At 46.9% G+C, this 269944-nt stretch overlaps 1 protein-coding gene and 3 long non-coding RNA genes across 8 annotated transcripts; 2 read left to right on the forward strand and 2 right to left on the reverse strand.

Moving 5' to 3' along the window:
* Positions 1-1091: 1091 nt before the first annotated feature.
* On the reverse strand, positions 1092-8521 carry LOC108177137 (uncharacterized). Its single transcript, XR_001793932.3, has 4 exons — positions 8212-8521; positions 4239-4440; positions 3571-3658; positions 1092-2881 (listed from the first exon to the last, which is right to left on the reverse strand). It is a non-coding gene; the product is annotated as an uncharacterized lncRNA (long non-coding RNA).
* KCTD1 (potassium channel tetramerization domain containing 1) lies at positions 6505-221225 on the forward strand. 5 transcript variants are annotated; one of them, XM_070050358.1, is made up of 5 exons: positions 6505-6654; positions 164147-164325; positions 199363-199507; positions 214735-215040; positions 220310-221225. In XM_070050358.1, the coding sequence occupies exons 1-5, from the start codon at positions 6646-6648 to the stop codon at positions 220466-220468; spliced, it is 798 nt and encodes a 265-aa protein (XP_069906459.1). In that variant the 5' UTR covers positions 6505-6645; the 3' UTR covers positions 220469-221225. The 5 variants fall into 5 exon arrangements, with proteins under 5 accessions (XP_069906459.1, XP_069906458.1, XP_069906460.1 ...); XM_070050357.1 differs by lacking the exon at positions 6505-6654 and adding an exon at positions 109719-109851; XM_070050359.1 differs by lacking the exon at positions 6505-6654 and adding an exon at positions 110049-110187.
* Positions 19886-111902, reverse strand: LOC138844036 (uncharacterized). The gene is made up of 3 exons (XR_011379377.1): positions 111765-111902; positions 101638-101741; positions 19886-20223 (listed from the first exon to the last, which is right to left on the reverse strand). It is a non-coding gene; the product is annotated as an uncharacterized lncRNA (long non-coding RNA).
* A 17917-nt stretch (positions 221226-239142) lies between the features above and the next one.
* LOC127492395 (uncharacterized) lies at positions 239143-249009 on the forward strand. Its single transcript, XR_007921814.2, has 4 exons — positions 239143-239218; positions 239583-239665; positions 241528-241646; positions 246778-249009. It is a non-coding gene; the product is annotated as an uncharacterized lncRNA (long non-coding RNA).
* Positions 249010-269944: the final 20935 nt, after the last annotated feature.

Here is a 269944-nt window from a genome sequence, read left to right on the forward strand (position 1 = left end):
TTTTTTTTTAATTTTGTTTTTAAAGTGCTTGCTGGTACCAATTTTGTAATTCCTTATAGGCAAAAAAGCAAATAATTATGAAGAAAGAGGTTCATGTCAGAATTCTAGTCAAGTCCCACTTCTTACACAAGCAATTATACAAAATGTTTAATTAAATGTTTTACATGTGTGAGGCAGTCTTGTCAAAGTCAAGAATCCTCAGAGGAACAGAAAGTATGTTTCCCGGTAAGCAAGCAGCATCACAAACATAAAATTTTTTATAGTTACAATGTACCATGGAAAAAATCTTATTTCACTCACTGTTTGAAAAAATGGGGCATCCTTGCAATTTCTAGAAGAAATAATTATGAGATTTTGTTATATGTAAAAAATATTAGCTACGGAGGTTTCACTAAGTTAAAGCCTCCCTTTGCATAAATCCCCTTCTGAGCTAGTAACTTAAAAAAAAAAAAAGACATTATTTCTTTGAAAGGCAGAGTTATAGAGATAGGGAGGGGAGGGAGAGACAGAGAGAGAATCTTCCATCAGCTGGTTCACTCCCCAAATTCCTACAATGGCCAGGGCTGGACCAGGTTGACGCCAGGAGCCAGGAGCTTCATCTGGGTCTCCCATGTGGGTGCAGTGGCCCAAGCACTTGTACCATTCTCTACTTCTCTCCAAGGCACATTAGCAGGGAGCTAGATTGGAAGTGGAGCAGCTGGGACTCGAACCGGCGCCCATACAGATTGCCTGCATTGCAGGAGGCAGCTTTACCCACTATGCCACAATGCCAGTTTCTGTGCTAGTAAGTTAAACAGGAGCACTTTGTGAGATATCATGTTATTCATTCAGCCATACTATAAACCATAATGATACTTATCACTAGCATTCATTGAGAACCTACTGTGTGCTAGGCACAAGTCTAAATATTTTCTACATAGTGTCAGATTTACAAAAGACTTCAAGATAGGAGTTCTCATTCATATTTTAGGCTAAATAAATTAAAGACCAGATCACTCGATAAGTTAAGAAGGAAGAATGACAACTGTAATTCAAATATTTATTTATTTGAAAGGCAGAGTGACAGTGTTGTACAGGGTGGGGGAGGGAGGGAGGGGGGCAGGGAGGGAGGGAGAGATCTCATATTTCCTGGTTCACTCCCCAAAGGGCTGCAACATACAGGAACAGGCCAGGCAGAAGCCAGGAGCCAGGAACTCCACCCGGGTCTCCCACATGGATGTCAAGGGCCCAAGCAATTGGGCCATCATCTATTGTCTTCCCAGGTGCATTAGCAGGAAGCTGGATCAGAGGTGTAGCAGCTGGGACTCAGACCAGCACTCCAAAACGGAATGCTGATGTCTCAAGTGATGGCCACATCAGCCCCTGTCAGACTCAGAGAGATAAACCCTACTTGTGATTATTTATTGAAAATATGGAAAGTGACTATCCAGCAGACAAGTTCATTTTTTTGGAAGGCAGCAGGAAGAAGGAAAGAGAGAGACAGAGACAGAGACAGAGAAACTTTCATCTGCTGGTTCACTCCCCAAATGCCTGCAACAGCTGGAGATGGGTCAGGCCAAAGCCCAGGGCCCGAAACTCAATCCAGGTCTCTGATGTGGGTGGCAGGGAACCAAGCACCTAAACCATTACCCCTGCCCTGCACGGTGTTTATTAACAGGAAGCTGAAATCAGAAGCAAGGTCAGAACGAAAACCCAGACATTCTGATACAGGACATGCCCCACACTGGTCTTAACTGCTGTACCAGATGCCTACCCCCAGCAAAGACTTTTCAATGCCAATAACGAATAGCAATGCTTCACTACTTTCTTCATAGATCTGCTTCCTTGTGGATGAATATTTTTTTCTATTGAATATTGCCATGTTTTATTTATTCATAGATCTGTGTTACTTTATAATGTGAGATTATAATTAGTGTTCACTTTGGACAATGAATGACAAAGAAAGTTTGATAAATGACAAAACTGGTTTAAGAGTCTTAACACAAGACCTTGCTCTGTGCTTTTTTTGAAAAATAGGGGTGAGCTGAAAATGATTTCTGTCAATAGATCTGCAACTATTAAACCACTGACCTTCTCAGAAAGTGCGATGCCACAAACTCTTCATATTGACATCAATGTAGAAAACCAGCAAGCTTTCCAGAGGCTAATTATAAACAGGTGCTGGCTGGGGCCAAACTCCAGGAGTCACAAACCCATTCTGTTTGAGCTCATTAATGCCTCTATTCAACTCCAGGAAAATGTGCACATTCCATAGCATTATAGGGAGTTTCAGGATGGCTGATAAAAAACAGGTGATTTTTCCTCCCATAAAACTGACTCAAAAATAAATAAAACAACATTATTTGTGGTAGTCATGGGTGGGTCTTGCTGGAACAATGACAGAAATATAGTCCTTTAGTGACCATGCAGGGGGAAAGTGTGGCAGCTTTGCCATGGCTGGGGATACCCACGCGCGTCCAGGTTGAACCCCAGCACTGAGGCCTCTCTCCTTTTCCTGACGGAAAGCACAATGGAACTGTAAAATTTGATCTGGGTGTCTGGCTGCTTCAGTGGAAGGCGCTTCAATTTCACATTTCATCTCAGCCACTAATGTCCATATCTTGTCAAATCACCACCCAGAATGTACCGCAGGGCTACCGTGGACAAAGCCGTGATGCTCCATGAGAGCTCGTGATTTGAGGGTTCGATGACTGCGATGCGACCAAATGAGCTGTCCCACGTTCACATTAGAAGCTGGTCCCCTGAGAGAACATCTTGTTTGCTCTTCCACAACGGTCAGATGGCTGAACTTCTCCAGTACAGCTCCTGATTGCAACTCACCAGATCCTCTTGTCGTCTTTATGCCTTGCAAACTGGTGGAGCTTAATTTGAGAGTGAGACCCTGGAAGATGAAACAGATGTCCCTGGTTTCTTTCTGATTGCTGACAATTTCATTGCCATTGTCTTTGGTGTTGCTATTGGTTGTTCAGCTGCTGGTCTTACTTCAATTATTTATTCTAGAAGGAGGTTGGAAGGATTTTTATTTATTCATTAAAATATATTTATTTATTTTGAAAGTCAGTTACAGAGAGCAAGGGAGACACAGAAAGAGAGATCTTCCACCTGCTAATTAACTCTGATTGCTGAAACAGCCAGCACTAAGCCAGGCCAAAGCCAGGAGCCAGGACTTTCACCAGTGTCTCCCACATGGATGCAGGGCCCCAAGCACTTGGTCGATCTTCTGCGGCTTTCCCAGGCCATTAGCAAGGAGCTGGTACTTTCACATCATCTCACGATTTCCAGGGCTAATTAAAGTTCAAGCTCGTATTTCATACTTGGTAAGATACGGACCTAGGGTTTTCACATGCTATTCCGTGAATTTGGTTTGAAGGTTTACTCTTTTCTTTGTACTACACAGAACAAAATAAGTTTTCAAAATGTTTTATAAATTTTAATTAACATTTTATACTTTCCATCAACTACATTCTAAACGGTAAACTTTGACTCTTATTCCTTAGCCTATAGTTTCAGCTTTGCAATCCCTGCAAGATGCAGGAGAATTAAGAACCCCAAAACAAAACAAGAACTTACCTGTAGTCTGTGTGCTACTGAGATGACCACACATTCAGCGACCAACCCAGCAGACTGTGATCACTGTAAAATGCCGATGACCTATAGCCTTTAAAAAATTGTATCATTTTGTAACTGATGTCATTCTACAGTATTACAATGATCTGAAAAATGAACATCTCAGAACTTCACTCATTCAAATAAATAGTGTTTCTTTCAGAGCAGTTATCTTGGAAAGCAAAGCCCTGTCCCAGCAATGATTCCTTTTCCATTGCTTAAAATATGTTGAGCATTGTCTTTATTCCTTTTAGGGACGAATAAGAAGTTAACTGGTCTTGCTCTTTTTAGGCATATTTTCTGTTTTGATTCTAAATAGCATCAGCTATCTTCATCATCCAGCTATTCCCCAGACCCGATGGTTGCTGTTATTTCCAAAAGCTAAACAATCAATGAACAAAGATTTATTGTCTTCAAATATATTTAAAGGATGGTGCTACAGGCATTAAGGGCAATCCCAGAAAGGAAATCCCAGAAAGTATATTCTCAACCATGTCAGCATCATTTAGAATACCAAGCAGAACTTCCTAAGGTGAGTGCTTTCAAAGGAACCCACCCACTCATTTCTTCTCCTCCTGCCTCCTGTGGCCTGGTCGCTAGCAACCGTGGGCAAGCTGCCTTAGTTTCCTTACCTGCGAGGTGATAGGAAAGCATCAGATGCCTGCAAAAGACTTTTCCAGCTGCATTCTCGTAGGATGATGCCATGCAGTTCTCCAGGTAACACAGGGTGTTTTCATTAAACGTCACTTTGTGTCACACCTGTCACATATTCAGTCATCACACCAACCACTCTGCAAGTTTCTTCCATGGTCCGTTTTCTTCTCACTTCCTCCTCTACAATGAACAGTTAGGGCTCTTTGCAGATAGCGACATTTTTATTCAACTGAGTTTAGGATTTTGTGGGCTTTAAAATTTTGGTTAATTTTATTTTTAAATTTATTTGAGAGGTACAGTTACAGAGAGAGAGAGAGAAGGAGAGACAGAAAGAAAGGTCTTCCATCCCCAGGTTCACTCCCCAAATGGTCACAACAGCCAGAGCTGAGCTGATCCAAAGCCAGGAGTCAGGAGCTTCCTCTGGGTCTCCCATGTGGGTGCAGGGGACCAAGGACTTGGGCCATTTTCCAATGCTTTCCCAGGCCAAAGTAGAGAGATGGCTCAGAAGAGGAGCAGTGGAGAATCAAACCGGCGCCCATGTGGGATGCTGGCACTTCAGGCAGAGGCTTAGCCTACTACACCACAGTGGAGACATCAACTTTAAAATTTTCATTGCAGAGCAGAGAATGAGTCTACCTTACACACAAAGGAGAGAGGAGTAAAAACAGTAATGTAATTTTTTAATAATCCATTTTTTCTTCTTTTGGGAACTGTTATTCTCAAACCAGATACTTATGTCATGAACTTGTAACCTTAAAACAAAACAAAACAAAAACAATCTTCCAACGCTTCTGATTCTCATTATGACATTAATCTCTCATATCATTATGGCATTTATCTGATTGGCTGTATTTTTTTAAAAGGTTGGCCCTTTCCTTCTCTGCTCCTATTACTGCAGTTGCTTACCTTAAAGGTAAATGATGGTTAAAAAATACTTCCTGTGAAATGCTGCCAGTGGCAGGTACTTGCAGGATGTGCCTGCCTGGTTCTATTTGGAGTGTGTGTGTGTGTGTATGTGTGTGTGCGTGTTTTAAGTATCCTTGTTTTTTTTTTTTTTCTCATAAGAAATGTCAGCTAAGTCTTTGAATTAATGAACTGTGAAGTGCTCAAAAACACACCCTTTCAAAAAGTATCCTGCACAGATACAACGCTAATGGGAGGTGACCCCCGAGTTTACAACCCAATATCCCATCCTACCTAAAAAGAATTAAGGTAATGACTGGCTCAGGCCGATCATCTTGAACAGGGATCTGGAGAGGGAAGAAGCAAGGGAGCTCAGAATCCGAGTGGCAATCTGGGGAAACGTGTTTATATTACAGTCTCTTTAGCTCTGTCTTGCACTTCTGTCAAATAACAGAATTATACAAGCCCCTTAGAAAAGATACCAGGTGGAAGCAAGCTGAAAGAGGGAGGAGGCAAGGCGTGCTCAGAGGGTGCTCCGATAAACCTAAATGGCAGATCCTTGGCTACACCTAATGCAGGTTTTGTTTACTTTTAATTTTGCCATTAAAAAAAAATCTGTGGTGTAACTCCTTCAATCTTTTTACAATTCTGCATGGTTGAACATTTGAAATGAGTTTGTGTATCACCCCCAGGCACTGATTCAGACCTGATTGGGGCAAAGCGGACTGCCTGTGCTTATTTTTATCCACGTCATTTGGAACTGCTATGTCGCCAAAGGAACCAAAAAGTGCTGCTCTGTTGCCAAATTATCACCTATCCTTTGATCAGACATGGAGGTGATCCTCATCAACAAGTTGTGCGACCTTAATAACACAGCAATGTCAGGTCAACTTGAGAAAGTGAAGAGAGAGCCCTAAATACAAATAAAAAGAAACAACCAACAATCCTTATAATTATCATCATCTGCTGCTTTTCCCTCTTTTGGCAAAGAAACACTCCATCCATTTGCAGAAATCGCCCGCGGAAACGTTACATCAAAACTAATCACAACGATTAAAATCAGCTTTTCTGTGCACGAGGAGGGTAAAAAGCAAGTTGGAGGCTGGAATGAGACTGTTTTTCCACCAAAAAAAAAATCTGGAAAAAAATTTCCTATATGTATATTTCTCTATACGTATATGTAGAGCTTTCTTTTTGAAGGAGATCAATTGTGTGCCCTGTGATCAGTTAATTTGATTTAAGTTTTATTTTGGAGATTGATTTAGACTGGAGGTAGAGGCATGAGCTAATTGTATCCTGATCCTTGCCTTGAGGGGTTTCAAAGCCCCGGAGCAACTCTTCTCTGTATTTTGTTCTGTCTACCTTAGCCAAGCTATTGCATTTCTCTCTGGTGTGGCGAGCCGAGCAGATCGCTGGGAGAGAAATCGGAAAAGGGGGGAGAGGAAAAGGAAAAGGGGACTTGGAGAGAGACTTTGTGCTTCAATGTTTCAGGTAAGATCTGACGGTTTGGGTTTGTTATTATTTGCTAAGGAGGGTATGGCTGGGACTTTGGGCGCAACTCGCTTTTACGCATGTGCCAGGCATGGGGCGAGAGCGCGGCACACTCGCACACACACAGCCCGCCGCGGCGGCGGCTCGGGACCCGCTCGGACCCGCGGCGGGGCAGCGGCCGTCGCCTCCTCCGGGCTGCTCCCGGCGGCTCTCGGCTTTCTTCCACCAGCAGGCGCGGGCGTGGGCGCGAGCGCGAGCGGACAGGAGGAGCGGGCGCGGCCGGCCGGGGCAGCAACCGAAGCCGGGGCGGCCGGGAGCCAGGAGCGTCCGGGCCGGGCTTCCGGAGCTCGGGGCCGGGTTCTGGAGCTCGGAGAGGAGCCGCCGCGGCGCTCGGAGTCGATGCCAGTGCCGCCCGTCCACCCGCCCGCCGCTCAGCGCTCCAGACTCCCGGCGGCCGCTCCGCCGCGGCGCTCCCCCCGCCCTCCGCGCTCCCCTCCCTCCTCCCCCGAACCTCGCGCGTCCCTTTCTTCCCCGGCGCAGAGCCCCGCGCAGGCAAAACGGCCCCGCCGCGGGCCCCCAGCCGCCGCCGCCGCTGCCCCGGGCTGGGGCGCCCAGAGGCCGGCGCACCGCCTGCAGGGCGCGCGGGGGCGGCAGCGGCGCCCGGGGCTGCGCTCCCGCCGGGGCTGGGGGCGGGGTGGGGGGGTGGATGTGGGCGCTGCTGCCCGCTCCTCGCAGGCGGCCTCGGACGCCGGGTGAAAGCCGCCATTGTGGCTGCCGAGCGGATTGGGCCTCGGGGCGGTTTTTTTCTGTCCCCTTTGCCCCAGCCGGACCGCTCCGATCGCCTTTGTGAGCCACGACCGGTGCCCGGCGCTGTCCGCGGTGCGTCTCGGGCCGGGCTGATCCAAATTCCCCGCCTCCGCCCATCCCGTCGCCTTTAAAACCCCCTCCCGCCCCCTCCCATTTCCAGCCCCCCCCCCCCCCGAGTGCAAACGTTTCGTTTATTTTTAAAAAGCTCTCATTACTCTTCCTCCTCGCCGCCTACCCCTGATAAAGGGCAAGGCACATGCTCCGGATTAGAAGTCTCCTTGGGAGGCGGGGACGGGGGTGGGGGGGCGCTGCAGGTAATGGCTGTGGCTTTGCTGCGCTCGCCTCTCCTCCGCGACGCCTGCAGCGCGGAGTCCGGAGCCCGCATCTTTCCCTCCCCTTCTGGCAGCCCAGGTTCCCTTAAAGGGACAGAGTTTCCCGGCCGCGGTCTGCAGCGGCGGGCGGGGGGGGGGGGGTGCTGTTTGGCTCGCGTCTGACCTCCTCCCCTCAACCCCCGCCGCAGCCCCCGCTCCCGCCGCCCCTCTTTCTGGAAACGCGAAGTGCGTGCGCTTCCTCTCCTGCCCCCAAGAGGGACCTGGCTGGAAAATGCGGAGTCCGCGCCTCTTGGGATATGAACGGGGCGTGGGGAGGGGGCAGGGTTAGGGGGAATTCGCGCTGAAAGGGCGGTGGAGCCCCCAAAACGTCCGGCACGAGGGAAGCGGACGTGTGGAGGGCGCGCGAGGAGCCCCTCACCTGGGCGCGCGCCCCGCAACTTGCTAGCTCTGGCGGGTCGGCAGCGTCTGCCTTTGTGCTTTCGAGCACTTGCTCTGTCGCGGAAACGGTTTTCCGGTATCCAAATGTGTTCGCCGTGGCTGCGGTGCGGGGTCGACTGGGCGGAAGCCAGCGAAGTTAGCCAAGTTGCAATGGGGCCGTGGAGAGCGGCACGCAGGAGCCGGCGCGTGTCCCCCGGGGCCCCGGCTTCCCAGCCGATAGGTGCCCCGCGGCCGGCAGAAGTGAGCTGGTCCAAATGCTGCAGTACCTTTGAGATCCCGGCACTGGCTGCCCAGGCAACGCTCTGACTACGGGGTGTGCATGTGTGTATCCTTGGCGGTGATGGGAGAGACATAACAGTTTAACATACTCATTCTTTAAGAAACGTTTGCCTTCTGTTTTCAATCAGCTAAGCTGGCAGCTAGAGATACAAGTTTATTTGAGAATACCCTCTGGGTACTAAGCATGCTTGGATTGTTTTAGCAAATTAAAAATGAGCAAAATGCTTTTACCTTCTCAGCAGTCGACTCCTTAAGAGACCTCCTGTTTTGTGTGTGTGTGTGTGTGTGTGTGTGTTTAGAAAACCGTTTTCTGTGTCTCTTTCAAACGTGTTTTTAATGTGGAAGGGGGAGAAAATAAAGGATTTTTAAAGGCTGGAGCAGCTGCCGTAGAGTGATTCATTAAATCTGCTTCTACATCAGAGAATTCACCTGCATGTGTGTGAGTTTGTGGAAACTAACAGCAAGCCTCCGTGGTGAATCTGAAATCTCAGAGGGTTCATTTGTCTCCTGGATAATGGGCAATGTGCTGGTGTATTCCTCGTGTTTATGTTTGTGTGGCACTGGGCTTCCTATGAAGGGCTGGTGTTTAGGAGGCTGCACACTGACTCCAACGGTTTGACTCCGGGGTCTCGCTGCTGCCTGAATGCAAAGAATTCTGAGCGATCGTTATGATGACCCTGGGTTCAGTGTTTACTCATTAGGTTGCAAAGGTGACCATGGAACTTCGAAACTTCACCACTTCGTTGGGCTAGGCTTCCCCTTGAAAGAAGAAAGTAACTAATGGGGCAAAGATGTTGTACATGTGCTGGGGGAAATTTACAAATGAACTGAGCATGAATCAATGATAGTTGGCAAAACCCTCCCTTCACAGTGCGCGGAAATGACTGCAGAGATGTTGCTGTATTAACTGTGCCGGAAGCACAAGTTAAAGTTCTCTAACACACACTAGAGGTCTCTCTTCTAGCTGTTAAGATGTTCATGTGTGTAATTCTTGGCCAGAGCTTACATAGTAGGGGTGCACAATAATGACTTGGTTCATACTTGCTTAAGTAATGGTGATTTAGGGGCCACTCAGCTGACTCTGATGTGAGATTTTTAGTTGGGGACAGAGTATTCAATAATTATTACACAAATTATACCACCTAAGTGCTAGGACAGTAACTGCAGTAAGACTTCTACGAGATGATGAAACCGTATTATTCAATTTGTACTTGGTAATGCAATATGGGCTTTATGGCATCAAATTATTTCTCAGAGCAATTTATTTTTATGTGTAAGAGTAATTAGTGGAGACATATCAGAACTTTGTGAAATTAAACTTTTATTTAGCTCCACGTTTAGCAATAACAGTTACTTGCACAAATGCTTTCTTGTTTCTAAAATCAGACTGTTTTGTAATTCTGAGATACAATGTTTCCTGCTGAGACTTTTTCTCCCATTTGCATTACTTCTTGAGTAGTTCAAAGGACTGAATTTTTAACTCTCCAAACTAATGGAGCATCTTCCTCCACCTTCATGTTAAGCCATCTTGGGATTAAAATGAAATTTTTGGATGCGAGTACATGTTCTTATTTTAATAGCTTACTTGTGCAGAAGTGAGAAACAACTCAGTTTTCCTGGGCACTGTAATAGCACCCTGGCTTTTGATTCATAGAAATGTACTAGATGGAAATGATGCTTTGCTTGTGGATGAGTTTGGCTTGAGATAACTGTGCAGAAAGCAAAACAGAGATTTTCCTTTAGGAATAATGTGCTTCTAGTCATTCACTCATTTGTTCATTCACCAAAATATTTATTTGTGCCTCTGAATGCAATACACTGTTTAGATGCCTGAGACACAAGGGTGAGAAAAAGCATTCAGTCTCCCATTGCCCAGAGTTTATGACTCAGACAGATACACATTGAACAATGGACAGATTCGTGCTTTAAAGGGAAAAGGCCATGGGGGCTGTGATAATGTTAACCAAAGAGGGGGGAAAATGACTAAGACTGAGGTCAGAATTCCAGTGCTGCAAACTGAGATCTGCGAAGCAGGTGCAAGAGAAACAGGACTGAGGTGAAGTTCCAGGAAGAGAACAGCATTTGCGGAGCTAGGAGAGACTTAGCAAAGTGGGAACGGGCAGTAGTGGGAATGCAGGCTGCAGGGCCAGGCACCTGGTCTTAACTCTTCAGGGCTAGGTGGGGAGGGTTGGGAGAGGGACAGCAGTGACACCTGCTCTGGTGATACATGCTCTGAAAGGACAGCATGGGCTGCCCTCTGGGTCGTGATTAGAGGGACCCAACATGGAAGGCGTAGCCTGGACGGGCTGTTGCAGTCATCCAGGCAAGCAACGGTACAGTGCAGTGGCAGGTGAAAGTGTGCTCTGGGAGGGAAAATTTAAGAGAACCTACTGAAGGGTTGGCTCTGGGTGAACAAGAGCAGAGGAAGGCCAAGAAGGCACCTGGGTTTCAGATGTGTGAGTCAAACCATGGAATTCTGAAGACCGGTTTTGTACTTCCCAGTTCATTTCTAGCAGCCAGAAAAGGTAGCAGTGATGAGCCTCTGCTCCAATGTAACTGCACTCACAGAGGAAGCCGAGCATCTGGCCATCCTTGAATCGCTCCACTTGTTCATCCCATGGAAGGCCTCCATGTATCAGTCCTGGGCTGCTTGCCCTCTCGTCCTGTTAGCCAGGATCCTTTTCCCTCTAGCCACTGCATCCCGAGCTTCTGTTTACCCAACCTCAGCTAAGCCAGAATTCATCACTGCGAGAGACCCATGTTTAATCCCTGACACAAAATCAAGTCTGTGCCTTATGCAACATAATTGAGTTAACAAATGTGTTAAATATTATAAGAGTTAACTGTTCAACCTTGCTTTTAAAAAGTCCTTTATGTGCAAATAACACTGGAAAAGCTTCTAAGGACCTAAATGGTCCATAGACTTAAGAGTTTTGGTGTTTTGGTGCATTTTCTCTCAAGTGTCTCTGACTCCATGTGCAGTTCCTTAGCTAACTTTGAGTGCAACATTTTCATACTTAAGGACGCATTGTTTTTTGGTATTTCTATCTCATCTGTTCTTTCCATTTGTTTTTATATTCTCGCAGACTTGTTCCTTCGTGTCAGGCTTGGAGGAAACAGTTTTGTCTGATGTGTAATTCACCACCAAAATCACCTTAGCTGATGGGCCGTTGATTTTAAAATAAAATTCAGGTTCTCTTACCAGGAAGGGAATTTCAGCAAAAGAAATCAGCCACGAATGCTTTGGGATAGTGTGTCCCTTGCGATGGCACTGCTTCCTGGGAACTCCAGTGTGGATCTCCTTCTAGGAAATTCGGGTTTCAGTTGTTTCCTGGAACCAGAGTCTCACTTTCTGCATGGGGGCTTGATAGACAAATGAATTCCATTCAGATACTTTCTTCATAGTTTTCATGTGGGTGGCCCCAAAGGCAAGCTCTGATTGAAAAACCATCCATCATTTTAGCCATGTCACCTGGGAATCTATTTTTTTCTTTAAAAGGGGGAATGATAATCTCCCTCTATCCTGCCTTATAGGATTGATGAGAAGAAAGATACAAGTCTGTGTGTTAAACTCACCTGCAAATAAGTTGTTTCAAGCAATCCTCCAGGGCAGTTTCTCTGGAGGAATCTCCAGTTTCGGTCCCTGCTGCTTCCTTGCTCAGTCACTGAACCCAGGACATAACAAGGCAAGGTCAGTATCCTCTGATGCCCAGTTAGCAGGTGAGAGAACTGAGGCCTGGAAAGGTGATGTGACTTGCCTGAGGTCAAAGACGGGGCTGGTGTAGAGCAGGGATTCAAAGCCAGCGGGCTGGCTGCAAAGCCCTACCACCAGCCATGCAGCCATCCCACCTGCCTCCCAGTTCTTCTCTGTGCCATACCTTCCTTGGGCGTTTGGCAGAGCACTTTCCTGCTCCGCCACCTGCCTCCAGCAGCTCCTCCATCCCCATCCTCTTTGTTTTTTCCTTAGGTTTATTTATTTATTTGAAAGAGTTACACACACACACACACACACACAGAGTGAGAGAGTGAGAGAGGTCTTCCATCCAATGGTTCACTTCCCAATTGGCCGCAAAGGCTGGAGCTGGGCCGGTCCAAAACCAGGAGTCAGGAGCTTCTTCCGGGTCTCTCACATGGGTACAGGGGCCCAAGAACTTGGGCCATCTTCCACTGCCTTTCCAGGCCATAGCAGAGAGTTGGATCAGAAGTGGAGCAGCTGGGACTTGAACCAGCACCCATGTGGCATGCTGGCATTGCAGCCGGCAGCTTTACCTACTGTGCCACAGCACCACCGCCCCCATCCTCTTCCTCCCTCCTTGCCACTCCAGGTGTTTCCCCACTGTAACCAGCACCCTGCTCTTACACCAAGAGAGAAAGAAAAGATTAAAAACAGCTGACGATTATTGAGCTCAGAGTATCAGATGTGTTCTCCAGCTCTGGCTGAACAGATCGCTTGCTCACACTCACTCTGTCATGCTGACCAAAATGCAGATTTGTTGTCTACCCAAGGAGAAAAATTCGGCCCTTGCCTCCCACACCAAGGCTGATACCAAGGAGAAGAGTTACGGACTGAAGGGAGTGTTGACGGCATAAGTTTCCAATGCCCACTCAAGGAAGGAATGTTCTGGATACACCTGTACAAAGCGTCCCCTGCTGTCCTCACTTACTATTTGTGTAGCACTTCACTTTGCTGGGAATTTGTAGCTAATGGAACAGAAAATGTGTGTTTTCAAAAAAAGACTTAGACTTTCTGTGTGGAAGAGAAAAAGGCTACATTTGTCCACGGTGCTAATGCTTCTTTCTTCCCCCACCCCCTCCCACTGCCCCATATTCAAATCCCACTCCGTCTCTTTCTAACTATATTATCTTGGCCAAATTATTTAATCTCTCTAAGCGTCAGTTTTCTGAACTGTAAATGAGGTAATAATAGTTAATCTGAACTGTAAGTGAGGTAATCATGAGATAATTATAAATGAGATAACAGTCCTAGGACTGTTCTGAGAATTACATGGGATGGATGGATATTCCCAGCATTCAGAAAATAGCCATTTCATATTATGAAGATCAAGGACTAAAATGTTTATTCATGTTGGTTTCCCTGGTTCCTTAATCCAGTGCGTGGCATGCAGAATTAAGTGTTCAATAAATAATTGTTGGGTATATGTGCACCGAATTTTGGAGAATACAAGCATAAAGCCTGGTGGCGATTTCACTTTCCTCTGATTACTTTTTGCCATTCACAGGAAGGCCCAAGTTTCTCCAGGTGGTTTTTCCTGATTGCAGTAGACTTTTTCTAACCAATTTAATCAGTTTTTTGGGGACAGGCCAAATATAATCTGGGGAACTAGTGATTCTAAATAGGTTGTTGTCTCAAATGTGATCCTGAGTTTAACTTTTGATTACTCTTATGAGAATGCTGAGAACAGTTGTCCTGGAAATTCACATTTTGTGGAAACTTAGGACTGATGCTATGAAATAACGGGAAAACCCCCTGGCTGCTGTGATGGGAACCTCTGATTTTGCTTATTACACAGCAAACACTAGAATGGGTGCGATACCCATTCCACCCAGCAGATGGCAGTGACACACCCACAAGTAAACGGAGCAGCCTCTGGTCTTTGGTTTCTCAGGTTTGTCCCAGCTTGGGTTTCTCTAAAAAGCTGCCCACGCTCCTTGACAGGAACAACTTAGGTCTAACAGGAGCAGGCACTGACCCCTCAGAGTCACTGTTTTCTCTTGGGCTGTGGTCCAGGGAGGAGGGAGAGAGCAGCCACCGGTATTTGTTGGAGTTTTCTTACTGCCCAGTCTCCCAGAGTTGTGAATATGTGAGAGGTCTGTTTTTCCGTGCACTTAATCAATCAGCAGAGGAGAGTGCTGTCAGCCTCCCACGTCTACCATGCTACCACATGCTCTGGGTTGAGGGCAGGCAATGTCCGTTCATAATTAAGAATACCAGTAGAGAATAACTGGTTTTAGGCAGGCATGTGCTGGTGGGGAATGGAACAGTGCCTTGTGCTACTGAAGACCCGTTTGTGGCCCTCTTAGGTGAGGTGATGAAATAAACTGAGTCTTCCAATTGCTTGGAACTGTGACTCCACTGTTGACTGTAGCCCTAAACCTTGGTCTCATCATCTGTGCAATGGAAGTCATGAAAACTACCTCTAAGGACGGGTGTCAGAATTAGATATGTAGCATTGCTATCCCATTTTCCAGGTGAGGAGACAGGCACAGAGGGCGTATGTAGCCTCTCTGTGTCACCTGTTGGTGAGTGGTAGAGTGAGGATTTTGACCGTGGGTTCAAGCTCAGGGTCTGGGCTCTTATCCCCTAGTGACTGTTGTCAATAGCTGATAATTATTCAGCACTTTCCATATGCTAGGAATTTAATGTATGTGAACTCTTCTGATCTTCTCTAAAAATACCATGCTATTGCTTCCTCATCTTGTCAAATGAGGGGGAAATAATTTTACTCTGTCCCACTCTGTAAGAAACACAATAAGCCAGTTCAAAATACTTTTCTCTCATTTACCCATGAACGCAGGGACACACTTAAATGAAGAGACTGCAGTAGACAAGTGCCAGCTGTGGGTCCCTCCGGAACTGCCACAATGATTTAGAGATCGAGGAATCAACAATGGGCTTTGGTTCCAATGGTATATAATAAGTGAAAAAAATTTCCATGTCTACTCTTCCAGTTGTTCATGAGGGTCCTTAGCTATTCATGACTTCATGGCCATTTTCAGAAACAGTAAAAGGGCTGCAAAATTTCAGATTGGTCCCAATTCCTGTCACTCTTCCCACCCCTGAGAGTTGTTGATCTCTTATAAGCAGGAAGTGCCAGGTGATTTTGCAAAAGAGCCATCTCCTTTCCCTCATGGGTGATCAGCTCCTTTGCCCCTGATTTCAGGAACTCAGACTAGGGAGAGAAATTCACCTGCACTATGAACTAACAGCCTCTCCCTGGTCAGAACTGCCATTCCAGCTCTGGGATGGAAGGCCTGTTTTAGAATCTGGAGTCTGGGGTGGACATTTGGTACAACCATTGAGATACTCTTGGGACGTCTGTGTCCCACATCAGAGTGCCTAGGTTCAAGTCCCTGCTTCACGTCTATGCCAACTGCCTGCTACGCAGTAGGCGATGGCCTAAGTTCTTGGGTCCCTGCCACTCACATGGGCGTTCCAGGCCTCTGGCTTTGGTCTGACCCAGCCTTGGCTGCTGAGGGGGGGAATCAGCAGATGCAAGATCACTCTTTCTCTCTGTCCCTCTGCCTTTCAAATAAATTTTTTTTTAAAAAAGGGAAAGAGGTCTCAATTTAAAAAAAAAGTCTATAATCTAAAGAGTTTAAACCCTACTTTCTGTACTATGCCCAAGTGAGCTTTGGTAGGAAGGACAGCTCTCTAAAAGGAGGGCCAGCATTCCAGAACTAAGCCTTCTCAGAGGCTGAAAGTATTGTATGTCAAAGATCCAAAGGATCTGAGAAATGAATCACTCTAAGATTGTGTAAGTCACACTAACGCACTAGCTATACAGTGTTGTCAATAGATTCATGGAAATGTGTTTGTTTTTTTTTTGTTTTTTTTTTTTTTTTGTTTTTTTTTTTTTTTGTTTTTTTTTTGGACAGGCAGAGTGGACAGTGAGAGAGAGAGACAGAGAGAAAAGTCTTCCTTTGCCGTTGGTTCACCCTCCAATGGCCGCTGCGGCCGGTGCACTGCGGCTGGCGCACCGCGCTGATCCGATGACAGGAGCCAGGTGCTTATCCTGGTCTCCCATGGGGTGCAGGGCCCAAGGACCCGGGCCATCCTCCACTGCACTCCCGGGCCACAGCAGAGAGCTGGCCTGGAAGAGGGGCAACTGGGACAGAATCCGGTGCCCCGACCAGGACTAGAACCCAGTGTGCCGGCGCCGCTAGGCGGAGGATTAGCCTATTGAGCTGCGGCGCCGGCCTGAAATGTGTGTTATTTTAAAACTGTATGGATTGCAGATTTTTTGCATCAAAATAAAGTTATCCTTTAATTCCATTTTCCACATATTTTGTCAAATTTCCCTGTATAAGTGCAGGTGATGCTGTATATGAAAATAGGATTTTTAAACATTTATTTATTTATTCGAAAGTCAGAGTTACACAGAAAGAGAAGGAGAGGCAGAGAGAGAGAGAGAGGTCTTCCATCTGCTGGTTTACTCCCCAATTTGCCTCAATGTTCAGAGCTTCTCCAATCCAAAGCCAGGAGCCAGGAGCTTCTTCTGGGTCTCCCATGTGAGTGCAGGGGCCCAAGAACTTGGCCCATCTTCTGCTGCTTTCCCAGGCCATAGCAGAGAGCTGGATGGGAAGTAGAGCAGCTGGGACATGAACTGGCACCCATATGGGATGCCGGCACTGCAGGTGGTGGCTTTAGCGCCAGCCCCCAAAATAGGATTTGTTTTTAAAGATTTTTGTTTTTATTTTTATTTACTTGAAAGACAGAGTTACAGAAAGAGAGGGAGAGACAGCTAGAGATACAGGGAGACCCTCCATCTGCTGGTTCTCTCCCCAGATGGCCATAACAGCTAGGACTGGGCCAGGCCGAAGCCAGGGCCCAGGAGTGTGGGGAGCAACCAAGACTAGACTAAATTACTGGAATTGCTAAGACTAATTCTATGCATCTGATCTCCCATCATATGGCGCTGAGAAGGAGTAAACAACTTCTACACAGCTGCCTCACCAATTTAACTAACAAGCTGCAGGAGCTGATCCTGCTCCTGATTGGAGGAGGGCAGCGTGCTCGGCGTGTGGGCAGCAGAGCAGGGATTGATGGAAGAGGACTATAAAGGAGGAGAGAGGGAGAGAGACAACATGGACCAGCAACATCTGAGGAACACCTGAGGAACCCCTGAGAGAGCTGGCCGGCGGTGTGCCGCCCCTCCGCAGAAGCGGGGAAAGTGGCAGGGGTGCTGCCCCTCTGCAGAGGTGGGGGGACCGGCAGCAAACCCCGGAAGGGCCAGGGAAAAAGAACAGCGCAGGGTCTGGTGTTGTTCCTCCGTGAGTGGGGGAGCGACACAGGAACTTCCTCTGGATCTCCCACATGGGTGCAGGGGCCAAAGCACTGGCACTGTCTTCTGCTGCTTTCCCAGGCACATCAGCAGGGAGCTGGATTAGAAGTGGGGGCAAGCAAGAGTCGAACCAGCATCTATAGATGCTGGCATTGCAGACAGCAGCTTTACCAGCTCTGCCACAGCACCATCCCCAGAAAATATGATCCTAGACCTGCCTCTGGTCCAACTCATTCCCCACTTAGTGGCAGTAGCCCAGGAGGCCATGACCAATGGAACCATTAAAAACCTGCCACTCTTGCACATTACTGTGGCAGGAGCCAGGGCTTGAGTAAGTGACAGCAAGCATGAAGGCTGTACAGTCTTCCACCCTTAGAAAGCAGGGGCATTTCTTATATTTTTATTCTTCCAGTTAAACCTTTGTCTTTATGCAAATCTTCGCACATTGCTGTTCTTTCATTTCATGCTATTATATCTAAATGCATTAGGACCTAAGAATATTTCTAGCTAAAACTCAAATCATTTCAAAAGCTCATTTAGCTTTGCATAATTGTCCAAGGAGCATTCTTTGTTTCTTTTTCTCTGTTAAAGAAAATTCTGAGTCAAAATGCATTGTAGATTTTAGGCTGAGATTCAGATCTTACTTTTGAAAACAGGCACCCAAAATCCTTTCAGAGTCATACTTTTTTTTTCTACCTGTTCTACAGTGGAAGTGCTCATCACATATCAGAGTTATTTTTGACAGCTCTTCTGCAAACTATGTCTGGTAAGAATATTTCCAAATTATTCTGCTGAGGAGTGAGACAGTTACACCTATACCTTCTGATCTGCTTCTTTGTGAGGCCAATAACCTTTGATTAAGAAACTGGGTAAAGTGCTTCTGAGATTCTCTGTGAATAAAGCTCTTGGCAAATAATTGCTTTCAACGTCAGTTTTTAGGTATGAGTTTAGGCAGCCACACATATAATACAGATTCTTAGGATCAGGTTTTGCTTCTTTAATGATGGTAGGGTTTTCATAAAATTTATCCTCTCTTCCTTTTAGCATTGCTGTCTATCTTTCAGCCTCTTAAATTCAAATCCATTTCCTTTTCTTCCTCTTCCTCAACAGCTTGATAAAGAATGTTGGAAAGGAGTGAGCTCCTGCTCCATGCTAACTAGCAAACATAACAGCAAGAATAACCCAAAAACACAGTCGATCCAACCTCACTTTTGTTAGTATTTTGAGGTGACATTAATTAGCCCAAATTTAAATACTGTGATCTTGCTGTGCATATTTCTAATGGGCTCACTGTTTTTCTTCTTTATTTCCACTTCACAGTCATATGACATAACTTCAGCATTACCACAGTGCCCATCCAACTCCTTGACAATTAGTCTTTCCCACTTGTGAATATGAATCCACTTTCCCAAAGTGTCTTCTAGCTCAGTGGTTCTTGAACTTGAGTATGCATCAGGACTGCAGGAGAGTTTTTAGTAATAATCTGTGCTTTGTTTTTAAAGATGCATTTATCTGTTTGAAAGGCAGAATTACAGAGAGATGGTGAGATGGAGAGAGAGATCTTTCATTTTCTGGTTTACTCCCCAAATTGCCACAATGGCCGGGGCTATGCCAGGCCAAACCAAGAGCCAGGAGTTCCTCCAGGTCTCCCATATGGGTGCAGTAGCCCAAGCACTTGTACCATCTTCTAATGCTTTCCCAGTCGCCTTAGCAGGGAGCTGGATGGGAAGTGGAGCAACCAGAATATGAACCAGCACCAATATGGGCCGCAGGCATCGTAGGCAGCAGCTTTACCTGCTAGGCTACAGCACTGGCGCCCAGTCTGTGTTTTAATAAACAGATTCCTGGCTGCACTTGCAGAGTTGATTATTAGATCGATTTGGAGTGAGGCCTGAAAATGTGCATTTCCAACAGGTAGGTTCCTAGAGGATGCCAGTGCTGTTCCAGGGACCTCACTATGAGAACCTCTGTTATTAAGGAATGGGAGACCCTAAAGGTGCTCCTTGAGGGAAATCAAAAAGGGTTCATCAGGGGCTCGCATTGTGACACAGCAGGTAAGCCACAGCTTGCCATGCTGGCATCCCATATTGCAGCACCAATTCAAGTCCTGGCTGCTCTATGTCCAAGCCAGCTTCCTGCTAATGTGCCCAGAAAAGCAAGCAGAGGATGGCTGAAGTGCTTGGGCCCTTGCCATCCACGTAGGACACTGGCCAGAGTTCCAGTCTCCTGGCTTAGGCCTAGCCAAACCCTTGCTGTTGTAGGCATTTGTCCAAGCAGGTGAAAGATTCTCTCTCTCTCTCTCTCTCTGTGTGTGTGTGTTGCTCTGTCTTTCAAATTAATCTGAAAAAGAAACATTTTTTTAAGATTTTATTTATTTATTTGAAAGTCAGAGTTACATAGAGAGAGAAGGAGAGGCAGAGACACAGAGAGAGGTCTTCCATCTGCTGGTTCACTCCCCATTTGGCTGTAACAGCCAGAGCTGTGCCGATCCGAAGCCAGGAGCCATAAGCTTCTTCTGGGTCTCCCACATGGGTTCAGGGGCCCAAGGACTTGGACCATCTTCTACTGCTTTCTCAGGCCATAGCAGAGAGCTGGATCAGAAGTAGAGCAGCTGGGACTCGAACCAGCACACATATGGGATTCTGGCACTGGAGGCAGCAGCTTTACCTGCTACACCACAGCACTGGCCCCTGAAAAAGAAATTTAAAAGGGATTCATCAATCAAACAAATTTGGGAAACACTCTGCCCCACTTTGGAGTCTTTTGAAGTATTTTAAAGATCTTTTAAATGTCTATTTTTATCAATGTGAAAGGCTGTGTGAGAGAGAGACAGAGACAGACATCTCTTTCATCCACTGGTTCACTCCTGAAACTTCCACAACAGACAGAGGCGGGCCACGCTGAAGCCAGGAGCCAGGAACTCCGTCTGGATCTCCCATGTGGGTGGCAGAGGCCCAAGCACCTGGGCCACCATCTGCTGCCTCCCAGGGTGCATTAGCAGGGAGCTGGATGGGAAGCAGGTAGCCAGAACTCAATCTGGCACTCCAGTATGAGAGACAGGCGTCCCAAGCATCAGCTTAACCTGCTGAACTACAGTGCCCACCCCGATACTGTAAAGATTTTAAGTGGCCTTGAAGTTTGGGTATTCAGTTTTCTAACTTGCATTTCACCACAGAGCCTTTTATTCTGTCAGAACCAATTAACTGTCAGAACTAATATCCCTGGGACCCTTGTTAGGGAAGGCTGCCTGGCGCCACCCCTCTCACCTGTACAAGGATCTTGTCAACAACCCACGGCCATGGACACATGAGCCCTCTCCAGCTCCACAGTCGGCCACCCTAGCCTTCTCATTCCCATTAAAACTGCTCATGGGACTGGCACTGTGGCACAGCAGCTAAGGCCACCACTGTGATGCCAGCATCCTCTGTGGACACTGGTTCGTGTCCCAGCTGCTCCATTTCTGATCCAGCTCCCTGCTAGTGTACCTGGGAAAAATCAGGGGATGGTCCAAATGCTTGGGCCCCTGCTATCCACATTTGAGATCTGAATGAAGCTGCTGGCTCAGCCCTGGCCATTGCAGTTGTCTGGGGAGTAAACCAGTGGATGGAAGATCTCTGTTTCTGTGTCTCTCCCTTTCTATATATAACTCTGACTTTCAAATAAATTAATTTAAAAAATGCTGATAACCCAGGGTGATCTCAGTTCCTCATCGCTTCCTTGTCAGTCAACACCCCTGCCTTTCTTCCTTATCATTGCTCTTCAGTCAACCTGGGTTCTCCCTACCGCTGGCCCGGGCACTCCAAGCCAGGAGCCAGGAGCTTCATCTGAGTTTCCATATGGGTGCAGGGGCCCACGCACTTGGGCCATCCTCTGCTGCTTTTCCCAGGCCATGAGCAGGGAGCTGGATCAGAAGTGGAGCAGCCAAGACATTAACCAGTGCCTATATGGGATGCCAGCATCCTGGGAAGTGGCTTTACCCACCTGCCCCTCACTTAATTCTTTCATCAATGCCATTACAAAAATCATTCATCTAACCTGCCACTATGGAAGTGGTGTTACCATGCCAAGTACTATTCTAAGTCCTTAACATACATCAGTGAACAAGGGAAAATATTTAGGATCTCATAGAGCTTACGTTCTTGGGTGTGGGAGCTGAGAACTTAATCTGATATGATTAAGTGCTATGCAGACAATTTTCTTTAAATATTTATTTATTTGAAAGGCAGAGTTACAGAGGCAGAGGCAGAGAGAGAGAGGTTTTCTATCCGCTGGTTCACTCCCCAGATGGCTGCAATGGCCGGAGCTGTGCCAATCCGAAGCCAGGAGCCAGGAGCTTCTTCCAGGTCCCTGCAGGTGCAGGGGCTCAAGAACTTGGGCCATCTTCTACTGCTTTCCCAGGCTATAACACAGAGCTGGATCAGAAGTGGAGCAGCCAGGACTCGTACCGGCACCCAAATGGGATGCCAGCACTGCAGGCAGTGGTTTTACCCACTACACCACAGCGCCAGCCCCTTTACAGACAATTAAAACAGGGGTCAAGTGAGGCCTCCACAAATAGGTGACATTTAAGCCAATGTCTGGATGGCAATCACTGTAGCTCGCCTTACTGGCCCTTTGTTACTACAAGCAAAAGCCACCTTCTTCATTAACTTTTCAAGTCGGTCCTCATGGAGTCTGTTGTGGATCTTTTTACTCTTCTCAGATTCTAAATCCACCCCCTTACCTATTCCCAACACAATCAGCCCCCCTCCCCAGCTCCTCCAATCCTCTTTTCCTCTCCTGATATTCTTACTTGCTGTCTTATCTTTCTTCTCTCCATGCTCCCTTATCTTAGCCTGCAACAATTTGCAAAACAGCCCATCTGTTTGCATCCCCCAAATTCATATGTTGAGGCTCTGTCCTCTAGTGTGACTTCATTTGGAGATAAGACCTTTGGGGACAGCACTGATGGTAAATGCAAGCTCACTTGCTCTGTCTGCTCACACCCAAAAAGGCCACGTGAGTACACAGCAAGAAGGCTGTGCAAGCCAGGAGGAGAGGCCTCACCACACACGGAATCAGCCAACATTTTCTTCTTGAGTTTCTCAGCCTCCCAACCAGGGGACCTGCATTTCTGTAGTTTAAGCCACCCAGACTAAGGTCTTTTGTTACAGCAACTCCAGGTGACTAATACACACATCGTTCAACAGAAAGCACCTCTGCTTCATGCTTCCACACCCCTTGCCCCCTCATGCTGCCACATGCCCCCTCCTGCCCACCATAGTCCTCTTTTTCTGCCTTCCTCCCTCCTCCCCTGCCCATAGACTGTGCTCTTCCAATAATCTTTCATTTTCTTTTTTTAAAAAAGATTTATTTATATATTTAAAAGGCAAAGTCATACACACATGGGGTGGGGGTGGGCATATCTTCCATCTACTGGTTTGCTCCCCAAATGCCTGTTATAGCCAGGAATGGACCAGGCCAAAGCCAAGAACCAGGAACTCCATCCAGGTCACCCACATGAGTGGCAGGAACCACTCATGTACTTGGGCCATCATCTGCTGCCCCTTGGGATATGCACTGTCAGGGAGCTGGATCAGACGCAGAGGTGGAGCTTGATCCCAGGCACTCCAATATGGGGTGCAGGGTCCAAGCAGCAGCCTAAGCTGCTGTACAGCAGTGCCTATCCCGCCTTTCATGCTAGTGTGTGTTCTTGTGCCTTTTCAGAATGAGACAGCATTACAAACCACAGGATGGGATGTGTTCTAAAGGATTTGTTTTTAATTTCTCTTGGGATTGTAACTTCTGCAGTCTTCCAATGTTTCATGCTACTTCACTGACCTTACCCACCAAGTTTAATCTCTGCTTGTCACTGAAGGTGACCACATTTCTTGGTGAACGTCCCTTTTTCATTTATTTAGTTGAATGTTTTACAACAATTTCAGGTCATAGAGAGTTGGTGTTGCTGCATTTTGTGTTTCTCAACATCAGCACTATATGGTTTTCTTTTTGTTTGTTTTTGTTTTAAGATTTATTTACTTATTTGAAAGGCAGAGTTACAGAGAGAGAGAGAGAGAGAGTTACAGAGAGAGAGAATCTTCCATCTGCTGATCACTCCCCAAATTGCCACAATGGCCAGAGCTGGGCCCATCCGAAGCCAGGAGCCAGGAGCTTTTTCTGGGTCTCCCATGTGGGTGCAGGGGCTCAAGTACTTCAGCCATCTTCCACTGCTTTCCCAGGTGCATTAGCAGGGAGCTAGATAGCAGCCAAGTCTTGAACCAGCACCTATAAGGGATGCTGGCACTGCAGACTGGAGCTTTATCTGCTATGCCACAGCACTGGCCCCAGCATTCTAAGTTTCTTACCAGTTTCCAGTTGTAGTCATACTAGCGCTACACAGGAGTAGAAATTTAAAAATTAGAATTTGGAAGAAAGCTAATTCTTTTTAAGAAACATCCCCTCCTAAATTCCACCTTCTCTTTTTAGTGAATGAGAATCCCACCGCCCCTTGTTTGTGTAGTGGAATATTGTCACAGACACCTGCCCTGCATACAAGATCTCTGGGGGAAGCACAAGTGTTATTGTTTCCTCACATGGACCTCTGACATCCAGACCCCTGGTCACTCCTCTGAAAGACAGGTGATAAGAGAAGGGGATGGGGCAAGAGTAGGAATTCACTCCCACTGTGGCCATGGATTTTTCCTAAGCTTCTGTGCTGATCATGGGAGTACCCGGGTTTACCCATGTTGCATGCCCACAAGGAAACAAACAAAAAAAAAAGCCATCTGGCATTGTAGTGATTCAAGAACAAGCTCAAGATTCCATAAGGCACTGAAGAGTGGCAGGCACAGAAGGGAAGATTTGATGAAGCAGCATCTATAAAGCACTTTGTATAGTGCCTGGCATGGAGGAAGTGCTCAGAAAACAATAGTCATTATCATCAATGGCATTGTCATTGGTATTATTACTGGTAGTCACTAGTGACACATGAACACCCAAGTACACATATACATTTGTACACGAACGAGGATTCTTTCTGGCTCCAAATGGAATCTGTGAGTCTCAAAGGAACTCAGGGTAAAGTTCCACTTGAGTAGGGGTCTCACACCTGCTGTCCTAGCTGCCTACAGGCTCTGAAAAGTCACTCCGTTCTGTGCAGGAAGAAGGACGTGGAACAGCCTACACGTGGCCTGATCCCATGGGTTACTGGATATCTACAAAGAGTTAAGTGGCTAGGCAAGCAGGGCATACCAGAAGGCAGGCTCCAGGGCTGCTGGGGTAGGGGTTGTTATAACTTGGGGGCGAGGCACTTTGAGGCTACTTCAGTAGAGACCAGCGGGGAACAGAAGAAATGAAGCAAAGCAGAAGCTGAGGCTCAGCTCTCGGGCTGCCTGGGGAGCGTTCAGCAGCAAAATGCCAGCCCAACAGGGAAGAGCACGTCGTGGGAAGAATTCACAAAGCTGTGACGGAGCTAAAAAGGGCAGAGGAGCTTCTGGTGTACTGAGGAGGTATATTTTTAAACCTCCAAACTGCACAAGTAAAATATTGCGCTCGATGCTGTGGGTGATAAGCACCAGGCACCTCGCTATCAGGCTCTATGGGGCTAGAAGGAAGTCAAAGCCCCCCACGCTCCATGTCCTCCAGTCTTGGAGTCTTGGGGGGGGGGGAAGCAAAGTAAATGGTGACCTCAACAGCTCAAGCTCCAGCCAGTTGGGAGGCTGGAGAAGGTGGAATAAGTGCTCACCACTGACAGGTCTGGGCCATGCAGTGAACCAAAATCAGCATGTAATGGTTTTGAAAGGCTGATGAGAGACTGGTCTAGCAGAACGGGGTTAAGGGAGTAAAACCGTGGGTTCAGTTTCTTCCTCCCATCCCACCCTGCCTCTGCAATAGCGAGACACCGTTTGTCACTCTCTAAGATCCAGATGCCCCAATATCACCCAACTCTGCTATCCTTGGGCTTCTGGGTGCCTGGCTCCGCTTCATCTGCAGATACCCTTCTTCTTTGCAGTGGCTGCCTTCCCAGGAAACCTCATGTCACTCCCTGACTTCAGTGCCAACCAGTGCTCCTGACTCCGTTCTGTTTTCCATCTGTGTATCTGTACCTGCCCACTGAACACCTCCACCTGGAAGACAGCACAGTTTTCCAAAGCGAGTTTATCTCCTTCCAGTTCTCCTGAAATGGCTTTACCATCCATCCAGGTGCTCCATGCAAAATCCTCATGATTTTCTTTGACTCCTTCCTTTCTCCTCCTAGACACACAAAGACACATACATGTGTAGGCATGCAGTGCAGACAGCCACATGTGTACACATACATGTGTGCATACACATACACACAGAGGCACTGAAGTCTGCTCTCCATACCTCCCAAAAGCCTCCCATATGCATCCCCCTTCTCACACTTGTTCTGGTTCTTTAGTCACCTCTCACACGGTTCACTGACTGCCACAGCCACCATGCTTGCCTCTTTACCACCTCGGTGTGAACTATGCCCCATCTGCATAGCTCCTCCCTTCAAAACCCCATTCATGAGACAGGTATTTGGCTTACAGTTAGGATATCAGTTAGGACATCCATGTGCCACATCAGAGTACCAGGGTTTAAGTCCTAGCTCTGCTCCTGACTCCAGCTCCCTGCTAATGCACACTCTGGGAGGCATCTGGTAATGGCTCTAGTAACTGGGTGTCCACGACCCTTGTGGGAGACCTGGATGGTATCCCCAGCTCTCTGCTGCAGCCCTGGCCACTGAGTGCATTTGAGGAGTGAACTTGGAGATGGAGGAGCTCTCCCTCTCTCTTTCTCTCACTGTCTCTTTGTATGTCTCTGTCTTTTAAATAAACAAATAAAAAACTCAAAACAAAACATCTTGTTCAGAACACTGAATTCCAAATTCTGCTTGAAACAGAATCTTCCATCCACCTAGGTAGGTATGTGGGCATCGTTGTATACATGTGCAACCACCCAACAACAGTCAGGCCCAGGATCCAAAGACAGGAGCTGGAGCCTGGTTGTCCGCCTCCAGAGCGTCCTCTTCTGGTGTCCACAGGGCGTTTCTTCCTGGACCCCTATGGATACTAAACCCACAGATGCTTAAGTCCCTAGTTGAAAATTGCATATGGGGCAGGCATTTAGCCTAGCAGTTAACACACTTGTTAAGATGCCCACATCTCTTGTACCTGGGTTCAGTAGCCAGCTCCAGCTCCTGACTCCAGGTTCCTGGTAGTGCAGACCCAAGGAGGCAGCAGAGATGACTCAGATAATGGTGTTCCTGCCTTATGTGAGAAACCTGGGTTGAATTCCCAGCTCTGGCTTTGGCCCAGCCCAACCCTGACCATTGCAGACAAATACTTGGGGAGTGAGCCAACACCCAACCCCACCCCACCCCTGCCACCCCTAATGTGTGTGTTTGTGTTTGTCTCTCTGCTGCTCAAGTAAATAAATAAATAAATGTTTTTTTTAAAAAAAGAAAATGGCAGGGCCTGGCTCCGTGGCTCACTTGGCTAATCCTCCACCTGCGGCACTGGAATCCCATATGGGCACCAGGTTCTAGTCCCGGTTGCTCCTCTTCTAGTCCAGCTCTCTGCTGTGGCCCGGGAAGGCAGTGGAAGATGGCCCAAGTGCTTGGGCCCCTGCACCCACATGGGAGACGAGGAAGAAGCACCTGGCTCCTGGCTTTGGATCGGCACAGAGCCAGCTGTAGTGGCAATTTGGAGAGTGAACCAATGGAAGGAAGACCTTTCTCACTGTCTCTCTCTCTCTCTCACTGTCTGTAACTCTACCTGTCAAATAAAATAAAATGGCAGTGGCGCCGTGGGTTAAGCAGCCACCTGCAACACTGGCATCCCATTTGGGAGCACTGGTTCGAGTCCTGGCTGCTCTGCTTCTAGTCCAAGTACTTGGGCCCCTGCCACTCGTGTGGGAGACCTGGATGGAGTTCTGGATTCCTGCCTTCAACCTGGACCAGTCTTGGTCATTGCAACCATTTGGGGAGTGAACAAGTAGATGGAAGATCTTTCACTCTGTATCTCTCTCTATCGCTCTGCCTTTCAAAAGAAATAAAGAAACCTTAAAAAAATGCTTTTAATATCCTTTGGCTAGTGAGTAGAGATTTGGCCTTGGGGTCAGGAAGACCCATTAAGAAGCTTTGACAATTGTCAGTAAGAGAGATGATGAAGTCTGTAAAATAAAAGTTACAGGGGCTGGCATGGTAAAGCGGGTGAAATCACCCCTTGCAACTTTGGCATTCCATATGGGCACTAGTTTGAGTCCTGGCTATTCCACTTCTGATCCAGCTCCTTGCTAACACATCTAGAAAAGTAGCGGAAGATGGCCAACTACTTGGGCCCTTGTAACCACAAGGGAGACCCAGGCTCCTGGCTGGGAGTTCAGGCTCCTGGCTTCAACTTGGCCCAAGTGTGGCCATTGTGACCATTTGGGGAGTGAACCAGCAGATGAAAGATCTCTCTGTCTCCCTCTCTCTGTGTGTAACTCTACTTTTAAAATAAAATGAATAAAATCTTTTGGGAAAAAAATTTTTAAAGTTACCAAAGGAAACTAAGCAAAAAAGAAATTGGCATAATATTTGCATACAACTTACTTGTGTCTTTCTATATACTCTAAATCATCTCTAGATTACTTATGCCATCTAATACAATGGCTATGCTTTGTAAATAGTTGTACTATATTGTTTAGGGAATAATGGAAAGAAACAAAGTGTGTGATGAAGTTGTGGGTGCAGCGCCTGCAGGTACAGTAGGGTGATTGTAATCATATACAAAATCAGTAATGTGAGAGGGCCAAAAAGTCAGTTGAGAGGTAATGGCAGTATGAGGCAAGAGGAGTGAGGCTTTGTCCCAAGGTGTCCTGGCACTTGGAGACAGCACCAAGAGCTCCATTCCTGACCTCTCTCCTTGCTGCCCTGCATTGTGCTTCTCTGCATGGGTCCAGTGACTTCCACTAGTCTTTGTGGAATCACACAGCTAACTACTAAGTAGTGCAGATGTGATTCAACTCCAGATGTGATACAACTAACCCCTGCATAGGGACACCTACCCAAGCTTCCCCTACTGTGCCTGCTGCTTCAGCCAAAATAGCCAAGAAATCATGGGCCTCCTCATTATAAATGCTGGGGCTGACAAAGGAAACAGTATGGCATTGCTCATCCTGGAGATATTCTCTTATTTTACATTTTGATTTGTTATTTATTTGAAAAACAGACAGGGAAAAAGAGACAGAGAAATGTTCAATCAACTGGTTTACGCTCTAAATGCCTTGGGCCAGACTGAAGCCAGGAGCCAGGAATTCCATCTGTGTCTCTCCCACATGGGTAACAGGTACCCAAGTACTTGAGCTATCACCTGCTGCCTCCCAGGATGCACACTGCCAGGAAACTGGAATTGTAAGCAAAAGCAGGACGTGAATTTGAGCACTAAGGTACGGCTGTGGGCATCCTAAGTGACATTTTAACCACTGTACCAAATGCCAGCCCAACTCCAGGAATATTCTTACAGATATATTTTAAGAAGGACTTTAAGTGACCAGAGAAGCTGGTGAAAGAGGAATAAAATGTTAAAGGGGAAAAAAAAGATACTCAGCTGTCTAGGAGATTATGCCTTAAGGCTATGAATAGAGTGAACTTGGCCTTGAATTGGAGAAAACAGGAGATTTGGCGTAAACGTGAGAAGTTTCTCTTACATAACAGGTTGCAGAGCTCTGGAACTTCGTTACCTGCTGGGTCAATCCAGCTGGGAATCCAAACTGGGTGCAAGAAATTGGGATCTATTGGTGGCTGATTGTTTGGCAACTGAATTTTCAAAACAAACTTGCTTCAATGAGGGTACTTCAAAAAGTTCATGGAAAATGGGGATAAAGGTTGGCTTATCTGAGTGCAAAATACCTTGAAATCCATCACAAAGGGATCCAATTATGGAAAAATGCGTATAATGGAAAAAGCTATACATGGACCCCAAAACCTTTTACATTAGAATAAACTTATTTTTTAATTCCCATCTCTACAAACTTTTTTAAGTACCCTTGTATTTGGGAGAGATTTCCCTAACTTTTTAGATGACTCTAGGGAGAACCAACCTAGGATCTTGGACTGTCTTCAATAAGAGTCTAAAATTAAAAAATGATAACATTAACTACAGTGTACTCTGCACCAGCATCATCTTCATCTTTGCAACGGTTAGATGAAGGAAATATCATCCCCATTCTTGGCATGAGCAAACTGAGGCACAGGGCTGACATAATTGTCACAGAGTCACACAGCTCAGGTCAGTGATTTCCAAAGCCAATCTCTTTCCATTCCAGAAACTGCTTTAGGGTGGGCTTACCTCTGCGTGCGGACTTACATGCAAATACCTCCCTAATACTTTGGTGTTCTAGAGTCTTCTCCAATAGCAGAAAACCAGCCTCCCCCCCACTGAAGCAGAAGGGCCGCCTGTCAGTTGAAAGGGCACTGAGCTTTTTAGTGATGTCCCAACTTCACTCTCTTTCCTGTTCCTGAAGTCGGCAAGGGGAGGGTGACCGTACTAGGTGGGCTGCCCCCATAATAGAAGCCTTAGCACATTTTGCATTTCTGCCCACACCCTCAGCACCTCCTCCTCGCCATGAGCCTCAGTACCACCCCCAGCAATCTGGAGAGTCCTTCTGCCATTTGGGAGAACATTCCTCGCTGCTCACAGTCTCTGGTGTGCACGTGCAGCAGAGTTAATACTGGGGCCAGGGCTTGGCAGGAGCCGGTGAGACCCTAATCAGAAGCAGAGCAGAGGAGACAGAGTTGGGAAGGGAAGGGGGAGTAGAGCTAAACATGGAAGATGCATGGAGAGATTTCTGAGTCCTATGCAAAAATACAATAATGATAATGATAATTACAAACCCCGGACAGCATTTGAAAGCTAGGAGGAGCATTTTGGATGTCAGGAAGCACGAGGTAGGTGGGGGCTGAAGTCATCAAGGTGCACTTGTGGTTAGCAAGACCTGCCAGGGAGTGTGGTGGGTGATGGAGCAGGCTCTGCAGGGTTCAAGTCCCTGCTTCACCCCCTACCCCCTTGGAACCATAGGAGAGGTACTTACCCTTCATGAACCTGTTTCCTGTTCTCTCTCATGGGGTGGGGGATGATAACTTGAGAACCTGAAAAGGAGTTCCAAGCACCTACTGGTGAGGCTGTGATGGGCCCAGCCCTTGGATGTGCAGGGCTCTGAGGAAATACTTTTCTATGGGGACCCACTGGTTACAAACAGCTTGAGTCAGTCCAGATCAATGTGCCAGCACCTCCTGGCTGCTCAGTCTTGCCCAGTTCTATGAAAGAAATACTGCACCTGTGGCTGGCTGGAACCATCTACTTGACCCATGGCCCTCCTGGAACCAGGGTCCACACACAGGGCCAGGGATGGTCCCGTGAGCAGGAGGCCCTCAAGCCCCTCAGTGAAAAGATTCAGCGCTCTGCAGGGGAGCGGAGGGTCCGGGGACTCGGCTGCAGGCACCGGCCATGACGAGGAGGACTTGGAAAATGCCAAGGGTGTCAGTGTGGTGTGAGGGGTCCTGGGAGGCACAGGGGCCCAGCTTGCCCAAGTCAAAGGCAGCAATGTTCCCGAAGGAACAGAAACATCACCACAGAACAAAAACCGCGATCCAACAAGTTACTGCATGGCCATGCCAGAACCAACCAACCGCAAGGCCACTCGTGACCAAGGACAGCACAGAAGCCAAAGAGGACACCCCGGGACCACAAATGAAAACTACCCCCTTTTCATTCTCTTCACTGTTGCTTCTCTGTTCAGGGTGGTTCCAGCCCCTTGCAATCTTCCCAGGTGAACAAATGATGGAGAGGACCTCCAGTCCTCGGATAGCCCTTGTTCCTGCGTTACCCCAAGTGCCACACTAGCCCCTCATTTCCTTAACGCCTCCATAGACTTTCCCAGCCCAGAGGCGGGAGGGAGCACCTCACCCTAGTTCCCTCCCATGATTCCTTGGGGTCTGCTTTCATTACTGCAGCAATACATCTACTTTCGTGTGGCTGGAGGTATGTTTCCAGAGGTTTTTGGCTGGTGGGCTTTGACATATCAGAATCTATCTTACAGGGGAAGTATAAGAATTGCTCATCACCATGCCTCAAGTGTAAAGCACTGTCATTATTTGGGGATATTTCATTGTCTTTGTAACCCAGTCCCCAGGTGCTCATCTAGGTAGCTCCTCGCCATGCAGTCACTGAGGGCTGTGGACCAGTAACCTTGGCAATGCATGGGCCTTGTTGGAAGTACAGATGCTCATTTTCCACGCAGCACTGAGTTTAGTCCAAATGTGGTTTTGAACAAGGTGCCCAGGGCACCTGTGTCACAGTCAAGCTGGAGAGAGAGGTACTGTGCTAGCTTAAGAGGCCCTTCCCATCCACATGCTCAGAACAGAATGGAGGAGGCAGGATGATGATCACCACACCGGCAAATAGCCACTCAGACAGGGATGAGATGCCAGGGGATTATCCAGCAATGGGTGTGGGCAGGCCAAGTGGAGGGGTGCATGTCCCAGTCTGGGGGATTCAACTTACTTATCTTCATGAACCACTCTAGTAGCAGGAGTGTGTAGGCTGCACCTGCAATTTCATATTTACATCGTCTTAGTTTCTCACCCCAGCCCTGTGAAGCAGGCAGGAAGACTATTATCAAGCCCATCTTTTAGGTGTGAAAATTGAGCATCAGAGAGACACAGGGTTTTTATTTAGTTTCTCTTGGTTGCCAAATGGTGGAGACAAGTGGATCAGGGACCAGGGTGAAGTGAATGAGACACTTTCTCATGCACAGCTTTTAAGGAGCACCAAAAAAAACTCCAAAACTAAGATTAACAATATTTTTAAATCTATTTACTTGAGAGACAAAGAGAGGGCTCCCCTCTTCTGGTTCACTCTCCAAATACCTGAAACAGCCAGGGCTGGGACAAAGCTGAAGCTGGGAGTTGGGACCACAATCCAGGTCTCCCACGTGCAAATCAGGAACCCCAGTTACCTAAGTCATCATTGCTGTCTCCTAGGGCCTGCAAGTGCTGGAAGCTATGGTCGGAAACTGGAGCCAGGAACCACACCAGGCACTTCAAAACAGAGCACTCAAGTGACATTTTAACCACTAGGCTAAACATCCATCCTTCTAATGCTTTTTTAAGACAACACTTAATCTCTTAGATTTTCATATCATCAGTAAAAATATTTATGTCTTCTTTTCAAGTGTTTATCTCAATTACTTTACTTTTTTAAACTGTATTCACTAGATCTTCAAAGACAAAGCTGAATTGTAATGGCCATGGCAGGCTTCCTATCTAGATCTTGATGTTAAGTGAAATAGTTTTTGGCAGAGGCTTTTTGGGGAACTACATCTATTACATTTTATTGATTTCCTTGTAGTCATACTATAGTTAGAATTTTATTAGTGCTGTCTGCTCTGTTGACTTGGATGTCTTTTAGGCATCATAAGGCCATATTAATTTTCTCCTTTAAGTTGTTGAAGTAATATGTTAATTTCCTGATTTTTTTTTTCCTGGAATAAACCCTATCTGGATTATTGATATGGCATTAGATTCTACTCTATTTAGAAAGCTTATATCTTTATAAATAAAATATGTCTTCACAAAAGAGGTTTTGATAAATTTCAGTGGGAAAATAGAGATTATATTGTCTGACAGGAACCTGGAATATTATCACCACCAATAGTGTCGGAGATGTATATGTAATGTTGGGGAGTTATCAAGGTCACAGGACAGAGACAAGTTTTCAAAAATTCTAAATTTTCATGTGAAGGCTTTATTTCATCATTGGCAACACATCCTACCAGTTACTTTCCTCGAGGTGATATGTGATTTGTTTTTAAGGAAATGTCTGCCAATTACCCAGGCCTTAATAGTCACAGCTTATCTGCCAAGTTTTCTTTCCAGTAAAAATGGTGCTCCGTGTAAGAGTGACCAGTGCCATTCGAAGCTCAGTCACAGCTGCTCGTCCCTGAGGAAAGCTGCATCCTACAGTGGGAGTGGGAGTGCTTTCTGCATACTGCCCAGCTAGCAACCCCGAATATTAACGAGACGTACTCAAGGGTTCAGATTTAATAAAATTAATAATGTATCCTTCACTAATGCATGTTTTTCCCTTGCTTCATGAAGGACATCCTAAAGTGAAGCTTGAATTTTTTTTTTTTAATTTTTAAAAAAATTTATTTGAAAGGCAGAGAGAGATTGCGAGAAAGAGAATTCTTCCATCCACTGGCCGCAAATGCTTGCAAAAGCCAGGGCTGAGCCGAGCCAAAGTCAGGAGATGGGAACTCCATCTGGGTCTCCCACGTGGGTGGCAGGGCCCCAGGTACTCGTGTAATCACCTGCTGTCTAGCAGGAAACCGGAACAGGGAGCAGAGCTGGGCCTTGACCCCAGGCATCTGCTAGGGGATGTGGGTGTCCCAACTGGTGGCTTATCTGCTGTGCTGAATGCCTGCCCTGAAATGTACTTGTTCAAGAAGTGAAAAAGACAGTGACCCCTGGTATAGTTTGGTGTCATGGTGTTTATTAGCGAAAGGCGTAAGCATTTTACCCTCCGTTACTTTTTCACTATTGGTGTGTTAATGGGATGCAAAAAAGCAAATAGCATCTTAGTGCTATTATGAGTACAGCTTTCACCTTGCCGTTCTCCTGGATAGGTCTCAAGGGACCCCCCCCCCCCCCAGGGCTCTATCAACTACATTTTGGAAACCTCTCCTCTAGAGGAATTAGTGTCCTTCTCTGTGCCTGGAAAGGGCCAAACTTGTGCTCACCTGGGGTCTTTGCACATGCTGTTCCCTCTGACTGGAATTCCATCCCACAACACTTTGCCTGATCAACGGTACTCCTCCCCCTTGAAATTCCACTGGCCAAACTAGGCTCAGCAGTTGTGTTACGTGCTCTTGGTGAACTTCGATTTTTCTTTCTTTCTCTCTTTTTTTTTAAATGGATGGTGTGCTGGATTTGATCACCTATTTTTTTTAAGATTTCTATTTATTTATTTATTTGAGAGGCAGAGTTATAGGACAGAGAGGGGGAGAGACAGAGAGAGAGGTCTTCCATCTGCTGGTTCACTCCCTAGATGGCTGCAACAGCCAGAGCTGGGCTGATCAGAAACAAGGAGCGTCCTCCAGGTCTCCCACATGGGTGCAGGGGCCCAAGTACTTTGGCCATCTTCTGTTGCTTTCCCAGCCTGTAGTAGAGAGCCAGATCAGAAGTGGAGCAGCTGGGACCTGAGACAGCACCCATATGGGATGCCAGCGCCCCAGGCCCAGACTTAGCCCACTATGCCACAGTGCAGGCCTCTAATTTTGACATTTCTATCATAGCACGTCTTGCAACACTCATTAACATATTATTATCTGTATGTTTATCCATTAATATCTGCTCCCCAAGAATCTAAGCTCTGACCCTACCCACCTGATCTGTCTTGGTATCCCTGCACCTCGCATTATTTAGAGTGTTATATAGTCAATTCACAGCATCTAGTAAATGAACGAGTGTTTTGCTTCTAACTGGCCAGCTCAGGTGGTCAGCTTGCAGGACTAAAGTCAAGGTCACGAGCAGCTCCTGTGTCACCCATTGTCCCTCCCCAGCTTTTATTCTGCAAACCTGCACTGCAGATAAATTGGGACAAACGATGCCGGAGAACAAAGGCAGAGCCATCAGCACCAGCAGGAAAAGCATTGTTAACTTCCTCTCTCAGCCTCTCTAGGAGATGTGTGGGCATCTGCAAAGCAGAAAGACAGCTCCAGCATTTCCTGATCATCTGAGACCTCTATAAACTCCCTGAGATTGTGAAATCTTCCTAACTTATTCATGTACTGAGAGTCCCCTGGTCCTTCAGCAAATACACACGCTTGCAGAACCTCGAAAACTCATGGGAAGCTCTCCAACAGTTATGAGCCACAGTTTAAGAAACCTCTGAACTAACAGAATTATCATTCTGTCCCAGATTTAAACTGAATTGTGATGATTATAGCGTAGACTCTGCAGTTCTAGTTGAGAGGGCAATTTAATTAGAAGCCTTTTTCTTCAGGCCCTTAGAACCCCACCATATCCCAGCCCCCCAAAAAAGAAATCTTTAGGATGAAATTTCTAATGCTGTCTCTCAGCCTAAAGGTATGTTTTCTTGTAGAAAGTTGAGTAAGATTTCATTGAGGCTATTTTTAAAACCCAAGGAAAAAGGCAAAAAGGGGGATTTCACCTCTTAAGAAATTACTCATTTTTCTTCCCAAATGCAAACTGTTTTCCTTTAGAACTTTCCAGTTGCGCTTCATAGTGCCTTTGGTGTGTTTGGAGAAAGTTGGTTGAGCTGTAATGAGGTTGTTCACAGAACGTGTGCTACTCAGATGACGATTTCATTGCTACTCTTTAACAAAAAGTCTTGCATAGAAATGGCACCTGGGGAATTAGGATCAAAATCAGATCTATGAATGAAAGGTTGTGTGTGTGTGTGTGTGTGTGTGTGTGTGTGTGAGAGAGAGAGAGAGAGAGAGAGAGAGAGAGAGAGAGAGGTGCATTAACATCATACTAATAAAGAGTCTTTGGTCAACCACTTGGCCTTTTGCTGGAAGTGACCTTAAAGTTGTTAAGTCCAGGTCTTCATTTTACAAATGAAAAAACTGTGATTCAAGGAGTTACGAAACCGTTTTAATCTGCATGAAAAATCAAGGACTAATACTGAAGCAGGTGTCTTACATCAAGAACAGACTCACACAGCAAAAGGAGATTCTATGGCTGCTTTACCATTTGGGAGGGAGAGGAGGCCCCCTAGCCCAGGGAAGGTTGAGATTCTCACCATTCCTGGCAGATCACGTGATGGGAAGTGGGGTGGGAACCAAAGCATCCTCCTGGCAGCCCGCAGATCCCCAGGGGCTCTGGTTTGTCTTCTTTCAGTGAAGCACAGAGAGCAATTCCACTTACAAGTTCCCAGGCCTGGTGCAGGGACCAAGCATTTCTTCCTTTATGGATAATTATGTATGGTCCTGGATTCTACCACGAGTGTCCAGGAATGTCTAGATGAGGTCACACATGCACTAATAACCCATCATTCTTCCCAAATTATATCACTAAGACTAGTGACATGCATGAAGTTCAAATGCAGCACCCAAACCTAAATGAAAGCAAATGCTACTGGTTTTCTGGGTGGTGGTTGCTTTAATAATTTGTTGCCCACAACTAATTTAGGCTACAATCAGTTGACCAAAGATATATACCTTCATTACATTAACATTTCTGTGGAGAATTCCGGTTCCAAAATGGAATTTTTCTGGAACCATGACTAATGCGTGGAGACAGTTAGTTGCAGAGTTGGATTGTGGTGTAATTTACAATGATGTTATAATATGGGTTGAACCATGTGAACTTGCTGATGTTCAATATTTTTGACCCCACATCAAATTATGGTTCCTCACAATTCAATCTGATACATTAAAACACCCTGGTGGAGAAGCTGTGACTCTAGAAGCATAGTATGTGTTCACAATAGTTAAGCTTTTTGGCACTGAGCTTTTGAGACAGACACAGCAAAAAAACATAAGATGCTCTCAAAGACTAGAATCACATTGAAGAGTCAGTAAAATCATAAGAAAAATCAGAAGGCCATAGAAGACACGACCTGGGAGCTAGTTTCCAAGTTCCAGCTTCCAAGTGCAAAGGAGACTATCACCTGGAAACACTGTAGTCCAGAAGGGAAGGCGTCCTTACCATAGTGAGGAGAAGCCTAGGAAGGGCATAAATTATACCTTGAAATCCTACAGAGGTTTGTAGGAACAAGAGAACATTAAGGAACATTAAGAGAAACAAGTACCATGACTTCCTATCACTTTCTCCCCTTGCTCAACATCTGCACCTGCTTCCTGTTTCTAGAATCCATCAAGCATTTCCCTGCCATGGGGCCTTTGAACTGGCTGTTCCTGTGTGTGAAATCGTCTTCCCCTGGACCTGCCCATGACTAGTTCCTGTTTGTCTTGAAAGATCACCTCCTTGGAGAAGGCCCTTCAACTACCCAATCTAAAGCAGCCTTCCCTCCTCAGGCCTTCCCTATCATTTTATTTTCTTCAAAGAATTTAGCGACATATAACATGATCTTGTTTATTTATCTCTTGCTTTTTGGTTTGCAACTTCCAAGCCCTACTGTGGAAGGTTAGCTTTATGAGAACAAGGGCTTTGCCAAACAGTACATGGCCTAGGCTTAAGCCATTAGGATGCCCTCAACTGCAAGCAACAGAAAGTCCTCATCAAACTAGCTCCAACAGTAGAAGGATTTCTCTTGGCTTCTGATACTATGAAGTCCAGTGCACGTGTCATGAAGGAAGGATCCAGTCTCTTTCCACTGTGCTTTCCACTGTGTCACCTTCAGCCTACACCTTGTGGTGGCAAAATGACTGTAGCAGTTCCAGGCTTCACATTCATACATATGTCATGCAGGAGAGGGAGGAGCTCTGCTCTGGAATTCAAGAGTCCCAAATGCACTGTAATAGGGTCACTCTGCATGCTCTCTCCCCGCCAAAGCAATGATAATGGCCAAGGAAAGTGAAAGTATGGGTTGGCTAAGCCAGGGTGGGTTATAGGGAGGAGACACAGAAACCAGAAGGAAATGTTGAGTCCTGTTAGAAAGGGGAAAAGAGCAGGAAAAAGACTCCTACTACATCACCACTAAACTGTAAACTCATGAAGATGCCTGAAATCTTACTCTAGTACAATATGGAGGAACCATGTTATAAGGCGGGGGGAGGGGGCGGTGCTGTGGCATAGTGGGTAAAGCTGCAACCTACAGTGCCAGCATCCCATATGGGCACTGGTTTGGATCCTGGATGCTCTACTTCCAATCCAGCTCTCTACTATGACCTAGGAAAGCAGTGGAAGATGGCCTGAGTCCTTGGGCCCCTGCACCCATGTGTGGACTGGAAGAAGCTCCCGGCTCCTGGCTTCGGATTGGAGCAGCTCCGGCTGTTATGGAGCTGTGCTACCAGCAGGCACTGAGACTGAAAGAGAGAGATGACTTTGATGTGGAACAAGCTGAGTCCTCAGCAGATAGCCAAGTGAAGACACAAAGTAGGAAGTGGCAGAACCCCAGAATTCCAAGCCTGGTGATATCTCAGTCCAATGCTTTCCCAAAGTGAGGCATATTTTAACACCCCAAACCCTCTCTCTTCCTCTTCTGCTCTTCCCTACTTATTACAACTTCTTTCTCCTCTGCCCTCCCTACTCTATTTCTTTTTCTTACTTCTGTGGCCTTTAGTAGAGAAGTTCCACAGCTTAGAATCCATGGTTTTATTGCATTGAAAAACGCTGGTCCTTAATCGGTCCTTTATGTTTGCAAATAGGAAAAATATACCCCCGAGATGCTAAATGGCTTACTCCAAGCCACACAACTAGTTGGAAAAAAAAAAAAAAAAAAAAAAAACCTTGGCTGGAATTCATGTCTTTAGAATTCCAGTTTGTGGACTCAGCCCATACTCAGTATAGAAGTACAGGTCAAGCCTGGGTCTAGAGAGCCAGAAACCCATGAACTTCTTGGTTTCTTTCTGGGGCCCTTTTAACTCTCCTGTGAAGAGTTTACAGAAAGTACACAAGGACTTTCTGATGCGTGTTTAGTTGCTATTTAGCATGGATTAAAATATGCTTTCTGGGATGCATGATGATACTATGAAAGGAGTTGGACCTTCCAATGCCTTTTAACAAGAGAAATTGTATTTTCAAACCCAATTTGTGTTAAGAGAGACTTCTTTAAAAAGAACAGCAGCAAAAACCATAAATCAACAGGTTGGCATTCCTGATGGCTCTGCTCTGCCCCCTGGTGCACATTTCCCAGTAGCACACGTCTAAAGGCTGCCTGCCATTGGGGTCCAAGGTGGGAGGAGACTTTTTCCTTTCACTGTTCTCTCCCTACAAAACCCTTCCTTGCCTCACTTTCCCACGTGCAGTCCAGGTTACAAGCTGGACTCCTGGAGAGCGTGGGGTTTTGTGCAAACATGAATTACTCCCCTGATTTTTAGCTATTCATTCAGCAAGTACCTACCTGTGGAACAGGTAGGAAGTGCTGAGTTCAGGGCTTAAGGCAAATGTGGCCGCTGATAGCACAGAGCTTCCAGTCTCACTGGGAATGCATACGTTGATCAAGTCCTCGCTGGTGTGATTTTTGCCATGAAAGGGGACCAGAGAGACGAGAAGAGCAGTTAATTACCAGGAGATCCATTCACACTCATCTGAACTAGCAAGCAGCAGCTCTGTATTTAAGAAGAAAGAAAAATGTACCCAAAATTAGCTTCAAAAGAACTTAATTATTAAGTGTAGCTTTAATCAGGAATTAATATATGTATAAATATGTAGTGTACGCTCATATATGTGTTTAGATGAGAGAGTGCCCATCTGCTGGTTCACTCCCCATACACCTGCAATGGCTGGGGTTGGGCTGGGCCAAAGCTAGGAGCTGGGAACACAGATCTCCAACATGGGTGACAAGAACCCAATTACTTGAGCCATCGCTGCCGTCTCCCACAATCTGCGTTACCAGGAAGCTGGAATCCCAGGGATGCAGGTGTCTTTCCCACCAGCGTAAATGCCCACCTCAAAAGTTCTTTTTGCATTGATTCGATGGACATCATATCAGGGTATGGGGATGAGTATTATTTAGCCAGTGAAGTCACACCACAATCCTCATCTTTTCTTTTAAAATTGTTATTATGTTTGCAATTTGTTTGTGTTCAGCCATAAACCGATGTCCAATTGACATGTTCCAGTTTTTTTTTTTTTTTTTCTGAGAGTCACCTTTAGCAAGTGCAGACTCAAATGTGACTTTGGCATGCCCAGCCTCCCAGAGAACAGCTGAGGATGATGGGTCATAACCAATAGATAATCGTCACCAATTATGGGATGGGATTTTGCTGCAATAGTCAATTCAGTCATCAGTCCCCTCACTCCAGAAAATCAGAGTGTCTCCATTGTGATAGGGGCTGAAGACAGGAGGAAAGAAAGAGCCCACAGCACAGAAGCTCCTGTCCTTACTCCAGGGGCTCAGGCGGAGCCCTGCAGGGAGAGACACAAACAAGCAATTACAGTCGGGCAGAGTTTGCTTATGAAGAGTAGTTTATGACAAGGACACTGCACACACTATATAACTATTTTATATTTTATATATACAAGTACACTTGTAACTATTGAGAAAAGAATGCAAAAGGTTTTGGCTATAAGCAACAGAAAACACAAAACTGAAAGTGACTTAAATGGGAAGGCCACTTGTCCTCTCCCATGACAGGAGGCACAGAGGAGGTCATCCTAGAGCTGGTGAAACTGGTAACTTGCCGTTCTCCGCCCTGCCACTCTCACCATGCTGCCAGTGCCTCGCCCCCGTGGTCCAAAGGTGCACACAGAGCCACGTCCAGAGAAGAAGGGGCATTTTTTTCTCATGCTTGTTTTTCAAGCCTCTGCCTGCCTGCAGACATTTCAGGTCCCATTGTCTGGGATTTGAGTCTCATGGGCAAGCTTGCAGCAATCCCAGGCCCAGCAAAATGAGGACTGCCTGGCTGGCAACTCAACTGCCAGGCTCCCTCCAGCACATGGCTGTGAGAATTGGGAACAAAACCATGTTCTAATGACAAGGAAAGGGGGAGAAAGGGCTGTTCTTGGACAACCTGGAATGTCAGCCACAGCAGCTCTGTATCACCTGCACAAACAAGTGACTTAACCAAAATGTTATTAGTGTATCATTGGCAGGTAATACTACAGAAAATTTTCATTTTTTTTCTTTTCACTATTCTATTTACAAAAGTGAGCATATATTCTTTTTTATGATCACAAGTGAAATCTATTGACAAAGTCAGGTACAGAAATACAATACTTTGACATAATCGTTAAGGAAAGACTCTACAAAGTTTGAAATAGGTACGCAAGTAGTAATTACTCTATTTCCTATGCCAAAGGAGCTTTTTTTTTAAAGCATTTGCTTTTTTTTCTTTTTACAATTTTTTTAAAAAAATATTTACTTATTTATTTGAATGGCAGAGTTACAGAGAGGCAAAGGCAGAGAGAGCGAGAGTGAGAGAGAGAGAGAGAGAGATGTCTTCCATCCACTGGTTCACTCCCCAATTGGCTGCAATGGCCACAGCTATGCCTATGCAAAGTCAGGAGCCAGGTGCTTCTCCCAGGTCTCCCACATGGGTGCAGGAGCCCAAGGACTTGGGTCATCTTCTACTGCTCTCCCAGGCCATAGCAGAGAGCTGGATTGTAAGTGGAGCAGCCAGGACTCAAACCGGCACCCATATGGGATGCCGGCACTGCAGGTGGCAGCCTTACCTACTATGCCACAGCACTGGCCCTAATATTTATTTTATTTATTTGAATGACAGAGTTACAGAGAGAGGTAGAGACAGAGAGAGGTCTTCCATCTGCTGGTTCACTCCCCAGATGGCTGCAGTGGCTGGAGCTGAGCTGATCCAAAGCCAGGAGCCAGGAGCTTCTTCAGGGTCTGCCATGCAGGTTTAGAGGCTAAAGGACTTGAGTCATCTTCCACTGCTTTCCCAGGCCATAAGCAGAGAGCTGAATCTGATGAGGAGCATCTGAACATGAACCCACTACCCATATGGGATGCTGGTACTGTAGGTGGAGGCTTAGACCACTAAGCCATAGCGCCAGCCCCTCTTGGTGTTTATTTTGTTTTTGTTCGTTTAAAAATTTATTTGTTTATTTGAAAGCCAGAATTACACAGAGAAAGAAGGAGAGGCAGAGAGAGAGAGAGAGATCTTCCATCCGCTGGTTCACTCCCCAGGTGGCCTCAACGATCGGAGCTGCCCCAATCCGAAGCCAAGAGCCAAGAGCTTCCTCCAGGTCTCCCACACAGCTGCAGGAGCCCAAGGACTTGGGCCATCTTCCATTGCCTTCCCAGGCCACAGCAGAGAGCTGGACTGGAAGTGGAGCAGCCAGGTCTCGAACCAGTGCCCACACGGGATGCTGGCACTGCAGCCGGTGGTCTTCCCTGCTACACCACAGCGCCAGCTCCATTGCAGTTTATTTTGAAAGGTGTTTCACAGTAAGGGCTGTACTGTCCTATTACACCTAGTAATAGCTTGGTTTTCTTTTCTTTTAGATTTATTTATTGATTTGAAAGGTAGAGATACAGAAAATGAATGAAAGGGCGAGGGAGAGGGAGAAGGTAGAAAGGAGAGAGGGAGAGAGGGAGAGAGGGAGAGAGGGGGAGAGGGGGAGAGGGGGAGAGGGGGAGAGGGAGAGAGAGAGAGAGAGAGAGACTCTTCCAGGTGCTGGTTCACTCCCCAAATGGCCACAACAGCTGGGGCTGGGTCAGGCTGAAGCGAGGAGCTTCTCCAGGGTCTCCCACATGGATGCAGGGGCCCAAGGACTTGGACCATCCTCTGCTACTTTCACAGGTGCATTAGCAGGGAGCTGGGTTGGAAGTGGAGCAGCCAGGACTTGACCCAACACCCATATGGGATGGTGGTGCTGCAGGCTGAGGCTTTAACCCGCTGTGCCACAATGCCAGCCCCCACCAAAGGGGCTTAATGTCTACGCAAGATACACTAAAAATTTTTGTAAACAAAAAGCATATATATACATATATACATACATACAACAAACAGCTCACCTGATTTTTTTCTAGTACTGGAAATTAGAGATTAGGCTGGAATCGACTGTGCTAAATTTGCCAAATAGACAACAATTGTGCAAGAATTCAGGGAGGGCAGAGGCTGTGCAGAGCCTCCCTCTAGAACAGGAATAGGGAATCTTTTTATCTGCCAAGGGTCACTTGGATATTTGTAACATCCCTTGGGGGCCACACAAAATGATCGACTTAAAAATTACCCTGCTATAGATCTCTTGAATTGCAAGTCCCAGCTATGGTTGCCTGGGAAGGGCCAGACCAAATGACTTCATGGCCTTCTATGGCCTGCAGGTTGGATGTCCCCCACCCTGGCTCTAGACACAAGACACGGCCACTGGCTTTTCATGGAGGATTATAAAAATGCTGATCTGCTTATTCTTAAAGAAACCCTGAAGCTGGCAGTTGTTATAATTCATAAAGGGAAATAACCAGCAAAAAGTGCAACATATCTATGTACAATTTCCCAAATGTCAATAGAAATGAAGTTACTTTAATTCTCAATAACAACAACCCTGATTGGGAAGACAGTCCAAACAAAACACAAGCCTGATGTGCAATACAGCAAATCCTGTACACAGTAGTATGTGAAATTGGCCAACAGACTCCTTCTTGGAACATTTTCACCTTAAGGCCCTTCCCCATTCACATTTCTCCTTGTCATAAGCCCTGGGTGTCTAAGTTGGGTGAAGGTGGAGAAATTGTTTATTCTGATAATGTATGTCTCTGAACCTTTGGCTGTGATTCTCTAAAGATGGAGTTAGAGTTGGCAGGTGGAGCCCACCCATTCCCCAAAGCATGGGCTTCAATCTACTTGGTAGGGTGCTCTGAAACCAGATAGGAGTATAGACAAGACTAGAGGTGCTGGTCCATCTTCCTGGGCTATGTGATAAACTTCCCCAAAGGTCAGTCTTTGGAACCCTTATGCTCGTTAATACCTGAAAATTCCCAAGGGCATCTCCAGGGAGTTTCTAAGGGCCTGCCCAAGTTCTGGTAAGGTACCTGTCCCACCTACTTTGCAGATGAGAAAAATAAGATTTGGAAAGATTAAATGGCTTGCTTGAGTTCATCATAGTTTCGAGTGGAAGAGTCTATTTTTTAGCCTAACAGCTTCTTATTTATCCAAGTTCAGGGTTATGTCCTTATTGACACACAGTCTGGATACCCAGGCATTGGAAGAACCAGTCTCCAAGGAAGACCCAGTTATTTGTCTTGTGTTGAACATTACAGCTTAGAAGTTCATGTGGATCTGTTCTTTCTATTATTTTATTTTTCCCTCCTCTTTCCCTTCCTTCCTTCTTTCCTCCCTTCCTCTCTCTTTCTTTTCTTCGTATTCCCTTATTGCTTAATGCCAAGCTCACAGCTGTGGTTTGGGGATAAAAACCAAATACATTAAGCTAAGTTCTCTCTGCCACCCACACTTTCATTTCCTTATCCAACTTTCGGTTCAATTATAACCAACATGAGAGACTTAAAGGCCGCATTCTAAGTGCCAAAACCATTCTCTACCACATAGGAGGCTGCGGCATAGTTTGAAAAATTAAATACATTAAAATAATACTGTTGGCTACTTAAAATACCTCTCATCATTTTTAAAACATTATCCCCTTTGGTTTCTCATATTTTTAGCTCAATGAAAGGATCCAACGAGCCCAAGCACTCCGATTTATCCTGATTTTCTCATATCATATTTCAAAACCTAAATTGTTAGTTTCCCTGCCTACTGAGAGCCTTTCCTCCTCAAAGAAAACATAAAGAGAGAAATGTTGAGAAGCTTCAGCTAATGATACCCATCGTTGTGCAGTGGTCGACAGCATACATTCCTCTTGGCTGACATACTGAGCTCTGTGGCTGATTGCAATGTCTGTTCCTTAACCCTGAATGTAACAGTACTCAAGACATAATCTGGGTTTTTGGTTTTTTTTTTCTTTTCTTTTCTTTTCTTTTTTTTTTTTTTTTCTTTTTTTTTTTTTTTTTTTTTTTGAGCAGTGTTTTTGAATGGGCTCAGCCTAGAGAACTGACCTTGAGATGTTATCTTGGAATGGCAATTTGTTTCAAATGCATTGAGTGCACCACTCACAGGTGTTAAGTGAGCAGAGCTGAGCCAGCAAGGCCTCACAATTCCCACAACTTTGCCCTTCCTTACACCTCCAAATCAAAGGCAGAATGCGCTTAACAATCCGGGTGGAACTCTGTGTTTCTTTGTTCCATAACAACAATAATAATAATGACAAGTTTTGTGTTTTATCCACACTGAGATATAACAAATTAAATATATATATATATAAAATTCTATTGAGCTAGATTGAGTATCCCATTCCCTTGGAAACAACCTCTCACAAGGCAATAATGATGTTCATCAAGGGATAACAAATCAGCAAAACAAGAGGTCTAGGCTGCATTAGAAGTAGTGGAATATATGATAATGTCATGGATGAGCCTGGAGGGAATGGTACAGAGTGAAAAAGAAAAAGGCATATAAAATACCAATCCACATTCAATAAAAACACATAAAACAAAGAAATTCATCTTTAAACCCATGAGGAAGTGGGTTTTTAGCCTAGCAGTTAAGATGCTGGGTAAGTCACCTGCACCCCACAGCGGATGTACCTGGGTGTGATACCTGGATCTAGCTTCTGACTCCAGCTGCCTACTAACGCAGACCCTGGGAGGCAGCAGTGGTGGATCACGTAACCAGGTCCCTGCCTCCCTCATTAGAGGCCTATATTGAGTTTTCAGCTCCTGACTTCAGCCCAGACTAGCCTTGGCCATCGCTGGTATTAAGGGAGTAAACCAATGGAGGCGCATGAGGTCCCCCCCACACTCTCTCTTTAAATAAAAATAAAACACTGCTCCACTAAACCCCTTTAATATGGATTCCAAAGACTGACCTCAAGACCTTCCAAGATCAGGCCCCAAACCTCCATTCTTGCATAATTCCCTGCTGTATCTTCACAAACCCAACCATGGGTATCTCCTCCCAGATCCATGACATTCTGCCAGCTCTCAGCATTCTAAACATCCGCGTCCTCCATGCTGTCCGCCTGGATGTCTCATTCCTCTCTTCCTAGCCCATCACACTTCCATGCTGACTCATCTCAAAAACCACTCTGATCCTCCAGAAGCTCTCCTTCCTTTGTGTTTCCAAAATACATTATTTAATCCGTTCTTCTGCATAGTCATGGACTTTTGTGTTTGCCTTCCAAGAGGAAGTTAAACTTGAAATTGGGACTGGAATGATTCACATTGTAGTCCCTCCCTCCAGTACCTCTGCACAGAATGGGAACTCAGCACATAATTCAAAACTGTGTGCTGGGCATTGTTCTAGTTGCTGGAACTATAGCAGGATCAGTTTCTGTTCTTACAGAGTAGATGCTGTAGTCAAGGCAGGGGATAGATAGTAAATGAATGCATATGTGTTAGATAAGCATGCATGTACACACACACACACACACACACACACACACAGAGTCAGGTCATGAATGACCAATAATGAAAAATAAAGCAGGGTAAGAGAAAAGCACATCCGCTGGGGTAAAAGTGTTAAGGCCACAGGGCTGCAGTGTTCCACAGTCAGGGAGGCCTCACTAAGAAAGTGGCTCTGAGCCACTTCAGGTCTATACCTGAAGGAGGTGCAGTTGTGAGCCTGGGAAGGCAGAGCAACCCAGACAGCGGGATTAGCACATGCGAAGGCTCTGAGGTAGGGAGACGCTTCCTGATCGTTGAAGATGTTATTGCTGCATTCTGACAGCAGTTTGGACTCATGAAAGAGCCTCTCCCCTCTTTCTTTAAAGCAAAACAAAAGTGCCTTATTTTAAATAATATATTAAAGCCATGAATCTATAGCTTTTAAAAAGACCTTATACTTGGAAAATCTTGGACCAGAGTTCTTTGTGCATCCTGTAGCTCTCCACAGATAGTTTTCTTCAGCAGCACAGTAGAAAACAGTTATTTTGAATCTCCAGGGTAGAACCAAAAAATGTGATTCTCTCCTCTTTCTTTCACACCTCTGTCCAGGAAAACATAAGTGCCAAATAGTGTTACACATTTCTTCAAAAAAAAAAAAACTAAAAGATGTATTTATTCATTTGAAAAGGTTACCAGGCTGGCACTCTGGCGTAGTTGGTACCTGCAGTGCCAGTGTCCCATATGAGCACCAGTTGGAGACCTGGCTGCTCCACTTCCAGTCCAACTCCCTGCTAATGTCCTAGGAAAGCAGCAGAAGTTGGCCCAAAGGCTTGGGTCCCCGCACCCATGTGGGAGACCCAGAGGAAGCTCCTGGCTTCTAATCAGCTCTTGCAGCCATTTAGGGAAGTGAACCAGTGGATAGAAGACTCACTCTCTCCCTCTCCCTTCCCCTCTCCCCATCTCTGCTTTTCAAACAAATGAATAAATGTCTAAAAGAGGGTGGGGGGGGGGGAGAATTACAGAGGGAGAGGTAGAGCTTTCTTTAAAAAGACCTAAGACACAAACAAAAATGATGAAGTCCAGATGAGCAGTGATGGGCTATTCATTCTACTTCACAGTCTGGGTGGTTTGGACCCAAGAATTTTCTCCCCATCTTTGTGCTATATGTTTATGACTGTTCATTTTAAAAGGAAATCAGAGTTTCATTTCTTTGAAAATGAGAAAGCCGGCGCCGCGGCTCACCAGGCTAATCCTCCACCTAGTGGCGCTGGCACACCGGGTTCTAGTCCCAGTCAGGGTGCCAGATTCTGTCCCAGTTGCCCCTCTTCCAGGCCAGCTCTCTGCTGTGGCCCAGTAAGGCAGTGGAGGATGGCCCAAGTGCTTGGGCCCTGCACCCCATGGGAGACCAGGAGAAGCACCTGGCTCCTGGCTTTGGATCAGCGCGGTGCACTGGCCGCGGCGGCCATTGGAGGGTGAACCAACGGCAAAAGGAAGACCTTTCTCTCTGTCTCTCTCTCACTGTCCACTCTGCCTGCCCCACCCCCAAAAAAAGAGAAAAACAAAAATATTTTAGTTGTAGGCTATTTTTCATACACTAAAATATCAAGTGGATAAGAAATTTTACTTCCATTGATTTTTTTCATCTTGAGTCAATCCTGTGTGCTGAATCTGAAGAACCAGACTCAGACTGGCTCAGCTGTGTACTGCGCTCTGATTGTATGTCAAAACTTTGTGCTTGGTACAGGGAAGAATTAGACATGGTCTGTGATCTCAAGGTTAAAATCAATAGCAAGCAAAAAAAAATGGTCTCAATAATATCAAACAGTGATAAGGGGTACTGTACAATTAAGAATCAAATGAGTGAGAACTTCTGCTTCTAACCAAGAAGTAACGGGAGCAGGTTTACCCATCCACCTGCAACAGCCACAAGAGCAAATAGACGCGGCTTCTCCTTGTGCGTTCATGTGGTCTTCCCTCTGGATGTGTGTGTCTCTCTAGACTTCCTCACCTTTGAGGACTGCAGCCATACTGGATTGGATCCCACTCTGCTAACTGCATTTTAACTCAATCATCTCTATAAAGACCCTGTTTCCAAATAAGGTCACCCTTAATAATAGTTAAAATTCCAGACTGACCATATCAAGTGTTGACAGCATACAAAGCAACTCATAGAATGCTTGTGGGAGTGGAACATTGTACAACCCCTTTGGAAAATGGTTTGCAATTTCTTAGAAAGCTAAATATACACATAAACCTGTGAGCCAGGCCAGCACCATGGCTCACTTGGCTAGTCCTCCGCCTATGGCACCAGCACCCTGGGTTCTAGTCCTGGTTGGGGCACCGGATTCTGTCCCGGTTGCTCCTCTTCCAGTCCAGCTCTCTGCTGTGGCCTGGGAGGGCAGTGGAGGATGGCCCGGGTGCTTGGGCCCTGCACCAGCGTGGGAGACTGGGAGGAGGCACCCGGCTCCTGGCTTCAGATCGGTGCAGCGCGCTGGCCATAGTGGCCATTAGGGGAGGGAACCAACGGAAGGAAGACCCTTCTCTCGGTCTCTCTCTCACTATCTATAACTCTACCTGACTAATAATAATAATAAAAAAAAAAAAAGACAAGGGGGGAAAAAAAACCCTGTGGTTCAGCCATCCCATTCTTGGGTGTTTACTAAAGAGAAAATAAAGACTTGTATGTAATAAGTTCATAGCAGCTTTATTTAGTCAAGCCTCACAAATAACCCAAAAGGCCATCAACAGATGAATGGATGAACAAATTTTGTCATTTCTGTATAATGTAATATTATAAAAATATGTATATCAACAAATGATTGATAGAACATGGATGAATTTCAAAATATTAAGCTGAAAGAAGTCAGACCAAAAAAAAAAATATGTACTGTGTGATTCCATTCATATAAATCCCTAGAAAATGCAACTTATTTTATGGTAACAGGAAACAAGCCAGAGACTGCCTGGCATGGGGTAGGGAGATGGGAGTGACAATGACAGAGGGGCATGTGGGAACTTTTCAGGATGGTGGAGGTGTTCATTATCTTGATTGCAGTGATGGTTTCATGGATATATACCTATGGCAAAACTTACCAAATTGTACACCTTGGCAGGTTATTGTATTTTTAAAAAGATTTTATTTATTTGTTTGAGAGGCTGAGTTACAAACAGAGAGAGGGAGGGAGAGACAGGTTATTGTATTTTTTTTTTTAAATCAAATCAGTGGTCTAAATGATCAACGTCTGAATGAGTCAGCATGGGAGAAGATACTGACGAGCAGAGAGAATGAAGAAGGTATTTTCTGGAGATGGAACCTGAGTTGTATCTTTTAAGATCTGGACTGGGGGGGTGCAGTGTTGTGGCTTAGTAGGTTAAGCCTCTGCCTGCTGCGCCACAGTCCCATATGGGCGCCAGTTCAAGTCCCAGCTGCTCCACTTCTGATCCAGTGTCCTGCTAATGTGCCTGGGAAAGCAGAGGAGGATGGCCCAAGTGCTTCAGCCCCTGCACCCACATGGGAGACATGGAAGAAACTCCTGGCTCCTAGCTTCAGATCAGCCCAGCTCCTGCAATTGTGGCCATTTGGGGAATGAACCAAAGGATGGAAGGTCTTTCTCTCTATCTCTCCCTCTCTCTGTCTGTAACCCTTACTCTCAAATAAATAAATCAATCTTAAAAAAACAATCTAGACTGTCATAAAGGGTAGGAGCTTTTGGGACTAGGAGCACAGAACAAGCAAAGGAATAGACTTAGTCCACTGGGGCTGCTACAGGTGAATTCCATAGACTGCATGGCTTTTGAACAGGAAATGACGTTGCTCACAGTCCTGGTGAGTCACCTGCAATCAAGGTGACTGCAGATTAGTGTCCGCTGAGGGCTTGCTTCCAGGTTCACAGACGGGCATCTTTTTATCATGTCTTTTTATGGCAGAAGCAGCAAGGGAGTCCCCCATGGCTCTGTCATAAGAGTGCTAATCCCATTCATGAGAGCTCCACCTCCCAGAGCTTCACCTCCAAAGCTATCTCTCTGAGGATTGGATTCTCATATGAGAACTTTGGGGGATATAAACATTCCATCTATGGCAAAAATCAATGAATGAATATTTATTTTTTTAAGGGATTCACATAGAACATGAAGTTAGAATCTGCATTTTGTGATGATTTATATCCATTCTAAATACTGTTCTTTCTTCCCTTCCTGTTTTATTGCTATGTAACAAACCACCCCAAAACTTAGTACCTTAAGTCATCAATTTGTGATGACTCATGACTGCGGGGTGACTGGCTGCTGCTTTGTGTGACTCAGGCTACATTCAACTGGCAGCTCCAATGGGCTGGGAGGTCTAGATGGCTCCCCTGTCGCTCCCCCTCTTCGTGGAGGAATGACACAGGACCCTGCCCTGTTCTTTCGTCTGCTCGGCCCTCCCCGGGTTTGCTGCTGGTTCTTCCCAGGTTGGCCACTGTCCCTTCCACCTCCGTGGAAGGGCGGTTCCCCCTGGCCGCTTTCCCCACTTCCGCAGGGGAGCGGCACACCGCCGGCCGGCTCTCTCGGGGGCTGCACAGGTGTTCCCCCCAGATGTTCCCCTTAGATGTTCCTGGTGCATGCCATCTCTCTCCTCCTTTATAGTCCTCCTCCGCCAATCCCAACCCCGCTACCCACACGCCGAGCACGCTGCTCTCCTCCAATCAGGAGCAGGTCCTACAGTTTATTGGTTGAACTGGAGGCAGCTGCGTAGAAGCTGTTTCTCCCTTCTCAGCGCCATATTGTGGGAGAGCAGATGCATAGAATAAGTCCTAATTCCAGTAACAGTCTAGTCCGAGTTGCTCCCCACAGATCCCCCTTTCTTTTTATTTTTTGGCGTTGATACGTGCCTGTCTTCGGTGCCCCGCGGCACACACTCTGCTCTACTTGCTAGAGTTGCCACAGGTTCTTACAAGTCCTATCAATCAGGCAAACCGAATCTGGGTCCTCTCTTCGCCATGTTGTGAGGAGGTTTTTAGGCGCTGATGCGTGCCTGTCTTCGGTGACCTGCGGCTCATACTCTGGTCGAGCCGCCTGCTGGTGCTTATCGCCCTAATCAGACAGACCGAATCCAAGCTCTCTCATTGCCATGTTGTGGGGTGACTTATTAGTGTTGATAACGTGCCTGTCTTCGGTGACCTGCGGCGCATAAGCTGCTAGCCGCCCGCAGGTGCTCATCGCCTCACTAATCAGGCAGACTGAATCCAAGCCTTCTCATTGCAGTATTGTGGGGAGGCCTTTCTATTTCTCTATTTCTCTATCTCCGGGCATTCCTATTTCTCCCATTTTACTTCTATCTGCCAACATTCCTATTTCTCTCATTTTACTTCTAAACTTCTGTTTCTCTTATCCCCGCGGCTTCCCGGCGCCCGCCCCGAGGCTGCCTCTCGGCGGCTTTCCGGCCCTGAGCCGCTTCAGCCCGCGCCTCTCTCATCTGCGCGGCTTCGCACCAGCCCAGCGTTCCCTATCTACTTGAGCCCCGCACACTCTGTCTGCGCGCGGCAGCCTCCGCGAGTCACACAGCGTAGCTCACGTCTCCGCCACTAGCATTCAATCCAAGTTCCCCGGGCTAACCTGGCGAATTCAACCCAGCTCACGTCTCCGCCCCACGATTTGGCTTCCCGTCCTTTGCTCCCTGGGCTAATCAGACGGATCCCAATCTGGCTTACGTTTCCGCTTCTGGTTTCAACTTTTCGCCCCCTATTCCCGGGCTAACTTGAGAATCCCAAAGTGGCTTTCGTCTCCACCTCGGCCTGCCCCCCACGGCTTCAATTTCCCTAACATTTTTCTCTACCCGGTATGTTTCCCCAAGCTTTCCTCCAACAATACTCCTCCCTCATTTCTCCTGGCTTCTCCCCACAGTCCGTATCCAAGTCTGTTTGTTCTAGCTTTCACTTTCGCTTTCAACCTTAGAGATTTCTCCCAGCTTCCCCACATAGTCCGTATCCGAGTCTATGCCTAGGCTTTCAATAGCTCCTTCCGGCACCTTTTTCGTCCGGCTTTTCCCTAGGCTGTTTGCTAGTCTCTCTCTCCGATATTTTCCACTTCTTACCGTTTCTTCCCTCCTAAGTTTCCTATCCGTCCTAAGTTTCCTATCCGAGTCACGGCACCATTATGTCGCTCCCCCTCTTCGTGGAGGAACGACACAGGACCCTGCCCTGTTCTTTCGTCTGCTCGGCCCTCCCCGGGTTTGCTGCTGGTTCTTCCCGGGTTGGCCACTGTCCCTTCCACCTCCGTGGAAGGGCGGTTCCCCCTGGCCGCTTTCCCCACTTCCGCAGGGGAGCGGCACACCGCCGGCCGGCTCTCTCGGGGGCTGCACAGGTGTTCCCCCCAGATGTTCCCCTTAGATGTTCCTGGTGCATGCCATCTCTCTCCTCCTTTATAGTCCTCCTCCGCCAATCCCAACCCCGCTACCCACACGCCGAGCACGCTGCTCTCCTCCAATCAGGAGCAGGTCCTACAGTTTATTGGTTGAACTGGAGGCAGCTGCGTAGAAGCTGTTTCTCCCTTCTCAGCGCCATATTGTGGGAGAGCAGATGCATAGAATAAGTCCTAATTCCAGTAACAGTCTAGTCCGAGTTGCTCCCCACATCCCCCAGGTGGCAGGGAGCTCAGTGAGGGCTGGCTACCTGAGTACCTCCAGGTGCTCTACTATGGTGTGGACATCTTAGAGTGGCAGCCGAGTGCTGAGAACAAGAGAGTCAAGAGCCCCACATGGGAACAACATGGCTTCCGGTCCAGCTTGAGAAGTGAGGCATCACCTGCAGTTATCTTTCTGTCAATGCAAGGTGATGACCCAGGCCAGATTAAAGGGCTGGGAAAATAGATCCCATGGGAGGACAAGTAAAGAACTCAAGATCAGGGCTGGTGCTGTGGCATAATGGGCTGAGCCTCCGCCTTGTAGCCCCTGCATCCCATATGGGTGCCAGTTCATGTCCTCGGCTGTACCTCTTTCAATCCAGCTTTCTGCTAAGGGGAAAGCAGTGGAAGATGGCCCAAGTTCTTGGCCCCTGCACCCACATGGGAGTCCCAGAGGAAACTCCTGGCTCCTGGCTTCAAATCGGCTCGACTCCGGCTGTTGCAGCCATTTGGGGAGTGAACTAGTGGATGGGAGGCCTTTCTGTCTGTCTCCCCCTCTCTGTCTGTAGCTCTGCCTCTCAACTAAATAAATAAACTTTAAAAAAAAAAAGAACTCATGATCATCTTTGGCCTGCTACACCCTCTCTTCGCTGACTTATGCCAATGTGAAATTATATTGACTTATATGTAGGGTTATAAGATAAATGTGCCCAGATCATATGCACATTCTAATAAACATAAGATTATGTATCATTCTCTTGGCTCCTCAAAATAAATTTCCAAATGAGTTGTTAAATGTTGAGTAGAAAGTGTACTCACAAGGTGGGTACAGTGCAAGTATCCCTGTCTTATAAAGCCACTTTGTATGTAGTAGAGCAGAAATATAGCTCACTCTTGGCAACAACATTTCAGAAGTTTATCATTAGAGCCTGTGGAATTTAAATCAGCAATCCCAAGTGAAATACAATTGATTTTATGCTTGTAAACATCATATTCAAAGGGCTCTTTCTAGAATTTGAAGGCTGTGATTTCACTCACTGAGAGAATAGAAAATCCTGTTGGTGGTTAGATGGGCAGGCATGTTAACAATCTCAGCGCTGGAGTCAATCCAGACTGCCCCACTTAGAGCTCAGACAAGGTTTCCATAGCCCTCTGGGAACCTTAAGGGGGACAGGATTGGATCAGTCAGTTATTTAAAAAGTCAAATGTAACTGGAGCTTTTGTTTTTTTTTTAAGATGTATTTATTTATCTGAAAGGCAGAGTTACAGAGAGAAAAGGAGAGATAAGAGAGAGGTCTTTCATCTGCTGGTTCTCTCCCCCAAATGACTGCAACAGCCAGGGCTTGGCCAGGCCAAAGCCAGGAATCAGGAGATTCTTCTGGGTCTCCCACATGGAGACCATGTGGTCTCCACATGGTTGCGGGGGCCTAAGAACTTAGGCCATCTTCCACTGTTTCCCAGGCACATTAGCAGGGATCTGGATCAGACAGAAGTGGAGCAGCCAGGACTTGAACCGGTTTTCATAAGGGATGCTGGCACTGCAGGCAGCAAGGCTTAAATTGGCTGCTGTGCCACAAGCCTGGCCCTGTATCCAGAATTTTAAAGAACAAAGAACTCCAGAGCAAGGCATCCCTGTTCCTTGGACTGTTGTTGAGACATCACATTTAGATAGGGTGAGCCATCACCTGATAATATGGCCCCATTAACTTCCTGAGGGCTGAACTCGGTGCTTAAGCAAGAAGCTCCCTGCCTTAGCCCAGCTGGCTTAATTGGCCCAGCATGGCAGTTTACTGTACTAGAGAGGCAGGAGCTGAATTCATTTTAAAATCACAGCCCATTAGGGAGAATTAGGCCATGATGCATTAGTGCCTGGCACTTGAGATGTTTACTCTTTTCATTAAATTTTTTTCTTCTTAAATATTTAATGCTTAGGGATTTTTATTTCAATGTATCCTACAAATGCAGTGGCTGATGTGGCAGGATTTTTTCATTGCATTTCATGAGCGATTGGTGTGACTTTAAAATTTTATCCTATAAATCCAGAGAGGTCTAGTGGACAGGGCACAAGAGTTATAACCCCAATCTCCCAACCTTGCCATCATCCTCTGCACCAGTGGGCAAGTCCCACAAATCTCGTGTCTGTTGCAAAATCTATAAAACAAGCATCATAATTTCCTGAGCTCCAACAGAATACAATGAAGTATAACTAATTAGTGTTTACAATCTGGTCTGATGAAAGGTGTTAAATGTTATTGTTGTTGTCTTATTATGTAAATGATCCCCAACTTTGACATCAAACAATTGGCTTGTGACAGCAGTGCTTTCTGATGGATCCAGACCTTGCAGGAGGCACAGAGCACACTCTGTGCCTTTGGATTTCCTTCCTCGTAGTAATTAAATATACTGTGTTGTCATGAGAGACCTTAAAAATGCACGCAACTCATGTTCGTGTCTTTCCAGAAAGTCATGCTTTATTGATTATTCCAATCAAATCAGCAACAGGAGCCACAGGCCTGAGGGACCCAAGGCACCCTGAGGTGACTGTGGCTCCTGGGCAGTCGTAAACCAGGGCAAATTCATGAAAACCAAGTGACAAATTCATAATCCAATGTTAATCCAATAGGCCAAATGAATCATAATCCAAGTAATCAAGAAACACACTTCATTCACAACCTGACAAGCACAGCAGGTGAAAAGCAGCTAGCTTAACACTCAAGTGTAATAAAATCAAGGATGGCTACTGGATTTAGGGGTCACAAGCACAGTGAGAAGTTAACAAATCAGTTTAAGGCGGTGGTGGAGATAAGGGTGGACTGGTGCAGGCAGGCAAGGCCACAGTGACCCTCTTCATGTTTATCATGTTCAAGCCTCCACAGAGCACTGGTGCAGCCTTGGATTCAGAACTTCCAGCAGTTTCGCCGCATTTGGCAGGTTTTTGGGCCACGTGCAGCTTCACCAGGCAAAGGCATTTGTGTTGCTTGAGACTGGCCTTCTTTATTTGGGCTTGCTTTCTTTCTTTTTTTTTTTTTTCTTGTTTGTTTGTTTACAGATTTATTTATTTTAAAGGTAGAATCACAGAGAGAGTGAGAAGGAGAGGTCTTCCCTCTGCTGAGTCACTCCCCAAATTGCTGCAATGGCCCCACACTGGGCCATGTCAAAGCCATGAGCTAGGAGCTTTATCTGGGTCTCCCATGTGGGTGCAAGAGCCCAAGCACTAAGGCCATCCTCCACTGCTTTTCCCAGGCCTTTAGCAGGGAGCTGGATCAGAAGTGGAGCAACCAGGACATTAACTGGTGCCTATATGGGATGCTGGTGTCACAGGCTAGGGCTTTACCCGCTACACCACATTATTGTTCTAGAGTTACAAGTTGTTTGCTTTCCTAGCCTTGTCAAGATATGCAGGCATGAGTCTGTATAAGTCCTGTTATTACAGTTTTGTCTATATTTGCAGATGTGGGCCTTTACATTTTAAGAAAGCTTTCTGTTTTAATGTCATCATTATGTAATTCAAAACATCTTACTTAAATTCCAAAAGCAAAATGGAGTTAAGGAAATGAAAAGGAGCAAGCTTTGTCCATTTCTAATATGCTGCAGACATTGTGCTCAGTATAAAGTAGGTGAGGCTCCCTGTGCACAATGAGACCCTGGACGAAACTGTATCTGCCTTCCATTTCCACAGATTCACATCCACAGATATAGCCAATAGCAGATGGAAAATATCTGGAAAACAAAAAGTGTGCCTGTACTGAACTTGAAGAGCTGCCTTTCCATTCTTCCCTACATAATACAGTATAATAGCTATTTACATAGCATTCACATTGTACTAAGCCTAAGTCATCTGGAGATGATTAGAAGTACACAGGAGGATGTGCAAACGTTATATGCAAATACGTGCTGCTTTATAGAGGGGACTTGAGCATCCTGATTTTTGCATCCTGGGGAGTGGATTGGAACCAATCTCCCTTGCAAACCAAGGAAGGACTGTCATTATATATTCAGATGTTCTGGTACTGACACAGAAAATACAACAAGCAGTAATGAGGGGGCAGTGGGATGGGGTGATAGTGCCGAGGTTGGCGAGCAGCCACAGCGGACAGGTTCCTTCTCAGAATTCTAGAGACCAGAGGGATTCTTTTTATGCCTTTCTTCAGGTCCCTTCCATCACAGATTTGTCATTTTACACTAAGAACTCACAATTGAGCCACGGCCAAATAACAATAGGTAACTCTAGATGAGTGGCACATGAGCGAATGATAGAGAACGGAAAACCACAAGTTACAAAGTCCCACCAAGCTACCAGTCACCCTGTCATTAGGGCAATTTTCTCAGCCACCTCTGCTCTCAACTGGAAACGGAAAATCAGTGAAGTGACTAAGACAAGAGACCAAACAGAATGACGTAATCACTTTGGTGGAAGCTGATGGAAGCACACTAACAGTGAGCAAATAGCTCCCTGGTTTATTTACAAGATAATGGTGACTATAATTGAGAATTAAACAGTTGAGAAACTTTAAAAATTTGAAAATCTCAAGGACTGTCCAAAATAGAAAATCATCAGTTGTAGAAAATATGACCCTACATAGACTTAAAAGCCACATGTGTGTGTGGGATTGGGGGTGGGTATTTGGTACACCAGTTAAGAGGAACACATCCCATATCAGAGTACCTGGATTTGAGTCTTAGCTCTGGCTCCTGATTCCAGCTTCCTGCTAATGCAGACCCTGAAAGGTATCAGGCGATGGCTCACGTACTTAGGTCCCTACTACCCACATGTTTCAGCCTGGCCCAGCCCTGGCCTTTGCAGACATTCAGGGAGTGAACTGGTGGATAGGAGCTTTTTTTGTGTGCCCGCTTTTGTTCTCACTCTCTGTAGTTCTTTGCCTCTCATAATTAGAGGGGAAATATGCATTAAAAAACAAATTCATGTGTTGGAAACTACTTAAACCCCACTTCTACAGTATCAAGAGATGGGATGTTTAAGAGATGATGAGATCAGGAGGGCTCTGCTCTCATGAATGGCTTCATGTTGATTGCAGGGGTGGGATCATTGTGGTGAGAATGGGTTTGTTACACAAGGAAGCTTGGCCGTCTTCCTCCTCCTCACATGTGTGATGCCTTCTGCCATGTTACGACACAGCATGAAGACCCTCACCAGATGCAACTCCCCAGCCTCCAGAACTGCGACCCAAATACATTTTTGTTCATTATAAATTATCTAGTCTGTGGAATCCTGTGACAGCAGCATACAATGGACCAACAGGAAAAAGGAGGCATAAACCCACCAGCCAGTATGTCACCAATGGCTTAGATTTGGCATGAGAGAGGAGATGCTTCACGTAAGGAAAACCTCAGTACCTAAGAAACTATGGTTTTAGTTTGGACAAAGAGAAACTAGAGAAAGGCGTATTCCGTGCTTAATATCCTGGAATTTATTTTTTCACCCACATAACAAATCTTTTGGTGCACATCATGGAATGGGGGGAGGGAGAGGACCTTGCCCTCAGCTAGCTCAGCCTCTAAGGCAAAGGAATAACAGGTGCAAAACCTCCATATCCTTGATCTAGTGCCATAATGAATGCTGCAAAAACAGGCCTCCTCCAAGCTTGGAGGTTGAAAATAGCACCCATTACTGTGTCTCATGAATGCACTTGTCAGTGAGGCCATTCTGCTGATCTGAGTCTGGCAGGTCCCTGGAGGGCCTGATGGTCAGAGCTGGCCTTGGCTGCTTGGCTGGGGTCACCCAGCAGCGCTGCACTTGGTTTCTCATCATCCAGCAGGACAGCTCAGGCTTGATCTCAAGACAGACATAGCAGAATCACACAGCCTCTTCAGGCCTGGCCCCAGAACTCACATGCAGTTATTTCACACATATTCCATTGACCAAGGCAAGGTACCAGGCCAGCTCAGATCCAAAGGGTGAGGAAACAGACCTCATTACTATGGGAAAGAACCAAGTCACATTGTGAACCGAGAGAGGTGAAAATGTTTGTAATCAATCTATTACAGTTACCGAGATATTAAGAAAACACACTGTATTTAGGGAAAAAAATAGAATTTAGGTATGGATGGAGCAAAAACTTCAAGTATAGAGGGAATGGAGAAAAATTAAACTTGTAAGGTAGACGGGAGCTGGATCATGAAGGGACCTGTAGGCCATGACATGTAGGAGTTGCAGTTTTTTAGGCAATTGGAAAGTCATTGTGAGATTGATGTGTTACATCTGTAGTTTTAGAAGAAATATACTAGAAAGTCAACTAAAAGCAAGTGAATAGAGTTTAAAAGACAGGTTAAGAGGGGCAAGCATTGTGACATAGCTGGTTAAGCTGCCACCTGCGATACCAGCATCCCATATCAGAGTTTCTGTTCCAGTGCCAGCTACTCCACTTCCAATCCACCTCCATGCTAATGTACCTGGGAAGGCAGCAGATGATGGCCCAGCTACTTGGAACCCTGCCACTCACAGGGGAGAAGAGGATAGAGTTCCAGGTTCCTGGCTTTGTCCTGGTCCAACCCTGGCCATTGAGGGCATTTGGGGAGTGAACCAGTAAATGAAAGATCCTTCCCCCCTCCCCCTTCCCCTCTCTCTTCCTCTTTCTCTCTCCCTTTTCCTGTTACTGTGCTTTTCAAATAAATATATCTTTTATTTATTTTAAAGTCAGAGTTACACAGAAAGAGAAGGAGAGGCAGAAAGAGAAAGAGAGAGAGGAAGATCTTCTATCGCTGGTTCACTCCCCAATTGGCTGCAACGGCCAGAGAGTGCCAATCCAAAACCAGGAGCCAGGAGCTTCTTCCTGGTCTCCCATGTGGGTGCAGGGACCCAAGGACTTGGGCCATCCTCCACAACTTTCCCAGGCCACAGCAGAGAGCTGGATCAGAAGTAGAGCAGCCTGGACTTGAACCAGCACCCATATGAGATGCCAACAATGCAGGTGGTGGTTTTATCCATTATCTGGCCCCTGCATTTTTCTAGAGCTGGCCCCTAAAAAAATAAATCTTTTAAAAATAATAAAAGAAGAATGAAGATGCTACTGTGGTAATGCAGGTGGAAAGTTTTAAGGACTGGTATAGGAGAAAGAGGAATAGAGAAGGAAATGGATGATAAATTTGGGAAAATATCAAGAATTGACACAGTGAATGTGTGGTTGTACCTACTGTCTCTCCTCTTTTCCTATGATATCCCACCCCCATCTTAGTGAGGCCATGTTGACTCAGAATGAAGAACATGCTTCCCAGATTCCTTTGCAGCACAGGGAGATGTGTGAGTAGATCCTGGTCAGTGAGACAGAAACAGGTGTGTCACATGGCACTTTCCTCTACCTTCTCCCAAAGAGAGCTGAGGAATACCTTTGTGTCTTTATTTTTCTTCCTCTCTGCTACTGCCTGGATCACAGAGATCCATTTGTGGGCCAGAAGGAATAGGAATGTACCCCAGGCATTGAAGAGCAGTGAGCAAGGAGGGGCCTGGGTTCTTGAAGACCTAATAGAGAAAAGCCACCAAAGAGCCTTGCCTGCCTCCCAACCTTCAAATGAGGGAGAAATAAACCAATGCATTTGGGCACTCTGTTATTTAGGAGTCTGTGTCTTCCACAGCTATGCTTATTTCTGAACTGATTCAGCTGTGGAAAGCGAAGTTAAGATTTGTTTGGATCATGATGTGATTAGATTGAAATAAAGAGCAAGTCTCCAAGGGAGGTTTGTGAGTTCTGTAACAGCTGAGAAGTTCATGATGCCTGTGGAAGAAACGGATAAAAACTTCACCTTTGGGGACAGGAATTAGTGATGAGAGCCTAGGGTAGGGACTTGAGAAGACTTAATCTGATGCTCAAAATTCAATACCTGTAGATCACAATTACTTCCATAAAATAAAAGAGAAAACACTTCCCATCTGTTCTATGAAGTCAATATTACTCTGATACCAAAAACAGATAAAGACATCACAAGACAGAAAAAGTAAATCAACATTCCTTATAAATGTAGATGGCAAAAATCCACACCAGAACACTAGAAACTGAATTCCAGTAACATACAAAACCATGATCATAGAAGACATTCCAAGAATGCAAGGTTGGTTTAATACACAAAAATCAGTCATAATACACCACTTTAATACAATAAATGACAAAATAATCACATGATCCTCTCAATTGACATAGAAAAATAATTGGATAAAATTCAAAACTCTTGGGGATAGCATTGTGGTGCAGTGGGTTAAGCTGCTGTTTGTGATGTAGCCATCCCTTGTTGGAGTGCTGGTTTGAGTCCCAGCTGCTCTGCTTTCAATCCAGCTTCCTGCTAATGTGCCTGGGAAGACAGTGGAAGATGGCCCAGGTGCTTGGGCCTCTCCACTCACATGAGAGACCTGGATGGAGTTCTGGGCTCCTGGCTTTGGCATGGTCTAGCCTTGACCGTTAAGGCCATTTGGGGAGTGAACCAGTGGGTAGAAGATGTCTCTCAACCTCTGCCTCTTCCTCTCTCTGCCTTTTAAAATAAATAAATCTTAAAAAAGATAAAAAGGGACTGGAGCTGTGGCACAGTGGGCTAAGCCTCCACTTGTGATGCCAGCATACCATTCAGCTGCCAATTGGTGTACTGGATGCTCCTCTTCCGAGCCAGCTCTCTGCTATGGCCTGGGAAAGTAATAGAAGATGTCCCAAGTACTTGGGCCCCTGCACCTGCATGGGAGGCCCAGAAGAAGCTCCTGGCTCATGGGTTCAGATCGGCCCAGCTCTGGCTGTTGCAGCCATTTGGGTAATGAGCCAGTGGATAGTAGTCCTTTCTCTCTGTCTCTCCCTCTCTCTGTCTATAACTCTACCTCTTAAATAAATATATAAATCTTTAAAAAAAGAAAAAAATATGGCTCAAGAAAGCCTTATGTTTAAAAAATTCAATACTCTTTCATGATAAAACACTAAATAATTCCCTCAAACTTATAAACTGACATTTATGAAAAATACAGAATTAGTATCATATTTAATGATGAAAGACTAGATACTTTTCCCCTAAAGTAAGAATATCTGTCCTCACCTCTTCTATCCTACTCAACTTGTACTGGATGTTCTAGCAAGGGCAATTAGGCAAGAAAATAAAATAAGACATTCAGGTTGGAAAAGAAAAAGTAAAACTATATGCAGATGAAAAGATTTTGTATACAGAATCTGTCAAAAAATCCAAACAAATAAGTTCCGTACAGTTGTATGATAAAAGATCAATATTTGAGAAATCAATTTTAGGGGCAGGAAAAGCCTGCCTTTGGGACCCCTGCATCTGACATCAGAGTGTCTGGGTCCACTGCTCTGCTCTGGGTCCTGATCCCAACCTTCTGCCAATGCTCACTTTGGAAGGCAGTGTTGATGGATCCATTTAGGTTTCTGTCACCCATCTGGGAGACCTGGTTTGACTTCCCAAGTCCTGACTTTGGCCCTCCAGCTGTTGTATTGTGGGCATTTGGGGAGTGAACCAGCAGATGGAAGTTTTCATTCTCTTTCTCTGTGTGTGTGCTCATTGCTACTAGGGTGTTGTTGCTTTCAATCTCTCTCAATAGAAAAAGTTAGGACTTTTAAAGGGACCCAATAACAATCACTTCTGCTCTCCATTTGACTTATAAACATCAATAAAGAAATTAGGATGCTGGGGCCAGCGCTGTGGCATAGCAGGTAAAGCTGCCGCCTTCAGTGCCCTCACCCCATATGAGCGTCAGTTCGAGCCCCATCTGCTCCACTTCTGACCCAGCTCTCTGCTATGCCCTGGGAAAGCAGCAGAAGGTGGCCCAAGTCCTAGGGCCCCTGCACCTGCATGGGTAGACCTGGAGGAAGCTCCTGGCTCCTGGCTCCTGGCTTCAGATCAGCTCAGCTCCAGCTGTTCCAGCCAACTGGGGAGTGAACCAGTGGATGGAAGACCTCTCTCTGCTATTTCTCTCTCTGCCTCTCCTTCTCTCCCTGTGTAACTCTGGCTTTCAAATGAATAAATAAATCTTAAAAAAAAAAAAAAAAGTCCAGCGCCGCAGCTCAATAGGTTAATCCTCTGCCTGCGGCGCTGGCATACTGGGTTCTAGTCCCAGTCGGGGTGCCAGATTCTGTCCCGATTGCCCCTCTTCCAGGCCAGCTCTCTGCTGTGGCCCGGGAGTGCAGTGGAGGATGGCCCAAGTACCTGGGCCCTGCACCCGCATAGGAGACCAGGAGAAGCACCTGGCTCCTGGCTTCAGATCAGCGCCGTGTGCCAGCCTCAGCGGCCATTGGAGGGTGAACCAACGGTAAAGGAAGACCTTTCTCTCTATCTCTCTCTCTCTCTCACTGTCCACATTGACTGAAAAAAAAGAAAGAAAGAAAGAAAGAAAGAAAGAAAGAAAGAAAGAAAGAAAGAAAGAAAGAAAGAAAGAAAGAAAGAAAGAAAGAAATTAGAATGCCTGCATTGTGGTGTAGCTGGTGAAGTTACCACCTACAATGCCAGCATCCCATATGTGAGCTAGTTTGAGTCCCAGTTGCTCCACTTGCAATCCAGCTCCCTGTTAATGTGCCTGGGAAAGCAGCAGAAGATGGCCTAAGTGCTTGGGCCTCTGAACCACATGGGAGACCCAGAAGAAGCTCCTGGCTTCAACCTGGCCCAACCTGGGCTATAGCAGCCATTTGGGGAGTGAACCAGTAGATGGAAGATCTCTCTCTCTCTCTCTCTCTCTCTCTCTCTCTCTCTCCCTATCTCCACTCCACCCCATCCCATAACTCTGTCTTTCAAAAAAGTAAAATAAATCTTTATAAAAAAAATCACACATGAATCCAATAGTATTAATTGTATTGCTAAAGGAGCTTATATTAGATACTGCAACATACGTCTACGGGCCGGTGAGCTCCCTAGTACTAATTTATTTCAACTCCTCTAACCAGTCAACAGGCAGCACGTGATCTGGGGCTTTCCCAGTTGGAGGGGGAGGGAGTGACCCCTTTAAGACTATGGTCTGGAAGGATGCGGGAATGCCTGAAGGACAGAAGGGAAGAAGAGGAGCTGTACAAGCTGCTTCTTCTCAAACTCACCAAGTAATAACTGACATCAGGTTTGATGTTAACAGGATTTCCTCCACACAGATGAAAGCAGCAGGGCTGGGGACAGGATTTCCATAAACATTCAAGTATCCCGCTTTCGTAATCCTACTTTGGCATTTCTTATTTTCTCCTCCTCACCCCTCTTTCCCACTCTTCCCCCCTTCCTCCTCCTCCTTATCTTTGAGATAAGAAAAGCCAGGGTTCTCCCTGGCCAAACGAGATGTTTTCAGCAACTTGGGAGCAAGAGTGAACCGTGGAGGTGTTGCATTATACTGAAGTTGGTGCCTACCTGAACCATGGGGTAGAGCATCAGAGGAATAAAATGATCAACCTTGAAGCCCCCAGGGAGCTGAGACTGGAAAGACCAGCGTTCTCTCTGAGATCTAAGAACAAAGTTAATGAAGAACAGCAGAGCACCAACTTTGTTGCCAGTCAGTTCCATGTAACTACATAACAGTCATTATTCCTCTGTCACAGATAAGGAATATAAGGCTCAGAAATAGAAGGCAATTTGCCCAAGGTCACACAGCTAGCAAGTGGCAGAGTCATTATTTAAACCCAGATCTCTCTGTCTCTAAAACCTGACCTTTTTTTCTTTTTCATTACACACGTTGCCTGCAGGGACATAAGCAAAGTAGAAAACAAGAGGCTGCAGGGAAAGGGGGATTGTCCTGCTTCGGCATTTAGAGCTAGAGCGGTTCCAAGTGAAGAAAAAGACGAAGGTGTAGGGTGTGGTTGAACAGACCATCTGCTCAGACTGAACCTGTCTAGGAGGCCAGTCTGAATGGAGGTGGGAAAGCTCATCTGGTAGAAAGTTCTGAGTGAATGGGAGGGAGAGAATCAGAGGTTGATGGGCACAAAGCCATTCCAGCTGGGTGATGGATGCCATCGATCTGTTACAAACTTCCATTGCAAATGAACAGTCCCAAGGGAACTACAGAATTCTCAGTTGTTGCTATCTTCTCCGTGTTCTCTGCAAAGGACATGTTGTCATTTCACAGGGGAACGGCATCTCATGCTGCACTGCAGAATTCAATGATGGGGACTTCAAAAATCTCACACAAGAATGGTATATAAGATTAAGTCTGGGTCTGATGGTTGGTGCAATGGTGAAGATGCCACTTAGGATACTTGCATCCCGTAACAGAGTGCCTTGTTCAAGTCCTGCCACTGCTCCCAATTCCAGGTTCCTGCTGATGCTCACCTGGGAGACAGCAGGTGATGACTCAAGTATTTGAGTTCTTACCACTGACATGGGAGATCTGGATTGGGTTCTGGACTCCTGGATTCAGTCTGACCCAGACCAGGCTGTTGTGAGATTTGGAATTCAAACAGTGAATGGAAGGTCTCTTGGTCTGCCCTGTCTCTGTATCTCTCAAATAAATAAAAATACTTTGTTTTAAAGATTAAATCTACTTTGGTGCAAAAAATTTTGAAAGCCAGGCATAGTTTTAAAATAATACCAATTTTCCTTTTTTAAAAATTTATTTATTTGAAAGGCAGAGTTGCAGAGAGAGATTTTCCATCTGCATTTCCATTTGCCAAATGACTGCAACAGCCATTTCCGGGTCAAAGCCAGAAACCTAAAACTCCATCTAGGTATCCCACAAGAGTAGCAGGGGTCCAAGCACCTGGGCCATCTCCCACTGCTTTCCCAGGTACATTAACAGGGAGCTGGATGGGAAGTGACACAACTGGAACTTAAACTGGTACTCATATGTGATGCCGGCATCATAGGCAGTAGCTTAACTTGCTGTGCCATAACACTGATCCCATATACATGTTTTCCATGAATTTTTTGAAGACTTCCTTGTAAAAGTGGAAAATTTTATGTTCTATTGTTAAAAATAACTCATGGTTCCAAGATTTTCATTTGATTGCTTCAGACAAGGTTCAGAGTAATTAGACAACGTGTGTACCGGACTCCTGTGTATGCAGATTATGGAGGGTCTTTGCTTCTGCCCACTCCTGTGCACCTTTCGAGTGGTTTGCTACTGTTTATGTGGGAAGATGGCTGGGGTGAAGGCAAGAGGGTCATTCCAGCCTCAGGTACAAAGTTTAGGAAATTTCTGGGCTCCCCAGTCAGATGGACTTGGGGTTCAACCTCAGCTCAGGGGCTCTGTTTGACTAGCTGAAAGGGCTTGACTCATATACCAAATCTCTCATCTTCAGTTATCCTTTCTAGAAGAGGATAAAATCATACTTAAAAGATGGGTAAAGGAAGTTGAAGATAATTTAGTCTCAAAGTTTTTTCAGAGGCCAGTGCTATATATCACAGTGGGTTAAGGCCCCAGCCTGTGGGCGCCAGCTGGAGTCCCAGCTGCTCCACTTCAGATCTAGCTCCCTGCTAAAGTGCCTGAGAAAACAGTAGAAGATGGCCCAAGTGCTTGGGCCCCTGCACCCATGTGGGAGACCTGGAGTAAGCTCCTGGCTCCTGGCTTTGGATCAACACAGCTCTATTGTTACAGCCTTTTGGAGAGTGAACCAGCGGATGGAAGACCTCTCACTCTGTCTCAACCTCTCTGTAACTCTGTTTTTCACATAAATTAAATAATTTTTGAAGATTTATTTATTTATTTGAAAGGCAGAGTTGCAGAGGCAGAGACAGAGAGAGAGGTCTTCCATCCGCTGGTTCACTCCCCAAATGGCCACAATGGCTGGAGCTGGGCCGATCCAAAGCCAGGAGCCAGGAGCTTCTTCCAGGTCTCCCACATGGGTGCAGGGGCCCAAGGACTTGGGCCATCTTCTGCTGCCTTCTCAGGTACAACAGCAGGAAGCTGGATCAGAAGGGAAGCAGCTAGGACTTAAACAGCCTCCAACATGGGATGCCCAGCATCACAAGCAGCATCCTAACTTTAATTATTAGATAGTTTTCTTTCAGAATTAGTCCCTGTATGAGATACAATGTAGACCGACCCAAAAATCTATTGAACACACGATAAAAATGCTATGCCTTACGTGTATAATAGATCCAGATTTCTGGAATTAGAAATACCAAAAATGTGTGTAGGCAATTGTCACCCAAATGGAACATGAATGGTAGCCAAAACAAATGAATATGAGGTGCATTGTGTAACCTTTTAACGTTGCTCTGCGAATAGCTGTTCATTTTTTAGCAGGTACAAATGTGCCAGGCAAGCAGAAAAGAGGGCCTGATTACATTTATGTTTTCTAAGAAAGGCCTGCTGAAACAAATTTTAAGGTATTGCTAGATCAGATACCTTTCTAAATAGGTAGGGCAATGCTGTGTACGTGACAATTTGTTCAGGATGCTTTGGGGTGCAATAATAAGAGACTCAGAAATAGTTTGGTAATTTTTTTTAAGATTTTATTTATTTGAAAGTCAGAGTTACATAGAGAGAGGAGAAGCAGAGAGAGAGAGAGAGAAAGAGAGAGAGAGAGTCCATCCACTGGTTTATTCCCCAAATGGCCGCAATGGCTGGAGCTGCGCCTATCTGAAGCCAGGAGCCAGGAGCTTCTTCTGGGTCTCACATGTGGCTGCAGGGGCACAAGCACTTGGGCCATCTTCTACTGCTTTCCCAGGCCATGGCAGAGAGCTGAATTGGAAGAGGAGCAGCCAGGACTAGAACCGGCACCCATATGGGATGCTGGTGCTGCAGGCGGAAGATTAACTACTGCGCCACAGCGCCGGCCCCTAGTTTGGTATATTTCTAATAAGTAATAAAAATGAATTGTCACATAAGGACCAAGATAGGGCTACCTCAGGGTTTGCTAACTCAGCAGTTCAGCAATAAAATCTTTGAGTCCTTTCAGTTCTGCCTTCTCAGATTGGCACTCCTCATGCTCACAAACTGGCTGCCACCGGTCCAGGTATCACGTGGAGTTATGACTACATGATTTCAGAAAAGGTGCTGTTTCTTCCTATGTATCTCTTTATCTGCAGGCACATAGAACAGGCTCCTAGTAGGCTTCTCTGGTTGGCCAGGACTGCCTCTGTGCGCATTTCTTGCAAGGGGATAAAATCATCCTCTTGGCCTTACCCCAGTCAAGACTGACTGACTGGGGCTGGGGAAGAATCACATTTGTGATACACATAGCCACCAGATACCTGAATAAAATGGAGGTTCTGTTAGCAAGAAAGAAACAGGAATAGCCGATGGCTAGGCCATTGATAGTAACACCATAGTGGCCAAGATACGTTGAAAGCCTTGAGGCCATGTGTGTGGTAACCTCTTCCAAGTTTACTTAAAGTGTGCCTAGTGTCACACTGAGAATTTCAGGAAGCTTAGCTCCAGCCCTGAGACCAGTACCTGCTTTTCACTCCAGTTATTTGATTTCTCTAAGTCTCAGTTTCCATACAATGTGGACAGTCGTAAAACCTCAGAGAGAATTTGTGGTGATGAAACCAGATCATCCTTGGACAGTGCTGAACCAAATCCCTGGCATAGACTAAGTGCTTAATTCACATTAATTGTTATTCATCCCTGACTTTTCATTGAAGTTCTCAGGTGGCCAAAACCAACGCAGGGTCCCCGCCTCAAAATCTGAACCACACCTCTGAGCGTACTTATTACCATCCGGTCCCCCGGCCCCTGCAGGTCTCACACACAGCCACAGGTCAGGTCAGGGCCCTTAACAGAAGTCACCTCACATAGGCATCACCCTTCTCCCAAAATGGCCCAGGAGAAGAGCCTGAGACTAGACACTTATCCCAGCTCTGCTGAGTGCTTGCAGTCAGATGAGGCGTTTTCCTCCTGCTTTTGCTGGAAGTCTGGGGCTCTCCGGCCAGGCCTCTGTGTTGGCTGAGTTTGGGAGGGGACAGGAAGGAGAGGCCACATGGGACCTCTTCCCTACCTCACCCAGAGCAACTCACTGCCCTCTTCTTTATGTATGTGGGTTTTGTGTTAGATGTTTTTGGGGGGAGGAGTTCTGCTCCTTGTAGAAAGTGTGAAAAGCACAAGACTGATGATCCCACCCCAGCGGGGTGTCAGAGCCTTCCTGAACCACTCTGGGCCTGAGGCTGTGGGCTTCCTCATGCAAATTCCAAAGGGCCAGCTGGGTGGCTGCCCCCATGGGCTCCTCCTTCCCTTGATAGCCGAGCTTTGCAAATCTCTGAAAGCAGCTCCTTGATGATGGCTTTTGCACACATCTGCTCTCTTCTTTCTAATGTCAGCTACCACCTGGGCAATTGCCACCCTCCACACTGCAGCCAGCTCATCCACACTTGGCCTCCAGGACCGGTGTGTCAGCAACTCTTTACTACTCTGCAGAGGTGTCACTGACTCCATACTTACCAGTAAGCTTCACCTCTGTTCAAACTCTGTTGACCACAGAGAGCGAATTCTTTTGAACTAATCTCTATACCAGATGTTCTCAAAGTGTGGTCCAGGGACCCCAGGGTTCCTTAGAAAGTGATCCAAGGAATCTGTGAGTCAAAACTATTTTTGCAATTATACTAAGATATAATTTGTCTCTTTCACTCTTATTCTCCCACTATCGTACAGTGGAATTTTCCAGAGGCCGTCTGATATGTAACATCACAAAAGATTGAATGTAGAAGCAGCCATGAGAATCTGGATGTGTTCTGTTAAGCCAGACATTAAAAAGATGTGCAAAAATATGAACCAGTGCTACCTTTCTCATTAATTCTCTTGTTTTGAAAAAAAAAAAGCTATTTCATTAAAATATATTATATATGTTAACAGGTAAGGTTGTTAATTTTTAATGAATTGTAAAACAGATATGTTTCCTCAGTTTTAACTTCTTAGATGATAAATTTTTTAAATCTTTAAATTTATTTATTTGCCAATCAAAGAGACAAAGAGATAGACCAATAAAGAACTGTCATCCACTGGTTTATTCCCTAAATTACTGCAATGGCTGGGGCTGTGTTGGGGCTGAAGCTGGGAGCCAGGAATGCAGTCCGGGTCTCCCATGGGAATGGCAGGAACCCAACTACTTGTGCTGTCACCTGCTGCCTTCCAAGATCTGCACTAGCAAAAAGCTAGTTAGGTGCAGCAGCCTGGTATTGAATCCAGTTACTCTGATGTGAGACATGAGCATCCTAACCCATGTCTTAACCACTGGGCCAAATGACTTTCCCAAATAATAATGATATGCATAGCCATAACCCACCTAAAAACCTTCTGGGGTCTTCAGCAACTTTTAAGAATGTGAAGGCATCCTGAGACCAAAAGGTTTGAGTACTGCTGCTCTAAACTATGTTATATTTACTAGCATAGTATGCTATATTACATGATGGAATCTAGAATATTCCACACATATAGGAGTTCTGTATTTGCTGCTGTTGACTTGCCCTGGAAATGGCTCCAAAGCTACTGGAAAATTTATTGAGTCAAAACTGTGCTGGTGTCATTTATTTAATATCTTTTAACATATTTTCATGGAAGTGTAATACTTTTTAAGTTTTAACTCCATTAATCATACTTGGTAGATATAAACATTATTACCAGAATAATCTGTCTAAAGAGTTGCTCTTATTTTACCATTGTTGTTTAAAAAATAATCGGATGTATCACATAGCATAATTCAATAATATGACACTTTGAATAATAGTTGCAAAGTAGGTATTAGTTCTTTGACTTGAACCATTAAACAGAATGAAATCCCATTTTTGTCTTCTTGCCATGTAGTTTGGACTTCTCATTAGATGATAATTTATTAGTGTGTATCCCATTTACCAGACTCTGTGAAGTTAAAACTATAAGAAAACGAAAGATCATTGAACTGAAACCCCTCATTTAAAAGTCAGCAGAGGCCCCGGCGTGGTAATTACTTTAAGGTCATCCGTTAAATAGCCAAGCAAAAATATCTCACTCCAATTCTTACTGCAGTTCCTTGATCACCCATTGAATTCTTTGTATAAGTAAAGAATTCCATTCCGATACTAACTGTAGGACATAAATTATTAATATAGACAATAATCTTACTGAAAGTTTATGTGCTAAAAACTATTTGATTACCAAAAGCAAACCAGTAATCAGAATAGACAAGGAAGGCACTTTCCCACTGTATAAAGGTCCTGGCTACACTGGGAGGGCTCTCAGGGTTCCTGCTAAATTCACGCCTCTCCTCAGTTCCAAGGCCGGCTCTAGCCTGTTACCAAGGACAGAGTCCCACCAGGGCATGGATGATCCAGACATTCATGGGTGCCCAAGTCAGAAACAGGAAGGGCGGTTCCTCGCAATCTGGACCTTTGGCCACCTCCACAGTCCTGTCTGTCCCCTTCCAAACTCAGTGGTGCCACGTGCCCTTCCCTAAAGGAAGTGCCCTCTTTCTGCCTCTCCTTCTTGTGCACCCCATCCTGCATGCCTGCAGTGCCTGCCCCTAGTGTTTCTTTGTCACCCCATCTGATTGGCTCCTACAATTGTCAGCACCCAGTTTATACTTCATTTCTCCTAGGAACCCTTCCAGCCTCCATCACCACAGTCTACCCACTCAGACCAGGTTGGAGCCCCTCTTATGTGTCCCAAACACCTTTTCTTCCACTGGCACTAACATAAAAGCTCCTTAAAGGTAGGGAAGTGTCTTAGTCAACAAGGTGCCTCAGGAACCCAGTTCGAGGCCTGGCACATATTAATCCTCTATGAATAACTGTTGAATGATTGGATGAGCTAATGAGTGGTAACCCTCTAACTCAGCACTGTCTAATAGAAATATCATGCAGGGGCCAGCCCTGTGGCATAATGGGTTCAGCCACTGCCTGCAATGGTTGGAGTCCCAGCTGCTCCACTTCCAATCTAGCCCCCTGCTAATGTCTCTGGGAAAGCAGTAGAGGATGGCCCAAGTGCTTGAGCCCCTTCCACCCAACGGGAGACTGAGAAGAAGCTCCTGGCTTCAGCCCGGCCCAATCCTGGCCATTACAGTCATCTGGGGAGTAAACCAGTGGATGGAAGATATTCTCTCTCTCTCTCTCTCTGTCTCTCTCTCTCTCTCTCCCCTCTGCTCTCCCCCCTGCTCTCCCCATCACTCTTTGAAATAAATAAATAAATCATTTAAAATAAGTAAATAATAAAAAAAGATTTATCTTATTTATTTGAAAGAGTGACAGAGAGAAAGGGAGAGGCAGAGAGATACAGATCTTCCATCCACTGGTTCACTCCCCCAATGGCTGCAATAGCCGGGGCTATGCTAAGCCCAAGCCAGGACCAGGAACTCCAACTTGGTCTCCCACGTGGCTGATGGGCCCAATCATTTGAGCCATAATCCACTGTTTTCCCAGGTACCTTAGCAGGGTACTGTATCAGAGGCGGAGCAGCTGGGATTTGAACCTGCACTCTGATATGAGATGCCAGCGTTGTAGGCTTAACCACTGTTCCCAGATGCTAAGGAATTTCTGCCTAGAATGTTGCCAGCACGCTCAATGGGATGTCACAATTCCCTAATCTCAATATTGCTTCAAAATCCTAGTCTTGCCACCAAGAATGACCTCAAATAGACAAAACCTTCTGGGCTGGTGCCAAAACCAACTGACTTCTGGCAAATACAAAGAGAGACCACCATGTAGGACTTGTGTCTTAATCTTTGGATTGATGTTAATTACCATGAGGACACAAAACAGACCAAACTCAAAAATTGGGTTAAGCCTGGCATTCATTTAGAGGGAAACTGGGTGGCTGTCCTGTGCGTTAAGAAAATAGTTACCCGAGTAATTGGGTTTCTGCCACCCACATGAGATATCCAGGATTGAGTTCCCACTTCTCAGTTCCAGACCTGGCCCAGCCCCAGTTGTTGTGGGCATTGAACCAAGAGGATGGGATCTCTCTCTTTCTCTCTTACTTGCTCTCACTCTCTCTCTCTGTCTCTCTGCCTCTCAAATTAAAAATATAATAATAGGGGCTGGCATTGTGGCACAGCGGGTTAAGCCACTTTTGATGCCATATGCTCACAATAGCCAGAGGTGAATCAGGACTAAGATATCCAGGAGCCTAGAACTCCCTCCAGGGCCCCCACCTGGGTGTCAAGGGCCCAGGTAATTGGGTTGTCATCTGCTGCCTCCAAGGAAATCCATCAGCAGGCAGCTGGATTAGAAGCAGAATAGCTGGGACTCAGAACCAGCACTCTTATAAGAGATGCAGGTGGCCCATGAGACCTGCTGCGCCACAGCACCCACCCCAGAAAGTATATTTTTTGATTTCCTAGAACAAATGTTAAGAAATGTCTGGTAATCAAAATAATAGCCGAAATAACTATGACCTCATTGTATTTTTCCTGTTCTACAGACAGATCAGATGAAAGAAATATGATCTATCTTAATGTTATTTATCTATAGCCAAATGCTTTTCTTAGATGCTCAATCAGTATTATTTTTTTTCCTTTTTAATCACAGTTTATTTAACCATTCATTTTTGGATTCTTGTCAAGTAAAATGAGTACATCAGATAGTACCTTTGCAGAGAATAAGTCCAACATGAAGCCAGATTATAGATATTAGATGATCTGATAGTTTTAGTAGCTGTCACAGTAAGTGCTATTATTCAAGTCTCTCTGAATAAATTATACATTACAGAAATATATATCTTGAAAGAGAAATTTCCATGTGAATTGCATAAAGTCTTTCAGATTTTCTGTGGATATATAATTTTTTTAAAGTTTTATTATTTATGTATTTGAATGACAGAGTTACAAAGACAGAGAGTTATCTTCCATCTACTGGTTCATTCCCCAAATGGCCACAACAGTCACAGCTGTGCCTGGCCAAAGTCAGGAGCCTGGAACTCTGTCCAGGTTTCCCACATAGGTACAGGGAGCATCCGGCCCTTGGGCCATCTTCCGTTACTTTTCCAGGCACATTAGCAGGAAACTGGATCAGAAGTGGAGCAGTTGGGACTCAAACTCATGCCCATATGGAATCCCAGCATCATAGGTGGTGGCTTAACCCACTGCACAACAACACCTGCCCCATATATTTGCTTTTTAAATTAAGCTCATACACCCATTATATTTAAAAAATAGTCTTAGATTTATATGTCAATTATATATTTTTTTTTATTTGACAGATAGAGTTAGAGAGAGAGAGAGAGAGAAAGAGAAAGGTCTTCCCTCCATTGGTTCACCCCCCAAATGGCCGCTATAGCCAGCACACTGCACTGATCCGAAGCCAGCAGCCAGGTGCTTCCTCCTGGTCTCCCATGCGTGTGCAGGGGCCCAAGCACTTGGGCCATCTTCCACTGCCTTCCCAGGCCACAGCAGAGAGCTGGACTGGAAGAGGAGCAACCAGGACTAGAACCCAGCACCCACATGGGATGCCGGCGCCACAGGCGGAGGATTAACCAAGTGGACCACGGCGCCAGCCCTAATTATATTTGTTAAACCTGATATAATAGAGACCAAAACTTATGAAATAAAGTAAGACTCCCTTTCTCCCTGTTCTCAAGGCAATCACTACTACTTTTCTCTTATGCATTTTTCTAAAAATAGTCTATGCAAAGAACTCCATATATCTTTGCTATTTTTTAAACAAATGGTATCAGTGTGAACATGCCCTTTACACTTTTTTTCCACTTAATATAATTTGAAGATCCTTCCAAATCTCTACAGGAAAACCGGCCTCATTCTTTCTAGAATTTCATGGTATTTTGTATGCTGTGCAATAATTGCTCCTATTGATGAACATTTTAAGTTATTCTCAGTATTTTGGGATTGTAAACAATGCTTCAATAAATAACTGTACAACTGTGTCATTTCAAATATGAATCTTTCTATAGGATGACTTTCTAGAATTAGAACCACTAGGTCAACAGGTACATGATTTTAAATTTTGCTTAGATATTGCCAAATTGTACAGCCTAGAAATTTTGTCAGTTTACAATTCGACTTAAGTCCTCTTTAAGGAAGAGGCGGGAATAACAGTATCTCACGTACTTTGTTTTTCTCCTATGAGTAAACTTGGCCATCTTTTCAGAGGCTGAAGGAGCCACTCCCAGTTCCTTTTCTGGGAATTACTTGTTGATATCCTTGGCCTGCTGTTCTACTGAGTTGTTGATCTTATTGATTTGTAGGAGCTCATTAAGGAATAGGCTCTCACTGCTTTTTATAAGGTTTATCATTAGTCTGTTGACTTTGCTCACAGAAGTTTTGTTTTGCAAAAGCTTATGCCTTTTTTTTTTTAAATTTCTACATAGCCATTCTATATTTTATGGCTCCTTAGCTGCTTTCATTCAACAAGTATTTATTCAGAGGGTACATGGATCACAATGCTCTAGTACTAGGATATCACAGAGCAAAATAGACCATGGGCGACATGCATGGAATTTCTATGCCAGGGGAATCTTATTTTTTTTTTATTTACTTTTTTATTTGAAAGGCAGAGTTCCAGAGAGCCAGAGGCAGAGAGAGAGACAGGTCCTCCATCCGCTGGTTCACTCCCCAGATGGCTGCAATGGCCGGAGTTGAGCCAATCTGAATCCAGGAGCCAGGACCTTCTTCCAGGTCTCCCAGGCTGGTGCAGGGGTCCAAAGACTTGGGCCATCTTCTACTGCTTTCCCAGGCTACAGCAGAGAGCTGGACTGCAAGTGCAGCAGATGGGACTCAACCCAGTGGGATGCCAGCACTGCAGGTGGCAGCTTTACCTGCTACTCCACAGCGCTGGCCCAGCCAGAGGAATCTTTAGAGAAGCCAAATGCATTGCACTCAGATTGTTTTTGTTTACTTCCCTTAAATGTCTTAGACATTGTCCACATAGAGATCTAATTATTTTTCATGGTTGCATAATATTTTTCCCCAGCAATACCTTAAATGTTTTAACCAGTTCCTTGCTGAGTATAATCCACCCTTAGTGGGGCAGATTTTTTTTCTTATAGGCCAAATCATGGATAGTCTAAGCTTAGTGGATCATGTGGTCTCATCCCATTCACAATGCTATTGGAGCACAACAGCAGCCTTAGAGAACATGTGAAAAGTCAGCCTGGCTGTGCTCCGATAAAACCTTGCTTATGAACACTGAAACTTGAGGTTCATATCATTTTCACACCACAAATTGTTCTTCTTTTAATTAGTTAATTAGCCAACCACTTAAAAATGTTTAAAAACAAAACAAAGCAACAAACAGAAAAACCACCTTTTTTGGACCATAGGCCCTATCAGAACAATGGGCTGGTTGGCATGCAGGCCATAGTAAGTGAGCCCTTCCGCTGCATTACCTCCCAATGTCCTCCAGCCGAGCTTCTGAGCCTCTCATAGAATCAATTTTAGAAACAATGGGGACTTCATTGCCAAGGCCTACAGAAGTAAAAACAATAGGAATGGTATAATTACAGTAGTCATAAATCACGTTCTTGGGCTCCACACTAAGGCCTTCTCTCAGCCAGGGTTGGTAAACACAGAATGTGGCCCTGTCCTTATCAGAATACAGATCTGATTGAATACTAAAGGCGCCAGGTTCACTGTGGAATCATTGAGCCCCTGCAGTCACGGGGAGTCCTAGGCTCCACCCCTGCCAGCAAAACCCCGCCCACTGCGCTGTGGTTGTCTTCACCGCCCTACATTGTGCACTCAGGGTTTCTTCTAGTTTATCTCCCCAGCCAGAATCAGGGCAGGAACCTCGCTTATTCCCAGAGCCTGGGACAGGGCTTGTCTTATCACAGATACTCAGTAGAATCAACTATTTTCCCAGATCCCCCCATGGCATTAGGGAGGTAGAGCCTGAACTGTCATAAACGTGGAAGCCTTACTTAAAAATGGAATTCAGACAGAATTCCTGCAAATCGGGTTGCTGTTGGCCAAGTTCTTCATATGACAGAATAGAGGAGGGAGGCACATATGGGGCAGCTCACATTTTCATCATTGTCCTTCATTTCCTCAATGACTAAAGGATAACCAGAGCTCCCTCCAGAGTGTGGGAGACCTAAGCACCAGGAGAGAGTGCCCAGAAGACATGGTCTCAGGAGCCCCTTCCAGCTCAGATGTAAAACAAACCCCTTGGCGGTGAGCATTTGATTCAGCTGGAGACTCCTAGCGGAGAGCCTGGGCTGGAGTCCCAGCTCCGATTCCAGCTTCCTGCTAATGCACACCCAGGGAGGCAGCAGACAGTGGTTCCAGTACTTGGTCACTGCCACCCACTTGGGAGTCCTGAACTGAATTCCTCCTGGCTCTACTCTGGCTGTTGCTGACAATTCCAGCAGTTGGAAGATCTCTCTCTCTCTCTCTCTCTCTCTCTCTCTGCCTCTGTGCCTTTCAAAACAATAAAGCCCTTACGTACTATTGATAGTTCTCAGGCCATTCATAGAATGTGTAGTCACTACTAAACACTTCTACATGTTTAACAAGGAATAAAAATATGGAAATTTGAAAGTGGTAAATAACTTCTGTTTTCTGCATGTAATTTATGGAAAAGCTGGCATTTTTTCAAAAATATTTCTATGTAATATTCATACTTTAGGAGAACACCACAATACCCTAAGAAGGAAGTTAAGCCTCTTATGGGAAACAGTACAAAAAAAAATCTCAGTTAACTTTATCTATATTGAGTTAGGACACAACAAATCACAGTTATTGGGAAAAAACACTTATGGCTTTTGTTCTCTTTATAGTTATCTGCAAAACAGCTGCTTAATGAGCTCTACAACCATGAGCAGACTAAAACAACTAGCCAATCAGCAAATATGGTGTGATTGCCAAGTGTGCAAGACAACATTTTTGGACAGTAACTGGGAGTGAATTTGCGGGGAGGAGGCTTGGGCAGATATGAGAGGAATATTTTATGTGGTCTCTGCCTGCAGACTCAGTACAGCCAAGTAGAGGGGGTACAGCATATACCTAGGAAAGGGCATTTTGGTTTTGTCGTCATGTTGTCATATTGAGCCATAATTTTATCCATTATAAAATGGGGTGGAGCCACTAAAGTAACTTCTGCTCTAAAACTTCTTAAATTTAGTAAATTTAAACACCACCTGGGCACAGTCTAGCTTGAATGCTTTGGTTGCGACAGCAAGAAAAAGCCGACCTTGCACAAAAGTAAGCTGTTTGCTACTATGGTTATTACAAAGATCCAATAGCTATGTTTAGAGCATCTACTGTGGGCCCAGCTAGATGCTGGAGATACAATGGAGTGAGACAAAGAAGGACTCTGTGCAGGGTAGCATGTTTCCTACTGCTTAAGTCTTTGTCTTCTATATGTATTCAGTATCTGGTGAAGTCAAAAGAAAAAAACAGGTAAGAACACATCCTGCAGGAGCTGTACGGGACACATAAAATAAGCCTGGCTTTGTTGAAGAGCATTCTTGTTTCCTATGCAATTGGCATGTGGTAATTATATTTGCTTTCTAATTCCTAATGAGCACTTCTTAAGTAATTGGCACCTTGTTTGGGCTCCCCAGTACTGAGAATTACTCTGGATAACCTCCACGGAAGTGTGTGTGTGTGTGTGTGTGTGTGTGTAATTGCATGAACTGCAAGGGGAAGGCATCCCCTGTAATTGAAATCAGTTTCCCTGGTGCATTTCATATTGGGATGCCAGGGAGGAGAAGAGAAGTTCTATAAAATTATGATTAAAAGGGAGTTTCTCAGGTGATTCAAGGGCTCTTAGGGAAGCAATGAGTAAAGCCACGCCATTCCCATGGCTGAGAGTTTAAAAATCTGCAGGGGAGAATCCACAGGTACTGCCAAGGTCGGTTCAGCTCAGTTCAACAAAGCTAATGAACACCAACTATAAGACAGGCACTTTGCCAGGTACAAATTATTAAAAAAAAATCGGTAAGATACAACCTCAGAAGTTCTTTAGAATTTTTCAAATAATTTCCTATCCTCATGGGAATAGAATGCAAGAGCAGATAATGATAGTAGTTAGTTTGTGATACAAGCAATTTCAGTCCCTTGATAGAGTTTAAATTTTAGCACAAATATATTTTTACTAAATCCAGTTCAGGTCTTTCATAACCAATATACTACCAAAGTTTGTAAAAGTGATTTATAGGAGAGAAAAAGCACATCATTATAGAAGAACTTTGCATTATTGCTTGTTAATTAGCAAAGTAGAGATGGGCACATGTAGTTAATTATAGTGATAGTATGGAAATGACAATCTTGATGGACTGCTTCCCAAATCTGCACATTCTTTCCAACATAATTCAAATCAGTCACCATTGTATTTATAGGCAATCATAGTTAAGAAGTGCTCCTGAATTTACCAGAAAGAAATAATCATATTTAAAAGAAATAGAAGAGGGACCAGCACTGTGGCGCAGCGGGTTAACACCCTGGCCTGAAGCGTCGGCATCCCATATGGGCGCCAGTTCTAGTCCCGGCTACTCCTCTTCCAATCCAGCTCTCTGCTATGGCCTGGGAAAGCAGTAGAAGATGGCCCAAGTCCTCAGGCCCCTGCACCTGTGTGGGAGACCCAGTAGAAGCTCCTGGCTCCTGGCTTCGGATCGGCGCAGCTCCAACTATTGTGGCCATCTGGGGAGTGAACCATTGGACAGAAGACCTCTCTCTCTTTCTGCCTCTCCTCTCTTTGTGTAACTCTGACTTTCAAATAAATAAATAAATAAATCTTAAAAAAAAAAAAAAAAAAAGAAACAGAAGAGAGACCAGTGTTGCGGCACAGCTGGTTAAGCCAACACTTGCAATGCCAGCATCCCATATGGGCACCAGTTTGAGTACTAGCTGGTCCATTTCTGATCCAGCTCCCTCTAATGCTCCTGGGAAAGTGGTGGAAGAGGGCCCAAGTATTTGGGCCCCTGAACCCACATGGAAGACTTGGAAGGAGTTCTGGGCTCCTGGCTTCGTCTTGATCCAACCCTGGCCACTGCGGCCATTTGGAAGTGAACAAGCAGATGGAAGATTCTCTCTCTCTCTCTCTCTCTCTCTCTCTCTCTCTGCCTTTCAAATAAATAAAAATAAATCTTAAAAATAAATAAATAAATAGTGGCCAGAATTGTGACGCAGTGGGTAAAGCTGCTGCCTGCAATGCAAGCAACTCATACGGGCACCAGTTCAATCCCCCAGCTACTCCACTTCCAATCTAGCTCCTTGCTACTGCACCTGCAAAAGCAGTGGAGGATGGCCCAAGTCCCTGGGCCCCTGCTCCCACATGAGAGACCTGGAAGAAGCTCCTGGCTCCTGGTTTCCATGTGGCCCAGCCCTGGCCACTGTGGCCATTTGGGAAGTAAACCAGTAGATGGAAGATCTCTCTCTCTCTCTCTCCCCCTCTCCTCCTTTCCCTCTATAACTCTGACTTGCAAATAAATAAATAAATCTTAAAGTAAATAAATAAAAGCAGCAGGAGAGCTCAAGATGACAGGCTAAGCTCCTGTATTGATCTGTGCTAGTGCTCTGAACCCCACTGGGATAATAACAAAGGTAGCCCAAAAACAATGAGTTTATAACAACACTAACAAGACAGGTGTTATTAGCAGGTATGTAGGAAAAAAAAGAAAAAGAAAAAATTCTGGAGGCTTAAAACAGAGGCACTGTGCAGAGGAAATGGAAACTGCTGAAGTCCAGGAGTAAATATCATAAACTTGGACTGTGATGGGTGGTGTAGCTGAGAGAAGTTTGAAGGAGTAGGAGAGGGTGCTCTACTGTTGACACTGCACAGGACAGGCTACTAGAAGTTGCTGGTTACAACAACTTTTTTTTAAAGATTTATTATTTTATTTGAAAGTCAGAGTTACACAGAGAGAGAAGGAGGGGCAGAGAGAGAGAGATCTTCCATCCGTTGGTTCACTCCCTAGTTGGCTGCAATGGCTGGAGCTGTGCCAATCCGAAGCCAGGAGCTTCCTCCAGGTCTCCCACATGGGTGCAGGGACCCAAGGACTTGGGCCATCTTCTACTGCTTTCCCAGGCCATAGCAGAGAGCTAGATCGGAAGTAGAGCAGCCGGGACTTGAACTGGCACCCATATAGGATGCCGGCACTTCCCGCAGCAGTTTTACCCACTACACCACAGCGTAGGCCCCACAGTTGACTTTTAAATACTTTATGTAAGGTTATTAATGTAACCACTAATGTAACTAAACACAACAACAGAAAGTCAGGAGGTGGGAGGGTGGAGGGAAGGTGGAGTAAAAGCAATAAATTCTTTAACTTCAGCTGACAGATACTATCTAATGTTGAGAAGTCAAGAAATAATTCAGAGCTGTGGAAGAAGTATTTAAAGTAGGCATGATCACCAATGCTTACCTTTGAGGTATGGCATTGACCAAAGAGTAGCAATGGGCAAAGGCAATTTTATTTTCATTTTATACTCTGTGTACTATTTGAGTTTTTTAAACTGGCATATTAAACAGCTTTATGAATATTTTTACTATGCTTATTTATTTTGATTTTATTTGAAAGGGAGAAAGAGATGGAGATATTGCATCCACTGCTTCATTCTCCACATGCTCACAAGAGCTGGGGCTGAGCCAGGCCAAAGTAAGGGGCCCAAGACTCCATCCAGGTCTCCCACATGGGTGGCAGAGACTCAAATGTAAGGGCCATCATCTGTGCCTCCCAAGGTGCACAGTAGCAGGAATTTGGAATGGCAGCAGAGCTAGGACTTGAAACTAGGCACTCTGATATGGGACGGGGGCACCCCAAGTGGCATCTCATTGTGCCAAATTGCCATCTCTGAACATTTTTATAATGAGTAAATAGGTGGGTAGACAAAACCTGAAAAAATAAATATTCTGGTCTTGTAAATAGGAAAGGAGATGTTTTATATAGTAGATAGAAAACAAGACAGAAAAATGCCTGAAGCATAACCTTGTGCTTTTTGAAATGCTGATATTTATATATTAAATACATATTTATAAAAGCAAAGAAAATATTGCCTTAAAAAGATTTATTTAATTATTTGAAAGGCAGAGCTACAGAAAGAGATAGAGGGGGAGAGAGAGAGATTTTTTATCTGCTGATTCACTCCCCAAATTCTCAAAATAGCTGGGGTTGGGCCATGCCAAAGCCAGGAGCCAAGAACTTCATCGAGGTCTCCCACATGGGTGCAAGGGCTGGATTGCTTGGGCTGGCTTCTGCTGCCCTCCCAGGTGCACACATGGGGAGCTGGATCAGTGGAGCAAGCAGCCAAGATTGCAACCAGTGCCCACATGGAGTGCTGGTGTTGCAGACGATTTAATCTGCTGCACCACAACACCAGCCCCAAAGAAAAGGCTTTAACTGTGGTTTTCCCTGGAGGAAGGATGTGAATTGGTGAAGAGGCATGCCCCTTGGTATCCAAGGGGATTAGTTTCAGGAGGCCCCCAGTGTTCAAGTCCCTTAAACACAGTGGCACTGTGTTTGCATATAATCTACACACATGCTCACATGTATTTGAAACTTTTTCTAGGTTACATAGTACGAAGAGACTTCAAAAGGTTCACGGGAATTGTATGTGCTCTTTTAATTCCATTTGTCCATGAAGTTTTTGAGGGCCCCTAATACCTAATGCAATGGAAATGACATGTAAATAGCAGCTAGACTCTTGGTTAGAGAATAATGACAAGGGGAAAGTCTGTGCGTGTTCTATGGAGATGTGATCTGTTTTGAATACTTTTGGTTCACAGTTGGTTCAGTCTGCGTATGTAGAAGCTACAGACACGGAGGACTGACTGTACTTCTGAATTGTTTGAAGTATTTACTGGGAGCATCTATAACTCTTGAAAGTCTAAAAGCAAGTGATAAAATTAATAAACAGTTAAATAAACAGCTGGGCAAAAAAAATGCATTAAAATGCTGGAACACATTGATAGCCAGTGCCGCAGCTCACTTGGCTAATCCTCTGCCTGTGGCACCGGCACACCGGGTTCTAGTTCCAGTCGGGGCACCGGATTCTGTTCCAGTTGCCCCTCTTCCAGGCCAGCTCTCTGCTGTGGCCCGGGAGTGCAGTGGAGGATGGCCCAAGTGCTTGGGCCCTGCACCCCATGGGAGACCAGGATAAGCACCTGGCTCCTGCCTTTGGATCAGCACGGTGTGCTGGCCACAGTGCGCCGTCCGCGGCGGCCATTGGAGGGTGAACCAATGGCAAAAGGAAGACCTTTCTCTCTGTCTCTCTCTCTCACTGTCCACTCTGCCTGTCCAAAAAAAAAAATAAATAAATAAAAAAGATGTAGGTACAGAATGCTGGGGAGGGATCTGAAAGGGACACTTTACACCTATGAGGTGACTGGACCGGTAGTAAGGAAGTGACGACGTCCTAAGGAGTATGGATTACACGAGTGCCAAGGCGTATGTAGTGTGCATACTTCCGTCAGTACATTTATACATGTCCATAGGTCTACAATGTGTACGGATTTGTACGAGTATAAAATAGAAGCCAGCCATGCAATGGCAAGGTTCAAAGCTGCCACTTTCAGCCTGTATCCTGGGTCTGCTTCAGAAGCTCCAACAGCCAAATGATAATTGTATTCAATTTGGCCAGGGCAGGAGAAGGAAGGAAGATAAAGTTTCCTTCTAAAGCTTCCGAGTGGCCCAGACTCCCTTGTAAGTTTGGGGAGCGTAATGACAGATGACTAGCACAGTCTCCAAGAGGTACAAACATTTGAATCATAGATGAGTCTTTTCTTTGCATCTGAGCAAAATAAAGACTCTTGTTTGCTGGAAGACAAGCCCCAGGCTAAGAGAGCAAACCCCCCAGGTCATACAGACAGTGACTTGCAGAAACAGAACGCACCACCTGGGATTTGGCATCTCTGTTCTGGCGGCTACCTCCTGCTCCTCCCTCCACCACTTGAACAAGAGACCAGGAGGAAAGTGAGGAGGCCGCAGGGTCTGGGGTTAACAGGCTTTGCTTCCCCAGCGGAGCTCAGACCACACTGCGTCCTTGGGAGACGCCGCACGTGGCTTCTGGGGAGCGAGCTTTGGCAAGGTGCTCAGCATGTTCAAGCCTGCACGTGTATCTGCATTGCCGGGGCTCGGCAGTGCCTTGCTGGCAGGTTAGTCATGCCCTGCAGTACTTTCGGTTGGGTTTTATGGTCTTTAGAGCCGCCGTGAAAGTCAGTGGCCCTGGAATTCAGACTTCTGAAATATTCTACCCGGGTGCTTGAGATTTGATTGTTCAAACCTGTTTCTCTTTGCAACAGGACTCTCAGCATTTAAGGGTAGGAAAAAAAAAAAAAAGCGATAAGACAATGGCAGAGGAAACTGTGGGTTTATGTCTCCAGGTGGGCTAATTTCCAAATTACACTGGAGAAAATTGCTCAGGATAATTTCACAGATTTCCTCCATGGTTCGTGGTGGCAGGATTGTTGCACCTGCAAATTTTAATTACACGTTTATTTTTTTCCACAGCAAAGCTATCACTATAATTGGGGGTTGCTTGTCTTAGCCAAGCTTGTTTCTTGTAGAGCCCAGGAGAAACGGTTTTATGCTGGGAATGAATCAAGGATGACGTGAGGCTATCTAACATAATTACCCTGCGGATTTCAGGTTACTTCATTATATCTACGATGAAATCACTGGCAGAATAACCTTCGGGAAGAGTCTTGATCTTCATTACACCTCACACTTGTCTTCTCTTACTGTGAGACCATGACATTTTGAAGGTGAACTGCAGTATGGCAGAAGTCTGTCCATCTGAAGGTCTTGAACTAGTACATTTTTACTCAGTATTTGGTCATCACCATAAATGCCTTTTAAATAATGTATTTATTTGAGAGGCAGGGATCTCCCATCTGCTGGTTCACTCCCCAAATGGCCACAGCAGCTGGGGCTGGGCCAGGCCAAAGTAGCAGGGGCTCAAATACTTGGACCATCTTCCAATGCTTTCCAGGCATATTAGCAGGGAGCTAGATAGGAAGTGGAGTACCACTGGTGCCAATGTGGGATACCAGTGTCGCAGGTGGCAACCTAACCCTCCATGCCACAATGCTGGCCCCCATCTTAACCATTGTTAAATGTATAATTCAGTAGCATTAAGTACATTTACCTTGTTGGGTACCCATCACCACCAGCCATAGGTCTCTTTTCATCTTGCACAACTCAACCTCTGTGCCCACTGAACACTAATTCCCTATTGCTTCCTCCCCAGCCCCTGGAAACCCCAATTCTACTCTGTCCCTATGAATTTGGCTACTCCTATAGCTCACAATCTTTTTAGCTAGGTTATGGTATCTATGCAGGACAATAAGGAGCTGTTGAATCCAATAGGGTTGGAACCTCTGGTATCTATCCAGTTAGCTGAAAAGATATTTGCATAGTGTGCATCTTAGCAAATCAACTTTTAACTTAATGATGTATTTAAGATAAAATAATTTCCTCCAAATCTAACTATTTCAGGGAAGTCCTTTGCTGCATTTCCTGTACCCAAAAGCAACCAAGCACTTCATATCCTGATCAGTTTTAATGGGATAATCATACTGTCACAGTCATCCTGATGTTTACCCCCATGAGCCCATCTGATAACTCTGGCCCTAATAAAATACCACCCAAAACTGATAACAAGAACTTGTGCAAAATCTGACTCATGTACTGGTTTGCCAGAGACTTTTCACTTCCCTTGAATTTCCTGAAGTAACTTTCTCACATGGAAAAAAATCTCATTTGTCATTCTGTAATAGTGCCAAGGAGAAAGAATTTTACCACTAGCAGGAGATTCAACTTTTAAAAAATGGATACAGAATTAAGCATGATCTGCTGTTTCATATCCAACTAGAATAAAGTCACTCAGTGGGCTAATTTGTTCTTCTTTGCTACTATACTAATACTCCTCTGTATGTCATTGTTTAAAGAGACAATACAGAATATTACTTATATATGTATACATATATATTACATACATATGCATATATATTACATATGTAAATATGTATATGTGTGCACAAATATATTACATATACATCCACATACACATTTTAGCAATGCTTATACTTGCTACTCTGTGATCTCTTCCAAAGGAATATTTTTTGTTAGAAATGGTTATATTATGACTTCTAGTTAATACACATAATCACCATACATGATTCAGGCATGTCTACATCTATCCATTGAACCAGATGTGCGCATTTTTAAAAACTGCACTACGGAGTGCTCTTGATTATTCCTCCTCTTTGTTAAGGCTATGGACATTTTCCAAAGTGCGGAGAATTGGAGCCCTGTCTTTCATTTGCTTACCCGTTCATGCATTCAGTAGCATGTGTTGTGTTTACTGGCCTTCTATGTGCAAGGGACAACATTGGCTCTTGTTAATGCAAAAAGGCAGGCTCAGTCCCTGTCCTCTAACTAGTGAGAAATAATTCAGTTCATATGCAATGGTTACTTGGAAATTTAGTTTTAAGCCATTGTGTTCCATAAAAGAAAGCTGAGAACTGCTAAGTAGAATGTATATTTACGAATAAAAACACAAGAAATAGAAGTAAAGAATTTCGGTGTTTCTTTGGCAAAAAGTAGCCTTTGAACCTTGGATGTGCCTGGAACAAACTCAGAGTAATTGGGTTATCCTCAGAGCATGACATTGACATCCTCACAGTCACGTAGCTGTAATGACTGCACATCCTTGGAAATGGAGTTACACTCAGAATATACTGGGGCATCTCAGAAAGTAATCCTGGGACTTTCTAAGGCTACAGTCATGATCAAAGTGTAGCAGAGTGCACCTAGAATGCTAGGGTCTTCCTATAACTTGAAGCGTCTACTACTCAGAAAGTAACAGAACATTCTAAGGAAGACTAGAGTTACACGCAGGGTGTGCCTCAGACAGCTGGGAGTTACACGGCCCTCATGATGAAAAGCCTTTTTCTATGTTTTCTCATTTCAGTCAACTGAAGCACATTTGCCTCTTGTCCCCAAGGCTTGAGTCACTGGAGTCGCTGAAGTTCTTTAATGTTAGGGAAAGAAGGAACTCAAGTCCAGGCATTGGCATCATAGAAAATCTTTAATGCTAGAGATGAAGGAACTCCGGCTCAGCAAGGTTCATTTGGCCTCAAGTCACAGGTCTCAGAATAAATTAGCGGAAGTGAGCACGCTGCAGCCCAGTTCCCCTGATGAGCTTTTCTTCACTGGATTCCTTCTAATGAAAGCATTTTCTAGAAGCTGCTCTTTTCAGTGTTCCTCCGATTTTGCCTTTCCTCACATCTGGTCCTCCCAAGCATCTTTCTCCTCCAAATTTCCCTTGGAAAACTGATAAAAGAACATGGCTTTCTGTGTGTCATTCTCACGTGAGATAGACAACAGCCTAACCAAGAACTTGCCCTAAGGGTAATACCAAGCCTCCCCCCTCCACATTGCCATGAAGCCCTTCTGGGTCATTCCAAAGTAAATATAGCTCTCCCTATTTGGAGATTCATTGCTTTACTATCTAGCATGTGAATACAGTCTGCTTTGTATTACTGGCCAATTACTTTTTTTTTTTTTTTTAAGATTCATTTACTTATTTGAAAGGCAGAGTTACAGAGAGGCAGGGAGAGGGAGGGAGGGAGGAAGGGAGGGGGAGAGAGAGAGAGAGAGAGAGAGAGAGAGATCGATCTTCCATCCTTTGGCTCATTCCCCAGATGGCCGCAACGGCGGAGTTGGACCTATCCGAAGCCAGGAGCCAGGAGCTTCTGCCAGGTCTCTCATGTGGGCGCAGGGGCCCAAGGACTTGGGCCATCCTCCAACTGCTTTCCCAGGCCACAGCAGAGAGCTGGATCAGAAGTGGAGCAGCCGGCACTGGAACCGGCACCCACATAGGGTACTGGCACTGCAGGCGGCAGCTTTACCCACTACGCCCACAGCGCCGGGCCCTAGTCAATGACTTTTACAAACATGTCTTTAATATTGTAGTCAAGAATCTTTGGTTACAGAGAAGTGAGGTTCTCACTGCACACTTCACTGCCTAGAGCCCTTGACTTCCCCATAACTCTGGCCTGCACATGGCTTTGGCTAGTCTCGGTTCCAGAGGTGATCCAGGTTTCTTAGTAAACTGGAAGTGAATCATTTCACAAGCAGGGTGCCTTTCTGTCTAAAACTGACTCCAGTCCATGATTTCAAGTCTGAGCCAGGAGAGGGTTAAGAGCAAGTTAGAGGAGCTATTTCATAACCTCAGGTGAGTGGGGAATCATCTGCACTCTGTGAATAATCTGTACCCTGACTTCCCCCTCAACAATTAATGTAGCAGTTTAGGTGTCACTGTCAGGAGAATCCAGGCAGCGTGCACCCCACCTCCCTGATTCGAGTCCCGAATGCTTTGCAAGAAGAATCTGACAGCCTGACTAGAAGAGTGTGGTCGGGGGCGGGAGAAAGGCGAGAGGGGTAGGAAGTGTTTCTTGTTCCTGACATTTGAGCTGTGAGTTGTCAGGAAGGAAGAGATCTGAGTGGGTTTTTATCAGTTACTGAGTGAAACTCTGCCTAAAGCACTAGCGGATTTCTCCGAGCCCGGTGTCTTCTACAGTTTTTAGGTGGCAGCTGTAGTGGAGTGAGAGTGCAGGATTTGGGATCAAAGCCTTAACCCTGCACTTTACTACCTGGGTTATTTGGGGCCAGGTTGTTTAAATGCTGTTGGCCTCAGTTTTCTTCTCTGTCAAGTGGAAAATAATGATAGTGCTCCCTCCTTTTGTTGCTGTGAAGTTTAGATGAGATAGTACCTGGGAGAGTGCCTTGTAAACTCTAGCACACCAGACAAAGCTCAGTTACATGCTGTGGTTGATGGTGTCTCAGCTCTGCCTGTGCAGTGGCGCTGGGGTCAAGTCACAGGCTAATTGCCTTTTTAGAATTTTAAACAGTAACTCTTCTCGTGCCCCTCCAGCCCAAACCAAAAAAAGAAAAGAAAAAGGGAGGGGGGACACTTTATTTTTACAAAGCAAATGCATCTGGAATGCAGCTTTAGAGATTTTTTAAAAATATCTTTATTTATTTGAAAGTCAGAGTTACACACAGAGAGGAGAGGCAGAGAGAGAGAGAGAGAGAGGTCTTCCATCCGCTGGTTCACTCCCCAATTGGCCACAATGGCCAGAGCTGTGCTAATCCAAAGCCAGGATCCAGGAGCTTCTTCCAGGTCTCTCACACAGATGCAGGGCCCCTAGGACTTGGGTCATCTTCTACTGCTTTCCCACGCCATAGCAGAGAGCTGGATTGGAAATGGAGCAGCCTGGAATCGAACCAGATCCCATATGGGATGGCAGCACTGCAGGTGGCGGCTTTACCAGCTCTGCCACAGCGCCGGCCCCTAGAGATTTAACAGTACCAACAAAGGTGGATTCAGCACAAGAAAACATCAGAGTGGTCTGTTGAGATTCCAGTGTTTTGCTTCCAGTGCACAGAGCTGGATATCAAAAGTTTATCAGTAGCAGCAAATGAATTACAAATGAATGGGGGGCAAGAAGAGTGTTGGCCTTGGTTAAGCCCTCAACAGATTGTGTCAATTATTTTATTTTATACTTGTATTATATTAGAGTATAACAGTTTAAAATACAATGATTATATAAATAATCACTTTTCTATGTTAAATGAGGGGAAAAAGCATTGGAAAATATGTGAGCTGGGTTCATTTATATCCATTAACTATTCCACTCTTCCCTCCTTAATAATTCCACTGATATTACCTTTGCTGTATCTGGAGTTTCATTCGGCTTCACTTTATGGAATCTGTTAATCATGCTGCATTAAGTAGAGAGGAAACAGGTAGGAAATGAATTGCCCAGTAGCTATGGAGGAAAAACATCTAAAATATGCTAACTTAAAATCCTGAGGCCTTGATCATCTTGATTTTGATGTCATAAAAATATTTTTCCTGAAAATGTGTGATTTTATTGTTTTTCTTCTGATAAAGAAGAGAGGAAGAGAGAAAGGGGCAGACTGCTTTTTCACAGAGATTAGGAGAAATCTCAAACATCCTCTTTCAGGTGTGTATTCAGTTCTACTTGCTGTGGTCAATGTTTTAAGAGACGTACTAGGGGCTGGTGCTGTGGCATAGCAGGTAAAGCTGCCTCCTGCAGTGTCAGCATTCCATATGGATGCTGGTTTGAGTTTTGATCCAGATCCCTAATAATGCACCTGGGAAAGCAGCGGAGAATGACCCAAGTGGTTGGGCCCCTGCACCCATGTAGGAGACCTGGATGAAGCTCTTGGCTCCTGGCTTCGGACCAGCCCAGGGAAATGAACCAGCAGATAGAAGATTCTCTCTCTCTCTCTCTCTCTCTCTCTCTCTCTCTCTGTAACTCTGCCTTTCAAATGAATAAATAAATCTTAAAAAAAAAAAAAGTACTAGAACCAGGGAAGTTCCCCTTTCCTACACCACCCCTGCCTATGATAGAGCAATTGTTATACAACTTTCCAATCTTTTAAACAGTAATACATTTCTTGAAAAACTAAGAAATGCCTGGGGGGTTCTTATCCCAATCCCCTGTTCTAGAAGATATACTAACAGATAGAGGCCTTGGTGGTGTTTGAGTCCTTGGTGGTGTTTGCCTCTATCTGTTTAAAAAGTAACTTGTAGATGTGGGCAGTTAGTGTAGTAGCTAAGACACCACATGGGGGCTGGTGCTGTGGCATAGCAAGTTAAGCCAGCATCCCATATGGACATCAGTTTATATCCCAGCTGCTCCACTTCCAATGCAGCTCCCTTCTAAAGTGCCTGGGAAAGTAGCAGAAGATGGCCAAGTATTTGAGTCCCTACACCTGTGTGGGACACCTAGCTGAAGCTCCTGACTTTGGTCTGGCCTAACCCTGGCCAATGGGGCCACTGGAAGAGTGAACCAGCAGATGGAAGATTCTCTCTCTCTCTTTCTATCTCTCTCTCTCTCTCATCTTTCTCCCTCTGTAACTCTGTCTTTCAAATAAATAAAATAAATCTTAAAAAAAAAAAGACACACTTGGGATGTCCCCATCCCATATCTGAGTGCCTGGGTTCAAGTCCTGGCTCCATTTCTGATCCCAGCTGCCTGCTAGTGCACTTGCTGGGAGGCAGCAGGTGATGGTCAAAGTACTTGAGTCCTTGCCAACCCCCATGGGAGACCTGGATTGCGTTCTAGGCTACTGATTTCAGCCTCAGCTACTGCAGGCATTTGGGGAGAAAAATAGCAGATGGAAGAGATCTCTATCTCTCTCTCTCTTTCTGTTTCTCTTTCTCTCCCTCCTTCCCTCCCTCCCTCCTTCCCTCCCTCTCCCTCAGCATCTAAAATAAAATGAAAGTTGAAAACAAAAGCAATTTGCGGAATACTAGACAACTAGTATCGGGGAGACTGATCAGTATTTGGACTCTACTAGGGGATAAGAGAGTTGGCAAGAGACTCTCAAAGTCCCTTCCCTTTTTTTCTTCCTTAGCTTCCAGAGAGCCTCTTGCAGCAGGTAAAAGCTCTCCCCTGCTCTCTTGTCTTGGGGAGTAACCCTCTACGATATTCCCCTCAAGGCTGTACTTAACCAGCCAGGGAACACTGGGGCACAGATTCCTGGGAAGAAATGAGCAAATGCCTGGGTGGGTCAGCATCCCTTTCATATCCCCTTCAAGATGTGGCCTCCAAAACAGAGCACGGGGATTATTGTCTATGGTTCTCCCAGCCACCAGGGGAAATGCCAGTTGTGTGGGCTGCAACTTTGAGATGAGACTGCAGAGCCTGTAGCGTCAAGTTGAACCTCCAAGTGCCAGCCTCATGGCTCTTGACAGGCAGGCTGCTCGTGCAGGTGCCCCATAAACAGACTCCCTCCCCACACTGCGAATTCCGACTCCCCAGGTGGATTTGTCAGGCTGGAAATCTCATCTCTGTGCCCATGCTCACCCACTGTAGGCAGAAGCATTTCAAAGTTGTCTTCTCAGTGAATTGTTGACCTGCTCAGAGCCTGGCAGTGCACTGGGGGTGGCCAGTTCTGTTTGTTTTGGGACAGAATGAGCTGGGTGGAATTGGTGCGATGCCTTTGCAGTGCAGGTGTGGGCCTGGTGGGATAGAAGCACAGCCAGGGAAAACACAGGGCAGGAGGCCGGGCAGACACGGCTGTCCTCATGGACTCTGGCTTCCTACTCCCTACTCAGGCAGACTGCAGAAACTGCGCTAAGATTCTCGGATGATTGCAACCCCCGTCAAAAATGTCCAAATCTTACAATGAATTAGCTGAAGGGGAAACAATTAATTATAGCTATTTGACAGCATTTCAAAATGGCCAGCCATTAGATTCGAGTCCATTCAACAAATGGTTGTTGGTCCCTACTGTGAGCATTGTGATAGGCACTGGGCAGAGAATGAAGAAATAGAATATCCCACAGGGCTGAGACTTTACCAAGATCTGAATGTTTTCTTGGGTAAGAAATGTAAAGAATACTTGTGAAAGAAGCACATTTTTCCTAAATCAAACTTAACATCATAAATCCAGAAAAAATTTACCCATCCAGTAATAATATACTCTTGGAATGGCAAATTCCCATAATCCTAACACAAATAGCAATGATATCTATTCTTAGTACAGATCCATTTTTTGCTTTTTATCTAATGATTTCAAAGAGTTTAGCAAGCACTGCTGAGTTAATCCTTAGTACTAAATCTGACTCGCCCATCCTTCTTTGAGAAAAAATAAAAAATTGGCATTAGCACTTTAGCATCCCACAGGGAAGAAATTCTGGAAACAAAGCATGCTCGCCCCCCACACAAGCATCAAACAGCAAAGTAAAGACAGCCTAATTCATCCAGAAAAGTAAATTGGAACTCAGAGGAATCAAACTAATGCCCACAAAGTGAAAGTCACTGAAAACAGAAGTGCAAGTTACTTTCTTGCCAGCAGACAGGAAAACTCTTTCATAGAGCCCATGATGCATCCTTGACTGGTGCTCTGTATCTCCCCAGAGCACATTCTGGGGAGGCTTGTGCTGCACTGGGATTTTCAAGGAGGGAATCTCAGTCCTTCTATTTTAAAAACAAAAAGGAAGAGAACTATTTCATGTCCTTGGCATGGTATAGAAAGATAACCTGAGGGGGGCTGGTGCCGTGGCACAGCGGGTTAAAGCCGAGTCCAGGCTGTGAGTGCATCTTCACGGTTCAGATGGCAGGTGCACTGTAGTGAAGCCGGAGTCCAGGCTGGGACCACAGCACGAGCTCACTGGGATAAGTGGAAAAGTGACTTAATCAAGGTTGCACAGCTAGGAAGCGGCACTGCCTGATTCTAATGGGGGCGCCTGGCTCAGAGGCCGTATTCAGTTTAACTCATCACCCCACCACCTCTCCTTTTATGAGGAGTTGAGATAGATACAAGGAGCACTCAGCCTAATGGATGGTATAGGCAAGTGAATTCACAGCTGCAGTAATACAACAATTATCTAGGGAATATCTTGTATGTGCCAGTCACTGTGCTAGGCAAAGTGAATACAAAGTCATCACCACCAAGTCCCTCTCTTTTAATGAAACCGAAGGAGAAAATCAGCAATTATAATATATGCAGTTGCTAAAAACATGTCTGTCCAACATGTGGGGATTTGCCACAAAGTCTCAGCAGGTCCCTCGGAGGACTTGAGTGGAGATAGAAAGATCCCCAGTTCTGTGGTGGGTGCTAGAGGTATGGTGGCAGGAGCATGACCATTGCTAATGCAGCTTGAGCACTTGGCAGTGTGCCAGGCACTCTTCTCAGAACCTCACCCATATTAGCCCATTGATCCCTCACAACATTCCCCGCTTCTGCAAATGAAAGCTGGGGCATAGAAAGGTGAAAGATCTTGTCCAAGATTACACTACACTTTAGCAGCAGTGTCAGAATTTGAATCCAAGTTGCTTAATGCCAGAACCCATGTACTTAACCACTACTCTCTGTCTCTCTGTCTCTCTGTCTCTCTGTCTCTCTCTCTCTCTCTCTCTCTCCCTCTCTCCCTCCCTCTTTAAAGACTTATTTATTTATTTATTTGAAAGGTAAAGTTACAGAGAGGGAGGGAGGGAGAGAGGGAGAGAGGGAGAGGGAGAGGGAGAGAGAGAGGGAGAGGAAGAGAGAGAGAGAATGTTCCATCTGCTGGTTTACTTCTAAAATGCCCACAACAAGCAAGGCTGAGCCAGGTTAAAACCAGGAGCCTGGAACTTCATCAGGGTCTCCCACATGGGTGGCAGGGGCCCAAGCACTTAAGCCATCCTCTGCTTTCCCAGGCACATTAGCAGGCAGCTGGATAGAAAGTGGACCAGCCTGGACTCCCACTGGCGCTCACAGGGGATGCCAGTGTTGCAGGCAGCAGCTTAACTCTCTGTGCCACCACAGCAGCCATGCATTTACTCTCTTACTTTAGAGGAAGTGATGCCAGAGGCTTCTGAAGCCATGGGAAGGCTTCCCAGAAGACGTAACAGTGGAATTCATTCCAAAAGGTTTCTGGGAGTTCAGTCGTCAATCAAGGGCATGAAGAGAAGATCGGGCCAAGGGAGCATGAGCCACGGTATGCATGAGAGATAACTTCTCTCAAGGAAACTCTGACTTCTGGTAGCTGAAGGGTGCACTGGGTGTTGGGGAGTGGTGGGCCCCACTAAAGGAGTAGGCAGGAACACATGTTGGTTTTCAAAGAATAGAATTCTATGCAAGTAGTCCAAGTTAGAGGATCTGAAGGCATCACATCCAAGGAGAAGGAACAGAACAGCCAGGACACGTTTTAAGCCTGCTCACTCTCTCATGGGTGGTGCTGCCTCCACTCTTGCCCTCTGCTGTGTTCCTTGCAACACTGAACAGCAGGAGTGGCCTGGGTTAGCGTGATGCCTCTGAACCACAGAGCATGAGCTGAATGGGACACAGCAGACATGACTATGAGGGAGCAGTGAAGGCAACTACAGAGCTTTTAGTTGGAAGCATTGCAGAGGCAGAAAAAAATAAAAAAAGGCTGGCATTATGGCACAGCGGGTTAAGCTGCCTGGGATACCAGCATCCCATTTGAGCACCAGTTCAAGTCCTGGCTGCTGCACTTCCTGTCCAGCTCCCTGCTAATGCACATTGTAAAGCAGCAAAAGGTGGCCCAAGTACTTGGACCCCTGCCACCCACATGGGAGACCTGGATGGAGTTCCAGGCTCCCGGATTTGGTTTGGCATAGCTCCTGCCTTTGCGGCCATTTGGGGAATGAACCAGCAGGTGGAAGACCTCTCTTCCTCTCTGTCTCTCACTCTCCTCCTGTAGTTCTGACTTTCAAATAAATAAATCTTTAAAAGAGAGAGAGAGAGAGAGAGAGAGAGAGAAAGGAAATAAAGAAGGAGAAGCAGGTTTAGAGGCTGTTATGGCTAAGCTGTGCCTCCTCAAATTCATATTGTGGAGCTCTAACCCCAGTGTTATTCTATTTGGAGACAGCATCTTTAAGGAGATAATTAAGACTAAATGATGTCAAAAGGATGAGGTAGGAACTCCTCTATAAAAAGAGAGGCCATGTGAGAATGCAGAGAGAAGGCAGCCATCTACAGCCAGAAAGAGCAGCCTCACCAGAAACCAGCCTTGCTAGCACCTTAAACTTGAACTTGGAGCCTCCAGAATGTGAGAAAATACATATGTGTCGTGTAAGCCATTCAGCCTGTAGTGTTTTGTTATGGCAGCCTGAGAAGACTAATACAACGGGAAACACAGTTAATGCACGTTTGGATGAAGACATAGTAGATGGCTTTAAAACAACTCATGAGTCAGAACTGTAGAAGTGGAGGGGAGGAGCTTGAAGGAGGAGGAAGAGGGAGTGGTGTCCAGGTTTCAGTCTTTATGGGTAGAGGATAGATTGTGGTGCCTTTCACTGAGTCTGAGATTTGAGAGCTGGACATAGTGAGGGTCTCTTGGTTGTAAGCAAGAGAAATCTAAGTCAGGGGTGATTCAGTGTAGGGAGGTCGTGGGATTACCATGGAAGTGGAACCTCACTGACACTCAAAGTTGGAATTGTAGGAGGGTCAGGGCCCCTGGGAATGAGACTGGAAAGTGGGTCTGATCAGAGAGCACCCCCCTCTCCCTCCCCCAGCCCGTGGACCCTCAGTGAGAGTCCACACCAGGAGCAGCACTGGGCTGTTCCCAGGGTCCTTTGCACTACTCACTGTTTTCTCATCCTAATTCCTAGAGAGACTGTTTGTGTCATGAGTTTCAATCCAAGTTTCTGGGTAGCCTAATCTATCATGGGACCCACCCTTGGTCACATGGGTTGTAGCCACTGGTCATATAATGAATACTTGGCTTGACAGATCTGTTGCAAGCAATGCAGTTTCCATTAGAAAAGTTTGGATGTGACCCACCCTATGACATAAACTTCTAGAAAGGAGGGTGGGTTCATTAAATGTAGGAAAGTAGTGTGAAGATCATTATTTTGGTTTTAAGCTAGTTAAGTTTGGAGGATCTCTTTGACATGCAAACAAATAGAACCAGGGCACCTGATGATGTGAGCCATTCAGCAGAGCAATGAAGGCCACATGGACAGAGTTCAGAGGTATCAGCATATGGACCTATTTTCTATTAAATAAATAGTAAGGGAACACATATCCATCTTGCAAAAGGCAACAATACCAATATATAGAATATAAGAAGTTAAATCTCAATACCACTTCTTTCCCCTAAATGTAAATGCTTTCATGTGGTTGCTTTTATCCAATGCATTCACATTTGTAGAATATGGACAGATAATGTCAGTTCTTCTCAGCAACTAGACTTAACACTTTTCTTTGTTTAAAAAATATTTGAAAGGCAGAGTGAAAGAGAGAGGGGAAGAGGGAGGGAGAAAGAGAGAGCAAGCAAAAAAGATCTTCCATCTGCTGGTTTACTTCTCAAATGGCCACAACAGCAAGGCAGGAACCATGAACTCCATCCTGGTCTTCTGCTGCTTTCCCAGGCACATTAGCAGGAAGCTGGATTAGAAACAGAGCAGCAGGGCTGGTGCTGTGGTCTAGTGGGTAAAGCCACCGACTGCAGTGTTGGCATCCCATATGGGCCCCGGTTCACGTCCTGGCTGCTCCACTTCCGTTCCAGCTCTCTCCTATGGCCTGGGACAGCAGTAGAAGATGGCCCAAGTCCTTGGGCCCCTGAATCCATGGGGAGACCCAGAAGAAGCTCCTGGCTTCTTGCAGTCATCTGGGGAGTGATCCAGCAGATGGAAGACCTCTCTTTCTCTCTGCCTCTGCCTCTGTAACTCTGCCTTTCAAATAAAATAAATAAATCTTTGAAAAATAAATAAATAAAACACAGACCTTCATAATGAGAATGAATCCCATCAGTAGATAAGGGAGAAGAAATTTTTTTTCAAAAAAAGAAACAGAGGGCCAGTGCCATGGCTCACTTGGTTAATCCTCTGCCTGCAGCGCCGGCATCCCATATGGGTGCTGAGTTCTAATCCCGGTTGCTCCTCTTCCAGTCCAGCTCTCTGCTGTGGCCTGGAAGGGCAGTGGAGGATGGCCCAAGTGCTTGGGCCCCTGCACCCGAATGGGAGACCAGGAAGAGGCACCTGGCTCCTGGCTTCGGATTGGCGCAGAGCTGGCTGTAGCAGCCATTTGAGGAGTGAACCAAAGGAGGGAAAACCTTTCTCTCTGTCTCTCTCACTGTCTATAACTCTACATGTCAAATAAATTTAAAAAAGAAGAAAAAAAAAAGAAACAGAGACACACAGAGAGAAAGGTCTTCCTTCCATTGGTTCACCTCCCAGATGGTTGCTAAGGCTGGTGTGCTGTGCCAATCCGAAGCCAGGAGCCAGGCTCCTCCTCCTGGTCTCCCATATGGGTACAGGGCCCAAGCACTTCAGCCATCCTCCACTGCCTTCCTGGGCCACAGCAGAGAGCTGGACTGGAAGAGGAGCAACCAGGACAGAATCCGGCGCCCCAACGGGGACTAGTACCCGGGGTGCCTGTGCCGCAGGTGGAGGATTAGCCTAGTGAGCCGCAGCGCCAGCCCCCATTAATGTTCTTTACTTGTTTAATAAAATGTCTTGGAGACTATTCCATTAAGCACCTACAGATCTATGCTTTTCTCTGTATCTACAGCTAATGTTCTCTTCTATAGATGATACAATTTATTTACCAACAACTTTTAAAGTTAAGTTTTATCCAGTGATTCTCAATTGCAACTAATGCTTCAAGAGCATCCTTGTATCTGTATATTTACAACTAAATCTGTGCAACCCAGATTACCAGAAATAAATTTTTGCATAGAAAAGAATGTGCATTTTTTAAAAAATATTATTTACTTGAAAGGCAGAGTTAGAGAGAAATAGAGAGAGATCTTCCATCTATTGGATCACTCCCCAAATGGCCACAGCAACACAGCTGGGCCGATCCAAAGCCAGGAGCCAGGAGCTCCTTCTGGGTCTCTCACCTGGGTGCAAGGGCTTAAGTACTTGAGCCATCTTCCACTGCTTTCCCAGGCCATTTGCAGGGACCTGGATCAGAAGTGGAGCAGCTGGGACACAAACCAGTGCCCATGTGGGATACAGGCACACCCGCTACACCACAGAGCTGGCTCCAAAAGCATGTGCATTTTACTCACCAACAGCAAATGCCAGTTGTCCTTGAGTCTCAATCTGCTGCACATGGGCATCCCCTGCGGAGCTTTGAAACATCCCTCTGCCCAGACCCCATCCTACAATCAGGTTCTCTAGAGAAAAGATTTAAGGATCCTTATTTTTTGCAATTTTTCCAGGCAATCCTAACATGCAGCCAATGCCCAAAACCAATGCAGTCTAGGAGAGGCCTGGAGAAGGACAAGTTATTAGATAACAGAAAACCAGAGTGTAGAAGGACTCTAGAGACCTCAGCCTGGCCACAGGAACTTTCATTTTAATGAGTCTGAGTGGGACCTGGCATTGATACTTTTTTTTTTTATTATGAGACTGTTCAATGCACACAAAAGTAGAAAAGAAGAAAAACTCCATGCCTTAAGCACTTAAAATTTTTTTTGCCATATTTCCTTTATCTTTTTTTTTTTTTTTTAGGAGGGTGGTACAGGCTGACATTTCTCTCTTAAAATTATTCAGTGGGACTGGTGTTTTTTAAAAACTCCGTTGGTGATTCCAGGGTATAGGCAGTAAGAAAATTTACTGTGTGGTGTGAAGCCTCCCACAGAGATGAAACCCCAGGGAGTGAGAAAGAAGAAAAGCCAAATGCAACCCAAAGAAGCTGCAGCTCATAACTGAAGGCATGCGGTCCAGTGCAGGACACCAGCCACGGGTTTGGCCATGCAGCTTAGTGAAAGGTCTCTGCATTCTACCTTCTTGGAGAAGTGGGATTTTTAAAAATGTATTTGCATTTTATTTGAAAGAAAGACAGAGACAGAGATCTTCCATCTGCTAGTTTACTCTCCAAATGCCCACAATAGCCAGGGTTGGGTTAGGACAAAGCCTACAGCCTAGAGTTCCATCTGGGCCTCCTACATGGGTGGCAGGGACTGAATTACTTGAGCCCTACTTACTGCCTCCCAGAGTGTGCATTAGTAGGAAGCTAGAATTGGAAGTGAAACCAGGACTTGAGCCAACGCCCTTCCACAGGGGATGTGGGTGCTCCAAGTCACGTTTTAACTGCTGTGCTAGACCTCAATGAACCAAGAGAATTTACATCAACAGAGAGGAGTGGAGGAAGTTCCCAGCTGGAAAGGAAGCTGGTATTCTAGGGCTGTGCCCAACAAGATTCAGGCACTTGAACTGCTCCTCCCACCAGAGGCTCAACCCTGGGAGTCCCATGAAAGACTCCCCCAGTCCTGCTGAGTCCACCCAGAGAGGCCCAGCAGGCTCCGCACCCTTAACCCCTAGCTCCCACCTTCCCTCCTTTGCTGTGCTGATGCTTCCCTTTTGGTATTATTTTTGCTCGTTTTCTGTTGCCATAACAAAATACCCGAGATGGAGTGACTGATTAGGAAAGAAGTTTATTTTGAAGTCCAAGAGCATAGCACTGGTGAGGGCCTCTCGTTCCAAGTCAAGGTAGAAAGCAGGAGGGCAGGCCCATACCCATACAGAAAAGATGCAACTTTACAACAACCCTTTCTTGTGGTAACTAATCGAGTCCTGTGAGAAAGTTGCTTAATCCCTTTTAAAGACCAAATTCCCTCTTAAAGGCCCGCCTCCCACTACCACCACAATGGAAATGAAATTGCAACATGAAGAGGTGGAGGGCACAAACCGTACTCAAGCCAATGCAGATGTGTTTATCCACCTTCTCCTGGGCCAGGGATCTCACAGTGGAGTCCAGCAGCAGCAGCAGCAGCAGCAGCAACAGCATCCAAGAGCTTACACCTTCTCAGCCCCACGCTACACTGCTTGAATCAGAGAGGACCACAGTCCTGGGGACTCCAGCCACAGGTCCTCCCTGGGTCTGAACTTTCCCACACTGTTCTTTCCAGAGTCCCTCCGCCCCCACTGGGGACTGCACTCCTGTGATGGAGATGCGATGGACAATGTTGGGAACCCAGGCAAGATGATGGGGAGTTTGGACTTGGACCTCAAGTAAGAAAGGAGCTGTGTTGTCACTCTGATCAGGAAGGAAACATCTCAAAGTGGTGCTGAAGACCAGAGAGCAGAGCTTTAGCATCAGCATTGACTCTGGTGCCCGAAACGGCAGACAAGGTGGGCTATGCATGTGCCTCTTCTGAAGGCGGCTTCGTGACCTCCACCCGGTTCTCAGATGAATTCACAGCCCCAAAATGGTTTAGTCATCATTGCAAGGAGGAATTATTTTATTATCTTTTGGAATGATTGATAAATTATATTAGGCTTTGAAGCAGTGTTTCCCGTAGTGTGGTCAGATTAGTATCAGCATTGTCTAAGCTGTGTCTGAAAAATGCACATTCCTGGGCCACAACCATGACCGACTCCATTAGAATCTTGGGAGTTGGTGCCAGGGAATCTGCATTTTAAGCAGATCCTCATGTAACTCAAGTGATTCTGATGTACTCTGAACTTCTGCCTTGGGTTCTAAATCTAAAAGCCAACAATTCTAGGAAAGCCAAATAGTGATTTAGAATGCAAAGTAGCCAAAGCATGGTGCTAAGGTCAAAAAAGCCCTTGTAGTATCCCAAATGCCACAGAACTGGGAACAAGTCCATAGCAAGCACTTTCCTGGGCTTTTCTGCAATCATGCACTTAAAAGCTGTACTTTATATGTCACCATATGGATGGCAAAGAGGCCTGGAGAGGAGCTCATCCTCAAACCGCAATAGTTCAACTCAACTTCCCAGAGCCGGGTGGAGAATGAGTTCCTGTTTTTTTCCATGGCAGACTGAAGTCAGATAACCACAAGAAGGACAGAAGAAAAACTGTCGACCATGTGAGCCTATTCCTCCCCAAACACAGGCTAGGTATGTTCTCAGAGAGTCTTGCTGCTTCTCTCTCTCCATTATATTTTGTTTGTTTGTTTTGTTTTTTAAGATGTATTTATTTGAAAGGCAGAATGACAGAGAGGGAGAGAGAAAGAGACAGAGATCTTCATCCAGGTCTCACATATGGGTGGCAGGAACCCAAGTACTTGGGCTATCATCTGCTGCCTCCTAGGCACTTCAGCAGAGAGCTGGACAAGATTTGGAATGGAGAATCAAACCCAGGCACTCTCATATGGGACGCAGGCTCCCAAAGGATGCAGCGCCTGCCCCCTGCCTGCCTCTTAACTTGTGCTTGGCAGAATTTGCCAAAAACCCACTCTCTTAGTCTGCTTTCCATTGCTTATAACTGAATATCACAGACTGGGAAATGTATAAAGAAAATAGATTTCGTTCTTACAGTTCTGGTGGCTGGGAAGTCCAAGGTCGAGGGGCCGCATGTGGAGAGAGCCTTCTTGCTGGTGGGAGCTCCCTGCAGGCTGGCTAGGCACTGCAGGACACCACCTGGGGAGACAGAGCAAGCATGCCACGACAGCTCGCTTTTATAACAAAGCCACTCCCTCGATAACCCATTAACCCACTAATCCATTAATCCATGAATAGATTAATCCTGCCCCCATAACCCATTCACCCCTCAAAGGTCCCAGCTCTCAAATGCCATTAACATATAACTTTGGGGATTAAGTCTCCAACACATGGCACCTTCAAACCACAGCATCCACGATCAGGTGTTTGGAATTACGGATACACCCAAATGCAGAGTGATTTTCTCTGGGCACTGAAAAAAAGCACCAAGAATGGCCTGGACTGGAGAACCGTTCAAAAAGTTTGTGTGCTCTCAGTCCAGCCTCACTAGCTGTGTGATGCTGGGAAAGTTATGGGATCTCTCTGGGTTTCCACACGTGTGGAAAAGAGGAACAAGCCTCACAAATACTCCTAAGGAGGAGCTGAGAGAGTTAACATCAAAGACCAGACCCCCGTAAGCACTCACTAAATGCTATGATGCAGGTACATTTTTCTAGATTTCTCTACTTTCTGAATCTTTGCCAATGAACGCTTAACTGCTTTTATAGTCAGGGAAGAATGACAAGCCACAGTTTTGTTTTGTCTTTTTTAATTTAAGGGAATGAGCCATCTAGAAAAGACTGTAAAACCAACAATGCAGTCAGCAGCAGGGGAGTGTGTTTGGATTTGGAGGAATGACAACATGTGACCCATGTGGTATCCTAATCGGAGGAGAGACACAGGGAGACTAAACACTACTAGCAGCAAGGGTGCCCTGGCTCAGCACCCTTAGCTGACAGAATAGAGAGGTTAGGTCACAAGGTTTCCTGCTTGCCTGCCCCTCTCCAAGGCAGTCTTCTTCCATCAGGCACAGAGCCTGCAAATCCAGCATCAAAAAAAGAAATAGAACAAACCCATCCCAGGGCTTCCTTAAATATTCAGATAAACCCATATGCCCCTATCAGTTAAATTAAGCTTTCCTAAGAAAAAGTAAGTCAATTAGTTCAAAATGTGGGTTAGTGCTTCTGGGTATTTAAAAGAGGATTTTTTCTTCTTTTTTAGTTCATTTAGCAACAGCCACGGGGCAGGTAGATACCCACTCCTCCGCACGTCCTGTGAATTGCCGAGATACACCTAGATACCAATTTCTTGTATCTAGAGCTTCAAACTCTGGACCTTAAACTTTCTCAAAGTCATGAAGGTAGTGACATATGAGCTTTAAAACTGATCCTCTGCTTTCACCATCATTATTCCTCAGATGGCACCAGGCATTGCTATAGACACACTGGGAAGACATGATTCTATCCTAATCCAAATCCTCCTTCATTCATTCAAGAAATGTGCTCTAAACTTTTGTCAACACAGGTAGGTCTCCAAGACATGCTGAAATATAGCTCTAGAGTACACCTTGTGACATATGCTGTAACACTCCTTTGTCCAAGTGGTCTACAAGCAATACACCAAACTTTACCAAATACAAAGAAAATGAGATAGAAAGATCTCAGAGAAAGCTGACCCCAGCCATAGCAAGCATTTGGAGAGTGAGCAAGTGGATGGAAATTTCTCTCTTCCTGTCAGTCTATCTCTCAAATAAAGTAATAAACATCTTTAAAGAGAGATTTCTTAAGAAGATGAATCTCTAGAAGTCATTTCTAGGTCAAAGAATATGAATATTGTCAGGGCTTTTGAAGATGTTGCCTAATTGCTTTGTTAAAAGGCTATTCTAAATGGATCAAGGCATTAAAATATGTCAGATTTCTCTTTCCTCAAATCTAAGTACCAATGCTGTTGTAAACAATGTGTATAATGCCTACAAATTGTATGAAAATCCTTTTAACCATTTTATTCCAGATGTTCAAATTAATCTCTTATTCTAATACAGTATCAAGTTTAAAAATGGCTATTCTAATTGATATTGACAATTAAAAATATGACAATAACACTTTCATACCAACATTTGACTATAAAGTGACTCATAAAATTTTTGTTTTGTTTTGCTTTTACTGATTTAACAGACTACTTTATTTGAAATACAACAAATTATTTTCAGGAATATTTTGTATTCCAAGACCATTATAAATAGCTACTCCATTATTTTAAAAACACCTTACCTATTTGTTACATAACATATTAACATACACCTTTGGCTCTCTTCCCACCATAATTAGTATTGCAATGACATTGAAATAAATGTTATTTAATAATAGGACTAACATCCACTTCAAGCCCACATGCCCTTTAAAGATAAAGAAAGACTACCATCATTAATTTTAGCTTTGATTTAACTTTAACAACCTTTACATTTGACCTGTTTATTAACCAAGTCAAATTTCATTATCAGAATGTTAGAACAAAGAAAAATAGCACTATAGCACTTTTATGGACCATAAAAGCACAATTTACTTATAGAAAATGACATCCCTCATGCACATTATTTACCTTTAAAATAGGCTAGGAAACTTGTGATTATTAGGTGCAAAGATCAAAAATTACTGTTACCAGGTGGCAATTAGACACTAATTAGACACTAAACTGTCAATCACTGTGTTAAGTTTGACCTGGTGTGTGTGTGTGTGTGTGTGTGCATGTGTATATGCACGCACACATGCGCACATGCATGAACGTGCACTTGTACTTGTTTCAGAAATAATCAAAGGAAAAAAAATAGGTAATGCAAACCAAAGGTTCAATAGAAAGCATCTCCTTCTAGTTGGGTTGGATTTGTGGGTACTTCTTTTGTCTCTAAATTCTTCACTCTCATTTTTTTCTTCTTTATCTTTTTGAAAGATTTATTTATTTATTTGAGAGACAGAGTTAAAAACAGAGAGAGGGAGAGACCGAAAGAGAGGTCTTCCATTGCTGGTTTAGTCCCCAAATGGCCGCAATCCTGGAGCTGGGCCAATTAGAAGCCAGGTGCCAGGAGCTACTTCCAGGTCTCCCACGCAGATGCAAGGGTCCCAAGCACTTGGGCCAACTTCCACTGCTTTCCTAGGCCATTAGCAGGGAGCTGGATGGGAAGTGGAGCAGCTGGACTCGAACTGGTGCCTATGTGGGATGCTGGCACTGCAGGTGGAAGCTTAACCTACTCTCATTTCTTCTAAGACACAAATTTGCACCCCTACTTTCAATAGCCCAGGAAGAGAATATTCTGTTTCTTAAGCTATTTCTGTTTTGCTCATAGTCCAAGTCCTCAGTTTACTACTATTCTGCCTTCCCAAGATTTCCATATCAAACTACACACAAGGGTATGTTAAAGGCAGGGAATGTTCCCTTGAAGATGTTTTCCTTTTTCCCTTCTTTGATTCCCTGGAGGATGAATGGGATCAAGTAGCCTGGTCATGGACAATGGACCAGCCTTGCCTACCTTGGTGACATCTGGGAGACCTGGCCATGTGGCTTACCCTTTTTAAGAGTCACTGGCTGGGGCTGGCACTGTGGCGTAGTGGGTAAAGCTGCTGCCTGCAGCCCTGACCCAGCTGCTCTACTTCAATCCTGTTCTCTGCTATGGCCTGGGAAAGCAGTACAAGGTAGCCCAAGCGCTTGGGCCCCTGCATGGGAGACCTGGAAGAAGCTCCTGGCTCCTGGCTTCGGATCTGCCCAGCTCCGGCCACTGCAGCCACATGGGGGTTGAACCAGTGGATGGAAGACATTCTCCCTCCCTCCCTCCCTCCCTCCCTCTGTCTGTCTCTCCCCTGCCTCTGCTTCTCTGTAACTCTGCCTTTCAGATAAATAAATAATCTTTAAAAAAAAAAAAAGAGTCACTGGCCTTAGTTTTCTGCTTTATATAAAGTTTGGGAAATAGTTGAGCTTTAATAGATAAAAGCCAATAGTTGGATGCTTGCTAATGTTTCAGGTACCATGTTAAGCATGTTAAGTGTCTTATAAATATGAATTAGCTTACTTATTTCTCTAATTGATCCCATGAGGAAGGGACCGTTAGATCACTATCATCATCACCCAGATAATGTAATAATGAAAAAACTGAGACAGAACAGGGTGGCTGCTTGGGCAAACCAGGATCCAGTTGCAGGAAGTCAGATTTCAGAAATGAAGCTTTCGGCCATTCTGCTTCACTACCTCTTGTTGAGTTCTCTCTCTCTTTCTCTCTACTCATAAATATTTATATATTTTCTGTGTCAGCCCCCCTGCTAAAATATGCTAAGGAGCTGTATTGGAAATGAACTGGAGATAAGGCCAAAAAGAAGGCAGAGTTTCTACCCTTGTGGAGTTACTTTTCTTTTCCTCCACTTTGTGTAGTTAGAATACATGGGTTCAGTTTTCATCTGAGTTCAAAAAACATTATTCAAGATGATCTTCCATTTAACAGAATTAATAGTGGAACTCTGAAATAAAGATACGTAAAATAGCTTTAATTTGAATTCATATTTAATCTCCAGAGCACGTTATGAATCATTCAGTAATCAAATCAAGAGTATGGCTTTCTCTTTTGATTTGTTTCTTTAAAGTGATGAACTAAAAGCTTTCTCTGGCCTCCGCCCAAGAGCCCACAAAATCCCTTGAATTTACCAATTTAAATACCACTCAAACTACCTCTCCTAATACACAAGACACCTCTACTCCTTAGTCTGCCTTCCGAATGGTCAACATTAACCCCTGGGGAGAACTTGGTCTCCCACTGTACTTCTGCAATGGCTTTCTGCAGCGTGTGGCACAGGAGTGAGAACTCATGACAGGGAACTATTAATTTAAACCAGTCATTAAGTCCATTTGAAGTTGCAAGCTAAAATGTTGCCTTGTAGTTACTTTTTGTTCTGATTTTTCATATAGAAACTCAGATTCAAGATATTTATGTGTTTTACAATAAAGTTTCCTGCTGAATATAGGATTTAACTAAATACAGAGACTTGCTTCATTCAATGGCTAGAGTGCTCACCGTGTCCCAGGCACCAGCCTGAAGCTATAAAGGTATATTGGTTTGGTAGAGGATACAGGGAGATACAAAGCAGCTATTTCAAGGACATAACAGATGATGCTCAGAAAACTGGAGCAATTTCTGGGCGCAAGGATTAAAAATTAAAAGTCAAGAATATTGTTTTGGCTTTTGAAGAGGTTGCCTTAACTGCTTACTTATAAAGTTGTCCTAATTGCTATCGACAATAAAAATATGAGAAACATATACTTAAATATGTTTCTGTGGGGTGTAAACTTTCATGAAGTGTGAACCTGAAATGGGAGCAGCTGGGTTATAAAATGAGGAAAAAACCAGGTGTTTTCCTCCCAAAATAACCTTGTCAGTACTTTCAAATATATAGGTGGCTCTTCATAATGATGATGAAAGAGACAAAAAAAATGCAGAGCATCTTGTTCAAGTTGTAAACATCTTAAGGTAGTTTACTATAGTAAAGAATTCTCACAGTTAAGCAATTGCCCATACAGCCCTGGGATTGTTTTTAAAATAAAGAAGCCATGTAGCCTGCATAAGACACAAAATCATCTTTGCTGATTGCTCAGGGGTGAGGGGGCTGGGTTCCTGATGCCAGAGAGTCAAATGGTGGAATCACAAGCTGGGCTGATGGGCAAAGGGACATCCAATATTGCCTGTCCACAAAAAATAATCAGCAGAAAGCTTTTATGGTTCTCTCAAGTCGGAACTGAATGTCGAACCACAGGATGCTTGTATGGGAGCACTTATTAAACCTGCAATTGAATGCCTTTATGAACGCAACTGTAATTTTTATGTTATTGGGCTTTAAAAATTAAGCAATTCTCTCTCCCTTTGGTCAGGAAGAAAAAGGGTGTCCATCTGCTTGTTTTTTCTAGATCTTCCTAACTAACTTGAACAGGACTTTTTCCAGTATTTGCTGAAATACGATGATGGGTAAGGAATTTTGGTAGCCTTTCAGGAGCTTGTGCACCGAAGCCGACTCTCAGAGGCCAGATAATCAGGCCAAGGAATACTTTCCAAGGTGCGTTTGTCGTCTCTAACTTTACTGCGGGTCTTGCCCGTTGTTTGCAAAGCGTCCAGGCAGCACCTGAATCTGCAGGTTTTCCAAGTCCGTTAAAAAGTTAATTTGGGCTTGAGGTTTTTCAGTTTGCCATTTCCCACCTCTTTCCCTTCACTTTTACCAGTAGAGACCTGCCTGGGGGGTATTTTGTCCTCGGAGGACAAAACTATTTTCTTTTCTGGAAATAAGTTGACGTCAACTGGGAGCTGTTTTTGGTTGCTTTGTTTCCCGGAGCGTCCAACCCAGCACACCGCCTCCGGCAAACTGCGAGTAATTCAAAGCAGCTCGCCCAGCGGGGAGGGGGAGCTGCTGGTGGTGGGAGGGGGTGGGCCCCGCTGCTTTGCCCAAGTGCGAGGATGCGGGGAGCGGCTCGGATCACCGCCCGGAGCCTGGGCCTCGGTGCTCCGGCCCGGCCCGAAGCGCAGCCCGGAGCTGCGCGGCGCGGCACCTCGGTCCTCTGCCGCCGTGAAGCAACCCCTAGCGATCCCCTGGATAGCTTGCCTGGCGCCCACTTAGATTCTCAACACTCTGCCCGAGCGGCCGGCAAACCAGGGCGCATCCCCGGACAAAGGGCCAGCCCCCCGGAAGTAGCCGTGTACGGCCGGTGTGTGCCAGTTCGTGTGTGCGGGTCCGTGTGTGCAAACAGCGTAGCTGCCCACTGTCCTGGGCTAGGAGAAAACAAATGCGATTTTTCGCATAGTTCCCAGGCAGGTGAGGGGGACAGGACAGTACAGAGCGAACAAAGCCGCACACCTCTCCGGCCACACCTCGGGGACGGTTCTGGAGGAGCGCAACCTCGGGGTTCCTCGCCTGCCAGGAGAATCTCCGCGCAGAGCAGGGAGGAGGACAGCCCTGGCGCGCGCGTCTATTCCCCGGGGAGCCGGAGGGGCCCGCGAGGCAGGGACTTGCTGGGACTTGCTTCCCACCTGGCGCGGTTGCCCCGACGCTGTGCGGCGTCCAGGGCCCAGGAGCTACCCGAGGGCGAGCAGTGATCACCTGGGGGAAAAAAAAAAAAGACACCAAGTCCCACTTAGGCGCCCACGCCGCCCGCGGACCTACTCTCCCTTGCTTTAAAAACATTTTAAGTTACAAATTGATGGGTGGGTTTCTCTTGATGCGTAAAATGGTAACTTGCCCTGAAAGCAGGACGGGAGGGCAAGGAAAAAGGAGACGGAGAAGTTGACCTGACTGCCGATAATTCGGATTTGGAGTCAAATTCGAGCGCGCACTCGAGGCACTGGCGCGGCTGCCTCCCACCAGAGCCGGCCCGGCCTGGGAGCGGGTTGCCTAGACCTGACTCTGCTGGTTGGACTTCGCCCCCCAGGAACTCGGAGCCCAGCAGCTCACCCGGGCACACCCGGACTGCCCAAGGAGCGTAAAGTTTAGGATGCGATCAGAAGGCAGTCCGGACTCTGCGGCTAAGAACCAGGGCGGCTCTGGGGCGCTGTTCGTGGGCCGGGAGAGCGGGAGGCGGCGACGCGAGGACGCGCCCGGAGCCTGGGCGCGCCGCGGGCGGGCGCAGGGCTGCAAGTGGGACAGTGGCTCCTATGGGAAAGCGGGACCCGGCGAGCTCTTTGGCTGCCTTTCCAGTTTCCGAGGTGCCCGCCCCCGCGCGCCGGAGGCAGCGCAGCCCCGCGGGCAAACGCATGGCGGTTGGCAAACTTGCAGGGAGAGCACGCCCGGGATCCGCACCGCCGGGATTGGGGCGGCGGCGGGGGCGGCGGCCGAGACCCAAGTGCACTTTTTCCGCCCGCCCAGCCGTAGGGCCTGGCACCGCTTGGGCTCCAGCCTGGTGGAGAGCCTCGCCCGAGGGAGTTGTGTCAGTTCGCTCCGGGGCAGGGAGGACGGCGGCCTGTGAGCGTGGGGAGGGGGTCCCTGGGGTCCTGCGCATCCCCTCCCACCTGCCCCTCCCAGCCTTGCTCGCTCGCTGGCTCGCTCCTTCCCGGGGCTGGCTGGACCGGCGCGGACTTGCCCCAGACCTACGGGGAGCGCCCCAGGTCTTTAATGACAGCTTAAAAGTGGCAGTTGGAAAAGTGGAGAGGGATGAGGCTGACGTGGGGCGTGTTTCGCTCCTTCGCAAGAGTCGGAAAGCAAGCTGGGAGCCGCGCGGCTGGCCCCAGGCCCCCGCGCCTCGCCGCCAGCAAGTAGGTGGGGGAGCCGCCGCCGCCGCCAGCCCCGTCCCGCTCCCAAGCCTCGCCCGCTGCGCCCTGGCCGCGGGCGCCGGGAGGGTGCGGGGCCTCGCCGTGCCTCCTCCACCCTGCTCATTAACCTGCCTGCTCCGCTCCGCTCCGGGCCGCCCCACACTCGGGCTTCTCGCTGCAGCACCCGCGGCCGCCCCAAACCCCCGGCTCCGGGGGGCAATGAGGGGGCGGCAGAGGGGGCGCCGCGCCTCGGGCATTACTTAGAGAAGCGAGCGCGCCCCGCCCTCCTGCCGGCCCTCCCTCGCTCCTGCCCGGGCCCGCGCGCCGCGCCGCCAGAGGGTAAGTTGGGAGGGTTTCGCCCCCACCGACAGCTCTCCCTCCCCTTCCTTTTTTTTTTTTTTTCTTTTTTTTTCCCCCTGCAAAGTTTTCTGCGAACTGGGGAGCGGGGTGGGGGAAGAGGGAGGTCCGGTCGGCCTCGGTCCCGGGCCTTCTCTCGGCCTAACTGACCCCCACCGCCCCTCCCCTGCATCCCCCACGCGCCGCTGCCCCTCCGGAGCCGCGCTCGGGAATGACAATTGGAGCGCGGCTCCTTTAAGAGCCCGGCTTTGCCTCCCGGTAGCTGAAGGTCATTAAACACAAAAGCTCTCAGCGCTGCGGTCCAATATAGCGCATGCGCCCTGCCCGAGGACTGGCAAAGAGACGGCAATATGGCGAGAATGCCTGGCAGCGGGGACTGTAACACCAGCGCGGGCGGCAGCGCGGCCGCCGCCGCCGCCGCCGCCGAGAACAATGGGGAGCGGGGCGAGGGCGAGCGTGGCGCCGGGGGCCGCGGCCGCCGCCGCGGCCGCCCGCACTACTGCAGCGCGGGCGAGGAGGAGGAGGAGGAAGAGGAGGAGGAGGAGGAGGAGGACGAGATCCAGGAGGTGCAGATAACGGGGGACGAGGAGGAGGAGGAGGAGGACGGAGGTGGGGGGCTGGAGGAGGAGGAGGACGAAGAGGAGGAGGAGGAGGAAGAGGAGGAGATGGGGCTGGACTGGGAAGAGCCCCTGGAGCCCGTGGACTCGGCCGGGGAGGAGCTGGAGCCCGAGCCGGTCCATATGATCAATATGGACCAGAGCGCCGCGCTGGAGCCCGAGGCGCCGCCGCGGCTGCTGGCGCCCCGGGCGCGCGGCGGGCCGCCCGGGGAAGGCGCCGAGCTGGACCCCGACGTGCTGCAGCGCCCCGAGCGGGCCCGGCTGAGCGAGAACACCCGGCTGGCCACCCGCTACGCCGTGCGCATCTTCCGGGAGTACCTGAGCGAGAAGGCGCAGAGCCCGGACTTCGAGACCATGGACAAGGGGGCGCTGTGCCGCGTGCTGCGCTCCTTCTACGCCGAGGCCCGCTCCAAGAGCGGCCAGCTCTACAGCAAGTCGTCGCTCATCAGCATCCGCAGCTCCCTCAACCGCTACCTCAACGAGCCCCCGTACTGCCGCACGCTCGACCTCACCAAGGACCCCGAGCTGCGCAGCGCCAACCTGACGCTGGCAGCGGTCATCCGCAAGCTGGAGGAGCAGGGCGCGGGGCCCGTGGTGCAGAAGCAAGCCATCACGCGCGCCGACCTGCGCAAGCTCTACACCTCCAGCGTCTTCAGCACCGGCACGCCCTTCGGGCTGCTCAACAAGGTCTGGTTCGAGACGTGCATGTACTTCTGCACGCGCGGCCGCGAGAACCAGCGCGAGCTGGAGGAGGACTCGTTCGGGCTGGCCATGGACGAGGACGGCCGCAAGTTCGTCTACTTCAAGTCCCTTGGGCCCTACCACAAGTCGCGCTCGTCGTCGTGGAGCAAGAAGCGCGCCGAGAGCAGCGACGAGGAGAACCTGCCCCGCATGTATGAGACCGGCACCGAGTTCTGCCCCTACGCCAGCTTCGTCAAGTACCTGTCCAAGCGCAACCCCCTTTGCAAGGCGTTCTTCCAGCGGCCCCGGGACCACTGCAGCGAGGGCGACGTGACCTGGTACGAGAACAAAGCCATCGGCAAGAACTTGCTGGGCACCAGGATGCAGATGCTGTCCAAGGCGGCCAAGCTCTCCAAAACCTACACCAACCACTGCATCGGCGCTGTGTCCATCGCCACGCTCAACAGCATCGCGGGCATCGGCACCAAGCTGGGCGCGCCCGCCCCGCAGGGCTGCTTCGCCGAGGCTCTGAACGGGGCGGCCCGCCACCCCTCCCACCATCCCCCCACCCACCCCTCCCACCACCCCCGCCCCCAGCCGCCCGCGCTGGGAAACTCGTATGTCCTGCCCAAAGACAGCCCGGTCGGGCCCGACGTGAAATCCGAGGCTGCGCCCAAGCGCGCGCTGTATGAGTCGGTGTTCGGGTCCGGGGACATCTGCGGCCCCTCGTCCCCCAAAAGACTTTGCATCCGCCCCTCGGAGCCTGTGGATGCGGTGGTGGTGGTTTCCGTGAAACACGACCCCCTGCCTCTTCTTCCAGAAGCCAATGGGCACAGAAGCGCCAATTCTCCCACAGTAGTTTCACCTGCTATTGTTTCCCCCGCCCAGGTAACCAAACCAAACTCTCTGCATGAAATGTTTCTCTGGGACCACCTCGGGACTAACTGTTGTGCTAATACGGGGCTGGGAGGGAGAGGGGGAGGGGCGGAAGTTTTCCCAAGTAGCCAGTACATTCTAAAATCGAAGTTGATTGTCCCCTTAGCGGCTCATCTCTCTCGGTGCGTTTTGGGAAAGTGGACAGCTGTCCTTGAAAGATGTGGGAGAGGGCTTGCGACTTCAGGAATCACTGCTAGGCTAAAATCATCAGAGTGCACAGAACAAAAGAATTTACTCCACTCCAGCCCTCTCTGCATTGATTGCATGAGTTTTATAAGGCAAAGGAGGGAGCAGGAACTCTCCACATCTATCTAAAGGAAGCAGTTGCTTAACAGAGATTTGATTCAAGTAACCGTCAACATACTCTTACTACATAGTCGCCGTAACTTGGGAAGATGGAAAAACAGTTAGAGTTTATTGAAAAGAAAACGCACTAATCCCACTTCCTGTAGCTGGCTTTTTTCCTTTTAGGAAAAGGGGCGGAGACCCAGGAGCCTGGCAACTGAGTGCCAGCGCCTACTGTAACTTGTAGCCCCACGTGAAGTGACATTTGGGGTGTGGTTCCCGTGCTTGTTAACATGGTTCAGCTGGGACCATGGTGTCTGTGTGTGGCCTGAGCAGGCTGGGAGCTCTGCTTCATTGCTGTCTGTCCCTAGCCCCTTGGAACTCAGCGTCTAGGGGATGTGCTGAGTCTTAGACTCAGTGACAGGAACACCAGAGTAAGTGCTCAGAAGCTGAGCCAGCATGGGCACATCCGTTCATCTCTCTGGGCTTTGGTGTCTTGGGGACTGCTTCAACATTGAGATCATGTAAGTCAAAGCAGTACCAAATTTTAGGTCAGGATAGGGGCCCAAGTTGTTAGACGCGTCTTTGCTTGTTATTTTTCCCGGAGGAATCTATCCCTATTATTAGAAGTTGTACCTCTTTGTCGGACACTGTCTCCAGGAGCCAGAAGCTGGAAGTCTTTGGGGACCGCGTTCTGTTAGGTAGGCAGGGATAGCCACTGGAGGCCTTATGGCTCTGCCTGCCCTGCCACCCAGCAGAAGAATTCTGTCAGTCTGGGGGTGCCTGGTTCAGCCCCTCAGGGACACATTCCAGGGACTCTGCTGTTTCCAAAGTGGAAATTCCAGTTCCAGACAAACTGACCGAGCAAGTGGACAGGCTTCAAGGCCAGCTGAGGCCAGGGGCTGTGAATGGGCAACACAAATACCAAAGTTCTCTGAAATACACAAGACCTGTGGGCTGTGTGTCTTTCTGCATTTCTGATATGCTTAGTACATTTCTAACTCTGAGGTCGTTTTAGAAAGTTAAAGATGGCGAAGAGAATTTGAGTTCACTCTTTTCTTGGAAAGCAAAAATAAATACACTCTTGATGAAGGAAAAACCTTTAAGATGCCCTGGTTTCGAGTAGCACCTGATTGATTAAGAGTTAAAAGCCTCCGGAAGTTTCTTACATCATATGTATGCTTGGAATACTAATAGGACGGTTTGTGTGCTGGCGTCTGTCTGCTGGTGTCCGACACTGTCACCAGTGTTAGGATCATAGCCTAAAAGATTAGGGGCTTTTGCCATGCTGGTTTGGTTTTGTTCTGAGGAATGCACTCCCTCCGTTGTAATCTTTTTATTTACCTGAGTGGGATAAATCAGTTCCATGAAGCTGTCAACTGGAGTTTTTATTAATCTGGAGTTATTGTCAGGTAGTTCCCCAGTGAAGTGTAGACTGGAGCAGCCATGTGTGGCTCAGATGACTGTTGTAACTCCCAGACATGGTCTCAAGCTGCTAAGTCTCTCTTAGTTAAAACACTACAAAAAGTTGTTCTGTTTGCATGTATTTAATAGCTTTTCATTTGTGTTACCTTTTTTTCCCATCAGCAGTAAGATATTCAGGGAACTCTTTTAACTAGTAACTTCTGTAGAACTCCATGAAGTCTGAGAAATCTAAGTATGAAAGGAATGTTGAGTTGAAGGAGAAAGTTGATACTAAACTTTTTCCTCCTGGATTTATTAAAATCACTGTAACGATTGAAGTCCAGGGCGTTTCCTGAGGACGAATGGCTGGCCGGGGTTACTGGCCTGTGGCTTCGCTTGGGGTCATCAACTCTTCCTGCAGCTCCAGTCATTGTAGCTCTCTTAACCATCATACGGACCCGACTTCATCCAGTGTGTCGCCCAGATTCCACTATTGAGCAGAGCGTTCTAGACTTATTGCTCACGGAGAGATCACACACCCATGCTTTCATTCTCTTCCGAGGCTGCGAGTTTCTCAAAAGATGCTGCTGCTTTAAAGGCAGTTTATTTTCTTACTTAAGGCTGTTAACAAGCGCATCATTTATGGGACTCGTTGAAAAATGAATACCCCAGAGAATTAGCGAAGATGACGGACTTTGTGATTTTTACCTCTATGAAGTATCTGGCTGTGGGACTGGCTGGGGGTTTGTGATGGTTGCTTTAACTGGTCCATTCTGTAATTCTCTGGAATGGCTGTGTTAAAAGTCAGGGGAAGTTTTAGTTTTGTTTCTCCCCTCATGGCTGTTATGATCTAAGATGAGGCAGTGACTGGTGTATCTTGCTTATTCCCATGTGCACAGCTTGGGCTCCATTTAAAAAGGTTTAGCATGTGTCCTCTATCTTTATATTTGTTCTCTTTGCATGAAAATACAGCATTTTTCGTGCCTCAGACAATGGTGCTTCAGAGTAGATGGATGATAGAGTTGTGTAATTTTATGATCATTCACAATAGGAAAAAATCCTGATAGAATTTCAGACCTTAAATATTGTAGTTTTGTAGCTAAAGTATTGGAGACCGTGTACTCCAGTTCCACACCAATACGTGATAACTAGCTCACTACAAAACCTACTTAGGAGCACTTGAAGTTTAGGTTACCAGGTGGCTTTTGTGCACCCACTTCAGCCTAAACTCTATTTCTGGAAATACTTTTAATGAAATCTGCTCGTGGTGGTGCACTGCCACCTTTGCTGTTTGATTGCCCTCACTGTGGGCCAGGCTGGATCAGGAGAGGCCAGGCAGGTGCACACAGCGGTTTGTTTACTTCCCTTTGAGACCGGCAGCACTGGGAATCCAGTTTTCACACATTTCAAGGGTTGCCATGGGAAGGAAGCGGACTATTTGATTTGTCTGCTCCTAGGAACAAACATGCATTTTATGTGTTAAGAAGTCATCGCTGAAGTCCTGTTCTGGATTTGAGGACCAGGCAGGAGAGATGACATATTTTTCCATAAAGATGCAATCAAACTATTACAAACCTGAAAGAAGTACAGTAATTATAGCAAGCGTTCTTCGTGGTGTTTTTATGGAGCTATCAGGATTAACAGAAGAGTATTTTTCCTGATACTTAAAATTAGTTTGTTTCTACTTTCCTTTTTCTATGGTAAGCATGTTTGCTGTCCTGTGGGGAAAGGGTTGATTGGAGAGAAACTAGAGGTCTCGCCCATAAGCATGTGGCTTTCTTCATTGGGTCAAGAAATAGTGACTGAGCACCTGAGATTTTGGCTTCTGCACCAGGAATTTATAACATAATCAATTTCCACCTGGCAAATAGTCCCATTGTTAAGATTCTGGCCTCCTTACATACTTAAATAAGATCAGAATGAGGAAAATTACAAGTTGACACATTCAATGTTTGGCACCACGCATTTGGAGACAGAAATCTGCACTCTGCGTATTGGCCAGTATTGGAGTGTATTATTTTACGTTGGTAGCATCCCATATCAAATGTCAGTTCACTATTAAAGCAGATAAATGGACAGAACAAAAAGTATTTGCTGCCAAGCCAGGATGTGGATCCCGGTCATCTAGGACTTAAATCTTTGGATCACTCTGATTTTCAAATCTGGCTCCCCAAGCAAAGGCTACCTCTGCATGACCAAGTGGATCCGAGCAAGGAGAAGTCTCTAGCAGTCCTTCTCAGAGGACCGCTAGTCCCTGAGACCCCTTGGGTGGGTTTCTTGCCTTGGCCTTAGCCAATCAAAATCCCACTTCAATTACATAATAAAAACTTGGTTTCAAGTTAGCTTGTGGTGTCTTTAACTGTTCTTCCAAAAGCAGAATGAAACATGAATTACTGTAGAGTTAGCTGTGGTGAAAGCTTTAGGACTAGGCACGTAAAGTGGTAACCTGTGGGTCTGTCCTATGCTAGGACTTTTCTTTCTTTTTTATTTGAATGGTAGAGTGACCGACAGGAATCTTCCATCCCCTGGTTCACTTCTCAAACGGGTAGGGCAGGGTCAGACGAAAGCCATGAGCCAAGAAGTCCATCCTGGTCTCCCACCTGGGTAGCAGGGTCCCAAACACTTGGACCATCATGTTGCTTTTTCAGGTTCATGAGCAGGAAGCCAAATTAGAAGCAGAGTAGCTGGAACTTAAACTGGAGCTCAGATAAGGGATGCCAGCATTGCAGGCAGCGGCTTAACCCATTGTGCCCAAACACTGGCCCCTAGCGCTTTTATTTCTAAGATCTCTTTTACTTCTGTTGATTTAGCTTTCACTGTATTATACCCTTTAGTCAAAATGCCTATTTAAAGACTTCTTTGGAGAATTGACGTAAGGGTTAGAGTGGTGTGAATTAATTGGTAAAAGTACAATATCGATTGACTTTGATGAGTGAAAATGAGAGGAAACATTGCTTGAGGATTTGAAACATTGCACTTGGCACACTTATCGAACGCTGCTGGTGTTCTCAGATGCCGAACTCAATTCCGCCATCATTATTTGAGCATCTTTCTGCTTTCAAGTGCTGCACAAAGCAGCGGGAGCCAGTCCTCGTCCTTGCTAGGGACTTGCGGGGGGGGGGGGGGGGGAGCGGAGCTAGTGAATGAGCAGCCTTAAAGCTGAAGTCGTTCTCTACTGGATGCCTGAGCATCAGAGTGGGAACAGGTGAGCTCTTCCACTTTTAGGTTCTGTCTCCAGGTTTATAAGAGGAGATGTGGTCTAATATGTGGTCTAAAAAGAGTAATTAAGCCCTTGGAGATACCTCATTCCAGCACAAGCTATGGCTGAGATTAAACCTAAATATGAGGTTGTATGACCTAATGCCCATGACCGTACCGGCCGCAGGAGGCTGAACCTAATGAGGCGTGGCTTAGGTTTTCCGTAATTCTCTGAATCCTTCCATTCAGCGCTTTCTCTACAGTCACACCTGCTTCCTTCTTGCTAACCCCTTCACAACCTGATGGGGCCTTTTCTTCCTGCCTTAAAGAAAAGCCAAGTTTACACGTGAAAGCTAACTTTGTCTAGTGACAGATATTTTATATCAGATTCCAAATGTTGCCCCAGCCTTATAGGTAACAGTTTTCAAAAAACAATGGGCACGTGAACTGGCTTAAAGTATTGATTCGTCTGAGCTCCGAGCTTTAATTGGCGTGTTTAGCACACGTGCCTCTAGCAGACGGCTGCAGCACGCAGTGAGCACTGGTCTTCCACATGTGCAGCCCGGCTGGGAGCTTCCTTTTTCTCAATCAGTGGTTCAGCTCCTGCTGCCTCTGAGGCAATGACTTTGGTTGTTTCTAAGCCTGTGCGATGCAGGGCAGTGTGAGGATGGTGCAGGGTTCCGGGGGTGAATCTGTTTATAGAGCCCTAGAGAACTGGGGGAACTCAGGATGACCTTGAAGGGGAGGGAGGGGGATGGGCCACAGCAGCCCAGTCTGTCCCACTCCCCCAGATCCTCCTCCACCACCAACTCTCCCAGCCCCCTCTCCACCCAAACATAGAGCCTGTGCCATTGGCAAATCCTCCTTACAACTCAGCGCTGTCCTGGGAGTATCTGCGCTGTTCATACCTTGAATTTCTGCTGTGCCTTGCAAGAGAGGCTTTTTGATCAGGTCTGGGAGGAAGGGCTCAAGAATGCACCACCTGAAAGGGCTGACAGATTTAAGGCAGCATTAGGTGGTAGACCTGGGGAGAGAAGGGCAGCAGTTCAGAAAGGAATGCGAAGCAATGACAGAGACAGATGACGCGGAATCTGTGAGCAACTCAGCTACCAAGTTAAAATGTCAAGACTAGTCTGGGAAGCTTGGGATCCCCGATTTCTGGTTGTCCTTCATGCCTCTCACCTGGGTTACCCCAGTTCCCAACAGCGTCTCCCATTCAGTCCCCAGCCGTCCTCTCTGAACCCGGGAAGGGGGAGCACTGTCTGTCACAGCAGTTCCTGTTTCACCACGTGCCGGGGACCAAGCTAGCTCGGTGCCTCAGATGTGCTTTAAAGCTCCAATTTGATATTTGTAGATTTCCTTACCTTCCCAAGTATTCACAGGTCATGTGTGCTGTGCATACATTTGATGCCTTGGAACCCCCCTCCCTTGCTTTGTTGTCATCGTCTGAGAAATACGCGTGTGGCATGAGTTTCATGAATCTGGGTGTTCTGGCACCTCCGTGTGCTATAGTTTCCGACTTGTGGCTGTAAGACCCTAACTCAGAGATGTGAAGTATTTTCACAGCCCTGGTGCCACGGGGCAGGGAGTGGACCTGTAGCCCCCATCCAGGCAGGGGGAAATGAGACATGCTGGGGCTGCAGTCGGCACTGACAGACCTGACTCATTCCTTGCAGAGTTGGGCTGTAAGCTGTCAACGTCTGCTGACTGTGGAGTGGAATAGAATCACTGATAATAACCAATGCATGCTGAAGGCTTAACACGGGTCACCGACTAATGGCGGTTACATCACTTGGGGGTTTACTGGAAAGGCAGAAACTCCCCACTCGCCCCCCACCCCCCCGCCCCCCCGATTGGCACCTGGGTTTCCACAAGACTCCCAGGCAGTTGATGTGCAAGGAACATGTCCACCAGCACTGGTTGCAGCCCCTTGTTTCATCCCCAGCAGAGTGCTGCCTGGCGTTCTGCCTATTCCATTTCACAAAGGAGGGAATGCAGGTGATTCAGCACCGTCACACCTGCGTAAGGCCTCTCAGCTGGTAAATAACTATGCTGGGATTTGAACCCAGGCCTGTCTGCTGCGGGAGTCTGCTTTTCAATCCAGGCTCTGTGGATTGCAAAATTCTTAGCAGCTGTTCAAGTGAAAGAATCCAATAAGAAAAAGATTCTAGAACATTAAACCGTTTCAGTACCTTAGTTGCTTTCCTGGCAAAATGGAAGAGAAGAATATTTGTTAAAACACAGTGTTGCAGAACGGTGACCCTAGTACCACAGAGAGCACACAGAGAGAGAAACTCTCTCTAGAGGGTAGTGTGTTTCCATCTCGGAGCACCCAGCCTTTACTGCAGGGGTGGGGAACATATGGCCCACAGGCCATATAAGGCCTATGAAATCATTCGGTCTGACCCTGCCAAGGCAACCGCAGGCGAGACTTGAAATTCAATAAATCTATGGCAGCCTAATTTTTAAGTTGATAATTTTGTATGGCCTGCGAATGATGTTATAAATATCTAAATGGCCCTTGGCAGAAAGAAGGTTCTCCACCCCTGATTTACTGCATCTGGGGTCTGGAACAACCTCTTTTGAGAAACTGACTCACATAGTGGTTAAGAACAGACTCCAGAGGCAGACAGAGCCCTTGGATCAAATCCCAGTTCTGCTCAGACCTCCCTGTCCTTCAGTTTCCCCTTGGTCAAATGGGCCTGCGGTCATAGCCATCTGATGGGCTCGTCAGTATCCACGAAGTCCTGTTTGAATCGTGCTTAAAACACAAGCATTATCTGAACACTTGCTGTCGTTTTGTTATCTTGGCCTGGAAGGTGTCACATCGGTAAAAACGCAGCCCCTGATGCTGGGCCGCAGTCTCAGTCTGCAGTTATCAGGGTGGACGTCGCTTGTCCCGGTGCTGTGCAGGGCCTCTGCGCCCTTTCCTCTGGGGCATCCAGAAACTCCAGCCAGTGGCACTGCTGCTGGTCTTCCGGTGGGAATGCAGGTCTCCGCACAGTCTCCTGCAGGCAGCCTTGCACCCTCTCACCACTACCTGTAAAAGCCCATCCCTGTGCAGGCTTTATCCCCAACTCTGCTTTGCTAGCCCCTGCTTTCCTTTAACACTTGCGTGTGCTGTGGCCCAGCTGAGAGTTAAGCCCACACGTCCTAGGTGGGTTCTGCAAACGCTTCTTTCTCTTCCTTTCACAGAGCCCAGGAGATTTTTCAGGTGCTCAGGGGACTTGGGGAACCCACTGCTGGGGACAAACTCCAGCAGATCCACAGCAGTTGGCTTAGAATGAAAGCAACAGTTTTTCACAAGCAATTTTATTTTGGAGTGGTTGGATTACAGGAGTGGTCATGATACTGAGGTTCTTCAAAAATGAAAGGCATTAAGAATAATGCCTTTCATTTTTTAACAATTTTATTTAAGGTATACAAATTCCATGCATTTCATATAAGCACATTTAGGAACATAGTGATTCTTCCCACTCTACCCTCCCTCCTGCCCACATAGAGGTACCTTTCACAGACCATCTCATTTCAGTATTCTAAACATAAGGCCTGTATTTAGCCCCAGATCCTATGTTACGGTGTTTGCATTTCTTAGTGGACTATACTTTTCTATGTCTTGCATACCATATAAATCAGTGGACTTTGCACTTAAAGTTGAGGTATACTAGTGCATGTTTTGAATAGACTGCAGAAGTAGGCTGATTGGTTGATATTTTGGTATAATATTGCTGAACAATTAATGAGCTTTTGCAACTTACTTTTACTGTGACAAAGTGCTCTTACAAAATAGAGGTGATTGACATGACATGCCAGTGCAGGATTTTTTACTTCTAATTTGGTGTACCCTTCAACTATTCATGGTGTTCAGCCAGCATAGCCTTTATGGGTTAAGTCTGGGGTTTGAGAATAGTCTTTTATTAAGCAGTTCATCTGGAATACTGGCTTCTGTTTGGTGGTGGTGTTTCTGAGAAAACTATATCTTAACAGATTTTAGGTATTTTTCTCCTATCTCAAACAAATGTCTCATTGTTTTTGCCCCAGAAACAAAGCCTTGCAGATTGTTCATTTTTTTTAGTGGATTGAGGTAGCAAATTTAAAACATGTTGCTGTAGAAACACACAGAGCCAAATAGAAGTATGACAAGACTATTAGAACATAGATTATACGTGCTTCATTTTCTTTCCCCCTCAGTCTGGTGCTCATTCACGTATTGTTTATGATTAGCGGCAGGGTGTTCACAGCGCTGGTAACCTCCCTGCCTTTTAGGATCGTTTTAGTGGGAACAGTGGTGGTCGCATTCCAGGAGTGTTGCTCAGGTTGCTTTTTAAAAACAGCTACGAAGAGGTTCACAAAATCCTGAATCCCATGCCATCACAAAGCACTATCTCAAGTGATGATTTTAGAACCACCTCTTGGTGTGGGAGTGACGATCGAAGAAGAGAAAGGCAAGGTGATGGAGAATGCTGTACAGAAAACCTGAAAATCGGATTCACTAATAAAAGCATTTATTGAGCACTTACTGTGTGCAAGGGTAGGAGTCTGGAGGTGAGGAAGAACTTGGGCTGTATTTCAGAGAACACTGGAGAAGCTACACTGAGATGCCAAGGGCAAGTCCAGAGGACCGGGTGAAGAGGAAGGCCTCTCATTGGCTGACTGTTCACAAGCAAACCCTGGAAAGCCAACGGTGTGCATTAGGACCTAAGAAGTGGGACTAACAGTGGTCTGACCAAACTGCAAGACCAAGCCTTTAAACCTTACACACATGGAAGGACATTGTGGAACCTCGGGTGGTGGTGGGGAATAAAAGATTACCTCGTCAAAACGTAAGCCTTGTCTTTGCGATAGCACCGTAGCCGTCTCAGGCCAGCCTTACCAGGATGTGGACACACCAGCTTGGAGGAAAGCCACTGTCTGTGTACATCCCCTTGTTACGCGTGGACTCGAGGGCCGGGTGTATGTGCAGTGCCTGAGAGAAATTCAGGAATAGCACGGGGTCACGGTTCACGTGTTGATGACAGCTCGGGCGACCCCTGACAGCCTGGCTCCGTCGATGTCCTGCAGTGCTTCTTTCGCTTCTCAGGTCTAGGGGAGGCCGCACTGTGAGTAAGCAGGTATAGTTGTCCCCCAGGAGTCCCCAGGGTGTCGGTTCGTGAGATGCTCGTGCCTGTGGCAATCAGATGGTGCAGTATTGCGTGTGGCCTACGCACACCCTTAAGTCCTCCCTAGCTTGCTTGTGATGCCTGAGACAGTGTAAATGCTGTGCAGATGGTTGTTATCCTGTATTGCTTCTGGAGCACTGACAAGAAAACGAGTCTGTCCATGTACAGAACAGACGCAGTTTATTTTTTCCCCCCAAATGTCCCCAGTCTGTGCTCAGTTGAATCCACAGATGTGGGCCCTGTGGATATCAGGGAACGACTGTAATGTGCCCATGTGAATGGGGCTTGACAGCTCACAAAAGGCTTGGCCGCGAGCTCGCGTTCCAAGGAAGCTCTGTGGACACTTGAGAGCCGTGACCTGGGCTGGAAAGACCACGGGGACTCAACAGCCTTTTCCTTGCAGGAGTCCTGGGAGTCTGGCGGGGGAAGCAGCTGAAGTAACTGGAAGGATAAACCCTGACTGTGGGCTAAGTCTTGTGATATTGTCTGCACAGAGTAGAGGCAAGCTGAGGGAGGAGGCTGGGAGCTGGGATCGTACCCATTCTACAGCTGAGAACAACTGACTCACTCTAGTTTCTCACCTTCTCCTGCCTACCAGGTCCAGCCCTCTTCTACGTCATACTTTAAAGAAAAAAAAAATTATTTATTTATTTGAAAGGCAGAGTTATGCAGAAGCAGAGAGGGAGAGAGAGAGGTCCTCCATCTGCTGATTCACTCCCCACTCCCCAGGTGGTCACAATGGCCAGGGCTGGGCCAGGCCGAGGCCAGGAGCCAGGAGCTTCTTCCAGGTCTCCCAAGCAGGTACAAGTTCCCAAACACTTCAGCCATCTTCCACTGCTTTCCCAGGCCATAGCAAAGAGCTGGATGGGAAGTGGAGCAGCCAGGACTCAAACCAGTGCCCATAAAGGATGCTGGCACTGCAGGTGGTGACTTTACCCACTGCGCCACAGCACCGGCCCCAAGTCATACTTTTTTAAGCTACTATACTTCATAGCTAATGTTATAAATGTACAATTAGGCATTAAAGTAGAGAAAAAGAACATCAAAACCATGAAAACATAAGCATATGGGTGGATGAGTCTTTTAAAAAGGAAAGGGATTCTAAAATGGATTTTGTGCTTCTGGGATTTTAGGAAAATAACAGAGAACTTGATGGATTAGGGTGAAATAGAATGGCTAGTCTCCAAATGGCAGTGTGTACTTTAGACATGCGTGGCTGAAAGCTGTGGTCCTGGGTTGATTTGGGGACACTTAGCCTCTTGTGCACTGGCTGGGTGTCCCCTGGCCCGCGGCTGCAGGGGACCAGGCCTGGGTCTCTGGGTCTACATCCGCTCCCTGACTCTTTGGCAGTTGAAAACTTACTCCCCAAGGTCTTCAATCTTTTCCACTTGACTCAGAGCACTTAATTAAAAGAAAAAATGAACACAGTCCTGATGCAGAGTTATAACTAGTAAAGAGAACCAATAAAAATGACTATAAAGCGCCTGACAAATAGAAAATGTTTAATAATACCAAGGCACTTTATGGGGCGCAGGTTTACCCCTTGGCACGGCATGACAGGCCCGCCCTGCCGAGGCCTTTCCCTCAGCCTGCTCTTGGCAGGCGGCTGTTGCCCCGCCGGCACAGGCGAGGGAAACGCAGTCTGGCGGGCCACAGTCTTCCGAGGCCTTCCTGCAGGAGCTCCATTAGGGCCTGGCAGCCTCTCATTGAGGAAGGTAGGTAACACTCGGGTTCAAGGACACGGGGGTGACACGGGAGTTGAAAGGAAAACGAGGGAAAGACGGCAGGGGGAGAAAGTGTAGGAGAGGGAGGTAGGTGGGACCCCTCCAGCCTAGAGCCAGGAGTACGTCAGCATGGAGCAAAGCCCCTGCTCTGTGTTGGCGGTGGTAGAACTCCAACACCTGCCCCAGTGACAGTTACAGGAATGGTTCACCTGAGTGACCGTAAGCAAGTTGCTTGCTTCTCATCTGTCAATAATAGGAATACGTTTTCCTCCTTTTCCACGGCTTGTCCGCACCATGCCCCCCCCCCCCCCACTGGACGCCTGGAAGCATAGACAGTACCAAGCCCTGTGTATTTGAGTTCTGTTTCCATCTTTTTTTTTTTTTTTTTTTTTTTGACAGGCAGAGTGGACAGTGAGAGAGAGAGACAGAGAGAAAGGTCTTCCTTTGCCGTTGGTTCACCCTCCAATGGCCACCGCAGCTGGCGCATCGTGCTGATCTGAAGCCAGGAGCCAGGTGCTTCTCCTGGTCTCCCATGGGGTGCAGGGTCCAAGGACTTGGGCCATCCTCCATTGCCCTCCCTGGCCACAGCAGAGAGCTGGCCTGGAAGAGGGGAAACCGGGACAGAAACCGGCGCCCCGACCTGGACTAGAACCCGGTGTGCCGGTGCCGCTAGGCGGAGGATTAGCCTATTGAGCCGTGGCGCCGGCCCTGTTTCCATCTTAACCAAGCACTTGTCCTGAGGTGCTGGCTCATAGAGCTTCAAAGTGTGACAGCAAAACTGGCATGCATTTCTTTTTCCTTCTTCACAATTTGGTAGATAAAAAATATGTACCCACCATGCACTTTCCTTAAGTAGAGAATTTTCACCCTTTTTCACTTAAAAGGAAGCACTTTACGGCTACTCTTGGGCTTATCTGAATTGCCTGCATCACTACTCCTGTACTAGAAGAGGAAGAGGGTCACTTGGGCAAAAGCACAGAGAGCTGAGACAGCTGCTGACCAGGAAGGCTTCTGAGTGACCCCTGGGCAGGTGGGATATGGTGTGGAGACTGGGATGATCCACGCCCCAGGCTGGATGAAGCCGGGTGGTGTGAGATACCATCGCATACCCACAGCAGCCTACCGTTTAAAACATGAGTTGTTTATTTCTCGAATTTTCCATCCACTCAACACAGTTGACCATAGGTAACAAACCACAGAAAGCAAAACTATAAATAAAAGGGAGCTACTGTATTAAATGTCCATAGTAAGTGCTCAATAAATGTTAGCTTTTCAACATAAAAAGAAAGCCTTTAAGATTATTTTTATTTTTAAGATTATTGCAGGCCAGCGCCGCGGCTCACTAGGCTAATCCTCCACCTAGCGGCGCCGGCACACCAGGTTCTAGTCCCAGTCGGGGCGCCAGATTCTGTCCCGGTTGCCCCTCTTCCAGGCCAGCTCTCTGCTGTGGCCCAGGAGGGCAGTGGAGGATGGCCCAAGTGCTTGGGCCCTGCACCCCATGGGAGACCAGGAGAAGCACCTGGCTCCTGGCTTCGGATCAGCGCGGTGCACCAGCTGCAGTGTGCCAGCCGCGGCGGCCATTGGGGGGTGAACCAACAGCAAAGGAAGGCTTCTCTCTTTCTCTCCCTGTCCACTCTGCCTGTCAAAAAAAAAAAAAAAAAAAAGATTATTGCTAGGTTGGATGAAAAATAGAAGGATTATATACAATTTACAGCTGACCATTGGTATTCTCTTTTAAAGATAAAATAAAGGATCCGAAATAGTCACAAAATATTCATAAACACAAGTGAAAGTGGAAATATACAAAGAAAACAGTTGAAAAACTTGTATCTATGGCAAGGAAAAATGATCTTAATCAACAGGCAAATAATAAACTAAATGGATAAAAAAAATCAACTCTAAATGGATAAAAAAACTCTAAATGGATAAAAAATGGATATTAAATTATAGGTGCCCCAGTTTGAAGCAGTATGTCACTAAAATATAAAAATCAAATCCTCAAAATTTCAGTTTTCTCATTTATATGCAAGATAATTTATGTTTTATGGAAAATTAAACATTAATTTTTGAGTGGATTTTATTTTTAATTATTTGAAAGGCAGAGAGACAGAGACTGGCAGGAATCCTATCTACTGGTTGACTCCCTAAATTCCCACATCAGCCGGAATTAGACTAGGCTGGAATGAGGAGCCAGGGACTCTGTCCAGGTCTCCAGAAACCAACCAATGCCACCCTCACCGTCCACCCCCACAGGTGGCCATTAGCAGGAAGCTGGAGTGGAGCAAGGCTGGGACAGTAACCCAGGCACTCCAGTACGAATGTGCACCATGAACTGCTGTGCCGAATACTTGCCCCCTTTGAACACATTTTAAATGAAAAAAATACTTACAAATATTAGCAGTGTAAGTCTTTCGTGTTCCGTAGAATTATCCATTTCATTAAAAAATATATAATTTGATTTTTCCTAGTTGTAACCAGTGAATTTTTAGAGATCAGTCACTGTTTGTTTCTTGCATTAGAAGCATATTGTAGATTTTTAATGTCTTAAAGCAGCTGAGGTTTGGAACTAGAATCTTCTTAAGCTTTTATCATTAACAAAAACACATACAACCAGATGATGCATTTCAGGCTTTGTGGTGTGGTTTGGTTTGGTTTTGATAATGGTTTGAAAAAATTTTCTGATGGCTACTTCACCAGAAAAGATCCCACCCAAGTGTAATCGGGAACATAAAACTTTCTGCGAATGTATTACATAGAACAGTGGCATTCTTTGTGTTAAAGTGCTCATTTGAAAGAGATTATATCATCTCTTAACCCTATTTTCCTACTTGACTGAAAGAAAATACTTGCTCAATTGACAAATCGGGCGGCGAAAGGCCAGCCCACAGGCTATATATGGCTGGCGAGATCACTTGGTCCGGCCCTGCCAAGGCAACCAACCACAAACAGAATTCGAAATTCAGTAAATCTATAGCAGCCTAATTTTTCAGGTGATCATTTTGTATGGCCTGCAAATGATGTTATAAATATCCAAATGGCCCCTGGCAGAAAAAAGGTTCCCCACCCCTGAATCATCAAATAATTCACAATTGACTCTTACCGTGGTTTATGCCAGCTTGTTTAGAAATGAAGTCAGATGACAAGCCTTCGGCACATTGTGTGCCAGCAGGGCTACACATCTCATTCCTGAAGAATTCAACTCCACGATGAACCCAATAGCTAACAGATATGTGTAACATGTTACTGTAAATACTGTTATTGTGTATAATCTCTTACTGCTATGGAGGTTAAGTCACCTTCTGCAGGAAGTTGGTAAATAGCAAGCCTGGGGTTGCAACCCAGGTGTCTCTCTTGGTCAGTCAACAAGTATTTTATGAGCACATACTATGTGCTGGTCACAGAGGACCTAATAAAGAACAAGATGGTGAAAGTCTTGTTTCTCACATACTTGACATTGAATTTGGAAAGCCCTTGAAACTAACAAAACCATCATTAAAATGGACTGAAAATGAGCAACTACTCCAGACTCTGTGACCTCTCCTGATGTACATCAGTCAAAGCCCACTCGCGCAGAAGCAGGCCACACACACTGGCCACTTGTGCTAATGCAGTCACTCTGGAGATTCTGCATGGACCCAAGTCAATACAGGCTACGACTGCCCTCAGCCATCTTCCAGGTAAGGGCGGCCACTGTTGTGTGAGCCACATCCTATTGACTTTCCCTAGCTCCAGTGGTACACTGAGTAGAACAGGTGCTTGCATGGTTCCTGTCTTCAGAACGCTCTGTGGGGCACACATCTGAGCCCCTCAACCTGTGGTTGGGGAGACGGCACAGGAGAGGAGATGGAGGCCCAGGGAGGCTGAGCAGCGGATTCTGGTCCAGAATCAGGAATTGGCCCTAACTCATGGACCCCGAATCTCTTTTCAGGATGATGAAGCCCCCCTCCTCACTGGCAGGTGACACGTGACCTTCCCCATGGGGTTGCAATCAGGTTTCCCTGTTCAGCCTGTCTCATCCTGGACTGTGCCCCGGGCCATGTCAAAGCCCAGTGAGTGGACCAGGGACTGAGGTTTTTCTTGTGTGGGATGCATACTTGCCCCAGTCTGCCTCTCTCTGAACTGATCTGTCCAAAAACTGGTGCCTTTCTCCCCCAACTCCTGCCAAAGAAAGCAGCTAAGGTGCTGCTGCTGGGGTCAGAAGAAGCTGCTAATGTGGCAGGCATTTGTGAGATGCTTAATCCCTATTTGTGATGTTAGTGAGTCCTGACTTCCCCTGGACTTCATTGAGTCTGAGAAGCCCTTGTGACTAGCACAGCGCGGAAGTGGGAACAGCTGGTCAGGTCGCTTAGCATCCTTTCCTGCCTGATGAACCTAGGATTCTGGATTCTCTCCTGGCAAAAAAAAAAAAAAAAAAAAAAAAGTGATTAGATGTTTGTGAATTAGATCAAAGTTCAGATACACTGAGTTAGAGCTCCCACTTGTCCTTGCTGTGAATCCTGGTATTGGTTCAGGCTGTTTAAATGTACTTGAGCATAATTTTTAGGGTCTATTGCCACTTCTGGTTTGGATTTATGAGTTTTAAAGGAAAATAGGTTTTATATAATATTCAACTTAATGGGAGATATACATGACTTAATGTATTTCAGCCTGTGGTTGAAATTTTCTAATCAACTTAGGATTATTTGGTTTTTATTTGCCATGTGCAGAGGAACGCTTCAAAGAGTAAGATGAATATTTTCATGACATTGATTCCTTCTGCCCTTATTTTAAGTGGAGTGCATTCCTTGAGGGCAGGACCGGTGCTTCTGCTGCTCATGGCTCTATTCCCTGTTCCTGGCAGTGTTTGGCGTGTGTTAGGGAATCAGCAGTATTTGTAGAAATGAATAAAAGTATATTTAAAGTTTTAAAATTCATTTTCATTTCTTCAAAACGTAGAGAGAGACAGAGACCTCTGATCTGCTGGTTCACTCCTCAAATGCCTACAACAGCTGTGGCTAGGTCAGACTGAACCCGGGAGCCAGGGTCTCAGTCTGAGCCTCTGAGGGTGCGCATGAGCCAGAAGTTGGGATGAGAAGCAGAGCCAGGACTTGAACCCAGAGGTCCAATATGGGATGCAGGCATCCCAAGCTGCATCTTTTTTGTTTTTTTTTCTTTTTAAAGATTTGTATATTTATTTGAAAGAGTTACAGAGAAAGAGGGAGAGACAGAGAGAAAGGTCTTCCAGCTGCTGGTCCACTCCCCAAATGGCCTCAATGGCCAGGGTTGGGCCAGGCTGAAGCCAGCAGCCAGGTGCTTTATCTGAGTCTCCTAGGTGGGTGGCAGGGACCCAGACACTGGGGCCATTTACCGCTGCTTTTCCCAGGCCATTAGCAAGGAGCTGGATCAGAAGTGGAGCAGCCGGGACTTGAACCCACACCTTTATGGGATGCCGGCAGCACAGGTGGTAGCTTTACCCACTGCGCCACAACACCGGCCCCTCCAAGCTGAGTCTTAACTGCTGTGCCAAGCGCTTGCCCCTACAAATATTTTTTAGTAACATTTAAGTTTATCATCTTTGCCCTCCTAGGCTTGAGCAGAAATGATCTAAATATGTTAACCTCATTTGTAAATATGAAAGCAAATTCCTTAGCTATGAAGGTTAGCTATAAGAAGCTTTTCTAATAGCACACAAAGAATTAAATATGTGTTGCACCCCTACTGTGTACCTGGCACTGGTCTCTGCCCTAAAGCAGGTGTTGGGAGCCTTTTTTCCGCCAAGGCCCATTTGGGTATTTATAACATCATTCGCGGGCTGTACAAAATCATCAGCTTAAAAGTTAGCCTGCTGTAGATTTATGCAATTTCGAATCCTTGCTGTGGTTGCCTTGGCAGGGCTGGACCAAGTGATCTTGGGAATCTTATATGCTCCTATGCCCGTGGCTAGACATTCCCCACAGTGCAAGGGTCAGATGATTAAGACTGTGCCACTGAAGGCTAAGTCTCTTCCGCCTATGCCCGGAATTTCATTTGTTCTCTTCCGTCGATCCCTTAGTGCACAAAGGGAATCACATACCCCAGAATGTGTTCGCTGTCTCACTGACTGTGGTGATTGGCAGTGCTGCCCTAATTTGGGAAAAGGGAGTCTGGCTGGCAAGTTGTGAGCTCTGGGGGTCAGGGAGGGGCAGGACTCTAACGCACGTGTTGCAGAGTCACTGAGCCAGGTGGCCTGTCAGCCTCTGTGGTGTCCCGGTTCTGAAGGAATGTTCCCTTTCTACCTCAGCCTAGTCGTATTTTCTTTTCCTTCTTTTTTTCCTTTTTTAAAAATATTTATTATTTTTTGAGATAACATTTTTAATTTACGCTATAGTCAAAGGCTTATCAAGGTTCCATTAAATAGAGCTGAGCAAATAAAAAGTAAACAGGCCATAATGTAGCAGGAAAATAGGCCAGGGCTCTGTACAGCACTCACAGGAAAAGGTGTTCAACTTCACTTATACAAAGCACATTCTAAAATAGTCACAGAATCATTGAAACTTTAATAGTTTGTTTGACAAAGATTTAAAGCAAAGTTTGACAAAGCACTGTATTTGTAGCAAAACCGTTACACTCAGGCGTTTCGTCCCTGTTTTCCCCGTCACTCTCATGTCTCTGCTGCCATTCCTGATTCAATCTCCAGCCCCATAGAAATACAACCAAGAGAAACTGTTGGATAATGGTACAGGATCATCCAACCTATAATATTCGCTCCAACTATAGGTCTGCCAGTGCAAAACTGAGCATTTCTTAAGGGAGGGAGCGTCCACTTCAGAGGGTCAGTATTGTAATTTGGCATTGAGGGAAAGAATAAAAGGAGCTATAGACGGACGACTTTGAAATACCAAGGGGATGAGTACCAACCCAGTGTGTAAAAGAATTTGCCTGGTCTCCCATTTCCTTAGGAGAATTTGGTCCATAAATTAGCATGCGTTCTCTACAAGAAAGAGGCCAGAGAAGGCGTGGCTCCTCCTCTGTCCAGCTGTCTGCCCTGGGGGGTTGTTGGCATTGTCACTGTGCAGCATCCTCCCACTGGCCTGGTTTAATTCTGTTACTACTAGGACGGAACATGTGCCGTATTAGAAGTAGCAGCGACTGTTGTCACTAACCCTGTGTGACTTCCGTGGGATTTGGTGCTGGGACTCACTTGTCTTTTGGATCACTTACTACAAGAATGAAAATCAGTGTGTCTTCTCAAAGTTATTTAATTCGACTTGGAAATTGCCCTTCTGGTTTAGGCACAACCTTCCTGGGTTACAGTTTCTTTTAATCGTACAGAATATGAGGACAGACATTTAGCCTAGGGGTGAACATGTCAGTTAAGATGCCCGCATCCCATATTGGAGTACTCCTGACTCCACCTGCCTAACCTGAGAGGCAGCAGGCGACGATGGCTCAAGGAGTTGAGTTCCTGCCATCCACATGAGAGACCCAGATTGAGTTCCTGGCTCCTGACTTGGGCCCCAGCCAGGGACTATGGGAGGCATTTGGGGAGTGAACCATTGGATCACTGGTTCACTTTGATTGATTTCAAAGGCAGATGGAGATTTCCCATCCTCTGGTTCACACTTCAAATGCCCACAACAGCTGGGACTGGGCGAGGTTGAAGCCAGGAGGTCAGTCTGGGTTTCCACTTGGATGTCCGGGACCCAATACTTGAGCCATCACCTGCTACCTTGCAGGTTGTGCATTAGCAGGAAGCTGGAATCAGAAGCAGAGCCTGGACCTGAACCCAGGTACTCCCGTATGGGTAGGCATCCCAAGTGGCGTCATAACCACCACTCCAAATCCCCACCATGAGCAGTTGGTTTTGTTAGATGCAGCTGAGATTTCCAGTAAAATGAGACCCTGGTGTATGTCCTTGGGCCTCTTGGTCAGGAGGCCATTGGTCACCTTTGCAAGAGCAGTTTTGTGGGGTGGTGGCATAGAAGGCAGTAGAAGTGAGGAGGGGCGTTGGCCAGAAGCTTGTTTCCAGAGCCGGGAAGGCAGTGCTGGAGCTGGAAGGAGGAAGCGGCTGGAGGGCAGTTATGTTGGGGGATCTCCATGTATTTTGAAGAAAGGAGGGACCTGAACCTATTTGGAAGGAGTGAGAAAGATGGAAGATGGAGCATAGCAGGATCCTGAGGGTGGTGGAAGGACTGGCTTTACATTGTTTTATTGGCCTTTTATTTACATACTTTGCTAAAAACAGAAACAAGGGAGCAGCATTGTGGCATAGCTGGTTAAGCTGCTGCCTGCGACATCAGCATCCCATAGAGGCATTAGTTCGAGTCCCAGCTGTTCCTCTTCCAATCCATCTCCCTGCTAATGCACCTGGGAAGCAGTGGAGGATGACCCAAGTGCTTGGGCCCCTGCCACCCACGTGGGAGACCCAGAAGTTCCCGGCTCCTGACTTCGGTCTGGCCCATCCCTGGCTGTTGCAGCCGTTTGAGTGAACCAGCGGGTGGAAGATCAAACTCTGTCTCTCCTCTCTCTATGACTCTGGCTCTTAAATGAACAAAAATATTTGTATTAGTTTTTAATTTATTTGTATGTAGCTTGTAATACATTTGGAACATAGTAATTCTTCCCACCAACTCCTCTTCCCTCTCCTGTTTAGTCTGAAAAGAAAAAGAAAGAAAAGAAAAGAAAATGAAAAAACTAAGAAAACTGGAAACAAAAATATTAACCCCAGAGACCGGCACTGCAGCTGCACCTCCACCACTGGCCTGCAGGGACCTCCATGGGCTTCACTGCACTCTTAGGAGCCCCAGTCAGCAACAGCCTGGCTCCCTGCTAAAGGGTTAAAGGGCTGTCCTCCTTCAACCTAGGCTGAACTCGAACTTGAGCTTCCTTAGTGAAGCTGAAAGCGGGAGTTCAAGGTAGGGCCCTTGTTGCTGACAGAAAAGCTAGATAAAATAGCAACACTGTCTAAAAATGTTTTTCACACCAGGGAGAGAATTCATGAGTTCATTCTGCACAACATGCTGGGTCTGGTGTTCCTTTGAATTAAAATCAGCGCTTGTTAACATTGCTGTAATTAATTTCAAGTATTGGGCTTGTGTGCAGAGAGAGACAGTTTCGACATTTCAGGCTGTAGACTTCTATGTGTTGGCTCTTTCTCAGGGAGAAAAATTACTATGATTTGCAACCACTGTAATCCTTTCTTTTATTTGCTGCTTTGCTTTTTTTTTTTTTTTTAAGGTTGGTTTTATTTTATTTGAAAGGAAGAGTTACAGAGAAAGCAGGAGAGACACAGAGAAAGAGAGAGAGAGAGAGATCTTCTAGCCCCAAATGGCTGCAATAGCCAGAGCTGGGCCTATCTGAAGCCAGGAGCCAGGAGCTTCTTCCAGGTCTCCCACATGGGTGCAGGGGCCCAAGCATTTGTGTCATCTTCCGCTGCTTTCTCAGGCACATTGGGGAACTGGATCGGAGGCAGAGCAGCAGGGACTCAAACCAGCATCCATATGGGATGCCAGCGTCTCAGGCACCAGCTTTACCCACCATGCCACAATGTCAGTCCTGTTTTTCTTAAAATGTTTATTTATTATTTAAAAGGCAGAGTAATGGAGAGGATAAATTCTATCTGCTGGTTCACTCCCCAAATAGCCAAAAGGATTGGTGCTTGACCTTAAATGGCCACAATAGTCAGGACTGGGTCAGGCTGAAGCCAGGAGCCTGGAACTCCTTCTGGGTCTCCGACATGGGTGGCAGGGACCCATGCTCTTGGGCTATTTTCTGCTGTTTTCCTAGGCGCATTAGCAGGGAGCTGGGTCAGAAGTAGGGCTGCCAGGGCTTGAACAGATACTCACATGGGATGCCAGCATTGCAAGCAGTGGCTTACCCCCACTGCCTCATAATGCCAGCCTCTTAATTCCTCCTTAAGAAACTGGATTGTTTAGAGCAGTTTTAGCTTGAAAGCATAGCTAGGCAGAAAATACGTAGTTCCCAGGTGGGCCCTGCCCCACCCAGCACCAGAGTGGTGCGTTTGTTACCAGCGATAAAACACTGGCCTGTCCTCCTCACCAGTAGTGTTTGTCAGGGTTGACTTGGTGCTGTCTGTGTTTGGACTTCACAATGTTAGGTTATAGTGAGGAGTAGTTTCACTCTCCTAAAATCCTTTGTACTCCATTATGTCCTCCCCTTTTGTTGTAGTCCTCTTCCACGTAAACATTTTTCAGTCTCATCTTTCTGAAGATCTTAGTACAACCTTAATAATAGCTTTGTTTTCTTTGAGTACACAAAAGAAAGATCCAGTCAGTCACCTGGAATGAATGATGCAGTAAGTTGCTTAGCTGTTATTCACGTCTATTTCTAGCTTTATTCTAATATTGGTAACCCCCCTCCCTCCAATAAAACACTCTGTCATTAACATTTCTTTTTATTTTTTAAAAAATATTTTTTAGAAAATTTATTCAGAAGGCAAAGTAAGAGAGAGAAGAGAGAGATCTTCCATCCGCTGGTTCAATCCCCAAATGGCTGCACCAGCTGGGGCTAAGCTGATCCGAAGCCAGGAGCCAGGAGCTTCCTCCAGGTCTTCCACATGGGTGTGGGCGCCCAAGGACTTGGGCCATCCTCTACTGCCCTCCCAGGCCATAGCAGAGAGCTGGATCGGAAGTGGAGCAGCCGGGAGACTTGAATCAGCACCTGTATGGGATGTTGACCCTGCAGCTGGTGGCTTTACCTGCTGTGTCACAGCCCCTGGCACTAACATTTAACAGAAGCTGTTGCCCCTACTGTGCGGAAAATTTTGCCCCTGGCCTCCCTAAGGGCTTCCAGGCAGTCAGCTGTGGGTGTGCACTTGGCCTCTCCTCTCTGCTGAACACTGGATTTCTACTCCTGAAGCGCAGGGGAACCTGTGACTTTAAAGGTACTGACAACATGTTTGAGGCAGAAGACAGGGACTAGAAACACAGAAAAGTGTTTTGGGGGTGAACGAGCTGGACCATCGGCATTCAGGGGTCGTTGTGTGTTCTGTGGCTTCCAAGTTCTGGAGGGGAAATTCCCAGAGTGTGCGAAAGGGATTGAACCAGAAATGCTGATTCCTCAGGGGAAGGCTCCTGTAGAATTGAAGCTGGTTCATCCATGCAGAGTGTTCTTTGCTACCAGATCTTTTTTTTTTTAATATTCATTGATTTTTTAACAATATTTATTTATTTATTTATTTGAAAGAGAAAGAGCGAGAGACAGGGAGAGAGAACTTCCATCCTCAGGTTCACTCCCCACATGGCCACAACAGCCAAGGGTGGGCCAGGCCAAAGCCAGGAGTTTCATCCGGTCTCCCATGCAGCTGCAGAGACCCAAGTACTTGGGCCATCTTCTGCTTTCCCAGGTGTATTTGCAGGGAGCTGGATTGGAAGTGGAACATCTGGGATTCTAATCAGTGCCCATATGGGATGCTGGCACTGCAGACAGCGGCTTAGTCTGCTGTGCCACAGTGCCGGCCCCACATTACCAGATCTTGGCTGAGCATCCGCTGGGTTTCCAGCAAGGCCTCTGGATGCCTTGCACGACACAGAGGTGTGAGGAGCCATTCCTTCTCAGATGCCACCATGCGTCTCTGGCTCAACTCTGCTCTTTCCCATTTATTTACTTCAAATCTTTCTCTCGGCTATTTTAACCACATCTCAAGGGACAGGAGCCATGAAATCACAGCCTTGACATGCTGGTTACCTTTTCTCCTATCTCCTAAAGCACAGGTGTAACAATACAATGGTCATGTGCAAGGAGTGTGTGGATCCCTGGACGGGAACCCCAGTCTGGGTGATCACAACCTCCTAGGGTTGGAAGGAACCCCATAGTGTTCATGAATTCCATGTGTGTGTGGAAGCCCACGGAGGTTCCTTGTGCGTGGGCCATGTGGGCTCCCACTGCAAGTTGCTCCTGGGCCCCCAAGGGAAGGTTGCTTCCCTATGTCTCTGGGAACAAGGGAATCTGTGTAGACTGAGACCTTTGGGCCTGGGGGTTGAGAGACTAGGACTTAGTGATGTCTGAATAATTTGCATATCTCAACTATTCATTGAACACCTACAGGGGCTGTGTAGGCTCTAGAAATGACAGCTGGTGGCTAGACTGACAAGTGCCCCTTTTGGAAGCTTACAGTCTAGGGGGAATGAAACAGACAAGAGGGGAAAATAGGCAACAATCAGAGAATACTGTATAATAGAAGGTTTTCCAGGGAAAATGAAGAGGGGGGAGTGGGAATGCTCAGATGGGACCTTCAGGAGAGAATTGCAGAGGCTCAAGGGCACTGGCTGTAGGGAGAGTGTCCCATGCAGAGGGATGGCTTCTGCAACAGTATTGGAAAATCTTTGGGAAGTACCAAGTCCATTGGGTTTGACTCAGGTGCAGAGAAGAGGATGAGGCAGAGCAGTTGATTGGACTTTTCTGGAGGCCTTGGGACATTTTCACCACTAAAAGGTGGTCACATCCCAGAACTCAGCCCAGGAAAAAGGCAGGTGGCAAAGCAGACCAGAGCACAGGGGTGGTTGCTGTGTGTCGTGTTAGCGCTAAGCAGGGACTCAGTCTCTAAACCTCGGTAGGTCTGTGGAGTGGGGATCCAAGCAGCCATCCTTAGGTACCGGAGGGTGTCTGCACCACACCTAGCTTGAGGCACGGGGTAACTAGTGTCCTCTTTCTCGCACCCCTGCAGCCTGTGAGACACTTCCTACTCTGAGGAAGAGAGAGTTGCGTGTGAGAAAGAAGTCACGATTTTCAAAGCTGGCATTTGGATCGTTCTGCTCTGTGCCATTCATCAAAGGAAGGCCGTGGGGACTGGCAGTGATGTTGGCTGGGTTTTCTAGGAGAGCGATTTTTTTTTTTTTGAGGAATGAACTTTTTTGATATTCAGCCTTCTTTCCAGAGGTCATTTCTGGGTGGAGTTCATCCAGTAACTGTAAACAGTGAGAGGGAGGCATTTGTCAGAGGGAACAAATGTATGGTTGTAACAAATGACTCCAGAAGAACATATGTAGTTTCCTGCCTTCAGATTTCTTTTGATTAGAAAATGTCTTAAAATTTAACACTTGTACATGTTAAAGTTTAAAAATATATCATGAAAAATGAGCCTCCTGTTTCTGACTGGCAGGCCCTCATTTTCCTCCCCAGAGACAATCAGTGTCCTCCCTCCCTCCTTTCTCTCTCTTTCTTTCTCTCTTTTTCTCTTTCTTTCTCTTTCTTTCTTTCTTTCTTTCTTTCTTTCTTTCTTTCTTTCTTTCTTTCTTTCTTTCTTTCTCTCTCTCTCTCTCTCCCTCCCTCCCTCCCTCCCTCCCTCCCTCCCTTCCTATGTTTTATTTTAATCGAAATGCAGAGTCAGAGAGAGAGAGACAGAGATTCCATGCACTGATTCACTCCCCAAATGACCAGAACAGGCATTCGAATTGGGCCAGGCCAAAGCCAGGAGGTTCTTCCAGGTGTCCCACATCATTGTAGAGGCCCAAATACTTGGGCCATCTTCTGCTGCTTTCCCAGGTGCATTAGCAGGGAGCTGGATCAGAACTGGAGCAGCAGGGACCCGAACCGGTGCCCACATGGGATGCTGGTGTCAGAGGCAGCCACTTAACCTGTTATGCTACAATGCTGGCCCCCAGGATTCCATTTTCTTATGGATTCTGTCAGATTTCAAATATGCATACGTGTAGGCATCATATGTGGTTTTTGAAAGGTACTGCTTTTTTTTTTCAAAGATTTATTTATATATTTCAAAGAGTTATACAGAGAGAGAGCGAAAGCGAGGTCTTCTATCTGCTGGTTCATTCCCCAGTTGGCTGCAACAGCCGGAGCTAGGTCAATCGGAAGCCAGAGTTTCTTCTGTGTCTCCCACGCGGGTGCAGGGTCCCAAGGACTTGGGCCATCTTCTACCACTTTCCCAGCCCATAGCAGGTAGCTGGATCGGAAGTGGAACAGCCGGGACTCGAACTGTTACCCATATGGGATGCTGGTGCTGCAGGCTGCAGCTTTAACCCGTGACGCCACAGTGCCAGCTCCGAAAGGTACTGCTTCCTTAAATGGTTGTATGTATGGCAGCTGCTTCAGTGTTGGGGAAAAGAGGACAATATAGAAAGAAGACAGGATGTTCCTTTCTGAGCACTAGTAAATTGGGGAGCTCATGGAAATAATCCACATCATTTTTGTGGGATAAAAAAATAATATGCACAGTAAAATCGAGCTAATTCCTGGGGGTGGGTGTTTGACTCCTGCCTTCCATAGTGGAGTGCTTGAGTTCAATGCCTGGTTCCAGCCTCCCGCTAAAGAAAACCTTGTGATGGTGGCTCAAGTGATTGGGTTCCTGCCACTCCCATGCCTTACCTTGGCCTCAGCTGGAGGCCACTGTGGGCATTTGGGGAGTCAACCAGCAGACAGGAGCTCCCTCCCTCTCTGCCTGTCAAATAAATCAAATATATTTTTTAAAATGAACTAAGTCTTTAAATAGAGACAGAATGTTTTGAAATAAAATGAGACCTTGACTTTTTGTTTTTTTTTTCACCTTGTATGAGGATATTTCAAAAAGTTCATGGAAAACAGAATGAAAAGTGTGAGTTTATTTTGGTACAAAACCGATTTTCAAGTCTATGCATACTTTTTTTCATAGTATGCATTTTTCATGTGTTAGGGGAAAAAGTGTTGTGCCAAACAATTTTTTTTGCACCAAATGAAACCATACTTCTTATTCCATTTTCTACGAACTTTTTGAAATGTTCCTGTCTACCTTAGGGGAGTTGTTGGAAGTCCTCTGTCTCCCCCATGACCTGAACGTATCAGGAGTCTGTGAGCATTGTCTCCTCGGCACCTTCACCGTGGCCAGTGCAGCCCTAGCAAGGACTGAGTAGGGATGGGCCTGGTCTTAGGAGCTGTCCCCAGCATGTGGGCAGGTCCCACTGGTGTAAAGTAGGCACTGTGTGGCCAGTGAAGACCAGATCCTAATCCAGTTGTCATGGTGAGCACCTCAGAGGTAGGCTGAGGGTGGTACCTTCTCAACAGGGAAGCAGCAGATGGCCTTGGGACATTGGCAGTAGAAGTCACCCAGGTGACAGTTGCACAGTTCCTGAGTTCACACCACCAACACACATCATCTCCAGTGCCACTGCTGTGACCTCCCTAAATCCTGCCCAGGTCGCAGAGCTCTGGGGCTGCAGATTCAAGTGTGCTTTCTGCCTGGAGCCACACTAGCCAGCCCTGAGCATGCTCAGAGCCACACATCCCTGCCGGGAGTTGTGGCACCAGCCGGAGAGGCATCACCCAGCCCTTAATTGCCACTCCACAAACTGCATCTCCCACACAGCAAGAATCTGAACTTAGGAAAGGAGTGAGCACCTAGATTATAGGAGGCTTCCCATTGCTGTTTTCCTAATTCAAAAAGCTTATATGTTGTAAGATTTTCACAAAACCACATAAAGTTCCCCTTAAGGATAGGATTTTTCAGATTATAACATCTTTCTCACATAGATCTAATTTGATCCCTACAGCAACTCTTTGGGATAGTAGTGAGGAAAAAGGACTATTATCTATATTTTATAAAGGCAAAACTTGAGTCTCAGAATAGCCCAGTCCCATAACAGTTTCACAGAGGAAGTTTGCCATTGTTTGCAATGGGGGTCTTCCTAACACCAGCTGTGCAATGGGCATTGAAACAATGAGGGCTTCAGGGTCAGACAAGTTTGGGAAACAAATCCATCTTGTTGGAACCCCTATAAAGAAACTTGTTTAATTCTGTGCCTCCCAAACTTCTTTGATCATTGGCCCTCCCCTGCCCCTACTTGGTAATACCTAGTAATACAACTTCATATAACACTGAGAAACCCAAGTGTATACCATTACCATGACAAGAACAGAACTTTTTTTTTTTTTTTTTTTTTTTAAGATTTATTTACTTGAGAGGCAGAGTTACAGAGAGTGAGAGGGAGAGACAGAAAGGTCTTCCATCTGCTGGTTCACTCCCCAAATGGCCTTAACGGCCGGAGCTAGACCAATCCAAAGCCAGGAGCTTCATTCAGTGTCCCACGCAGGTGCAGGGGCCCAAGCCATCAGCAGGGAGCTGGATTGGAAGAGGAGCAGCCAGGACCTGCACCCATATTGGCCACAGGCATCAGCTTTACCTGGCATGTCATGGCTTAGGCTCCAAGAATAGAACTTTTTAGTAACTATTTTAAAGAAATGCATTTCTGTGAGTTTCTGCTATTTAAAATAATTTGGAGTCTGCTGTTGCACACGTGGCTGTCAGTGAACAATATTCTCAGATTCATGGAGCCGTCTTCAGGACACTCAGGGAGGCGATGCAATCTTCTTTGGGTTGCAACTTGCTGGTTCTGTGACGACCAGATTACTCCCCCTTTAGAAACATCAGATTTCTCTGTCTGAAAATGGCATTCTGTTATTCCTGTTTCACGGTTCTGGCAGGGTGAGCTACTCACATCCAGCACCCGACACGGTGCCTGGTGCATTGCAAGTGTTCAGACAATACTAACTCTAATTATTAGCTCATGAGCTCCAGGCAGATCTGCTGTTCGGAAGGTCCGGTGCTCTCAGTGCCGGGGGCAGCCATGGGCAAGGTCTGGAAATACTCTCGGATGCCATCAAGATTTGATTAAACTTGGAAAAGTTATAGCTGGCTAGTGGGTCTAATACTATATAGCCGGAGGACAAAAATGTACCTGATTATATTAGTATCCAAGGGCTGTCTTTAAAAAGTGCCACAACCTGAGCGGCCGAAGCGACAGCAACGTGTTGTGTTGTGGCACCATGCTGGGGTCAGAAGTCAGATGTGGGCTGGGTCGGGTCCTCCGAGGGCTGTGGGGAGAATACGTCTGTGCGTCTCCTAGCTCCCTGAGGCTCGTCGGTCATCTGATGGCATCTCTGCCCTTCCCATGGTGTTCTCCCTGGGTGTCCAGAGTTGTCCTTTTCATAAGGACACTGGTCATGAGATTGGGGCCCACCGTACAGCAGTGTGACTGGATCCTAACTGAGTGCATCTACAAGAACCCGATTTCCTTGTAAGGTCATGTTCGGAGGTGCTGGGAGTTAGGACTTCAACATGGGATTATTTGGAGGACACAGTTCAATCCACAGCACCGATATGGTCACTCAGTAAGAATGTGCAGGAGAGATTTGGTTAAACATGACTTGTGGAATTTTGTTGTACTTTTTTTCTTAAAGCTACCTTTTTTTTTTTTTCCCAATCGCCCTTATTAAGGTGTGGTGCACACAGAACAGAATGCACCCATTCTAAGTGTACGGTTCAGTGAGTCTTGACAAACACGTGCCCTTGTGCTACCTACCGCTCCACCCCGGTGCAGGTACAGGTCCTTTCTACCGCCTTAGAAAGTTTCTTCCTTTGAGACCCCTTCCCAGGCCCCAGGCCATTGCAGACCTACATCCTGCCACCATGGATGAGCTGTGGCTGGGCCTTTTCTTGAGTTTCATGTGAATGCGGTACAGCATATACAGTGTTGTGTGTTGGCTCTTCGGCTTGTGTCTGCTTTCTAAGTGAACTGTGAGTACATAACAATCTAGTCTTGGAATTTCTTTTTCTTTTTAAGATTTATTTTTATTTATTTGAAAGAGCTACAGAGAAAGGTAGAGCCAGAGTGAGAGGTCTCCCATCCACTGGTTCACTCCCCAAATGGCTGCAATGGCCAGAGCTGAGCTGATCTGAAGCCAGGAACCAGGAACTTCTTCCAGGTCTCCCACGTGGGTGCAGGGGCCCAAGGACTTGTGCCATCTGCTGCTGCTTTCCCAGGCCATAGCAGAGAGCTGGATCGGAAGTGGAGCGGCCGGGACTCAAACTGGTGCCCAAATGGGATGCCGGCACTGTAGGCCAGGGCTTTAACCCACTGTACCACAGCGCCGGCCCCTGATGTTGCTAATGATAAGTCCAACCTTTAGGTTCTGTTGCTATTACAGCACGATCATTGTTTTCTCACCATGCCCATGGCCCTCTGTTTGTCATCTCATACCCTCTGATGGGCTCTGTGTAGGCTGCTTTTCCCCATTTATAAAAGGGGCAACTTCACAGGGCTTCTTTTTAAAAATAAATAAATAGGGGCGTGTATTGTGGCACAGGGATTAAGCCACTGGGTGGGACACCCACATCCCATATCAGAGTACCTGCTGGAGTCCCAGCGCCTCTGCTTCCAACACAGCTTCCCTAGGAGGCAGCAGATGATAGCTCAACTGCTTGAGCCCCTGCCACCCGTAAGGAAGGCCTGGGTAGAGCTCTGGGCTGCTGACTCCAGCCTGGGCCAGCTCCAGCTGTTGTGGGCATTTGGGGAGTGAACCAGAGGATAGAAGATTCTCTCTCTCTCTCTCTCTCTCTCTCTCTCTCTCTCTCTCTCTCACACACACACACACACACACACACACTCTGTCCCTCTGCCTTTCAGATCAATCGATCTTAAAAGAAAATGAAGTTTTGTTTACCACTACCTGCCTGCAAAATGGGTTTACAAAAGGGAAATTTGAGTTTTTCATCAAGGTTGGCACTTAGGAGTATTGGAGTGTGCGCCCTGCAGGTATTTTCAGGGGAACATCATAAAGTCCTGGACAATATGAAGTGGGATAGTGTACAGGGGGCCTGGCACATGGTAAGTGCTCAGAAGGCTGCCTCTCATGACCCCCTCCTGTGACCATGTAGACTCTGCACCCTCCAGGGCTCTGGATGGCACCTCCAATGCTAGGGAGAGGTGGGCCTGACCCTCTTTTGTCCCCCAGCTTGCGGTAGCTCTGCCTTTTTCTCCCTCTCATGTGCAGCCAAAATCTCGGCTGCCTCTGGGGAGCACTCCGCCAGTGACTCCTCTTCCTCATCTTCACAGCGTGGAACGGCTTACAGAGTGCAAGAAGCAGGTGCATGCAGGAGCACTTGAACCTGGCTCTCTGAACTTCCAGACTGTGGGAAACCAAGGGGAGGTGCCAGCCAACTCGGAGGTAGTTAATGTTGTACATATTCAGAGCCCATCTCAGCCTCTCCAGTACCAGCCAAGCTGGAGTGAAAGCTTGTAGTGAACATAAATTGAAAGTTAATCATCTTAGTCTCTTACATGCAATCAAATATTGTGGAGCTAACCTATGGATTTGACCGACAGCATCATTTTAGCAGTTATTTTTAGTTTTTGTTTTCTTGGTTCTAATTTGTCATGTTTTCCTTCTTCCCCATCCTTCTTATCACGTTAGAAGTACACCATGAATTAAAGTCAATTAGTGTGAGTGTCGACATCCACCTCAAACTCAGTCTCTTAAAGTATCTTCCTATCAATCTTGAAGAAGTGGTAATTTCAGCTTAAGTGGCAATTAGAAAGCCATGATTACCCTTAATAGCCTCTACGGGGGTACCTCAGGTCACTGGAGTGGAGTCCTGACACGCGCTGTTCGTCATCAATACTTTGGGTGGGATGGCTGCTGACGTCCGCAGAGTTTTGCAAGGTTACCCTGGCTCCACTTCCTTCTGGGGAGAGAAAATGCAAGGGGACTTCTGGGGAAATGGGATTGAAAGATGGGCTTTGAGGCAGGCTTTGGGCTTAACAGTTAAGCCACTGCTTGGAACACACACATCCCGTGTCAAAGTTTGGGTTTAAGTCCCAGCTCCACTCTTGATTCCAGCTTCCTGCTGATGGGCACCATAGGACACAGCAGGTGATGGCTCAAGTAGTTTAGTCTTTGCCACCAGTGTGGGAGACCTGGATTCAGTGCCCAGGTTCTGGCTTTGGCCTGGCCCAGCCCTAACCACTGAAGGCATTTCCAGAGTGGTGGGTGGGAGCGTGCTCTCTCTCTCTCTCTCTCTCTCTCTCCTCTCCCCCTCTCTCTCCTCTCCCCCTCTCTCTCCCTCCTTCTCCTTCCCTCTCCCTCTCTCTCCCTCCCTCTTACTCCCTCTCTCTCTCTGTGTCCCTCTTTCTCCCTCCCCCCCCATATTGCTCTCTGTCCTTCCTCTGTCTCTCAAATTAAAAATAAATGTTAATGCCAAAAAATTTTTGAAAGCCATGCATAGTGTTTCCATAATGTGCATTTACCAAGAACTTTTTGCAGACCCCTCATAGCTGGGCACCGTGCTGGCTGGCTGCTCTTGGCTGCGGGCCCCAAGCGAGCCACCCAGCCATGAGCAGCCTCGGCTTCACTCTTTCCTGAAATGATCAGGAAACAGCTCTTTTCCATCCCTGAAATAATTTGCTATTCATTTTCAGAATGCTAATGTGCAATTTCTGTTTCGAAGCTTCTAACTCAAATATGGTTCTGTATTATGGGATTAACATTAATTTAGTTAAGAGTATTGTCAGATTTGACATTGAGGACATATTCATGCTAATTAGAACAGGTACAGTGAATAGGCTCTCACTAGAGCTGTCTCATTAAGATTGAACTGAATTGATTTTGATGCATTCTTACAGATTTTTAAATTGAGAATAACAAATGACAGCAATTGGCTCCAAATATATAGACTTTTATTTAGAGCAGCCACAATTATTTTTTTACATTTCAGGTATGCTAATTTCTTACCTCCTCCTCTCTCTCTCTTTATTATCACCCAACTAAATTATATTAGTGTAGCTGAATATAGCTTTAGAAAGAGAAGTGATAATCATTGCTTAATTTTGTTAACATTTTAATATCCATATACCCAGTACATGAAACAGGATATCAAGTACATTAGCACATAAAATAATTCTGGTGATGGAATTTGAGCCTTATATAATTCGTAGAGTGATATTAATACTTAGGGTCCTCTTGAAATGGTGAAAAACAGGCCAGAAAGTTGAGTGCTATTATTATTATTAGCTTCTTTTGATTGAGTTTAGAATTTTCATTAGAAGGCCAATACTTTTTATTTTTCTCTCTTTTTTCTTTTCTTTCTTTCTTTGAGAGAGAGAGAAAGAAAGCTTTCATCCACTGGTTCACTCCCCAAAAGCCCGCAAAAGCCAGGACTAGTCTGGGTAAAGCTGGAGCCAGGAACTCTATCCGGGTCTGTCCCATCAGGGACAGGAACCCAGCTACTTGTGCCGGCACCAGCTGCTGCCCAGTGGGAGTCAGGAACTGGACCCAGCACTGCCATCTGGAATATGGACACCCTGCTTGGCCAACACCCATCCCTCAGTGCACTTTCAAATGTAAGGATCTAGAGCACTTTTTAGTTTGCCTCAACAAAACACTTTCCATAAGCTACTGGACTGATTTAGAACCAAGTGGTTAATACAGGGACATCAGTCTCATGGCAGAGTCTCACCTTTTCCTCACTCGTCATTCCATGTAAGAAGCGGAGAGGAAGCTGGTCTGTGTTTCTGAGAGCCATTCCATTTACACAGGGATTCTTGAGGCGGGGATTAGTGAATGCCATCGTTAGACATGGAGTTTCTGAATATAGGTGAAAGCAATACTTGTGAGATTCAAACTTAATTAACAAAAGTCAGGCAATTGTCATCCACCACTATCTTGATTGAGATAGTCTTATTGAAACAGCCTTTTGAGAAAAGCTGGAAAAATAATGAATTTACTACTTACTGTTTTAGGTGGTTAATATCAGAAGTTGATTTGTACACATTGTAGCTCAGTAGAGAAGATACTTCTTGTAAAGGTTAAGTTTCTGAGTATTGCATAGCCCTGCATCCTATGCAGTGTGCAGGATGCTGGGACTTCACAAGTGCTGAGCCACTGGGAAACAGAGGGAGGGGGGGGGGGGCAGAGCGCTGGTGCATGAGGGTCCTTAGGAGCAGTTTGTCTCTTGTTTTGCTCAGCCCCACTCCACCTGCTTTGAGTCTATCTCCTGGAGCCTGAAGCAGTCCAGAGTCAGCCCCGCAGGGCTGTTTGGTGCCTTCTTGTCATTTTCTAATCCTTAAAAAATCTTATTTAAAAGGCAGAGAGATAGAGACAAACAGAGGTTGATCTTCCATCTGCTGGTTCATTCCCCAGATGCCTAAAAGAGCAGAGCTGGGCCTGGCTGAAGCCAGGAGGAGCCAGGAGCTCTGTTCAGGTTTCCCACATGGGTGGCAGGAACCAAGTACTTGAGTCATCACCTGCTCCTCCCAGGATATGCATTAGCAGGAGGCTGGACCAGAAGTGGAGCACCAGGACTTGAACCAGGCACCCCTATATGGGATGCAGCAAATTAACCACTGCATCCATCCACCTGTCCTTCCCATGGTTTGCAATCACAGCGTACCAACATTCCTAACATCCTGCTTCCCAGAGTGTGACGGGCAACCCTAGAGATTCCTCTCCAGGGTTCCTTATGGCACTGGAGCTCTGACCCTGCAGCATGACAGCATCCACGTGTGTGTTCTGGGGAGTATTCACTGTCTTTTCACAAAATTCCTGTCACCTCATTAGTGCTTGGTTTTCCTCCAGGTGACACCTGTGCCTACCCCTGACATTGCCAGGTTTGGTTTTTCTTTGTATTTGTTAGGTGGGATGGGGAGGTGATGAATCAGAAAGCATTTGAGGGCCCTGAGGGATGGGTCAGTGAGGTCACGGATTGGAAGGAGATCAGAGCACTCTGTTGTAAGGCCTTATGGACTTGCTTTATCATCAGTAGCACTCTTTATTCATTTGCTATTGTGTGCAAAAATAAAACTATATTTCATCGAGTACTGTGGGACTGCTTAACCCCTGATTTCATACTGATCATATTTATAGGCTTCCAAGGGGTGCCTACGATCTACTGCTTGTTATAACCATCTGTCTGTGAGCTTGTTGATTGGTGAGCCTTCCATGGGGGCTCAGGATCAACATGGTTCTCTGCTAACTAGGCTTCAGCCCCACTGTCTGCAGATGGCAGCGGCACAGGAAGTGGTCATTGCTGGAATGACCATAACAAATGGCTACTTGTGGGGAAACTGTTCAACCCTTCTCCCAATCCCCTCACAGCCTCCTGTCTCAAGGGTCCACTTGCAGGGGGATGGAGTAAGACCCTACCGTGGAATCAGCAGGAGGACCCCCCGACAAACACACGCACACTAGAAACCGACCTTTTGGACACAGGAGCAGACACGTGGTCAGGAACATGAGGAGCTGGACTAGTCCCTCCTTCCTCCACCTGCACCCACGTCTTTCTGCCTGTCTCTTCCTGTGTCTCCTCTCTCTTCCTTTCCATCCATTTCTCTTCCACATCACTGTCCTTTTCTCACTTCCTGTTCCTCTTCTCTGTCTCATTTCTTTTCTTGGGATGCTCTGTCTCTTGCAGGTGTCACTAATCCTGATTTCCTTTCTCCCCAGGTAAAATCGCATTTATGTTCCTCGCTCTCCCACAGCCACGATTCTCTTGGCATTATAAATAGGTGCTGTGTCTTGGGTTTAAACAATCATCTGATAAAACTTAGCAGTGCTCTTAAGATTACCAAAGGGCCAGCGTTGTGGCACAGCGGCTTAGGCTGCCACCCGTGACACCAGATGCTGTATTGGGAGTACCAGTTTGAGTCCCAGCTGCTGTGCCTCCCTGCTGGTTCTCCTGGGAAAGCAGCAGCAGATGACCCAAGTACCTGGGCCCCTGCCACCCACGTGGAGACCAGGATGAAGTTCCTGGCTCCTGGCTGTAGCCTGGCCCAGTCCTCACCATTGTGGCCATTTGGGGAGTAAGCCAGTGGAAGGAATAGCCCTATCTTTCTGTCTCTCCCCCTCGTCACTCTGCCGTTCAAATAAGATTGTCAAAGAAGTTGGGCAGCACATTTCGCTTCCCTAAGCAGGAATGCTCCAGCGCCAGGTCTTACGCTGCCCACAGGCCAATGAAAGGCCTGTTTGCAGTGTCTGGGCAGACGCCACCAGATGGCCCCAGACAGAGACAGCGTGTAGTGGGAGGACTCAAGTGTAGATCCCAGGGTGTTTTACTTCTAGCTTTAGATCAACTTTTTTGATCTTGGCCAACTAATGTAAATATTGCTGCTGCATTGTTCTTCTTTGCAAAATACGGTCTTGGCCTTGCCTTCCTCCCTCTCTGGACCTCAGAAAAGACTTAAGGATTATTTATGATGGTTGATAAGGTTTTTAGAGGTCTAGACTCTCATAGGTAGCTACATCATATGCATAAGGCACTAGGTAAATACAAGATGTATTTTACTTCATGCATTTTCATTATTATAGCAAACTTTTCTTTCCATTGAGGTTAACCTTTAAAACGTTGGTTTGTTTTTCCATCTTGCTGGTGTATATTTGAAGCTATGTCCCTGAGAACACGGCTGCCTCCTTTAGTGTGACGATCGTAAGGAGGAGCTCAGTGCAATAAAATGGGCTAAGGAGAATGCCTGCCTCACCACCGTCTTTGGTGCTCATTCGAATGCCTCCTTCCTAATCTGAGTTTGCTCCTTTTTTTTAATATTTATTTATTTGAGAGGTAGAGTTACAGAGAGGGTAGACAGTGAGAGAGGTCTTCCGTATACTGGTTTACCCCCCAAATTGCCGCAATAGTCAGAGGTGGGCCAGTCCGAAGCCAGGAGCCAGGAGCTTCTTCCGGGTTTCCCACACTGGTGCAGGGGCCCAAGCACTAGGGCAGTGGAGACTGCTTTCCCAGGCGCATCAGCAAGGAGCTGCTAACCTGAGCTTTCAGTGCTGTCCCCCCACCTTCTCAAGCAGGAAGTATCATCACTCACTATCTTCTCCAGAGCATCCCGAGAAGCAAATCTGCTAATACCGGGGCTAGCAGGGCCTCTGTGGGCTCCACGGGGATCTCCCAGCATCACTGGCCACAGGCAGCTCCCGGCAGACCCTGCTCAGCCATGTCATGAGGAGCATGACCTCAGAGCCCATTCATTGGCCTGCAGCTTTGTTCTCTACCAGTTCCCATGAGCAGCTCCAAATGGGACTAAGGTACCTAAGGACCAGGATGACCCAAAGAGAACCAGTCTGTGTCTTCTGAGGATAGAGACCCCGTGAGTGCCAAGTGTCACCCCCCGAGTTTTTGGCAATCCATGACCTGCTGGTCCTGGTGTGCGAACACTGACACTATTCCCCTCCAATACCCCTTTCTTATTACCTGGTACGTCTTTTGGAAAAGATGGTGCTGATCCTGCTTAAGGGATTCTTTATTTTTAAAAAGCTTTGTTTTCTATCGCTAAACAGGTTCTTTCCCTTCCATAGTATACTCTCAAATAAGCTGCTCCCAGAGCACAACGATATTTTAGAACAGTAAATAATGCTCCCATAAAATGATACTAAGTAAAGAATCTGCCCAAAGTAGGTGTTCTGCTCATTAAGCACCATATTTTATTGGCCATTTCCTCCCACCAGAGAAGGCAAATAAAAAGCAGTAGTTTTTAAAATTTCATCTTCCTAATCAGCTGGAGGAAATGGTGATTGTTACGAATTCTCACTGGGTTGGCTTCTCTTTCTGCACTCCCACTTTTGAATGCCTTTCAGTTCATGACCAGTCTTTCAACAGAAGTTTGAATTCCCATTGTGACCTCACATGCTAGATTTCTTCTTCTCCCTTCCCTTCCCTTCCCTTCCCTTCCCTTCCCTTCCCTTCCCTTCCCTTCCCTTCCCTTCCCTTCCCTTCCCTTCCCTTCCCTTCCCTTCCCTTCCCTTCCCTTCCCTTCCCTTCCCTTCCCTTCCCTTCCCTTCCCTTCCCTTCCTTTTAATGTTTCTTTTATTTATTTGAAGGCAGAGTGACACAGAGAGGGGGAGGGACAGAGAGGAAAATAAATTTTCTGTCTACTGGTTCATTCCCCAGATGGCTGGGGCTGCTGGGTCAGGCCGAAGCCAGGAGCCCAGAAGCCCATCTAGGTCTCCCATATGGGTGGCAGGGACCCAAGGACTTGAGCCATCCTCCACTGCCTTCCTAGGGTGCACATTAGCAGGGAGCTGGATCAGAAATCGAGTGACCAGGACTTGAACCAGGATTCTGACATGAGGTGGCAGCATTGCAAGTGGCAGCTCAACCTGCAGTCGCACAGTGCTTGCCCCACTAGCTTTCTTAAGATATTTGAGAAACTGGGGATGGCATTGTGGTGCAGTGGGTTAAGTCCCTGTCTGCAGTGTTGGTATCCCATATGGGCACCGTTCAAGTCCCAGCTGCTCTGCTTCTGACCCAGCTCCCTGCTAATGCACCTGGCAAAGCAGCAGAGAATGGCCCAAGTACTTGGGCCCCTGCACCCATGTGGGAGTCCCAGAGGACGCTCCTGGCTCTTGGCTTTGGCCTGGCCCAGCCTGGTCATTGCAGCCATTGGTGGTGGTGGTGGTGATGGGAGGTGACCCAGCAGATGGAAGATCTTTCTCTCTCTCTCTGTGTCTCTCTGTCTTTCCCATTCTCTCTTTCAAATAAATAATTTTTAAAAAGATGCTGGGTTAGCCGGCGCCGCGGCTCACTAGGCTAATCCTCCGCCTAGCGGCGCTGGCACACCGGGTTCTAGTCCCGGTCGGGGCGCCGGATTCTGTCCTGGTTGCCCCTCTTCCAGGCCAGCTCTCTGCTGTGGCCAGGGAGTGCAGTGGAGGATGGCCCAGGTGCTTGGGCCCTGCACCCCATGGGAGACCAGGAAAAGCACCTGGCTCCTGGCTCCTGCCATCGGATCAGCGCGGTGCGCCGGCCGCAGCGCGCCGGCCGCGGTGGCCATTGGAGGGTGAACCAACGGCAAAGGAAGACCTTTCTCTCTGTCTCTCTCTCTCACTGTCCACTCTGCCTGTCAAAAATAAAAAATAAATAAAAAATAAAAAAAATTAAAAAAGATGCTGGAGTCACTGTAGTTTATATTTTTTAAAATCATAGAATGGTTAAAATTCAGGACTGAAAAGAGCTTAATAGATCTTGTGATACAACTGCATATATTATAAATGGAGAAATAAAATGAGAGATAATGTAATTTGCCAAGGCCACATAACTCATTGGGGAGCTGGCTCAGACTAAAGCTTGGCTCTCTCCTTTGTAGCAGCCTCAGGAGAACATTTCTGAGTTTAGGAACCTCGATCAACACTGACATCATTGGAAGCACCACAACTAGCTCCTTTAAAAGGTAATCAGGTCAAAGTTATTAGATGGCTTCTTTTCATATGGAAATACTAAAGATAGGTATGTCTTATTTAAAAATAATATGTCCTGGATTCATAAAGCCAAGAGAGGTACACGCTTTGCTGTACCAAAGTATTGTTTGCTTTTGAGATGATTCCCTTAGGAGCATCTGTAAGTAGTTCCCAGTGCATTTAAAGCATAACTTGATTAAAAAGCTTTATTTACGTGGGGGGCCCTTGTCATCGGGAATCCCTGTGCACGTGGCCAGTTCTCAAATTAAACTCAACTCCCTGACAAGTTCATTTCCCCAGTGCCCTAACCTGACACCATATACAGTAGCCAGCCAGCATTCTCTAAATAAACAGATGAGCAAATGAGCTTTTCATGAACACATCTATTATATAGAGTAATCCATGTTTCCAAACCTGTGTATCTTACATTTTTAATGCAAAGTCAAGCAAATGAGCATACAGGAATCTAAAAAGAAAAAAACAATAAAAAGGGATGGGAGGTTGGCTTACTGATTAAGATGCCAGCATTCCGTATCGGAGGGCTTGGTTCAATGTCCAGCTTTGCCTCCAGGTTCCTGACTCCAGACCTTAGGAGACAGCAGTGATAGCTCAAGTGACTGGGTTCCTGCCGCCCACCTGGGGCACCTGGAGTGCGTTCTTAGCTCCCAGTTTTTTTGGTTGTCCTGGGCATTTGGGCAGTGAACAGTGGATGAGATCCCTCCCTCTCTCTCTCTCTCCCTCCCTCCTTCCTTCCCTCCCTCCCTCCCTATTAAAAGAAGACGACGACTCCAAGAGGAGTTTGCTGGACAGGGACCAGGCAGGTGTGCTGTTGCTTTAGAGGCAGATGTATCCTGTAGTTAGCACCTAGAATCAGGAGTTGGGGTGGCTGGGAAGTGAAGCCTCCATGGCAGGAGGAGGGTCCGCCTCCAGGCCAGCTGGCCCCTGCTTCCTCCATGACCACTGCCATCTTTTTCAGTCTCCAGCCAGTAGTGTTCATCCCCAAAGTGACCAGTATCCCTTCCCTTAGGAAGGCCAAGTAACAGGAGAGTGGCAACCTTATCTGGGTACACAATGGCCAGCGTGTAAACCATCACAGTAAATCCATTGCTAGGTAATTATAGGCTAAGCCACTTGACCCAAGAGTCAACTTCCCTCTCTGAAGCACTGATAATAGCTAACATTGTGCAGAGGTTTCAGCCGCACACAGCAAGGCTGTCCGCTGTGTGTTAGACACTGTTGCCCTGCCAGCCAGCAGGGCCCTTTGCCCTGCAGCCTCCTGTTCCAAAAGTCGCAGGAGGTGCATGGGTGATTGGAATTTCTTCATATGCGTTTGCTGTGTTTCAGACCTGCAAATGGCGAGACCCGGGAAGAGGGGCCATGAACAGAAAGGCCCTAGACTGCAGAAACCATAGGCTCCTGCCCTTCCTCTCAGGATCAAACTAAATAGACTTCTGTGTCAACCGAATATGAGCTTACCATGACCTGAGGCCCATTTAATTTTCTGTTCCGCTCATTTCCTCCCTGGCAAGAAAATAAAGGGAAGGGAAGCATTATCCTAAATTTAGTTCCATTTCTGTATTTCTTCATTCAGTCCTCTAAAAAGTGTCCCAAAAATCCCTATTATGAGGCTTAAAAAAAAATAGCAGTGTGCCAAGAGTATGTACTAATTAATACAACTGGGCAATATAGTGCGGTTTTGTCCTTTTTAAAAAGTGCATTTTAAAAACATTTCAGAGGTAATAAATGTTCAGCTCTGTACAGTTTAAAAGAATAAAAGTAATTTTAAAAAAATTGCCTGTAACATAATCATCCCATTCGAACCCCCGCTAATACTTTGGTGCATTTCATTCCAGAAATTTTCACTGAACATATTTTTGCAAAATTTGGTCTTATAAAACTATTATTTCTGAGCCTACTCTGTGACTTTAATGCCACATTTTAATTTTTATAAGTTAATAACAGCCATAGTTAAACTGTAGTATAAATTTAAAAATCATTGTGTTTCAAGTACATTTTAAAAGAAATCTTAATTTAAAAATGACTTTGGCTATAATAAACAACAAAACTCTACCAAAATGTTCTTTGTCTCAAGTTCATTTTCTTCTTTAGAAAAAAAAAAAAAAGGCAGAGAAATGTTGATGAATCGTCATTCTTTTCATGGCTCCAGCTTGGTAATCTAATAAAGGAGCTTCTCGGATACATATTTCTTAATGAAAAAAACAAAAAGGCACGTGGCGAGCCTCGCTCTGTGTCTGGCAGAGATACCGTGCAGTGAAATAGATAAACAGAAGTAACCCCGGTCCTGGCCTCAAGCAAGGAGAGTAACTGTTACTACTTCAGAGTAGGAAAGAATTGCAGATTACTGTAACACATCTTGGAAGCATCCTGTTTTAAAATTTTTATTCTACAGAATTTTTTTATCTGAAAAGTCAGTGCAGCCTCAGTGCCATCTCGTCTTGTGCACCTACAGTGATGGTTTCATTCTTTACTTCCTTTCCTGAAAGTGTGTTCGTGACTGGTTGTGCCCTGTCTTATTTTCCTGTTTGCCCTACAGTGGAACACTTGATCCTATCAATTCAAAACTCTGTTTTGTGGACCTTGTTTCCTCAACTAAGTAAGAAGATCCTGGGGCTGCTGCTGTGGCATAGCGGGCGGGGCCCCTGCCTGCAGTGCCGGCGTCCCATGTGGGTGCTGGTTTGAGTACCGGCTGCTCTGCTTCTGATCCAGCTCTCTGCTGTGGCTGGGGGGCAGTGGAGGGGGGCCCAGGTCCTTGGGCTGCTGCTCCTGCGTGAAAGACCTGGGGAGGCTCCTGGCTCCTTGCTTTGGATCAGCATGGCTCTGGCCATTGTGACCATCTGGGAGTGGACCGGCCGATGCAGGATCTCTCTCTCTCCCTCTGCCTCTGCCTCTGCCTCTGCCTCTGCCTCTGCCTCTGCCTTTCTTTAGCTCCTTCAGATAAATAAATAAATCTTTAAAAAAAAAAAAGTCCCTCCACATCTCATTAGGTACACAGAAGCTCCTCTGTACATCTGGTTCACTTGTTTGTCAAATTTCAAGGATTTTTTGTTTGATTGCAGAAGGAAAAAATAATAGTTGTCCCTCGTGGGTATCCATGGGAATTGGTTCTAGGACTCCTCTTGGATACCCAAATCCTCAGATGTTCAAGTTCCTTCTATTAAATGTCATAGTAGTTGCATGTAACCTGCACACTTACTGGATATTTTATATTTTAATTTTAAAATTTAATTAACTAATTGATTTGATAGAAAGCTCCCCTCCACTGGTTCACTCCCCCAAATACCTACACCAGCCAGGGCTGGAATGAGCTGAAATTAGAGTTGGGAACTCCATCCAAGTCTCCCATGTGGGTGGCAGGGACTCAGCAACTTGAGTCATCACCTGCTGCCTCCCAGGGTCTACATTAGCAGGAAGCTAAACTCAGGTGCAGAGCTGGGATTCAAACCCAGGTACTCCAACATGGGATGTAGGTATCCCAGTCTGCAGCTTCACCATTGTACCAAACACTGCCTCCCCTGTCCACCACCCCCCCAACGTTTTCAATCAACTCTAGATTACTTATACCCTATACAATGCAAATGCTATTTAAATAGTGTTGTTTAAGGACTAATGACAGGAAAAGTAGTCTTTCCCTTTTCTGTACAGATGTAACTTTTTTCCCAAATGTTTCTGGTCTACCAGTGTTGAATGTGCACATGCAGAACCTGAGGACACAGAGGGCCAGCTGGGGATGTCATTTGTCCCGCCGTGTGCCAAGCACTGTTACACGTTTTCACAGGCAGTGTCTCTTTGCTGCCATCTTTCCCTCTCTGGGCATGGGGATTGATCCCTGGGTTGGAGACCAGGAAGCTGGAGACAGACAGGATTGGTAACTTCTCCAAGATCACACTAAGGGTGGGGCTAGGCTCAGGTCAGGTCTTCAGCTTTATAAAACAAGTAAGACTCTTTCCCCACATCGTTAGGGCGCTCTGTATCTGTGACATTCCCAGCTATATGAAGTTTTGAAAAGTATCTTTAAAAAGTCTTTCTTTACTATTTTTAGAGGAAACTCTTCAGTGTATAATATACTTTCTGGTCTAAGTTAATCTGATTCATTTTGTAAACTTTCTTTTTAAAAAGTTAATGTATTCATTAATTTGAAATGCAGTGCATCAGAGAGAGACCCAGACAGAGAGCTTCCATTCACTGGCTTACTCCTCAAATGGCCACAATAGTCAGGACTGAGCCAGGCTGAAGCCAGGAGCCCAGAACTCCATCTTTGTCTCCCACATGCGTGGCAGGGACCCAGGCACTTGGGCCATCTTCTGCTGCTTCCCAAGGCACATTAGCAGGGAGCTGGATTGGAAGTGGAACACTCAGGACTTGAACAGGCACTCATATGGGATATTGGTGTCACAGGCAGTGGCTCGGCCCGCTGCACCACAATGCCGGCCCCAGTCTGATTTTTGGATGACTTCATTTTGAATGATTTTGGTAATTAGTGACTGTCCTACAAACTAGAGAATCAGTAAGCATACCTCTGCTGGTGAGTTTAGAGCTCGCAGGCTCTGAATCTGAAGGGGGAATCCATGAACAGAGTGAGTGGAAGTCCTGCCATCAGCTGTGGATGCTCAGGTTCTGGGGCCTTATTGGCCATCTTGCAGACAGTTGAGAAGCACTGTGGGACTGGTCTTTCAACTTATGAAATAATCAGAAAAGTCTCTCTCTGTCTCTCTCTCTCTCTCTGTCTCTCTCTGCCTCTGTCTGTGTGTGTGTGTGTATCTATCTATGTTTCCAGGCTCATTCTGTTAGTGAAAGTCAGCAGAGACCATAGAGCTTGGCACATGATTGGTACCCAATAAGTAGGACTTGAGCAGATGAAAAAACAGAGGAGGCATCGCTTCTCAGCCCTTTGGCTAAGGTCAAGTGTGTAACGAACGAGGCTTCTTTTGAAACACATGGACACTGTGCCTCAGAGGCTTGCAATACCATGAAGTATATCGATGATGGTCGGTAAGGTGATGCTTTCCTCTAAGAATCCTGAGGAAGAGTCTAGTAGGATTGTGTCATTCCTGAAATTCACTCCTAGGGCAAACACAAATTTCCATCCCCGAACGCAGTGCCCCTGCCCGAGATACTTCGATTACAGTTTGCATGCCAGTTGGGGGTGGGGACTGTCCAGCCACCCCGAGAGCCATATCAGGCCCTCAAAATCATCTGGTCTGGGCCCTGCCAAGGCAGCTACAAGCAGGACTCAAAATTCAGGAAATCTATAGCAGGCTCACTTTTAAGTCCATCATTTTGTATGGCCTACAAGTGATCTAACTATCCAGATGGCAGGGAAAAAAGTTCCCCACCCCTGCCACAGGGGCCAGAGTAGAAGGAATACAATTAATCAGAACTCTCCCTTCTGCAGTCGTGCCTTGTATCAAAGTTGCTGTGTGTGTGTGTGTGTGTGTGAGAGAGAGAGAGAGAGAGAGAGAGAGGGAGAGAGAGAAGGACTTGGTCATGTATTTTACATCCAGGTTGCGATCTTTGGAAAAGTTAGGGTCTGTATTAAAGTCGTTCATCTCCCTGTTGAGTGTTATGAATTAAAATATCAGGGAATAGGAGTGTTTCACTGCTGGTGTGCTCTTCTGCAGGCAGCACTAGGAAGCCTGCTTCTTCCCCCGTGAAAGAGGGAGGCGAGTCAAGGGCATACATTCTTAGCAAATAAAGTCCTTACAACGCTTGGTTCAAACTTCACCTCATTTGTTCCAGGCAGTATCCTGGGGCTCCTGTTGGAACAGCACATGGTAGACTAGACTTAGGAGACAAGGTTTTATTATTATTATTATTATTATTATTATTATTATTAGCTTCTTTTGAAAGATGCCTAAAGTCAAGTCCCTGGAAGGAGCCTACCACCAAACATCTTTGTGAGTCTGCTGGGTAGGTGAGATGGATGATGAGGCCATGAGGAAGCAGCAAATTGCTTGCAGTTGGGAAATGGCCATGTTGAAGATAAACTGATCAGTGCTCCTGGGAAATCCGTACCAGGGAGATATGGGGAAAGGAGGAATGAGAAATCAGGTTCCAGAGGGTGCTTTCATGTCGGCGTATTTTGGTCAGAGCTGGTGAATTCTATTCTATGAAGGGAAATAATAAATGCCTTTTTGGGTTTCAGAAAAGGCAATAGTTCACAGAGATTTAAGTGAGGATTGGAACGGGAAAGTGTTCTGCTTAGAGGCATTTGTTTCAGGGTTATTTCTGGCTTAATTTTTTATTTAAGTGGAACTTACGGGGGAGTCAGTCTTTTTTTGCTTGTTTATTTTTTTTCCCCAAAGGTTTATTTATTTGAAAGGCAGAGTTACAGAGAGTGGAAGAGAAAGAGAGAGAGAGGGAGGGAGGGAGGGAGGGAGAGAGAGAGAGAGAGATGAGTAGAGTATCTTCTATCTGCTGGTTTACTCTCCAAATGGCTGCAAGCAAGGACTGGACCAGGCCGAAGCCAGGAGCTAGGAGCCTCATCCAGGTCTCCCATGTGGGTGCAAGTGCCCAGGGACTTGGGCCATCTTCCTCTGCTTTCTCAGGCACGTTAGCAGGGAGCTGGATCTGAAGTGGAGCAGCTGGGACTCGAACCAGTGCCTCTCTGGGATGCAGGCATTGGAAGTGGCAGCCTAACCCACTATGCCACACTCCCACCCCTGAAGTCAGTCTTGAGTGTACATGTGTGTGCAACTGTGTAGCCCCCCACAGGGAGACCTAAGATTTTTCCAGCTTGCATAGGCTCCTTCCTACCTCTGCCCATCCAGAGCCCCCCAAGGTGGCCAGAGTTGGGGCCATGGTCATTACAGATTTGTTTTGTCCAGTTGTCACTTCGTATGAATGGAGCCACACAATATATTCTCTTATGTATGTCAGATCTGTAGAGTGCCTTTCTTTTTCCTCCTTGTGTGGCTATTAGTTCCTTTTTCATTTTATAATATCAGTAAATCAGGGCTGGCACCGTGGCTCACTTGGTTAATCCTCCCCCTGCAGGGCCAGCATCCCATATGGGCGCTGGGTTCTAGACCTGGTTGCTCCACTTCCAGTCCAACTCTCTGCTGTGACCTGGGAAGGCGGTGGAGGATGGCCCAGGTGCTTGGGCCCCTGCACCTGCATGGGAGACCAGAAGGAAGCACCTGGCTCCCAGCTTCTGATGGGTGTAGTGCCAGCCATAGCAGCCATTTAGGGGGTAAACCAACAAAAGGAAGACCTTTTTCTCATCTGTCTCTCTCACTGTCTAACTCTGTCAAATTAAAATAATAATAATAATATCGGGAAATCAGTAAAAGGTCATAAAGGTGGAGAAAGTGAACATGGTATGGAGTTGTAGGCTGTTTGTGTTCAATTCTAAAGTACCCCTTCTCCATCATGTGTGTGATACATTCAATCTGCCATCATCTGGGCTTCCTAGTATTAAGAAAAATGTAGCAATGTGTACTAAACTGTCTAATAGAACAGCCACAGCCACAGGTGATGATTTAAATTAAAAGTTAATTAAAGTTTAAAATCCAGCCCTGGAGCTAGTGTTACAGCATAGTGGGGAAAAGCCACTGCCTGTGACACCAGCATCCCATACGGGCATTGGTTTGAGTCCCAGCTGCTCCACTTTCAATCTAGCTCCCTGCTCATGCACCTGAGAAATCAGTGGATAATGCCCCACCTGGGAGACTAGGAGGAAGCTTTTGGTTACTGGCTTTGGCCTGGCCCAGCCCTGGCCATTGAGGCTATCTAGCGGGGGAACTAGCAGATGAAAGATCTCTGTCTCCCTGTCCCTTCCACCCCCCACCCACCCCGTAACTCTGATTTTCAAATAAATAAAGAAATGAATCTTAAAAGAAAAGAAAGAAATTCAGTCCTTAGCTGTGATTGCCACACATGAGGTGCTCAAGTAGCCGCCTATTTCGAGTGGCCGCCACAGTGCCACAAACAGCATTTGCTCTATTGCAAGCAGTCTGTTGCATGCTGCCATTTAGAGAGGTAACCATTCACTCCTTCACTCGTCGTCCTGCTCTTCTTCAGACATACAGATGTTGCAGTAGTTTGGGGTTTTTTCAGTTATAAATTAACATTTAATTCTGTTGTTCTCAGACCGTTATCATACATGCTTCTCTTTCCTGTGTTAACCCTTCACGTTGGGAAAGAAAATAAATGTTAAATCCCCATGCTAAACTGAACTTTTGACTTCTAAAGTGCACCATGCCTTCTCCCACTTCGAGGCTTGGCAGGACTGCTTGGGACTCTCCTTGCAGCAGCCTGGCGTTCGTTCTCATCTATTAGGCCTTGGCTGAGACTGTCTCCAGGGCCCTTCCCCATCCTCCCTCCCAGTCCCCACGCCATTGAGCTGCCATGGTGCCTTGGCCTTCCCCTGCCCTTTTGGTAGTCGCTTCTTGGTCTCTGTTTCCCACTGGCCGAGAAGCCTGCTAAGGCCAGGCACCATCTGTCTGCTTTGCTGCTGTCTCTCTCTCACCTGGTCAATGCCTGGCTCCTCGGAGATGTTAATACTGTGGAAGGAAGAGACAGTGGGCTGAACAAGGAAGCGGCAGCAACCGAGCCGGTTAATGATAGGGCAGGCTCTTTTCCCCTGGGTGAGGTGTGCGGGCCAGAGAGGGGCTTAGCGGAGACGCCCGACCAGCTCAGGCTACTTCAGTGCTCCGAGCTGTTTCTGCGGGAGTGGTGATGGCCCATTCAAGCCCTTTGTACTCTCTCTGGCTAGCGCCTCTGCTTTCCTTTTTTCAGAAGTGACGGGGAAACACATGCGAACTGGGGTGCTAATAGAAGAATGACTACAGGAAAAGTCAGATGGGAAAGGGTAGTTTAAGAAAGGTGATGACGCCATGGATAATTGTGCTGCACCCGTCAGTGGACAGCAGTTCTGTGCATCACAGGACAGGTGTCCCCCAACCAAATGACCTCATAGAGAGGCAGCTATAGAGCAGAAAGGGTACTCTACCAGGAGAGGTGACAAATCCCCACTCAGACCAGCTCTAAGAACACAGATGTGGGACAGGCAGGTGGTCTCGTGGTAAGCTGCTGTTCGGCATGCTGGATTCCAACCAGAATGCCCGAGATTGAGTCCCAGCTGGCGCCCACTGGCAGCTTCCTGCTAAGGGGCACACTGGGAGACAGCAGGTGCCGGCTGAAGTCATTGGTTCCCTGCCACTCTGAGGCCTGGATTGAGTTCCCAGCTCCTGCTTTAGCTCTGCCCAGCCCTGACTGATGCAGGCATTTAAGCACTGAGCCAGCAAATGGGAGTTTTGTCTGTCTGTCTCTGTCTGTCTGTCTCTCTCTCTCTTAAATGAATAGGTTTTTTTGTTTGTTTGTTTTGTTTTGTTTTTTTAATTTTTGATAGGCAGAGTGGACAGTGAGAGAGAGAGACAGAGAGAGAAAGGTCTTCCTTTGCCGTTGGTTCACCCTCCAATGGCCGCCGCTGCAGCTGGCGCACCGCGCTGATCCGATGGCAGGAGCCAGGATCCAGGTGCTTTTCCTGGTCTCCCATGGGGTGCAGGGCCCAAGCATCTGGGCCATCCTCCACTGCACTCCCTGGCCATAGCAGAGAGCTGGCCTGGAAGAGGGGCAACCGGGACAGAATCCGGCGCCCCGACCGGGACTAGAACCCGGTATGCCGGCGCCGCAAGGTGGAGGATTAGCCTATTGAGCCACGGCGCCGGCTTAAATGAATAGGTTTTTAAAAATAAATTTATTTTCCCCAGTAACAGACAATCTACAGATAGGAGACCCGTGTTGGCTGATTTGCTGACTCGGCAGTCAGGGAGGCCGCAGGTTCTCCAGCTGGGCACTGGCTTTCTCCTTCAGTGAGGAGGTGGCTGCTGCTCGTAGTGGCCCGTCTGGGAAGTCAGTATCCAGATGAAGGTGGGACAGTGCCCACTGCAGTCCCTGGCAGGCGAGGGGCTGCCATGATGATTGGATGAAGCCTCTGGAGCAGGCAGGGTGGCCACTGAGTGTCACCTCCATCCCACGACAAATGCCAAGACCTCCAGCCCCATACCTACCCCCACCCCAGCCTGTAGGTTTTAAAAGTTCTTTCAATCTTTCCCACTACAGGAAGTACCGAATGGAAGCCCTTTAACCCTGTTAGCTACCATCAGCACCTTAGAAAGGATTGTGATGAAGGGGACACACACACAGAGCAGGGAAGGTATCAGAGTGGGGGAAGACCCTGGGAGGAGTTGGAGGGCTCAACAAAGACCAATTCCAATCCTTGCCCTGAAGGGTTAACCCCCCCCCCCCCCGTCAGAGAAACTCTGGTTCAACTTTAAATGTAACAATATCCATCCATTTATGATTTATAATGTAAACGGTAGATATTCTGAGAAATCTGGAATCCTTCAGCCGATCAGTTATGCTATAATTCTTTCCTCCTTCTATATAGACCTCGCAGTGTTAGAGCTGCGCTGAATGAGGTCACAGTCTAACGACAACATTAACCCTGCAAATCTGTTCATTTTCGCCTGAGCACCCTCAGGCGGGATATAGAATGTGTCCAATTGAAAAACTATTACAGACTCTGCAGTGCTGTGACGGGCTGAATTATAACAGGGAGGGAGGTGCGTGTGTGTGCAGCCAGGAAATGATTCTTTGAAAGGAAATCAGACTATATATATATATTTTTTTTTTAAAGTGGAGGTTATGTGATTGCATTTTCAAACATTGATGTGAGAGTCAGAGAGGGAGCTCCTATCCACTGGTTGACTCCCCTTATGCCTGTCAGGGTCATTGGGAGGGCGGGAGGCATAGTCAGGAGTCAAAAATTCAATCCAGGTCTCCATGTAGGTGACAGATACACAGTTACTTGAGCTGTCACCTCTGCCTGTCAGGGTCTGTGTTGACAGGAAGCTGGAGTGAGGAGCCAGAGCCAGGAACTGAGCCCACGCACTCCAGTGTGAGACCCTGGCATCCCAGCTGCCACCTCAACCATCAGGCCGAAGGCTGGCACCTAAAATGCTACTTTGACTATTTCTGAACCTTAACTGTTTTGTATTTCCTACCAACGCCGTCGTTTTAGTTTTTCCCTTTCCCAGTAACCCATGAACCTCTTGGTGTGATGCCCTCTTTTGCACTTTTAAGACCTATTTTTGCATTACTAAAAAAAATAGGACCTGTAATATGATGAATCCCCATGAGCCTGGCACCCAATTTTAAGAACTAAAGCGTTAACTCTCTGGCTGTGACCATTTCTGCTTCCGTGGAATTGAATTCGACAAGCCCACGAGCACCACACAGATGGCAAATGTTTTGTGTGCAAGCCCAGTCGCCACCCGATTCCTAGTAGATGTGACATTTCAGAGAGCGTGTGCGTTCGCAGTCTTGCTTGGACATGTGGTTAATGCTAAATAGTCGAACGGTTGTGCCTCAGGTAACTCCTCAAGCTAATCCACATCGTAACATCTATGCTGTTTTGCAAATTTATATTTTATCGCGCCGCGTTTTATGCACAGAAATGAGATGACTTCCCCTCTGTAATCTCCATCAAAGGCATTTTTCAAAATCCCCTTCGTGCACTTTATCGTTGGCTTTGGCACACACCATGTGTTTGAAACCAGTCTCCGGCTAAATTAGAAATAGGGCATATACGTGTGTCGTCAGCTGTCCAGAATTCATCCCTAAATGATATTTTAGCTGATTCTTCAGTTGCAGACTCTAAATATTTGACCCTTCATGGAGTGCCAGAGACCTGACTTGACTTGTCTGTGGTTTGGGCTCTAATGTAAAAGCAGTCAACCTTGTTTAGATAGCGTTTGAAATATTTATATTGTATCCATGGAAAGGATAGAACATTTTATTTTCTCAAGAGTACAGTTTCCCCAGCAGGTTCTTGCGGCCACAGTGTGATGTCCCCACTTGGGTCTCTGCTCACGCTGAACCTCTGCTTGTACTGCTGCACCTTGCTGCGTCCACGTGTGCCGTGGCTCCACCTCGGGAGGCTGATTGGTTCAAGGAGTCAGGGGTACAGAAGAGCAGCTGGCCTCCGGCTCACAAACACGTGTTTGTCAGTGAAGGCTGTGGTAAGCCTTCCCAGGCACACAGTCCTTAGGGACAGAATCAGGGAACAGCAGGTAGAGGATGGGCTGATTATTAATTGTTTTTTTTTTTTTTTGACAGGCAGAGTGGACAGTGAGAGAGAGAGAGAGACAGAAAGGTCTTCCTTTTGCCGTTGGTTCACCCTCCAGTGGCCGCCGCGGCCGGCACATCACACTGATCCGAAGCCAGGAGCCAGGTGCTTCTCCTGGTCTCCCATGGGGTACAGGGCCCAAGCACTTGGGCCATCCTCCACTGCACTCCCTGGCCACAGCAGAGAGCTGGCCTGGAAGAGGGGCAACCGGGAGAGAATCTGGTGCCCTGATCGGGACTAGAACCCGGTGTGCTGGCGCCACAGGCAGAGGATTAGCCTATTGAGCCATGGCGCCGGCCTGATTATTAATTTTTTAATCTGTGGACTGACAGACTTGCCACTGGTGCCTCTCTGCAAGATTGCAACATGTATGAGCTGATGGCTAATCTCGTTCTGCCCTCTTTTTCTTGATTTGAAAATTTTAGGAAAACATGTAGCACTCAGGTGTCAAAGATCTGTTTTTATTCCAAGTGCATAGCAATAAAGAAGTTGTCAAAGGATAAGTCATACCCGTTTTATTTGGATGTGTATTTTATTAAGCATTGATTATCTCTTCATTTGGGATAAATAGAATTTCTCCCCATGCCATTTACCGGTTGTTAAATTCAAGAATTCATTAGTACTGGTCTTCAGAATTATCTGAAAGGAACCCTTGCTCAGCTCTGGGATTCTGAGCATGTACAGTTTCCTTTCTTTTTATTTCATAATTTGTTTTCCTAATATTCATTATTTCAAAAGCGAGAGCTTGCTGATTTCCAGATTTTATTACTGAGAGAATATCAGCACTAGTTACTGACTTATTCTTTATGCTCTATGTATTTCCTTTCTTTCCACTGAAAAGAGAAACACTGTCTAAACTTGCTTATCTCTCCATAGGACAGTCGGCCCAATATGTCAAGACCTCTGATCACTAGATCCCCCGCATCTCCACTGAACAACCAAGGCATCCCCACGCCAGCACAGCTCACAAAATCCAATGCGCCCGTGCACATCGACGTGGGCGGCCACATGTACACCAGCAGCCTGGCCACCCTCACCAAATACCCCGAATCAAGGTAATCTGAAAAATGCAGAGGCAGCCTCACAAGCGTGTGTGTGTGATGCTCTGTTTTTCCTTTGACCATCCGAGCAACATGGCCGCAGCAACAAGGCTGGGGTTAGGACACGCGAGTGACGTGTGGGCCACCCTGCAGCAGAGGCTGCCCTTGGATCTGGCCGTGTGTCTCCCCTCAGTCAGGATCTGGCCCCTAGCTGAGTTGAGTGCATGTGTAAATGGGAGGCAGGAACAGAGTTCTGGGATATTTCACTCCATGAAGACTGTTGTAACTCTTCATGTGGTACAAAAAAGGTGATTTCTACCCCCCTCCTTTCTTCTGTTTTCTTCTAGAACACACTGTCTTATAAATTCTTAAAATTTTCTAGAAAATCACTTGGCCAACAACTTGTGAACTACAAAAAAGAGACTCTTTATCAGTCTTCCTAGCAGACTCTCAACAGTTTTATATCTGGGACTGTGCAATTTGTGAGGCAGTAAAAGAGAGATCTCCTGCGAGGCTGTTAGCAGCATTATGTTTACAACAGCATGAGAAAAATCCAGGAAGCCAGTCTGAGTTAGCTCCTCTGCTGCTGATCCGACCTCCTGTTGGTGTGCCTGGGAGGCAGCCGATAATGACTCAAGTACTTGGGTTCCTGCCTCTATGTGGGAGACCTAGATGGAGTTCTGGCTCCTGGCTTCAACCCTGCCCAACCCCAGCCCCACTGTTGTGGCCATTTGGGGAGTGGATCTGAGAATGGAAGATCTCTCTCTCTCTCCTTCCCCCTTTCTGTCACTCTGCCTTTCAAATAAACAAATAGACGAACTAACTAACCTTTTTTATTTTTAAATCCACGGAGCCAAGATGGCCTTCTTTAGGAGAAAAATGGAAGGCCATAGAATGTAGGGCACAGCTCAAGGCAGATAAGTAACTGTATAAACTATATGAAGAAGCAGGCTATGCTTATGGGATATCCCCTGCCCCACTCAACCCTCCCATTCCTAAAGGAGTTCTGAGGAATTAATCTCCTTTGCAGCCTGAGACAGCCCCCTGGCTCTGCCCTAGATTCATTGGCTGTGCCCAGACTCTGTAAGGAAATTGATCTTCATGGGCTCTGCTGATAGATAGAGGAACATGAGCTTGCATGGGCTGGTGTCAGGGCAAAGGGTGTTTCTGTTTGTGTCTGCTCATGAGAAATAGAAACCGACTTCTTGGGTCTCCAGGGGATACCAGTTTTAAGGATGTCTTACAAAGTGACACATGGCGGGTAGCTTCAGCCCAAGCAGACAGCACTGATGTAAAAATCACTGTCCCCTTGGAAATGGCCTGAAGACTGGGCTTTGGTTTTGGTTTGACTACCTGGCATTTTAAGAAAGATTGCGAAGAAGAAAGATGAACTGTTTCCTTTCTTCTATCTATTGCTTCACTCCCCAGATGGCCACAATAGCCAGGGTTGGGCCAGGCCAAAGCCAGGAGCTAGGAGCATCATTGGTGTCTCCCATGTGGGCGGCAGGGGCACAAATACTTGGGCCACCTTCCACTGCTTTTCCCAGGCCATTAACAGGGAGTTGGATCAGAAGTGGATCATCCAGGACACAAACTGGCACCCATATAGAATGCCAGTATTGCAGGCATACCCACTGTGCCATAATGCTGACCCCAAGTGGCCTATTTTAAAGTGCAATGATAATACCAGGTCTGGCATTGATATGATTGAGTGCCTGATAGTAGGTGCTATAGCATATTGCAATCATGCTTATTTTTTTCAAAGAATATTGATATGTGTAATGCTATTTTTTTTAAAATACCTATTCCCATGTCTTCTAATCTGCTAATACCAGCTTCAACAACAGAGAATCACAGCTGGTCTCTCTGATGAGCAGTTAATTCTAGGGGACAGGCTACAAAATGTATAGAATGCAGCAGTCAAGAAGCAAATGTGGAACTGTTGCAAAATTCACTGCTGGGATGTGGTGGCATTTCTGCTTTAGTTTGCGTTTTAAACTGATAGTGGAGGGCTGTTAATGCAGGTTAAGTATCCCACATCCGAAATGCCTGGGGCCAGAAGTGTTTTGAATTTCAGAAGTTTTCAGATTTTGGAATATTTGCATGTCTGTAACGAGATATCTTATAGATGGGACCCAAGTCTAAACATGAAACGTGTTTATGTTTCCTGTACACCTTAAGCACACATCCTGAAGTTGATTTTGCACGGTATGTTTTAGTGCACCAGTGTTTTGCAGGCGATCACGTGAGGTTGGATATGGCATTTTCCATTTGCGGCGGCATGTCAGTGCTCTGAGTTTTAGATTTTAGAGCATTTTGGAGTTTGGATTTTGAATTTTTCAGGTGAGAGATGCTCCGTTGTAAAAGCACCATTTGTCTCTGCACTGAGCAGCTGGCTTCCTATTGATGTTCATTGCAGCTGGGGGGGGGGGTATCTGTCCACCAACTCATGTCCCATGGGGCTAACCCTTTGTGAGGCTCTCTGGTATTTCTGGCTGTTGGCAGTGCAGGAAGACAAGGGCTTAGAGCTGTATTTATTCAGATCCTGTCTGGCCACTTAAGTGTAAAAATATTATTAAAATTTTGTTATTTTTTTACTTTTTTAAAAAAGATTTATTTATTTATTTGAAAGGCAGGGTTACAGAGGTAGAGGGAGAGGGAGAGGGAGAGGTCCTCCATCCACTGGTTCACTTCCCAAATGGCTGCAACAGCAGGAGCTGGGCTGATTCGTAGCCAGGAAACAGGAGCTTCTTCCTAGTCTCCCACGTGGGTGCAGGGACCCAAGCACTTGGGCCATCTTCTACTGCTTTCCCAGGCCATAGCAGAGAGCTGGATTGGAAGAGAAACAGCTGGGACTAGAACCGGTGCTCATATGGGATGGCGGCACTGCAGGCAGTGGCTTTACCTGCTACGCCACAGTGCCAGCCCCTTTTAAATTTTTTTTTTAATGTGCTCGTGGAAAACACAGAATTACCTGTGTCCCGCTGTTTGTTTGTTTTTTTTTTTTTACAATGCTTATCTCTGAACAGATATTTTTATAAGCACATCTTATTAAACCCACCCCCCCCCAACCTGATACTTGTCTCATCAAAAATCGCCTGTGTGACTAGGAAACAGTGGTTCACCTGCCTTTCTCGCCTCTCCCTGAGCTTCCTCTCACTGGTGAGCTGCAGTGTCGCTGGAACAGCAGCAAAGACAATTTGTGATTCATTAGCTCTAGATTTGGACGCTGGCTTCTGCCCTTGACCCACCAGTTGTTTGGCTGTGGAGGGGTTCAATTTCTGCACGCCTGTCTTCTCTCTTGTAAAATAGGCACAACTATGTCTTCTTGCAGGGTTACTGGGAGGATTAAATGCGATTACGAAAAGCACGCCATGGCCCTGTGCCCAACACATAGTATTGCCTTTCTACTTAATCTCCTGCCAAACCTAGCAATTGTTTCTTTTCAGACTGCCTTCCCAATTCCAAATATATCTCATTCCTCCCTTTCTTCAGCCAGGGAAACAGCCTTGCGTCTGGATTCCTGCAGTCTCAGGGGCTCTTTCCTTGCACCTTCTTGTCCTCTTACTCTTACCTGTGACAAGTTCCAAGATCATCCTTATCATTAGCAAATATCTTGAAGCTTACAGCAAGACTCAAGCCTTACAGCGTGACTTGTATTTCAGTTGCTTATACCTAACACAAATGACATCGGTCAAATAATACAGATTTAGATGTGGAACACTAGGAGTTGCTTTGTTCTCTCTTGGGGTTTATGGATTTGGGGGAAGTAATTAAATGTTAATTTCAAAGCAACAACCAATTTTATTTTATGTTAAAGATTTATTGGGGCCAGCGCTGTGGCTCAGCGGGTTAAAGCCACGGCCTGCAATACTAGCATTCCATATGGACACCAGTTCAAATCCTGGCTGCTCCACTTCCTATCCAGCTTCCTGCTTATGTGCATGGGAAAGCAGTGGAGGATGGCCCAAGTGCTTGGACTCCTGGCTCCTGGCTCCTGGCTCCGGCCTGGCTTAGTCCTAGCTGTTGCGGCCATTTGGGGCGTGAACTAGCAGATGGAAGATCTCTGTCTCTCCTCTCGCTCTGAAATTCTGCCTTTTTTTAAATTAAAGATTTATTTATTTGAGACGCAGAGTGATAGGGTGAGACAGAGATCTTCCATCTGCTGGTTCACTCCCCACATGGCTGCAGTGGCCGGTGCTGGTCTGGAACAAGGCCAGGAGCTGAGTCTCCCATGTGAGTAGTTGTCCATTGCTTTTCCAAAGGCATTAACAGGGAGCTGGATTGGAAGTGGAGTGACCCGGACTTGAACTGGCACTCCAGTATGGGATGCCAGCATCCCAGGCAGTGGCTTAACCCACTATGCCCCAACACCAGCCCCCATATAAATTTTAGTCGTCAAAGATAGAAGAAATGTTTTTTAATGCTTTGCCCTTAGGTGTCAGGGGCTCCTCTCATGCCCCTTATTAACTGTTAAGGACATCAGGTTGCCCATGACCAGGGAGTTACAAATAACTCCAGCGGTCATTCTCTAGACTGTAGGGTACTTCAGACCCCTTCTGCCACCTGCCCCACGGCCTTCGAGCTACAGTTTCTCTGTCACCTGTCTCTTCCTTGGTGTAGCCCGGGGGAGCAGGGCTTGCTGTAGGATTTCAGGGTGGGGGGGGATTTGCAATGTAAACGTACTGACTTATATGTGACAAATGACCTTAAAAGATGAAGCGTCTTTGTCTATAATTTCAGAAGTTCTGCAAACAGTGTTCACTCCACTTTGACCTATCTATCATGCATGCTTTCTGTCTTCATTTAACCTCCTCTTTTGGCACGTGACCAGCCTTAGCACATCATCGCCCAGAAAGTGGTAAGATGGACCACATGGCTGAACATTGGAAGCACCTGAGAAGCATTAAAAACCCATCTCAGACCTGCCCCGGACCAATAAAATGCAATTTTCCCAAGAGGTCCTGATTTTCACCATCTGGCTTTGAACACAGAGAGCAGGCCTCCAAGAGAATGCAGGCGTCTCCCTCAATGAATATTGCATGCTAGTTCATAATGGCCACTGCACCCACAGGGAATACCTTTTGGTCATTTCTTTTACCAAGGTTACCAGTGATCCCATGGTATCCCATGGCCTCTGTGCTTTTTTTTTTTTCCCTAGTCCTCTGGTTTTTGGTTTGTAAGCGCAAATGGTGCCTTAGTGAGCAAGTGGATGTCTGCACCTCACACAACGGTTATTCTCTGCTTCATTACTCACTTCCATTATCCCATGTCTTTTAGCTAAAGGGACTGCAGTTTGGAAGCTAACTCAGAACTTCTCGCCTGAGTGATGTACTGTGTCTGACCAGTGTTTGTGTGAGATGCAAGGCAGCTCTTTGGACGTGTTTATAAGTCAGAGGCTACTTTGTACCGTCTCAGTGATGATAAACCTGGGCCCTTTCAAAGGCTTCTTCGAGCCTCCAATTCTGATTGTGATCTTGAACTGTGTGTCGTCAGGGAAGACACTCACTCCAGGTCTGCAGTAACTTTATTTAATTTAAAAAATTTTTTAATTTATTTGAGAGGTAGAGTTACAGACAGTGAGAGGGAGAGATAGAGAAAGAGGTCTTCCACCTGCTGGTTCACTCCCCAGATGGCTGCTACAGCCAGAACTGTGCCAATCTGAAACCAGGAGCCAGGAGCTTCTTCCTGGTGCAGGGACTCAAGGACTTGGGCCCTCTTCCACTGCTTTCCCAGGCCATAGCAGTGAGCTGGATTGGAAGAGGAGCAGCTGGGGCCAGCGCTGCGGCTCACTAGGCTAATCCTCCGCCTGCAGCGCCGGCACCCAGGGTTCTAGTCCTGGTCGGGGCGCCAGATTCTGTCCCGGTTGCTCCTCTTCCAGTCCAGCTCTCTGCTGTGGCCCAGGAAGGCAGTGGAGGATGGCCCAAGTGCTTGAGCGCTGTACCTGCATGGGAGACCAGGAGGAAGCACCTGGCTCCTGGCTTCGGATCGGCGCAGCATGCCTGCCGCAACACACCAGCTATAGTGGCCACTTGGTGGGGTGAACCAACGGCAAAAGGAAGACCTTTCTTTCTGTCTCTCTCTCTGTAAACTCTGCCTGTCCAAAAAAAAAAAAGAGGAGCAGCTGGGACTAGAACTGGTGCCCATAGGCGGAAGATTAACCTACTACGCCATGGCATCAGCCCCATGCAGTAACTTTACATCAGGTTTTTTTTTTTTTTTTAAGTCAACAAAACTAGATCACCATTGAGAAAGGAGGTTGAATGAATATACAAAGGAGTCAAATATTTTCAAGTTTGTTATCTTGATTTACAGCTTATAAATATCTAGACACATGGAGCTGGACTCTGGCCCTGGACTGTGCAAATTTTAAGGGCAGACCTGATTTGATTATACCTGATTAAAAAAGCGAAGGCACTCGTTATTAACATCCTTGATAATAGACAATCCAAGTACCTAAGTAATTCCTCCAAAGTAACTAAGATTCGTACCAAATTACATAGCCTCTTTAAGAATTACCATTGGCACTGAAGAATCTTCTGAGTCACATGTGCGAGATATTAAAAATATATTTTGTGATTGCTTTAAAACAGGTATGGAGAGCTTTTTTTCTGCCAAAGGCCATTTGGATATTTATAACATCATTCGTGGGCCATACAAAATTACCAACCTAAAAATTAGCCTGCTGTAGATTTATTGAATTTTGAGTCCCAGATGATTTCGTGGGCCTTATGTGGCCCTCCAGCCTGATGTAAAAGAAGATACAAGTCTGAGTTCAAAGTCAGGTCATGGGTGTTTGCTTCAGAATTTGAGGAAGATGTTAGATTGCTAAATAAAAGCAGCTCTGGTTTCAGGACCTCGGCTGGATTTTGATCCTGACGTTATTGTGGCTCTTGATGATGGTTTTGACTTTGATAATCCAAAGTTAGGTCTATTTCATCCTTTACTGTCGCCTCTAACAGCAGTCTTAATAGCAGCTTTATTGATGGCTATTTAGACTGGCATTCTGAGACCAGGATGTGGGCTGATGCTACTCTTTAATGAGCTCTATCAGATGATAACAAGGCAGGGGTCTTAGTGACAAGAGCCGCTGTCAGCCAGGGACCAACAGGTGAAAGATGAGCCATCTGATCTCATGGCTTGACAGTTTTGTATATTTTAAACCCAGTACATGAGTTACCTCCCACATAGGCAGATTATGCTAAATTAGTCTCTGAAATAGCAGCAGAGTTACTCAGCACACTGGCATACGCAGGTAATTGCAAAACCCAAAAGAGACTGAACTTTCAGCCTTGCTGCCGACACCCATGGCCACCCAAGGGGTGTGTGTCTTTGGAGCGTTAGCATGGTATGCCAAGCGTGTGTGCCTTGCCAGCAGTGATCCAGCTTCTGGCATGCATCCCTCCGGGATGTGTTAGCCATTACTAGGGTGTCGACGTGGAGCTCCACCAAACGGAAAATCAGACCAGTGCAGGATTAGGAGATGGGGGAGTGCGTTCTGAAGACTGGATTCTCACGTTGGGATTTCCGTGCAATTGCTGTCTGCCAGCCTGGAGTTTTCTGTAATCCTGTATTAGGGCTGGGGATCCTGTGCTGTCAGTTTTTGTGACAGTTCCAGTTTTAGCACTGTGGTCTCTAGCCATGGGTCCAACCAGGTTGTCACACTGCCCAAGTTTCAGGATCTGAACAGAAATGCCTTCAGAATACTTGTAAATGCATCCTGTTTGCCAAACGACTTGTGGAGTCTTCTTTCAGAGTTACTGCATGGCACAGAAGAGAAAGCTCTTTACTGTGGCCTGCTCCTCAGAGCCACATCTTTGCTAAATGTCTGTACCCAATGGCAAAGTCACAGAGTAGGTTATGGGAGATTTTTAGATGACTGAATGTAGACCTGAGATGTACAGCTGGAGCACAAATGGAAAGAGAGAGCATCTCTCTGCTGCTATGAAAACTCCTGCTAAGGAAATGCATAACGTGAAGGAGAGTTTTCATTGGTGAGACTGGTTGGTGTTTTTTTTTTTTTTTTTTTTTTTTTTGTAAGAAAATGAATTCCTGGAAGGATTGCTGAAGAGGAAAAGCACCTGGCAAATGAAAGACAGAGGTTTCCCTGGAGACATCGGGAAGTTTTCCTTCTCTCTCTCTCCTCATCCTGCGGTACTGCTTTCCCAAAATTGTTCCTCGGCTGCATAGGCAGAGAATAAATGAAATGGTTAGCTTCAGAAGACTTTCTTTTTTCACCAAATGTAAGTGGATTCTCTGCTCAGTACTGGAAAGGTCTTCCTTCCATTACTGACAGGGTACTGTTGGCAGATTCATCACACTTCTGTTGCCACTAGGGAACAAACAGACTGCAGTTTTAAAGTAATTCTAACTCATAAGTCTTATCTTAGAGCAGAATTTTAAGCGTGGGTGGGGAATGTCCGGCCCCTGGGCCATCTAAAGCCCACAGAATCATTTGGTCTGGCACTGCCAAGGGAACCGCAGGTGGGACTTGAAACCCAATAAATCTATAGGAAGCATTTATTTTATTTTATTTTATTTTTTGACAGGCAGAGTGGACAGTGAGAGAGAGAGAGAGACAGGGAGAAAGGTCTTCCTTTACCATTGGTTCACCCTCCAATGGCCACCGCAGCTGGCAAGGAAGCGCATTTTTAAGTTGATGATTTTGTATAGTCCACGATTGATGTTATGAATATCCAAATGTTCTTTAGCAGAGAAAAGCTTCCCCACCCTTGATTTAAAGAAAGGATAATCATACATCACCTGTAATTTCCCCTTTTCTTTTATTCATTCAACTTACTTTAAAAAATAAAAGATTTGGGGCCGGTGCCATGGTTCACTTGGTTAATCTGCCTGGGGCGCCGGCATCCCATATGGGCGCTGGGTTCTAGTCCCGATTGCTCCTCTTCCAGTCCAGCTCTCTGCTGTGGCCCGGGAGCGCAGTGGAGGATGGCCCAAGTGCTTGGGCCCCTGCACCCATGTGGGAGACCCTGAAGAGGCTCCTGGCTTCTGATCGGCGCAGCTCCAGCCATTGCAGCCATCTGGGGAGTGAACCAGCAAATGGAAGACCCCTCCTTCCCTCCCTCCCTCCCTCCCTCCCTCCCTCTCTCTCTGCCTCTCCACTCTTTGTGTAACTCTGACTTTCAAATAAATAAATAAATCTTAAAAAAAAAAAAAAAAAAAAAAAGAAGAGAGACCAGTATTGCAGCACAGCTGGTTAAGCCAACACCTGCAATGCCAGCATCCCATATGGGCACCAGTTTGAGTACTAGCTGCACCATTTCTGATCCAGCTCCCTGCTAATGCTCCTGGGAAAGTGGTGGAAGAGGGCCCAAGTATTTGGGCCTCTGCACCCACATGGGAGACTTGGAAGGAGTTCCAGGCTCCTGGCTTCGTCTTGATCCAACCCTGGTCATTTGAAAGTGAACAAGCAGATGGAAGATTGTTGCATGCGCTCTCTCTCTGCCTTTCAAATAAATAAAAATAAATCTTAAAAATAAATAAATAAATCGTGGCCGGAATTGTGATGCAGTGGGTAAAGCTGCTGCCTGTGCAAGCACTCATACGGGCACCAGTTCAATCCCCCAGCTACTCCACTTCCAATCCAGCTCCTTGCTACTGCACCTGCAAAAGCAGTGGAGGATGGCCCAAGTCCTTGGGCCCCTGCTCCCACATGAGAGACCTGGAAGAAGCTCCTGGCTCCTGGTTTCCATGTGGCCCAGCCATTTGGGGAGTGAACCAACAGAAGGAGGACCTTTCTCTCTGTCTTTCTCTGTCACTGTCTATAACTCTGCCTGTCAAATAAAAATAAATAAATAAAAGATTTATTTTTCTTGGAAAGGCAGAGTGACAGGGACAGAGAGAGACACAAAGAGAGATCTTCCATCTGCTAGTTCACTCCCCAAATGCCCACAACAGTTGGGGCTGGGACAGGCTAAAGCCCGAAGTGAGAAACTCCATCTAGGTCTCCCATGTGATGACAGGGACCCAAGTACTAGGGTTATCATCCACTGCCTTCTATGCTTATTAGCAGGGAGCTGGGTCAGAAGCAGAGTGGCCGGGGCTCAAATTGGCACCCCATGGGATACTGGTGTCATAGGTGGCATCTTAACCTATTGTGTCACAATGCTAACCCCACAAGTTAAAATCTTTAAAAAAAATTTTATTCGAAAGGCAGAGTTACAGAGCAGCAAAGGCAGAAGCAGAGAGAGAGGAGAGAGAGAGAGAGGAGAAAGAGAGAGATATCTTCCATCTGCTGGCTTACTACCCAAATGGCTGCAGCTGTGCTGATCCGAAGCCAGGAGCCAGGAGCCTCCTCCAGGTCTCCCACATGGGTGCAGAGGCCCAAGGACTTGGGCCATCCTCTGCTGCCTTCCCAGACACATTAGCAGAAAGCTGGATCAGAAGTGGAGCAGCCGGGACACAAACTGGCTCCCCTATGGGATGTCAACACTGCAGGCAGTGGCCCCACTCGCTCTGCCACAGTACTGGCCCCAGCAAGTTAAAATCTTAAAAAGGAAAACTGCCTGGTGCTGCTCCTGAAGATTCTAGTTTTATGGGTCTTGGGCAGGGCCTGAGCCTGGGGTTTTTGATGATGCCTCCTCTGTTCAGCCACGTAGTCTGTATTAGTCCACTGTCCATTGCTGTAACTAGGGCTAAGAAATTGATACAGAGGCCTAGCTCACAGACTGCGGGCCCAAGAGCGTCTTCTGAAGCCTCCAGTGAGGGCCACATGCTGCTTCATGCACGGCAGGAACATGGAAGGGACATGGATGCACGTGCGGGAGAGCTCCCGCGGCAAGAAAGCTGAGGGGCGATGCCAGGCTTGCTTTATAACCTCCTTCTCTTGTGAGAACGCATTCACTTCTGCAAGACCTAACTCATTCACAAGACCTAATCCTGTCCCCCAGAGAACCTAACCCAGGCCCTGCGTGGATCCCCCTAAAGGTCCCACCATCTCTCAGTGCTATTACACTGGGGACGAAGCTTCCAGCACCTGCAACTTCAGGGGACAAACCATACTCAAGCCATAGCATAGTCCATTGTTTCACTTTCAGAATGGTGTTCCAACAGCGGGCGTTAGCCCAGGGGCAGGCCATCTCACTGTTTCAAGCCACTTCATCCTCAAGGTGGTCTTTGCTTATCTACTGGAAGAGAGCTGCTGGGTGAGGGTGGGGCACTGCTGCACGCGCTGAGCCCTCAGCCCCCGAGGCGCCCAGAGCTTCCAGGCCAGCCCCTTCATGCTATGATCAGCCTTCACTCAGCACTGTCACTTTCTATATGTGTCACAGCTTTAAAAAGCTTGAAAAGCACTGCGTTAGACTGGACAGTGGGATCGATGAGTCTTGTTTTTATGGTTTTCTGGAAGTTCAGTTTTTAAGCCCCCCGTGTCTGGTATACAGGTGTGCCTGCAGCAAGGGACAAAGCTGGCCGTGGCCAGTGGCCTTGGCACACACTAATGGCTGGGTGATTGTCTGTTTAGAGAGAAAATCCTTAACAGAATCCTTGGTGACCAGCTTTGACCCTCGCACAGTGTACACTGGAAGGAATGGTGTCCTGGACAGCACAGGGCACTGAGGGCTGCTCTTCAGGTGCAAAGTGTCTGGGTACGTGTGCAAGTCACCCCCTTCCCTGCGCCCTCCCTACCTGTTGCTGTTGAAGCCGTAGGCCCGAGTGTCTCACTGGTGCAGCAGAACTCGCCCAAGGCTCGCACTGTGTCTGCACAAAACCTGCATGTACACACCCCACACGAGTTGGGAAACTTTTTAAAACTTCATTTTTAAAATAATATGCTCTCTAAACCTGTGCCTTGGATTTTTAAACAAATAGTAGAGCCCCCAGTGCCTTGCATGCCATGCCTGGTGCATAGCAAAGGCTTGAGATGTATTTGAAAACTGAATTTTTGGCCGGCGTCGCGGCTCACTAGGCTAATCCTCCACCTTGCGGCGCCGGCACACCGGGTTCTAGTCCCGGTCGGGGCGCTGGATTCTGTCCCGGTTGCCCCTCTTCCAGGCCAGCTCTCTGCTGTGGCCAGGGAGTGCAGTGGAGGATGGCCCCAGTACTTGGACCCTGCACCCCATGGGAGACCAGGAGAAGTACCTGGCTCCTGCCATCGGATCAGCACAGCACGCCGGCCGCGGAGGCCATTGGAAGGTGAACCAACGGCAAAGGAAGACCTTTCTCTCTGTCTCTCTCTCACTGTCCACTCTGCCTGTAAAAAAAAAAAAAAAAAAAAAAAAAAAAACAAACTGAATTTTCCTTAGCATTTCTCTCTATGACCAGGAGAAACTCAGTCACCAAAAGAGGCTGCTGTGTCATGAAGATGAAACCCTGGGAATCAGCAGGTGCTAGAATGACCTTAGGACTTAGGAGCCCTCATGCAATATGGGAAGCAAAGATTTATATCCTTTTTTCTTCAAGGCATAAATCAGAAAGGGGTTTTCTTGCCTCGCTAACCTAGGGAAAGTAATGAGCTAGGGTGACCCCAGCATTTTGAAATGCTTTCTCCCCAGGGTCCGGCGCCGTGGCCCTGCGGGTTAATGTCCTGGCCTGGAGCGCCAGCATCCCATATGGGCACCAGTTCTAGTCCCGGCTGCTCCTCTTCCAATCCAGCTCTCTGCTATGGTCTGGAATAGCAGTAAAAGATGGCGCAAGCCCTTGGGCCCCTGCACCTGCGTGGGAGACCTGGAAGAAGCTCCTGGCTTCGGATCGGTGTAGCTCTGGCCGTTGTGGCCAAATAGGGAGTAAACCATCGGATGGAAGACCTCTTTCTCTGCCTCTACTCTCTCTGTAATCTTGACTTTCAAATAAAAAAAAAAAAAAAAGACAATTTCCTTCTAAAAAAAAAAAAATGAAATGCTTTCTCCCTGCTAACGCCTCACATCAGAGTCATGGTGGGGAGGAGGTGCTTGAAAAATGCAGATTCCTGGGCTGCAGCTATTTAATCTGCATCTCTCAGAATGTGAGGTAAATCTTCCGCTTTTTTCTTGTTGTTGCTGTTTTAATTAATTTGACAGGCAGAGAGAGCAAGCTAGCATGCTCCCATCCTTTGGTTCGCTCCTAATGCCTTCAACAGCTGGGGCTGGGCCAGGCCAAAGCTGGAAGTTGGAATCTCAATCCTGGTCTCCCACATGAGTGACAGGAGCCCAATCACTGGAGCCATCATCCGCGCCTCCCAGGGTGTGCTTAGCAGGTAGCTGGGGCCAGGGGTCAGGGGTGGTTATCAAGTCCAGGCCTCTGGAATGAGCCACAGGTGTCTTAACCACTAGGCTAAATGACTGCCTCAAATCTTCCGTTTATAATAAACCCCCAGGTTATCCACCTGTATCTCAGGGCTTAGGCACTGGGTCCACAGAGGCGTGGGGAGATGTAAATGTGTCAACAGGCTGAACTGTGAGGTGGCAGGAGACAGGCTGGTAAAGCAAGGCTTTGCTTACTGATGCTGGCAGGATCAGGCTGCTTAAAGTCATACTCACTGTGTTCGTTTTTGATCTGTGTCACTGAGCAATGCCAAGTTCATTTTTGCTGTTTTCTTAAATCATATTTTTTATGTTTTCCCCTGCATTATATAAGAAGAAAGATTTATAATATTAAACCATGTGATCTATTGTTTGGAAAATTAACTTGTAGGTATTTCGTGGAAGGTTCCAGTAAGCTCTTACAAGGTTGATTTGTGGAAAATGGCCTCATTTTATTGCGTTCTGAAGAACAGTTTCGCAAGAGGGCTTCAGAGTTTAAATATCATTTCCTGTGGCGCAGCGTGTGAATTTCATGCCTCTTTTCAGGGGCAGACCTTGGCTCCTTCACCCTGTGATTCCTCTCCACCACAGAACCCTACTTCTGGCTTAGGACTTCATGCGCGAGCTTGCTTGTGGAAAATGTGGACCAAGATCCAATTTTAGGTGGACTTCCAAACTACAGACTACATTTTGGCCGTGTAGAGAGGTTTGATGGCAGGGACGGTTACAGCCTCTCGACCCAATTCTTGTGTCTACCGCACAGATCTGATGTCATGATCACTTCCTGTAGATCTGAAATCTCTTTGTATCGATGGGGAAGCACCCCTTGGTCAGGAAGGACACCGTGACTGTGCTGCATCTCGTTGCTTTTTTTTTTAGTTTTTTTTTTTTTAAAGATTTATTTATTTGAAAGGCAGAGTTACAGGGTAGGAGGGTGGTAAGGGGAGAAGAGATCTTCCATCTGCTGATTCACTCCCTAAATGGCCACAACAGCTGGGATTGTGCCTGGCCAAAGCCAGGAGCCTCTTCCAGGTCTCCATATGGGTGCAGGGACCCAAGCATTTGGGCCATCTTCCTGCTGGTTTCCCAGGCACATTAGCTGGGAGCGGGATCAGAAGTGAATCAGACAATTCTCGAGCTGGTGCCTGTATGGGATGTCGGCATCGCAGTTGGCAGCTTTACCCACTATACCGTGACACCAGCCCTTGCAAGATGCTTTCAAGCTTATCTCATGCAGAAGAATCACAACCAAAAAAATTTTAATTGTTAAAATTTAAACCTTGAGTGCTTTAAAAAGACCTAAACCTCCTTGGGTCGTATGGCAGCACTTTCAGCGGTCCACTGAACACATCAAGGCTGTCTGTGGATGAACATCTGTTCATAGAAGACCCAGCCCACCACATCTCCCAGACAGCTAGTCTGTTATCATGAATAAGTCACCTATGCAAATTCCACTTATTCTTTGTTGAAAACACAGGCCTCCCATGTGGGTGGCAGGAGCACAATTACTTGGGCCATCTTCTACTGCTTTCCCAGGCCATTCGCAGGGAACTAGATCAGAAAAGGAGTAGCCAGAACTCATATGGGATGCCGGTATTGTAGGTGGCAGCTTACCCAGCCCCAGCATTTTAGACTTGATAGAACTTGTGCTGAGAACAAGTCTACACCTTTTAATTCCACTTTTCCTCAAACATTTTGAACTCTTGTCTTTGCTGGACTGTGTGAACCTATCGCAGATACATTGTCAGCAGTGAGGGCACTCATTGGAGAGTGGCTTTTTTTTTGACAGGTAGAGTTATAGACAGTGAGAGAGACAGAGACAAAGGTCCTCCTTCCATTGGTTTAACCCTCAAATAGCCGCTATAGTTGGCGCTGTGCCGATCCGAAGCCAGGAGCTTCCTCCTGGTCTCCCACACGGGTGCAGTGGCCCAAGTACCTGGGCCATCCTCCACTGCCCTCCCGGGCCACAGCAGAGAGCTGGACTGGAAGAGGAGCAATCGGGACTAGAACCCGGTGCCCGTATGGGATGCCGGTGCCACAGGCGGAGGATTAACCAAGTGAGCCACGGCGCCAGCCCCAGAGAGTGGCTTCTTGTATGGGGTCACGTCGTAACGACTTGGCTGTTCATCTTTTTTGTGGTAATGATTATTTTTGCTTGGGTGTAACTTTTCTTACTGTGTTCTCCATATTCGGGAGGTACATTACAGCTGTGCATAACAGCTAATGCCGCTTTCAAACAGTGTGGGGCAAGGCCAGGCTGGGAGGGCTTCCCAACCCAAAGGTGAATCCGATTTTGTCCAAACAAGTTTCTCTGATTAGAGCGGAATGACTTCCAGGACTCCCACCCACCTCATTAGGCTTGGTAAGGCCTCTTCTACCCCTCCCAAAATTGATCTTTTACAAACAGCTCCCAGCTCACCTGCAAAATGAAAACACCTCTGGTCTTAAAGCAACACAGTCAATATAAAAGGAAAACAAGGATGATCTTTTAAGTGTATCCCACTGATCCGTAAGGAAAGTGCCTCATTAAAGTGTCAGCACGTGGATGATAAGTTGCAGAAGAAACAGGATGGCGTCAGGGTGGAATTCTGAAAAAAGTTGTTTCAGGCAGTAAAATGCACTGGAATAAAGGTTGCAGTAATCAAGGAAATTTAGGGAACCATGTTAAATTAACTTCCTCCTCTGTTCTTCCTGACTGGGATGTTGGGATGTCTGTGATGATTAGAAAAGTTGAACAGTGAAGCTGCAGTTTGTATTTCCAAGTATACAACGTGCCAGGCTCTTGCAGATCCCATTTGTAATCTATTTATGCAGATTTTAAAACCTAGCAAGAGAGTTTCTCACTCAGGCCTTTGGATGAAAAATTAGAGGTACAACGAGATGCAGGAAAAAATGGGAGCAAAAATCTACAACTTTTCAACTTCTATATATGATCATCTGAAAAGGCAGAGAAAAATGAGAAATTTTTAAACTTTTATGTCTTTAAATCGGGGGTGGGAACATCTGATCCACAGGCCATGTGAAGCCTGTGACATCATTGGTGTGGCCCTGCCCAGGCAGCACAGGTGGGACTCGAAATTCAAGAAATCTGTAGCAGGCTCATTTTTTAAGTTGATCATTTTGTATGGCCCATGAGTGATCTTATACATATCCAGAATTGCCCTTGGCAAAAAAAAAAGTTCTCCACCCCTGCAATTTGCAGTTTAGGGCTTGGTTCTGTTTCTTGTTGGAAGGAAGAGAGAGAAATATCTTGACAGATACGCCTGTCACCTATTATGCCTAAGGACTGGCTTGGTGCTCCTGGGTAAATTCTTGAACTATGATAAACTAAGCCCCAGCCCAGAAGGGCGCAGGCGGTTGCACAAGACGTACTCCTGTAGACCATGGATTGACGGCCATGGTGCAGGCCAGGGCGGAGTGCTGTCAGCAGCCACCCTGGGTAGTTCCCAGCCAGACACCTTCAAGGGTCATCTTTGAAGCAGGAGTGGACACAAACTTAACATTTTTCATATGTCATTTTGATTTGGTGACCATTTACGTAAACTTGCGACATGAATTAGAAACCTTAAACTTGATATAGAACCCAACAAGCATTTTGCCCATTGTGATTTTTTAAAAAAGATTTACTTGAAGAAGAGTTACAGAGAGGTAGAGCCAGAGAGAGAGGGGTCTTCCATCTACTGCCTCGTTCCTCAGATGACCTTAACAGCCAGAGCTGAACTGACGCAAAGCCAGGAGCTTCTTCCAGGTCTCCCACACAGGTGCAGGGGCCAAGGACTTGGGCTATCTTCCACTGCTTTCCCAGGCCACAGCAGAGAGCTGGAGCAGAAGTGGAGCAGCCAGGACTCAAACTGGCGCCCATATGGGATGCCAGCACTGCAGGCCGGGGCTTTAACCCACTATTCCATAGCACCGGCCCCCCGTTATGATTTGAAGAAGCAGTTAAAACATTATAGAAAGATTACTGTGTGATGGCAATCTCTGATACATTATCAAAAAATATTTATGTTTGAAGCCATGTAAATAGAACTCAACCAAATTTCAGCTCTTCTTTCCTTGGTTTAAAGAAGGTCACTCACAGTCCAGAGGCTAGATCTCTCCTTGGCTTTGCCAGCAGTGGGAAAATATTTCTGAATGTATTTTAAAGGCACCCTAAAGGCATACAATGACAGCATAATGTCTTCATTTTTATTCATCCAACCACCTTTCAGAACACTTTTGAATGACATGGTGTTGCTATTTCATTAATGAAGTGAGTGTGTGTGTGTAAGAGGAATGAGCCAGGAATATGAAGGAGTCAAGTAAGATCATTTATTTCCTTCCATACATCTTCTGTTAAGTGTTCAAAAAACATTCACCTAGTTTCTAGGAAACGTGTATATATATTTTCTTATTTTTTTATTGAGCATTGTTGAGCATCTGGTTTTTCACTCAGATATGCAGCAAAATATTTAAATGCTTTCATGGTAAGCTGCTGTTTTGCTGGCACTACTACAAATGGGAAAAATTGTTAAGTTGAAAGTAGCAGTAGCTGGCTTGGCCATTGTCCTCTCATAGTTTCACATCATTATCGTGATGCATGAATTTGAAGTGACGTCTATGACATATTGTAAGTGAATTCCAACCGTCTGGAGTGGTGAAACACCAAAGGAAGTGGGGCAGACTCCATTCCATCCCTGTTCTTGATAGTCAGAGACCAGCAGGGAGAGGAAGCCACCTGGACAGCGGCGGTCACGACCTAGAGCCTGTCCCACCTCCCAGAGACGCAGAGGGAAGAATCAACACTGTGACTCACCCAGGAAGGCACTGCCCCCACAGTAGCCCAGGAATACGGACGGACTCTGAAACACAGACTCCGTTCATCGGGAACATGCAGAAGAGTTTGCTGTGCAACGAGAAAACTGAAGTGCACCTGCACGATGAAGACAGAGTGGCAGGAGGTGCCAGAGCAGGGTCAGGCCTGGAAGTCCCCAGATGGCCGCTGGGAGTCAGGGATGGTGAAGAGGATGGGCTGGCCCTCACGTGCCGGGGGGATAGTAGGCTGCAGAGCTTGGGAGCCCTCTGTGAGTTACCTGATGGCTACATGCCTTAGGGTCTTCCTTGGGAAAATCAGTTACTACCTGCAAATCTCTGGAGCTGTGGTGAGGATCGAATCAGACCATCTGGGACGCTTGTAGCCTAGTGCCCAACACTGACTCTCAGGAGATGTGAGCTACCACAGTATTTGTTTTCTCTGAATAGTAACTGTTAGTGTAAAAATGGAAAACCTACTCTGGAGTTTTAAATGGAGAGAAAAAACAAAGGAAGGTGCCAGAAGGTGCTCCAAATGGACAGCAGCCTGTCAGGAGGAGGGTGCAGGTGAGCTGGGGCCCTGCTTGTCTGCCCCAAAGGAAGAGCAACAGAGAACCTGGACAGCCGGGCTTCCTGGGGAGCTGATGGTGACCTGATCCTGGACTGAGCTTAGAAAAATAGCTGTTTGCCTTAGAAATTTTAAACAGACACTTGCTCATGGTTTGAGCAAGCCAGGTAATCTTAAAAGTTTTCTTCCGACTCAAGCTGCACAATGGGCTCTTACATACAGTCAGGACCTTGTGTGGCATCCACAGAGGCCCCTAAGAATGAGCGTGTGTCAACACTTACCGAGCCCGTGCCAGGCAGGCACAGAGCTGTGCCCGGGAGCATGACCCCTGAGCAGTAGGGAAGTGGGTCCAAGCTGGGCCCTGCAATCCAGTTGCCTCGTGGTGAGCCCAGGCTTTGTTGTTTCTTAGCTGGTCGCAGTGTCTTCACCCGTAAAGTGGGGATAACCGTGCGAGTCTCCTAGAATTTTAAAGACCCAGTACCATACCTTGTGTGTAAGTAACACTCAGTTAACGTAAGTCTTACCAGCTCCTACTGCTCATGAGAATTCTTTTTAATGACCTTAATTGGCTTTTTTTTAAAAAAGATTTATTTATTTGAAAGTCACAGAGAAAGTTACACAGAGGGGAAAGGCAGAGGGAGAGATCTTCCATCCGCTGGTTCACTCCCCAGTTTTGGCCTCAATGGCCAGAACTGCGCCAATCAGGAGCCAGGAGCTTCCTCCAGGTCTTACCATGCGGATGCAGGGGCCCAAGGATTTGGGCCATCTTGTACTGCTTCCCCAGGCCAAAGCAGAGAGCTGGATCAGAAGTGGAGAAGCCGGGACTCAAACCAGCGCCCATATGGGATGCGAGCATTGCAGGCGGTGGCTTTACCTGCTACGCCACAGCGCCAGCCCCTCTTAATTGGCTTGTTAAAAATTATTTATTTCAGAGACAAAGAGAGCTCTCCCAACTACTGATGCACTCCCAAAATGCCCACAATGGCCAGGGCTGGGTTAAAGCCAAAGCCAGGAGCCAGGAGCTCAATCCAGATCCCCTACATGGGTGGCAGGGATCCAATTATTTGAGCCATCACCACTGCCTTCAAGGGTCTGCATAGACAGGAAGCTGGAGTCGGGCTGGATCTGGGAATTGAACCCAGGTACTCCAATGTGGAACACGGGCACCTTAACCACTAGGCCAAAGGCTCACCCTATGGCTCCATTTTTCATTCCAGGACTAGACAACACTTCATTCCATAAAACAGATAAAGTGTTCCCCCTAAGAATTCTTCAAGCTAGGTATCATCCCATTTCTCAGATGAAGAAATCAAAACTCAAAAGGATCTGGTCTGAAAGATGGTAAAGCCAGATTTCAAGCCTGGGTCTATGAGTCTTAGTGCTGAAGGTGTCAGGGCTCCCAGGACCTGACTGAGGTGCTGTGTTGAGGCTCTGGTGAATGTTGGCACCTGCTCCATCTTCCTGGCTTGCTGTGTGCTCACCTCACACTTCTTGTTCTTGCTTGTCACCAAGTCGACTTCTCTGGCTGAAACCTCTTCTCCTATTCCCTGTGTGCTTTTTCTTTTTTAAGAGTTCTTTGTTTGAAAGGCAGAGTGATGGAAAGAGAGAGAGACAGACAGACACCTTCCATGTGTTGATTCAATCCCCAAACGGCCTCAACAGCCAGCGTTGGGCTATCCTGAAGCCAGGAGCCAGGAACTCCATATCTGGGTCTCCCACGTGGATGCAGGGGATCAAGCACTTAGGCCATCACCCAGTGCCTTCCCAGGTGCATTAGCAGGGAGCTGGATCAGAAGCTGAGCAGCCGGGACTGGAACCAAGAATCAGACATGAAATGCTGGCATTGCAAGTGGCAGCCTTGCCTACTTGGCCATAAAGCAGCCTCCACCCTGTGTGGCTTTTTTTAGTCCTGAGGATACCTTAAAACCCTGCACAGGCCATGCCTCTTGCAGGAAGCCCTCCCTGCATGGCCCAGCTGGGATGCTGTCCCCTGTGCTTCCAGTGCACCCAGTGAGACTGCATGGTGCTCAGTTTAAAAGGTCCAGCAGAGCACTGGGAACATGGAGGCATTCGTGCAAGACGTTCAGTAAGTGCAGAAATAGAACACCGATCTTGGTGAATGCTGGTGGGCTTTTTAAAAATCAGGTTCATCCTACTGCATTTTTCACAGAGTATGGTCAGTGTAACCTGCTTTAATTTTTTAAAAAACATTTAGCCAAAGAGTCACGGGAGAACTCTTGGGCTTCCTGGAGGTTAAGCAATGCCCTGTGGCCGGGAGCTGCCTCTGAGCCATCAGTGTGGCCACAGGTGATTTTTCCTTTATCTTAAACCTGCCTTCCTTCTGTGCTGCTTTCTTGGGTTCTATGTATCATCTAAGAAAATGATGCTGCCTCAGGGAACTGCTACTGGAGATATTATTTCCCCTTCACTAGATGCAATTTGTTTTGCTTGTTTTTACTTAGAAGGTATTTTCTCCCTCCTCTTAAATTCCTTCTATCCCCATCCATAACCAGCTGTGAATTAATTTTTATCTGTATGCATGAAATATAGATGAAACTTCCTAAGTCTAGAAACAGTAGCAGACTAGTGCTAGGATTTTTCTAAACATGATACTACTTCAGGCTAACCAAATGCTGCTTGTGATCATGCATTCAGATTGGTAAAATAGTGATTTTTTTTACATTGTAATGTCCAACGTTACTTTTTTTTTAAGAAAAAACTTTAGTACAGACGTTTAAAGCTAAATGCAAAGGGATGTGTTTGCAGTAGTTACGACATTGCTGGGGCACCCACATCCGTGTCAGAATGAGTAGGTTCAAGCTGTGGCTCCACTTTTCTTCTTTTAAAGATTTATTTATTTGAAAGAGTTACACAGAGAGAGAAAGAGAGGCAGAGAGAGAGAGAGAAAGAGTTCTTCCATCCACTGGTTCACTCCCCATATGGCCGCAACAGCCAGAGCCAGGAGCCAGGAGCTTCTTCCAGGTCTCCCACATGGGTACAGGGGCCCACGGACTTGGGGGCCATCTTCTACTGCTTTCCCAGGCCACAGCAGAGAGCCGGATCGAAAGTGGAGCAGCCGGATTCAAAGCAGCGCCCATATGGGATGCCAGCACTACAGGCGGCGGCTTTACCCACATACGCCACAGCTCCAGCCCCATGGCTCCACTTTCAATTCCAGCTTCCTGCTAATGTGCTCTCTGGGAGGCAGTGGTGATGGTTGAAGTACTTGGGTTTCTGTCACCAACCGTGGGAGACCCAGACTGAGTTCCAGGCTCCTGGCTTGAACCTGGCCCAGCCCCAGCTACTGAAGGCATCTGGGGAATAAACCAGCAGATGAGAGATCTGTTAGTCTCTGTCCCTTTGCCTTTCAAATAAATCAAAATAAGATTTTTAAAACATAAAAATAAGTGCAAACATGGAGAGAATATAATCCCAAGTGCCCACGTAGAAGTTTCAGACATTACTGTAGCATTTCCCTTTCTTTCCTCTCACACCGTTTCCATTTCCTTCTTCTCTCCTCTCCGCAGAAACCCCGCAGAGAGCCCCTTTGGTAGCAACACTGCTCTGTCCACGGCTCCTTCCCTCCCTGCTGTCCTGAAACCAGGTTCTGTGGGCGGTAGCGCTCTCACACACCAGCACTCGCACAAGCATGCTCAGCTCCACCCAGCCCTCTTCCCCACTTGCCATCTGCTTTGGTTTCCAGTATTAGGGCAGAAACTTGTTTGGAAATCCTAGCTGGCAGACATTATTTAGAGGTTTGTTTTCAGAAACTACAGGTGCTTCTGAGAACAAAGTAGTTCAATAGAAAATGACTTGTTACAGGGGATTTTCTAAGTAATGCCCTCCCGAGTGGGGGACGGGGACTTATGGCAGATTGCTTTTCTGTTTCACTGCTTGTTCACCTGCCATGCTTTCCCAGTTCTTAACAACGCGTGGGTAGCACTTTTTCCTTTTATAATTTAAAAATATCTCCAAGTGCTAAAAAGGTCACGGAAATTGCCTGTAAATCTCTTAGCCAGCAAAATAAATCTGGGCCAGAGACTAAATGAATCTTTTCCTCAATTACAAACCATAGTTTCCATGGCTCAGAAGCCCAGTGGCGGAGAACAAAGGAATTTCTTGGTAACAGAGAGCAAGTAGGTAAAACGGCCCAACTCGTGTCTTGTCCTGGTCTCACCCTCTTTACCCTTGGCTCATCTTTGCACTTCATTCCCCAGATCCAACCCTAAGCAGAATCTTCTCCATCCTCTCTGGGCAAGTCAGCAACTACAAATGACCCCTCACTCAGGAATCCGTGTGCAGCGCAGGGAGTGGCGGTGGAGAGCTGAAAGGATTGGCCCTCTTGGCCCTTGGATAGCAGGGCCTGGTATCGAGTTATGTGTAATGGTGCTTGGTATGATCCCATGTTCACCAGGTAGTGTGGGAAGGATAGGGTTAGGGTGTAGGAAGGAAGAGACAGAAGGTGGTCTTAGAAGGGTTGGAAACCTCTCCAAACAATGGATTCTATACAAGTTTGTCAAGAAGATATACAAGGTCATCATAATGGAACCAGAGCCGAAAGGTCCATGAGGTTGGAACTTCATGTGTACTACTTGAGAGTTCTTACTCTCTCATACCTCTTTTTTGCCTCTTCATAGTTGTATCAACAGATCTTGTTTTGTTTTGAAGATTGATTGAATGATCCAAAAGGCAGAGTTAGATCTTCTGCTGGTTCCTTCCCCAAATGGCCATAACAGCTGGAGTTGGGCCAGGTTGATGCCAGTAGCCTGCAACCCTATCTGGGCTTCCCCCCGGGTAGCAGGGGCCCAAGCACTTGGGCCATCTTCTGCTGCTTTCCCAGGTGTGTTGGCAGGGAGCTGAATTGAAAGCTGAGCAACCCAGACTCAAACTGACAGTCCCATGTGGGATGCCAGTGTTGCAGGCAGCAGCTTAGCACACTGTGTCATGATGCCAGCCCCTGTATTAACAGTTTGGAATTAACCTCAAATTCTTGGCGTGTCTGGTTTGGCTTTTGGTTTGGTTTGATTTGGTTACATATAGGATATCTTCTCAGGATACCAGTATTTTCCCTGACCACAACTAGATCAAGTTCCCCAAGCTCCAGCTTTGTGTATCTCAGCTGTTAAGTGAATTAGGTTTTGTTACAGACTGTGAAGGACTTGGCTCCTCAAACTCATGCAGACACATCCCAACAATTTATGTTAAGAGTTAAAGGATTAGGGGCCAGTGCTGTGGCATAGTGGGTAAGGCTGCCACCTGCAGTGCCAGCATCCCATGTGGGCGCCAGTTCGAGTCCCAGCTGCCCCACTTCCTATCCAGCTCTCTGCTATGGCCTGGGAAAGCAGAAGAGGATGGCCCAGGCCCTTGGGCCCCTGCACTTGCATGGGAGACCCAGAAGAAGCTCCTGGCTTCAGATCAGTGCAGCTCCAGCCATTGCGGCCAATTGGGGAGTGAACCAGTGGATGGAAGATCTCTCTCTCTGCCTCTCCTTTCTCTGTGTAACTCTTTCAAGGAAAATCTTTTAAAAAAAAGTGAAAGGATTAATGCTAATGGTCGATGGATTAGGGTGGAGAATTGATCTAATTATGACAGCTGGGAGGTGGGACCAGTGGTAGGTCTCAAGGTCACTAGGGCTTGCACTTGAAAGGTAGTTCCCAGGAGAGCATTGGTTATTTAAACCTCCCTTGGCCCAGCTGCCCTCTGCTTCCTGACTCTGCAGATGACCACTGCCAGTCTCTACCAGATGCCACACTAATGGGGCCACCTGATCCTGTGACCCTCCAGACTGTAAGCTGAAATAAAGCTCCTGTTGGGTATTTTAGTTCAGGAACAAAAAGCTAATACAACCTTCCTATGAAACTGATGCTAATCAAAGCTTCTTGGAATAATATGGAACATTAGCAAACTCTATTAACTCTAATAATTGTACATTTCCCAAGGGAGGTTGTTCAAGTTTTTTTTTCCCCCTTTTAATTATAAATGAAAAAGCAATATATGTAGTGGTCAAGAAAACAGGCTTTAAATTCAGACCTGGGCTGGAAGCTAGGCTGCATCACATTTAAAAGCTGTGTTCCCTTGGCCAAGTGACCGGTCTCATCTGTGAAATGACAACAGTAAGGCCACCTCACTGGATCATTGTAAAGGTTAAATGACGAGCAGGCATTTGTCCTAGCAGTTGAGACTGCAGTTGAGACACTGGTAACTCCTATAAAAGCACCTGGTGTAAGTCCCAGCTACTCTGCTTCCAAGCCAGCTTCCTGCTGATGTGCACCCTGGGAGGCAGCAATTGATGGACTGAGTGCTTGGATCCCTGCCACGTGTGTGGGAGACCTGGACTGAGTGGCTTTTTTTTTTTTTTTTTTTTTTTTTGACAGAGTGGACAGTGAGAGAGACGAGAGACAAAGAAAGGTCTTCTTTTGCCGCTGGTTCACCCTCCAGTGGCCACCGTGGCCGGCGCACCGCACTGATCCAATGGCAGGAGCCAGGTGCTTCTGGTCTCCCATGGGGTGCAGGGCCCAAGGACTTGGGCCATCCTCCACTGCACTCCCTGGCCACAGCAGGGAGCTGGCCTGGAAAAGGGGCAACCGGGACAGAATCCGGCGCCCCAACCAGGACTAGAACCCGGGGTGCCAGCACCGCAGGCAGAGGATTAGCCTATTGAGCCGCGGCGCCGGCCCAAGTGCATGGCTCTTGACTTTGGCCTGGTCCAGGTCTGGCAGTGTTGGGCATTTGGAGAGTGAACCAGCAGACAGGCACTCTGGTGTTCGTTGTCTCTCTGCCTCTCAAATAATTTTAAAAGTTTTTGAAAACTAAATGAAACAAAGCCCATAAGACAGCCAACCTGCCCTTTGGCACATTTTACTGTTCAATAAGGAGAGCAGTTGTTCTCAGTGGGCTTGAATGGGATGCTTCTCTGCATTTCCCCGGGGGCAGCGTGGCAGGGCTTAGAGGGAGCTTCATGTCTCGCCAACGGTGGAGCCTGAAGTGTTACGTAGCTGGTGCTCTTTCTACATTTGTAGAACAGAAAGCTGAACCAGCTCATCTTGAAGATCCTTCACTTCTGAAAGTGTTAAGGACTTTTGAAGAGAGTGCTATGACGGTTCAGTGGGAAAGAATGAGAACATCTCAAGCTAATGATGGTGATTGCTCCTCTTTAGTCTCTTTTTTTTAATTTATTTTTTTGACAGGCAGAGTGGACAGTGAGAGAGAGAGAGACAGAGAGAAAGGTCTTCCTTTGCCGTTGGTTCACCCTCCAATGGCCGCCGCGGCTGGCACGCTGCGACCAGTGCACCGCACTGATCCGAAGGCAGGAGCCAGGTGCTTCTCCTAGTCTCCCATGGGGTGCAGGGCCCAAGCACTTGGGCCATCCTCCACTGCCTTCCCAGGCCACAGCAGAGAGCTGGCCTGGAAGGGGGGCAACCGGGACAGAATCCGGCGCCCCAACCGGGACTAGAACCCAGTGAGCCGCGGCGCCGGCCTCCATTCATCTTTTAATTATTATTTTTTATTTGTTTGAGAGCCAGGGAGCTCCCATCTGCTGGCTTATCCCCAAGTGCCCACAATGGATGTAGCAGGGCCAGTGCTGGAGCTCAGTGCCAGGTGCCAGGACTGTAATCCATCATATTTCCCATGTTGGTGGCAGAAGCCCAATTACTTGGGCTATCACTGCTGGTTCCTAGGGTCTGCATTGGCAGGAAATTAGAGTCAGGAGCCAGAACTGGGAGTCAAACCCAGGAATTTTTTTTTTTTTTTTTTGACAGGTAGAGATATAGATAGTGAGAGATACACAGAGAGAAAGGTCTTCCTTCCATTGGTTCACCCCCCAAATGGCCACTACGGCCAGTGCTGCGCTGAACCGAAGCCAGGAGCCAGGTGCTTCCTCCTGGTCTCCCATGGGGGTGCAGGGCCCAAGCACTTGGGCCATCCTCCACTGCCTTCCCGGGCCACAGCAGAGAGCTGGACTGGAAGAGAAACAACCAGGACTAGAACCCGGTGCCCACATGGGATGCTGGCACCGCAGGCAGAGGATTAACCAAGTGAGCCACAGCGCCGGCCCCAAACCCAGGAATTCTGATGTGGGGGGTGGGCATCTTAACCACTAGACTAAATGCCCACTCTTCCTCCTCCTTTATACTTGCTATTAGAAAACTTTAAAATGTGGACATGTAGTCCTAACTCCTTGCCAGTGACATTAGAATATCTGGGAGTGGGGTTCTTTTTTTTTTTTTTAATTTATTTTTTTGACAGGCAGAGTGGACAGTGTGAGAGAGAGAGACAGAAAGGTCTTCCTTTGCCGTTGGTTCACCCTCCAATGGCCGCCGCGGCCGGCGCACCGCGCTGATCCGATGGCAGGAGCCAGGAGCCAGGTGCTTTTCCTGGTCTCCCATGGGGTGCAGGGCCCAAGCACCTGGGCCATCCTCCACTGCACTCCCGGGCCACAGCAGAGAGCTGGCCTGGAAGAGGAACAACCGGGACAGAATCCAGCACCCCAACCGGGACTAGAATCCGGTGTGCCGGCGCCGCTAGGCGGAGGATTAGCCTAGTGAGCCGCGGCGCTGGCTCTCACTTGTTTTTTTAAAAAAAAATACTCCCCACGTGATTCCACTGTGTAGGCAGGGTGAAGAATGACTGCACCTTGCAAATGGACATGGTCAAAAGGAGGGTGAAGGAGTTGGCAGTGAGATCAGCCAGCGGTTGCACCTGCAAGATATGAATTCAGATGTGGCATCTCCATTCTGTCTCGCTTCGAAATTTGCTTTCACTTACTATCCCTGAGAGCACAACCTGACCTCAGTCCCCAGCACCCAAGCTCCCTGACGTGGCTAATCCAGCGCCTTATGACCTGGTTCCTGCTGCTCCAACTTCATTCTTCAGTCACCTGGCTGTGCCTCAGTGGAGAGTAATCGCGTGGCAGGCTTTTTCCAGCCACAAACCTTTGCATCTCCCCCACCTGTCTCCTAACTAACCTGCCCTCCCACTCCATCCTTAGCCAACTCCTCCGTGTCTTCCAGGTCTCATGAGCTTTCTCTTTCTTCCCTGCCAACCGCAAACTGAGTTAGGTGCATCCCCTGTGTGTCCCCAGAGCCCACTCTGCACACCCTGTGTCACACTTGATCACGTTGCACTTGACCTGCGCTCCCAGCCCCGTGGACTGCTAAGTTCCTTAAAGCCATGAGTGTGGCTCGCTCACCACAGAATCCCCTGGGTCTGTCGTAATTGGGCTCAGCAAATATTGGTGGAGAAAGAGAATGAATAACTGAATGACTATACAAGAAAACAAGAAAGAAATTCCTAAGGAACTGACTCACAGTAAATGTGAGAAGCCAAGTCCTATAAATGACTGAACACACAAGAAAAAAAAGTCTTAATGATTCGCGTGAAGCCAGGTAAATCAGATCCTAGCCCTGGACGCTCTTTCACATAGATCACGCTTTAAATGTACAATGTGTACCCCGCGCCGGCCAGAGGAGCCCTGCCAGGGACCACACTCACTTCCTGCAGGACAAGCTTGTCTTCTTCTGAAGCTTGCTTCTTCCGAGCTTAGGAAGTTTGAAATTGTCTTAAATAAAATGCTGTTTAACAAAAAAAAAAAAAAAAAAGAGGCAAGCCATTTGTCCATTTGTGCAGCTGCTGAGACACCAGGTGGGACGCCTGCACCCCAGATCCAGGGTGCTTGGGTTTCAGTCCTGGCTGCCACGCCAGTCCCAGCTTCCTTCTTATCTGCCTGTCTCTGTCTTTGTGTCTGTCTGCTTTTCAAAGAGAATTAAATGTTTTTCTCAAAAGTAAAAAATGCTAGTTTAATAAGTAAGGGTTATCATTTTTTAAAAAATGTGGAAGGAAGCCTTTGTCAGCATTGCCACTTGGTTCAATGAGTATAAAAAAAAAAAATCCTGGCCATGCATCACCTGGAGCCAGCCTGGTCTTGGTCAGTTGGGAAACAGGAATGTTCTCCAGCGTTAGTAAACTGTAATCAGCTCCACAGTTTGCAGGCTCCAGAGTTTACAAATCACTGCAGTTTGATTTGTAGCCTCATTCATATGTCCACAAGAAATACCGCCTGGGTCCATTCCCTTTATTTGCTCAGCCAAACAATACTCCTCCCAGCCCCAAAGGCCACCTGGGCTGCCGCTTTATGGTTGCTGGAGCCACACAGCCCACCTGCATTGTTTCCACAGCTCAGAGCCCTCCTCACTTTAAGCTGGCAAAAATCAGCAGCCCCATGATTCTTTCATTACTCCCAACATTTGTTGCTTCAAGTGGGAACCTTCCCTTTCCCCTTGGTCAGGAATGCGTGTCCATACCCCAAGTGCGCTTCCTTTCCCCTCCCTCTCCGCAGCCCTTGCCCTCTGCACTCCCACAGAGCCCACCCCAGCCTCTCCTGCTGCAAGCCCCCCCCCCCCCCCCCCGCCACTTCCCTGCTCCAGTCCCCCTGGGGCACTTCCACCCAGGCTGGTCTTCCTGGCTCCTTATCGTGTTGGAGCAGTTGGGCCCTGGCTCCACACTGCACAGGTCTCTGGCCAGCAGGAGCCAGCTGGAAGCAGCATGACCATTGCTAGCAATTCCACTGGGTTGGGGGACCCCAGGGCAAAGTCTGGGTCTTTCTTGGTGTCCTTCTGGGTAGGGCACTTCAAAAATGGACCAAACCGGGGCAGGTGTTTGGCACAGTGGTTAAGACCCAGCTTGGGATTCTCCTTCATCCCATAGCAGAGGACCTGGGTTTGAGTCCTGGCACTCTTCTAATGCAGCTTCCTGCTGGGGCACAACCTGGGAAGAGCAGGTGATGGCTCAGGTAGTTGGGTCTCTGCGACACACCTGGGAGACAAGGATGGAGTGAGTTCTTGGCTCCTGGTTTTGGCCTGGCTGAGCCCTGGCTGTTGGGTTTGGCGAGTAAACCAATGGATGGAAGACCTCTCTTTCTCTCCCTCTGCCTTTCAAATAAAACAATTTTTTAACAAAACCTACGCTATGTAACTCCATTTTGCATCTGGAACTTGCTTTTAAGGAAGATGTTTTGAATTGCATGACTACATAAAAATAGAAAAATGTATCAACTCTAGAAATTAAGGCCCGCATCTGCAAACATAGATAAAACTATATTAACAGGATTTATGCAGACTCATGTCTGCATTTCCTGGAAAGACTGGAAGCCTTGAGAAAAGCACACATAAAGAGGACCAATTTCAGACAGTGAGGCAAGTGAGACACCTTTGTCTCAGGAAGCTGCATGTGGCCCAGTAACCTGGCATGTGCCATGGCGCTGCGTAACATTTTGAATCCAAGGCCAGAGCAGAGCGCTGTGGATGCGTGATGAGAACGAAGCACTTGCTGCAGCTGAAGGGAACCTCCACCTGTACCTCGAGACCCACTGGCCAGGACCAGCCCGCCACACTGCATCTGCCCAGTGCTTTCAACTGATTGGTTACCTTCACATTCTGCATCTAACTCCTGAATCCACCAGCTGTCCTCGATGTGATTACTACTAATTGTTAATTTAGGCCGGCGCCACGGCTCACTAGGCTAATCCTCCGCCTTGCGGCACCGGCATACCGGGTTCTAGTCCCGGTCGGGGCGCCAGATTCTGTCCCAGTTGCCCCTGTTCCAGGCCAGCTCTCTGCTGTGGCCCGGGAAGGCAGTGGAGGATGGCCCAAGTGCTTGGGCCCTGCACCCCATGGGAGACCAGGAGAAGCACCTGGCTCCTGCCTTAGGACCAGCGCGATGCGCCGGCCCCAGTGCGCCAGCCATCGCAGCCATTGGAGGGTGAACCAATGGCAAAAGGAAGACCTTTCTCTCTCTCTCTCTCACTATCCACTCTGCCTGTCCAAAAAAATTGTTAATTTAGATCTTTTTTGAAAGCTTATTTTATTTGAAAGGCAGAGTGACAGAGAGGAGGAGAGACTGGGGTGAAGTGTGGTTGGAGAAAGATATCTTTTGTCTGCTGGTTCACTTGCCAAATGGCTGCAACATCTGTGGCTGGGTTAAGCCAAAGCCAGGAGCCTGGAACTTCATCCAGGTATCCCACATGGTGCATGGGTCCAAGCACTTGGGCCACCTGCTGCTGCCTTCCCAGGCATATTAGTGGGGAGCTGGGCTGGAAGTGGAGCAGCCAGGACTTTGATATGGAATGCTGGTGTCAGAAGCAGCAGCTTAACCTTATAAGCCATAATGCTAGCCCCAGATTGTTTTACTTAATGTTCTTAGAAGAGGGGTTGTGAATTCAGTGTATTGCTTCATTGCTTGCTCGGATTATATGATTAACTTAATGTAATGTTAATCCAATAGGCTAAGAATTTGCCATTTACCTAAGTTTGCCCTCGCTTAGGACTACCAGAGGGCAGTCACCTCAGGGTGCCTTGGAGTCCTCAGACCTGTGACTCCTGCTGCTGTTTTGGTTAGAATAATCAAGGAAACATGACTTTCTGGAAAGACACAAACATGAGTTGGGTGCTCAGCGAAGACCCCCCTGCTGCTCACAACACCCTCAGACGCGGTCCCGCTTCTGCGATGGGCATTCCAACCCTTCCTCAGCTTCTCGTCTCCTTTGGCCCAATTTGCTCCATGCAGGAGATTCTACTTCCCTCTGCCTTGCCCGGAGGCACAGCCACCTGCAGTTCACGCCCCGGGCCAGCCTTTCCGGTGTGCACGGCCCCTGTTCAGATTGCACTCCTGCTCCTTCCTTTGATCTTTATTTCTTCACCAAAGTCTGGAATGAAGAGGCCTCCGATTGCATGCACACCACTTTTTTTTTTTTTTTTTTTTTATCTGCTAGAGTTCTTTTGGTTATGGCTTGCCGTTTGCATTCTAAGAGCCACTTCAGTGACTCTTCTGCTGTGGAAAGATCTGTAAGCATCCGCTTCCACCGTTTTTCCTCCCTAGCTCCTGCTCCTTCGTGCCTCTCAGAGCTACTTTCACAGATATTTGGATCTGTAGCTTGCAGTACCCTCTATGACTGCAATCACCACTGAATTTTCTCGTCAGTCCTGAGAAATACTTAAGGTTAATATATAAAATAAATTTTGGGAAAGAACTGGAGATGCCGAGACGTCAGTTTACCCAGATCACAGATAATAGCTGGCCAAGCCTCATTCCTACCCCACACTCCTCAGTCCTGACTCCTGTATTCACTCAGTATAAATTAGTCACTTGGATGTGCTTGGGTGCATCCAAATCTAACCTTGAAAATGGGCACTGAAAATAAAAATATACAGCATAGATTTGCATAAGAATGAAGTACCAATTTTTTTAAATGCTGTGTTTTTCATTTATTTATTTGAAAGGTAGAGTTACAGACAGAGAGAGGGAGAGACAGAGAAAGGTTTTCCATTACTGGTTCACTCCCTAAATGGCTGCAATGGCCAAAGCTGAGCCAATCTGAAGCCAGGAGCTTCTTCCAGGTCTTCCATGCAGGTGCAGGGCCCAAGTACTTCTGCTGCTTTCCCAGGCCATAGCAGAGAGCTGGATTGGAAGTGGAGCAGCTGGGACACAAACTGGCACCCATAGGGATGCTAGTCTGGGGCCAGCGCTGTGGCATAGCTGGTAAAGCCGCTGCCTGAAGTGCCAGCATCCCAAATGGGCACTGGTTCGAGTCCCAACTGCTCCACTTCCACTCTAGCTCTCTGCTATGGGAAAGCAATGGAAGATGGCCCAAGCCCTTGGGCCCTTGCACCCATGTGGGAGACCAGGAAGAAGATCCTGGCTCTTGGCTTTGGATGGGCACAGCTCCAGCTGTTGCCGCCAATTGAGAAGTGAACCAGTGGATGGAAGACCTTGTTCTCTGCCTCTCCTTCTTTTTGTGTAACTCTTTCAATTAATAAAATATATATTTAATATTTTATATTAATAAATAAAATAAATATGGGATGCTAGCACTGCAGGTAGAGGCTTAGCCTACTATGCCACAGCGCCAGCCCCAAGTACCAATTTTTTGTCTCTTTATTTATGAAAGTGACTTGAGACCACTGATACTGATTTACTTCAGGCCACAAAATAATCAGTACAGGTGCTTAGATTTCACTGTAAAGTTCTTGCTCAACAGATGCATGATAGAAATAAAAACTAAACCAAAAGCTTTCACCTGATTGTGGCCATTCTTTTCATTCCTCTCATGAGTGGGAGGCCCCTTTAGGATCAAAGGAGCTGTGAACAAATCTCTTACTTAACTTGTTAGGCAAGTTACTCATCGTCCTGTTTCTTCATCTTCAAAATGAGGGTGATGGATTTGTTACGCATAGAGAGAGTGCTAAGGATAGTGCAAGTCATCTAGAAGGCACTTAATTAACACAGTTCCCTTTTCTTCCCCTGTCAACTGTACATTTATCATCTTATTAGTAGGGAAGAGTAAAATGCTTTAATAACAGGCAAACAAGTCTCATTCTTTCCCATCCTGAATCAGAGTGCCTTGGAAGCTCTCCAAGTAAGTGACTAATACAGTGTAGCTTGATTGATGTGTCAATGAAAAACAAATGACTAGGTAGCATGCGGTGAAAGGACCCACCGTGGTCGTAATCCACACCCTGGATAGTCATGGCCAATTCATGGAAAGCTGGACAAAAACACAAGCTCAGAAGAATTTGTTGAGTTTTAAAAGTATAACCCTATTGTGGCTCTCTTCTTTGTAGTTAGTACCTTCAGATAGAACATGAGTTTTAAAATTATCTTTAGAAGATTTTTATTGAAACAAATTCACATACCTTTGTGTGGGAGTAGAGGGAGAGAAGCAGCTTTCTTGTTTGTTTAGAAGGCAGAGTCAGGGCCGGTGCTGTGGCATAGTGGGTAAAGCTGCCACCTATGACACCACATCCCATATGGGTGCCAGTTCAAGTCCTGGCTGCTCCACTTCTGATCCAGCTCTCTGCTATGGCCTGGGAAAGCAGTACAAGCTGGTCCAAGTCCTTGGGCCCCTGCACCTGTGTGGGAGACCTGGAAGAAGCTCCCAGCTACAGATAGGCCCAGCTTGGCCCATTTTGGTTCTTTGGGGAGTAAACGAGCAGATGGAAGACTTTCTCTCTCTTACTCTCTCCTTTTCTCCCTCTCTGCCTCTGCCTTTCAAATAATATTAAGAAAAAAAAAAAAAAAGAAAGAAAAGAAAAGAAAAAGGCAGAGTCACAGAGAGGGATATACAGAGAGAAAGATGTCGATCTTTCATCTGCTGCTTTACCTCCCAGATGGCTGAAATCAGGTCTAGGCCAGGCCAGGAGCCTGGTCTTTCATGGGGGTGGTAGGGACCGAAGTACTTGGGGCATCATGGACTTCCCTGGGCGCACTGGCAGGAATGGATCAGAAGCGGAGTAGCCAGGATTCAAACCAGCATTTGGGATCTGTGGCAGCTTAACCTGCTGCACCATAGTGCTGGCCCCTGAGGGGTGGTTTCTGATTTGCTATTATACCCGTTCCATTTCAACATAAGATTAGAAAATGTGTGATTTCAAAATCACCTTCAAAGCAATAAAGTGTTCCAAATCGGAGATGGATTTGCTGTGAGATCAGCAATTGCTTTTCATTTAAAAATGGAACCATATGTCTGCCTACACCGTTGATGAAAAGTAAAATGCACCTTTTGATAAAGGAATCTCCAGTATATAAACTCTACTTTCTGAAATAGGATGTTTGTAGAGCATTAACTAGCAGCCCTCTATTCCCAGGGTAGATGTGACTACTTTTTGTTAACCAATTATATACTAAAGGGTGTAGGTTCAGCCTTTCTTAACGAGATAAATGATAATGGGTGTGAAACGCTTTATCTGTAGCATACTGTATGAACGGTAACTAAAAATGGAGAAAACATACTGTGGATTCCTGTTTAAAAAAGAAAATCCATATCTATTTATGTTCTAGAATTAGATCACACTCGGGGATGGCCAAATAATTTATTTTCTTATGATGATGCCTCACTGTTAATTTTTTGCTGGCACCTAAAGATAATGAGCTATATATTGTTAATGGAAGATGTTTTCTCCTAGATGAATCAATTTTTTATAATAAATAGAAAGCATATGGGCATTATTTTAGAAAGTTTGAGATTCATTGCTGGAGAAAACAGATTTCTTAAAAACACAATTGCCTTTTTAGAAGCATTATTTAAAAGGCGCTTTGGAGCAGTACCATAGTAAGTGGCAGAGAAGGCTGTTTTAAGCAACACAGAGGGAAAAACATGACCGTCCATCACAGAGACAGCGCCGAGCCATAAGCACCGTGTCAGGAACACTTCCTTTGCAGGTAAAGGCAGTGAATAAAGGAATATACTTGAGAAAACCGGAGCCTATTTTGAATTATCTGGTCCTGAGATATTAGACAAGCTGGGACCAACACTTCTCGGAGAACCACAGCAATTACTGGGTGATTGCTCCTGAGTGCTGTCTTCTAAAGTGCTCCCTTTGACCCCGGCAAAACCACAGTTCTGAGTCTTAGGCACCAAACAGTTATCTGATTGTCCTCACCGGTCCCTCTTTCCTGTCACAGAATCGGAAGACTTTTCGACGGTACGGAGCCCATCGTCTTGGACAGTCTCAAACAGCACTATTTCATCGACAGAGATGGACAGATGTTCAGATATATCTTGAATTTTCTACGAACGTCTAAACTCCTCATTCCTGATGATTTCAAGGTGAGGGATCTGCATTACATTACCAGTCACAGGAAAAGGTGGTTTATCTGGAGGTACTCCACGAAATACTGCTAGTGCTACAGTTTCAACCCAGGCCAAGTCAGGTAGTATCAGGGGTCTCCTTGACATGGTGCCTGGTCCTCATGAAACAGGTGGTATGGTCATTGAAGTTCCACGCGAGCAGAAGATCACTTCGGATATAAAGGGTTAGATTGCAATTCATTTTAGCAAATTGAAAAAAAAAAAGTTGATTAAATTCAGGTCATTTCTGATAAGTCTGAGTGAGCTAGAAAATAAAAGGAAACCTCCTCAACTTGAAGACTTTTTCTCCTAGAAATCTAAAGCACATCTTAACAAATTTAAAAATTGTTCCCTTTAATGTGTGTTAAAGCCAGTCACACTACAATCATTCCCACATTGCGCTCAAAACTCCAGGCAATGGAATTGGATAAAGAGAACAGTGTTAATATTAGAAGGGAATATATGACAATGTATTTTTTTGCAGCTGAGGTCTCCCCAAATAGAAGGTTCTAAAGAACAACTAAATCCTATTAAAACCAATCTAAAAAACTCATTAAAGCATCTAAATTCAGAATCACTATATTCTAATGGGCAGCTTTCTGATAGAACAGCCAGAGTTAGTCATAATATATAATGGAAAAATACAACAAAAATGCTCACATCTAGAATAAACCTAACAAGAAATATGCAAACCTGGTTAAAAAACACACACACACACACACACGTCTGAAAGCAGAGTTGAATAAATAAAGGATCATTCTATCTTTCTGGATGGAAAGCCTCAGTATGCAAATGGCACTTATCCTCCAATTACTCTGTGCCTCCAACACATAGCCTTTTAAGTAAGAAGTTTTGGCAAAATGAAATTCACCACATTTATAAAGTTTGTGTAGAAGGAAAGAAAAGTTAAGAATAAGGTTATAAAAAATCATGAGGGTCATATTACTGATGTTGATGGCAATGTGTTGTACCAACATCAGAGCATACTATACGAGCTGCATTAATTTACAAGGCCAATGCCAGCAGGGCCGAAATACAAGTAGAACAATGGCGAAGAGTAAGGTCCATGCACAGAGTGTGTGCACACAGGAATTTGAAAGTAAAGGTGGTTTTTCAAATCAGTGGAAAAAGAAAGGAATAGTCAGTCATTGGCACTGAGACACCGGAGAAAATCACCAAGCCAGAGCCCTGCCGCGCATCCCAAGTTCACAAAACCCCTGAACTAAAACGTAAGAAGAACTGAAGCCATAAAAGTACTAGAAGAAGTATGAAGGGATGTCTTACAGTATAATTCTGAGGAAGAGAGGGCCTACCTAAGCAAGACTTAATACCTGAAAGATGTCCTTTGACAACTTTTTTAAAGACACCATGTACAAATGAAAGACTAGTGTCAAATACTTGCAACAAAAGAACTCCTAAAAATTATAAGAAATACAAACAGTATAGTGGGAAACACTTCTAGCTATACAAATCTTCCCAAAGACAAAAATTAGAAATTACCAGTAACCATTTTTTAAAAATTTATTTGCAAGACAGAGTTACATGGAGAGGATAGAGAGAGAGATCCTCCATCCACCTGCTTACTCCTCAAATGCCTGTAGCAGCCAGGGCTAGACCAGGCTGAAGGTAGGGGTCTGGAACTCCCTCTGAGTCTCACATGTGGGTGGCAGGAACCCAAGTACTTGGACCATAATCTGCTGCTTCAGGTGCATTGAAATGGGGGGCTGGCGTTGTGGCGTAGCAGGTAAAGCCGCCGCCTGTAGTGCCAGCATCCCATACAGATGCCGGTTTGAGTCCCGGCTGCTTCACTTCTGATCTGGCTCTCTGCTATGGCCTGGGAAAGCAGTAGAAGATGGCCCAGGTCCTTAGGCTCCTGCACCTGCATGGGAGACCCAGAAGAAGCTCCTGGCTCCTGGCTTCAGATCAGCGCAGCTCCAGCCATTGCAGCCATCTGGGGAGTGAACCAGCAGATGGAAAATGTCTCTCTCTGCCTCTGGCCTCTCTGTAACTCTGCCTTTCAAATAAGTAAATAAATAAGTATTAAAAAAAAAAAAATGAAGGGAAGCATAGAATAGCCAGGATTCCAGGCAGTTCCCCAAACCAGGCACTCGGATATGGGCTTCAGGCATCCCAAGTGGGGGCTTATCCCCTGAGCAACACCTGCCCTACCAGTAAACATTTGAAAAGCTATTCAATCTCTGGCAGCGCCACCGTGGTGTAGTAGGTTAAGCCTCTGCCTGCAGCAACTGCTCCCCATATGGGCTCTGGTTCAAATCCTAGGTGCTCTGCTTCTGATCCAGCTCCCCACTAATGTCCTGGGAAAGCAGTGGAGGATGGTCTCAGTGCTTTGGTCCCTTGTATTCATGTGGGAGACCTAGAAACCTGGAAGAAATACCTGGGCCCTGGCTACAGATCCACTCAGCTCCAGCTGATGAGGCCATTTGGGGAGTGAATCAGTGGATGGAAGATCTATCTCTCCCTCTGTCTGTAACTCTGCCTCTCAAATAAATAAATAAATCTTTCAAAGAAAAAAAGCTATTCAATCTCTAGTATCTCGGAAACAAAAATGAGACCTTTTTCTTTAATCTGTTAGATCAGCAAGAATTTAAAAGTTTGATAATATGCCATATGATTAGCAGTGAAAATTATTTGAGGGCAATTCAGCAGTAGTTATTAAAATTTCAAATATATACTCTCAGGTCTAGTGATTTCATATCAATTTATAGGAACATTGACATAAATGTGAAAAGATATATGTAGGATTTTTAAAAAAGATTTTTTTTTTTATTTCCTTGAGAAGTAGTTATAGACAGAGAGAAGAGACAGAAAGGCCTTCCATCTGCTTTTCACTCCCTAGGTGGCCACAACGGCTAGAGCTGAGCAGATCCGAAGCCAGGAGCTTCTTCGGAGTCTCCCACACGTGTACAGGGACTCAGCACTTGGGTCACTGCTTTCCCAGGCCATTAGCAGGGTGCTGGATCAGAGCAGAGGAGCAGAGACTCAAATCAGTACCCATATGGGATGCCAGCACTGCAGGCGGAGGCTCGGCCTACTATGCCACAGTGCCGGCTCCTAGGGTGTTTGCTACAATCATGTTTATAAGAGCAAAAACTGAACACAAAAATCCAATGGTGGCAGATGTTATAAATATTGTAGAACATCAATACTGTGGAATAGTTTAAAGGAATGTGGTTGACACATATCTGTTGATATATGGGGAGAGAAAAAACAAAATTTTATTTTTTGGTAGAAGTATTAAATTGCAAAATAATATGTATAGTATGTTCCCACTTATATAAAAATCATGTGTGAATGTGCAGATGAGGGTACTTCAAAAACTTCACAGAAAACAGAAATGAAAGGTTATTTTGGTACAAAAACAAAACTTGAAATCCATGCAGAGTTTTTTCATAATACATATTTTTCATTAACTTTTGAAGAGCCTTCATATAAATGCAGAAAAGAGTGCAATCACCTCTCCTTCAGGAATTTGAACAGTGGTGCACACGCCAAGGATTATTAGCCAAATGGAAAAGAGAGCATAGAGCAATTCCATCATGTACACACTCACTTTACATGGAAACAGCTCTGCATTTGGCAGGAAAACAAGAGAGTCCTAACCGCAGCGAGCGTGCAGAGCTCCCTTTAGCCCTGGAATGAGCCCGGGGCAGGCTCCCTGGCCCGTAGCAATTCTTAGGGCCCTCCCAAGGCTCCAGCTTACCACACTGAACAGGATTCCGAGTCTGAAGACATGAGGGCCTGGCTTGTGCAACATGGCTCCTAAATGAAAGCCAGCCGCTTCATCAGTGATGATCTCTCGCTCGCCCCGCGGGGTGGGGAAGTGTATGGAGAGGCTGTTTCCTGCGTGGTCCTTCCCTGCGACTCTACAGCAGTATTTGCCAGCGTACACAACTTTTCCGTTGCATGCCAGCTCTTGGGTCTCTGCCATGTTTTCCTCCATGCCATTTCATTCCTTTGAGTGAGAATTTCATCCCCCCCCCCCTTTTTTTTTTGACAGGCAGAGTTAGTGAGAGAGAGACAAGAGAGAAAGGTCTTCCTTCCATTGGTTCACACCCCCAAACGGCCGCCATGGCCCACATGCCGCGCCGATCCGAAGCCAAGAGCCAGGTGCTTCCTCCTGGTCTCCCATGTGGGTGCAGGGTCCAAGGACCTGGGCCATCCTCCACTACACTCCCAGGCCACAGCAGAGAGCTGGACTGGAAGAGGAGCAACTGGGACAGAACCTGGTGTGCCGGCGCCACAGGCAGAGGATTAGCTTAGTGAGCCACGGTGCCGGCCTCATCCCGCATTCTAGGATAATGGCTGGGTTAGAGAACACCCCATTGACTAAGGCCAAAGCGAAGGCAGTGAACACTTAACCCTGCACACATGCCCTGGAGGACTCCTCTTAGTTCCTCAAACACAGCCCTTGCTGCCCCCTTCAGAGAAGAGCATTCTGTCCCCACAGCCTTCCCCTGGCTCCTCTGAACAGTCCAGCTTAGGCTAGCCTGGGCCGTGTGATCCTCTTTGGTCTCGCACACACATGTGTAATCCTCTGTCGCTGTAGGGAAGCACTTTATAGCCAGCTGTGAGTTACCAGTCAGCAGCCAGGCCACTGTGGCTGGAACGAATGGGCACGTGTGTATCTCACGTGCGTCAGACGTCCATGGTGTGTGCTCAGTGGTGTCGTCACAGACCCAGACCCTGTCTTTTGGCCTTGCCGTCCTCAGTGTTGACATCCTGGCCTCATGCCTGTCATCTCAGGGTTGTAAAACGACAGCCACAACAGCCCCCAGCCCTCGTGTCCTCCTTCAGGGCGGGACAAACTGAGTAAAAGGCTTTTCATAAGACTCCGTCCCTGGCAGAAGGTCCACTGGAAGACTGGCCTTTTGTGGTTCGTTGGCCAGGACAGAACCCCCCTAACTTCAGAGGAGGCCGAGAACGTGACGCCTCTCCTTTTCAGCCTCTTGCTGAGAAAAGCAGGCAAGGGGTAAGCGTGGGGAATCGCGGACCAGCAGCGTCCGCCACTGTGGCTCAGCACCCACATGTTGTGCATGTGACTATCTGTGGCCCGAGTAAATGAGTGCATGGACACATAACCGGGGTGGGGGACGTCCAGCCCATGGGCCACACAAGGCCCACAGAATCATTTGGTCCGGCCCTGCCAAGGCAACCACAGGTGGTACGGCAGGTTAATTTTATGTGGCCTGCGAGTGATGTTATAAAATATTCAAATGGCCCTGCACAGGCAAAAGGTTGCACCCCACCCCTAAACAGATGTGTGGAGTGGTTCTCACATTCAAACTAGACTCTGGTTCATACCAGTTAACTCAAACCTGATCATATACAGTCTTGTACTTGGACTCAGAATATTTTATGTATATTGTTTACTTTCATTTTATTTGAAAGGCAGAGAGATAGAAACAGAGACAGAGATCTTCCACCCGCTGGTAAATCCCCCAAATGCCTACATAAGCTGAGGCAGGGCTGGACCAAAACAGGTAGCTAGGAATTCAATCCAGGTCTCCCATGTGGGTAATAGGAACCCAAGTACTTGAGCCATCACATGCTGCCTCCCAGGGTGCACAGTAACAGGAAGCTGGAATCAAAAGTGGAGCTGGGACTCAGACCCAGGCACTCCGATATGGGATGTGGGCATCCCAAGCCAGGTCTTAACCATTGCACCGGCTGCCTTTAAACACTTATTTATTTAACTGACAGAGTGAATGGGGAGGGGGAGAGGAAGAAAGGAGGGGAGATCTTCCATCTGTTGGTTGTTCCCAAATGGGCAGGGTGGGGCCGGGTTGAAGCTAGGAGTCAGGAACTGAGTCTCCTCTGTGGGTGGCAGGGGCCCAACCACATGGGCCATCCTCTGTTGCTTTCCCAGGCTCATTAACAGGGAGCTGGAGTGGAATTGGGACAGTGGGGACTTGAACTAGCACTGTAAGATGCCAGTGTCACAAGCAGCAGCTTAGCCACTGTACCACAGTGCTGGCCTCAGCATTGCAAGATTCTCTAGACAGACACTTTCATATGTTTTAAGAGAACATTATGAGGCCAGCACTGTGGCCTAGCAGGCTAAGTCTCTGCCTGTGGCTGGTTCGTACCCCAGCTGCTCCTCTTCCAATCCAGCTCTCTGCTATGGCCTAGGAAAGCAGTAGAGGATGGCCCAAGTCCTTGGGCCCCTGCACCAATGTAGGAGACACGGAAGCAGCTCCTGGCTCCTGGCTTCAGATCCTCTCAACTAGCCATTGCACCTGATTGGGGAGTAAACCAGCAGATGGAAGACTTCTCTGCCTCTGCCTAACTCTGCCTTTCTAATAAATAAAATCTTTAAAAACAAAAAAGAGAACATTGTGTGCTATGTCCCTAATCATTGCTTAGTAATAAGTTAAATACAACAGAAAAGGGCCAAAAAAATCATGGAAGACTAGTCATAAGTAGGCAGTGTAATTATATTTAAAATCATATAAGACTATATAGAAAGCATTAAACATATGTATATATAATACCATCATTTAAGCTGTGTGTGTGTGTATCCATCAGGGTAATATATTAATTTATAGTTCCCATTATTAAAAGCAATGTGGCTTTTGGGGATCTCAAAATATTTTGGGAATTTCATTTAGAAAGCAATCACTGTTTTCATTTGTCGCAAAGCGAGCTGGGAGTTTGCAGCACATGCTTTGGTTTAGCTCTCAGACAAAGCCACAGGGCCAGCATTATCTTAGCTCCAAGGACACTCAGGTTAGATGCCGGGGAGAGAAAAGCTTCCGCATGGAGGTCGACTGTGGCTCATCCCAGGGACCATCCCCTGGACTCAGCCGTCACCCACCCGCATGGGATTGGGACAGTTGTTTCTCTGTACCTTTCATGTGCTCCTACGGATTCTAGAGCCCTCGAAGACTGCCGTTCATCAATTCTAAGTACAGCACACACCCTTTAATTGGTTGAGGATTTAGCTGTAGCCCACGCTTCGGGGGAAAAAAACAAAAGCGTGTCAAATGAAACTCACGTATCCCAGGGCCTTGCGGTGTTTCCCACAGGAGCTCTGGTGACAGGCTGTAAATTACAGGGTGTCCTGGAGCCTGGGAGGAGCAGCAGGCGAAGGGAGGCCAGGCCACACCATTCAGCCCTTGTGGCAGATGCTGGAAGTGCACCAGCGGCAGTCCAGTCTAGGCGAGGTGGGTCCAAGTGCACACAGGAGCTACATGACCTTGACAAAGGAGTGCTTTCTTCCCCACTGTGGCTTTTCTCCCGACCTTGGAGAGGGACACAGCTTTCTGGGGAGGAGAGAATCTCCTTTGGGTTTGCCAAGGCGAGTGCTACTCTCTCCAGCCATTTAACACTGGTGGGCAAGCACATGAACCTTGAAACCATAGCACAGCAAATTCTCACTCCACAAGTGTTAACAATTTAGATAAATGGTGTTCTGAGATTGAAATTAAGTGGAAGCTGCTTGTGGCCTGGCTCCCACTGGAAGCCACTGCAGTCTGTTCTCTGGATAAGAAGTTTCAGAATTTCTCTGAGCCTCCCTCTTTCCTTGAGTTGCCCTTGCTCCACGTTATTCTGATTTCTTCATTGTTCGTTTAGTTCCTGCATAGACACATGCACACATATGTACATACACACACATTTTTTTCTTTCATTTCCAGCCTTCTTTTTAAAACATCTTCTTTGGATAGTACCCCCTATGATAGTAATATCTTTTATGCTTTCTCTGTATGAATCTTCACCAGATACAGATCAATATCTGCTGACAAGCAAATCCCAACTTCACTATTCCTGTGTTCAAAAGTCTGTTGGTTTTATTATAGAAGTATGTATACATTGTAGAAAAATTGAAATACAGGTAAGTAAAAACAAAAAAAAAGATTTAATAAACACTATATTCCCATCACTCAAATTGCCAATGGTGAAACCTCAGTGTGTAGCCTGCACAGTATTTTTCTCTGCTTCCTCCAGACAATAATCCATACTTTTCCATTTTATCAGAATTTTATTTCCTCCAATCTTGCAACCATATTTCCCTGGTTGACCCCAAAATGTCCTTTCCACGTGGTTTTCCCAAGACAGTAGCTGTCAATACTGATTGCGGTTTCATCCCTTAAACTTCAGTATCCAGGTTTGTGGTTTTTTTTTTTTTTTTTAAGATTTATTTTGAAAGAGTTAGAGAAATCTTCCATCTGCTGGTTCACTCTCCAGATGGCCATAATGGCTAGGGCTGAACCAGGTTGAAGGGGGCTTCATCTGGGCCTAAACACTTGGGCCATCTTCTGCTGCTTTTCCCAGCCATTAGCAGGGAGCTGGACTGGAAGTGGAGCAGCCAGGACATGAACTGGCGCCTGTATGGAATGCCGATGTTGTACACGGTGGCTTTTTATGTGGTACTGAGTTGACAAAGAGAGGGACAGTTGTCCCACAAAGTGTCCTGCCATCTGGATTTGTCTTGTTGGCTCCATCATACAGAGTTTTAGGTCAGTAACCTGTCCCCTCCTTTCCTATGAGCTGGGAGTGATAGCCAAAGGCCTGATGGGTTGGAGTTAAACATTTTGGCAAGAGCATACCTCCAGTGAGGTGTGTGCTTCCTAGTACATCACACTAGCAAGCCTGTGTACTAGATCCACTGTTAATAATTCTGGAACCGACCCTTGGATCAGGGCAAGTTACAGGTGTTTGAGACCACAATAAAATTTATTTCAGCCAAGCTCAGACTTTCTCAACCTTGGTATTGCTAACATTGTGAGCCAAATAACTCTTTGTTGGGGGTGTAAGGGGACTATCCCCTATGCTGTGTGCGTATTGAGCAGTATTCCTTACCTCTCCCCCACTAAATGTCAGTAGCACTCCCTTCCCAGCTGCACAAGCAAGAATGTCTCCAGACATTTTCAGATGCCCTCTAGAGTCAAATCCACCCTGCATTGAGAACTAGCATTCTATCATAAGGAAAAGAGAACAGGAATGTTGGTGAGGAGTATTTACTAGCTGCTTTCGTAGAATTAGTATAAGTGTCCTCTCCATGGTGGAAGTCCCACCAGTCAGTTGTGGCAATACAGACACAGCCTCTGTGTACTTACTCCTGCAGACAGGACTCGGAGAAGGCAAAATGCAGGCTGGGTAGGCTCCCCAAGAAGCTCCTTCTCCAGTGTCTGAGGGTATGCCCGTTCCCAGCATCCGCTGCAACCTGAGCTCAGCTGCTGCCACCTAGCATCTTCCTCCCTGATGTGGGGACTGTTGTTGCCCGGTGTTCATACCCAAGTCCACGTCCCTCCTCCAAAGCAGGCTATCTGCTTCGCTGCAGCAACCAGGGAAGAAGAACAGGAGGAGGGAGGGCAGGGCAGCCAGTCCCAGCCCTGGCCCCATCCAAATAGCCTCTCTCTCTAGCCCGTCCCCATCACGCGCTAGACCTCAGTCCTAACTCCTGTAGCCTAGTGTCCGTCTGACTTGCCAAGCCAGAGCGTGGCTCCAGACTGCAGATGGGTCTGCCATCAGCACCCTGTCATCTTGCTGTGCCCCAGAGTCTTTCTGTATGAGATGTGTAAAATGGGGTAGAGACAGTGATAGGGTATAAAAGAGACACTTTGTTGCTGCTGCTGCTTCATTTAAAAGCCAACAGGATAAATCTGAGGTTGGAATCCTCCAGGAGAAGCCGGAAGTCAGTGCCACTGGACGGGGAGGAGGGCCTCCTGGTGAGAAACATTGAGTAGGAACTAGGGGCAAAGAAGCAGGTGGGCAGTCCCTCCTGCTGGTGAAGACGTGAAAGAATGCCAGCCCGGGGAGGCATTGCAGAGCCAGGACAACCGAGAACTTGAGAGTATTGAAACAGCACATGGTACCCCATGAATACATGTGATTTTTATATAGCAATTAAATAGGAAGAGAGTGCACACAGGGACATGGTCAGCTAAGAATTGAGGCTTATAGAGAAGATACAGAGACCAGAAAGGAATAAACAGAGGGCTAGAGATTCTAAAAGCAAACATGTTAAAAGCTCAAAGCATGGGATTTAGATAATGAAATTAAGTGCCCCTGCTTAAGGGAGAAGGCAGAGTTTTCTAAAGGAGGCAGCCGACAGGACCGACTCCACTCTGCAGGAAGTTTTCTGATGAGCCAAGACTAGCCACATGGGTTGGAAAGCAGAGGAGGACACGTGTGGGGAGCCTGCCAAGACAGTGAGTGGCCAGCATGAGCCTAACCTAGCAGAAAAAGGTAACACAACAAGGCCGGCGCCGCGGCTCACTTGGGTAATCTTCTGCCTGCGGCGCTGGCACACCGGGTTCTAGTCCCGGTTGGGGCGCCGGATTCTGTCCCGGTTGCCCCTCTTCCAGGCCAGCTCTCTGCTGTGGCCAGGGAGTGCAGTGGAGGATGGCCCAAGTGCTTGGGACCTGCACCCCATGGGAGACCAGGAGAAGCACCTGGCTCCTGGCTTAGGATCAGCGCAGCGTGCCAGCCATAGCAGTCATTTGAGGGGTGGAACCAATGGAAAGGAAGATCTTTCTCTAAAAATCTGCCTGTCAAAACAAAAAAAAAGGTAACACAACAAGACCTTCCAGACCCTGGGCCACTGATGCTTCGAGCAACTCAGCGTGGTGAGCAGCCACATGTACCCAGTCGTTCCCCAGCAAGGACCAGCTTCCCTACCCTGAAAGCCAGACAGAGCCAGGAGAGTTCAGAGAAAGCAGAACACCTGGCACCCAGCAGTTCATGGCCAGGCCCATGTGACTACGTCCCAGGTGCAGAACCTTCTGGTCCCCACTGTGATAGCCATTCACAGGGTCCTTCAGAAACCTCTGCACAGGGCCCAAGTCTAAAAGGGGTCAGTGTTTCCCTGACTTACTCAGGCCAGATAAGAGCATTCTGGCAACACTGTCAATCCATGGCCAGACTGCACAGCTGATTATTAGACACACGGTTTCTGAATTTGGTTGGGGTGGGGAATAGCAAGTCAGCATCACTGGAACATCCATCCCCAAGCCCTGTTAGCGTCGTTAACTTCGGGTTCCGATAGATGGTGGATGGATCAGACTTCTAGAGTATGAAGGCCAGAAGCAAGCAATTGTCCTGTCGTTTTCCCATTTCACAGATAAAGGGGCCAGAACCCTAGACAGTTAAGGAGAATTCCAGGGAAGTATGGAGCCCTGAGCCCCTCCTAGAAGTCCAGCCTTCCCCCATCCAAGTCCCACCCAAATGTATAGTATTTCAACAGGGCACTGAGCAAATGCCACCATGATGGGCTGGGTGATGTTAGAATTACAGGCTTTACAACCGCTGGAGCAGTCAACATCCCATCTTATTGATAATGAGCCATGTGCAGAAACAGAATGCTCAGTTCAAAGGGACACAGAAAGGACAGGAGGACATCAAACACTCGTGGAGAGAATCCAGGTTCTCTTCATCAGTTGTAACAAATTCAGAACTTAAAATAAGAAAGTTCAAGGAAAACGAAGTAGTAGTTAGAATTTCCCAGAAAGAGGCAGCAGTTTAACACACCACTCGGGATGCCTGCAGCCTGTATCAGACTCCTTGGGATCAAGTCCCTGCTCTGCTTCCAATTCTAGCTTCCTGCTAATGCACACCCTGGGAGCCAGGAGGTGATCACTCAAGTCATTGAGTTCCTGCCACCTGTGTGGGGGACCCAGACTGGGTCTGGTCTCCTGGCTTCAGCCTGGCGTAGCCCTGGTGTTGTAGGCATCTGGGGAATGAACCAGTGGATGGAAGACCTCCCCCTCTCCCCCATCTCTTCCCCATCCCCTCCGTGTGTGTGTGTGTGTGTGTCTGGCTGTGTCCAGTGTCATTACCAGGGTCCTGCTCATTAAAGAGGTAAGCAAGGGGGTCCAGGCAAGAAAAGGTGATGTGGCAATAAAAGCAGAGGTAGGAGTGATGCAGAACCAGGAGCCAAGAACCATGGGCAGCCCCTGGGAGTCTGAAAAGGCGAGGAAATGGATGCTCTCCCTGAAGCAGCACAGCCTCAAAGACTCATTGGGGGGGGGGGGGGGACTCCTGACTCTCTTCTCTGACCCCAGCTGTAAAAGACTAATTTTTACGGTGTTAAAACACCGAATGTGTGGTCTTTGATACAGCAGCAATAGGAAGCGAATGCAGGCTGCATTAATAGTGGTTAGAGGGACGAGCGTTATGGCACAGCAGGCTAAGCTGCTGCCTGGGACACCCATGTCCCAAACTGGAGTGTTGCTCAAGCCCCAGCTACTCCACCCTTCCAATCCAGCTTCCTGCTGATGCACCTGCAAGGCAGTAGGCGATGGCCTAAGTGCTTGGGTTCCTGCCACTCACGTGGGAGACCCAGATGGAGCTCCAGACTCCTGGTTTTGACCTGGCTCAGCCCCAGCTGTTGCAGGCATGTAGGGAGTAAACCAGCAGATAGAAAATCTCCATCTCTGGCACTCTGTCTTTCAAATAAATTTAAGAAAATAGTCATTAGAGTACCGGGCCAGACACAAATTGTACAGTGCACTCATTGGGTCATATCTGAAATGTTGGGCTCCACCTGATTTTACTTAATGCTGCTCCACTTCCAATCCAGCTTCCTGCTAATGCACCCTGGGAGGCAGATGATCACTCAAGTGACTGGGCCCTGGCCACCCTCACAGAGACTCCAGTAGAGTTACCAAGCTCCTGGCTTTGGCCTGGCCCAACCCTGGCTCCTGTGGGAATTTGGGGAGTCAATCAGTGGATCGAAGATCTGCCTTTCAAAATATAATTTTTAAATTACCCTAACCCCAGAGAGCAGACTTAGTACAAATAACTTGGTGTCACAGGGAAATTCAAGTCTTCCTAGTGAAGACACTTGGAAGAATTCTCAGAGCTGCCAAGTAAATGCTGTACCTCCCTCGGCAGTAAGCTTCCCATGGCCAGAGGCCAGATGGTCACAGTTGGGCAATACTGGGAAGGATTCAACCACCTCCTCGAGCTTGGGCATGAAGACCACTCCCTTTACACTAAGGTTTGCAGATCTGACAGCTCCAGAAAGACAAGGCATCTGGGTATTTTCACCAGAGCCTAGATCCTTCCTAATGCTAAAATTTCATGAATGTTTTATGTACATTCCCTTATGTATTAAATCTCATGGAAAATAAAATACAATAGCAGATATTCTCACTTCTCTTGCTTATGTAACTCCCGATGCTGTGTTTAAATTGCCTTGGGAAGCTGTCATCTCGGTAGGTAAGTAGAATATTTAGGTCAGTATCTCACAGTTGTCAAAGATGACAAGGCCCCATAGTTGGATCCCAGGCAGAACCTGCAGCGTCTCCCACGCCCACCCCTTAGGCTCACTGGGACTCCCATTGTGCCCTGGCTTAGGAGTGGCCACGCCTCAGCTTAGTCCCCAACTCACTACGGAGCGGGAGGCTGCGCAGGCAGAGACATGTGCAAGGAAGATGATCGGAGCTGTGGGTTCCTCCCCTGTAACAGTGGGGCGCCCACGGCCAGGGCAGTCTGCTGCGCAGCAGTGCCCATCTAGCTGCTTCCACCTGCCTCAAGTTTCTCAACATGGAAAGAAGTTACCCAGCTAGGGGCCTACTGCGCCCGCGTCTCTTCACTCTCTGCTCTGGAAGCCTTAGAGGATGCTACTGCTGCTTGATTTGCAAGAGAAAAAGTCAAGTGAAAAATAAAAACATTTCTCTGGGCTGGTGCTGTGGCGCAGTGGGTTAACACCCTGACCTGAAGTGCCGGCATCCCATATGGGCACCGGTTCTAGTCCCTGCTGCTCCTCTTCCAACCCAGCACTCTGCTGTGGCCTGGGAAAACAGTAGAAGATGGCCCAAGTCCTCGGGCCCCTGCACCCACGTGGAAGACCTGGAAGAAGCTCCTGGCTTCAGATCGGCGCAGCTCTGGCTGTTGCGGCCATCTAGGGAGTGAACCATTGGACGGAAGACCTCTTTCTCTGCCTCTCCTCTGTGTAACTCTGACTTTCAAATGAAATCTTTTAAAAAAAATCCTCCCCAGGTCATACCCCATTTCTCACACTGAATTCCCTATCTTGGAGGTGCACAGGCCACAGGTTTCCAACATGGCTCTCACGCAAGCACCAGGCACCGCCTGCCAGCTGCAGCCCAGGGGAGGCAGACAAAAATGCCTGTGTCAGTTGATGAAAACATTCTCAGTCAACGTGTCTGGACAAGCACCCGTTTATCTCACAGCCAGAAATGATTGTGACCATAGCTACCTTTAGACACAATATTGACCTGCCTGTTGATGCTGTTCCTAAGTCGCTACCTCCCTTCATGCTCCTTTGTCTTCTCGTTCAGTGGCTTAGCGTGTGTTTGAATCCCTGTTAGACTTCTGTTTGAATTCAGTTGCTTTTTGACTGGAGAAAAGGAAACCACAGTTAAAGATTGTGCTGTCAGAAATGGATAAATTTGTTTCTTTGCACCTGTGACCTGCAGGGGTTGAGGCCTAACCTTTGCCTGTCAGCGGCACCAACAAGTGGCTGAGGGCACTGGGGTAGCTTTCCAAGTCTCCATTACACTCCCCACCACCGTCCCAGATCCACACCCAAGCTTAAGTAAAAGCCGAGAGCTTGCCCTGTAGGTGCCCACCCACAGCCCCACTCCACTGGCTTGCTGCCTGCACCCTCCTGCGGCGAGTTCTGCAGCTGCCACTGAAGTTGATGCGGCACGCAGGCCTCAGGCGAGGGGTGAGCACTGCACAGTTGTCCCCAAGTGCAGTCGGCATGGGTGTTCCATGCAAGCAGATACACATCGGATTCTCACCGACACAGTCAAACTTGAAGTTCCAGAGGCATTTTTCTACCAAAAGACAAAGTCTTGGGTGAATCCTTTCACCTCTGAGTAATGATGGTTCCTGGGGTACAGTGGGTTACACTGCTGCTCGGGATACCTGCATCCCATGTTAGGGTGCCTGGGTCAGTTCCCGCTTCAGCTTTCTGACAGTGCACCTGGGAGACAGCAGGTGACGGCTCAAGTGCTTGAACCCCTTTGTGGGACCTCAGTGGATTTTCAGGCTCCTGGCTTTCACCTGGCCATTGCAGGCATATGAGGGATGAACCAGCAGAAGGAATAGCTCTTTCTACTCCCCCCAGCCTGCCCATGTTTTAAGTGAAAAATTACACTCAGACTTGGTTTCATTGAAATGACAGAGGTAAAAAGAAAAATCACCTCTTAAATATGGGCGTTCAGCGTTCTGTTTGTATTTTGCATTGTGAAATACCTTGTTTCTTTTTCCAGGACTACACTTTGTTATACGAAGAGGCAAAGTATTTTCAGCTTCAGCCCATGCTGCTGGAGATGGAAAGATGGAAGCAGGACAGAGAAAGTGGTCGCTTTGCACGGCCCTGCGAGTGCCTCGTGGTGCGGGTGGCCCCCGACCTCGGAGAGAGGATCACGCTCAGCGGCGACAAGTCCTTGATAGAAGAGGTGTTTCCGGAGATTGGTGACGTGATGTGCAACTCCGTCAACGCCGGCTGGAATCACGACTCCACGCATGTCATCAGGTTTCCACTCAATGGCTACTGTCACCTCAACTCAGTCCAGGTACGGCGTCATTGTGCATGGCGTGCACCAGATGTCACTCCTAATGCTGTTCCTTCACCTCGCCTTTGCCTAGTGCCTTTGCACTCGTGTAACACTGCTGTTGGACGGAGGGTTAGGCTTCGCACTACAGCAGGCATTCTACAAATCTATCGAACACCTGCTATGTGCCAGGGGCTGGGGTAAGCCCTGGAGCTGTGGTCATGGAACCCTTATTATAGGAACAGGGTCAGGGGCTACTGCCAATCAACATAATATTGCCAGGTAATGGCAAGGGGATTTCTAGGGTAAAGTACTCCAAACAGCAGGCTCAGCAAGTTCTGGAAGACTGGAAATGGGAGAGTGATTGGCATGTTGAGAAACATCAGGAGAGCCAGTGTGGTTTGAGGAAGGTGAACCAAGGAGCAAGAGTTCTGGCACTTAGGGACAGGGGTGACCAGGAACAGGTTGTGGAGAGCCTGCTGGAGGGTGCTAAGCACAGGATTTTTCCAATTTGGTTTCTTTCGGTTGGGATTCATTTGCCTGTGTGAGTTGAATGGAAAGCCATAGGAGGGTTTTTGAGCAAAATACTGACCTGACACGGTTCATATTTTAGCATGAATACTCCAGCAGCAGGTGGGAATAGCAGAAGCAGAGAGAGCGGTTAGAAGGCCATGGTTCCAGTGGTAGCTGTGAAGGGCCCAGTTCTGAGTGTCCTCGTGTAGCGCCAACAAGACTTTCTGACAGTGGCTGGCTGTTCTTAGACAAGCCTAGTCTACAGCATTTGTCAGGAGCTGGATGGTGGAAGCGCCATTGGTTAGGTGGAGAACTCTATGGGAGGAGACTTGGGTGAAATTCAGAACTTGAATTTATACCGTAGGAGGTCCCATGGGCCTTAGATGCTGATGGGTGTTGTCTGCCTGCACAGGCACTGTCTTCCTGTAACAACTTGGAGAGGGTAAGCACTGCTGATCCTCCTCTTGCCGATGAGAAAACAGACACACACCTGGGTCTTGGCTCTAGCTCTGTGTGATGCACAACTATCTGAATGCAGTGGAGTGGGGATTCTTGCTTTTTCCCTCTCATTTATTTGAAAGGCAGAGAGAGAGTTCCCATCAGCAGATTCACTCCCAAAATGCCCTCAATGGTTGAGGATACCAAGGCTGAGGGCAGGAGCTCATTCCGGGTCTCTTTATGTGATTGGAAAAGACCCAAGTACTTGAGTTATCACCACTGCCTTCCAGGGTCTGCATTAGCAGCCCTCAGGAGTCAGGACCTGGAGCCAGAAGGGAAACCCAGGTACTCTGATAAAGTATACAGGTGTCCTAACCACTAAGCGCAAACACCTGTCCCCTCCTACCCCTTATTAGCTGGGGTGGGCCCATGCCTGTGTTCTATATTTAGCCACCAAAACTGCTCCCAAAGCACAGACTAGAAGCTCCACCAAGCCATGCTGCCTCTTGAGAATTGTTCCATGACTGTGGTTTTTGTTTTTTGAACGGATTGTGAGAGAACAGTAGAAAATGACCCCTAAGTGTGATGGAGGAAGGCACACACTCCTAGTAGCCCGGTGGCCTCTGGGGTGCACACATTTTCACCTATGTGGATGGCGCCCCCTGGAGGTGTGTGGCACTCCCGTCCTGCCCTGCACAGTGATCCTGAGCAGCCTCTGCTCCTCTCATAGCCCAGTAAGCCTTTCCTGGCCCCCACACACCTTGCCCAGGCCCTCCCCGGGGCGGATGCAGGGGCAGAACCACAAAAGTCAGGACAGGAAGACCTCGGCCCCACCCCTCGGCTGGTGAATATCTAGCATCATCAATTCATGTGCTTCACACGTTTCCCAGATCCAGAGTGGAGATTTTCATCCAAACATCTTCCATGTACTACTCGGCCATGACCCACTCCCGCTTCCTGTTTTTACTGACCAAGAAATGAGAATGGACTTGTAGGCACACAGAGACTGCGACAGAGCATCCGACACCTGGTACCCCACTGAGGGGTTTTAACATCCTCAGCTGATGAAGAAACTAAGAAACTAAGTTGATGTTTAAAAAGCAGTGGCCTCGGGCCAGCCCCGCAACCCACTAGGCTAATCCTCCACCTGCGTTTCTGGCACCCCGGAGTTCTAGTCCCAGTTGGGGCGCCGGATTCTGTCCCGGTTGTCCCTCTTCCAGTCCAACTCTCTGCTGTGGCCCGGGAGTGCAGTGGAGGATGGCCCAAGTGCTTGGGCCCTGCACCCGCATGGGAGACCAGGAGAAGCACCTGGCTCCTGGCTTCGGATTGACGATCGACGCAGCGTGCCCGCCATAGCAGCCATTTGGGGGTGTGAACCAACGGAAGGCAGACCTTTCTCTGTCTCTCACTGTCTAACTCTGCCTGTCAAAAAGAAAAAAAGCAGTGGCCTCATACACTATTTGCATTATATTGAAATAAGCTGTTGACCACATCCAGGGTAACACTGGATCATACTGAATAACTACCATGTTATGCAGGTCAGGTCCCTGGGGATGGAAGAGGCCTCCTGATTTTCTTAGGCAGTCCTCCCTCAATGTCCTCAAAGGGCTGATTCCAGGACTTCCCCAAACCCCACCCCCATACCAGCCTCTGCAGCTGCTTCTGTCCCTGGTATGAAATGGTACAGTATCTGCACTAACCCACGCCCATCCTCCTGTCTTCTTTGAATCCTCTCTAGATCACCAATACAATGTAACTGTTAGACGATCATTTAGGAAATAATGACAAGAAAAAGCCTGCCCATGTGGAAGACACACACAACCATCACGGGCCTGGCATTTTTGGTCTGCAGTCCGTTGTGTTGCCAGATGCAGAACCCATGAACACCATGGGCCTTCTGCACGAGCGATTTAGTAACCACAAACACCAGCGACAGACAGCACGGAGGCCAGAGCTGGGTTCTGAATTGTTCACAGCCTCCTCACCTCTCCTAATCAGGGCTCGGCCCCGCTTCCAGAGTGGTGGTGTAGCCGGGCTAACTGGCCTGGTTCCTGCTGACAGGCTGCATTCCTGCCTACAGAATTCTCCTTGCAGGGAGCCCTTGGTCTTTTCTTGGCAATTAGGGATTGTTTTCTTCATCCTGTGCACTGTAAATTCACTCACAGAAATACAGCACTTTGGGGTACAATGTTCATTTGTTTTCATAAGGACTTGTATTCTCTCAAATTTGCCAGCATTTGAAGTTTAATTTAGAAAACACACTCTCAATTTTCAATCTCATCTGTTGCAAGACAGATTATGTTCCACATAAAAGTAGGTGAACAAAAATTTTAAAAAACCGTTCACTTTATATGGACTGCATTTTGAGGGTTATTTAGCAACATTTCACTTATCCCAAAAATCTGAGTTAGCATTGAATCATCTTGACAGGTAAGGAAGTAATTATATCCAAAACCCCAGCAGAGAATATTTGCAAGTCTAATATTTGGATTCCTCAAGAAATAGCTCCAGAGGAGTTTTCTGTGGGATTTTTTTGGCCTGAGGGTTCCAGGTGCTATTTCCTGCATTTAAGGGTGTCAGAGGGACAGGTTTGGAGCCTAGCGATTAAGATGCCCACAGCCCACATCCTAGTGCCCAGGTTAGACACCTGCCCCGGCTCCTGACCCCAGCTTCCTGCTAATGCAGACTTGGGGAGGCAGCAGTGATGGCTGACATCACAGGGTTCCTGCCACCCACAAGAGACTTCAATTGAGTTCCCAGATCCCAACTCAGCCCCCTGTCCAGCCCTGATGTTGGGGGCTTTGGGAGGCAAACCAGTATACAGGAGCTCTCAGTGTCTCTCCCTCTCCCCCCTCAAAAAACAAACAACCCTGGGTCAGATACATAGTGACAAATGAAGGGATTTTTTTTTGATAGGCAGAGTGGACAGTGAGACAGAGAGAAAGGTCTTCCTTTTCCACTGGTTCACCCCCCAAATGGCTGCCGCGGCCGGCGCACCGCACTCATCCGAAGCCAGGAGCCAGGTGCTTCTCCTGGTCTCCCATGCGGGTGCAGGGCCCAAGCACTTGGGCCATCCTCCACTGCCTTCCAGGGCCACAGCAGAGAGCTGGACTGGAAGAGGAGCAACTGGGACAGAATCTGGTGCCCCAACCGGGTCTAGAACTCCGGGGTGCCAGCGCCGCAGGGAGAGGATTAGCCTATTGAGCTGTGGCGCCAGCTGGGATCTTTCTTGCATTAAGTATTTTATCTCAAAATTAAAGACTAGTTTATATGGTTTATGTTTATACAAGAAGGGTAGAATAAAAAAATATATCCAAAACAAAGAATTTCTTTTTTATTTGACAGGTAGAGTTACAGATAGTGAGAGAGAGACAGAAAGGTCTTCCTTCTGTTGGTTCACTCCCCAAATGGCCGCTACGGCCGGCACTGCGCCAATCTGAAGCCAGGAGCCAGGTGCTTCTTGGTCTCCCATGCTGGTGCAGGAGCCCAAGCACTTGGGCCATCCTCCACTGCTTCCCAGGCCACAGCAGAGAGCTGGACTGGAAGAGGAGCAGCTGGGACTAGAACCCGGCACCCATATGGGATGCTGGCGCCGCAGGCCGAGGATTAACCAGATGAGCCATGGCGCTGGCCCTGGATATATTTTCTAATACATAGGCATTGCATGTATTTTTCCCTCCTTGAATGCATTTCAGTTGTCATACGTTTGAAAACCTATAGATAAACCTCAGTTGTATTCAGCAATCCATTTGTTCTGCTATTGGAGTTAATCAGTCTTCCAAGCTGAAATACAGAAAAAGTACCTGGGTATTGGGGAACTCAGAGTTGAGAGCACAAATGAATCACTGGCTAAGTAAATTCAGATACCACTCTTCCCATACATAGTCTATCACCTCACACAACACATGTTAGTGATAAATGAGCTTTGAAACCTGAACCCCATTTTTGAGAAGGCAGTATTACAATAGACACAGACACACACACACACACATGGGATTGGAAGCCAAACATACCTGAGTTGGGAAGCCAGGTCCATGCCACACTAACCGCAAGCCTCAGTTTGCTCATCAATAAAATGGAGCCAACATGACAGGGTGTTGTCACTAGCAAGTACAAAGCAAGCACGTGACGTCACATTGTAGGAATTAGAGATGTTTGCTCCCTCCCTCCTGCCCTTTAATCCCAGGTCTCCCTGTGAGAGAAGCTCAAAGAGATGCAGGAGTTGGAAGAGATGGACCAGTGTTGCAGATGATCTCAGATTTGGTACGTGCCTTTGAAGTCCTTATGTGGCCACAGCACCTACCCACCCCTCACTGGATGCTTGTCTTGCCCCTTGCAGGTCCTTGAGAGGTTGCAACAAAGAGGATTTGAAATCGTGGGCTCCTGCGGGGGAGGAGTGGACTCATCCCAGTTCAGCGAATACGTCCTCCGGCGGGAGCTGAGGCGGACGCCGCGCGTACCCTCTGTGATCCGGATAAAGCAAGAGCCCCTGGACTAACGGACCTATTTCTTACGCACAGAGGAAAACACACACCACACAACGCAAACAGAAAAGGGACATTTATGCGCAGTTGGGACAGCAAACCAAGTCCTGGACCTAAAAATCGAATGAAAGACACATTTATATCCAATAGAGACCACACCTGTATTCACATGGGAACAATTGGAATAGCGATATCCTCAAGGTGTAAAAAATATATAAATATATATATATGTCAAAAGGTAGGAAATGCAAAAAGGAAAACAAAAAAAAAGGTAATAGCTACAGTTGGTGCTGTGATGGCCGTGAAGTGTCCTGGGCCTCCCAAGGCCTCTGACCAATAAACAAGCCATGAGCGGGAGGTCGCAGTCTCCTTACAGTTTCCATTGCCAACAGCCATCCGTTGTTCCTTTTTCCTTTGTCATTTTTCTTTTTTCTTTTTTATTTTTTTAAAGACACCTTGAATCGAGTTTCTTTGCATTTGGGGGTTTCATGTCTCTTTAGGCGGGGACCAGGCAGGACTTCAGAAAAACTCTCCTGAGCACATTGCATTTAAAAGACATTTAGACATGAAATTTTAAATGTAGTTTGTACAGAAGTCACACTTTTTTGTCTGCCTCACAGATGTGAACTTTACTTTGTTTTTAAACGGATCAGTTTTGCAAAGGGGCCAGAATTATTACTTGTTAGAGTTGCTCCAGTTTGAGTCTGCTGCTTTCCTACAGTTTTTCAAATTTTATAATGTATTAAATACAATAAACTGTTTTAAAAATAAGGTCTGTGTGAAACACACGTGTTGGGGTAAGGCCAGATTAAAATGAATTTTTTATTATTGTCTGTGTTGAGTATCAAAAAGAGGCCTTAAAGCTGGGGCCAGTTTTGAAGACAAAACCCTACCAAAGGATAAGGATGTCATCACCTATTCTAGACAATTCTCTCTTGACTCAGCACACGTCATTCCCCATGCTTTGCTTTTCTATACTGGTTAAGAAGGAAAATTTAATGAAAAGGAGACACACCTATTTCAGTTGTCTGTGGCTACAGAGCAAACCACACTAAGATTTCATGGCTTGCAACATTTTCTCTGCTGGCGATTCCCTGTGTGGTCTTTGCTGGGCTTCAGCCCCATATGATGTCATCCAAGGGCAAGGTTGGACAGGATGGCCAAGGTGGCTCACCCAGATGGCTGCCAGTTGGTACTGGCTGCTGGCCTCCATGTGGCTTGGGCTTCTCTCTGCATAGTAACCAGGCTCCAAGAAGGAGTGTCCCAAGCTTAAGTGTGCCAAGAAAAGGCGATGGAAGCCACAGCCTGCTAGAAGGCGAGGCCTGGACCTGCACATGCGCTTCAGCTGCTTTCTGTTGACTGAACAGACCCAGAGCCAGCCAAGACTCGGGGAGAGAACAAATGAAATGTACCTCCCGTTGGGACAGTAACAAGATTTGTGGCCAACCTGAAACCACTGTAACCCCTGTCCAAAAGGTCTTAAAAGCCAGGTGTTAGGATCTGGAAACAGTTGGGGCAATTTTGTGACAAGAAGGGTCACTTCATCGTTAGCCAGAGAGGCAAGAATCCTGAGATTTCAGGACCACCATGGAATTAAGTCCTCAGCCTGTCCAAAGGATTAGCGACTCCGGGTCCTCCATCAGCCCGCCCTTCAGCTTTCTTGCTTCCATTCTCTTCCTCGCTCCAGACGCTCAAAATAAACCTGGCCTGCTGGGAAGATTGACAGGTAAACTATAATGTGTTTCTGCTGCAGAGATGTTCCTGTGGTGATGGGCTATTTCCATCCTGAACTTACTTTCTTTTTTTAAATTAAAAAGTCTCTGCCCGAGGACACCAGTAATGAAAATATCTCTGGCTTTGGAAACTAAAAGTAAGCTGTTAATGGCTCCTCTCACTCCCTGAGACACAGAGGCCGCCCCAACACTGAATGACTTATTAATGACTGCCAGCCGGGCTCCCACATCCTTGTGTAATTCCCCGTTAGTTGAGACTATTACACCACCGTCTCCAGTGGGGCAGCAGGGCTTGTTCCCACCAGCTGCTCGGTCATCCACCTCCTACTGAAAGGAGAATGGAATTGCTCTAGGATTTGACCAGCAATCCATTCTCATTAGGCAGAATTTCCTAAAATCAATTAAGCAACAGTCCCACCTTGGGACCCTGCTGGTTATTGTCAACAGTTAGCATTTACCCAGCCCTCCTTAAGTGCAGCTAGTATCATCCCGACAGAATCCCGCACAGAATTGCATGCAGGAGCTATTAGCATCTACTTGGTTCTTTTCTATGGTCTTAACACCTGTATATGACTCCAGCTCAACTAACTGCATGTTTCTCCAAAAACTCTAATCCAATGTAATGGGAAGCAGCAAACACTTCTCATGAATACAGATTGTACATATAGATTCCAACATACTAAAGTATTTCAGGAAAGATGTCAGTCCAAAAATAGCCGAGTAGCAGTCGTTTGTTTTCATTAAGTTTTATTACCCAATATACGGTTCATAATCAAAGTTCACCAGTTGGGCTGGCACCGCGGCTCAATAGGCTAATCCTCCACCTAGCGGCGCCGGCACCCCGGGTTCTAGTCCCGGTCGGGGTGCTGGATTCTGTCCCGGTTGCCCCCCTTCCAGGCCAGCTCTCTGCTGTGGCCAGGGAGTACAGTGGAGGATGGCCCAAGTGCTTGGGCCCTGCACCCCATGGGAGACCAGGAGAAGCACCTGGCTCCTGGCTTCGGACCAGCGCGATGTGCCAGCTGCAGCACGCCAGCCGCAGCAGCCATTGGAGGGTGAACCAACGGCAAAAGGAAGACCTTTCTCTCTGTCTCTCTCACTGTCCACTCTGCCTGTCAAAAAAGTTCAGTTGTCCCAGTAAAGATCCTTACAGCTGTGTTTTCCCCATGAAGGATCTGATTAAACATCATAGGGTACATTTATTAATACATCTTTAGACTCCTTTAATTTAGAACAGTTTTTTTTGTCTTCCATGACAACGACCTATTTGAAGAGTATAGAGCAATTTTATTGTACATTGTTGCACAATTTAGATTTCTCTGGTGATTGGTTGGTCCCTCATTGATAGAATCCGATTAAAAGTCACTTTACTCCTTGATTACACAGAGAAAAGTTAATCTGTAGGATGATAGCATGAGATTGTGTTAACATTTTATTCCTCAGTACACACTCACCCAGCAGTTTTACCATCCACTAGGTAACTTTTTTCTGAATCAATCATGACCTTCATGGCTATGAAAGGGTACTTTTTAGAAAGCTACTATTGCCCAAACCATTGATATTTTAAATAATTTTTTGAAAAAAAATATTTTAAAGGCAGAAAAACCACAATCTTTGATCTTCTCTTTTCTAAGTAGTTTAGAAAAAGATAAAGCAAGCAAATTCTAAAACTTGTTTCTGAAGATGAGTTTCTGTATAGTAATAAAAATAGCCATCTGCTTTTGGTTTGCCAGGTGCCAGGCACCGTACTAGGCACTTTCCCTGCATTACCTCTGATGTTATGACCACATTAGAGGTTGTATTATACCTGTTTCTCTGTTAAATGACAGACTCAGAGACATCAGATAAATGACAGGATGAAGGCTAATGTGCAGTAAGCTTTATAAGGTGGGCCCAAAATAAGCCGTAGTATCTGAGAAAAAGTTTTCATATGCTGGTACCAAGAGGAAGAAAAGGATTTATTAGTAGTTTCTCCTTAGAATGGAAACATATGCTTGTATTTAAATATTCCAGGCATCCCTTAGTGTAGTAGGTGGTACCATCTGGACTTGTGCATGTGCACTCTTGATGTTCACACAGTCACCTAACAATATTTCTCAGAATGTCCCCCTCATTAAACAACCCGTAACTGTATGGAGGACTAAAGCTCTTATAAGATGTGTTTTCTCTGACTTTGTAACTGTCATGAAGCTTTTATCATTAAGAGTTTGCCTGGGCCGGCGCCGCAGCTCACTAGGCTAATCCTCCGCCTTGCGGTGCCGGCATACCGGGTTCTAGTCCCGGTCGGGGCGCTGGATTCTGTCCCGGTTGCCCCTCTTCCAGGCCAGCTCTCTGCTGTGGCCAGGGAGTGCAGTGGAGGATGGCCCAAGTGCTTGGGCTCTGCACCCCATGGGAGACCAGGATAAGTACCTGGCTCCTGCCATCGGATCAGCGCGGTGCGCCGGCCACAGCACACCGGCCGCGGTGGCCATTGGAGGGTGAACCAACGGCAAAGGAAGACCTTTCTCTCTCTCTCTCTCACTGTCCACTCTGCCTGTCAAAAAAAAAAAGTTTCTCTGGGGCTGGCACTATCACGAAGCAGGTAAAGCTGCCACCTGAGGTGCTGGCATCCAGTATGGCTGCCAGTTCAAGTCCCACTGCTCCACTTCTGTTCAAGCTCTCTGCTTGATCAGAAAGCAATAGAAGATGGCCTAAGTGCCTGGGCCCCTGCACTTGCATGGGAGAAAGAGAAGAAACTCCTGGCTCCAGATCGGCACAGCTCCAGCCATTGCAAGCATTTGGGAGTGAACTAGTGGATAGAAGACCTCTCTCTCTTTGCCTCTCTGTTAAAGATTTATTTGAAAGGCAGAGTTACAAACAAGTTTCCCATGGCAGGCGGACCTAGAAGTTAAGATGCTCTCAGACATCTACATCCCATATCAGAGCGCCTAAGTTCAGTCTGGATCCAGCTCCCAATTTCAGCTTCCTACTAACGTGCACCCCGAGAGGCAGCAGATGTCTCAAGTACTCGGGTTCCTACCACCCACGTGGGATAGCTGGATTGAGTTTCTGGGCCCTGGCTTCAGCCTGACCCAGCCCTAGCTATTGAGGGCATTGAGGGAATGACCCATCTCAGGGAGCGCTCACCCTCTCTGCCTCTCAAGTAAACACACATAAGTTTACCAAGCACTATTTGAGTCTTAGTATGCCCCAAATTTTCCTCCCAAGACACAGAAATGCACTTGGTGGAGTTAGTTTGCAGCCCACGCCCACTCCGTCTCCCAGTAGATGTTCTGAGTCTCAGTCTCTAAGTGAAGACTCTGCCACTCTATCTTAACAATGCCAACCTCAGGAACTCTTGGATCAGGAGAACATGGAAAATACTGGGTAGCATTGTGCTCCTCCAATCTAGGCCCAGAACAATAGATCAATAGATGAGAATTTCCTGGGGATTCCTTGTGACGTGCTTTTAAACGAATTCACCGATAAAAAAAAAACACCACCATAGTTGGCATCTCCTACTTTTTTTGAAGGCCATATTGAATACTTCCAAATGCAGTTAATGGGGGTGGTGGCAGAGGGGCTTTGGGAGCGGGTTGGTGTTACAGGGAATTACTTAGAAATTTAACCTCACGGCCTTCATCCTCTCCTAATTAAGTAGAGAACCGCCATGACCCATCAGCTGCAGAATTCTTCCACCTCCTCTTTGCAAGCTGGCAGAGGCTTGAGTGAAAGGACACCAGGGCGCAAATAATAAGTGGCAACTACCACCCTAACAAGAGCTTGCTATAGGTGTGCAGGAATCTACATTTTCCCCTTTATTCTGAGCGAGTTTCTTTGAAACTTAATGACTTCAGACAGTGTGCATTGGAAGGGATGTGTAAGTGTATAACCTAGCCATTTACCACAAGACTCCTTCACGTGTGTTGATGCATGTTTGAGCTCAATCTGACTGCACTTCCTACAAGTTCATTCTCTCTCCTCCCTCGCTCTCCACTTCTCCTTTCCCTTCAGTCTCCCAGTGTGAATCACACCTCCCAATCTGCCTGCCTCAGGGAAGCCAGCCAGAAGCAGCAACAGACAGTACAGGTATTAAATTATAGTGCTGGTTAACAGAGCTAGAGGAAAAAAAAAAAAAAAAACCACCTGCTATGCATTCCATTCAAACTTTGGAACTTCACTGGAAAAGCCCGAGCTACAAGCAAAGACCAAATCTTTGTCACAGAAGGATCACATTAGTTGGAAAAGAAGCAAGACCAGTAGGGGCAGTTGATTCAATCCAGTCTGAGGAGGACTTAAAGGATCATCTAAAGGTCAGAACTTGAGTAATCTCATGCAGCTGGGGTTTTTATTAGTCAGCAGAAATGGGTAACCAGATTGGCAAGGGGAAACAGTGTGCAGTGAATAACCTAAAATCTAAGTCTCTTTCACTATTGCTCTTTGAAATATTATTTAAAACATTGCTTGGGGCAGACCCGTGGCACAATGGTTAAGACACCACATGGGACACCTGCATCCCGTGCCAGAGTGCCTGGGTCCAAGTCCTGCCTCCACCTCTGATTCCATCTTCCTGCTAATGTGCATCCTGGGACGCAGCGAGCGACAGCTCCAGTGGTCAGGTCCCTGCCACCCACGTGGGATATGTGGACCGAGTTCCCGACTCTTGGCTTCCGTCTGGCCTAGCCCTGGTTGTTAAGCCTGGGGAATAAACCAGAGGATGGGAGATCTCTCCATCTGTCTCTGCCTCGCTAATAAAATGGAAAATAAAATATCGTTTGGTCTCTTAAGTACCAGAAAATGTCAAACTCTACATACATTGCGTATTCCTGAAGTTAGTTCAGTCATGGTTTTCACTTAAGCAGAGTAGACTCGTATCTACAACAGGATGTTGACCTGGATAATCTGTTCCTTGCTGCCACTATAGTTTCAAAATCAGAGTTGTTTTCCCGTGGTTCCTAGCTGAGGATGTGGAAAATCCTTCCTTCTAGTAGTTTTCTGCCTCTGTCCAGTCAGCAATAACCCCCAGCCTGTGCCTACTCCATGCTTTTCTTCAAGTAAAGTCGGCCAAATGATGGACTGGAATGACTTCTGCACAGTCATTTAAAACCTTCAGAATAGTAAGAATATAGAGAGGAAGTGACTTAGCTACCCCACTGGCAGACTGCGGGACTGCCTGCACCTGGTGACCCTCAGTGTCCACGGAAGAGCCAAAGGACGGCGAGAGGCCGCCAGGTCACTCACTGCTCAAATTCTCACCCCCAGTGCAGGCACCTTTCCTTGTCACTGCTCTTCTGCCTGCTGCCCTCTCCAAGTGATCCCACCCATCCATGATTTCCCCATCACCTGTGCGGGGATGGACTCTCCCAGAGCGTCAGGCGGGTAGCCAGGCCAGAGGATACAGGACCAATAGGAGCAGGCCCTGCCATCTGTCTTTCACAGCAAGATATGTGATCTCACCATTTCAACAGAACGAGTCACAAGCAATGACAGCCGAGGGTCTGCCGAACATTCCCACCGAACTATCCAGACCGACTTTGTTTTGACCTTAGGCCGCTTTTCTCTTTGAGATTTCCTACCTCGGTTTAGGATGCTCCCTTCTGTCCACACCACAGAGCCATTACTTGCATTCTCATGACCAAAGGTGGAGAAAGTACCACCTAAACCTTTCTCAAACCAGTCTCTTCCTCCCGACACCCACTACCACTTCCCAAGGTGGTATTACCAGTTCCTCCTGTGTAGATCACTTCCGTAAGATCTTAAGTACTGGCTGGCGCCGCGGCTCACTAGGCTAATCCTCCACCTAGCGGCGCCGGCACACCGGGTTCTAGTTCCGGTCGGGGCGCTGGATTCTGTCCCGGTTGCCCCTCTTCCAGGCCAGCTCTCTGCTGTGGCCAGGGAGTGCAGTGGAGGATGGCCCAAGTCCCTGGGCCCTGCACCCCATGGGAGACCAGGAGAAGCACCTGGCTCCTGGCTTCAGATCAGCGCGGTGTGCCGGCCGCAGCGCGCTGGCCGCGGCAGCCATTGGAGGGTGAACCAACGGCAAAGGAAGACCTTTCTCTCTGTCTCTTTCACTGTCCACTCTGCCTGTCAAAAAATAAAAAATAAAAATAAAAAAGATCTTAAGTGCTTTTCCTGCTGGGGCCTGCACTGTGGCACAGTGGGTTAAGCCACTGCCTGCAGCACAGGCATTCCCATATGAGTGTCAGTTTGAGTCCTGCCTCTCTATTTCCAATCCAGCTCTCTGCTGTGGCCTGGGAGTGCAGTGAAGGATGGCCCAAATGCGTGGACCCCTGCACCCATGTGGGAGACCCAAAAGAAGCTTCTGGCTCCTGGCTTCAGATCAGCCTTGCTCCAGCCATTGCAGCCATTTGGGGAATGAACCAGCAGATGGAAGATCCCTCTCTCCTTCTCCTTCCTTCCCTCCCTCTTTCTGTAACTCTGCCTTTCAAATAAATATTTTTTTAAGTTACTTTTTCTGCTCAGAAGTGGGAGTGTCATCTCCTAAAATCCACCCCCCACCACCAGCTGCCACCCAGACACTCCCAGCAGCATGTCCTCGTGGTTTTGAGAATCATCTCATCTCCTTAGTGCGGCACCCAAGGGCCTCCCCCGTCCAACTCCCCCACCCCCCAACCTCATCTGTGGCCACCCTGGCTTCCTGCCTAGTAATACTCTGGCTCCTGCATAGGTTATGTTGTTCTGCACCTCCCGGCTTTGTTAGCCTCTCGCCTCCTCACCAGCCATCATCCTCCCAGACCTCCTTGGCATATCCCTCCTCCGCCGCCTACGCGCCCCTCAGCTGGGTGACCCTTCTCTGTGCTCGGAAAGCACCCTGTTTATATTTTATCATCACACCCACTGTGTACTGTTAACTTGCTATTTACATGTCTAATAATTAATTTTTTAAAGATTTGAAAGTCAGAGTTAGAGAAGGAGAGAGAGAGAGAGAGAGAGAGAAAGGTCTTCCATCTGCTGGTTCACTCCCCAGATGGCCACAATGGCCGGAGCTGTGCTAATCCAAAGTCAGAAGCTTCTTCTGGGTCTCCCATGTGAGTACAGGGGCCCAAGCCCTTGGGCCATCTTCTACTGCTTTCCCGGGCCATAGCAGAGAGCTGGATAGGAAGTGGAGCAGCCGGGACTCAAACCAGCATCCCTATGGGATGCCAAGCACTGCAGGCAACGGCTTTACCCACTACGCTATAGTGCCGGCCCCAATCTAAAAATCTTATTTATGTCCCAGCATCTAATAGCTACTGAATAAATGTTGATGACAGATGAACTACACACACAAAAAAAGGCTGTTATTTCTAGAACTAGCAGAAAACTGATTTCATGTACGTTTCTCCACCCCCTGAAGAGCTTGTGTGCATGGATACACACTCAATTAAATGAGAACCAATGGAATAGAACTGGCACACAATAGGGAATCATTTATTAGTATATTAAATCCTTCTAATGCTTTGGCCTTTTGATGCTTATTTTGAATTTTGCCCAATTAAAAGTCCTGGAGGACTCCCAACATAACAGATTTACTGTCCTGCCTGAAACAAGTCAAAAACTAGGAAAAAATTATGAATCAATGGCTTTCAAAGACATTGGATATTGAGCAATAGAGAACAGTGCTGACCGAGAAGGAGATAAAAAGCTAAGAGCCATAGGGCTGCCCGAGCTGCCTGCCTCAGGGAAGCTCATGGACGTGGGGCAGGGAAGAATGGCCCAGGCAGGAATAACCCAGGCAGGAATAACCCAGGCAGGCCTGTGGTTCTGCAAGTTGAAGAGATGGAGCTTGGAGTACAGGAAGCCAGGGCAGCTGGCATTCACAGGGCAGAGTCACGGAGAGGGGAGAGCTAGGCATGGAGAGAGAAGGCCAAAGAAGGGAGGAAGGACTTCCTGAAGTCTCCAGCTGAATGGTGATCAGTGCATTTGTGGGGAGAAACTACCCAAGGCTAGGAAAAAACTAGGAGAGAATTTAGAGAAGTCTTCGTAGCTCACAAAAGGCCAGCAACAGCTCCTGCTCCCACCAGCCAGAGTGGAAAACCTCAGAGCTCCTGGGCGTCAGCTAAAGCACCGAGAATGCTGCCGTGGAGGAAAGCCAGCCCAGAAGAAACCCCTCCGATCTTACCTAAGAAAGCTTAAGAAGTATCCCACAAGGATCCAACTACTTCCAAGGCATCGACCTCACTTTCAAATGAAATTTGAGAATATGTATAGAAGTACACAAACGTGTAGCACCCTATAAATTCACAATCGCGGGATCTAATAAAAAAAAAAAGTGGGGGTGTCCTGGTGGTGCAGCAGGTTAAGCCACGACTTGAGACACCAGCATCTCATGCCAGTGTGCCAATTTGAGTTCTGGCTGCTCTCCTTCTGTTCCTGGTCACAGCTAATGTACCAGGAAAGCAACTGAAGACGGTTCAAGGGCTTGGAGCTCTGCCTTCCACATGGAAGACCTGGACTGATCTCTAGGCTCCTAGCTTCAGCTTGGCCCAGTCCTGATCATTGTGGCTATTGGGAAGTGAGTCAGAGGATGGGAAGTCTCTCCCCATTTCTCCCCCTCTCTATCACTCTGCCTTTCCAATAAAGGAGTCTTTTTTAATCACCAGACATTGAAATCAGCAAGAAAATACAATCCATAGTTTAAAAATAAAATCAATTGAAACCAACCTAGAAATGATGGCCCTGACAGGAGGGGTTGATAAAACACTGAAACAGTTTTGAAACAACATTCCATGTGTTCAAGGAGCTAAAGGTGGAAAATGTTAAATGGTAATATGGAAGACAAGCAAGAGTAAAATTAAACTCTAGGAATGAAAATTACAATGTCTTAAAAATACACCTAATAGGGCTAGTAGCAAAGCACGCATCAGAGAGACAAAACCAGTGAGCTTGAAGATACAGCCAAACAACTACTAAAATGAGACACGAATTTTTTTTAAAGAGGCAAAACAAAATGAACAGAGCATATTGAATTGTGGGCCAATCTCAAGGAACTGCATTCACATGTAATTGGAGTCTCAAGGAGTACTGGGGAAAATATTTGAAATAATGGCTAGTTTCTGGGCTCGATGATGAACTATAACCCCAGATTCGGAAAATCATGATGAACAGGGAGCAAAGAAATACAAAGAAAAACACATCATAATCAAATTGTCAAAATCCAGTGATAACAAATTTGGGGGCAGGCATTGAGGTACAGTGGGTTAAGCCATCACTTATGACAACCCCATCCCATAACAGAACACCAGTTCAAGTCCCAGCTCCTCCACTTCTGATCCAGCTCCCTGCTAATGCTCCTGGGAAAGCAGCAGCAGATGGCCCAAGTGCTTGGGCCCTTGACATCCACATGAGAGACACATAAGGAGTTCTGGGTCCCATGTAGAGCCTGGCCCAGCCCTGGCTGTTGTGGGAAATGAACAAGCAGATAGAAGAGCTCTGTCTCTCCTCTGTAACTCTGCCTTTCAAATAATAAAAAATAGAAAGGCACAACAGATTGACAATCAGACCAACTGACTTTATATAAAATTTTCTTTGGTCCCCAAAAACAGTACCTCTAACAAGGCAAATAAACTTCCAAATTATACATCTGCAACCCAAATGTCTCCTAGCCACACGTACTTATACAAATCTTTTATTTTGTTACTCTCTAGATGGATTTGTAATGAATTTAAAAAGCACTACTTTATTTGAAAAAGTATCTGGCTTTCAACATTAATTTTTCAAAGTAATCATAAATCCTGTACTTCTTTTCAAGGAAAAGTATTTGCCAGAAAAACAGAAGTAATTTCGGCTTGTCCCTCAGACACTGTACCCGCTGATACAGGCGAGTCCTGGCTTCATTCGAGTTTGGGGTAAGGCTTCCTCCTGCTCTTGTGGAGCTGGGAAGTACCAGTAGGGTTAACCGGAGCGATGGGATGGGGCTGAGAAGAGAAACTTAACCAGGCTGCTCTCTCCCTTGGCCGCTCCAATCTGAACGCAGCTGATAAATGAGTTCATCTACCACACAAATAGCCTTTGTTTCATTCTGTAGCCTACTGTCTTCCCATCACTCGGGAGAGAGAAGAGGTAATATGGTCGCCACAACTTGCCTACTCACAGCTGGAGCCTTGCATTGCTAGGCTTGTAATACAGTAAATGATTTCCTGAAATTCGCCTTTATTTCAGCATTCACCATTTTTAAAGATTTTCAAATGAAACTTGGAATCTACAGAAAACTTGAAACAACAGTACAAGTAGCACCACACACTCGGCACTTAGATTACACAGTTGTCAACACTCCATCACAGTTGCTCCCTGTCTGTCCCATGAATATATTGTTTACTGCATGAAGTCTCCAAAGAACAAGAACATGCTCTGATAACACTCAAATGTAACATTAAGGTGGACACTTGACCTAGCATCTGACTGCCTGGGTTCTATACCCACCTCCAGCTCCTGACTACAGACTTCCTGCTAAGGTGGACCCTGGGATCCCAGCAGCAGTGACAGCACAAGTAGTTGGGTTCCTGGTACCTGTGAGAAGATTGCATTCCTAGCTCCTGGCTTTGGCGTGGCCCAGTCCCAGATGTTGTGAGTATTTGGAAATGAACCAGTGCATGAGATGGAATGAACTAGTGGATGGCAGGTCTCTTTACCCTCCAACTCTCTTCCAAATACGTTTTGTAAAAAAAGAAGTTTAACGTTGATGTGATAGCACACAGTCAGCATTCAAATTTTCTTAGTTGTTGCATTTCATTGCAGTTTGTAACCCACACTGTGTCTGATTAGTCACTCCTACCAGCTAATAAATCTCAGATGAAACTAATAAATGATAGCTTGATTCTGCAATTGATCCAGAAGTAACAACGCCTGCGTCAACCCTTAAGTATCAGATACACTACTCAGAAAAAGCAAGAGCAGCAGGTACTTGATTAAACCACCCTTCTGAATAAACACTGTAACCCCTTTTAGGGTGCTGTGCAGGCCAACACTGCCCTCGCAGGTAATGCTGGTGCGTACCTGGGGGCCGGTACCACAGGAGCAGCAGTTTCTCCTGACCGCTCGCTCATCCTCTGCAGGGCACAGACTCCGTCTGCAGCAGTGCCCGCCATGTTGAGCTCCTCAAAATCGCAGGCAGAGCCTCCTCCCACCCACAGAAGGAACAGCCTTCCTGGGACCCTTGCCATGGTCTCCCAGCTTCTCCTACAATGCCTTGATCAGGCACAGCCCAGAGTCCATCAGGCAGTGTAGGGAACCAACACGCGACCTGAATTCTATCAAAGGCCCAGATTTCGGAGACCGCTGCATGGTCTGAACTCTGCTGAAGGCACGCTTGGCCGGATTGCAAAGCTCGAGTTGTGTCAATGGCAAAGGTCATCCGACAAGATGCTGAAGCAGTTAAGGAAACACCATAGCCACCAGTAAACAGCAGGTGGGATTCACCCCAGGTAATAATTAGTCCCCTCAAGACCCCTCCACACTGTGATTCTTAATCCCAGCTTCCAAATCCTTCCTGTAAACACCGAAACTCCCCACTGTTCCCTGTTTCACTATGTTAAAACGCCTTCATCATGAAATCCTGCTTTCATGAAACTGTACATTTTTTATGATTAATCGATCACATCACCGTTGATAACAAATACTAGGAGTAACCAGACATCTGGGCCTCTGCTTCTGCCTCCATCTTGGCAGCAGAGTGACCCCTGGTTTCCCCACACTAAAATCTTTGAGTCTGCTTCCTTAATCTATGCGACGCTGTTCCTCTTTCAGGTTAACCTGACACCCTGCCATGCTGGGCGCAGCAAGACAGGAAGCACACATGCCTTGACTTTGGTCAAGCTGGGTATCCCCTAGCCCCTGGGCAACTGACCATGTATAACAAATAAGGAGCTCACCGTGACTTCCAGGGAAATTTCACAGGACGGGCCATACTTCATCTTCGGTTCCTGCCTCCCGGGTGCCTCGGAATCTTATAGCTGCAAGCTATTTGTACCTTCAAGTCTTGAGTCGGCTGAGAATTCGGTGAGCAAGGGCCCATGGCTTTCACCTGGCCTCAGACCTGATTGTGGAACTGAAGCACTTGGTCAAAGTTCTCCCCCCACCCCGCCAGGATCACACCTGTCTGCTAATTGATATTCTTTGGGTACAGGTATTTCCAGCAGCTATGAACAAAAAGGATTGTGCTATTGCACGACACAGTCCACTCATCATTCATTCATTCATTCATTCATTCAGTTACTGAGCCAGAGCACAGCACGCAGCACCAGCCCCTCCCAAAGATGACGACATGAGTGCCCTGCCAGCTTCCCCACAGCCAGATCATCTGTGTTGTCCACACCACTCTATCAAACTTTCTAGAAGCCCTGATATCAGGAAAGACGTGACTTCTGCAGGGCCTGGGCATCAGCTCACTTTAATAAACTCTTCATAAGTACTCAGTCCAGAATCCCCATCTGAGATGTTTCCAGACTTACTGAACTGACCGCACCCTCCCCCACTGGAGGTGGACCAATCACACCTGCCCAGGAGCCTCCCTTCCCTCAAGATCAGCCCAGGCCAGCGCCGTGGCTCACTAGGCTAATCCTCCGCCTTGCGGCACCGGCACACCGAGTTCTAGTCCCGGTCGGGGCACCGGGTTCTGTCCCGGTTGCCCCTCTTCCAGGCCAGCTCTCTGCTGTGGCCAGGGAGTGCAGTGGAGGATGGCCCAAGTGCTTGGGCCCTGCACCCCATGGGAGACCAGGAGAAGCACCTGGCTCCTGCCATCGGATCAGCGCGGTGCGCCGGCCGCAGCGCGCTGGCGCGGCTGCCATTGGAGGGTGAACCAACGGCAAAGGAAGACCTTTCTCTCTGTCTCTCTCTCTCTCACTGTCCACTCTGCCTGTCAAAAAAAAAAAAAAAAATCAGCCCAGAGGGAGCACCTGTGCCACCTGAGTCCAGAAGAATCTGGCCTCAGGCTGGGTGGGCTCTGGAAAAGAAAACAACTTGAGTTCTGAGGGCTGCCGGGCTCAAGGGCGAGAGAAAAGTCAGAGGCGGGACAGCAATTGCTTTCTTGGTTCTGGTTCACCCGAGCCTGATGGCTCCCTACTCTCCCATCTGGGAGACAGCTTTGTTCCCTTACAATAAGATGCACTTTATGTAAACTGTTTAAGTTGGTTTCCTTGTGATTTCAAAATCCCACCTAATACCCAAGACAGAGAAGGTGCCATGCCTGGTCTCTCTTTAGATCTTTTTCTACCCCTTTCAGATAATTAGAACACACGAGGTTGTACTTCACTCTCCTTACCGTCTCCACAAGGGAGTGATGCATCTGCAAGTCTCTTCCTTGTCTGGAGATGCAAGCCCAAAACCATGTGAAGCTCCCAGGAGGCAACCCCCACTCTGCACCTGTCCTGAAGCCCAGCTCCTTCCCTATTGTGCTTGCTCCACTCTTTCTAATTTCACATCCATGCTCTGAGATCAAGAAGGCAGAAATAAAACAGCAGTGAAGTGGCTCTACCCTGTCTCAGCCACAAGTAAGGTTACACGGATTCCTGTAAACAGCCCCAAGGAGCACTGTGCCATGAGAACCAGCCCAGCTCCAGATCCCTGCTGCCTGCCAGCTGAGTGACTCTGGGAAAGTCACACAACCTCTCTGAGCCTGCAAGTGCTCCTGTGAGGACTGGAGTAAGTGAAATAACCCAGGGAGAAGACAGGGCGTGGATCAATAAACCTAACCTAACCTAACCCTATACCTAGCCCTAGCCCTAGCCCTAGCCCTAGCCCTAGCCCTAGCCCTAGCCCTAGCCCTAACCCTAACCCTAACCCTAACCCTAACCCTAACCCTAACCCTAGCCCAAGCCCTAACCCTAGCCCTAGCCCTAGCCCTAGCCCTAGCCCTAGCCCTAGCCCTAGCCCTAGCCCTAGCCCTAGCCCTAGCCCTAACCCTAGCCCTAGCCCTAGAACTAAACTCTTTTCTTTTTCCAGTTCTGATTGGAACTAAAAGAACCCTCATTTGTGTGTGTTTAAAATTTCTATAAGCTTCACTTAAGTCATTTTGTCACATTTTGTTCACTTTTCTTATTTTTCCTTGGGCACTTCCTGCTTTCTTCTGATCAGGAAAAGAAAACCAAGGCTAACTACTGACGTAAAGGGACCAGCCCACCAATGAGATAAGCTCACTGCTGGAACATTCTACAGACTTGAGCCTGCATTTGTCCTCCGAGACAGCTCTTCTCTTCCAGACGTCACCCTCGGCTGGACAGGGACCCTACTGCCACTACCCTTCCCATGCCGTGAGACCACCCAGGCCACAGAAGGTCAAGAGGCAGTGCCCTGCCAATCAAAGAAATCAGTGTCACCTGCCAAAAACCAACAACGCTACTCCAGAGGGGCTTTTCTAGTATTTAGATATTTGAAAAGCAGAACTACAGAGAGAAAGAGAGAGAGAGAGAGAGAGAGAGAGAGAGAGAGATCTTCCATCTGCTGGTTACTCCCCAAAGGTCTCCAACATGAGTCCAAGCATTTCAGCCATCACCTGCTGGCTTACTTCCCAGGCTCACCCACAGGGAGCTGGATCAGAAGCAGAGCAGCCGAGATTCTAACTGGCGCTCCAGCAAGGGATGCTGGTGTCGCCAGCGGCAGGTTAACCCACTGCGCCACAATGCTGGCCAGAGGGGCTTTTCAGCCTGCTAGTTCTTCACAGTGAATGAGGGAAGTCTTTCACTGCTCCCAAGCAGAACAGCATCGGTAGGCCCAGGGCTGACAAGACTTACCTCTGCCCCACCCCAACCACTCTTTCATTGTCTCCTACTGAAATCAAAGAAGCAAAAGAAAATTCATGAAATGGACTGTCAGAGAAGCTGGAGGTCCTAAGTCCTGCTACATTTACAACTAACACTGAGTTGTTTGCTTATTGTTAACACTGCCTGTTGCACCATCTGACAAGCAGTGCTTAGGATGAGACAGATGAGAAAGTGCATGTTCATTCATTTTCTCAGCCCAGGCGCCAAGGACTCCCTGGTGCTGGACACCAAGGACTGGATAGGAGATGGTCCTGCCTCCGAGGGAGACGCTCCCAGCAAGGAGAGGCCGGCGGGACACACAACCGCGGCAGAGTTGATAGAAGCTTGTCTTAGTCTGCTCTCTGCAGCTGGGCCAAAACACCCGAGGCTGGGGGATTCATAAAGAATGAAGGTGTATTTATTTCACCCGTGGTTCTGGAGCCTCGGAAGCCCGGGAGCACGGAGCTAGTGTCTGCTTGGCTTCTGCTGAGGGTCTTCTCGCTGAGCCACAACATGTGGCAGGGCATCACAGGGCTCCCAACCTCAAGAAGCCTGCAAAAACAGAGCTGCTTTGACCCCACAGCTGCTCCCTCAATACCCTGGTGAGCCGGGAACACATTAGCCTCTGAATGGATTCCAGCAGAGCCCTCTTAGAACTAGGGAGGCCAGGGAAGGCCTCGCAGAGCTGGGGCCACCGCAGAAGCTTGTAGCAGGAGGACAGGGAAGGGGGGTGGGAAGCAATGGGTGCTCCAAGTGCAGGCAATACCACAGGCAAGGCTCAGAGGCTGCAAAATGCAGAGGCTTGAACAGCACGTCCCTGGGGCTTCTGAGAGCAGCAAGTTCCCTGTGGGGATAGGGCAGGGCCAGGGAAAACAGCTGGGAAACCTGCCTGCAGAATTTAGGAAGGGGGATCTTGTGAATGCAGCTTGCCCGGCCCCACCTGTTGACTCAGAATTCCTGGGGGGAGCCCCAGTGTCCAGCTGAGCCTGAGTTCCCGGGCACCCAGGGCGGGCACCAGCCACCAGCAGCTAGGACTCATTGCCGTCTTAAAGGAGAAGAGTGATATAATAAGATTTGGTTTTAAAAACGCTATTTTCGTGGCAGAATGGAGAAGGAAGTAGAGCAGACAGAGACTGAGGAGGAGATAAATCAGGAGCTTACTCCAGCTGTCTTACGCGGCGATGATAAATGGAAGCAATTGGGAGGGAGGATTGGGTGGATTCATGAGATATTTCCAAGGTGGAAACAACAGAACCTGATGAGCAATTAGACGTGGGCGGCGAGGGAGAGAAAATAGTCAGGAATGATTCAAAACAACGGGGGCGGGCAGGTGGGCGTTTGGCCTAGTGGTTGAGACGCCTGCAGAGTACTTGGGTTTGATACCCAGCTCTGGCTCTGACTCCAGCTTCCTGCTGATGCAGACTCTGGGAGGCACCAGTGACGGCTCAAAGAATTGGATTCTTTCCACCCCATGAAAGACCTGGGTAGTGTTCTCAGCTCCTGGCTCCTGGCTTCAGCCTTGGCTCAACCCTGGCCTACTGTGGGCATCTGGGGAGTGAACCAGCAGAAAGGAGTGTATTTCTGTCTGTCTGTCTCTGTCTCTCTCCCTCCTCCTCCTCCCACCCCACAATCTCTCTTCCTCTCAAGTTAAAGAATAAAAGGTTGAGAGCCCTTAAGAGAAAGGGGAGCTGGGGTTGTGGCACAGAGGATTAAACAACAGTGACGCCATCATTCCACATTGGAGCATCTGTTTGAGTCCTCGCTGTTCCACTTCGGATCCAGCTACCTGCTAATCAGACTGGGAAAGCAGCAGAAGATGGCCCAAGGGCTTGGGCCTGTGAACCCATGTGGGAGACCTGGATGAAGCTCCTGGCTCCTGGCTTCAGCCTAGTCCAGCCCTGGCCATTGCAGCCAATTGGGTGTGAACCCAACAGATGAAAGGTCTCTGTCTCTGTCTCTCTCTCTGTAATTCTGATTTTCAAATAAATAAATAAATCTTTAAAAGGAAATAAGAGAAAGCGGGAATTGGAGGCCAAGGAGCAGCTCGCATTTGCCGAGCAGGTGAAGAGAACTCTCATCTGCGTTCATGTGAGCGCGCCGTGTGGGAGGAAGCTGCGGACAACCAGATGTCAGGAGACAACAGCAGTCAGAAGTGGGTGGTGGGAGGAGGAGCTGAGTTTCTGAGCAGTGACTGACAAGAAACTGCTGCAGAGTGAGTGGGGGTGGGGGTGGGGGAGTGGGAGTGGCCGGCTCCTGGAGAGGTTACCGCGGTACGGGTGCTTGGCAGGCAAGAGGAAGGAGGAAACTCATGTAAAATGAGGTGGGAAACTGGGATAGAAGGAGAGTTTCAGGAAGAGATGAAAATGCCCAATGACTGGGAAAAGTCAGCTAGGTCCCGTCGGGCGTGGCCTTTGCAAGGCCATTGCCAACAGAGAGAAAGCAGTCCTGGAGGGCTGGGGTCCAGAGGCAGGGTGGGAGTGAGTCACAGGCCGGGAGGTGCAGCCAGCAGCGGAAAGCCCTGCCTTCACGAACGGATGAAGGGAAACAGTGCCAGGGCAGGTCTTCTCCTCCGGAGGAAAGGCCAGAGCCAGACTCGTGGAAAGGCTTTTAAAACTTTTCACCTTATTAAAATTGCACGCCTTAAGCAAGTCCTTGGATGTAGTAGTTATTCTCTACCTCTACAGGCCAGGAATTGTTAGAAATGCGCTTACTCCCGCAGTTCACCACTCCGTGTTTGCAGAAGGTAGAGTCTCCACAAGTTAGGGAGGTAAGTTTTTCCAGTTTGAATGTTTGAAAATAATTGTATCTATTGCTAACATCTCAAATTCTTGCAGTAAAATATAATAACAACACCAGGGTCACATGTGGGCTGACGTGATGTTTGTAAGAAAGAATGTAAGTGATAAGAATGAGGTTTAAAATCCATGTTCCTTGGGATATCGCCTACATCAGAGACATGTAGCTATAACTAATTTTCAGGACAGTACAATAATGATAATAATAGCAAACATTTATAAAGTGTCTATCTATTCCAGGCAATGTCCAAAGCATTTCAATTTATGAACCTATATAATATTCAAAACAATTTTATGAAAAAGATACTATTATTAGCCCATTTCACAGATGAGGAAACCATAGCTCAGATAGCCTAAGTAATGTGATTCAGGTTTTTTTTTTTTTTCTTTTTTATGATTTACTTATTTATTTGAAGGGCAGAATTATAGGGAGAGACAGAGATTCCATCTGCTGGTTCACTCCCCAAATGGCCACAACAGCCAGGGTTGGTAGGCTGAAGCCAGGAGCCAGGAACTCCATCTGGGTCTTCTAGGTGAGTAGCAGGGGCATAAGCACTTGAGCCATCCTCTGCTGCTTCCCCAGGCACATTAGCAGGGAGCTGGATTGGAAGTGGAGTATCTAGGACTTGAACTGCACTCATATGGGATGCCAGTGTCATAGGTTGGGGCTTAACCCGCTGTGCCACAACACTGGCCCCAGAGCTAAGTTTTTTGAAATGATTGTATTATATTTAGAAATTAGGGGAAATAGCCCAATATATCAAAAAGGGGGGGGGGGCCAAAACAACCCAACGTCTTCCAGATCTTCCAAAAAGAGCATCAGTAAGCAAACTGTGGTTTATTTAAACAACAAAGTATTACTCAGCAAGCAAAAACAAAAACAAAAACAAAAACAAACCTACTGAAACAAGCAACAAATCTCAAATAAGATGTGATCAATGAAAAACCAGGAATCAACGGAATACAGAGTATGGCTCCACATATATGAAGTTCTGGAACTGGCAGAATTAATTCTCAGAAATAGAAGTAAAAATAGTGGTTCCCTCCAGGGTCCAGGACCGAGAAGGTGGAGGGCTTGTGCACGGGGCTTGAGGAACATCCTGGAGTAATGAAAATGTTTTATGAGGCTGGCAGTCCCAAGTGAAGTCATCCGTAAATCAATGTTAGAAAACAGGAAAGGGTTAGGGTAATTGATGGAGCGCGGCTGACGAGCAGGTTGAGGGCCTGGTTAACACCCAGATGCAGGCCTAGCACCAGCCAAGCCCCTAGCCCCTGGGACAGAGAGTAGTGAGGCAGTTCTGCGCCCACAGGAGCCAGCAGGAGCTGGCTGAGGGAGGGAGAATCAGGAGGGTCCTGTGCCGTCTTGGCTGGAGGAGTGAGGACGTGGGAGAGTTCTTTCCCAAGGGCAGACGTTCTTGGGACCAAGGATGTGAGAGCTGGGAGGGAACCCCGCCCCCTCTTATTGATGTAGACATCGTTAATGCCTTATTCGTGGTTGTACAGCGACGTAGTGACAGAGCTGGAATCAGCTTGTTCAGTTGCCCCTCGATTTCAGTGAGGAATGATTCCAGGACCACAGCCCCCCTCCCCAGGATAACAAAATCCGTGATGCTTGAGCACCTTATATAAACTGACATGGTATTTGCATAGAAGCTACACACATCCTCTCGCACACTTTAAAGCATCCCTAGATGACCTGTAATACCTACTGCAACGTAAGCATCATGCAAATGGCTGTCCTATAGTACCGTTTAGGAAATATGGCTAGGGGGAAAATGTGTACATGTTCAACACAGAGGTGATTTTTTTTTTCCTGAATATTTTCTATCTGCAGTTGGTGGAAGTGGCAGACACAGAAGCAGAAGCAACCGACAGGGATGCAGTACTTCTGGAAGCAGCATATAGGGAGAGCCGACTGTGTTTCCTCTACAGCAATAAAATAAGCCATTTAAGGTAATGCCAGCTCCTCAACAACATGTCCCTGCCTCATCTCCCATGGTCTACTTGGGGCACTGCTAATGGTGGCTCTTAAGCCTGTGTACTCAAAGCAAATGTATGATTTCCAGTTTGCTTTTTCATCTAGTAAACATTCATGAATCACCTACCTTGTCAGCAGGTGCTTGCTAGGTGCTGAAAATCCCAAAAGAAAAAGCCACTGTTCCTGTTCTCAGGTAACTCAAGGTTGATCAGGGGAGACTCACACAAACACATGACTCACTGTCACATGAATGAGGCTTACCGGTGACACGAGCTGAGTCGGAGCAATTCTGCTAAGGCGGAGAGTTGAGCAGGCTTCAAAGAGGTTGGGGCAGGCATTTGGCACAGTGGTGAAGTCACTGCTTAAGATGCCCATGACCCATATCAGAGTTCCTGGTTCAAGTCCCAGCTCTTCTGCTTCTGATCCAGCTTCCTGCTAACATGCACCCAGGGAAGCAACAGATGATGGCTCAAATGCTTGGATCCCTACAACCCATATGAGAGACTTGAATTGAGTTCCAGGTGCCTGACTTTATCTTGGCCCAGCTCTCACTGTTGCATTTGGGGAGTGAACCACCAGACTGAAGATTCTCTGTCCGTCTGTCTTTCAAATAAAATGAAAATAAATAAATTTAAAACTTTTTAAAAATATATTTATTTTATTTATTCAAAAGGCAGAGTTAAAGAGGGAGGGACAGCTAGAGAGAGAGCTATCTCTTCCATCTGCTGGTTCACTCCTGAAATGGCTGCAACAGCCATTTGGGCCAGGCCCAAGCCAGGAGTTTCTTCTGGGTCTCCCACACAATCTGCAGGGGCCCAAGCACTTGGACTATTTTGTGCTACTTTCTCAGGCCATTAGCAGGGAGCTGGAGAGGAAGTAGCGCATCTGGGACTTGGACCAGTGCCCACAGGGGATGCCGACACTGCAGGCAGCGATGCTACACCACAGCACTTGCTCTAAAATTTTTTTAAAGAGGAGATGTTTAAGCTTCCGGGAGGATAGAGTGGGGTGCCTAGGGAACTCAGGGGAAGAGTTTAAGGATAAAATTAGTGCACTGAAGCACAGGCAAGTCATGTTGCAAAGACATAAGAAACTGCCCTCGTTTATTCCTCATCCAAGACCCCAAGTCCAAAGACAAGACCTGGCTCTGCTTAGCAGTTGCAGCAGCTATCAGCACCAAAGTATCCACGGAAAGGTCACCTTCCATGCACCCCGAAAGTAAAAACGATGGGACTCAGCATGTTCTCACTGTACCAACAGAATTTCCACACCAGAACTAGGAGTGAGCATCAGTGAGTAGAAACATGTTTTTAATTGCAACTGAACTACCACAATGATCTTAAAACAGGAACCCGAACTTTTCCATGAGCCATTGTTAGAACATTCAACTGCTGGCTTTCTCTACCAATACGTCTCTCATCCAAGAGGCATGCATGCTTCTGAAACGCATGCTACAGCTCTGCCAGTGATGGTTAGCAGCACTAATGGAAAATGAATGAAAATGGTTACTTCCATAAGAAAAAAAAAGCTTTGTTTTCTCCCACCTCAATATTGATTTTTAACCAGCCCTGTAATTATAAATGTACGATTTCATCCTAAGATAAAGGCAGGCAGAGGGGAGCAGAGTGTGTAATCCAGTCCAAGGCAGGTAGGCTCTGAGCCATGCAGCAAAGCTGTACTCCAGCAGGTGCAGCCTAAGTGTCTCTCACATTCTCTCTACCCAGCCTGAAACCTGATCCTCCAGGTCCTGAATCCTGAGGCATGTGCAGGTCACAGATAACAGTGACACCCTAATGTTCCCATGTCCATCAGCTCTGTTGGGGTCACCTCTTTCCATAGAATTCAATTAGAATGAATACAACCTCAGCCTACATAATGAAAGAGGTCCCAGCTCTCCCTCAAATTGTTAGGAATTCCTTGGCAAGGTTTTCCCCCTAAGTCACCCGTTGTATCTCACTCAATTCCAACCTGTTTCTCCACTCTTTCTGATCTGCTGTGGCTATCACTTCATCTACTACACTTGGCTACCAGCTTGACTGTAGCCAACTTCTCTGCCTTTCCAGAGATGCTAGCCTAAAGCAGTGTTGGGTTCGACTAGTTAAGGTTAGTTAAAGCCCACCACTGCAGGTGGAAGGGCAGAAACTTCACTTGCCTTGTTCATCACTGAATTCCAAGTGCCTAACCCATGCCTAGGTCATCACAGGAGCTAACAATACTACTAGACCTATAGTAGTCAAGTTCTTGGAGACAGAAAATAGAAGAGGGGTTGCAAGAGGTTGTGGCGCCAACTGGGAAGGTTTGGGGGAGTTACTGTTTAATAACAGAGTTTCACTTTATGAAGATAAAAGTGTTCTGCGGGTGGATGGTGGTGATAGTTGCACAATTTGGATGTATTTAGTGCCATTACCCTCCCCAGTGAAAAATGACTAAAATGGTTAAAAAAAAAAAAAAAACCTGTCATGTCAGTTTTATCACAATTTCAGAACCTGAGTGAAGCAACTATAGAAGAAGAATGGAACTCAGAACAAAAAATAACTTTAGGCAAACACAAGTCTTTAGGGTCCCTGAATCCCCCAGCTTGTGGGGTGGCTGCTCCAGAGGTCTCCAAACCTGCTCCTCATACAATGCAGCTGGGCCGAGGGAAACAGAATTTCTAGTTCTATATTGTAGTATCTCCTATTTGGAGGATAGATTTAAAAATGTATAATATAGACTAGCATAGGTGCACATGCAAGTAATTTAGAATAACTAGGCTTACGTTAGGGGAACATTACCCAACACTTTGCACTGCTGTGTTGCGTAATCAACGAACTTCGAAGGACCACTATTGGGATCTTTTGTAGATGTCTGGCTCACTCCACCAGGCTGTGAGCTCCACGGGGCAGGGCCCTTTGTCTGAACAGTGCCCGGTATATACTCAGTTCTCATTCATCAGGGCCACACGAAGAAGCTGAGGCCACAGTTATTGCTCCTCTCTCCAAAGCAGAGAAGCTCAGCCCACAACCACCGCCCTGCAGCTGGGGGCTCCTGGCTTTACTGAGACATCTCCATCTTCTTCTTCCCTCCTCCTCTTCCTCCTTCTGCTCCTCCACCTCCTCCTCCTCCTCCTCTACCTCCTTCACCTTCTCCACCTTCTCACCTTCTTCCTCCTCCTTTCCCTATTGCTGGGGCTGGGCCAGACTGGAACCAGGACCCTAGATCTCCCCATGTGAGTGGCAGAGGCCCAAGCTCCTGAGCCATAATCAGAGGCCTTCCTGGATGCATTAGGGAAAGTTGGATTGGAAGCAGAGATGCCATGGTTCCAACTAACACTCAAATATGGGAGGCAGGCATCCCAAACAACCGCTTAACCTACTACATAGACCATGCCTGCCCTCTGTTTTCTTTTCGCCTTGCCACCCTGCAGTTTCTTCATGTGTAAAGCAAGGGCACAAGGCAGGTGCTCCCACAGTTCTTAACTTTCTGTGATGCCGAGCTCTCTGCCCAGGTGCCAACTGGGAAAGGTCACCAAGGGAAAGACACTCAAAGAAGTGACAACATGACTGTGTCAGGCTGGAGGCACCTGCCCCGGTGGTTGCAGCAGCAGAGTGATCCAGGAGACCTGGCCTGACTTTTTGCTCAGTCTTAGACAAACTGCCAACATCTCCTCCAAAAACTCTGTCTTTGAGGACTCGGCCTAGTGTTGGCTTTGCAGCCGGACAGTTCTATGTCTAGGTCCCTCGTCTCTCCATGCAATCCCTGGCTGGCCCAGAGCAAGTTACTTAGCCTTCCCGAGTTTTGCGTTACTGTTTTGACAATCCAAGAAAATAACACTTATTTTATGGGACTATTGGAAAAATAAAAAGATGTCTAAAGGAGCATGTTTGGCCTTGTAGTTAACATGTTGGATAAGGTACTCATATCTCACACTGGAGTGTCTAGGTTCAGGTCCCAGCGACCTGATCCCAGCCTCCTGCCATTAGGCACCTTGGGAGGCAGCAGGTGATGGTTCAAGTGGTTGGGCCCCTGCCACTTCCACAGGAGACCTGGATTGAGTTTCTGGCTCCTGGCTCTGGCGTGACCAGCCCCAACACTGCAGACATTCAGGGAGTGAACTAGTACACAAGAGCTGTCTGTGTGCCTCTGAAATTAATTAACTAATTTTTAAAAAGAGATGGGCATACAGTGAGACCTCAATAAAACATAGCATGACTACTATTATTATACTTAGTTTCCTCTACAGGAAATAAGAGTCAAAATCAGTGGTTTTCAGAGGAATTCCAGCACATCCAAGGGCTGCCCAAACTATTAAGGGCTGGGGCTCTGGGTGGTTCATTCTTCAAAATGCCACCCTTTGTCTTTTTTTTCCAGTTCTGCTTATCTCAGATTTATGGGTTCTTATTCCTGTTGGAAAAAAAAAAAGGATACTGCAGATTTTAAAAAGTACTTTAAAAAATACTGGACTAGACAATTTTAAGCCCATGAAACTAACTAAAAGTAGGAAAACATCTGAACTTGCATCAGAGGGGCACGTGATGGCAATGACAGAAAAGCTGTGGTGGTCCTGACCCTGAACCCCAGACCCACACCTCCCAGCTTTCCTCATTGAGAGCTCTCCGAGGAAGACTCCCTGTGAGAGTCATCCCTAGAACCACTTGCTCAGCTGCCCGGCAGATGGTGGCTGAACACCTACTTCCTCGGTGAGATATCTCATAATGCCATCTCTGTCTACTACCACTCACCTCTCGCTTTGGTTAGTGATTGGGAAATACTTCCCTGCACACCTACGGCTGCTGCCTTCTCACATCTTTTCTATCCAAGTTCAGCTCTGGGTATGGATTTCCAACGATGTTATCTCGGAGGTGGTCTTCAAATGCAATAGATGACCATTCATAGTCACCCCATGTGTTTTGAGGCCACAGGCAACCTTCAGCACTATTCTCCGTGGGCTGCTGCTAATCCGAGATGACAGCATGGTAGAAACAGCCTGGTCCAGAATGTGGGGGTGGACCCAGCTCTTTGATCTGTTGGCTAAAAAACCATGGGCAAATAACTTAGATTCTTTAAGCCTTGGCTTCTATGCCTGAAGAATCTACCTAAATTGTGTCTACCTTGTCTACTCCACAGGACTTCTATGAAGATCTCATGAAAGACTGGATGCCAGAACCATGTAGAAGCACCCAGAAGGGAGGGCCCAGGGGCCCAGTGTCACCACAGATGATCTGAGCCTGCCTCTCCAGATCTGGCCTAGCAGGGAGGGCCGTTCTCTGGACACACCCAGACGTCCCCAGCATGAGGTCATTTCGAGAAGGCGAGTCTGTGGGGGCTACAAGTTACTACATGATCCATCTTCCCATCTGGTCCCAACTGCTCATGGTCATGGCTTGCCCAATGCCGGGCAGGTTAAGATGAAAGTGTCCTGGCAGAGATTCCATCCAGATACCACCAGTTCTTCCTGGATTGAACAGATAGTGGATCTCACTCCCACAGCTTCTCAATGGCAGAGCTGGCCTTTGGCTCAAGGGGGCCCCAGGCAGGAAAGGGTGGGGCACCTCCTCCTCCCACCTCTCCCTTTGGCCCTTGAGGAGGGTGGGTGGGAGGGAGCCGCAGGCATAGCCACTTGTTGTTGGGACATCTAGGGTGTGGAAAGTCACAGAAAACCCTTAGAAGAAGGCTGAAGTCACAGAAAATCCTTAAAGGGCCAGGTGGGCTGAAACTGTCACGTAGGAAGTCAGTGATTTAGAAAAGTGCCAAGTCCAGTGTAAAGGACATTTGGAGGCTGACCCTGGTGCCCTGGACTGGGGTTTGGAAAACCTGGCTGTCCTCTGAACTCTGGGCGGCCTTGGACAAGTCACATCATCTCCAGATGGAGTGGACCTGAACACTGCTTCTCAAATGGGTGCCTTTAACTCCATTGTACTCAGTGGTGAAAAGCTGCAAGTCACTCATCTTCTGGGAAGGTCAATTTAACTTGAGGATCGGGAGGAACAATTTTTGGAACAGCTTTATGAGATATAATTCACATCCCACACCATCCTCCTATGTAAAGTCAATAGTTCAGTGATTGGCAGCATTGCCACAGTCAGCTTGAGACTTTTCCCAGTTTTCCCCAAAGGAAGACATCCTGTTCCATGTAGCTGTTGCCTCCCACTGTTACCCAAGCCTCCCAGGCTCTACTACTCATCTACTTTCTGTCTCTGTAGATTTGCCTAGTCTAGGCATTTCATGTAAATGGAATCATACAATATGTGGTCTTAAGGAGATAATTTTTATATTAATGCAAACAGTTATGTTATGAAAAACATACAGAAAATTACAATCATTCTTAAATCACAAACGATTTATGTCAAATGTCCCTTGGGCCTGATAGCTTGCGAATGACTGTGAATCATCTATTGCCTTGGAAAACCACCTCCAGGATAACATCGTTGGAAATCCGTACCCAGAGCTGAACTTGGGTTGAAAAGATGTGAGGCGGGAGCAGTCCTAGGTGTACAGGGAAGCATTTCCTGTTCTCCGCAAGGAACAGGCATCCATGCTCCTCTCTTCCTAAGGTCACTTCGTGAAAATTCTGCAAAGCACTGGGCTTAATCATCTGCTCTTCCATTATAGTTCCAACTTTAAAAGGTTCCAAATGCCCAGCTTGATAAATCTAGAGTGATTTTCCAGGATAAGTTATTTGTGACTTTCTGATTTCATTGTCCTCTTCCATTCTTTCATCTTATTTCATATCTATTCAGAAGTCAACATTCGAAATAGCTGAAACAATCATGAGATTAGGCCAATGTTTCAGATTTCAATAAAAAAGAAAAAAAAGAGTAGAGCTGTCCATTCCAACCATTCACCAAGGAGCATCCTTCCAGGAGTGTCTTGATCCATCTTATCCACTGTAGCCTCTCCAGTGTCTTGGACCATGACAAAACAGGACAGCTCAACCAACATGAGAAGGGAGCAGTATGTACCTTAGCATTTAAGCTGCCATTAAGACACTGTCATCCCTTATCAGAGTGTCTGGGTTAAGTATCCGGCTCTCTGCTAATGCAGACCCTGGGAGTCAATGGTGATGGCTCAAGTAGTTGGGTCCCTGCCATCCCAAGGGAGACCTGAATTGTATTCTTGGCTCCTGGCTTTGGCCCCAGCACAGCCTCAGTCCTACAGGTTTATGGGGAATGAACCAGTAGATGAGAGCACTAGCGTGCTTGCTCTCTCTCTCTCTCTCTCTCTCCCTGTCTTGTTATTTCTCTATCTTTTTCTGCCTCTCTGCCTCCGTACTTCAATAAGCTCATGAAAATGAAGTTAGGGGATAAATATAATTTTGGTATAAAAATTGTGAAATTCATGTATATGAGGGGGCTCCAAAAAGTTATGAAAAAAAACTATGAGTTTCAAAAATTTTTTTCACCAACAAAACTCTTTTTTTTTTTTTTTTTTTTTTTGACAGGTGGAGTGGACAGTGAGAGAGAGAGAGACAGAGAAAAAGGTCTTCCTTTTTTCCATTGGTTCACCCCTCAATGGCTGCTGCGGCCGGCGCTCTGCGCTGATCCGAAGCCAGGAGCCAGGTGCTTCTCCTGGTCTCCCATGCCGGTGCAGGGCCCAAGGACTTGGGCCATCCTCCACTGCATTCCCGGGCCACAGCAGAGAGCTGGCCTGGAAGAGGGGCAACCAGGACAGAATCTGGTGCCCAAACCGGGACTAGAACCCGGTGTGCCAGCGCTGCAGGCGGAGGATTAGCTTATTGAGCGGCGGCGCCAGCCCCAAAAAACCCTTTTAATTCCATTTTCCACAGACTTTTTAAAAGTACACTAGTAATTCCTGGAAGAAAGAAAAAAGGAAGAAAGGGAGAAAAGGAAGGTGGGCGGGAAGGGGAGCAAGCTGTTTGTACCTTGCTCCACACCTCACCTGGAGCCTGGGTTAGTTCAAATGCATATTCCCGTTGGAAAGGGCATGCACCTTAGGCTCAGCACTGACCATCTATCTCCAGCCCTGCGCTACACTCAGGCTGCTTTGAAGGAACTCCACTCCTAGAGGCATTATCACAGTGCAGTGTTCTTCAAGGCCTGTTTTTTCCGACTCACTCTTACCAAACCTTCAACCCTGTTGGGTCTAGTTTCTTGCGGCTGATAGAACTTGAGGGCAGACATGGTGGGGTATGCAATAGCATAGGAAATGCTGAACATGCAGGGCCACAGTATGGCTTTAGGGGGCCCAAGACACCTTTGCTATCCTAGGCTCCTTCCTCCAAAACAAATATTAATAATACACTCATAGTCTATGCTTGCATTGGCACAAAGACAAGTATAGTCCTGGCCGGGTTTATGTATTATATACCATATATGTGAATTCTATTGATGTTTTCTCCTGATTTTAAAAGAAATTAAAATGAAAACCTTTTCATTGGCCCCAGGCCCTGTGCTTGTTATTGCTGGAGACTCTGGTCCTGAGATCAGGACAGTGAAAGAGCCTGGGGACACACAGAGCCTAAAGCCAAGCTTCTTCAGACTGAGCCAATCACTCACCCTGGAGTGCTCAGTTAGTCTTAAAAGAAACCCTCCAGGCAAGAGACTGCAAGTACTGAAATAATGAATTACAGAAGGACTCCTTTAGCAGAAACTTAAGTTCCACTACAAGAATTTCACCAAGAGAAATGAAAGAGGAGGGTAGGTTCAGAAAAAGGGATATTAAATCTGTTGGTAGCTCTAGTAAACACACAAACACACACCCAAGCCCAACCAAGAGGTAGAAGCCTGCTATTTGATAATGGCTGCCTACCAAGAACTTGCTGACGGGGCCAGTGCTGTGGCATAGTGGGTAAAGCTGCTGCCTGTAGTGCCTGCATCCCATATGGACACCGGTTCGAGTCCCAGCTGCTCTACTTCCAATCCAGCTCTCTGCTAAGGCCTGGAAAAGCAGTAGAAGATGGCCCAAGTCCTTGGGCCCCTGTCCCTGTGTGGGAGACCCTGAAGAAGTTCCTGGCTCCTGGCTTCGGATCAGCACAGCTCCAGGCGTTGTGGCCAACTGGGGAGTGAACCATTGGATGGAAGACCTCTCTCTCTCTCTCTCTCTTTCTGGCTCTCCTCTCTGTGTCTAACTTTGACTATCAAATAAAAATCTTAACAAAAAAAAAAGTTTGCTGGCACTTAGGATTTCTGTCCAGTTTCCTGAAACATATATCCTCAAATTGGAAGATTCAGAGAAGGAAATTATCTGGAATGCAGGACAATTTTTCATAAAATCACTATCTTCACCACTTCCCCAAACTCCCTGCGAGACATCTGCCCATGCAAACTGTCATGGATTTTTATCTGTGTCATTGGCCTCCAGTAATGGCCAGTGACTAGATGGGACTCTCAGTAATCCTCCTGAGTACCCTGGCTTAGGCCCCTCTGCCCCATGCACTCTGCACATGAGTGAATGTCTTTAGTTGCCAGAACAGTGGAAGCTGCTCCAAGAACACTGCTTCAGATGTGATATCCCTAGACCATACCTTACATGGTGACACTAGCAACAACCTGTCAGTGGACACATAAAAATCAATTTCCCACCTGCTGTCACAGAGAAGATGAAAGGGAAGAGAATTTTATTCTGGGTTTGTAGATGGGAACAAGTGAGCTCTCTTGGGTCCTGAGCTGGCTGGAAGCCGAGACTGGCTTTCCCTTCCCACAGTGCACTGCAACTGGCTTCTAGTGAGCTTCCACCAAAAACAAGACCAACGCCAGAACTTTGGAGTGTTCCACAATGCCTTTAGCCTCTCTTTCAGAGGGCACAACTTAGATTCTGGGAATAACCCAAGAACCACCATCCTGGGTCCAAGCACTTGGCTCTGACATCTATTAGCTAAAAAACAGTATTAGAATGGGTGATGTCCACTGTGGGTCTCCAGATGGAGAAAATAAAATGTGGTGGTCCCCAAGCAAAATTCTCCACAACACTTTTATCCAGGGAATTCTGAATGAGCAGCTACTTACTGCATGCCATTGATCTTGGGGTGTGGGGCAAAGGGAGAAGGCACACTTCCCAGCCACAAGGAGTATACATGCAGGTAGGTAGGGACCACACTGTCACCACATCAGAGACCCAGAGGAGGCTCCTGGCTCTGAACCATTCCAGCTCAGGCTATTGTGGTCATTTAGGGAGTGAACCAGTGAATGAAGTTCTCTCTCTCCTTCTCCCTACCACCCCCCCTGCCACCTTGGGACTCTGCCTTCCTAATAAATAAAATGAATTTAAAAAAAAAAAACACCTCTGTGAATCTAGAATTATTTTGGACCTTAGGAATATGGACTAAATAACTAATAGAGAAACTAATCAAAAGCTTATATTCAGGGTGGGCATTGTGTTGCAGTGGATTAAGCCACTGCTTGGGATGCCTGCATTCCATATTGGAGTGCTGGTTCAAGCCCTGGAACACTCCACTTCCAATCCGGCATCCTGCTGATGTGCCTGGGAGGCAGCAATCGTAGCCTAAGTGCTTGGGCCTCTGACAGTCACATGGTAGACCTGGACGGAGACTAGGGACAGAGAATCAAGGTGTAAAATGCAGTCACATTCCTAAGCTGAAGTCACGGAGGGGAGAAGAGGAAAGCTGCAAGCATCAAAGGAGCTTGGGTGCAGGGGTCATGAAGGTGCATCATGGGCAGGAGGACACCAGACATTGCAAGGTCCCTTGGGTAAAGATCCCTTTCCCAGAGATTCCTATACACTGATGTTGAGGAACGGACATGGTGGCAATTAGAAGGAAAGCTTTCACTCTTAAGAGTGTAGTCTCGGGGCCAGCACTGTGGCTCAGCGGGTTAATGCCCTGGCCTGAAGCGCCAGCATCCCATATGGGTGCTGGTTTGAGACCCAGTTGCTCCACTTCCAATCCAGCTCTCTACTATGGCCTGGGAAAGCAGTAGAAGATGGCTCAAGTCCTTGGGACCCTGCACCTGCGTGGGAGACCCGGAAGAAGCTCCTGGCTCCTGGCTTAGGATCGGCGCAGTTCCAGCCATTGCGGCCAATTGGGGAGTGAACCATCGGATGGAAGGCCTCTCTCTCTCTCTCTCTCTCTCTCTCTCTCTCTGTGTGTGTGTAACTCTGACTTTCAAATAAATAAATAAATCTTAAAAAAAAAAGTGTAGTCTCAATAGGGTAAGTGTGGAGGTCAAACTCTGGAGGGCTGAAGAAAGACTCAGGGTAGGGGCAGGCATTTGGCACAGCAGTTAAGTTGCTGCTCTGCTTCTAATCCAATGTCCTGCAAATGTCACTCTGGGAGGCAAGTGATGGCTCAAGTACTTGGGTCCCTGCCACCCATGTGGGAGACTCAGGTGTAGCTTCAGGCTCCTGGCTTCAGCCTGGCTCAACACTGGCTATTGCAGACATTTGGGGAGCAAACCAGTAGATGGAAGATCTTTCTGTGTCTTTCTACTTCTGTCTCTTTGCCTTTAAAATAAAATGAAAAAAAAAAGTAAGTAAGAACTTTAAAAAATAGAAAGACTTAGGGTAAAGAGAGAAGACAAAAATCACAGATCATATACTTAAGATATTTGAATGGAAAAGATTTTTTAAGAGGCAAACAGCAGGATTAAGCAAAGATAGCTTCTTTAAAAATATTTATTTCTTTCTTTGAAAGGCAGGGTGACAATAGAGAGAAAAGGGCAGAAAGACAGACGGAGAGAGAGAGAGAGCTTCCATCTGCTGATTCACTCCCCAAATGGCTACAACAGCCAGGGCTGGGCCAGGCTGAAGACAGAAGCACAAAACTACATCTTGGTCTCCTATGCAGGTGGCAGGGACACAAGCTCTTGGGCCATCTTCCGCTGCTTTCCTATGCACGGTAGCAGAGAGCTGGGACTCAACCATTGCTCCAATAGTGGATGCCAGCATTTTAAGCATCAGCTTAACCCTCTGCATCACAATGCTAGACCCAAGCAAATTATCTTTCTTTCTCTTCAAGTTAATAAACGCTTGTGTGTAGACCTAGAAGGGAGGGGTTGAGAAGATGAAAGCTGAGTAAGAAAAAGAGATCATTGAAGAGACTGAGTTTTAGAGACAGCAGGAAGGGACTCATTTGTTAATTTTGTGAATTAATTTAAAATGAGGCACTCTATGCAAAGTATTGTGTTCTGCACAGTAAGAAATAGAAAGGATAAACAAAAACAGTGTCTTCTCTAAGGAGCTCACTATTTAGTGAGAGAAATGACAGTTGTGCAAAGAGTAATAATCACGGCAGTATGCATCCTATGTTGTTAACAAGAAAGAGCTATTGCAGTTCAGAGAGGAAATGTGGGATGAAGGGAGACGGGACATCTCAAAAGGCACCGTGGAAGGGAAAGTGCTATACTTAGTCTTGAGAGATTAGCAAGGATATACTCAGCAGAGATGCAGAAGAAAGTGCCGGGGGAAAGGTGGAGTACTAGCTGCACAGATGGAACTGATGGCAAGGATTAAGGAGTTGGCCTTGGAAAGGAGGAATAATTCACCAAGTGGGACTTAAGGGAAGAATAAAAAAAGATAAAGAGATACAGAGGATGGAGGGTGAAAGAACCCATACCTGTTGGTCCCATTGTACTCTGGAATGTGGGAAAACAGGAGTCTCTGAAAGCAGAGGGTCAGGAGTCAAGGTCAAGAGGAAAAGATTTGAGGGGCTGGCCTTGTGGTGCAGAGGGCTAAGCTTTGGCCTGCAATGCTGGCATCCCATATGGGCACTGGTTGAAGTCCAGCTGCTCCACTTCCAATCCAGCTCCCTGCTAATGTGCCTGGGAAAGCGGTGGAGAATGGGTCAAGTGCTTGGACCTCTGCCACCCACTTGAGAGACCCGGATGGAGTTTTAGGCTCCTGGCTTCAGCCTGGTTCAGCCCTGGCCGTTGCAGCCATTCAGGGAGTAAACCAGAGGATGGATGCTTCTCTCTCTCTCACTCTCTCTTTCTCTCTCTCTCTCTCGGTGTGTGTGCATGTGTGTGTGTGCGCGTGTGTCCCTCTCTCTCTGTCACTCTGCCTTCAAAATGAATTTAAAAATCTTTTTATAAAAAGAAGATGAAAAGATTTTCACCTGAAGATTCAGGTGTACCTGAAAGAAATGGAGATGGAGACTGCAAAGCAGCCAGGTGGGTTTTGTTGAAGTTAGAAACTCCCAAAATGTTGTATAGGACAGATTAGCACTCTGGGGATAAAGGCTAGAGCAGTAACTGTTGGGAGGATTTTTGCTTCTAGAAGTATGATGGAGATACTCTGGCCTATCTTCTGATGGGAAACTATTAACAACATTGATATACAAAAAGCATTGATGGGCTTGGCAAGAAAATGGCAAGTGACTGAAAACCAGCTGAAAGTAAGAGCAAAAACAGAGATTAGCAGAGTTCTTATTTATTTGTTTATTATTATTTTTTGACAGGTAGAGTTATAGACAGTGAGAGAGACAGAGAGAAAGGTCTTCCTTCCGTTGGTTCACCCCCCAAATGGCCGCCTCGGCCAGAGCTGTGCCGATCTGAAGCCAGGAGCCAGGTGCTTCTTCCTGGTCTCCCATATGGATGCAGGAGTCCAAACACTTGGGCCACCCTCCACTGCCCTCCCGGGCCACAGCAGAAAGCTGGACTGGAAGAGGAGCAACCGGGATTAGAACCGGCACCCATATGGGATGCCAGCACTGCAGGTGGAGGATTAGCCAAGTGAGCCATGGCACTGGCCCCTATTTGTTTATTTTAAAGATTTTTTTTACTTATTTGAAAGAGTTACAGAGAAAGGGGGAGACAGAGAGATCTTCCTCTGCTCATTCACTCCCCAGATGGCTGCAATAGCCAGTGCTGGGCCAGGATGAAGCCAGGAGCCAGGGGCTTCATCTGGATCTCCCAAACATTTGAGTCATCCTTTGCTGCTTTCTCCCAGGCCTAGCAGGGAGCTGGATCAGAAGTGCAGCAGCCAGGACACAAACCAGCACCGGTATGGAATGTTTAAGTTGCAGATGGCAGCTTTACCTGCTACACCTCTGGCCTCAACATAAGCAGAATTCTGCCAGTGGTGTAGTGAGTAAAGCCATTGCCTGGCTTTGGATTGGCCCAGCTCTGGTCACTGCGGCCATTTGGGGAGTGAACCAGAGGATGAAAGATCCTCTCTCTCTCTCTAATTCTTTCAAATAAATAAATAAATCTTTTTTTTTTTAAAGCAGCATCCTAAAGCTGGCTACATCTTGAAAACATTCATCAAGACTTGAAATTTGATTTTCATAGCCTTACTGAGTAAAGAAATCGAGACTCAACCAATGTGAGGGGTTTCATAGAAGAGCCTCCAGCTAGAACCCCAATGAGTCACACCTTCTATGTCAGAGTGACCTGAGAAATACATTCACCCTCTCCCTCCTCCGAGGTAGTGAAAGGAATAAGCAATTTGTTTCTTTGTACCTTAGACTGAGGAGGAAAGGAAAATCTAAGGTTTAATATTTAAAGTTGTCAATAACTTGTGCACAGAAGAGACAAATACAAATTTTCTCAAGAGAAACTCATTCAATCAAGACTCAATTCCCACAGATACAAGCTCACAGTCAAGAATCATAAAATACACAGGGAAACAAAACTCAAGTGAGTAAAAGCAGGAGAGAAAGAACAGAAGAATCAGATTCACAGAGATTTTAGATATTGGAATTCTAAGATACAGAATATGAATTAAATATTTAAAAATATAGAAGTTAAAATGAGTAAAGAGTAAAAGACTATATAAATACAAGAGCATATTTGAAAAAGCACCAAATAAAACTTCGAGAAATAAGAATGATAATTAAAATGTGTTAAGTTTAACAGGAGTTAGGGTACAGTTGAAGAGACAATTAGTAAAATAGAAGATAGTTCTGATGAAATGAGACAGATTATATCACAGAGTTAAAGATATAGAAAATATGGACTAATGTTTAAAGGGTATCAAAGTGAGCATGAGAAAATTTAATATAATGTCTACTTAGAATTCCAGAAGCAGAGGGATAAAAGAATGAGGAATATCACATGTCAAGAGATGAAAACTATTCAGAGCTGATAGAAGCCACCAGTTTATAATTCAGGAAGCCTAAAAAACATCCACCCAAACCAGTGTAAATAAAAACTCAAATCATTGTCCACAACCAGCTATTTCACAAAAAACTATTTTAACATCAACAAAAGGTGGGAAGAGGATATTAAAGCAAAAGAGAGTGAGAGAGATAAGAGAGAACAGATTACCTAAAAGAGGCTTGCATTAGTTAGGCAGACAGCTGACTTCTACTTTCTGGCAACTCAGGAAGACAAGATACAGTGGAATGACATCTTTAACATACTGAGAGAAAATAATCATCCACTCACATATCCCTGAACAATGTTTCCAGAACAAGAACAAAATAGCCACTTTGAAACAATGAAAAACTGGGTGAATGTCTCCCAGAAGATTCTCTCAAAGAAAATTCTAAAAGTTATACATCATGCTGAAGGAAAAGTGATTTTATGGAAGATGTGAGATGCAGGAAAGAATGGTGAGTGAGCAGAAAGTGGTAACTATGTGGGCAAATCTAAACAAATGTCAGTGGTACAAGATAATGTTTTATAGGGTTAAATATCAGGATGGGGTGTATGTTTGGTGCAATAGTTGAGGCGCTGCTTGGGACACGTGCATCCCATGTCAGAATGTGACAGGGTTGAGTCTTGGCTCCACTTCCAATCCAGCTTTCTGCTAATGTACACCGTGGGAGGCAGCAGTGATGACTCGAGTAACTGGGTCCTTGCCATCCACATGGGACACCCTGCTTGAGTTCTTGTTTCCCAGCTTTGGCTTGACCTGGGCGTGGCTGTTGCAGGCAACTGGTGATACAGGTGGGAGATCTCTGTCTGTCTCTTTCTAGCTCTCTGTCCTTCAAATAAAATAAATAAAATGAAAATAATAAAGATTTTTTTTTAAAAAAATATAGATTAGGACAAACATACAAGACACCAACACCAATAGTAGATAACCTGATACTAGGGGGAGAATTTTTTGATAGTAAAGTATTCCAAAAATCATATACTGTGCAAAAGGAGAAAAAATACTTTCAGATTTTGATAATTAGTATTTTTATAATAAGAAGAAAGAATAGGCATAAAGTGTATAATTTCCAAGTTAGTAAGAGAAATATGAGGTAAGAAAAATGTGTACTCAAACAGAAGAAAGGAAGGGGTGGATCTTACTGGATCCGATTTGAACAATCCAAGAATATAAAAGTTTTGTGCATGAGACAATTTGGAAAATTTGAACAATAACTGGGTATTTAATGATATTTAAAACTTGCTATTTTAAAATATGAATGGTACTGTGGTTTTGTTGTAATATGTAAATATTATAAATACATACTGAGTAATTTATGAAAGAGTTAAAATGATGGCTTGGTTTTACTTATGGACAATGTAGGAACAAGGTGTTTGGCTTAGGGGTTAAGCTGCTGGTTTCGACTCCTGACTCCCATAATGGAGTGCTTGGGTTCAAGCCCTGGCTCTGCTCTTGACTTCAGCTTCCTGCTAGGCACACTTTAGGTTGAATTCTCATCTTCTGGCTTCAGCCAGGTCCAGCTCTGGCTTTTGTGGTCATCTAGGGAGTGAACCAATGGATGGGGGCAGTGTGTGTGTGTGTGTGTGTGTGTGTGTGTTTCTGCTTCTCAAGCACTTTAACTACTATCAGTGTTGGGTTGTGAGAAAGGCATAGACGATAAGCAAAACAAAATTTGTTAATTATTGTTAAGGTTGACTGTCGCTCCCCCTCTTCGTGGAGGAACGACACTAAGCCCTGCGCTGTTCTTTCGTCTGCTCGGCCCTCCCCGGGTTTGCTGCTGGTTCTTCCCGGGTTGGCTACTATCCCTTCCACCTCCGTGGAAGGGCAGTTCCCCCTGGCCGATTTCCCCACTTCCGCAGGGGAGCGGCACACCGCCGGCCGGCTCTTCTCGGGGGCTGCACAGGTGTTCCCTTAGATAAATGTTCCCCTTAGATGTTCCCCTTAGATGTTCCTCTTAGATGTTCCCCATAGATGTTCCTGGTGCATGCCGTCTCTCTCCTCCTTTATAGTCCTCCTCCGCCAATCCCAACTCGGCTGCCCACACGCCGAGTACGCTGCTCTCCTCCAATCAGGAGCAAGTCCTACAGTTTATTAGTTGAACTGGAGGCAGCTGTGCGGAAGCTGTTTACTTCTCTCCCAGCGCCATATTGTGGGAGAGCAGATGCATAGAATAAGTCCTAATTCCAGTAACTCAGTCCAGTCCGGATTGCTCCCCACAGATCCCCCTTTCTTTTTATTTTTTGGCGTTGATACGCGCCTGTCTTCGGTGTCCCGCGGCACACACTCTGCTCTACTTGCTAGAGTTGCCACAGGCTCTTACAAGTCCTATCAATCAGGCAAACCGAATCCGGGTCCTCTCTTCGCCATGTTGTGAGGAGGTTTTTAGGCGCTGATGCGTGCCTGTGTTCGGTGACCTGCGGCTCATACTCTGGTCGAGCCGCCTGCTGGCGCTTACCGCCTTAATCAGGCAGACTGAATCCAAGCTTTCTCATTGCCGTATTGTGGGGGAGACTTATTAGTGTTGGTTCGTGCCTATCTTCGGTGACCTGCAGCTCATACTCTGGTCGAGCTGCTTGCTGGTGCTTACCGCCTTAATCAGGCAGACCGAATCCAAGCTCTCTCACTGCCGTGTTGAGGGGAGGCCTTTCTATTTCTCTATTTCTCTATCTCCGGGCATTCCTACTTCTCCCATTTTACTTCCATCTTCCAACATTCCTATTTCTCTCACTTTACTTCTAAACTTCTGTTTCTCTTATCCCTGCGGCTTTCCGGTGCCCGCCCCGAGGCTGCTTCTCGGCACCCGCCCCGAGGCTGCTTCCCGGCTCTGAGCCGCTTCAGCCCGTGCCTCTCTCATCTGCGCGGCTTCCCGGCTTTGCGCGGCTTGGCTTCGCGCACTCCGCGGTCTCCACGCCCTTCGCGTCTGCACCACGGCCTCGCGCCAGCCCCGTTCCCCATCTACTTGTGCCCCGCACACTCTCTCTGCGCACGGCAGCCTCCGCGAGTCACACAGCGTAGCTTACGTGTCTGCCACTAGCATTCAATCTAAGTTCCCCGGGCTAGCCTGGCGAATTCAACCCAGCTTACGTCTCCGCCCCACGGTTTGGCTTCCCGTCCTTTGCTCCCCGGGCTAATCAGACGGATCCCAATCTGGCTTACGTTTCAGCTTCTGGTTTCAACTTTTCGCCCCTATTCCCGGGCTAACTTGAGAATCCCAAAGTGGCTTTCGTTTCCGCCTTGGCCTGCCCCCCGCGGCTTCAATTTCCCTAACATTTTTCTCTACCCGGTATGTTTCCCCAAGCTTTCCTCCAACAATACTCCTCCCTCATTTCTCCTGGCCTCTCCCCACAGTCTGTATCCGAGTCTGTTTGTTCTAGCTTTCACTTTCGCTTTCGACCTTAGAGATTTCTCCCAGCTTCCCCCCGTAGTCCATATCCGAGTCTATGCCTAGGCTTTCAATAGCTTCTTCTGGCACCTTTTTCGTCCGGCTTTTCCCTAGGCTGTTTGCTAGTCTCTCTCTCCGGTAATTTCCCTAGGCTGCTTGCTAGTCTCTCTCTCCGATATTTTCCCAGTTCTTCCCGTTTCTTCCCTCCTAAGTTTGCTACCCGTCCTAGATTTCCTATCCGAGCTAGGTTTCCTATCCGAGTCACGGCACCATTATGTCGCTCCCCCTCTTCGTGGAGGAACGACACTAAACCCTGCCTAGGCTTCATATCCGAGTCACGGCACCATTATGTCGCTCCCCCTCTTCGTGGAGGAACGACACTAAGCCCTGCGCTGTTCTTTCGTCTGCTCGGCCCTCCCCGGGTTTGCTGCTGGTTCTTCCCGGGTTGGCTACTATCCCTTCCACCTCCGTGGAAGGGCAGTTCCCCCTGGCCGATTTCCCCACTTCCGCAGGGGAGCGGCACACCGCCGGCCGGCTCTTCTCGGGGGCTGCACAGGTGTTCCCTTAGATAGATGTTCCCCTTAGATGTTCCCCTTAGATGTTCCTCTTAGATGTTCCCCATAGATGTTCCTGGTGCATGCCGTCTCTCTCCTCCTTTATAGTCCTCCTCCGCCAATCCCAACTCGGCTGCCCACACGCCGAGTACGCTGCTCTCCTCCAATCAGGAGCAAGTCCTACAGTTTATTAGTTGAACTGGAGGCAGCTGTGCGGAAGCTGTTTACTTCTCTCCCAGCGCCATATTGTGGGAGAGCAGATGCATAGAATAAGTCCTAATTCCAGTAACTCAGTCCAGTCCGGATTGCTCCCCACAGTTGACAGATGATTTCTCCATTTTGTAAGCACTAACTACATGGAAGGTCTTCAAGAATTCATGGGTGAGGCCGGTTCTGTGGCGTAGTGGGTAAAGCCGCCACCTGCAGTGCTGGCATCCCATATGGGCAACGGTTCTAGTCCCGACTGCTCCACTTCTCATCCAGCTCTCTGCTATAGCCTGGGAAAGCAGTAGAAGATGGCCCAACTCCTTGGGACCCTGCACCTGCGTGGGAGACCTGGAAAAAGCTCCTGGCTCCTGGCTTCGGATCGGCGCAGTTCTAGCCATTGTGGCCAACTGGGGAGTGAACCAGCAAATGGAAGACCTCTCTGTCTCTCTCTCTCTCTCTCTCTGCCTCTCCTTCTCTCTCTGTGTAACTCTTTCAGATAAATAAATGAATCTTTAAAAAAATCCATGGGAAACGTATTATAAAAAACTATGCATAAATTTCAGAAAATTTTGTACCAAAACAAGCTAATTTTTTTATTTATTGGAAAAGCAGGGAGAGAGAGGAAGAAAGTTTTAATCCTCTGATTCACTCTCCAAATGTTAGAAGCTGGGTACTCAACCCAAATCTCACATGTAGGCATCACAGACTCAATTACTTGAGCTATTACCTGCTGCCTCCCAGGGTCTGAATTAGCAGCAAGTTGGAACAGGGAGCAGAGCCAGACTCAAGCCCACTCTGATTCACGATGCAGCCATCCCAAGTGGCATTTTAACCACTAGGTCAACTGCCCACCCTCAAAGCACACTTTTAAAATTTCAGCTTTCCATGTACTTTTCAAGTACCCTCATATAAGGGGTCTAGAAAATATGTATTATCTTTTAATTCTATTTCTCACTAACTCTTTTGAAGTCCCCTCTATATAGATATAGATGTAAGTGCAAGTATATCAGAAATCACAATCACTATAAATTGTCAGCTTAAAAATCCATCTATATGCTATTTATAGGAAACACATTTAAAACATAGGACAATAAAAAGTTGAAAGTGAAAAAGACATAAAATGATATTCCAGGCAAATGCTAATCAAATAAGCTGGTATAACTAAATTAATCATAGACAAAATAGCTCCTACACACAAGAAACAGTGCTAGGAACAAGAAAGATTCACAGTGAGTTTTGTTAGTTTACTGGGAAAATACAACTTTTAAATGTGTGAACCTATTAACATAGTGTAACTTTGGTAGCAATACCAGATAACAACTCTAGCCGAGAAGGAGGTTGCCATCTCATTTATGACATACAGATGTAAAAATCATAAACTACTAGCTAGCTAGGGCAGATTAAAGATGTCCACATATTTTGCACTACTCTTATGGAGGCACAGAGATGGATTCCTTTCTCTTTGAATCTGAATCGCCTCTAGAAAAGCGCTTAATCACTGGGTTGTTTTAGAATTGAGCCTGGATGACTTGAGGCTAGTGAGAAAAACCTGCAGCTTCTGCCTCTGTCTCTTAAGATACTCTCAGGGGGACCTGAGCTGCCACAGAAGAAGTAGCACTGCCTTGACGATGCCCCTGGAGAGGTAACAGGAAGGCAGCACGGGTGACAAGTCCAGGGGACTCCAGACTTTCAGCCACGGTTATCAAGGTGCCAGACATGAAAACAAAGCTGTCTGGGACTCACCACAATAACTGATCCACCAGCAAAACCACCAAGTGAGCTCCGTAGGTCCACACGGAGCGGGAATATCCCTGAACTGGGACCTGCACACATTCCTGACCTGAAAAACTGTGGCTATAATGAAACGCATGTTGTTTTAAACAACTCAGTGCTGGGATAGCTTGTTATGCAGCAATAGATAACAACAACAAGAAAAAAACACTAATACATTCCAGCAGTTTATTAGACCCTAATTGGTCATAAACATTAGAAAATAAATTAATATAATTTATTCTATTAACAGATAAAAGGAGAGAATTCATGTTATCCTCTCAATTAAAGCAGAAGAAAAAGCAGCTGTAAAATACTATCTCCAGCGCCGGCAGCGGCGGCCATGGGAGGGTGAACCAACGGCAAAAGGAAGACCTTTCTCTCTGTCTCTCTCTCTCACTGTCCACGCTGCCTGTCAAAAATAAATAAATAAATAAATAAATAAAAAGAAAAAAAATACTATCTCCAGGGGCTGGCGCTGTGGTCTAGTAGGTAAACCGCCACCTGCAGTGCCAGCATCCCATGTGAGCACCGGTTCGAGTCCCGGCTGCTCCACTTCTGATCCAGCTCTCTGCTAATACACCTGGGAAAGCAGTAGAAGATGGCCCAAGTCCTTGGGGCCCTGCACCCACATGGGAGATCCAGAAGAAGCTCCTGGCTTTGGATTGGCGCAGCTCTGGCAGTTGCAGTCAATCGGGGAGTGAACCAATGGATGGAAGACCTTTCTCTCTCTCTAATTCTCTCTCTCCCTATCTCTCTATCTCTGCCTCTGCCTCTCTGTAACTGCCTTTCAAATAAATAAGTAAATCTTTAAAAACAAATACCAAATTCAGGATTTCACAAGGCAAAGCAAACTCTTCACAACCTAATAGAAAGGAACTTAATCAGGTTAGTTCAGGGTATCTACAGAAATTGGCATTAACAGTGAGACATCAAATTGGGTTCCTTTTAATATCAAGTGTAAGACAAATGTTCCCACTAACTCTAATCTGTTTCACACTGGAGATTCGAGTCAACAGAGAAAGGCAAGAAAAAAAGAAGAGTAAAGACTATAAAAGAAGAAATAGTTATCATTTTCAGATGATTCAGCTGTCTTCAGAAACAATCTGCAGAATTATCAGTATTGATGGAATTTCAGTAAGCTGCTGGGTATAAAATCAACACACAAAAATCAACTGCATTTTCAACTATCAATAATAAGTGATAGAAAATTTATTTTAAAAATATAACTTAGAAGAATATCAAAACTTTTTAAGCAATTTGCCAACCTTTCCCAAATTCATCTACAGATGATGAATTCCAGTCAAAATACCAACAGAGATTTTGTGGAACTGGACAAGCTAATTCTAAATGTGTATGGAATTACACAAGGACATGGGGACAAAGACAGCATTGAGCCCAAGTCACTCTTGAAGAATGGGGGAGGTGGGGTACATAGTAAGATGTCAGTATTTATTTTAAGGTCCAATAAGTAAAACAGCACAGCAATTAAAGATACAAAGATCAGCCAATAGAATTAAGAGCCTCAAAGAGAAGAATGTGAAATTGGCAGCATTGCAGATTAATGGGAAAGATGTACTATTCAATAAATTAGTAGAGCAATTGGTTTATCCCTGTGGGGAAAAACTAAAATTGGACCCTGAACTCACACCATGAAAAAGGATAAATTTTAGGTGAGCTAAAGAGCTAAATGTGAAAAAACAAAACCATAAAACTTTCAAAAGAAAACCTAGGAGTATGCATTTAGCCTAGCAGTTAAGACACCCATGGCCCATACTGGAGTACATGGGTTCAACACACTGCTCTGGCTCCTTACTCCAGCTCCTGCCAGTGCAGACCCTGGGAGACAGCGGCCATGGCTCAAGTAATTAGGTTCCTGCCACTCACCTGGGAGACTTGAATTGAGTTCCTGGTTCCCGGCTTTGTCCCAGCCCAGTCCCAGCTGTTGCGGGCATTTGGCAGTATTTCTCTGTCATTGTGTCTCTGCCTCTCAAATAAATAATGTTTTTTTAATTAAAAAGACAACATAGAAGACTAGCTTTATGAACTTGTATGTAGTAGGGGAAGGATCCTTGAAACCAGATACAATTATACAAACTATAAAGGGAAAGATTAAAGAATTTAAATGTTAAAATTAATAACTTCCGTGCATCAAAAGGCACCATAAAGAGAGGTGAATAGTAAGCCAAAATTGGGAGTGTATATTTGCAACATACATAAATAACTAAGAATTTGTTTCCAAAATAAGAGAACATAAAGAATACCCACCTACAAAACTTTCAAAAGAAATAGACAAAGGATCTGAGTATGTGCTTCCGCACAGCTGATTTGCACACAGCAAGACACCCATCCTCATGAACCCAACAGAATTCAATGTGAAACCACAGTGAGCCATCACTACATGCCCAGTGCATTGGCCAACATTAGAGTTCCACAGAGAGAGGAGAGGCAGAGAGAGAGAGGTCTTCCATCTGATGGTTCACTCCCCAGATGGCTGTGACAGCCGGAGCTGCACCGATCTGAAGCCAGGAGCCAGGAGCCTCTTCTGGGTCTCCCACGTGGGCGCAGGGGCCCAAGGACCCAGGCCACTTTCCACTGCTTTCCCAGGACACAGCAGAGAGCTGGGTTGGAAGAGGAGCAGCCAGCACCAGAACCAGCACCCATATGGGATGCCAGCGCCTCAGGCCAGGGCGTCAACTCGCTGCGCCACAGCGCCGGCCCCGGCAAACATTCAAAACAAGATCGAGCATTGGCAAGGATGTGTCACAAGCGGTCCTTAGTATGTAACTTGCCAAAAAGTAAACTGACCTAGCCACTCTGGAACACTGAGGATGTGCCTATAACCTAGTAATTTCACTTCTAGAGGAAGCCTTGAACAAAAAATCATGTCTAGAATGCACATATTCTACATACTACATTCTAGTCAAGTCTAGAATATACATATTGCACACAGGGGCTCCTGTATCGGTAAAGGCCTAGAAATTGCCCAAATGTCCATCAGAATCAGCGTCTCCACACAAGGCGACTTAAGACCACAGTGAGACTGGGTGAGTGCTAGCTGCAGCCAGGATGATGCCTCTCAGGGCCTGAGCTTGGCAGGAAGAGGCAGACTGCAGAAGACTGTGGACTGTGGCATTGCACCCTGTAAAGGCCCAGCCAGAACATCCCCATCAGAGTCCCTTCGACACAGGATGAAGCTAGAACGCACTGCAAGGGAACGGGGACCACATAGCTCAGGATGGCTGATTGTTGTATGGACAGAGATGGCGGGCGGCAACAAAGAGGGCCAACAAGGAGACTCCGAGGGTGAGAGCAGTGGTCTTTTATTCGCTGTGGGTACTGGGTGCACAAAGCATGATTCTTTGTTCTGCCTCATACTATTACACAGCTGGTGAGGGTCACCCAGGACTGGCTAAGGTCAGAGGGGCCCCTACAGGACAACTCTCCCCACTGTGACCCTCCCCTCCTCCCACCTCTCCTCTCCTCCCTTTCCTTTTCCAAACAGGTTTTCCACTTGCGCTGGATTCTGGGGGGAAACCGCTGTCTCTGATGGAGTAAGGATTCCGTATGCGTAGCCAGGGCAGGGACTGAAGGTCAAGGGGAGTAAGAGAAGAGAGGAAGGTGGTGATGGCAGTGGGAAGGACCTCTAAGACGCAACGCAAAGAACAAGGAGAGGTTCCGGGAAAGCTGATCGCAGCACCCAAAGGAAACGAGGAGTAATGCTCAATGCACCAATTAATGCAACTGCGCGTCCGTGCTCAGGGCCTGATGAAACCGGTTTTCTTGTGGCCGACAGCCAGGGGAGAAAAACCCCACTGGGCCTGATTTCCCAGTGCCCTTGGGGATGTGCCTGGCAAATGGGCACCTGGGAACGAGGAATAAAGGCTCCTGTCAGTTCCTGCCAACTTCTTATCCTGACACGGTTCTAGCATCAATTAAGAAGGCCTCCATCCTGTCGAGCCTGTCTGCCAGGACACAGGGTGGAATACCTTTGCCTCCCCTAATACCAAGGATTGCTCTCCCTTCAGTTTTTTCCTAAAGCAAAACTTGGCACTGGCCTCCAGCATGGCAGAGAGACAAGCCCACCCCTCTGAGGCCTCTCACTCTCCCCAGGAGCCAGGGGCTGGCGGGGAGATGATGCACGAAGCGCCTCGAGAGAAGAGGCAGGAGCTGGCCCGGCTCCTCCAGCACAGGGCCTGCTGTCAAAGGACACGGGGGTGGGGGCGGGGGGCCGCTCTGGCTCCAGCTCGGCTGTCTTCAGAGCTCCAGCTGCTGGGGCTTTTTGTTTCTTATTACATTAGTCTTCTTCAGAGAGTTTTTCATCAGCAAGACTCACTGAAGCAGGCTTTATGGTGCAATAATCCGGCATGTTTTGTTATAAATATCCCCAGGCAAAGCCAGGGCTATTTCATATGACTATCAAAGTAACACGCCCGCTTCGGATGCAACAAGGATCTGCTGGGAGCAGCAAGCAGGAAGCTTACTGTCTACATCTTAAGAGGCCTTTGTTTTAGTAAAATGGGCACATGGTTTCCTGTGAGCGAGCTGGCTAGCTGGGCAAATTCAGAATACAAGAGAAGTAAAGATATAGAAAGAAACCATGCTCTTTGCAGAATTAAAAAAAAAAAAAAAAGAAAGAAAGAAAGAAAAATCACCCATCCACTTGCTTCCTGGGAACAGCACTCCGTTGTGAGTTTTGGCTGTGCTGCTGTGTACAACAACTCTGAGAGCAAAGGCTCCAGGTCCAGAAGCAGAGGCCTTGGCTCTGCACATGATGCTATGGTCTGCTTTTTTTATTATGAGTTCAAGTTCACCCTCCTTGCCCTGGAAAAACATTAGATGAAAGTTTTCAATTGGTAAGCCCAAGACTTACTCCCAGGGTTCTGTTTCATATATTGCACTCAATCTTCTCTAGTTAGATCCTGGAGAAGTTTGGCAGGGGACATAGCCAGCTCATCGAGTGGCAATGCAGTGGCCGCTGAGCCCCATGTCCTGGTTTCCTTTCCTGTGCACACTTGCTGCCCAGCTCCTGAGAGAAGTTTGCAAACTGCAACCTTCCTGCCTGGGAAGATGGCGCGCCCCTGAAGCTGTGAGTCTTGAAGCAAAGTTGTCCTGAGGAAGGAGGAGATATCTGTAGGTGTTGCATTTGGCAAGCAGCTTGTTTGTTCACTGACTCTGTAGTTTATGAAGCACTTCAACTGCCCTAGCCTCTGTCCGGGGCATTTGCATACCGAATCATCTTAATGAGCCAGCAAGGCAGGGCCCCCCCCCCCCCCCCCCCGCCAGATGAACCTGCAGTGGCTGCACAGGAGAGTAACTGTGCACAAGCACAGGCTCCGGGGCATGGGAGGCAGGACCTTCTGCCACCCAGGTGGACAAGTCACGAGAAATACATGTGCCCAGGAGCTGTGACATGGCTGGAAGCTGATCCAGCCTGGATGCCCAGGCTATTGGATTGTGGAGATGGCTCCTGTGGATGGAGATTTGAGTAGGAAACTTTGGACACTGACATGGGGCTCCTTCTGTGCATTGCACCCTATTCATGGTGGCTTTCTGGGAATACATCCAGGATAGCTCCTGCCACCCCCAACCCCACCCCCCATCCGCCCCACCAGGTCTCATGCTGTGGTACAGAATGGATGTATTTATCCATTTTTTCCCTCTCTCTCTCTTTTTAAAGATTTATTTATTTGAAAGGCAGAGTTACAAAGAAAGAGGGAGAGACAAAGAGATTTTCCCTCTACTGATTCATTCCCCAAATAGCCACAACAGCCAGGGCTGGGTCACGCCAAGACCAGGAACCTGGAATTCCATCTGGGTCTCCCATGTGGATGGCAGGGGCTCAAGTACTTGGCCCATCTTTCTCTGCTTTCCCAGGGGCATTAGCAGGGAGATGGACTGGAAGTGGAGCAGCTGGGACTCAAATTGGTACCCATATGGGATGCTGGCAACATAGGCAGTGGCTTAAACCATTGTGCCACAACACCAGCCCCTGACCTCCATTTCTGAGCCACAGGGTTATGTTGCCTAACACAGTCTGTGAGCATTGGAGGCCAACAGGGGCACCATGTTGAGTCCCAGGCAGGACCACTGGGCAGGTGTTCCACCACACCTCCACCCAGCGTCTGCTGCTCCAGGAGGAGCATCTGGTGGACCGCCATGAATCAGGCCCTTCTCTTCCAGCCTGGAGCAGGACTCCACACCCATGGGACTACAGGGATCTGGGCAGAGATGCGAATCTCCTTCCCTCCCATAAATGCACTCTGTTGAACACCTAACTGTTTGTGTTTCAGCCTGGAGCCTGCAGTGAGACTTAAAAGGGATTTCTTTTCTCAAGCCTGTTCCCACAATGGATGTACTGGGCTATCAGACAGCAAACCAGTTCTCCTAGCAAAAGGACTAGGGAGCCAGCTGTTGGTTAATGGGCAATTAGCTGCTGCCAGCAAATACAATAGGGGCTGCAGTGGGAGGCAAAGGGTTTAGAGGTAAAACAGGCCACTCCATCTGGACTGCAGAGCTTGTAGCTTCACTCCATAAAGACAGAAGAATGAAGGGGAAATACCTTCTTCTTCCCTTGGTTTTCCAGTTGGAGGGACAACAACCAGTCCTTTGAGGGAGGAGGGTAATGTCTGGGATTACCACACCGCCACCAGCCAGCAGGAGGAGCAGGGTGACAGAAGGTGAAGATGTGATGCCAGTTCCCGGTCAGAACACCATGAGGGGCCAGTGTTGTGGCACAACAGGTAAAGCTGCTGCCTGCAATGCCAGCAGCCCATATAGGCATTGGTTTATATCCTGGCTGCTCCACTTCCAACCCAGCTGCCTGCTAATGGCTTGGGGAAAGCAGCAGAAGATGGCCCAAGTATTTCGGCCCTTGCATCCATGTTGGAGACCCAGATGAAGCTCCTGGCTCCTGGCTTCACCCTGGTCCACTCCTGGCCATTGTAACCATTTGGAGAATGAACCAGTGGATAAAAGATCTCTGTCTCTCCCTCTGTATCTCTGCCTTTCAAGTAAATAAATAAATCTTTGGGGCTGGTTGGCACTGTGGTGTAGTAGGTTAAGCTTCCGCCTGTGGCGCCACTGGCATCTCATACGGGTGTCAGTTTGAGTCCTGGCTTCCAATCCAGTTCTCTGCTAATGGCCTGGGCAGGCAGTGGAGGATGGCCCAAGTGCTTACACCCTGCACCTGGGGGACCTAGAGGATGATTCTGGCTCCTGGCTTTGGATTGGCCCAGCTCTGGCCATTGTGGCCATTTGGGGAGTGAACCAGCAGATGGAGGATCTCTCTCTCTGTCTCTCCCTCTCTGTCTGTAACTCTCTCAAATAAATAAATAAATATATTTTTTTTTGACAGGCAGAGTGGATA

Source organism: Oryctolagus cuniculus, chromosome 10, assembly GCF_964237555.1.
Source record: "Oryctolagus cuniculus chromosome 10, mOryCun1.1, whole genome shotgun sequence".
NCBI lineage: Eukaryota > Metazoa > Chordata > Mammalia > Lagomorpha > Leporidae > Oryctolagus > Oryctolagus cuniculus.

Excerpts from the sequence above, each read along its gene's own strand:
- KCTD1 (XM_008261166.4), top strand. The coding sequence starts at position 110,556 with ATGGCGAGAATGCCTGGCAGCGGGGACTGTAACACCAGCGCGGGCGGC. Across the intron at positions 112,392-164,146 it reads CTATTGTTTCCCCCGCCCAG|GACAGTCGGCCCAATATGTC; the intron begins GTAACCAAACCA and ends ATCTCTCCATAG. Across the intron at positions 215,041-220,309 it reads GTCACCTCAACTCAGTCCAG|GTCCTTGAGAGGTTGCAACA; the intron begins GTACGGCGTCAT and ends TGCCCCTTGCAG.